The 266,555-nt window shown below is 44.1% G+C and overlaps 7 protein-coding genes, 1 long non-coding RNA gene and 3 pseudogenes across 19 annotated transcripts, besides 33 other annotated features; 4 read left to right on the forward strand and 7 right to left on the reverse strand.

The window, feature by feature from the left end:
- Positions 1-302: 302 nt before the first annotated feature.
- On the forward strand, positions 303-75,043 carry DNHD1 (dynein heavy chain domain 1). Of its 2 annotated transcripts, NM_144666.3 has the most exons (43): positions 303-354; positions 608-690; positions 794-1,984; positions 5,776-5,949; positions 11,903-12,106; positions 12,185-12,295; positions 14,296-14,452; positions 22,623-22,877; positions 22,988-23,125; positions 23,261-23,312; positions 31,545-31,810; positions 31,901-32,144; positions 36,050-36,207; positions 36,704-37,196; positions 41,406-41,533; positions 41,635-41,833; positions 42,242-42,336; positions 42,899-43,106; positions 47,144-47,269; positions 47,597-47,694; positions 47,815-50,689; positions 50,886-51,063; positions 51,233-51,425; positions 51,668-51,956; positions 59,706-61,320; positions 61,508-61,716; positions 61,925-62,129; positions 62,204-62,306; positions 66,005-66,154; positions 66,405-66,587; positions 66,716-67,147; positions 67,356-67,827; positions 68,718-69,014; positions 69,264-69,416; positions 69,610-69,788; positions 69,918-70,883; positions 71,079-71,265; positions 71,477-71,599; positions 71,688-71,889; positions 73,032-73,123; positions 73,270-73,419; positions 73,641-74,446; positions 74,659-75,043. In NM_144666.3, the coding sequence occupies exons 3-43, from the start codon at positions 1,239-1,241 to the stop codon at positions 75,007-75,009; spliced, it is 14,262 nt and encodes a 4,753-aa protein (NP_653267.2). In that variant the 5' UTR covers positions 303-354; positions 608-690; positions 794-1,238; the 3' UTR covers positions 75,010-75,043. The 2 variants fall into 2 exon arrangements, with proteins under 2 accessions (NP_653267.2, NP_775860.3); NM_173589.4 differs by lacking the exons at positions 31,545-31,810; positions 31,901-32,144; positions 36,050-36,207; ... (28 more) ...; positions 73,641-74,446; positions 74,659-75,043 and having other exon boundaries at positions 608-1,984; positions 22,988-23,883.
- Positions 70,916-71,773: an enhancer, noted in NCBI's record as "H3K27ac-H3K4me1 hESC enhancer chr11:6589123-6589980 (GRCh37/hg19 assembly coordinates)". NCBI's record gives its function as "activates a minimal SCP1, AML or CMV promoter by ChIP-STARR-seq in primed H9 embryonic stem cells {active_cell/tissue: H9 hESC(primed)}" and the evidence as "EXISTENCE:reporter gene assay evidence [ECO:0000049][PMID:30033119]".
- Positions 74,128-74,635: an enhancer, noted in NCBI's record as "H3K27ac-H3K4me1 hESC enhancer chr11:6592335-6592842 (GRCh37/hg19 assembly coordinates)". NCBI's record gives its function as "activates a minimal SCP1, AML or CMV promoter by ChIP-STARR-seq in primed H9 embryonic stem cells {active_cell/tissue: H9 hESC(primed)}" and the evidence as "EXISTENCE:reporter gene assay evidence [ECO:0000049][PMID:30033119]".
- Positions 89,215-90,203: an enhancer, noted in NCBI's record as "H3K4me1 hESC enhancer chr11:6607422-6608410 (GRCh37/hg19 assembly coordinates)". NCBI's record gives its function as "activates a minimal SCP1, AML or CMV promoter by ChIP-STARR-seq in primed H9 embryonic stem cells {active_cell/tissue: H9 hESC(primed)}" and the evidence as "EXISTENCE:reporter gene assay evidence [ECO:0000049][PMID:30033119]".
- Positions 90,204-91,192: an enhancer, noted in NCBI's record as "H3K4me1 hESC enhancer chr11:6608411-6609399 (GRCh37/hg19 assembly coordinates)". NCBI's record gives its function as "activates a minimal SCP1, AML or CMV promoter by ChIP-STARR-seq in naive H9 embryonic stem cells {active_cell/tissue: H9 hESC(naive)}" and the evidence as "EXISTENCE:reporter gene assay evidence [ECO:0000049][PMID:30033119]".
- Positions 98,095-106,639, reverse strand: RRP8 (ribosomal RNA processing 8). Its single transcript, NM_015324.4, has 7 exons — positions 106,427-106,639; positions 104,875-105,238; positions 104,172-104,625; positions 103,949-104,078; positions 103,692-103,798; positions 103,509-103,605; positions 98,095-103,288 (listed from the first exon to the last, which is right to left on the reverse strand). Exons 1-7 carry the CDS (start codon positions 106,523-106,525, stop codon positions 103,169-103,171), a joined length of 1,371 nt encoding a protein of 456 aa, NP_056139.1. The 5' UTR covers positions 106,526-106,639; the 3' UTR covers positions 98,095-103,168.
- Positions 101,602-101,896: a silencer, noted in NCBI's record as "tiled region #2811; K562 Repressive non-DNase unmatched - State 17:Gen3'". NCBI's record gives its function as "represses a minimal TATA promoter and a strong SV40 promoter by Sharpr-MPRA in K562 cells {active_cell/tissue: K562}" and the evidence as "EXISTENCE:reporter gene assay evidence [ECO:0000049][PMID:27701403]".
- Positions 105,872-106,413: an enhancer, noted in NCBI's record as "H3K27ac hESC enhancer chr11:6624079-6624620 (GRCh37/hg19 assembly coordinates)". NCBI's record gives its function as "activates a minimal SCP1, AML or CMV promoter by ChIP-STARR-seq in naive H9 embryonic stem cells {active_cell/tissue: H9 hESC(naive)}" and the evidence as "EXISTENCE:reporter gene assay evidence [ECO:0000049][PMID:30033119]".
- Positions 106,409-106,598: an enhancer, noted in NCBI's record as "active region_4344". NCBI's record gives its function as "activates an Ori minimal core promoter by ATAC-STARR-seq in GM12878 lymphoblastoid cells {active_cell/tissue: GM12878}" and the evidence as "EXISTENCE:reporter gene assay evidence [ECO:0000049][PMID:35858748]".
- Positions 106,669-106,878: a silencer, noted in NCBI's record as "silent region_3104". NCBI's record gives its function as "represses an Ori minimal core promoter by ATAC-STARR-seq in GM12878 lymphoblastoid cells {active_cell/tissue: GM12878}" and the evidence as "EXISTENCE:reporter gene assay evidence [ECO:0000049][PMID:35858748]".
- Positions 106,797-113,893, forward strand: ILK (integrin linked kinase). 10 transcript variants are annotated; one of them, XM_011520065.2, is made up of 13 exons: positions 106,797-106,900; positions 107,203-107,383; positions 111,069-111,234; positions 111,417-111,512; positions 111,717-111,813; positions 111,907-111,990; positions 112,094-112,179; positions 112,322-112,431; positions 112,535-112,662; positions 112,747-112,868; positions 112,959-113,058; positions 113,171-113,301; positions 113,485-113,893. In XM_011520065.2, the coding sequence occupies exons 2-13, from the start codon at positions 107,295-107,297 to the stop codon at positions 113,632-113,634; spliced, it is 1,359 nt and encodes a 452-aa protein (XP_011518367.1). In that variant the 5' UTR covers positions 106,797-106,900; positions 107,203-107,294; the 3' UTR covers positions 113,635-113,893. The 10 variants fall into 10 exon arrangements, with proteins under 10 accessions (XP_011518367.1, XP_005252961.1, NP_004508.1 ...); XM_005252904.6 differs by having other exon boundaries at positions 107,249-107,383; NM_004517.4 differs by having other exon boundaries at positions 106,797-106,845.
- Positions 107,189-107,428: an enhancer, noted in NCBI's record as "active region_4345". NCBI's record gives its function as "activates an Ori minimal core promoter by ATAC-STARR-seq in GM12878 lymphoblastoid cells {active_cell/tissue: GM12878}" and the evidence as "EXISTENCE:reporter gene assay evidence [ECO:0000049][PMID:35858748]".
- Positions 107,659-107,818: an enhancer, noted in NCBI's record as "active region_4346". NCBI's record gives its function as "activates an Ori minimal core promoter by ATAC-STARR-seq in GM12878 lymphoblastoid cells {active_cell/tissue: GM12878}" and the evidence as "EXISTENCE:reporter gene assay evidence [ECO:0000049][PMID:35858748]".
- Positions 109,131-109,330: an enhancer, noted in NCBI's record as "active region_4347". NCBI's record gives its function as "activates an Ori minimal core promoter by ATAC-STARR-seq in GM12878 lymphoblastoid cells {active_cell/tissue: GM12878}" and the evidence as "EXISTENCE:reporter gene assay evidence [ECO:0000049][PMID:35858748]".
- Positions 109,317-115,239, reverse strand: TAF10 (TATA-box binding protein associated factor 10). Its single transcript, NM_006284.4, has 5 exons — positions 114,981-115,239; positions 114,687-114,841; positions 114,411-114,475; positions 114,212-114,326; positions 109,317-114,034 (listed from the first exon to the last, which is right to left on the reverse strand). Exons 1-5 carry the CDS (start codon positions 115,210-115,212, stop codon positions 113,945-113,947), a joined length of 657 nt encoding a protein of 218 aa, NP_006275.1. The 5' UTR covers positions 115,213-115,239; the 3' UTR covers positions 109,317-113,944.
- Positions 109,982-110,276: an enhancer, noted in NCBI's record as "tiled region #730; HepG2 Activating DNase unmatched - State 1:Tss, and K562 Activating DNase unmatched - State 5:Enh". NCBI's record gives its function as "activates a minimal TATA promoter and a strong SV40 promoter by Sharpr-MPRA in HepG2 and K562 cells {active_cell/tissue: HepG2 | K562}" and the evidence as "EXISTENCE:reporter gene assay evidence [ECO:0000049][PMID:27701403]".
- Positions 113,854-114,442: an enhancer, noted in NCBI's record as "H3K27ac hESC enhancer chr11:6632062-6632650 (GRCh37/hg19 assembly coordinates)". NCBI's record gives its function as "activates a minimal SCP1, AML or CMV promoter by ChIP-STARR-seq in primed H9 embryonic stem cells {active_cell/tissue: H9 hESC(primed)}" and the evidence as "EXISTENCE:reporter gene assay evidence [ECO:0000049][PMID:30033119]".
- Positions 114,443-115,030: an enhancer, noted in NCBI's record as "NANOG-H3K27ac-H3K4me1 hESC enhancer chr11:6632651-6633238 (GRCh37/hg19 assembly coordinates)". NCBI's record gives its function as "activates a minimal SCP1, AML or CMV promoter by ChIP-STARR-seq in primed H9 embryonic stem cells {active_cell/tissue: H9 hESC(primed)}" and the evidence as "EXISTENCE:reporter gene assay evidence [ECO:0000049][PMID:30033119]".
- Positions 114,443-115,085: a biological region, named in NCBI's record as "NANOG-H3K27ac-H3K4me1 hESC enhancer GRCh37_chr11:6632651-6633238".
- Positions 114,886-115,085: a silencer, noted in NCBI's record as "silent region_3105". NCBI's record gives its function as "represses an Ori minimal core promoter by ATAC-STARR-seq in GM12878 lymphoblastoid cells {active_cell/tissue: GM12878}" and the evidence as "EXISTENCE:reporter gene assay evidence [ECO:0000049][PMID:35858748]".
- Positions 115,096-115,195: a silencer, noted in NCBI's record as "silent region_3106". NCBI's record gives its function as "represses an Ori minimal core promoter by ATAC-STARR-seq in GM12878 lymphoblastoid cells {active_cell/tissue: GM12878}" and the evidence as "EXISTENCE:reporter gene assay evidence [ECO:0000049][PMID:35858748]".
- Positions 115,486-115,615: an enhancer, noted in NCBI's record as "active region_4348". NCBI's record gives its function as "activates an Ori minimal core promoter by ATAC-STARR-seq in GM12878 lymphoblastoid cells {active_cell/tissue: GM12878}" and the evidence as "EXISTENCE:reporter gene assay evidence [ECO:0000049][PMID:35858748]".
- Positions 115,666-115,715: an enhancer, noted in NCBI's record as "active region_4349". NCBI's record gives its function as "activates an Ori minimal core promoter by ATAC-STARR-seq in GM12878 lymphoblastoid cells {active_cell/tissue: GM12878}" and the evidence as "EXISTENCE:reporter gene assay evidence [ECO:0000049][PMID:35858748]".
- On the reverse strand, positions 115,791-122,445 carry TPP1 (tripeptidyl peptidase 1). The gene is made up of 13 exons (NM_000391.4): positions 122,407-122,445; positions 122,219-122,290; positions 121,799-121,938; positions 120,649-120,799; positions 120,324-120,451; positions 119,998-120,176; positions 119,684-119,882; positions 119,338-119,526; positions 119,028-119,097; positions 118,465-118,585; positions 118,194-118,352; positions 117,889-118,014; positions 115,791-117,709 (listed from the first exon to the last, which is right to left on the reverse strand). Exons 1-13 carry the CDS (start codon positions 122,421-122,423, stop codon positions 117,569-117,571), a joined length of 1,692 nt encoding a protein of 563 aa, NP_000382.3. The 5' UTR covers positions 122,424-122,445; the 3' UTR covers positions 115,791-117,568.
- Positions 122,166-122,215: a silencer, noted in NCBI's record as "silent region_3107". NCBI's record gives its function as "represses an Ori minimal core promoter by ATAC-STARR-seq in GM12878 lymphoblastoid cells {active_cell/tissue: GM12878}" and the evidence as "EXISTENCE:reporter gene assay evidence [ECO:0000049][PMID:35858748]".
- Positions 122,766-122,815: an enhancer, noted in NCBI's record as "active region_4350". NCBI's record gives its function as "activates an Ori minimal core promoter by ATAC-STARR-seq in GM12878 lymphoblastoid cells {active_cell/tissue: GM12878}" and the evidence as "EXISTENCE:reporter gene assay evidence [ECO:0000049][PMID:35858748]".
- Positions 124,353-158,832, reverse strand: DCHS1 (dachsous cadherin-related 1). The gene is made up of 21 exons (NM_003737.4): positions 158,586-158,832; positions 142,840-144,756; positions 137,141-137,329; positions 136,812-137,043; positions 136,435-136,671; positions 135,054-136,079; positions 134,639-134,832; positions 134,334-134,430; positions 134,076-134,233; positions 133,022-133,886; positions 132,695-132,934; positions 132,475-132,600; positions 131,644-131,853; positions 129,812-130,690; positions 129,575-129,688; positions 129,192-129,403; positions 128,943-129,097; positions 128,620-128,750; positions 128,221-128,504; positions 127,753-127,891; positions 124,353-127,413 (listed from the first exon to the last, which is right to left on the reverse strand). Exons 2-21 carry the CDS (start codon positions 144,634-144,636, stop codon positions 124,802-124,804), a joined length of 9,897 nt encoding a protein of 3,298 aa, NP_003728.1. The 5' UTR covers positions 144,637-144,756; positions 158,586-158,832; the 3' UTR covers positions 124,353-124,801.
- Positions 125,496-125,565: an enhancer, noted in NCBI's record as "active region_4351". NCBI's record gives its function as "activates an Ori minimal core promoter by ATAC-STARR-seq in GM12878 lymphoblastoid cells {active_cell/tissue: GM12878}" and the evidence as "EXISTENCE:reporter gene assay evidence [ECO:0000049][PMID:35858748]".
- Positions 130,854-130,943: an enhancer, noted in NCBI's record as "active region_4352". NCBI's record gives its function as "activates an Ori minimal core promoter by ATAC-STARR-seq in GM12878 lymphoblastoid cells {active_cell/tissue: GM12878}" and the evidence as "EXISTENCE:reporter gene assay evidence [ECO:0000049][PMID:35858748]".
- Positions 144,353-144,922: an enhancer, noted in NCBI's record as "H3K4me1 hESC enhancer chr11:6662561-6663130 (GRCh37/hg19 assembly coordinates)". NCBI's record gives its function as "activates a minimal SCP1, AML or CMV promoter by ChIP-STARR-seq in naive H9 embryonic stem cells {active_cell/tissue: H9 hESC(naive)}" and the evidence as "EXISTENCE:reporter gene assay evidence [ECO:0000049][PMID:30033119]".
- Positions 150,179-150,679: an enhancer, noted in NCBI's record as "H3K4me1 hESC enhancer chr11:6668387-6668887 (GRCh37/hg19 assembly coordinates)". NCBI's record gives its function as "activates a minimal SCP1, AML or CMV promoter by ChIP-STARR-seq in primed H9 embryonic stem cells {active_cell/tissue: H9 hESC(primed)}" and the evidence as "EXISTENCE:reporter gene assay evidence [ECO:0000049][PMID:30033119]".
- Positions 171,090-171,139: an enhancer, noted in NCBI's record as "active region_4353". NCBI's record gives its function as "activates an Ori minimal core promoter by ATAC-STARR-seq in GM12878 lymphoblastoid cells {active_cell/tissue: GM12878}" and the evidence as "EXISTENCE:reporter gene assay evidence [ECO:0000049][PMID:35858748]".
- Positions 176,810-176,859: an enhancer, noted in NCBI's record as "active region_4354". NCBI's record gives its function as "activates an Ori minimal core promoter by ATAC-STARR-seq in GM12878 lymphoblastoid cells {active_cell/tissue: GM12878}" and the evidence as "EXISTENCE:reporter gene assay evidence [ECO:0000049][PMID:35858748]".
- Positions 183,408-186,363, reverse strand: MRPL17 (mitochondrial ribosomal protein L17). The gene is made up of 3 exons (NM_022061.4): positions 186,146-186,363; positions 185,770-185,838; positions 183,408-185,425 (listed from the first exon to the last, which is right to left on the reverse strand). The coding sequence occupies exons 1-3, from the start codon at positions 186,317-186,319 to the stop codon at positions 185,141-185,143; spliced, it is 528 nt and encodes a 175-aa protein (NP_071344.1). The 5' UTR covers positions 186,320-186,363; the 3' UTR covers positions 183,408-185,140.
- Positions 185,905-186,667: an enhancer, noted in NCBI's record as "NANOG-H3K27ac-H3K4me1 hESC enhancer chr11:6704113-6704875 (GRCh37/hg19 assembly coordinates)". NCBI's record gives its function as "activates a minimal SCP1, AML or CMV promoter by ChIP-STARR-seq in naive H9 embryonic stem cells {active_cell/tissue: H9 hESC(naive)}" and the evidence as "EXISTENCE:reporter gene assay evidence [ECO:0000049][PMID:30033119]".
- Positions 186,084-186,523: an enhancer, noted in NCBI's record as "active region_4355". NCBI's record gives its function as "activates an Ori minimal core promoter by ATAC-STARR-seq in GM12878 lymphoblastoid cells {active_cell/tissue: GM12878}" and the evidence as "EXISTENCE:reporter gene assay evidence [ECO:0000049][PMID:35858748]".
- Positions 188,869-189,434, reverse strand: RPL21P94 (ribosomal protein L21 pseudogene 94; annotated as a pseudogene).
- Positions 193,596-194,145: an enhancer, noted in NCBI's record as "NANOG hESC enhancer chr11:6711804-6712353 (GRCh37/hg19 assembly coordinates)". NCBI's record gives its function as "activates a minimal SCP1, AML or CMV promoter by ChIP-STARR-seq in naive H9 embryonic stem cells {active_cell/tissue: H9 hESC(naive)}" and the evidence as "EXISTENCE:reporter gene assay evidence [ECO:0000049][PMID:30033119]".
- Positions 193,937-207,494, forward strand: LOC124902625 (uncharacterized). The gene is made up of 4 exons (XR_007062574.1): positions 193,937-193,975; positions 195,719-195,814; positions 197,649-197,800; positions 207,455-207,494. It is a non-coding gene; the product is annotated as an uncharacterized LOC124902625 (long non-coding RNA).
- An 8,667-nt stretch (positions 207,495-216,161) lies between these two features.
- Positions 216,162-224,902, reverse strand: GVINP1 (GTPase, very large interferon inducible pseudogene 1; annotated as a pseudogene). The gene has a single exon (NR_003945.1). The product of NR_003945.1 is annotated as a GTPase, very large interferon inducible pseudogene 1 (transcript).
- Positions 239,530-239,619: an enhancer, noted in NCBI's record as "active region_4356". NCBI's record gives its function as "activates an Ori minimal core promoter by ATAC-STARR-seq in GM12878 lymphoblastoid cells {active_cell/tissue: GM12878}" and the evidence as "EXISTENCE:reporter gene assay evidence [ECO:0000049][PMID:35858748]".
- Positions 239,870-240,049: an enhancer, noted in NCBI's record as "active region_4357". NCBI's record gives its function as "activates an Ori minimal core promoter by ATAC-STARR-seq in GM12878 lymphoblastoid cells {active_cell/tissue: GM12878}" and the evidence as "EXISTENCE:reporter gene assay evidence [ECO:0000049][PMID:35858748]".
- Positions 249,512-249,701: an enhancer, noted in NCBI's record as "active region_4358". NCBI's record gives its function as "activates an Ori minimal core promoter by ATAC-STARR-seq in GM12878 lymphoblastoid cells {active_cell/tissue: GM12878}" and the evidence as "EXISTENCE:reporter gene assay evidence [ECO:0000049][PMID:35858748]".
- Positions 251,148-253,392, forward strand: GVINP2 (GTPase, very large interferon inducible pseudogene 2; annotated as a pseudogene).

Raw genomic sequence — 266,555 nt, forward strand, 5'->3', positions numbered from 1 at the left:
GGATGGGGGAGTACCAAAGACATACCAAAGACCTGGCACTAGTTTAGATACTCAGCGAATGGATATAAACACCTGCTTACGACACCCTCTGGATTGCTAGTCTCCCGAGTCAACCGTACTGCACGTGCAGTTCAGACCCCGCCTGGTCCTCTACAGGTCCCTGTCCCAGGCAAGCCTTAGCCCACAGGTTGAACCTAGTTCTGCCCCTCCAGGCTTGGGCTCTGCCCTCTCGGCCCCGCCCATATCGGACCCTGGCCCCTCCTCTTTCTGGCTCCCCCGGATGCTCCTGGCAAAGACTCGGTCCTTCTGGAATCTTGTAACGGTTCTAACAGCTGGGTGCGGGTGGAGCTGCGGGTGAGTCCTCGGCTCCGGATCCATTTCTCTTTGTTCCCTAGGACCCCCTCCCACAGAGTCCGCCTCCTCTTCCCCGCTCTCCCAGCCCCCTCCTTTGCCTGTTAACGTCTTCCCCTACCTGCATCCTGACCATCATTTGCTGTGCCTGCTCCTCGGCTTTCTGTCTTCACGACCTCCTTAGGCTGTGGGCGAAGACGTCATGGGACTGGGGCTCTGCTGCCTTCGAGTGACGACCTGTTAACCCGTTTTTCAGGCGATCGCCAGCTCGAGTGCAGATTCCTTGCTGTGACCGAGGTTCAGAGTGAGCTCTGTCGGTGTGTCAGTTTGCCTCTTCAGGTGATTGCACGTCTGTGTGCGAGTCTCTCCGTGTATGGGTGGCTATGATTAGGGTGAGCCTCAGACTGGAACTCAAGTCTAAGTTCATTCACTGCTCCAGCAGGCACTCTTCAATGAAACCTCATCAGCAGATCGGGCTCTCTTCCCTTGCCTTGCCTCCTAACCCCCCTAGGCCAGGTGAGGGGGACAGGGTACTGGGAGGTAAGAAGGAACTCTTCTGCAAGGAGGGCTCTCACGTCTGTCTTAGGCCTGCTCCTTACCAGAGTCTTTGGGGAAGCAGTAGGGAGGGCCTGAGGGTCTCAGGAAAGGCTCTCTGCTGGTCTGGCTCTGCTCTGTAGCTCCATCTATTTCCCTGTCCCAGGTCCTTTCTTCCTCCTAACCCCATTGACTCTGACCATCCCCTGCCCAGAGCCTGAGGTCCCTTCTCTGGCCCCTCTGCTGGGCTGGCCCATGCAGGTGAGGCCCCGCATCTGGCATCCTGGAACTGGCAGTTGGAGCCTGAGCTATGGGCAAGGTCACTTCGACAGCAGTTGAATGCCCAGCTCCTCATGGTCCCGGAGGAGAGGAGGGTAGGTTTGTCTTCTGATGAGACATCATCTGATTCCCTTAAGTCTTGGCACTCCATATGTGTCTTGGACAGCAAAGAACAGCCCTTGGCCTGCCAGCAGAAACAGAGGCAGTTCGTGAAGCCAGTGACTGAGTCAGAGCAGCCCACAGTGCTGGAACTCCTGCTAGCTGAGCTCCGAACTCTGTTCTCAGCTGTGTTGCAGGACAGTAGCCCTGCAGCTTGGCGCTATCTTCATGCAGTACTGGGTCTACTGCCTCCATATCGTGAGTTGCTAGTTGGCCACCTTGATTTGCTGCCCTTCCTGGAGCAGCTGTACTGCTGGGCACCCTGGGTCCAAACCCACCTCCATCTGGACCTGCTAGGTGCCATTGTCCAGGCCTTTCCTCCAGACAGCTCTTTGTTAGACAGTGCTTCCCATGCTGACTGCTGTCCCCAGAAGCGGAGGCTCCATCACAGGCCCCCATGCCCAGCTTGCCCTTTTGTGCAGGCCCAGTGGAGCAGGCAGCAAGTAAAGGAGGAGCTGGCCACCTGGCTGCGACCATTGACACTGCCTGAGCTACAGCGCTGCCTGGGCATTGTTGGTGCTCAGGTGGCCCTAGAAGAGGCTGTGTGGCTGGATGGACTTAGTCTCCTTCCCTTGGCACTGGCAGCGGACATCCCTGTACGGTATGAAAGCAGTGACACTGACAATGCAGAGGTGGAGCCTGTTGGAAGAAAAGAGACCAGGTAAGTGAGGGACTCAGTCTAGGGCTTGAGCAGAGGAGAAAAAGTTGCTGTTTTATGGGTGCCTCTGGGGTCACTTGGAAGTTTAGATCCAGCTCTCTGTTTATCACAGGGATTAGCCCAACTCCACACAAAGCTAGTGTGAGGCTACTTTCCTCTTCCTTTTTCTCTGCAAAATAAACCCAGTGGTGTTAGTCTTAATCCCCATAGAGAAATACAGAAATTAATGAAAATCAGAAGTCAGCTATGAGGCAGCCAAAGCTTTAGAATAACAGCTTGACTTTTCAGTTTCCAGGTTTTTTTCTTAGATGATGTCAGAAGTCTCCTTAATTATTTTTCTATAATTCATTCATAATCACTGAACATTGCCTGGGCCTACTGTGAGTTGATTCCTGGATGTTGGGTCTTTCCCTCAAGGTACCCCTGGGGAATGTGTGTCCGAGTGTCCTTCCCACATGTCTATGTGACTTAAACCGGCTCCAAGGCAGAGTGGAGTTGGCAGCACTACTGGATAGAATTTCATTTTGACCCTTCCAGAGTCTTCTTCTTGCCCTGCCAGTGTGGGCACTCTGGCCCCTTGAGTGATATATTTTTCTTTTGTTTCTTTCTTTCTTTCTTTCCTTTTTTGAGATAGAGTCTCACTCTGTCGCCCAGGCTGGAGTGCAACGGCATGGTCTCGGTTCACCGCAACCTCCGCCTCCCGGGTTCAAGTGATTCTCCTGCCTCAGCCTCCTGAGTAGCTGGGACTACAGGCACGTGCCACCATACTCAGCTAATTTTTATATTTTTAGTAGAGACGGAGTTTCACTATGTTGGCCAGGCTGGTCTCGAATTCCTGACCTCATGATCCGCCCACCTCTGCCTCCCAAAGTGCTGGGATTACAGGCGTGAGTCACTGCGCCCGGCCCTATTGTTTTCTTTTTTAAAATATCTGGCTATCAGAGCTCTCTACAGGATTTCAGAATGCTTACAGAGACCTTCTCTTCTCAGCGTTCTCTAACTTTCGATTTTTTTTTTTTTTTCTGAAACAGAGTCTCACTCTGTCGCCCAGGCTAGAGTGCAGTGGCCTGACCTTGGCTCACTGCAACCTCTGCCTCACAGGTTCAAGCGATTCTTTTGCCTCAGCCTCCCGAGTAGCTGGGATTACAGGCTCATGCCACCACGCTCAGCTGATTTTTGTATTTTCAGTAGAGACAGTGTTTCGCCATGTTGACCAGGCTAGGTTTCCAACTCCTGGTCTCAAGTGATCTGCTCACCTCGGCCTCCCAAAATGCTGGGATTACAGGCATAAGCCACCGTGCCCAAGAGAGTTTTTTAACTTTAGTTTTGGAATTCTCCTTGTCCTCTGGCCTCATTTTCTAGACAATGCTTTGCAGCTGTCTGTGGCACATTTACTGTTCGGGAAGAAGGCTAGTTTTACCTTTAATTAAGGTTGGCTTCCTCAGTTTTTGCTGTAAGTTTATGGCTGGGTCAAGTCTTTCCATTAAAGCCTAATGTTAGATAGATAGGCAGGCTCCTGGGGCCCTAATGGGAGGTGGCCAATGCCATAAATTTATGGTGGCCCTATTGGAATCTTTTCCTTTTTCAAAGAGCTGCCCTGTGCCTTGAGTACAAGTTTCCTTTCCTGGGAGAACTTGACTGAATTGGCATGGGCTGAGATGTTGGGAAGGGATCAAGTTCTTTGCCCTCCCTTTGAACCTGGCAGTAAACCTCTGAGGTCTAGCTAATATGGCTTAATTTGCATTACGTTCTCCCGGAGTGGTTTGCCAGGCATTCATTCATTCAATAAGTGTTGGATAGCTACATTTATTAGGATCTGCAAGATGCTAGGGATACAGAAGTGAATGAGACAGACTCAATCCCTTCACTTGAGGTATTACAGTTTAGTTAGGGAGATATAGTTAAGTTGATAACAAGTAAAATATAATTACAAATTGTAATAAGTGCTATAAAACAAAAGAATACTGTCTTTTGCCTGGCTGCTTCTCTGCAGGTGGGAGAGAGAGAGAGAGGGAGTGTAGTTAGGGGGAAAGCATGTGGGGGGAGTGTTCAAGTCTAGATTAGATTAACAAAAACATCAAACAGAGTTTCAAGGAGGAGGGAGCAGTCAGTAGTATTACATGTTAAATGAGACAAGTAAGAAGAATGAAAATGTTCATTGGATGTAGTAACAAGGAAGAGGTTAAGTTTTGTGGGGAGGAAGCTAGATTGTGGTGCATTGAGGAGTGAATGGAAGATGAAGTGGAAATCGCATTTTACGATTTTTTTTGTGAAGCTTAGCTTGAAGGGAAAAGACAAATAGCAGGGCAGCAGCTTGAAAGAATTTTGGTGTCTGGGTAGGGATTTTTTTTTTTTTTTTGATAGAGAGATGTTTATATCCCTTAACACAGTGCTTGAGAAGTAGGTGCTCAATAAATATTCGTAGACTAAATGAATAAATAGACTAAGGTAAGAAGAAGAGTAGATTAAAAATATATCATAGAGAATAAGGGGTCCAGAGCACTGATGGAGGAATTAATCTTACAGAGAAGAAAGGATACCTCTTCCTCTGAAATCGGGGGACAGATAAGTGTGTGGGGGAAGGCAACTGAAGTTGAGGGAATTGGCTAATGGCTGAAAACTTCAGCTTTCTCCAGGCAGAGAAGGAGACAGAGAATGGGATGGAACTGGGAGCTCAGCAGGGCTTGCATGGGGTTAGGGATAGCAGTTTGAGAGGCCTGAAAGAGGTAGCTGTCTGAGGACTTGTGTGAAGACATCAGGCAGAATGAGCCCACAGCTGATTGGACACCAGGAACCCGTAGAGGAGCAAATGTCCTTGGTTTTGCGATCTTCTGAATATACTATATAATATAGGACTTTGCTGAGAAAATGAACCTATAAGAGCAATTATACCATTTAAGATGTCCTGATCCAACACAACAGTTCATCAAGGACATATGTATAAAGGTTATAAACCATATTGTTGATATGAATTCTAGAATAGGATTGCACTGTTATCCCTGGGGAAACTTGTGTTGATCTAAGTTTGGGTCAGTTAATGATACTGGTATATTCTGACTGGCTAAGTCTAAGTTAAATCATTCCAGAGTTTTTTTTGTGTGTGTGCTCTCAGGTCTCCCCAACTAAAAATTATTAGTCATTCACTTTTGAGTTATTGGTAACTAATTTCCATACCAATTTTGTTGACCAGAATGCAGAAGAGTAAGAGGATGAGTGTATTGGTGCAGGCTTGAGGGGGCCACCATTGGATCTTGGCAGGAAAGGAAAGAATATGAAGCTAGAGGTTGGGTGATGGTAGGGGAAGAGCAGAAAATGTAACAGGCATGGAGATCATTCAGGGTTGGAAAGCAGGTATAATGGAATCAAAGATAGGATATTAAATCTGAAAGGCCAAGAAGGTTGAGCTGGGAGGGGAAATCCAGTACTGTGGGCTTACAGAGCAATGAGTTGGGAAAATAAAGTCTTCCCATTATTTGTACACAGTATTATGTAATACTGACTTCATGGTAATTCCAATCAATCCAGAATGATTATTTGTTTATCAGAAAGGGAGAGGTTGCTCACACACATGTTTGTGTCAATATTGTTGCCTAACTGTGTTCTATGATACGCTATATTTGCCCAGTATGTGGTATCTTTGAGTATAGATGGTAGTCAGGCTCGACAATGCCACGTCAGGTCTCCTCAGGCACCTGATCTAGTCCTCCTTTCACTAGCCAACAGTGGCAAGGCCTCCCTCTAAGGTACTTGACCTTTTTACTCTGCCTTTTCTCTCCTGATTTTCTGTCACACAGGTCTCAGCTTGACTATGAAGTTCCCAGGGAAAAGGCCTTCCAAAAGAGCAGCACCGGCTTTTCACCTGAGACTTCCTTCCTGGATAGCCAGGTGATGACTGCTCTGAAGATGGAGAGATACCTGAAGAAGATCCACTTCCTCTATCTCAATGTGGCTCCCAGCCGGTACTTTAGGTGATAGCCTATGTCCAGGCCCCTTCTCCTCCCCCTGCCTGGTTTCCTTCTATGCTATCTTCCCCCTCCTCTTTCTCCACGTGCGCACCCTTCTCCCTGTCCTTTCTCCACATACTCCTCCTCTGACTCTAGTGTCCCTCTCTCTTCCCTTCTCCTCAGCCTCCTCCTCCTTTCCACTCTCTACCTCCCCTTCACTCCCTGTTGCTTACACAGCCTTTTGTCTTACACATCCTTTTCTCACATTTTGCTCTTTCTTTTTTATTCTATCCTAGAATGATAGAAACATTTGTTCACAGCCTTAGAAGTAAATTTTATGGTGATCTATTCCAACTCCAATGGAAGAAACATGTGTTTGTTTAAATCTTTACAGTGTCAGGAAAATTTTTTTCCAGGTATCTTGTTCCTTAGACTGAATCAAAATCTGCATTCTTTTAACTTCTACCTCCTGGCTCTAGTTTATCTATGGGGCTATAAAAACAGGTCTCCTCCTTCCCCATGACTCAAGAGACATTTATTCACTTCCTCTCATTAGATCCAAATCACACCTACTTTTAAAAATTTCTTCTTATTATTTTGAAGCAAGGGCTCACTCTGTCACCCAGGCTGGAGTGCAGTGGCACAATCATGGCTCACTGCAGTCTCAATCTCTCTGGCTCAAGCAATCCTCTCACTTCAGCCTCCTGAGTAGCTGGGATTACAGGCATGAATCACCACACTCGGCCAGTTTTCTAAAATTTATTTTTTGTAGAATGAGGTCTCACTGTGTTGCCAGGCTGGTCTCAAACTCCTGGGTTCAAGCCTCAGCCTGCCAAATTGCCAGAATTACAGGCATGAGCCACCATGCCTGGCTCAAATCCTCGCCTATTTTAAAAAGCCCTATTCAAGTCCATCTCCTCCCAGAAATAATTGTAATAATTGCCTTTAACCAAACTCTTCAATATATTAGGCATTGTGCTAATAAACTCATGACATGTGTTACTTAATCCTCATCTACCAGGTAGGTGCTATTATTATTTCTATATATGAGATGAGTGGACTGATACATAAGAGAGGTTAAGTAATTTATCCAAAGCTACATAATAAATGGTGTAACTAGGATTTAAACCTAGGACTATCTTAATCCAAAAGTTCATGCTCTTAAGCAGTATCTAATACAGCCTCCCAAATAACCTTATTTCCTGTGCACACTGATCTCTTGAACTTAGGTAGCACTAATGATCAATATCATTCATTCATTTACTGATCAATTCATTTAATAAATGTTCACTGAGAGCATCCTGCTGGTTATTAATTGATTGCCTCTTGATTCTAATTCTCCTCCTCCCTCTCTGCTTTGTGATACTGGGGCTGAGATTCTGCAAACTTTTTCTCTTTTTTCAGCTGGCCTTCTATTAGGTTTGATTAATGGAGAGTGCTGGGAGACTGGACAGCAAGATAAGAGGGGAAGGGACTTGCTGCTTCGTTTGCTTGCTCTTTCTGCCATCATTGCCTCAGCAATGGTCTTTCACCCTGGCAGCAGCACTTTCTTTTTGTCTTTTTTGAGACAGAGTTTCACTCTTGTTGTCCAGGCTGGAGTGTAATGGCATGATCTCGGCTCACAGCAACCTCCACCTCCCTGGTTCAAGCGATTCTCTTGCCTCAGCCTCTGAAGTAGCTGGGATTACAGGCATGTGTCACCACACCTGGCTAATTTTGTATTTTTAGTAGAGACAGGGTTTCATCATGTTGGTCAGGCTGGTCTTGAACTCCTGACCTCAAGTGATCCACCCGCCTCAGCTTCCCAAAGTGCTGGGATTACAGGCATGAGCCAACGTGCCTGGCCCAGCCAGCACTGTCTGAATCAGCCTCTTCATAACCCTGAGAGATACCAACACCAGCTGGTAGCCCCTTTCCTTCAGAGTTCTTTTTGTTGTTGTTCTTTTTTTAGACAGTCTTGCTCTGTTGCCCCAGCTGGAGTGCAGTGGCTTGAACAGAGCTTGCTGTAGCCTCCACCTTCTGGGCTCAAGTGATCCTCCCACCTCAGCCTCCCATGTGACTGGGACCACAGGTGCCTACAACCATGACTGGCTAGTTTTTAAATTTTTTGTAGATATGGGATCTCACTTTGTTGCTCAAGCTGGTCTCGAACTCCTGGGCTCAAGCTATCCTCCCTTCTCAGCCTCCCAAAGTGCTGGGATTACAGACGTGAGCCATTGCACCCGGCCCCATTCAGAGTTCTGAGTCTCAACTCTGCAAGGCCCCTCCTCCAACCTCATAGCTTCTAATAACCTGAACCTCTTCCATTTGTTCCTCTAGTTCTGGAGCTGGTTTTTTATTTTTATTTTTATTATTTTTTTTTAAGATGGAGTCTCACTCTGTTGCCTAGGCTGGAGTGCCATGGCGATCTTGGCTCACTTTAATCTCCGCATCTCCGCCTCCCAGGTTCAAGCGATTCTCCTGCCACAGCCTCCCAAGTAGCTTTGATTACAGGCACTTGCTAATATGACTGGCTAATTTTTGTATTTTTATTAGAGACGGGGTTTTGCCACATTGGCCAAGCTGATCTCGAACTCCTGGCTTCAAGTGATCCACCCACCTCAGCCTCCCAAAGTGCTGGGATTACAGGCGTGAGTCACCGCGCCTGGCCTCGACATCTTTTTAAAAACACATTCTCTTTATTAAATTCACTTTGTTGAAATGCCTAGTATGGTTTCTGTTTTACTGACTGGACCCTGACTAACACGGTACTTGGTATTATGAGTGGTCCCAGGAAACTAGCCTCTAATATAGGATCTTCTTTGGTTTGGTAATGTCCTTGGCCTAAAACAGTACTGAATTCCTTGCTAATGGGAAATAGGATACTAGTAATCCATGACACACAGTGGCATCACAATTAATTAAATTATCACTTGTGGTTGAATGTGATACTGACACCTAGTGGCTGCTACACTTGACTGTCATGGCTGTAATGATAGTAATGGTAACAATGTGGGATGGAATGCCTACAAACCATAGTTGGGAGCTTACAGAAAGCAAATGACAAGCTTAGGGCTTTAAACTATCAGCATCTTTTATAATTAGAGAAGCATCTCGATCAAAGACAGTTAGGCACATAAAGAGATAAGAAACTATTGACAAGAGAACTAAAAAGGCAATGGATGATTACAGGGCCAGGATCTGCCAAAGAAGGAAACCCATTGCAGTGAGTTCAGCATTTGGTGCTGCTTTTCCCCAAACAGAGGGACCTCTCAATTCCTCTCAATATAAAGGTAGTTAAATGTCAATTTTACTATGCATTCCTGAGATACTGAAAAGAGGAGCCAAGCTTTCAACAGACTCAGGGAACTAAATGAGCAAAAGTTGCAGTTCAGGTCCCATACCAAAAAGGAGGTATATTTCTGGTTCCACTTTACTCCTGTGTTGTAGCCATTTGGGGTCTCGACCCAAAGGCTGGGGGATTACATTTTTGGGTTCTCTGATGTGTTATACAGATATTATATTTCATATATTATCCAGTTTCATATATTATCCAGATAGTTGGCCTAGTTTTTCTAGTTGTTATCAAGTGGGAATGTTGGTCCAAATTTCTAGTGCACCATCAATAGAACTCTTTCACTTGCTGTTTCATTATATTTATTTATTTGCCATGTAACAGATTTTTTTAATGTGTTTGAATTTATCAAAATTTTAATTGCATTTTCTCCAGTGTTTGATTTACATTTAGGAGAGAATTTATTCCTTCACCTCCTTTATTCTTTGAGTCTTTGCTCAGCTGTCACTCCCCCACCCTTACCACCCCATTTAAAATTGCACTTCCTTCTCCCCTGGCACCGCCAATCTCCCTTTGCCTGTTCTTTTTCCCCCTTCCTGTTGTTAATTACGTTTATCATCTTCTCTAGTAGAATGAGAGCTCCATCAGGGAGGGGTTTGGGTTTGTTGTGTTTAATGATGTATCCTCAGGGCTTAGAACAGTCTGGCATAGAGTAGATACTCAGTAATATTCGTTGAATGAATGAGTGAACTAATTGCCCAGATTAGGGACAGATTTGGTGGGGGTAGATATTGAGTTTAGTACAGAACTTGCTGAGTTTCAGGTGCAAGCAAGATGGAGTTTGAGATGTTTTGGAAACAGCTGAATCTTTGGTTCTGGGACTCAGGAAGATACTGATTTCCCCCATCTACTCTCTAGTATCATGTCATACTCCAGTTGATTCTGAGCCCTTTGAGGACAAGGACTATGTAGAAGTCATCTTTATGTCCCCATCTCTGACCACAATACTTGAACAGAGGGACAACTTGATAAACGGTTTAACTAAGTTCCATAAAGTCAGGGACTGGATTTTTCTTGAACACTGCTGTATCCTCAGTGGCTTACACACTGCTTGCCTTAATAAGCATTTGTAGAATGAGTGAATATCCTCCAAAGGATATTCAGCAAAATGCACCTATATCCCACATTAAATGCAATACATATGGATTGATATAATAGGTGTATCTAGTTACAGTAGGCCAGTTAGCATAATGCTATGTTTAGATACATTTAATAAAGCATTTATTTTTATTTTTCAGTTTTCTTTATATAACTCAGAGCTAGCAATATTTTTAAGCATTACATATATATTTGGAGTATATTTTATACTCCAAAGGAGTAGTGGCCATTGGGAATGAGAAGAGTACTGTATAACTCCTGGCCCTACACAGAAACAGCAGCCTCCATTAAGTAGGTCATAGGAAAAGGAAATATCTCTTGGGAAGAGCCAGGGCTCAGTTAACATAGGCAGCTACACTGTGGGAAGCTAAATGGCCCACTGATTAAAGGAGGGGGCATGAGTCAGGTAACTTTGGTTTTAAATCCTGTATTCTTCCCTTAACTGTCTTGGGCAAAGCTTTAACTTCTCTTTGTTTCAGTTTTCCTATCTGTAATTTGGGGATATGAGTACTATACTTAAGAAACTTTAGTAACTTTGTCAAAAACAAAACAAGGTTTTTGTATGACTTGACTTAGTGTGTCCATTCTGGTATCTATCTAAAAGTTCTTAAGTCACTTGCTTAACAATGTTTTCTAGAAAGTTGAGAGAGATGAGAGATAGAGGAGAGCTATTTTATCTCTTAGACATTATAGGACTTAGGATACAGCTTTTAAATTGCTAAAAATATATGTAATGCTTAAAAATATTGCTAGCTCTGAGTTATATAAAGAAAACTGAAAAATAAAAATTAATAAATGCTTTATTAAATGTATCTAAACATAGCATTATGCTAACTGGCCTACTGTAACTAGATACACCTATTATATCAATCTATATATATTGCATTTAATGTGGGATATAGGTGCATTTTGCTGAAGTAAGAGAACCCAAGACCAACTAAGATTTTAAGATGGCTCTGAAGGTACTTGTCTAGTACATTAGGTTGCAATTTTCCTCTTTATTTGCCTGTTTCGAATTTTCTAGTCTTCCTCTGCTTTTCTCCAATCTCAGTTTTTCCATCAAATAACATTCTGATTGTCTCTGCATGTCTTTCAGTACCCAAGTATATGTGTATTTTATCATGTCTAGAATGAGGATTTTTCACATTTCATCATCTCTAAAATTGTGATGCATCTTACAAATTGATGGAATATCTTATTAGAAGCATTTTTATCTTAGCATTTCATAAGATAATGCTGCAGCTTACGGTGGACAGTGTCTTAGATCTGATGGGATGTAAGATATCTGCATTTGAAGATATGAACTTCTTGGAGCTGGCTAGGTGCCTTTTTCTTTCTTCCCATCTACCTTTGGCTTCGGTTTCTTCTTAATAATATTTGTTTCATCTTTCTAGTTTAAAAATCATTCTGCTCTCTTTGCCCCTTTTTCTCCTTTCTTCTGCCTGCCTTCCTGTTCCCCTTTTTCATCTCCTGTATCCTCCTTTGGTCTCTTAAAGTCTGACCACGTTCCCAGGGCCTTCACTGATCAGAGCTCTTTTTTTAAAGGCCTTACAGCCTGATGGTGGTGCCACCCGACAAGGTGAATCCCGAGCACTACATCTTCTCTCCCTTTGGGATCTTGCATGTACATCCTGTGGAAGGTAGCGAGACGATGACACTGGGTACCTGGCACCATCACTGTGTTCTCTGGCAGCAGCTCCAGTTCATTCCATTCTTTAAGTATTGCCTCTTACGCAAGTCCTTTACCTGGTAGGTAATGACGGATATGTGATTTGGGGGGAAATGGATGACAGCAACAGTATATTATCACTGACCTCTAATTTCTAGTTGGAAGAAGAATGTGAGATTACAGGGGCTGCATCGACTCCAGAAATTCCTAGAGAATCATCTGCTCTTGGCTGTGCCCCACTTTGGAGCTGGGCTACTCCATATTAGCAGGTGAGGTATTAAAAACACAACTTCATTGAGTTTTTAAAAATTAGTTTTACTAAAGGTAATAGTATGTTTGTTGTAGAAAATCTGAAAGATACAAAAAAGCACTAAGAAAAAACCTTTAATCCTACCAACCACTATGAACATTTTGTTGCATATCTTTCTAGTCTTTTTTCTATCACATACACAAAATGTGATCATACCTTACATACTGTTAAATAACCAGTTTTTTCTTTGAACATATATTCTGAACTAGATTATATTCTATTTCATGAATAGAATATATTCTCTATGGAGAATATATGCAATATTCTCCAGGTAATTATATATCTTAAACCACTTGCACTCACGTAATTATGTGTAATGTCAGATCTGGGGGTCTAATTCAGTTGTTTGAATCCAAACTCTGTGTTCTTTCCAAGATATTACTTGGATTCTATTTTTCTTTTTTTTGGAAAAGGTTGGTTATTCCTATTTTCAGTATTTCCTTGCTTTCCCTACATGACTCCTCAGCTACTCTTAGGTATATTCTGTGACAGGAGTTGCAAATTCAGTTGCCTAAAGGGCCTAAGCAGGAAGTATTGAAGGAATGCAGTGGTTTAGGTGGAAGACATTAGGGAGCATGGGAACTGCAATCTGGAGACTGCATCTAAAGAGGATAGTCACTACTCAGTTCCAACTAATTACTAATTGTTGCTGTTTGGGAATATAGGTCCAGTGTGATCAGCTACCTTACATTTCAGGATTTCCTAGAAATCCACATTTTGTTATGAAATTTCTCACTTTTAACTCAAATTTCAACCAAATTTTAACTCAAAAGAATTTTTTTTTTTTTAAATGGAGTTTCACTCTTGTCGCCCAGGCTGGAGTACAATGGCGCGATTTCGGCTCACTGCAACCTCCTCCTCCTGGGTTCAAGCAATTCTCCTGCCTCAGCCTCCTGAGTAGCTGGGATTACAGGCATGCACCACCACACCCGGCTAATTTTTTTTATTTTTAGTAGAGATAAGGTTTCGCCATGTTGGCCAGGCTGGTCTTGAACTCCTGACCTCAGGTGATCCACCCACCTCGACCTCCCAAAGTGCTGGGATTACAGGCGTGAGCCACCACACCAGACCTTCAAATTTTTATTAAAACACTGTATGCTAGCCAACTCTTAGTGACTCATTTTGAAAAACTTTTCCATCTGAATTTAACCCAGTTTGTAACTTCTGCTCTAGGGAGTTTCATCCTCCAGTCTGGCCTAATCATCATGGTGTAATTAAGAGCATAAGGGCTTGGGAGACGGGACAAATCTTATTTAGACCTTGAGTACTAGCAAGGGACTTTAGTATTTGAGCCTCAGTTTCCTGATCTTCAAACTCGGATAAAGATTTCTAGATTTAATTCTGTAATGAGAATTAAACGACACTGTGAATACAAAGTGCCACATTCAGTACCTCTCAGTAGACACTGAATAAATGATGCCCATTGTGACCATCCTGTCTGATTATTAGGAGTCTTTATCCTTTTCAAGGATGTTTACAGTTGTGGAGTTCTCTGGGGCTTGGGAGGTATGGATAACAGGATTGGGCTTCCTCAGGGATGGGCAGCCCACAGAGAAGTTCCAGTTTCATCACATTTGATCCTAAAACTTACCTGTCCACCTAGACTTTTAGGACCTTTAGCTTTCTCTATTCCAAGGAAGAAGCCTCTGCTGTCTCTCCTTCTAAGTCAGACCTTGGTATCTATTTGACCCTCTCTTCTAGCAGAGAGATCACTAGGTATAAGCACTTGCACATACCCCAAGCCTTTTCTCAGCTTGTATAGCTGAGAAAGCAGCTTTATGGGCTTATACTCTTTCAGAGAACTCTCGAGAGGGAGCTGTCACTATTGGTCACTGTTGGTAATATTACAATCTCTATAAATATTTGTGCAGTCTGAGGTAAGCTAGGCTGAGAAGAGGTCAAAGGTATCCAAGGAAGGATTGGGATGCCAGCTCTGACCAGCTTAGTCCTTGATTCTAGGCTTCTGCAGGAGCTACACTCTGTGTCCTGGCTACCCCAGGAACTGGATCGGTGCTATGAGCTGCTGGACCTGCAGACGGCTCTAGCCGAGGAGAAGCATAAGGCTCTACGGCTGCTCCATCGTTGCCTAAACCTCTGCACATCCATTCTTCGACTGGTAAGAGGCTCTTAGTTTATTGTGGACCTCTTCCCCAAGTTGAGCTCCCCAGAGTTTCAGCCTCCTCTTAGTTAAGTTTCTCCTGGAATCCACTGTATGACCTGGACTCTACAGTTGAATCAGAGCCATTTTCCTGCCCAGCAACAGCAGTTTCTGCTCTAGGATGGATGAATCAATAACAGGTGTGCAGAGGCTTGAACTAGACCTTTCCCTAAGGGTTGATCTTGACCTAGGAGCAGGGAGGAGAAGGAATGTATCAATGTCTATTTTGTCTGTTGTTTATGCTGACCTTTGGGAATTAGGGAATTTGAGAACAGGAATCCTGGTCTTTTATGCTGCTGAGCTTATTTTTGAACCTATCTTGAACCTTTGGAAGGCCACTGTAGTTAGTGGAAGGATGCAATGATGGAGTCCTTCTTAATTATGCATATGTTGCATCTGTGATGCACAACCCCTGCCTAGAGTTCTGGGAGGCCCTCCTGTGTACTGACCTCTTGCCCATGGTCTATTATCATGGTTTGTTGTCAGGTGGGGCTGGATATTCACACAGGACTGTGGCTAATTACCATGTGTAGATAGTCCGGTTCTGAGAGAGGAGGCCCACTCAGATTTTGTGAAAATAACTAATTAATGTGAAGGAGGCATACCTTGCCTGGCTTGAGCCAGGTTTTGGGTTCTACATGTTGCTCTAAACTCCATCAGAGGAGGTTAATCACAAAGGACAGAACTCTGAAGTCTCAAAAATGGCCTCAACTGCAAGGAATTTCTTTTCTTTTTCTTTCTTTTTTTTTTTTTTTTTTTTTTTTTTTGAGACGGAGTCTCGCTCTGTCACCCAGGCTGGAGTGCAGTGGCGGGATCTCGGCTCACTGCAAGCTCTGCCTTCCGGGTTCACGCCATTCTCCTGCCTCAGCCTCCCAAGTAGCTGGGACTACAGGCACCCACCACCATGCCCGGCTAATTTTTTTTGTATTTTTAGTAGAGATGGGGTTTCACTGTGTTAGCCAGGATGGTCTTGATCTCCTGACCTTGTGATCCGCCCACCTCGGCCTCCCAAAGTGCTGGGATTACAGGTGTGAACCACCGCGCCTGGCCGACTGCAAGGAATTTCTGTTCCTAGGAGGAACCAATAACTTCTGTTGATTGCTCTGGTTGAAATCTTAAATATTTAAAAATACCCGTAATAAAACATTTTCATAAAATTTTAAATAGTCAAATTCCTTCCCCTTCTAAGAATTACCTGTCCTCTTTATCCTACTCTGTTTTCCTTTTTCTGTCTTCCTTCTCACCTTTAAAAATACTATATAAGTTACTTACTATTTTTACTAATGTCTCATGATAGGTTGTAACCTCCACAAGGGTAGAGATCTTTGTTTTGTTCACTGATGTATCCCAGGAACCTAGGGATATTATTGAACGTCTTTACACAAAGAGCCTCTGCATTTTTACGACTTTGCACTGATTGGACTCTTCAGTGATATCTTCTTTGGATGTTTTAGAAGAGTGGCTAAAAAAGGAAATTCATAGTCTCTCTTTAGGAGGTTTAGAGGAAAGGGGCCAAAGGCATTAGCAATGTCAAGATCCTAAAGCCAAGGTGCAGGAGTGAAAAGGAGGCAGTGGCCTTTAGCTTCCAGACAATAAATGCTGGACCTGCCATTGTACCAAGCTGAATGAGGCAGGAGATGGGGGTGAGCTGCTCCACAGCCTTTCTCTACCTCTCAGTTCCTCAATCCCACCTTTAATGTTATAAAAATAGTTATAACTTTTTGAAATTCAGTAGTCAATTTTGTATATTAAGGTATAATTCATATACAGTAGACAAATTTTAACTGTAAAGTTGTTGAATTTTTTGCATTTGTATTTGTATTGCTATATATTTGTATACCTGGATCACGATAGAGAACATTTCCAGCACCCCAGCAAGCTCCCTGGTGCCTCTTTCATTGATACCCCCGCAGAGGTAACCAGTACTCTGACCTGTGTCACCACAGGTTAATTTTGTCTCATTTTGAATTTCATGTAACTAGAATTGGACAGTGTGTGCTCCTCTTTGCCTGACTTTTTTCACTCAACATTATGTTTGTGAGATTTATCCGTAATGTTCTAGGTAGCAGTGGTTTACTCTTTTTGTATAGCTACGTAGTATTTCACTGTATGAATGACCACAATTTATATATTCATTCTTCTATTGTGGACATTTGGGTTGGTTCCAGTTTTTTACTATTATGAATAACACTGCTGTGAACATTCTTGTACATGTCTTTTGGTGGACATAAGCATTTATTTTTTTGGGATATATATGCCAGGAGTGGAACTGCTAGAATAGAATATATGTATGTTTTATACTGCCAAACAGTTTTCCAGAGTGGTTGTACCAGTTTACGTTTCCATCAGTGATGCTGATTTCCAGCTGCCTTTCATTCTTTTTTTTTTTTGAGACGGAGTCTCATTCTGTCGCCCAGGCTGGAATGCAATGGTGCAATCTTGGCTCACTGCAAGCTCTGCCTCCCGGGTTCACACCATTCTCCTGCCTCAGCCTCCCAAGTAGCTGGGACTACAGGCACCTGCCACCACGCCCGACTAATTTTTTTTTGTATTTTTAGTAGAGACGGGGTTTCATCATGTTAGCCAGGATGGTCTCAATCTCCTGACCTCATGATCCACCTGCCTCAGCCTCCCGAAGTACTGGGATTACAGGTGTGAGTCTGGCTGTGTCTCCCAGGCTGGAGTGCAGTGGTGTGATCTCAGCTCACTGCAACCTCCACCTCCTGTGTTCAAGTGATTCTCCTGCATCAGCCTCCCAAGTAACTGGGATTACAGGTGTGAGCCACAACACCCAGCTAATTTTTATATTTTTAGTGGAGACAGGGTTTCACCATCTTGGCCAGGCTGGTCTTGAACTCCTGATCTCAAGTGATTCATCTGCCTTGGCTTCCCAAAGTGCTAGGATTACAGGTGTGAGCCACTGCACCTGGCCTCAGTTGCCTTTCATTCTCACCAACACTTATTTTTTTTCTTTTCCCTCCCTCTCTCTCTCCTCTCCCTCCTTTCCTTTCCTTTCCTTTCCTTTCTCCCTCCTTCCCTCCCTTCTTTCCTCCCTTCCTCCCTTTTTCTCTCCCTCCCTCTCTTCCTCCCTCCCTCCCTCTCTTCCTTCCTTCCTTCTGTGATTTTGTATTTTGATATAATTTCAAACTTATTAGAATTGTAAAGATAGTAAGATAAACTCTCACATACCCTTTATATAGATTGTTATTTTTCCCATTTCCTTTATCATTTATGCTCTTTTTTTATAAACATGTATACATTATTTTCTAAATAATTTGAGAGTCAATTGAAGGCATCAGCCCCCTTACCCCTGTCTTAGTTTGTTTTCTGTTGCTATAATAGAATACCAAAGACTGGGTAATTTATAAAGAATAAAAGTTTATTTGGTTCATGGTTCTGGAGGCTGGGAAGTCCAAGAGCATCTGGCGAGAGTCTCATCCCATGGTGGAGGGTATCACATACTGATGAGACATGAATATGAGACAGAGAGAGGAGAGAGGAAATCAGGCAAAACTCATCCTTTTTATCAGGAATCCATTCCCATGATAACTAACCCACTCCCATGATCAGAACATTGATCCCTTCATGTGAGTTAAGCCCTCTTAGCTCATTGATCCCTTCATGTGGGTTGAGCCCTCTTAAAGACCCCATCTCTTAAAACTGTTACTATGGCAATTAAGTTTCCAACACATTAACTTTTGGGAGACACATTCAAATCATTCAAATCATAGCAACTCCTGTATATGTCAGTATGTTTTTTCTGTGAATGAGGACATTTCATTTTATAACTATAGTACAATGATCAAAGATTAGGAAATTTCACTCTGATACAACTCTGTTATCTAATCTCCAATCTTTATTCAAAATTTGGCAATTGTTCTAATAATGTCCTTTATTACTATATTTTTTCGTTCTTCAGGATCCAAACCAGAATTATGTATTGAATTTAGTGCTCACTTCTGTTTAGTCTCTCTTATATGGAACAGTTCCTCAGCCTTTGTGTTTTCCTTACTTGCTTCAAGGCATGACAACTCTGTAATACGATTGGAACATTCCAAGCCTCCTTCCCCACTCCAGATGAGACCAAAAATAGAATTTAGCTGAGATCTTGCTGGGTACTTTCCCCTTCTCTTTTCTGCTTTTTTTTTTACTCCTGTAGAGGCTCTTGTTTCCCTGAAGATCATTCCTTCAATAAATCACATTTCTCCCAATCCCTGTCTCAGGGTCTGCTTCTGGGGAACTCAACCTAAAAGAATATGTATTAGGCCAAGCTCATTCACTGTTTTATTCAAATATTCTATAGACACATTTTTTTTTTTTTTTTTTTTTTTGAGTCAGGGACTCACTCTGTCACCCAGGCTGGAGTGCAGTGGCATGATTTTGGCTTACTGCAACCTCCACCCCCTTGGGCTCAAGCCATCCTCTCACCTCAGCCTCTTGAGTAACTGGGACTACAGACATGGGCCACCGTACCTGGCTAATGTTTGTATTTCTTTTATAGAGGCAGGGTTTTACCATGTTGTCCAGGCTGGTCTCGAACTCCAAGCTCAAGTGATCCTCCCACCTCGCCCTCCCAAAGTGCTGGGATTATAGGCATGAGCCACCACACCCAGCCAAGACACAATAATTTTTTAACCTCCATTGTCTTTCAGTTTCTGAGAGGTATATGTTAAATATCCCTTCCTACCTACAACTATAGATTTGTTCATTTCTGCTTGCTGTTCTTTCAGTTTTTGCAACATGTATTTTAAAATCATATTTTAAACTCATTTTAAAATACATGTTTTCACTCTCTTTTGTTTTGTCATAGTACTCTAATCACTTTTTTTTTTTTTTTTTGAGATGGAGTTTCATTCTTGTCGCCTAGGCTGGAGTGTAGTGGCGCAATCTTGGTTGGCTCACTGCAACCTCTGCCTCCAGGGTTCAAGTGATTCTCCTACCTCAGCCTCCCGAGTAGCTAGGATTACAGGTGCCCACCACCACGCCTGGCTAATTTTTGTATTTTTAGTAGACATAGGGTTTCGCCTCATTGGCCAGGCTGGTCTCAAACCCCTGACCTCACGTGATCCGCCCACCTCAGCCTCCCAAAGTGCTGGGATTACAAGTGTTAGCCACCTCGCCCCACCAGTACTAACCACCTTTTTATGTACACCATAAATTATGTATTTATTATGTTTGCTGTCTCTCTCCCTCCTCCTGGAGGGGCAATGACTTGAGCACTCATTCACTAATATATCTCTAGTGCTTACTGTAGGGTATGCCATTTAGTAGGTGCTCAGTAATTTTTGTTGAGTGAATGAATGACAAGTATGAATTTTTAACCATATCGTTCTCCCAAGCAGAATAAGAACCTTAGCATTATCATACTTTCCTTTCCCTTCTCTCTTCCTCCCTCTATTCTTCCCATTACTCTTATATTGGTATCTCCTGGAATCTTCTTCAAGATTGTTATGAACATTCTTGTTTTATAACCTACTCCTTTGTCTTAGTCCACTCAGGCCTCTATAACAAAATACCATAATCTGGGTGGCTTACAAACAACAAACATTTATTCTTGGAAGCTAGGAAGTCCAACATCAAGGTGATGACAGATTCAGACTCTGGCAAGGGCTCAGTCCTCATAGGTGGCACCTTCTCACCACAGAAGGGACTAGCCAGCTCTCTGGGGCCTTTTAAAAATAAAATTGACAAATAAAAATGGAATATATTCAAGGTGTACAATGTGATGACTTGATAGATGTATACATTGTGTAATGATTACCACAGTCAAATTAATTAACACATCCATCACCACACAGGCTGTACATTAGATTCCCAGAACTTGTTCATCTTATAACTAAAAGTTTGAACCCTTTGAATAGAACTGTCATATGATCCAGCAATCCCACTTCTGTGTATATACCCAAAGGAAATGAAATCAGTATCTCAAAGAGATATCTATACCCCCATTTTTATTGCAGGATTATTCACAATAGCCAAGATATAGAAACATCGATGTGTCCATCAATGGATGAATGATTAAAGAAATTGTGATATTAATACATATATACAATGAAATATTATTCAGTCACAAAAAGAAGGAAATAATGCCATTAGTGACAACACGTATGAACCTGGGGACATTATGCTAAGTGAAATAAGCCAGACAAGGAAAGACAAATACTGTATGATCTAGGACTTCTTTTTTTTTTTTTTTTTTTTTTTTTTTTTTTTTTAAGGGCACTAATCCTATTCCTGAGACTGGAGACCTCATGATCTAATCACCTCCCCAAAGACTCCACCTCATAATACCGTCACCTTATGGGTTCAGATTTCAAAATATGAATTTTGGAGGGACACAAACACACAGGCCATAGCACTACTTAAAATTAACAATATGTCTCACAAATTTCTTTGCCCATCAAATCTTTTGTAGAATACTTTATCCTCTTGGATTCATTTTCCTCTGCATGGAATATATTAATACTATTCCTAATTGTTTTAAGGGAGAATCTGTGGATGGAAAATTTTCTGAGTCTTTGTATATCTAAAAATGTTTTTATTTATCCTCAAACTTTAATGATATTCTGGCTAGGTATAGAATTCCAAGTTTTTTATTGTTATCATTACTTTTGAGACAGAATCTCACTCTGTTGCCCATGCAGTGGCATGATCAGGGATCACTGCAGCCTCAACTTCCCGGGCTCAGGTGATCCTCCCACCTCAGCCTCCCGAGTAGCTGGGACTACAGCAGTTGATACCGCCACGCCTGGCTAATTTTTTGTATTTTTTGCAGAGATCGGGTTTCACCATGTTGCCCAGGCTGGTCTCAAACTTCTGGACTTAAGTGATCCACCCTCCTTGGTCTTCCAAAGTGCTGGGATTACAAGCATGAGCCACTGTGCCCATCCTAAACATTTTTTTCACATAATTTGGCTGTTATCACCCCTAGTATTGGTGCTTTAAAAATGTATACTGATTACGTTCTATGGTATTAGCAATTATTATTGTTGTCGTTGGTATGGTTTTATCCTAATGGCACTCAGTAGGCTCTTTCAATGTGAGATTATACATTCTTTTTACAAACATTTACTGTGGAACTACCCCATGCCAGGCACTGTGTCAAGCAATAGAAAAATGAAATAAGGTGTAACAGAGATCGCCTCCTAAAGGAGCTTACAGTGTAGTGGATGAGTTATATAAATAACAAAATGATGGTGCATTGGACTAAGGGTTATGAAGTGGGAAGCACTGGGTATTAGGGAGTATTGTTAGAACATGGAAGAAAACATCTCACTTAGTCTCATATACAAAATCATCTTATGCATAGGGCATGTTTGTATATGATGTCCCGTGCTTAGGACTTAACTGTCTTATGCTTGGGTCTGAGAAGACTGGGGCTTGAGCTCATGGATACCAGAAGTACAATTCACAGAACCAATCAGTTCTAATCACAAGCTCTAGGGAGCATCAAAAGGAACAGGAAAGCAGGGAAGACAAAGGATCCATCTGGCCAAGCATAGCTTTCTGGTACCTCTTCTCTGTTCCTCAACAGTAAAAGCCCAGAGCATTGGCAATTGTCAGCAGCCTTTATAGGCTGAGGAACCTCCCAGATCTGAAAGAACTCACAAAAAGGCTCCCAGGCTTTTATTCCACATTCCCTCTCCTCTAATAGAAAGTCTATATCAGTGCCCAGAAACAGCTTCTATTATAACATAAACCAATATCATTCTACTCAGCAGGCCACATCACCTAGCCTAATTATTATCCAGAGTCCATATCCTGAAATTATTGTTTAGCCTTATTTATCCCATCTTTTTCTTTTTGTCTCTTCTGTGCATTGTGAACCTCTATATTTACATATACACAAATTTTCTGAGTTCCACCCTGGGGGTTTTCAGTAGACAGGCCTGGCCTACCACATTAGCACACTGTGACCTCTCAATATATGTTCTCTATTTCACATCTTCTCTGGTCAAATAAAATTTGAGGGGGTGGGGTAGGGTAAACTCTACTAAAAAGGAGCCCTCCATATGTATATCTAGGTTCTAGGTCCCAGACTCCAAGACCTGAGAGTTTGCACAGACTAGTGGGTGGCTGGTTTGCTCTCCATCCCCCTATCTGGTGAGTTTCCACTCTATGCTCACAGGTTCACGAGGACACATACCACATGCAACAGTGCCTACAGGAGCGAGTACAAAACTGTGACAGGATCAGGACAGGCCAAGGCTCCATATACCTTCAGAGGGTACAGCACAAGCAACTGGAGCAGAAGCTGAAGCAAGCAGAGGCCTGGTGGCTGCAGCTGGGAAAGTTTGCCCGCCTGGTTGACTACATGATTTGTCAGAGCCTCATTTCTGTCTTGGAAGAGCAGATAACCTCTTTTGTGGCCAACATCCTTCAAGTGAGGTGGTGGGTGGCATGTGTGGAGGTGGCAGGCAGTCCAGGGCCAGATGCTGAGGAATGTATACTGACATCTAGCCCCTCGACCTTTCCTGACCCTTTTTTTTACAGGCCCCAAGGCAGAAACCCTTTCTCTCATCACAGCTGGTCTTTGATGATCATGGTCAACTGTCTCATGTGCCCTGTGTTGAAAATATGATCCAGACTCTAACTGGAGGCCTACAGTCTGTCAAGACCTCTGCCTTGCAGGTATTCTGAATTGGGCAGAGAGCTGGCTGTGGGAATTCCCAGTTCCTATCCTCTGAGTAATCAGAAGCTCACAACCTGGTTTGAATCCCTCATTGCTTTCCCATTTCTGCCCCTTCTCCATATCCTGGCATGAAGGTAGTGCAGTCTGCAGACCTGAAGACCTCCTCGGATTCCCTGTATTCTGAAGGTATTTAGGGAGACCTAGGCAGGGGGTAGGAAGGCTGAAGGAGGGAAAGGGCACAAGTACTAATGGCATGGGAAGAAGGCAGGAGGTCCAGGCTATAGAGTCAGGCACTGGGTGTGGATGGAGCAGCTCTAACCTGGGTACTGCACATATGTGTTGTGGGTAGAAAGGTCAGGGAATGTTTTTGCTCACAAATTCACGTGGTTATGTGTATGTGCGTGCAATGAGAGGGTGTATGAAAGAGTGTGAGTACATTGTCCTTCCAAACCTGATTCATCCCAAACTCTGTGAGGTTTTTCTCCAGTGCCATAATTGCATTTCATTTACTACTGAATTTTATTGCTAAGTAAATTTGTACTTGTTTGAAGAGCTCTGCTTGCTCAACACTTGCTTTATGTCATATAGCTCTTTTTCATTTCATATGGATTAATTCATTGTATTGAAATATTTTATGGTTACCAATTATTATTGGTTATCAGTCTTCACACTTATTAACCATCAGCGTGGAAACACATCTTCACATTTCCCTTATTTAGGATACTAATGCTGTCACAAATAAAATCATTAAATGCAATCAGTCACATCTGACTCGTCCATACTTTTTAATTTCCTCATTCAACTTCTATCTGTTCATTAAGAAGATTTAAAGACATAACGTTAATTTTAGGGAATAGGTGACAAGGAGCAAAAAGGTTCACTGAAAGGAACCTGTGTCTTTTACAAATTATACACCAGTTGGGGCACATTGTTTTCTCCAAATAAATTTAGGTTAATTGATAGAGACTATTGATATTTGTTTTACATGGTGCTGTGGAAAGAAGAAAGGCTCTGGAGTCAGACTCATTAGTTTACTAGTCTGCAAAGTGGGAATAACAAACATACCTAACCTGAAGAATTATTTTAAAGATTAAAAGAGATAATATGTCTAGTATGGTGCTCAGCACATAGAAATACATGCTACAGATGTGCCTTCTTACTATTATTAGTATTAAATATGTAGATAAATCAGACATTTCACAGCATTTTCTCATTATATGTGGTACTAATTCATGTTATAAATATGCTGTAGTATTTTTTGAATGGTTAAAAGGAGCAAAAAACAACCTCTTGCATTTTTATTCTAAATTCTAGTGAAGCTGAAAATATTCACCTACCATGTCTTAGGTTGTCCCTTCTACTTTTAAAAAAGCACACGGATTGGTATGTTTAGGGGTGAAATGTCATAATGCTTGTATCTTACCTTCAAAATGTTTAGGGGAATGAAAAGATAGAAGGAAAAACAAATAATGCAATGTGACAAAATGTTAATAATTGTTGAATCTAAGTAGATGGATAAGGGTATTCATAGTACCATTCTTTAAACTTTTCTACAAAATTTGAAGAAAAAAAGGATCTGAATGGAAAATCAGATTCATATAATTGAGTAATCAAAACCAAAGTTCTTTTTGTTGTTTGTTTGTTTTCAAGACAGGGTCTCACTCTGTCATCCAGGCTGAAGTGTGGTAGTGCAGCCTCAACCTCCTGGGCTCAAGTGATCTTTTCGCCTCAGCCTCCCAAGTAGCTGGAACTGCAGGAACATACCACCATGCCTGGCTAATTTTTAAATTTTTTGTAGAGATGGGGTCTTGCTATGTTGCCGAGGCTGGTCGTGAACTCCTATCATCAAGCAATCCTCCTATCTTGGCCTTGCAAAGTGCTGGGATTACAGGCATGAGCCACTGTGCCTAGCCAGAACTGAAGTTCTGTTGTCCTTAAATTCTTTAAAAAAATTAAAAAGTTTTGATTTGCATTTCTCTAATGATCCATGATATTGAGCTTTTGTTCATATGCTTGTTGGCCGCATGTATGTCTTCTTTTGAAAAGTGTCTGTTCGTGTCCTTTGCCCACTTTTTAATGGGGCTGTTTTTTTTTTCTTGTAAGTTTGTTTAAGTTCCTTATAGATGCTAGATATCAGACCTTTGCCAGATGCATAGTTTGCAAATATTTTCTCCCCTTCTGTAGGTTGTCTGTTTACTCTGTTGATAGTTTCTTTTGCTGTGCAGAAGCTCTTACGTTTAACTGGATCCCATTTGTCAATTTTTGCTTTTGTTGTGACTGTTTTTCTCACTTATAAGTGGGAGCTAAATGATGAGAACTCATGGACACAAAGAGGGGAACAACAGACACTGGAGCCTACTTAAGGGTGGAGGGTGAGAGGAAGGAGAGGAACAGAAAAAAACAACTATTGGGTACTAGGATTAGTACCGTGATGAAATAATCTGTACAAAAAACTCCTGTGATAGGAGTTTACCTATATAACAAACCTGCACATGTACCCCGGAATCTAAAATAAAAGTTTAAAAAATGGAATAAATTTTGAATACAGGTAAATAAGTAGCAGTTAAAACACTAATAGTAGTCTTTAAGAAACATACATCCAACTGAGAAAACTGTTACTTAAATGAGGCAAAATTTGTATGGCCTTTTAACTAAATTACAAAATAATTTCAATAGCCCCACTTACACACAAAAGTATGAAAATTAACCCCTTTTCAATAGAAATGTATACATTGACTAGATTCTAATCACTAAAAGAATACTCAGGATATTATTAATAAAATAGTTGCAACATATTCTCCAGTCTTAAACGGCGTTCTCCAATATTTTCCAGAGAACATTTTACAACTAAACAAGAGAGTATTACTGTTACTATTTGATGTCCTTACAATTTTATCGGAAGTTTTCTGCAGTTCAAAACTCAGAAAGCACGATCAGCTAATCACTTTTCTCATCTGTCAGGTGTCAGATTCAAAAACCTTAAACTTTAGTATGGCAATATCCTACCAAGATTGGAATAACTTTTTGATATTTGTGGTAAGATAAATCTGTTACACTGAAAAGAGACAAAGGATTGCCTAATTTTAATTATATAATCTCTTGATGTACGTTTTGGTTGGGATGCCTGAAATTAGCTTGGAGATACAATGCAAAAATATGAAAACTGTGATTTTTGCAAGGGGACTGCACAGGGAAGGTCTCTTTGGAGTATGAGGTATGAGCAGTAGGACTAGGAAGAGGAAGTATAGAGGGAAGCAGTGTGACTGTGAGTAGATTTATAGATGAGAGAGAAGGAAAGATTTTTTTTTCCTTGCCGCTCTGTGAGAAAGCAACCTTGGAGGTATGAGGAGTCATATAAATATGTTTAACAAGAAGCTTTGCTCTGTGTGGAATGTCTGAGTCACTCATTCAAGGAAACCTATAGTAAAGATCTGTATCATTGAAGCCTTTCAAGTTGGATTGATATTTTAAAATTCAACTCCATGTTGACTCATATGTATTATATCAATACATATAAATTTTCAATTGAAGCCCCAAATCCCTTAGAAATGGCAGGTAAATTACATTCCTTTGATTTAGTTGATTTCAAATTTCTTCTTATGGCCAGGCACAGTGGCTCACACCTGTAATCCCAGCACTTTGGGAGGCCAAAGTGGGAGAGTTACTTGAGGCCAGGAGTTTGAGGCCAGTGTGAGCAACATAGTGAGACCCTGTCTCTACAAAAAAATTTACAAATCAGCCAGGCATGGTAGTGTGCACCTGTAGTCTCAGCTACTCAGGAGGCTGAGGTGGAAGGATTGCTTGATCTCAGGAGTTTGAGGCTGCAGTGAGGCATGATCACACCACTGCATTCCAGCCTGGGTGACAGAGATACCAAATCTAAAATTTAAAAAAAATTTTCTCATTATAAGCAAAGTTTATTTCATTCTTACCTTGGCTATGAAGTTAGTGATTTTTGTTTTGTTTTGTTGGTATGTTCTTTTACCAAATTCCATTAAAAATAGACTAGCTTTTCTTTCCATTGCTTGGAATCACAATTGACTTTGTATAGCACCATATTGCCTGAGCACTCTCATAGGTCTTGGCACCTAGAATCACTGCTCTTCAAGCTTGTCTTATATTTTGGAGCTCACAAAACAGACAATTACTAACTTCAAAGGTAGAGAAGAAGTAACAGCACCCATCTTCACAGAATTTGAAAGTAGAATATCAGGAAGAGAACCCCTGTCTCTCAAATTTCTGCTTATCCCTTTTTTCATCTCTTCTCTCTGTGTATCTTTCCAGTTCCTCTGCCCTGATTCCTGAGTCCAGTTATCTCTCCTTCCTTTGGACTTTCTGTTCCCTTATAACTACTTCTTTCAAATAACTTAAACTTTTTATGACACCGACTCCATCCTTGACTTTATATGATATTTGAGTTTTCCTGTCCGTGAGACTGATTTAGTTCAAACTTCAAGACAAGGAGTATGATTGATTCAGCTTCTCCTGTAGATTGCATGCTTTATTCATAAGCTATGGCAAGGGGATGTGTCATGGTGCAAAATAACTGGCTTTTAGCTATAGGCAAGGGTAGATCCTCTTAGAAGGCTGTGTATGGTGGGGGAGGTTGCAGTCTTCAGCTATGCTTGTGTTTGGCTATAAACGTCTATTATATGGGCCTGAGTATGGGGGTTGATTTTGGATTAAGTAATCTTAACTCAAAACTACGTACGCACCTATAACTAAAAAATTCATGATGCAGCTAGATTCAGCTGCAGTGGCCTAAACAAAATAAAACAAAACAAAACAAGAAGTCTTGAAGTAGGTGCTTCCAGAGTTTGTTCTGTGGCTCAAAAGTGGTCATCAAGTACCAGGTTCTTTGTATCTTTCCATCACTCTTTCCTGCTTTTAGCTATATTTAAGAGCAGATTCTGTAAGAGAGTTATGTGTGGCGGAGGAGGCCACAATAAAGTGGTTTTCATTTTTTTTGTTTTTTCATTCTCAGGCTTGTTGCCTCATAGTTGCAAGACAAGCTGCAATGTCAAGCATCCCATTCTCAAGCAAAATCAGGCAGAAAAGGAGAGGCAAGGTTAACAAGAGAGCTCTGTGTCTGACTCTCACTTTTTGCCAGGAAAAGGAATCTTTTCCGGAAACTCCCCATCAGACTCACTTTTACATCTCACCATCAAAATCTGCGTCATCTGTCTACCTCTAGCTGTAAGATAGGCTAGGAAATCAAATGGCTGACGTTCTCAGTGTCTCATGGGAGATGGTTCTACAACAATAGAGGAAGGGAGAAGGGAATAGCTATTGAGTAATCAACCAATGTACCTTCAGAGTTCCATTCTTCAGGTAGGCTCTGTCCACCTGGCAAGCAAGATAATCACCAGCATTCTCTACATCGTCATTTCATACTATACTCTTTCCCTTCTATCCCTCACTTAATCTTAGTTCTGTAAGTAACAATATCTTTAAGCCCACTAGCAGCCCTTGTGTTGATGTCTTTCTAGTAATTTTGTTTGTCTGAAGGTCACTTTTTACTAAATTCCTCAGGAAGGGCTTGTAGGGACAAAATTCTGAAGTTCTTCTATGTTGATAACAATTTGTACCTTTTGAAAGTTAGTGTTGCTGGATATAAAGTTGTTGGTTTATACTTTTTTCCTTTGTGTATCTTAAATATGTTACTATGTTTTCTTAGGACATTATGAGTTGCTATCAAAAAGCCTTCGATAGTCTAATTTTATTTGCTTTACAAAATCACTTGTTCTTTTTGCCTAGATTTTTTTTCTTTTTTATTGAAATCTAGTTATTTTTGTTAGAATATGTGTTGGTATTGAACATTCTGGGGAAGGATTGTCAGGTATGTTCTTTCAAAATGTGGCTTTATATCTTTTTTTAAATTTCAGAACAATTTTTCTGAATTACGGTTTTTAATATTTGTTCTCTTCCCTTGCTTTGTTTTTTTCTTGGGGGAATCTTGTTACTGATACATTAGATCCTTATCACCCATCCCCAATATTTTTCCCTTTCTCTTGAAATCTTTAAAATTGTTTATTTCCTTTTTAGTTGTATAATTACCCTTATTTTGCCTTCTATTTTTCTTGAGAAATTATCTGTCGAGTTTGTTTGCTCTTATGTCCCATTTTAGTTAAATTTCCATTATGAAATTGTTTTTTCTTTCATTTATAATTCTTTCCATAGTTCTGTCACATAATTTCTGAGTTTTTCTAATTCTGATATGTGTCCTCTCATGACTTCTATCATTTTTCTATTGTCTTTTAGCTTGTTTTGAAATAGGCTATAGTTTTGCTCTGGTTTTTGACATGCTTTCATTGTCTCTGGGGATTTATTCTATGCCTCGCTTTGTTTTTTTCTTATAAAAGCTTGGTATGGGGTTTGATGCTGATACTTTTCTACTGCTCATAGAAAACTGGAAATTTTAGCTTTTCTTAACTTTCAAAAGAAGACTTGGTTCAAAATAGTTCTCTAACCTCTAAGTTTCACTTTCTATTGTTTTTCTGTATTAAAAAAAGATGGCTTACTTTCTGAGGTTTTCTGGTTTCCCTCCCCTACCTTCATCTAGACTTTTCCTTTTTCTCTATTGCTGCTCAATCCTTATTCTACTCCCAGCATTTTCTCCATGACGAGCTCTGTCCCAAAAGGGAGCCCTGACTGTTTGGTTTCAAGAGTACACAGGGCATAGATTACTTAAGCTTCTATAGACCTTACCTCACCTGTTCTTGGAGGGGGTAAGACCCCCTTCCAGTTTTACCTGCTGTTCTGAAATGGGCCCTCTGCCTCCCAGTAAATGCTTGATGACTGTTTGGGGGTTTTCTTATTCTTAGGTCCATCTGTTGCTTCATTGTTTCCCTCTGCATCATTCATCACAAATGGTGATGCCATGTGTGTTTTGAGGTTGCAGATGGTTTGACCCCACCTACTTGTATTTTAGGATCTGTGAGGATCCCTTGCCCTCATTTGTTAAAAAATGCTATCCTTGTGTTTTTGGTTTTATTATCTAATTGTTCTGTCATTTTTACGTGGGCATTTGGGGGAGATTTCAAAATGATGCTGCCATTGCCATCATCTTCTCAGAATCCCTTCTGGCATTTTTTTTAAAGGATGATTCTTTTTCTTATATGGAGCAGAGACTGTAAAGTATAGGAGGCAAGGGCCAATGCAGGTAGAAAAGTTAGAAGGCTTTTGCAATAATGCAGTAAGAGATGATGGTGACTTGGGCTGGGGGAGGAGGGCAGGTGGTGGTCAATGTGGTGAGAATTGGTGGATTCTGGATATATTTTTAAAGTAACGACAACAGGATTTTTAAATGGGATGTGTTGTATGTGAAAAAGAGTCAAAGGTGACTATAAAGATTTTGACTGGAGAAACTGGAAGAACAGAGTTTCCATTTACTGAAGTTGGAAGACTGCAGTTTTGGCGGGGAGGAATTAGAGTTCATTTTGGCTCTGTTAAATTTGAGGTGCATGTTAGACATCCAGATAGAGAAGTGAATTAGGCAGTTCTTTAAATGGGATTGGAGTTAAGTGAGAGATCTGGGCTACAGATAAATCTGGGAGCAAATATATGGTACTTACAGCCATAAAGCTGGATGAGATTTCCTAGAGAGTGAGTACAGTTGGAGAAGAGAAGAGATCAGCTAGGAGTACTACAGGGTTTGGGTGTGGATAGTATGGCTCTTATTCTGAACATTTTAATTCTTTCCTTTATTTTGTGCGAAGTTTTAACACAAATACTAAACTTGTCAATTAACCAGTTCCTAAAGAGTTAATGAGTGGCTAGGTTCAAGAATATTCTCTAAGACAGATAACTGAGGACTGGCATGTTCAATATTCATTCCCAGCAACTCCTCTGTTCTGCAGATGCCAGAGACTACAAACTACACTTCCCAGACTCGCCTGCAGCTAGGTGTCATATACAATTTAGGATCCACCAGTTAGATCTACAAAAGACTTTGATTCAGAATTGAATTAAGAGGGGGAAAGAGTCAGGGCGTATGCCATCCGTTCTGTGGATCATAGCAGAGGCAGTGTGTTCTGTAGTTGATGGTGTGACAGTGATATCCCATTTTGCCAGGCAGAACACAGCCCTAGATGCTCAACCTTGAGTGGTTTTGTATTTTAGCTCTCCTATTATTCTGCAACCCATTTAATATTCTGTAATAAGTCCCTCCCTGCTTAGACTAGCTAGAGTAAATTATGTTATTTGCACATGAACCCTAACTAATAAATCCCCTCCATGGGTCTAGTATTTTACGTTTGTGATATAGATGTATGTGTTAACTCACTCATGAGCAGCGAATGGGTGTGTGTGTGTGTGTGTGTGTGTGTGTGTGTACACACACTGAGGGCAAGGAGAAAGGAAGATTGTTTGTGGGCTCTGGAGGGTACTCACGGACAATTATGGCCTGTGCTCCACTAGAAGAAGATGAAGAGGAGGACTCAAAAGACGAATTTCTGATGCCCAAGTTCCAGGGCCAGCCCAGCGATGCTGTGAGCATCTTCTGTGGCCCGAATGTGGGATTGGTGTGGCCCTGGAAGTCTCACCCAATTGCTGGTATCTTGGAGGTCCGTGGATGTCGGCTGCGGGGCCAATACTTCCCCCACAATTATAAGCAGCTGGAGGAAGACCTGGACAACAACCCTAAGATCCAGCAGGCACTGAATATACAACAGGTGCTGCTGGAGGTGAGAACAGTGGTTTAAGGGATAGGGCGCTGCCCACCAATTCCCATTATAGCCGCATGCCTCTGCCCTAAACACCTTGTCTGCCCTTAGGGCGTGCTGTGCAAGGTGCAGGAATTCTGCAGGGAACATCATTGGATAACAGGCATTTATGAATTCCTGCAATCCTGGGGGCCTCAGAAGCTGGAAGACATGAGAGGTGGTCCCATCAAGAACTACGTGACGCTGGTGAGCCGCCTGAATGTTTGGCAGGCCCGTGTCTCCAGTATGCCTATCGAGTTGCTCACAAAAGGCGGGTTGCTGCTACTTAGCTGCCATGATGTACAGGCAGAGATGGGTGAGTACTGCTTCTCTTCCCTCTCCTCCTTCCCTTTTCTGTATGTCTATTCACATGGCCTGCCTTGGTCCTGGAATGTCCTCCGGAGACCTTCGGTGCAGGCCTCTTATTGGACCTATGAAGCCTTCCAAAGCCCGAGGTCCCAGGCCCTTTCCTTTGCCATCAAAGCTATGCTCACTGCAAAGGCCGGCCTCTCTGTTTTGGCTCTGCTCATACCCTGTATTCCTTAGGAATCATGTTCCTGTGCTTGGGCTACTAAGCTCAGTGTCTTTACAGAGATTCTTGGGAATCTAGGGTGCTTTCTCTCTGCATGTAGCTGAGTGAAATTTATACTACGATTTGCATATGTAAAAAGCTACTCTCTAACTGAGCTTGTCTTACTCTGTAGTCCTAACTTCTACTGGTAGTGAAAGAATGTAACCTTTCCAATTAAAGAAAGCTCCTTTCATTTAAAGCAGTCACTTTTGGTCTGATTCAGTCTATTTGGGATATCTGGGCAATTGAAAATTTATACTGTAGTTCTGGGTTGTTTTTACTTTCAAATGTCTTTTCCTCCCTTTTCCTTCCCAAGGTGCCACCTGTACTGGGGAAGGCCGGTGGGCTGGCTTCTGAGGTGTGATACATCCTTGCCTGGTCTCTGCCCTCCTGACATTGCTGCTTCTGGTGCTGCTGTGTCCTGGGCTGGTAGAGCTGCGATGTGTTTTCTTGGACTAATAGGGACCTGGAGTGTCTGTCTTTGCTGACCTGTCCTTGTCTTAACATTTGCTGGCATAGCTGATCCTTGGGGTTTTAGTGAATCCTTCATCCAGTCTCTGTCTTAGGCTGGCTACCCCCATGGCTTTTGCTTCAGGGTCCCTAGCCCCTCAACACAGGAACTTCATCTAGGCCACTGGCTATCAATTCTCTGCTATCATCTATATCCCCTGCCATTTGGGAGTTGTGGGAAACTGGTAAGCATTATATCCGCCCCTCTTTTTACTACAACACATAACAGTATGATTTCTACTCTGCTGTGACTGTTTCATGTTAGCAAGGGACACCCTAAAAGGTGGTCTTTCCCAAAGTTCTATGTGGAAAGTGGGGCTCAAGACCATTCTACTACCTATTTTCTCCTCAACCCATCTCAGGTTCCCTCCTCTTGCCACTTCTACCCCTGCTAATTGAACGCCCAATTGTTGCTATCCCTGGGTCTCTGAGAAATCTGGCTTATGACCTAGTCTTTTACCCTCTTTTCTTTCTTCCTTCCCATGGGAAGGATATCTCATGCTATTGTGTACTAGCTAGTGCCTCAGCCTAGGAGTTCGCCACAGAGAGGCTCACAGCGGGGTAGATTTGGAAGCCAGTGATTTGTTCTTTTAGGAAATATGGAGGTTGTTCTCTTTCCTCACCTAGCCTCAAGGATGGCAATAGCCAATAGTATCTACTTCCTGTGAAGACTAGATCCTGTTGGACCCGTGGCTTCCCAGGCCTGCTTTCTTTATGAAGGTTAGAAGCCACTGGGGCCTGGAAAGAGTTTGCTTGTATGCCCTGCTTGCTTCGCCTTCCCTGTCTTGGCTCTCAACAGATGAAAGCACATGTATCATTAGGTATCCAGTGGGCCACTAAAACTCCCTCCTCTTGTACAGGGGGTTCAGGCGGGCAAGGCAGGAACCGGGAGGACGTTTGATTGTTTTGTCTTCTCTCTGGCCGTGTTTTGGTCAGGCTTTACTTCACTGCTGCTGAGAAAGCTTATTGTTGTTCTAGTTTGTTAGCTTCCTGATCCTCAATCCAGGACCAACTAGTCTCTTTAAGAGGAGCAGGTGGAGAGAAATGAGCACTGGATTTAGAACCCTGTCTGTTTTTCACTTGCTTTGTAACTTCAGATTACTGTGTTTTAGTTTCTTTATTTGTAAGCTGGGCATGATAACACAGTCACTCACAGGGTTATAGTAAGGATGACTAAGATATTATTTGCAATACTCTTAGCATTGAGTGTGGCATGCAGTAGGTGCTTAATATTTTTTTCATTTCACCTTATCCCCTTGTATCTACTCTCATCCTTCTTGCTGATCTAATTTTATCTAACCCTCTGACTTAACTCTGTCGTTTCTCTTCTTCCTGAACTCCCTTGAACAACAAATGGCGTAATTATACACTCTGACGAATTAGCTTCACCAGAAACTTGGGGTCACCCTTTACTCCTCCCTCTCCTTGACCTTACTACATCCAACCTGTCTCCAAATCCTTGTCATTCTTCTGCCCCCTAAGTATCTCTTAAATCTGTTTTTATCCATCTCCAGCTTCTAATCCCAAGGAGTCCTGGTATTTTATCAATGCATTGCTCCTTTATACCATACGGTGTCACTGTTGAGCTCCCATCTGCCTTCATCTGCCTGTTGCTACTGGTCCAAAAGCAGCACCATAAACAAACAAACAAACAAACAAGCAAACAAATGTGGCAGCATTGCAATGGCCTAGTTACTGTTATGTTCCAAAGGGACAGTGTGAAAAAGGATGAGTTTAGATCTTCATGTTCTGTTTGATATAGGTTGTCCCTCAATAGGCTTCCTCTCAGCAGGTTTTCTTATTATCAGGTCTTAGTACCCAGTCATCTTGGTTACTTCCTCCAAGTCTCTGAAAGTGACATACCCAGTATGTCTCAATTATCTGTCCCCCAAACTCACTATTTTACTTACTAGTTGCAGAGATGCTAATAGAGGATCGGTCAGTTTACTTTGCACATAACATAAAAAATATTTTTAAATACTTTTTATAAACATATATTTTTATGTTTACATTTATATTTATAACATAAACATGTTTATATTTAAAATATAATGAAGTGGAGCCATGCTGCCTGAGTCTGAATCCTTGCTCTGCCACTGTGTGATGTTGATCAAGTGACATAACCTCTCTGAGCTTCAGTTTGCTTATCTGTAAAATAATAGTATTTACTTCAAAGGGAATTTGTGAGGATAAAATATAATTAAAGTACTTGAAATAGTGTCTGGTATGTAGAAAGCACTCTATACTCTATTTGGTGTACCATATTTCTATATTGTATTTTTCCTATTCTGTGCATATTTTAACATCTCTGAACTTTAAAGGTGTCTCATGATTGAAGATGTGTTAGAGTTTAGATGGCATCAGTTTTTTTTCTTTGTTAGTGGTATATAAAATAATGGTGCTTCTTACAACGGGATCTTAGATTTTATGAGGTATCATATGGGTGTTATCCCTGCCCTCTGAGATAATAAAGTTGTTCATACTGCCAAGGGCAGCTTCCAGGATTACTTTCTAGCCCCTTATCCACCTGAGACTTTCTTTACTTTAATCCTTAAAAACAAAAGGCAGATCATACTACCTTCTTGGTCCCCTTCTTCTAGAGCAAGGGCAGTAAGACTCCAAAACCAGAATACTTTTATGTCTGCTAGGATACTCTGCTATTCACAAACATGTCATTTCCATACTGTTGCACACACTGTTTCATCTTTTTGGAGAATTAATACTCAACACATCCAACTCCAGTGTTCCCTTCTCTGAAGGGGCCTTGCCCAGCCTTCTCAGGATACCCCCCGGCACCCCCACCTCTTAGCTATACTGGCTGAAGGCTCCAGGCACTCACAGTGGATTTATCACACTGATTTGTGATTGCTCATTTGTATGTCTGTCTCTGCCTCATATTGTGAGCTTTTCAGGGTGGGGAAACTTTCTGTCTCATTCATTTGCTCTCGTCTACCAGTATAGAGCACAGTCCCCAGTGCATAGCAGCTGACTGGACATTGAGCAGGGATTCAACAAGCATTAAATGAGATAATTCATGGTCTGACCTGCCATTCAGCCTACTCCCACTCTGGACCACAGCACTGTCCCCAGCACCCCTTCTTTTTTATGCGTCCCCTCACACCTTACTCTCCTGTCTCCAGAATCCAAGCTGAACAGCATAAGGAAGGACATTCTTGCACACGTGCAAAATGAGTGCTGGAACCTCAGTCAACAACTCATGACAGAGCTCACAGATTTCATGCATATCTTCCGAACCATCAACTCAGATATTCATGCCATTGCACAGTGCACCCAGAAGGTGGGCTCTCCCCATCCATCCTTCCCAGTTTATTCAGGGCCCATCCTGCTCAAAAGCTCAGCACACTCTCTTCAGGTCTCTGCTGAGCCCCCAGCAGAGCTTGATGCTCTTAAACTGTGCTCGCCTAAGAGATCTACCCTTGCTAATTCTTACCCTGTCCATGTGGCCCTCAGGTTCCTCATGTCACAGGGAGGCCCTGGTGTGATGAGAGAGTTGTGCTCTCTGTGACAGTCAGATAGAAAATTGTTGCCTTGTCATCAAGGTAATGGGGTGGTGGGTGAGAAGTGGACCCTTCACCAGAGAGATCTGGGTCAGAGAGAGATTTGATCCCTCTGGAGAGATCCCTCAGGAGAGATTGCCCCTGATTCCAGTTGATTACAAGGCTGCAACTGGGTCTGGAGACTTCACTCCAAAAGGTGGGAGTTCCCCTTGGGGATGGGACCAAAGAGGTACATGGGGTTGTGGGGCTGCCGGTCTCATGCTGTAATTCCTGCAGTTGAATGAAGCCAATGAACAGTACGTCGAGCTGGAGGAGCGAATGGAATACGTACGGGCACTCCACGAACTCATCCGCAACCACTTTAGCCTCTTTAGTGCTGAGAATGAAGCACTGGACATCTCGGTGAGAAGGCAATTCGGGGAGTCACCCATCCCTCCCTGCCCTCCTCCCCCACAACCACATCTACTCCACTGCCCTCTGCTTGCCCCACAGCTTCTGGATATGTGGGAGGCATTTCAGTTTGAGAAAAGCCAGGCTTCAGAGTTCCTGCTCAGCAAGCGACATGCCATTATGCCCAAGCTGCAGCAGCTGATGGCAGCAGCATTGGCAGAGCTGGAAGGCCTGCTTGCGAAGGCCCTCTCCGGTCCCTTTATGGACCCCACACAAGATCAGAGGAGTACTGAGCACCAGCTCGTCTCCCTAGAGCGTCAGTTCCAGAACACAGTCAGCGACCTCAGTGAACTGCACCACGCCTATGCCATCTTCACTGGTACTGAGGATCCCTGCACCCTCCATTATCACTCTGTGATAGACCCTTCAACTGAAGTAAGAGTTGGAACTCAGGGTTCTGTGTCCTGTATGACCCCAAGCAAGCCTTGGGAATCACACACCTTCACTGGTGTCTTTTATAAATGAAAATTTCAGGACAAAAACATCATATATTGACCATGGCAGGTGTTGTGCTTAGGGTGGGGGTATGGGGGCTCACAGTCTGGTAAGGAAGGCAAACAAGTGAATGTTCCATCAGAATGTGATGGGGTCAGGGGCTAAAAGCATGTGTGGGAGAAATGTAAGTTCTCCTTATAGAACGTAGCCTTTTTGTAGCCCTGTTCAACACAGTCCTACACCAGGCAGCAGGCCCCGAACAAGAGTAGGTCTTGATGCTCTAGCAGATCACTTCCTCCAGCCAGTGTGGTATAGAGAGGAGGCTACTGAGGGCCTCACTAATACACAGGAGGAGGCCAGGACAGAACTATTGGTCTCAATTCTTTCATACAGTGGTGCAGGTAAGCTGGTTCCCTTCTGTTCTTAAAGAACTCTGTGGGCTCTGGAAGGAGACCAGAGCAAATATAAGAGCCATTACCAAACAATGGAGACAGGATCTCAGGCTAGAGTGCAGTGTCATGATCACAGCTCACTGCAGCCTCAGCCTCCCAGGCTCAAGCAATCCTCCCATCTCAGCCTCCTGAGTAGCTGGGACTACAGGTGTGTGCCACCATGCCTGGCTAATTTTTGTATTTTTTGTAGAGATGAGGACTCACTTTGTTGCTCAGGCTGGTCTTGAACTCCTGGACTCAGGCAGTCCTTCTGCCACAGCCTCCCAAAGCACTGGGATTACAGGTGTAAGCCACTGCGCCTGGCCTTCCTTCCAGAATTCTTATATGTATGTTGGATTTACTGAATCTCTCTCACTCATTGCTTTTATCTTCTTTATCATCAGTCATTCCTTTATTCTTTTTCTCTGAGTTCTGGAAAAATGTTGTGAGCTTGTTTTATAAGCTTCCATTTCCTATGGTATCACTTTGTATTTCTATTGCATTTTAAAACACACATTTTGCATGTGTATGCATGCTTATGTACACATGTATACGCATGTAACTGTGTGTTTATGTGTATATACATGTGCACACATTTGCTATCTCTATCTGCTGAAGAGGACATGAAGCAAAGAAACCCCAGTAGCAAGAAGCCACATTGTGCTCAGGTCTTAGTTTCTAACAAACACCATTCCCCATTAAAAGGAACCAGAGCTCCTTAGAGAAATGGATGATTCCAGGGCTGTGGCAGGGTAGGTACAAGATGAACCTAAAGTGTCATTTTATACCAGAAAGTAAGAAAGTATTAAAGTGTTTAAAAAAGTGATGGGAGCATATCACAAGGATTCAGAAGGGATACCAACTGGCTAAATCTGGAACAATTTGATCACCAAAGTAAGTACAATAATAAATTCTAAGCTATTGAAGTAAAGGCATTTATTATGCGTAGTAATAATAAATAGATAATGAGAGAGAAATGAGGACTCATGCTTACAGTAAAATGCCAGGAGCTGACTGGCATAAATGTGGAAGGAAGGCTGGAGTGGGAAAATTATTATTTTGCAACCATCATGGTAATTACCAGATCAGATAAGGATCAACAGATGCCAAATCTAGGGCAAATTTGATGAGGAGCAGAATATTTGCACTGTCTTTGAGAGTTTCTCCCAGAGATCACTTATTTGTTGTAAAAAAAAAGAAAGAAAGAAAAAGAAACAACAATTAGTGGAGAAATCAGACAATAATTTGACCAGGTGATTAAAAATTAACATCACCAATGAAGGACATAGGGACATGATCTGCCTTCAGATGTGATACTGGAGAAGGAAGGATACAATATCACTTATGTAGTAGTCCAGCTGAGAATGAGTATCATTTTTAAAAACCATAAAAACACAACATGAGGAACTTTCTATGAACAAAAAAAATGGCAAAAGGGGACTGTATACTTCAAAGATGTCTGTTACAAAAGAAAGAAAGGCTATGGAAATGTTCCAGATTAAAAGAAACTAAGAGACATGACAAATGCAGTGCTTGACCCTGGACCAGATGCTATAATTGAGGCAAAAAATGCAATCTAGGACATTATTAGGTCAACTGACAAAACTGAAATATGGACAGTAGATTAAAATATTGTATCAATATAATATATGAAATTTGGAATTGCACTGTGGTTATATAAAAGAATATCCCTACTCTTAGGAAATGCATACTTGAGTATTTATGTAACTTGCCCTTAAATAGTTCAGAAAAAAAAATTGTGTGTGTGTATATGTGCATACACATGCCCATGCACAGAGCATGTGAATGCAAATGATAAAGCAAATGGGTAAAATGTCAACAAAAGGCAAAGATAAACAGTATAGATATATATCTATACCTATGGAAGATAGAAGGTACACAATTTTTTTTTACTACTTTTTCCTACAACTTTGAAGATTGGAACTCATTTTCAGATAAAAAGTTTTAAAATGCATGGAAATTATCAAGTAGATATCACAAAATGTCTGTCAAAGGACATTTGCTCTTAATCCCCAGTTTGTCTTTATCTTTTCATGTGTTTGGAGATGATATCTCTGCTCTTTCTTACAGATGAAGTTGTTTATTTGTCTAATATTTGATGTTGAAACAACTGCTGTCAAAGATTGTATGGGACTCTAGCCATATCTTTGAGTTTAGACAAAGACTGGAAGAGTTTAGATTTACTGTCATTTTACTTTTTGTCAGATCAGAGCTTTGATAGCCTAGTGATTCCAGCTTTTTAATACTCTGAGATCTCCAAAATGGATGATGTGCACATGTGTAAGATGCATGAGGCCCAGCATTTGGGTGTGACTCTATCACTTTTTGTCCCACTCAAGAAAGTAAACTGGAGTTCAAGTTAATGAGATATCTGTTGTCTTTTAAGTAAATTGCAAACCTCGATATTATAATTATTGTTAATTATAAATTCCTATTGACACTTATCTCACAACTGACTATAAGTAACTGATTAAGAACTAATGTAGTACCCTGTGAGATGAAGGGGTGGAGGATAATGGCCGGAGGTAAACATGACAGGTCCTCTATGTGGGCCAGATCTTTTTTATATTCATCTTGCTGAACTTTCTTTTGGGCTGACAGTTCATTCGCTCATTCATTCATTCATTCATTCAACACATATTTGTTGAGAGACTGCTGTGTACACTAGGCTTGAGGTACATCAGTGAACAAATGATAAAATGCTTTTCTTAATGGACCCAAACTTCTAGTTGGGAGAGAAAGACAATAAACAATGATGATAACCAAATTCTGTAGTATATAAGAAAGTGATAAGTGATAGAGAAAAAAAAAAAATAGAACAGAGTAAGAGGGGTTGAAAATGCCGGGAAGGGTAGCTAGGAATTTTTAACCAGATAGCCTGCATAGGCCTCATTAAGAAGGTGCTGTCTGGCTAGGCGCAATGGCTCATGCCTATAATCCCAGCACTTTGGGAGGCCGAGGCGGGCGGATCACGAGGTCAGGAGTTCGAGACAAGCCTGGCCAACATAGTGAAACCCTGTCTCTACTAAAAATACAAAAATTAGCCTGACATGGTGGTGTGCGCCTGTATTCCCAGCTACTTGGGAGGCTGAGGCAGGAGAATCACTTGAACCCGGGAGGCAGAGGTTGCAGTGAGCCGAGATCACGCCACTGCACACCAGCCCAGGTAACAGTGCAAGACTCTGTCTCAAAAAAAAAAGAAGATGCTGTTTGTTTGAACAAGGACTTGAAGCTGGTGAGGGCATGAGCCATGTGATTCTCTGAAGGAAGAGTGTTCCAGAAAGAATAGACTGCTAGTCAAAGGCCCTTAGCAGGAGGGTGCATATCTGGTGCATCTCAGCCATAGTAAAGCGTCCAGTGTCACTAGAATGGAGTGAATGAGATGGAGACTAATTAAAGAGGAACTCTTCCCTTTCACTGCCATCACATTTTCCCAGATGGTCTTTCCCTGGAGTAACTGTTCCTTGGATTAACCCCACCTCCATTGTTGAGCCAAACAATTTGGAACTCCACCTCCCCCACCCCCAACCATCACTTTCTGGACCCTACCTTCTGTCATTATGGGCTCTTGACTGATCATTCCACCACCCCCCTCCCAACACTGCAAGTAGCCCAGGTCTCAAGTCAGCCCTCCCCCACAGAGGATGAGACTCCTGTGCCCTTGCCAATCTGTGGGACACGTCCTATTGTGCAGCAGCAGCGCATATGGCACCTGTACCGAGTCATCTCCGAAAACATCAGCGAGTGGAAGTGCATGGCTTTTGCCAAGGTGCTGACACCCTTCCTTGGAGCTCTTGACTGGGAGTGGAGGACTACAGTGGTGGGGGAGGGGAAGAGTCTCAAGCTGACAGTGAGCCCTTCTCCCTGCAGTTCAGCCCAGCTATGGCCCAGGAGAAGACAGAGGGCTGGCTGACAGAGGCAGCACGGATGAGCACAACCCTGGAGCTGCACAGCCCCGTGCTGCAGCACTGCATGCGCATCCTGGGGGAGTTTCGCAGCTACCTGCCCCTGCTCACTAAGCTGGGCAGCCTCCACCCACAGAGCCTCAACTGCCAGTGTCTCCTGCGTGGTATGTTTGGTTAATGTCAGAGGAGGGGGAAAGGGAAATATGTGAGGTTAGAGCGATGCAGCAACTCAGTTTCCTGCTGCTCCTGCTGGAAACACCTTTCATCCCCAAGTTTCTCCCTACCTTTCCCACATATTTCAATTTCTTTTCCTTAACTGGGACAAAAATTTTTAACTTCCCTTACTACCTCCTCTCTGCTGATGGTGGCTGGGCTTGGGCTGGGGCCTTAGCTCTGGGCTCTGAGTTGTGCTCTAGACCTTGAGTTCTAAGCTGTTGGCTCTGTGTTGTGCTCTGAGATCTGCTATCTGGGGTCTGAGCTGGGCTGGGCTGGGCTGGGCTCTGGGATATGGGATATGGGTTGGACTCTGCCACATACTGGGTGTTGCTCTGACTTGTTTTCTCTACCTCCAGCCCTTGGGCTGGGCAGTCTCCAAACTATAGAACTCCTAACGCTGGGCCAGCTGCTTACTTATCCACTGCTGGAGTTTGCAGATCGAATCAACCAGGTGGGGCCCTCAGTACAGGGGCGAGGGAGGTGGTCCAAAGCCAGGACCTGTAATAAAGCCAGTCAAGGGTGGTGGGTGTTTGGCATGTGATTTAATGTGGGGTTGAGCCTGCTAACCTGCCTGAAGGGCAGGAACAGTTTCTTTAAGTCTCCAGATGGGGATCTCTTGTGTGATTCCAGACTCCCAGTGACTGAGAGTATGTCCCTGATGGGGGAAGGAAGTGGGTGGCAGCCCCGAAGTTGTGGGCACACAGAATGGCAGGTGCCCCCCAACACCTGTCTTGTCCCCAGAGGGTGCGAGCTGACTGAGGTATTTGCTCAGTTGGAGCCTTGCAAAAGTGGGTGGGGGTTCCAAAGCAGTGGCCCTGGGGCAAGGTAGTTAGATGCTGCCGATGGCCTATCTTTGAAGCCTGATGGTCCCACTCTCGCTTCATCTCTGAGACCTCCACTTTCCTGAGCCCTGGCCCTTGAGTTCTGCCTCAGATCCAATCCCCAAGTCTCGGCTCCAAGCCTGTCCCCGAAGCAGTTACCCAGTCCTGGTTCCTGAGACCCAGCTGTTCCAGGTCTGGCAGAATGAAAATGAACGAATTCATGCCCAAGAGACTATACGGCGGTTGCAGCGGTACTGGGAAGCGCGCCAGCTGCGCCTGCTCAACTTCATCCTGCATGTACCCTACGAGCCCCCAGCCTCAGAGCGCTCCAAGAGGCAGGTGCTCCGCAGCCCCCAATGGGAGGTAGTGGACAAAGATAGTGGCACCTTCATCCTCTCAGGTGAGACCCAGACCTTGTGACCTAGTGAAAGCCCCCTGCTGGGGGCCATTTTCATCCACCATATCCATCAAGGCCTGCCAGATCTGATTCTCTAGCCAGGGCCCCATCCTTACTAGACAGCCTAAGACATTAGTCTGTTCTGAGACAGTGTCTTCCATGTAGCCCCCCTACTGTCTTAATCTCCTTGGGATCCCCTTCCCCTCACCCATCTCTACTCAATGCCTGGGTCCTTCAGCAAAGGTCCTCCCCTTTCTGGGTACCCTCAGAAATTCCTCATAGTCAGTTATCTACACCTTTCAATGCTCTGTCCTCTAGATTGCACCCTGCTGTCTGATTTTATACCTTATTCATTAATTCATTTCTTTATTCTCTCCCTCATCAAACCTGCCTCCTCTGTGCTAAACACAGGAGACCTTGAGACTTACAGACAGTATCCCTGTCCCCCAGAAATTTCTGAGTCCAGTGAGGAGAGACAGACAATACTATAGGGATAAACACAATGGAGCACCTTACTGAGGGCAGTAGAATCTCAGAGAGAGGACCAGCTCAAAGAACCAGAGAGAGAATTAGAGAAGTCTTCTTTAGGCAGAGGCCTTATACTGACTTTTTGAAGGAGTAAGAGTTTGCCAAACTTGCCAGGTGAGAAGGGCAGACCAGACAAAGGGAACAGCATTTACATAAGCATCCAAGATGATATAGCTAGGGCATTGCCAATAGAGGAGAATTTTCTTATTCAACGCAACTAGAACCCAGTTGGTGAATCCAAAAAACTAATGATGCATACATAGTTTAAGATTTTTATTTTAGCTTAAAATACATACATGTACATTTATTTACTAACGTTTTAACCTAATGACAAGAGCTTTTGTTTGATTTGATAGTTCCTCACTGCCTTTCTTGCATTAATGTATTGTCTACTATTTCTGCTTTCACTTTCTGCAAAGTTGGGCAGCAACATGAAGACACTTTTAAAGTCCTTATGAAGGGAAGGGCCTTAGCTGCAGAAGCTGGGCACTGTGTGGAGAGAGGGAGGTGGGGAGAGGACTTCCAAGGAGATTAAGACAGTATGGGAGTTACATAGAAGACACTGTCTCTATGTGACTTTTCCAGGTTTTTATTATAAGTTCCCAATTTATAAAAATTGACTTGCCTATACCTAATAGCATATGTTTAATCAGTTTGCCTTTACTGAAGCTTTCTGTGGTTTCCATAGAAACAGCAACTTTCCCCCCACCAATGTGTCAGTGGTTGTTACAATATTAGATTCAACTCTTTACTTAAAATCACAACATAACTCACATAAATAGATTTGCAAACACACTCTTATTCTTAGTGCGCACACACTTTAACTAGTGGAAGCAAAAATGTTTGGGTCTTGTAAAGAATAGCTTGAAATCTGCGAGTTTCAGTTCAGTTAGGGCTTTAGTCCGTACATTTGATGGTAAGAATGGGGAGCATGAATAAAAGAGCTTCTATCGCTCTGTGGCTGGATCCCAAAGAATAGTGGAGGAGGGGATGGAGCAGATGGAACTGGAGAGGATCAGATCATGCAAAGTCTTGTGGGCCACATTAATAATTTACTCAATAACATGAAAACAATAGAGGGTCACTGCATGTTTTTTGTGGGTAGTAACATAATTAGATTTTAGTTTAACAATATCATTCTGGTTTCAATGTGGAGAATGGATTGAAGGGAGGCAAGGAATGGAAATTGAAAGATCAGTTAAGGGATGACTGGTATAACCCAAGTGAAAAATAATAGTGGTCTAGATGAGGACAGTGGCAATGGGGAAAGGAAAGTGGGTGCACTCAAGCTAGGCAGAAGTCAGCTAGGCAAGATGTGTAACTGGTTCAACTTCTGCATAGAGGAGAATGTAGGTCCTTTCCATTCTAATATAGATGTTCCTTATTACCCAAATTCTTTATCCTTATCACCTCTTTATATCCAGTATTTGGTGAGGGGTGCCTTTTCCAGCCATTTGCAGCACATTGATAAATGGCACCCAGCCCCCTTGTTCACATCGCCCTTATTAAGGACTCTTAAGTTTTGGTGTGGACTGACACAAAGGCTGGATGTCTGCAGTTAACATTTGCACCAAGATTGAAAGGAGATTGTCTTCCCACTTTTGTCCTGAGCACATTTTATGCTAATCCATTTGCCCATCTCTGACCCTGGTTCCACACTTTGCCAGTCTGCTCCTACTTGATCTCTACCACTTTTCTGCCTCATCCTTAGATTTCTCTGCTACTAAAAGTAATAAATAAAAATTCGTAATACAAAGTAAAGGCTCTGGATAATGTGGGCCTTGGGATGCCTGTGGGCATAATTTCAGATACCAGCCTGGGTCCTACCAGTCTTTCCTGAGCTCACAGCCCTTCCTCCACCTTTGCTCCTTTTCAGTTTTCCCTTCTCTCTCTAAGCTAGCATTTGCACCAAGCACTTGTGTGGTTGAGGTTTCTCCCTATGGGTTCTCTCCTTTCTCTGTACCAGGCTTTCTTTTCCTGTTAACTCCGGGCATGTTAACCAAGGACCACATCTTTGTAGTGGCCACACACCATGAAGCTGGTGACTTCGTTCACCCAAATAAACCCCAAATGATGGACTTGTTATATATTTAATTCTTACCTCAAGAAGACAGGTTGTTACAGGATTGGGCACACCTACAAATTATTAATCTCCCCTTTAGATTCTTAACCAAATGAGGACAAGGATATATATGAAAATGAAAGTATACTATCAGAACCATCACCCCCAAGGAAGTTTGTGCTTTTTATGTATCATGTTGGCAGACACAGCTTGGATCTAGGTCAAGTGAGACTTCGTGCTACCTCGTCATAATCTTCCCCCAATTAATTGAGAACTTGAGGTCTGTGTGGATATGCAGAGAAAAGCTGAAGTACAGTTACACAGGTAGCTGTGTAGAGGACTGTGGCCTGCCTCATATCCCATAGAGCATAAAAGATGGGCCTCTTTGCCTCCTCACATGGGGAAGAGTAAGGGAAGAAGATAGACAGAGGGGCTGAAAGCATTAGTCCAGTGCTGTTTTCTCTAGAGAGTGGAGTAGAAGTTGTGTGACTCTGAGAGCAGGATAATGAGTTTTCTTCCCACCAGGGATGTTTGGAGAGTCCTACATGTGTCTGAATAAACCTCCTTTCTTGATTCTTCTCATTTTTACCCCAATTAGTGTCCCTACCTCATTTCCAGCCCTAGTCTTACCAAGCACTTGTGGCATGAAGGGATAACTCTTTAAGCAGCACCAGGGAGCCAAGCACTAAGACTATGAGAGAAAAGTTTGTTCTCAGCTTCTCTACCAAGACCCGTTTTAAGACAGAATGGGCATTCTTGCTATAGAAATATTACGTAGGGTCCTGGAGCCATTCAGCCCTCTTCCCGGGCTAGAGGCTCTAGTTCTTACAAAGCACTTCCATGGAGTTACGTGGATACTCATAGCAGCTAGTCAGGGAAATTAGCTGGCCTGGAGTCTGCCCACAGTGCCTTGGGAAAGGAGGAGCTTCTTCTCTCACCATTTTGAGACCCCAGTGCTTTACTGGCTCTACATATTGGCTGATGGAATCCTTAAAGGCAGAAAGGGCAGCTGGGCATGGTGGCTTACACCTGTAATCCTAGCACTTTGGGAGGCTGAGGTGGGTGGATCACCTGAGGTTGGGAGTTCGAGACCAGCCTGATGAACATGGTGAAACCCCGTCTCTACTAAACATACAAAAAATTAGCCGGACATGGTGGCACACACCTGTAATCCCAGCTACTCAGGAGGCTGAGGCAGGTGAATTGCTTGAACCCAGGAAGCATAGTACAGTGAGCTGAGATCGTGCCATTGCACTCTAGCCTGGGCAACAAAGCGAGACTCTGTCTCAAAAAAAAAAAAAAAAAAAAAAAAAAAGGGAAAGAAAAAGACAGAAAGGGCATCAGGGTCTCTGTAACTGCCTCTCCTGGAAGGTTCCCCTGGTCTCCTCTTCTCTCCCCCAGCCCCGGCCCTTGCCTCATCTGACTGCCAGTTCAGCTTTTTCTGTCTTAGATTACAGCAACCTGCAGGATTCCATCCAGGAAAGTCTTCAGGTGTTGTCCAAGATCTTGGCCATCGAAAAGTCAGGAGATTTAAACAAAATAGCTTTGGAGTGGGTGGCCATCATGCATGGCCTGGGTAAGTGCAGGCCTCTAGCCAGGCTGATGGGTGAGACCTGAGGCAGGATGTCCCAGAGGGATGGGGGTGAGAGGTGGAGGTTGGGTGGGAGAAGATATGAAGAACACAGTGAGGACCTCCTTCAGGGCTGTTTCTTGGGATGAAGAGATCAGGTTTTTATTCACAGTGAAAGTTTTTTCTCCCTCAAGCAAGTTCCCTGAGTCCTGCTGGGCAGAGTATTTTGCTTGGGCTGGTGGGGTACCTGAGAGGTCAGGAGCAGGGTGGACTCCCCTGCAGAAGGTAGAACCCTAGTGTTTCCCACCAGCATTCCTCTGGCTGCTTACACAGGTGCCCTGCTGGAGGTGTGGCTGACTTTCCAGCAGAAGTGGATTTTTCTGAATAAAGTTCTGCATGAGATGAAGATCCAGTTTCCTAATGCTGACCTGGTAGGGAAGGGGGTTGAGGCAGAGAGGGCAAGAAGGGTTCCTGAATAGCAGGGCTCAGCGTGGGAAAGGGGAGCTGCCACTTCATATTGGCCCTCACTTTTATCCTCTCCCTCACCACAGAACTCTCGTTTCAAGGTCATGGATGACCAGTATCGAACCCTGATGCGCATCTCTGTAGCTGACCCCATGGTTCTGTCACTTGTAGTGCCCAGTGCCGAGAGGAGCCCTTACTTCCAAGGCCAGCAGCTGCAACAACTGCTGCAAGCAGGATCGGTGGAGCTGGAGGGCATCATCATGAGTCTGGAGAGCGTGCTCTATGGGGTGTGTGCTCACTTCCCCCGCCTCTTCTTCCTTAGTGACAGTGAGCTGGTAGCCCTGCTGGCTGCTCGACTGGAATCATGCGAAGCCCAGCTATGGGTACGACGCTGCTTTCCTCATGTGCATGCTGTGAGCTTCAGGTCTTGCCCAACTGGTGAGAAAAACACAGATGACTGGGAGTCAAGCCCAAACACACAGACTCAGGTGGAGGCACTTGCAGTGCTAGGGGCAGGTGGGGAGGAGGTGAAGCTGCAGGGTCCCCTTCCTCTGCATCCAGATCTCCCTAAGTGGCTGGCCTCTCTGGAGAAGTGTCTGCGCTTGGCACTGGTGCACATGCTGCAGGGCTGTGTGGCTGCTCGCCTTGCTCGAGGCCCATCTCTAGGTGAGGCCCTCAAGCAACTGCCCAAGCAAAACAAGTTGTACCTGCAACTGTATGTCCAGCACTGGATCGACTTAGTCCAGGCCTTCCCATGGCAGTGTGTGCTGGTGGCAGAGGAGGTGGTATGGCGGGCCGAGATGGAGGAGGCTCTGCTTGAGTGGGGTACCCTGGCCATGGTCTCCATGCATATGCGCAAGCTTGAGGTACTGGTGAATTTTATGCGGGCCCAGAGGGCTTCCCAAGGTGGGCAGTCCCTGCCTTCTGTCCGCCAGACCAGCCTTCTCAGTGCCCTGCTGGTCATGGCAGTGACTCACCGGGATATAGCACAGCTGCTGGAACAGCACCAGGTCAGTGATCTCACAGACTTTCACTGGGTCCGCCAACTCAAGTATCACTTGGGTTCACCTCACATAATCCCCAAAAGCCCCCTACAGAGTCTTAAGACTATTGCATCTTCTGAACCCTCTCTGTCACCAGCGGCATGCTGGATAGATGTGCTAGGCAGGTCCTTCCTGTACAATTACGAGTATCTGGGACCTAGACTAGGGCCTCTACCCAGCCTACTGCCTGAACGGCCAGCCCTGGTACTATTATTGGCCCTAGAGGAGGTGGCCTGTGGGACCGTACTGGGTCCTAATGGTGTGGGCAAGAGAGCTATAGTGAACAGCCTGGCACAGGCCCTGGGCCGCCAGCTGGTGATGCTACCCTGCTCACCTCAGATAGAGGCTCAATGCCTGAGCAACTATCTGAATGGTGCCCTGCAGGGTGGTGCCTGGCTGCTGTTGGAGAAAGTTCATCAGCTGCCCCCTGGCTTGCTCTCTGCCCTGGGCCAGCGCCTGGGTGAACTGCACCACTTGTATGCCCCACTGTACCAGGAGGCTTCCCGAAACACAAGCACCATAGACCCCACCCAGCCCCAGCTCCTTGGCAGTAGCTTCTTTGAAAAACATCACGTGTCTGTGCGCCTTGGCTATGGCTGTCTCCTGGTACTGCGTGCCCTGAGCTCTGCTGTGCCTGCCAACCTGCACCTGCTGCTGCGGCCTGTGGCATTGGCATTGCCTGATCTGCGGCAAGTGGCAGAGCTGACTCTGCTGGGTGCAGGGATGAGGGATGCCTTCCAGATGGCTACCCGCCTATCCAAATTCTTCTCTCTAGAGCGTGAGCTGGTGTCTGGGCCCCTGCCCTGCCGCCTGCCACTGCTCAAGCAGATACTGGAAGACACAATACGGACACTAAATGTGACCAAGGAGGAACCGAAGTGCCAGAAGCCTCGCAGCCTAGCTGCCATTGAGGAGGCTGCCCTACTGCGCTCACCACTGTTTAGCATTCTCAATGGGCTCCACCTGCACAACCTCCGAGGGCTGTTGTGTGCGCTTTTCCCTAGCGCCAGCCAAGTGCTGGCAGAACCTATGACTTACAAGCTGATGAAGCCATTGGTGGTGGAGGAACTGCAACAGGTAGGTCTGGATCCCAGCCCTGACATTTTGGGGTCCTTGGAACAGTTGAGCCAGGCCCTGAGCCGGGCCTCAGGCATTCTGCTCCTGGGCCCTGCGGGCAGCGGCAAGACCACTTGTTGGCACAGCTTATTTAAGATCCAGAATCGGCTGGCAGCCATGGAGGACACCTCAACCCAAGGCTGCCAGCCTGTGGAAATTACCCACCTGTACCCCAGTGGCCTCAGCCCCCAGGAGTTCCTGGGATGGCTAGAGGGCTCCTGCTGGCATCATGGCATCTTTCCCAAGGTACTTCGTGCAGCCGGTCAGTGTAACAACATGGGCCAAAAGAGGCAGACAGAGGAATCAATCGGGATCCAGCACTGGATAATATGTGATGGAGCCTCCAATGGTGCTTGGCTGGACTCCATCACTTGCCTCCTGAGTGAGCTTCCCCAGCTTAGTCTCCCCAGTGGACAGCAGATAGCACGACCCCCAGGCACCTTTCTCTTGATGGAGGTGGCTGACACAACAGGCATATCCCCCACAGTGGTAGGCTGTTGTGCCCTAGTCTGGTGTGGTGGAGAGCAGACTTGGCAGTGTATACTTAGTGCCCTGATGGCATCCCTTCCTTATGAGTACCGCCTGCAGCACCGGACAGTCGCTGAGCTCAACCACATGGCTGAGGTTCTGGTGCCTGCAACATTGCGATTCCTCACCTGCCAAGGTGTCAGCTCTCTGCTGCAGGTACACGGGCAGCAGGCTGTTTGTGCAGGTGTGGCAGAAGTTACCAGCATGGCACGCATCTTGCATAGTCTGCTTGACCTCCACCTTCGCCTAAAGGAGGAGAAGGCCCCTGGCCCAGGTGGGAAGATGGACGGGCTGGTTTGAGAGAGATGGGGCCTTAAGGGTAGCTGGGGTATATAGCTGGAGCCTGGGGCGTGTGTTCTTTGGTGGATCTGGGCCAGGAGTGAAAAGTAATACTGTCAACCTTTTTTCTTTCTTTCACCTTCCACCTTTTTCTACTGGGGCTCCTCTCGTGGCCATGGCAACTTTCACAGAGGACCTCAGCTATAGTGATCCTGTGGCCCAAAGCTTCAGGTCTTCAAAAAGCAGCTTTCTAAACCGGTCCCAGGTTGACAGTGACGATGTGCCAGATAAGTGCAGGGAACACTTGCTGGCTGTCAGCAGTTTTCTTTTTGCCTTGATCTGGGGCTTTGGAGCCCACCTTCCCTCCAGGTACCTACCAGGATGGGGGATGGGAGATGCAGAGGGCTGAGATGGACTGGCCCATGGAAGTAAAAACCCACATGACATCACTGTTAGGGTATGGTGGAGTGTGTGAGTGTGTCATAAATGGAAGTGTTGTAACTGTCTGACGCTTTTGCCTGTGTGTCCATCTGAGCAGGTTCTGGCCCATCTTTGATACCTTCATAAGGGATTCTATTAGTCGCCTCTCCAACTACCCTGAGCCACCACCCTCAGCCTTGGTGTTTGATCTACATGTAAGCCCTGAAGATGGAACACTGGTCCCCTTCACTGGCCAATACCTGAGCAGCCACATCAAAGGAACTTTGGGCACCTTTCACCCTTCTATCCAGGTGTGAGGACAGTAAGGCAAGAGCTGGGGTTAGAACTTCAGGACTTATTTTAGGGGTAATCCATGTTCAAAGATCAGCTGAGGCCCACTTGCTCCCTTTCTTTGATATATTTTCACAATCACAAGAATACATGAAATATTTTCCAAGTACAGCTCTAGGACAAGTCCCTTAGACTTTTATTTTCAGCTAGATTACTGTCTTATACTGGAGGTGCTGCAGTAAGTCCCACTTCTGTCTTGCAGACTGAACGGCTCTTGTATGTGGTGGACCTGCTTCTGTCAGGGGGACAGCCAGTGTTGCTGGCTGGAGAGGCAGCAACAGGGAAGTCAGCCTTTGTGGAGGTGCTGGTAGAGCCACATCACCCTTACATATACAGCCCCATCCACCCTGCCTTCAGTTCCTCCCACCTCCGTCTCCTGCTGAGCAGAGGAATCCAGGGCCAAACACAAGCCAGCCCACAGCCTGGGCATCACCAGGATTCTAAACCCTCCCTCCTCTTCTTGCTGGAGGACCTGCACCTAGCCACTTCTGGTGAGGAGCTGCGAAGAGGGAAGGAAGGAGCTACTGTCATCTCTTGAGACTATAAAATCCCTAGCAATATTCATTGACTCTCAAATATATGTCTGTAGATCTAACTTTAGTGTTCTGTTCTTAATATCTTCTCATTCTACATATGCTCCCTGAACAATCCCATCCACTCTCATGGCCTCATCTCTGCTTTGCTAAATCTCTGTGTCCAATCTCACTTCTTTTCTAAGCACCAGATCTGTCTATCCAGCTGTCTACTGTACGTCTCCACCTTGTTGTCCTGTTGGTACCTCAGACCCAACCCTGAGCTCATCATCTCCCCGCGGCCAAAATCTGCTCCTGTCTGTCCTCTTAGTTTCACCATCCAGCCAGTCATGTAAGCCAGAAATCTTGTTGACATCTCATTCTCCTTCACCAATATCCAGTCACCATGTCTTTTCAATCCTACCTCCTTCATATTTCTTGAATCTTTCCACTTATTTCCATGGTTCAGATGATCTTTACTTGGAAATCTGACAAATGCTCTTACAAAGCTTTCTGTGATGAGGCTTTCTTCTGTGTCCTCTTACACTCTCTCTAATTGGACTTAACAAGTCAGGCTTCCTCTAGACCCTGGGATTGCTGTCCTCTCTGCCTTCTCTATGTGGCTAAATTCTACTTATTATTTCTAAATTACCTAAGGCAGTAGCTTCTCCAGGAAGCCTGATCCATAGGCTCGGTTAGATATCCATCCTGTGCTCTGTACAATAATCTGTGATAACCATGATTTTATTATTGTATGCTTGCCTATCTGTCCCTTTCACCACACTTGGAGATTTATGAGAACAGAGAACAGAAATTTGTCTCATTCATTTTGGTAGACCCAACAGGAAGTAAGTGCTCAATAAAAGTTTGTAGAAGACAAGATAACAAAGGAAAGGAGAAAAATCTTGATAAAAATTTGGGATATTGAAGTGTAAAGTTTCTAAAGTGGTATGCCTCTAGATGATGAGAGTTTCTAAATATGGCCATGGGATTGGGAAGTGAATTTTAGGTAGAGGTTGTTGGAGTCAAGGAAGTCAATGGGCTGAAGCACTGGATAGGCTATCCAGTTAAACAGCGAAGTCTCTTATGAGATGTAGAAAACTTGAACCAGATGTATTCGTACTTAATAATAGCCAGTACAATTTATTGAATATCTACTATGTGCTCTATGATATGTCTATGTCATCTTCAGTGCTCATAAAAGCCAAGTAAGATGGGGAATTTTTGCAATTATTTTAAAGATGAAGAAACAGAGACAGAGATTTTAGAACTTGCCCAAGATACCCTAGCTATGAAGTGTCAGAACCAAGATTAAAATTCAAGTCTATTTGGTTCCAAAACCTGTAGTTCCTTCCAGCTATATTATTTGGTCTTTGCAATGAATTTGCACAAAATTAGAGACAATAGAAGGAGTAAAGAGTGGTACAGTCAGATATATGAAGAGATTTCAGCTGAGAAGAGACTTCAGCAACATTGTAGAGTGAAGAATATTACTGCTGGCAGAATGTAAAAGGTGTCCTTGAGTGACAACCACCAGAACATCCAGTATAAAATAAAAAATAAATAGACATGCCAACAAAAACCCCCAGAAAATAATGTGACCTGCTGTCAAGAAGAAGCAAGCAATAGAATAGAAACTGACCCTGAGATCTATATAGCTGTACGCTGTCCAAAAGATGCACTTTAAATATAAAAACACAGATAGATTAAAAGAAGTTTTTAATGCAAAATATTTACTACAGAAATAGTTTGCATAAGGAAGTTGATGTGGCAATATTAATACCAAAGCACTTTAAGACAAAGGATATTACCAGAGATAGAAAAGGACATCTCATAATTGAAAGATTCAACTCATCAGAAAGACAAAAGTCTTAAATGTGTCCACACCTAAAATAGACATTTAAGTATAGGGAAAAAAAGCCAATAGAAACAAAAGAGACATAGTAAATCTGAAATCATATTAAGAAATTAATATGCCTCTCACAATAACTGATAAGACAAGGAGCAAGAAAGTAGGGACATTAAAGATCTGAATAACACTAGCAACACACTGACATTTACAAAACATTATACTCACCAACTGCAAAATGCACCTTCTTTTCAAATGCACATGAAACATTCACCAAGATAGACCATATGCTGGGTTACAAAATAAGTCTCAACAAATTTCAAAGGATTAACATTTTAAATAATATTTTATCTGACCATAACAATACAAATATTGATAAGATGCCTAGAGAATTTCCAAATTCTTTAAAATTAACACACTTCTAAATAATGTACCAAAAAAGAAATTACAAGAGAAATTAGAGAATGTTTTGAACTAAATAATAATGAAAACAAAACATATCAAAATTTGTGAGATGCAACTAAAGGTTATAGCTTTAAATATCTATCTTAGAGAGAAAAGCTTGGAATCAATGACCTAAATTTTCAGCTTAAGACTCTAGAAAAAGAAGAGCAAGTTATACCCAAAGCAATTAAAAGGAAATCAATAATAAAGAACAGAGCAGAAATCAGTGAAATAGAAAAACATACAAACAATGGAGAATATCAACAAAGCCATATTTTGTTTCTTTGAAAAAGATAAAATTGACAATCGCCTATTAACACAAATCAAGAAATGAAAAGGAAAACATAAATTTTGAATATCAGGAATGAAAGAGGTTTTATTAAAGATATTTAAAAGGATAAAAAGGGAGCCAGGGCCGGGCACTGTGGCTCACGCCTGTAATCCCGGCACTTTGGGAGGCCAAGGAGGGCAGATCACGAGGTCAGGAGATGGAGACCATCCTGGCCAACATGGTGAAACCCCGTCTCTACTAAAAATGCAAAAATTAGCTGGGCATGGTGGCATGTACCTGTAATCACAGCTACTCGGGAGGCTGAGGCAGGAGAATTGCTTGAACCAGGGAGGTGGAAGTTGCGGTGAGCTGAGATTTGCACCACTGCACTCCAGCCTGGTGACAGAGCGAGACTCCGTCTCCAAAAAAAAAAAGGGGAGCCAGGCATGGTGGCATGCACCTGTAATCCCAGCTACTAGGGAGGGAGGCTTAGGCAGGAGGATTTCTTAAGGCCAGGAGTTCAAGACCAGCCTGGGCAGCATAGTGGGACCCTCATTTAAAAAAAAAAGTTTTAAAAAATGGATAATAAGGGAAAATTATGAAAAACTTTATGCTAATAAATTTAGCAACTTAGGTGAAATGGATACATGCTGTATTAGTCTGTTTTCACACTGCAATAAAGAACTACTTGAGACTGGGTAATTCATAAAGAAAAGAGGGTTAGGCCAGGCATGGTGGCTCACGCCTGTAATCCCAGCACTTTGGGAGGCTGAGGCAGGTTGATCCCTTGAGGTCAGGAGTTTGAGACCAGCCTGGCCAACATGGTGAAACCCCATCTCTACTAAAAATACAAAAATTAGCTGGGTGTGGTGGGGGTCACCTGTAATCCCAACTACTTGGGAGGCTGAGGCAGGAGAATCGCTTGAACCTGGGAGGCAGAGGTTGCAACGAGCCAGGATCACGCCATTGCACTCCAGCCTGGGTGACAAGAGCAAAACTTCGTCCCAAAAAATATATATATATAAGTAGGTTTAATTGACTCACAGTTCCGCATGGATGGGGAGCCCTCAGGAAACTTAAAGTCGTGGCAAAAGGCGAAGGGGAGGCAAGGCACATCTTACATAGCAGTTGGCGGGGGCGGGGTGGGGTGAAGAGATGTACCATCAGAACTTATGAGAAATTGCTCACTATCATGAGAACAGCATGGGGGAAGCCGGCCCCGTGATCCACTCACCTCCCACCAGGTCCCTCCCTCAACATATGGGGATTACAATTCAAGACAAAATTTGGTTGGGGACACAGAGCCAAACCATATCACATGCCTTACAAAAACATAACTTGTCAAAGCTTGAACAAAAGAAGAAAAATAATAGAAAATGAACAGCCTCATACCTAAGAAAAGTTTGAATGCATAATAAATGTTTCCAGTCCCAGATGGTTATACAGTTGAATTATATCAAATATTTAGAAAAAAAGTACAACTTATATATACTTTTTCAGAAAATGGAGAATACTAAGCCATGATGAAGACATTTCAAGCAAAGAAATAAACTGTTATCTTTCATAAACCTAAATGCAAAAATAAATCCTCACTGAAATATTATTAAATAAAATTCAGCAACATACAAAAAGAATAATATCTTAAGACCAAACGGAGTCTATCCTGGGAAGGCAAAGCTGACTAAACATTGAAAAATCAATCAGTGTAGCTCACATTAACAGAATAAAGGAGCAAATGAGTAAGTAATATTAGTAGATAAAAATCACTTGACAAAATTCCAACACTATTCCATAACTCCCAGGAAACTAGGAATAGAAGATAACTTTCTCAATTTGATGAAAAGCATCTATTATACTTACAGCTAAATACATACTTAATGGTTAAATATTGAATACTGTCCCCCTAAAATCAGTTAAAAGGCAAGAACATACTCACTGCTTCTATTCAACACTGTACTGGAGACCACATCGACGCAATTAAGAAAAAGAAATAAAAGCTTTTAAAATTAGAAAAGACAAGTTAAAACTGTCTGTATTGGCATGTAATATGATTGTCTACATAGAGACCCCAAAGGAATATTTTTTTAAACCCCATAAAAAACTACTACAATAAATAAGTTAATTCATCAGGGTCACAGGATACAGAATCAATCCATTGAAATCATTTGTACTTCTATATCCTAGTAACAAAACATTGGAAATTGAAATTTTAAAATATCACTTAAAAGTCATTTAAAAGCATAAAATACTTAGGAATAAATTTAATTAAAAGCATTCAAGATCTGTACACTGAAAATGACTAAATATTGCTGAGATAGAGGAAATGTAAATAAATGGAGAAATATATGATGTTCATGGATCAGAAGAGTCAGTATCATTAAGGTCTTCATTCTCCCCCAAATGATCTATAGATTCAATGCAATGCCAAGCTAAATCTTAACAGATTTTTTTTTGGTAAGTTGACAGTCTTATTCTGAAACTTATATAGCAATGCAAAAGATCTAGAGCAGCCAAGCAACTTTGAAAAAGAACAAAGTTGGGACACCTACACTAGTGATGTTAAAACTTGCTATACAGTTGTTGTAATGAAGAGAGTGTGGTATTGGTATAAGGATATACATATGGACTAATGGAATAGAACAGAAAATCTGATATATAGTCATATGTGGCCAGTTGATTTTTAATAAATGTGCCAAGATAATTCAATGGGGGAAAGGATAGCCTTTTCAAAAAATGGTGCTGGAACATCTGGATATATGCATGGAAAAAAATGAACCATGTATTCTACCTCAAAATCTAGATAAAAATAAATTATAGGTGGATCACAGACCTAAAGCTAAAACTATAAAATTTTTAGAAAAAAATTGGAGAAAAATCTGTGTGACCTTGGTTGGGCAATGATTTCTTGGGCACAAAAACTAAATTTTATCAAAATTGAAAACCTATGCCCTTCAAAAGACACTGTTACGAAAATGAAAAAAATAAGCTATTGACAGAGAAAACATGCATGATACATGTATCTGACAAAGGACTTGAACCTAGAATACATAAAAAACTCTTACAACTCAATAAGAAAACAAACATCATCCCAATGTTTTAAATGGACAAAAGACTTACACTTCACAAAAGATGTATGAGTGGGCAACAGTATACAAAAAGATGCTTGATATTATCAGGCATCAGTGAACTGCAAATTTAAACCACCATGTGATAATTAAAAAGACTGACAATAATAAGTGTTTTCAAAGATGTAGAGCAACTGAAACTCTCTCACTTTGATGGTGAGAATGTAAAATGGTACATCCACTATAAAAAATATATGCCAGTTTCTTACAAAATTAAATATTACTTAACATATGACCCAGCAATTCCACTCTTAGGTATTCACCCAAGTAAAATGAGAACCGCATATCCTCAAACTTAGTATACATGAACATTCATAGCAGCATTGTTCTGTATAATGGTAAATCCACATCTCCACCCAAATGGCTCCAGGTGGTGGCAAGAGATAAGAGTTTAGAAGCGCCTCTCCCACCCAGCAGACTAGCTCCCTGCTTTGCCTCCTTTCCTTTAAAAACAGGCCATTCAGGCATTTGCCTGAAAACTTAAAATGACCCACACCCTATTCCCTTACATATACTGCCAGTCCCTCCCTCCATCCCTCCTCTCCTCCCTCATTCCCTCTCTCTCTGTCTCTCTCTCTGTCTCTTTCTCTCTCTGTCTCTCTCAATCTAACTCTTCATTGCTGCCTCAGGTGACATGAGGATGGAGGACTGATCTCCCGGCTCATTATGCCCTCCTTGCACAGGATTAAGTAAAAATCTTTGAACTTGTTTCCTATTGTTGTGGTGTATTGAATTTGTCCTTCTATCTAAAGAACCAGAATAAGTTTTCTGTGTGAAGGACTCTCTGGTCACAGGTCAGACAACTAGGCATTAGGCTGTCCATCAGATAAAAGAAGTATCCTGTGAAAGGCACACTGTAAACCCCCACACTCAGCTCCCCTTTATTTCCTGTTAGGGCAGGGTTGTTGGCTGCTCTGGTACTAGAACACCAGTTTAACTGGGGGCTCTCAGAAAAATACTACTCAGGAATAAAATGGAACAAACTAAGGAAACACGCAAAAACATGGATGAGTCTCAAAAACCTGCTGAGTAAAAGAAGATAGACATGATCAAGTACATACCGTATGATTCTATTTATATGAGGTTCTAGAACAGACAAAGCTAACCTATAGTGATGGAAATCCGATCAAATAACAATGCCTGTGATGGTGGTGGCAGAGGGATTGATTGGCTTTAAAGGAGCATGAGGAACTTTCTAGGGTGATGAAAATGTTCTAAATATCATTGGGGTGGTGATGACACAGGTGTGTACATTAGTCAAAATTCACTGAACTGTACACTTAAAATGTATACATTTTGTTGTATGTAAATCATGTCTTAATAAAATTTATTTTTAAAATTTATTATTATTATTATTTTTAGAGACAAAGTCTCACTCTGCCACTCAGGCTGGATGGTGCGATCAGGGCTCACTCAAGCTCTTGTGCTCAAGTGATCCTCCAGCCTTAGCCTCCCAAGTAGACAGGTCTACAGCACACATCACCAGGCCCAGCTATTTTATTTTTCATTTTTTGTAGAAACAAGGTCTTGCTATGTTACCCAGGCTGGTCTTGAACTCCTGGCCTCAAGAAATCTTTCCATCTCAGCCTCCAAAAGTGTTGATTACAGGAGTGAGCCACCACCTCCCAGCCTAAAGTTGATTTTTTTTTAAGTGCACATGTGATATAACTGTATTCTCTTTGACTGAAATGATTGCGCTTTCCTGCTAATTGTGATCGATCTGGTTTCTATCCTTCTCAGCTTCCAAATCTTATTATTCATTAACCTTCAGTTAATGATTATTCATTATTATCATTATTAACCTTCGGTTAATGAATAATAAGTCACAGAGGTAGGATCTAGGGAGAAGAGAGAAGAAATTCCTCAATTTTAGGGAGAATGTGGGGGAGGGAGAATAGCTTACTCAAATGTGACCAAGTCCCAACACGTCAGATTCACAAAATTCCTTTAGAACCGTGTGTGGCAGGAATAGAGGGAACAGGTTGATACTCTCATGTGGACTTTTACATGTCCTCATTATTATTCCTCATGTCCCATAGACCCAGAGAAGAGCTGCCAGCCAGTGTTGGAGACTCTGCGCCAGGCCATGGATGGCACTGTGTATGCCCACAGCACCTTGGAACTGCAGACGCTGCAGCCTACAGTCAACTTCCTTGCCACTGTCACAGTGCCAGGATACTGTGAGCGCCCACTGTGTCCACGCCTCTTTCGACTCTTCACAGTCCTGGCCCTGGAAAGCATGACCCAGGCCACCCTGCTGGAAAGACATGTGCCTATCATTCAGGCTTGGCTTGAGCGTTTCCCTTCTGTGGAACGGGAGCGTGCTCTGGCACGAGGTCTGGTTAGGGCCTCAGTAGAGGCCTGGGAGGCTGTGTGCAATTGCTTCATGCCTTCACCCCTCCACCCACACTACCACTTCTCCCTACACTCTGTGAGCCACCTACTGAGCAGCCTGCAGCTGCTGCCCAACAGAACAGGCTCCCGAGGTTTTGTGGACTATCCCAACCACCAGGAGCACTTGCGCCGGGTGTCAGGCCTGCGAGGCACTTGTCTGACCGTTATGATGGCCACACGCAATGTGGTGCGTCTTTGGTTGCATGAGGCACAGAGAACCTTTTGCGACCGGCTGGACAGCCCCAGGGAACGCTCCTACTGTGCCAAGCTGCTCCTAGTAGTAGCTCAAAGTGTCTTCTGCTGTGGGCCAGGGCCCCAGCACCTGGGCAAGGACCATCAGGAGAGTGAGGAGGAGGAGGAGGAGGAGAGGGTGCCCGAAGTAGAATCTGAAGGGGAGTTGGCCCAGTGGGAGGACTTCAGCAACAGCAATAGTGAAACAGAGGAGGAAGAGGAACCTTATGGCCTTCAGGTCGCCAGAGTCTCAAACTCCAGAGATCCAAGTCTAACACCATCCATAGGACCAGTAAGCAGGGGGATGAAGGAAAGCATAAGTCACAAGATAAGGCAAGAGAAAGGCACAAGGGCATCCAACTATAGGCTCCAGGTAAGGAGATCATTCAAGACTTGGTGGCAGAAGAAACCCCAGATGGACCTGATCTCACCCTTGTTGTTACCAGTGTTACTACTACATCCCCAGGAAAAGCCCTCAGACCTGGTCTTCAGTCAGGAGCTGATACTGGGGCCTAACTCTGAGACCCCCAACTTGTACCTGGAACGACAGTGGGAGAAGCTAGAGGAGCAGTTGGCCACCTCAGCTGCTCAACTGAAGTTGAGCCCCCACCTGGCCCGGTGTCATTCCATGGCCCAGCACGTGGCCCGCCTGGTCCGGGTGCTGGCCAGGCCCCGGCAGCATGGCCTGCTGCTCTCGGGGGCTCTGGGTACTGGGCGCCACACTGCCATCACTCTGGCTTCTAGCATTTGTCAGGCCCATTTCTTTCATCTACCATCTGGGTCAGAGGAGGCCATTCTCCAATGTCTACGAGATGCCAGCTGGCATGCTGGCATGTTAAGCCAGCCAGTGGCTCTGTTGGTACCCAGTGGTGTGGATCTCACTACACTTCATCGCCTCCTGGCCCTGGCAACCTCAGGCAGTTTCCCTGGCCAGTACACAGAAGCAGATTTGGACCGCATTGGAGAACACCTCCCCAGGGAGAACCTTGGTGTCAAACAGAACATCAAGAAGGAAATGGTGTTGCAGAGGTGAGGCCAAGAACCCCATATGCGAATCTGCTCTGCTCTTACGCTGTCTTGGCCAAAAGGCCAAAAGGAATTCTGTGGGCTGCCATGAGGGCTGAGAAGATTGGGGCTAAGTGGTCTGGCTGGGACTGGGGCCAGGAGGGGCAAGCAAAGGTAAAGGGGAGGACATTAGCTGAGCCCTGGCCCACAGGTTCCACCAGCAAGTGTGCAGCCACCTTCACCTGTTCTTCCTGATTGGAGATAAACAGGCCCACAAGCAGCTGCCCTCCACCCTTTTCCTGAGGCTCCTTCAACTGGCCACTGCCAGCATTGACCGCTATGAACCCTGGGACCAAGCTGCCCTGGCCAAGGTGGCCCAGCATCACCTGGAGGGTGCTCAGAGTGTGCCCCTTGATGACGGTAAGCCCTTTTTACTTGTCCTTACCACTCATCTCTACCAGGCTCTAATGAGGGTTATTACCTAGGTCAGTCTCTCTCTCTCCCTCTCTAGAGCCTACAGAGCCCCCTTCACATTTCCTACCCTTCTTCCTGAGCTAGGAGAGGATCCCTTTCCTTTCCTGTTTTCCTACAAGCTCACAGAGTGAGGCTAAAGCCATGCCCATTGCAGGCTCCTGGAAGTACCCAGACCTCCAGGCCTCAATTCCCAGTGTGGCCAAAGCCATGGCTCTTATCCACCTTTCGGCCACCCACTACCATGAGCACCTGTGCCCTGCATTGCCACTCGTCACCCCCAAGACCTTCCTAGACTTCCTGGACACTTTCCTGATGCTGCAGCAACAGACAATCCTGAAGATTAAGAACAAGGCCCAGCGGTGAGTGTCCCGTCCCCTGCAGTGTACCTCCTTCTGCTCCTTTGGGTTTCCTCACCAGCACATTGTATCTCCAGGGTCCAGAATGCCTTGGAGAATCTGAGAATGCTGATTAAGGAGCACGGTACCCATGCCAATCTGATCTTTGACTTGGAACAGCAGCTGAAAGACTCCGGCAAGGTAAGGAGATGATTTTGAGGCTTCCATGGTGGTGTCAAAGCAGGAGCCCAAAGGGGACTTGAAAGGAAGCAACCAGAATGAACCTTAATTCTTGTCCCCCTAAGCTTCCCCTTTCCCTAGGAAATCTCTCTGATCTCCGCTGCCTCCTCCTTTACAGCTTAGGTTCAAAAGTTTCCCATGATACAGCTAAGACCAGATTGATTCTTCATAACAGGTGAAACCCAAGCATCTGCTTCTGGCTGCCCCTAGTACCATGATCATGTGAAGTTCAGTATGCTGCCAAGATCTCTGTAGATTCCCATGGGGGTTGGGGCAGGCATTACATCTCAGTCACCACTCACTCACCTCTTAGAGTTATCCTCTTTTTCCATAACACTTTGTCCCCATACCCTTTCTTCCACAAAAGCAACAAACAAAACTGTTGTATACAGTGAGGACATGTAGATGGGTGATGGCAGCAGGGAGAAATTTGTATTATGGCATAGAACCAGAAGTAAATTTATAATGGTATACTAGACAAGAGTGTCCTGAATTGTCTTACTCACCCTCCTCTACCAGGCATTTTCCAGTGACCAACTTTTCCTTTCCTCTCTCGTCTCTCTAACACCTGCTCTACAATGTTTTTGAGCCGTCCCATTTTTCCTTTAGCGCTCCCTTCTAGTTGAAACCTCAAAACCTTTTGCTGTCATACAGAACAATCTTATTCTTTGAATAAACAAACTTCTTATATCTGGCTAAAATTGGTGATGATAGGGCTTATCACACCTTCTAAAGCCAAATACTCCTAGTTAAAGGTGTCTTCCCAAACTAAAGAGCAGTTTTGTTTTTAATAAGAAGAATTCTAAAATAGCACCTTTTTTTCCTACTACACAAGATGTTGATAAATATTCTGGTATAACTTCAGAGCAGTGAACTAGTGCCCATCTCACACTCAGATAATCTTTCTACTAGGGTTTCAGGTCTTAAGCTCCTAATACCTAGCCAGCTCTTCTGATAAGTGCCTTTAGGACTATCATCCAGTGCCACACAACTCCAGAGACATGGCATATGTCGTGTCTACTAATATGGTTTTCACTGTGTTTTACATAAATGGTATCCCCTGGAGTTTTAAAGGTACTGGTGCCCTCCTACTATTCACCACCTAGGATGAACAGCTTAGATTAGACCTCAAGACTCAGTTAAGTTGCAAAGAAAGAAAAGAAAGTCAGAGAGCAACAGAAATCCCCTTTCCCAGTTTTTTGCCCTACATTTTCCCAAGATGATTAATACCAGGATTGTTGATCTGGTTTAGGGGTCCTAGTATTCCTTGATCTGTGAGTCAGTTACACCAGAGCAGAACACAGTAAGCCAAAGGTCTGGATAAGAGATGTTCGTAGTCTCAGGGTCATTCAGAGTCAGATCCCTTGGTCGTTCATTCAATAGCCATAATAGTGTGTACTTCTTCCAGTGTTCCCCACCCCAAGAAAAGGCATTACCACCCACTGAGCCAAATCCCAGGACTCATTCTGGGCCCCTCCATCTCTTTACTCTCTTATATTTAACTGGTTAATTTTTTCATTATTGCACTCAACAAAAATTTATTTTTTGTTCAGGCATTTCTTAATATTTATGTCTATGTCAATATATGCCTACATTTACATCTAGATGGATGGATAGATAGATAGATGATAGAATCCTTGCCCACACCTTTCTGAGGTAGCTATTCTTTTCTCACTTTACAGATGAGAAAACAAAGATCCAGAAAGGTTAGGGAGACTTCCCTAACCTTATAAGGTTGTGATGAGGATTAAACAAGATCTTACATGTCAAGTATTTAAATGTGCTGGCACATAGAGCTCAATAAATGTTAGTTACTATTAATATTAGGTTAGGCCAGGCACAGTGGCTCATGCCTGTAATCCCAGCACTTTGGAAGGCCACTGCCAATGGATCACTTGAGCCCAGGAGTTCAAGACCAGCCTGGGCAACACAGCAAAACACTGTCTCTACAAAAAATTACTCAGGCATGGTAGCACCTATCTGTAGTTCCAGCTACTCAGGAGTCTGAGGTGGGAGGATCACCTGAGCCTGGGAGGTTGAAGCTGCAGTGAGAAATGATTGCACCACTGCACTCCAGCTTGGGTGACATAGTGAGACCTTGTCTCCAAAAAAGAAAAAAAAGAAAAAAATAGGTTAGATTGCTTCCTAATAAGAGGAGATAGGGCACTATCCTTACCTTCATGGTGCTTATAGTTTAGCAGAAGATAAGAAGATATAGACTCATCCAGGCAATGACAAAACCGTGTTATAACAGAGTAAGTTCAGAGCACTCCAAATATCAAGAAAAACTTTCTAGAGAAAGCAGAGTGCCCCGCTGTGCAGCACAGAGCGTGTATATAACATGGTAGGAGCTCAAAAACATTCACTAACTGTATAAACAAATGAATGAAGTACATGACAGTTGATGCCTGAAAGTTAGGTCAGATCTGATCAGTGTTTGAAAGGGGCCAAGTGACAGAATGTCCCAGGTTGATATAACAGCATGTGAAAGGCCTAGAGGCAAAAGAGTGTGTGCCACATTGGAGGAACTGAAAGTCAGGAATGGCTGGAAAGTAGCGTGCTAGGAGAGAGAAAAGAGATGAGATTGAAATGATGAGTAGGGGCCTGGTCATGGGGGTATTGTCAATCAAATGTAGAAGTGACAAGTGTTAATGACAATGATTCAGTTTTTAGAAAACCAGCCAGGCTGCAGTGGGGGAATAAAAGGAGGGAAGTAAGAGTGGAAACTGAGAGACCAGTTAGGAGGCCAGTGTAGAAGGTCGGGAGTGAGAGGGCCTGAGCATGAGTGACTGACATTGGGAAGGGCAGTGGACACGAGAGGCATTTAGGAGGTAGAATTGAAAGGTCTCAAAGATGGGCTGGATTTGGGGGGATTCAGGAGATGGAGCCAAGGGTAACAACTCAGTTTGTTCCTTGGGAATCTTGCCACCATTCTCTGAGAAAAAGAATACACAGGAGAGGAGTCAGATTGCAGGAGAGCTGAGGACGCATAACCAATACATTCATTTGGGGACATGTGGAGTCTGAGGGGCCTGTGAGACCCCCAAGGGAAGATTTCCACTAGGCAAATGAATACACGGTATGGGGCAGGGAGGGAACCTAGCTAGAGAGAGAGATTTGGCAGTTGGAACGTAAGTAGGAATCAAAGCCATGAGATTAGGGAGGGCATTTAGAAGTGTAGAGTGAGAAGAGAAAGGAGGCTCTGAAAAAATTGATGAGGAATAGTTAAGGGCTGACAGAGGAAGAGAATGAGAAAGAGCAGCCAGAGAAGTTAGAGAAAGCCCAAGGAGAACACAGTATCATGAAGGCCAAGAGAGGAGGATGCCTCAAGAGGGAGGGAACTGTCTTCTGTGACAACTGCTGCTAATGGGTCAACTAAAATATAGAGTAGTGTAACATAACTGTTACACGCATAGTCTTCGGGTGAAGCGGCTGCAGAAAAAGCAACCACACACTTGGGGCTGCGTTACTAGATATATAACTCACAGACTAATAAGTGACAGACCCAGAGCTCAGCCTCTCTCTGTGGCCTACTTGGAGTTCAACGTGGTCAGTCTTTCAAGTGAGGAGTGTGCTACAGTTCCAGGATCATAGGGTCTTCTGGGGTTTCCCGCGTGGCCCAAGATCTGGAGCTGCAGGGCCTGGATCTGTCTCTGCAGAGTCTCAGCATGTTTCAGCAGCAGCTAGAGCAAAGCAAGCTCCTATACAAGCAGCAGCTGGAAGAGTGTCGGCATCAAGAGAACCTCATTGAGAACCTGGCCAGGCAACGGGATGCCCTGCAAGCTCAGCGAGAGGCTTTCCTGGAGCAGGTGGGCTCTTCCTGCCGCCTGCCCTGCACTGCTCCTCTCTCAAAAGAGGGCAACCCCTCTAAGGATACCAAGAGGAGAGGATGGAGTGACTCATCATGGAATCTCCTGGGGGGAGGGGACAAAGGTAATAGGATGGCTTGGGGAGTGGCCTCTCATGGGGACTCCAAGGAGATGATTCCCCTAAAAACACCTTGAAGGAAGAACAGAACATCTCAGGAGCTCACTTCAGAGGGTATCTCTCCTCATTTAGATGAGCAAGGCATTTCTGGAGCCTCTGAGCCAGCTGCAGGTGGCTGACTTTGAGGAGATACGGAGCTATCGAGCACCACCAGAATCTGTGGTCCGGGTAACTGATGCAATGTGTGACTTGTTCCACCATGAAACAGGCTGGGCCAGTGCCAAACAGCTGTTATGCACTGAGGATTTTTATCAGGTAGGAAGGGTGGAGCACAATGAAGGAGGATAGGGGAGGCATAAAGGGACACTTGGCAAGGCTAAACTGTTGGGTCAAGGTCCAGAGCATCCGTGGCTTCCCCATCCCGTTAACATACATCCTTCCAGGAGCTGGTGTTCTTCCCCAAGGAGAAGATAACAGACTCAGAGCTGATAAAGTTACATCTAATTCTGAAGGCTCCAGGTATGGACGATGCAGCCCTGCGGGCAGTGAGCCGACCTGCAGCCAGCCTGGCAGCCTGGCTCTGGGCTGTTCTGCACTATGGGCTGGCGCATTGCCGGGGACTGCCCACGGACCTGCTGCTGCAGCAAGTGGAGGCAACACTCACTCGGGAGCAGGCCCGCCTGGGCTACTACCAGTTTCAGGCCCAGGAGACCCTGGAGCATAATTTGGCCCTGGCTAAGATGGTGGAGGATGCCCAAGCTTCCCACAACTGCGTGGCAAAGACCCTCAGTCAAGCACAGTGTGGGCAGTATCACAAATGGCCCATGAAGGCTGCACTGCTCACGCCTATGCGTGCCTGGACTACACAGCTCCAGGTAACCATCCCCCTCCCAGATGTCTCCCCCAAAGTTCCTTTTATGCCGTTCGCCTGCTCCTCCCTGTGCCCTCACTGCCTCCCTCTGTCCCTCTCTGCACTCCTTGCCGTACTTTCCTCCACACCCCACCTTGCCCTCCCTCTGCCATATCTCTGCCTGCACCCTCCTCACTGGCCTACACAGCCTCTGGTCTTCCCTTCCACTCCAGAAGCTGAAGGGACGCTGCATGACTGTGTTTGGAGATACCCTCCTATGTTCAGCTGCCATCATCTACCTGGGTCCCTTCCCACCATTGCGGCGCCAAGAGCTACTGGACGAGTGGTTAGCTCTGTGTAGGGGCTTTCAGGAGGCTCTGGGCCCAGATGATGTGGCACAGGCACTGAAGCGGAAGCAAAAATCTGTCAGCATACCACCAAAGAACCCCCTGCTGGCTACACACTCTCCCTTCAGTATTCTGTCCTTGCTGAGCTCTGAATCGGAGCAGTACCAGTGGGATGGAAACCTGAAGCCACAGGCAAAGTCGGCCCACCTGGCAGGCTTGCTTCTGCGAAGCCCCACACACTACAGTAGTTGCCGTTGGCCTCTGCTGCTTGACCCCAGCAACGAGGCCCTCATCTGGTTGGACCCGCTGCCTCTGGAAGAGAATCGATCTTTTGCGCCAGCCCTCACTGAGGGTAGAGGTAAGCAGGCATAATAAATGCAATGCTTCCGGAGTATCTGAACTGCCCAACACTCAGCCTCATGTGGTCTTTCCCTTCATAATGAGGACACTGTATTTTTGTGATCAGGATGTCCCAGATTTCACCAGCCTATACTATAGGAACAAATTTGGTCACATTTATTTTTTCTCTTTATTACAATGATTCTGAATCTACATGACTGATTGGTCCATGATCTTCCACTTCCCTGGTCTACTCAGCACTACCCAAATTTATCCAATGTTCAGAAATCCTGGGGAATATTTCTGTTGGCTCTGTTTGGATCGGGGACCCATCTGGGTGGAGTATTGGAAGGAACATTTTCTAGGAAAAGGAATAGAGTGTTTATTCCCCAGAAGAAGAGGCTGGGGATTGAGTTTGTGAGAAAAATGTGACCTTATTTGGAAAGGGGTCCTTTCAGATGTAATTAAGTTAAGGACTTTGAATGAGATCACCCTGATTCTTATCCGGATGGGCCCTAAATCCTGCAAGTGCCCTTACAAGAGGCAGAAGAAAAGGCATAGAAAATACAGAAGAGAGGCTATGTGAAGACAGAGGATGAATAGGATCCCTCCCTGGAATTTTAGAGTAATAATTGTGATAGCCAACATTTATTGAGTGCTCACTACGTGCACATCTAAGTGTTTTCTATGTATCATTTCATTTAATCTTCACAGTAACCCTATGAGGTCGCCACTAATATCAACCCCATTTTGCAGATAAGAAAATTGAGTCATAGAGAGCTTAAGCAACTTTCCTAAGATGTCTTCCTGCAGACCTTCCCTCATGAAATGGAGCCCTTCAGTGAATTCCTCCCCTAAGGAGTCTGATTCCTCCCCTAAGAAGAGCTCCTCTGAATCTTTCTGCCCCAGGGAAAGGCCTCATGAGAAATCAAAAGAGAGAGAGTAAAACGGACATGAAAGAGGAAGATGATGAGAGTGAAGAGAGTAATGAGGCTGAGGACCAGACAAAAGAGCAGAAGGCAGAGGAAAGAAAAAATGAGCAGGAGAAAGAGCAAGAGGAAAATGAAGAGAAAGAGGAGGAGAAGACAGAGAGCCAGGGGTCAAAGCCAGCCTATGAGACTCAGCTTCCATCCCTTCCCTACCTTAGTGTTCTTTCAGGTGCTGACCCAGAGCTGGGTTCTCAGCTCCAGGAGGCAGCTGCTTGTGGTGAGAGCTGGTCCCCACCCACCCTGGCCCCTTTTTGACTTGCCCCATTCTGTGACCCCACAGGCCTCCCACACCTCAGTCTAACTTCAGTTCCCATCCTTCATCCCAGGCACTAACTATATTGAAGCGTCTTGTGGGAACCCTCCTATCAGCCACAGGGAAGCTGGTCAGAGCCAGACCTCGTGCCTGGGGAATGGGGATCATGGGTGCTGGCATTGTGGGTAGGGTGCCTTTGCCTCCCTCTCACAGGCCTGCCTGTGTTACTGACCAATGTGGAGCTGGGTCTAGGGTGCGAAGAACTGCAATGGCTGCTGCAACGGGAGCAGCTGAGTCCACCCCAGGTGCAGCCTGGCTTCTGTCTGTATCTCAGCACCACCCTCTCCCTCTGTGCCATGGAAAAAGGTGAGGCCCAGAGGGCAAATTGCCAGCACAGTTGTGTGGACACACTAGGCCCTCAGCACCAGCCCTAAGAGGGCTTCACTCAACCTGGCCCAGAGCAGGCACAGGTCTATAGCAGGGAGCCATACTCCCTGTCTACTCTACCCCCTGGCTCTGCCAAGGGGAAGAGGTTAAGCATCTCCCATGTTACCCCAAGTGCTAGGTTGTGAACTGCTAAAGGGGCTGAATGTGTTGGATCTGGGCCTGAACATGGAAATACTGGAAGAACAGATGCTGCATGAAATCTTGTGCAGAGAGTATCCTGAACTCGAGACCCGCTGGCAGGACCTAAAGATCAGAGCCCTAGATACCTGCAAGGCTGTGGAGGCTGCTGAGGTGCTTGGGGGCTCAGTCTGTGGGTTGAGATGAGCATTGGATGGACCTGGGTAAGGGGGTGGAGATGAATGTAGATGTTTGGGGTCTGTGGGAAAGGGCCAGATCCATCCAACAAATGAGTGTATGCAGGAGCGGCTGCTGACGATGCTGCTGTTCCAGAATCCGAAGCGTCAGAAGCCAGCCAAGTTTCTGCGGAACATAGTGAGGGCCCAAGGAAAGCTATGCCAGCTGCGTGCTCATTGTGAAGAGTTAGAAGGGCAGAAACTACAGGAGATGGTATTGTGGGCACCCTATCGACCTGTGGTTTGGCATGGAATGGCCATGGTAAAGGCCCTAAGCCAACTGCAGAACCTGCTGCCACTTTTCTGTATGAGCCCAGAGAACTGGCTGGCAGTCACTAAGCAGGCTCTGGACAGCATGAAGCCACGTGAGATTAATCACGGGGAGGACCTGGCCAGCCATCTACTGCAATTGAGAGCACACCTGACCCGCCAGCTGCTGGGCAGCACCGTGACTGCACTGGGCCTTACCCAAGTACCCTTGGTGGGTGCATTGGGCGCTTTGGCTCTGCTGCAAGCAACAGGGAAAGCATCAGAGCTGGAAAGACTGGCACTCTGGCCTGGACTAGCAGCCTCTCCCAGCACAGTCCACAGCAAGCCAGTCTCAGATGTGGCTCGACCGGCCTGGCTTGGGCCAAAAGCCTGGCATGAATGTGAGATGTTAGAGCTGCTGCCCCCATTTGTTGGCCTGTGTGCCTCCCTGGCAGGCCACTCCAGTGCTTGGCAGGCTTACCTGTCACTGTCATCCACAGTGCTGGGTCCTGCACCTGGGCCAGGGCCTGAGCCACTCAGCCTCCTCCAGAAGCTGATCCTGTGGCGCGTTCTGCGACCTGAGTGCCTGGCAGGTGCCCTGGCAGACTTCACCACTAGCCTCCTGGGTCGGCCCCTGGATGAAAACACGTATGCTCCCACCATGCCCTTTAAACATAGTCAGGCTACTCAGCCCATGCTGATCTTGTTGCCACCGCCTGGCCACCCCTCAGCCACTCTGCATCCTCTGACTGTCATCCAGAAACTGGCTGCCAAGTATCAGCAGGTTTGAACCTAGTTTCTTGGCCACAGAGTGACCAGGCTCCTGTGGGCTGGGGCATGGGGGACCCCCTCCAAGCATTTTCATGGATCTTTCTGTACTACGTAGGGACTTTGGGGATCATGGTAGCATTAGTTTGGGTCCCTCGGGTCACCCTAGGATCACTTTGAGTCATGCTGCCATCTCTTTTTTGGTCCCCAGGGGCAGAAGCAACTGCAGGTGATAGCCCTGGGCTCTGAAGCCTGGGACCCAGTCTCAGTTGTGGTCAGCACTCTATCCCAGGCTATGTATGAGGGGCACTGGCTGGTGCTGGACAACTGTCATCTGATGCCCCATTGGCCGAAAGAGCTGCTACAGCTCTTGCTGGAACTGTTAGGCAGAGCCAAGGGTGAGTTTATTGCCTAGATTGGCTTCCAGGATCCTATCCTACACTTGGGCCTTAGCTTGAAATCTCAGGCCTCATGGCCAGTGACCTAGCACCAAACTTGTCCACTTGGCCTTGTATCTGACTCCTGACACCCCTAGCCTCAAGTCTGATTCCTAGACTTCTGCCTGACCCTTTATCCAAGGACTGATCTCAGACCCTTGTCTGACTCTAGTGGTTGCAGACCTGGAATCAGAACAGCTTTTAGACCAACCTGAAAGCAGGAATGTAAGCACTGTTCACAGAGATTTTCGTCTTTGGCTTATTGTGCCTGCAGAGTCTAGTGCTTCTTTGCCAGGTGAGGAGCTTAACCCCCTACAGGCTCTCAAATTGGAAGTGGGAGGGCAACTGTGCTGTGCTGACTCAGCACTCTCCTTCCTCCCCAGCTGTGCTGACTCAGCACTCCATGCCTGTTTTCTGGAACCAGTCCCTGGAGCTGGGCCATGTTTTGATTGACAGTGTGGAGCTAGCCCAGCAAGTACTCTACATGCAACCCCCCACCCAGGCACTACCTCTGCTCCTCCTCCATGGCCTCCTGCTACACCGGCAGCTCTATGGAACAAGGCTGCAGGCACACAGGGGGCGCTGGTGAGGGACCCCCACCCATTCCTGCTCAGTCAATCACTCAACAAACATTGAGTATCTTCCATATGCTGGGATGAGTAAAACTAATTCATCTTTGGAAGCTCCAAAGAGCAAGGGCAAGGGGAAGTCAAGGAAGGCTTCTCCAAAGACTTTGAGATTTTACTTTGAATTGAGTCTTAAAAGCAGAGGCAAATCAGGTAGAGATGGGCCTTTCTGAGCAGAGGGACCTAAACTCAGTAGAAGGGAGGAGACTTGAGTGTGGTTGACGTGGACATGCTGGGTGTTGAGGAGGGAGAAGTAAGGTTCATTATAAAGGGCCTTTAAGACTAGGGCAAGGTAGGCCAGGTACAGTGGCTCATGCCTGTAATCTCAGCACTTTGGGAGGCGAGGCGGATGGATCACGAGGTCAGGAGATCGTGACCATCCTGGCTAACACAGTGAAACCCCATCTGTACTAAAAATACAAAAACTTAGCCAGGCATGGTGGCAGGTGCCTGTAGTCCCAGCTACTTGGGAGGCTGAGGCAGGAGAATGGCGTGAACCTGGGAGGTGGAGCTTGCAGTGAGCCGAGATTGCACCACTGCACTCCAGCCTGGGTGACAGTGCGAGACTCTGTCTCAAAAAAAAAAGACTAGGGCAAGGTGCCTGATTTTATCCTGAAGACAGTGGGAAGCCACTGAAGGGTTTTAAGTAGAAGAAGAAACAATATCCTTTTTGTGTGTTGGAAGGATCACTCTGGATGCAACATGGAGAATGGATCAGAGGAGGCAGGACTGGGGGCAAGCAGAGCAGCTTTAGGAGACTCTGGAAGTCTCCAGGGAAGAGATTGTGGTATGGGTAGTAGGGTAGTAGCCATGGAAGGGATAGAGAATAAATATGGGGTGAAGAGGAAGGAGGTGTCGAGGATGACTCTCAGATTTTTGCTTTAGATAATTGGGTGGCTGGCGGTACCTCTCACTGAAATAGGAGGTGGAACAGGTTTTGTGGGGGGAAATGATGATTTCAGTTGAAAGCAAGTTGTATTTGAGGTGCCAAGTGGCAATGAACCCGAAGCTCAGGAGAGAGGTTTGAACTGAAGACAAGACTTGACAGTCCTCAGCATATAGATGATATGTGAAACCCTGCTTTCCGCTCCCCTTCTCTAGGAGTCAAGTGACTCTAACCCAGGTTCTTCAGACCCAAGACCAGCTGTGGGCAAGTCTTAGCAATCCCCGTGCTGCCATGCAAGAGCTGGCTGGTGAGACCCTTCCTCTCCCCCTTGGAGTCATCAGCCCCCAGGAGAGCCTGGAAGAGGGTGGGGGTGGGATACAATTCACAGCTTTGGTTTTGGCGGTGGTGGAAACTGAAGGTACTGGAACTGAGAGACTCTAACCTCATCTTCAGCTTCAGTTTTCTACGGGGGTCCTCTGGGGGACACTGAGGACAGGGAGGCCCTGATTAGCCTCACACAAGCCTGCCTGAGCCCCAGTAGTGGGAGCTGGGTCCAGCCACACACACCTCAGTCTTTGCTGGCCACGCTCATGCCCCTCCCAGGTAAGCCTCACTCAGGTATCTGTTTTGGGGTAGGGAATAGTGCAATGCAATGCCACCCCCCACAGAAATGTGGACAGCAGTCTCAATAAAGGTATATGAGGGGGTAATATTCATACTGTTATGGGGGTGATGGCAGTAAAGGCTCAGAGGAAGGCCTACTCTCTCGAGTCTAGGGTGGGGAGAGTCCATCTTGTCCCTCACCCCTCACCTCTATCCCCAAGAGCTAAGGGAGCTGGATGCAATGGCAGAGTGCAAGGCCCAGATGCACCTACTGCCCTCACCACCTGAACCCCGGCTCTGCGGACTGAGTGAGGGCCCCCAAGCCTGGCTGTTGCGACGCCAGAGTCGCGCTCTCTTGAGTGCGCTGCAGCGGAGTTCACCCGTGTGGGTTCCTGAGTCTCGAAGAGGCGCCCAGCTTGCGGAAAGGCGACTGCGGCAACGCCTAGTGCAAGTCAACCGGAGGCTGGAGTCACTGCAGGATCTGCTGACCCACGTGATTCGCCAAGACGAGTCCGACGCCCCGTGGTCAGTGCTGGGGCCAAATGCACGGCGGCCTCTGGAGGGCGTCTTAGAGACCGAGGCTCTAGAACTGAGCCAGTTGGTGGGCACGCTACAACGCGACCTTGATTGCCTGTTGCAGCAGCTGAAGGGCGCACCCCCGTGCCCCTCCCGCCGCTGTGCTGCGGTGGCCCACGCTCTCTGGACTGGCCGCCTACCCTTGCCTTGGCGACCTCATGCGCCGGCCGGTCCGCAGCCGCCCTGGCACTGGCTGCGACAGTTGTCGCGCCGTGGGCAACTGTTGGTTCGTTACTTGGGCGTGGGCGCGGACGCGAGCAGTGATGTACCAGAGCGCGTCTTCCACCTGTCAGCCTTTCGCCACCCGCGCCGCCTGCTGCTGGCATTGCGTGGGGAAGCTGCCCTGGACCAGAATGTGCCCAGCTCGAATTTCCCTGGTAGCCGAGGCTCGGTCTCCAGTCAGCTCCAGTATAAACGTCTGGAGATGAACAGCAACCCTCTGCACTTCAGGGTATCTTCGCGCCGCCCCTCGTTCGCGGTTCCAGTCCCCTCGAAGTCTCTAATTACACCTCGCAGTTACCCCTTCTTGGTGATCTTGCCCCCGGTAACCCTGCTAGCTTCTCCGATCTCGCTTCACCACGACCTCCTACCCGCTAACCCCCACTTCCCACCTGCCACCTCCCAGCTTCCTAGCCTTGCCTGACCAGCTTCTGACGCCCCCAGGTGGAGAATGGTCCAAATCCCACGGTTCCAGAGAGAGGGCTGCTGCTGATCGGGCTACAGGTCCTACATGCGGAGTGGGACCCAATAGCTGGAGCCTTGCAGGACAGTCCTTCCAGCCAACCCAGCCCTCTGCCTCCCGTCAGCATCAGCACACAGGCCCCGGGCACCAGTGACCTGCCAGCCCCAGCCGACCTGACTGTGTACTCGTGTCCTGTGTACATGGGAGGGCCCCTTGGCACCGCTAAGCTGCAGAGCAGGAACATCGTGATGCATCTGCCTTTACCCACCAAGCTCACCCCCAACACCTGTGTCCAAAGGAGGGTCCATGTGTGCAGCCCACCCCTGTCTTGAGCCCGTCTACCAAAATAAAGTTGTAGTGATTCCATGAAAGATTTCTGAGATATGGGGGTAGAGTAGGGTGTGTGCACACCAAGAAGGCAGAATGTGACACACTAGGAGAAAGGTACAGTGTGCATAACTGAGAAAAGAGGAGGTATATTCACACCGAAGGTAGAAGAGGGCATGTGCCTGGCAGCCGGGAAGGGGAAAGTGTGGGTACAGTTGGGGTGGGGTGGGACTTGGTGTTAATCATGTATCCAAGAAGCTAGGCAGACCCAGCAGTGGCTGACACACAGAATCCTAAATCCTTGCCCCGCTCTCTACTGTGGTCTCAGCACTTGTGCTAAATCCACAAGGGATATGTTTGAAAGGAGAACATTAGCACTCAAAATTCTTTCTTAAGGCATTTAGTGGTGTTCTTGGCAGTGCCTCAATCCTGCCCTACCACTCATTCCTCTCCTACGATGGATTCTCTCAGTGAGTCATGCATATGAAAAAAGCCAAGTAAGATACAAGGTCCTATGTTCATTCAACAATTATTCATTGAGCATTCCTTGGAACCAGGTATTCTTCTATGTGCTAATAAGGTTATTCTAGTGTAGGGCAACAGGCAATAAAAGGCCAACATATAAATAATTTTGATGATTTTGAAGTCCTATAAAGAAAACAAAATAGACCGATGCGTCAAGAGGGTATGTGATGAGACGGGAGCAGTTAGTATAATCTGAGTGGTCAAGGAAGCTTTCTGCATATTTGAAAGTAGCTATTTAAAGATCTAGAAGGAATATTCATTCAGGTAGAGCCCTCAGTAGGTACAAAAGTCTTGAGGCAGGAACAACCTTGAAGTGTTCAAGAAACAGCGTATGCAGCCAGAGCATGGCGAGTGAGGGGCAGAGCGACCCAAAATGATGGGAACGTATAGAAAGGGGTGGCTCACGTGGCCGTGGTAATGATCTTGTATTTTTCAAAAGTATAATGAGAATGTATTGTCAAATAGTAGGTGGGAGAGTATATGATCTAATTTGCATTTTTTCAAAGGTCACTCTGCCTGTTCTATGGTGGATGGATGCTAGAAAAGCCAGGGTGACAAGGTAGAAGATCTATTTGGACCCAACTGAAGTAATTCAAGTAAGGGATAATGGAGTTTGGGCAAGGGTTTAAATAGAGATGAAGAACTGACAGATTTAAGAACTATTCTGGAGGTAAAACCAGCAGGACTGATGGAATGGATGTGGAGAATAAAGGAAGAGGAAGAATCTAGGGTGATTTGGATTTTAAGCTTGAGAAACTAGGTGTATCATGTGTCATTAACTGAGATGGGAAATTTGAGGGAGCAAGCAGCTGGAGCTAAGGAATCAAGAGTTCTGCTGCTTTGATATTTTCTGTTATTATTAGTTGCATGACTGCCTGCTAGGCCAGGGCGAGCCTGTCCGACAAAAGTTGAGTTAGAGTATGGCAGAACCAAAGGCCTATATGAGCTTCACTCCTTGCCCCCAAGCATCAAAACTTACGTAGTATTAATAAACTCAGCTCCCTTGCTCTATGGCTAGGTACCAGCTACGTGGTGGGAGGAAATGCAAACAGAAGTGTATACAGGCATACTTGAAGCTATTGTGGGTTTGGTTCCAGACCACCACAATAAGGCGAATATTGCAAGTCACATGAACTTTTTGGTTTCCCACTGCATATGGGTTACATTTACACTATATTGTAGTCTATTAAGCATGAAATAGCATTATGTTAAGTTAAAAAAAAAAACAAGGTATACCAGCCTGGCCAACATGGTGAAACCCTGTCTCTACTAAAAATACAAAAATTAGCGAGGTGTGGTGACGGGCACCTGTAATCCAAGCTACTCAGGAGACTGAGGCAGCAGAAGAATCTCTTGAACCCAGGAGGTGGAGGTTGCAGCGAGCCGAGATTGTGCCACTGTACTCCAGCCTGGGTGACAGAGCAAGACCCTGTCTAAAAAAAAAAAAAAAAAAAAAATTGCATACCTTAGTTTAAAAATACTTTATTGCTAAAAATGCTAATAATCATCTGAGCCTTCAGCAAATAGTAATCTTTTTGCTAGTAATCTTTTTTGCCTTAATATTGATAGCTGCTGATCAGGGTGGTGACTGCTGAAGGTTGTGGCAATTTCTTAAAATAAAACAACAGTGAATACGAGTCCATATCAATGGACTCATATTTTCATGAAGAATTTGTCTGTGGCATGTGATGGTGTTTTACAGCATTTTACCTACAGAACTTATTTCAAAATTGGAGTTAATCCTCTCAAACCCTGCTGTTCCTTTATTAACTAAGTTTATGTAATATTCTAAATCATTTGTTGTCATTTCAACAATGTTCACAGCATCAGAAATATAGATTCCATCTCAAGAAACCACTTTCTTTGCTGATCCATAAGAGCAACTGCTCACCCATTAAAGTTTTATCATGAGATTACAGTAACTCAGTCATATCTTCAGGCTCCACTTCTTATTCTAATTCTCTTGCTGCTTCCACCACATCTGCAGTTACTTCCTCCAATGAAGTCTTGAACTCCTCAAAATCATCCATGAGAGTTGAATCAACTTCTTCCAAACTCCTGTTAATATTGATATTTTGACCTCCTATCATGAATCAAAAATGTTCTTAATGGCATCTAGAATGGTGAATCCTTTCCAGAAGGTTTTCAATTTACTTTGCCCAGATCCATTGGAGGAATCACTATCTATAGTGGTTCCTATAGCAGCAATAGTCTCACAAAATGTATTTCTTTTTTTAAATTTTCATTTCTTTACAAAATGAATTTCTTAATAACACTATAAGACTATAGCAGCAATAGCCTTACAAATGTATTTCTTAATAAGATCTGAAAGTCAAAATTACTCTCTGATCCATGAGCTGCACAATAGATGTTGTGATAGCCGGCATGAAAACAACATTCATCTCCTTGTACATGTCCATCAGAGCTCTTCGGTGTATTGCCAATGAGCAGCAAAATCTTTAAAAGAATCTTTTTGTTCTGAGCAGTAGGTCTTAACAGTAGGCTTAAGATAGTCAGTAAACCATGCTGTAAACCGATGTACCGTCATACAGGCTTTGTTGTTCCATTAAGACAGCACAGACATAGCAGATTTAGCATAATTCTTAAGGGCCCTAGGATTTTCGGAATGTTAAATGAGCATTGGCTTCAACTTAAAGTCACCAGCTACACTGGCCCCTAACAGGTGGTCAGCCTGTCCTTTGAAGCTTTGATGCCAGGCATTGTCTTCTCTTCTCTAGCTACAGTAAGTCCTAGATGCCATCTCCTTCCAACAGAAGGGTGTTTCATCTACATGGAAAATCTGTTGTTTGGTGTAGCCACCTTCATCAATTCACTGCAGCTTCCACATTAGCACTTGCTGTTTCACCTTGCAGTTTTATGTTATGGAAATGGCTTTCCTTAAACTTCATGAACCAATCTCTGCAAACTTCAGACTTTTATTCTGCAGCTTCCTTGCCTCTCTCAGCCTTCATAGAATTGAAGAGAATTAGGGCCTTGTCCTGGATTAGGCTTTGGCTTAAGGGAATGTTGTGGCTGGTTTGATCTGCTATCCAGATCACTAAAACTTCCTCCATATCAGCAGTAAGGCTGTGTTTTGCTTTATCAGTCACATGTTCACAGGAATTGCACTTTTAATTTCCTTCAAGAACTTTTTCCTTGCATTCACAACTTGGCTAACTGGCACAAGAAACCTAGTTTGTAGCTTACCGTGGCTTTTGACCTGCCTCCCTCACCGAGCTTAGTCATTTTTAGCTTTTGATTTAAAGTGAGAGACATGCAACTCTTCCTTTCACTTGAACACCTAGAAGCCACTGTTGGATTATTAATTGGACTAATTTCTATATTGTTTGTCTCAGGGAGCAGGGAGGCCCAACAAGAGGGAGAGAGATGGGGGAACAGGCGGTCAGTGAAGCAGTCAAAACACACACGACATTTATCGATTAAGTTTGCCATCTCATGTGAGTGCAGCCTGTGGTGCCCCCAAATGATTACAATACCAACATCAAAGATCACTGATCACACTGATATAATAATAATGCAAAGGTTTGAAATACTGTAAGAATTATCAAAATGTGGCACAGAGACAAAAAGTAAGCACATGCTATTGGGAAAATAGTGCTGATAGACTAGCTCAAAACGGGGTTGCCACAAATCTTCAATTTTTATAAAACACACTATGATGTGCAATAAAGCACAGCAAAAAATAAAATGAGGTGTGCCTGTACTGAGCATCACTCTTCACAACCTCTTCAAAATGGTAACTCACCAGTGAGTGTGGTGCAACTGATGTTCTTTAACAAAAGGCTGAGCAGAGAGGCAAAAACTCCCACTTTCCTCAGAGCCCTTTTCTACAGTCAACTAGGGTGCATGGCTGTGCCTTCAGGAAAGGAGATAAGTAGAGTATTAAAAGAAGTCCTTTTGGAAAAATGAACCATCTGTCTATGTTTACCATTACCACTATTTGTCCTCCAGTGGGAGCAGGGAACAATAGTGAGATATCTGTAAAACCATCTGAAATTGGTTAGAATATTTTCTACATATCCATGCCATTTTCTAGACTGAAGTCATTCTTGAATTATGCCCAGCCAAGTTGTTAAACTTTGTCTAGTAGAGATTATTAAATGAGTTCCATATGACAGCATAGCCCAAATACAATGACTGCTATGTAAAAATGTTCCAGATTTGATAATTGCACTATTAAGTTCTACTAGAGCAATTAAAATCCCATTAGGAAGTTAAAATCCCAAACAATGAAAGGAAGGAAGAAGTAAGAGGCTTGACAAAGGGGAGAAATATGTCTCTTCCCATTCTGATGAACGGGGGTAAATGGAGTAGAGACAAGAAAGGGAAGAATATGATGTAATCAACCTGACCTGGGGCTGCGAAGCCTCAGAGAAGGAAGCAGCAGCGCCAAGGGCAAAGAGGCTTTTGCCTTTTCCCTACTGGAACTGTGGAAGGAAGCTGTTCTGTAGCACGGATGGACTAACTGTGGTCCCAACAGCATTAAGAGAGCAGAGCAGCATGGTCAGGAAGAGGTGTCTCTTAATCCCTATATGGCGTAGATACTGACTAGAGAGGCTTTAGGCCCACAGGAGTATGCGGCAGAGAATCACTGGGGTTTCCAGCACCAAAGAGAGTTGTTGAGAGAGGGCCAAACTGGGGGGAGTGGGGAGGAACAGGGGGCACAAGACCACAAATTCATCAGCTTTAGAGGCAAATGTTGGCAGAATGCCCAGGTATGAAACTGAGCCAACTACCCAGAGGATTCCAACTTGTGCACAACCAAAGCCAGTGTTAGGCTTGAGGATCCCTTCAGTCTAACATCAAAAGGTCACATAAGCCCTCCTCTCTATACCCAGATGCCACTTTAGAGAGGAGCAGCATTAGAATGGGAGGAATTTAAAATTCTGAGCATTTATTTCAAAGAGAATAAATGAAACCTAATGAAATGAAACCAAATTTATTTCCAGCCTCTTCCACTACCCAGTGAAGAGGAAGGAGTAAGATTTGTGAGGAAAATCAGATCAGTAATTGAGAAAAAAGCTACATTTTATTTATGTATCCAACTTTGTAAGAAAAATTGTGATCCTGCTCTGTATACTACATAGACTAATAATCCAAAAACGAAAAAAATCTGACTAGCACTCTGCAGCTCACCTAAAAACTCATTTAGTTTTGCAGCTTTACAGTCTAATTTGAAATTTATATTCAGAACAGGATAAATGGGGGAAATGTCTGAAATATTAAAAAATGACAGTTTCATACACTAATGCTTATGAAGCCCTAGTATCTGTAAAATAGGTACTATTATTATTCCATTTTATAGATGAGGAAACTGAGACACACATTCAGTAAACTGCCCAAGGTCACACGGCCAGAAAATGGTAGAACCTGTTTTGGAACCCAGGCATTTGTCTCCAGAATCCATGATCTCTACAGCATTCTGTTGCCTCTGTCATACCAAGATTTAGTGAGATAGCGGAAAACAAGAATCCTCAAGCATTGTTGGCAGATGCGGAAACTGGTGTAGTTACTCTGGGGAGCAATCTGACAGCACTTAGTAAAATTAAGTATACTCTGTTCTACCAATTCCACTTTCAGGTTTATGTCTCAGATGGTCACACACAAAATGAGCTGAGACTTTGAGAGGCTGAGGTGGGAGGATAGCTTGAGCCCAGGAGTTCAAGACCAGCCTGGACACCATAGACAGAATCTCTCTCTGTAAAAAATTTGAAAAATTAGCTCGGTGTGGTAGTGTACACCTGTGGTCTCAGCTACACAGGAGGCTGAGGTGGGATAATTGCTTGAGCCCAGGGGGTGGAGGCTGCAGTAAACTGTGATTACACTACTTCACCACTGCACTCCAAACTTGGTGACAAGGTAAGACTATGTCCCCAAAAAAAAAAAAAAAAAAAAAAAAGGAAAGAGAGAGAAAGAGAAAGTGAAGGAAGGAAGGAAGGAAGGGAGGGAGGGAGGGAGGGAGGGAGGAAGAGATTTGGGAAGTGTTCTCTCCTACTGTACTTTCTAAGAGTTTATGTAGGAGTGATATTTCTTAAAAGGTTGATAGAATTTGACAGTAAAGCCATCTGGGCCTGGAGTTTTTTTGTTTTGATGTGTGTGTGTGTGTGTGTGTGTGTGTGTGTGTGTGTGTGTGTGTGAGAGAGAGAGAGAGGTTTTTAATGACAAATTCTATTTCTTTAGTAGATACAAGGCTATCAGATTTTCCACTTCTTTCTGAGTCCATTGTGGTATTTTCAAAAATTTTATCTTAGATAGAACGTAAGTTTTTGAAGTTACTGGTATAAGTTGTTCATAATAGTCCCTTATTATCCTTTTAATGTCTGTAGGATCTATAGGGATGTCCCTGCTTTCATTCATATTTTCAGTCTTCGTATTTTTGATCAGTCTAAATAAAAGATTTGTCAATTCTATTGATCCTTTCAGAGAATTAGCTTTGTGTTTCATTGATTTTCTCTATTGGTTCTCCAGTTTCTATTTTATCACTTTCAACTTTTATCTTTTTAAATTTCCTTTCTTTTACTTATTTTTGTTTTAATTTTCTCTTTTTCTAGCTTCTTAATGTGGAAACTTAGATTATTTATTTTAGGGTTTTTTCGAGTTTTGTTTTTTTTTTTAATACAGAGTCAGAGTCTCTCTCTGTCACCTAAGCTGGAGTGCAGTGGCACGATCTGGGCTCACTGCAACCTCCACCTCCCGGGTTCAAGCGATTCTCCTGCCTCAACCTCCCGAGTAGCTGGAATTACAGGTGCGTGCCACCACGCCCAGCTAATTTTTGTATTTTTAGCAGAGATGGGGTTTCACCATGTTGGCTAGGCTGGCCTCAAACTCCTGACCTCAGGTGATCCACCCACCTTGGCCTCCCAAAGTGCTGGGATTACAGGCATGAGCCACCGTGCCTGGCCGATTTTAGGTGTTTCTTATTTCCCATATAAGCATTGAAAGCTATACATCACTCTCTAACATTTATTTAGCTGCATCTCACAACTTTTGCTTTGTTGTATTTTCATTATTTCTATTTATTTTTCTGTGGCCAGGTGGCACACAGAGAGAATCTGTGCACTTGCTGGAAGGAGAGCAGAGTGATTGTGGGACTTTGCATTGGAACTCAGTGCTGCCTATCTGGGTGGAAAACAGCAAAAACAGAATCCAGCCAGTGCCCACGAAGGGAGAATTTAGACCAGCCCCAGCCAGAGGGGAAATGTCCATTCCGGTGGCTGGAACCTGAGTTCTGGCAAGCCCCATGACCATAGGCTAAAGTGCCCTGGTGTCCTAAATAAACTTGAAAGGCAGTCTAGGCCACAGGGACTGCAATTTCTGGGCAAGTACTGGTGCTGTGCTGGGCTTGGAGCCAGTGGACTTGGGGTGTACATGACCTAGTGAGACACCAGCTGAGGCAACCAAAGGACTGCTTGCATTACCTGTCCCCCAACCACAGGCAGTGCAGTTTGCAGCTCTGGGAGAGACTCTTTCCTTCCACTTAAGGAGAGGAGAGGGGAAAGTAAAGAGAACTCTGTTTTGCAACTTGAACACTAGCTCAGCCACAGTAGAACAGAGCACGAGCAGGAGTCCTGAGACCCCCATTTCAGGTCCTATCTTCTACAAGATAGACACACCCTGGGCCAGAAGGGAACCCACGTCCTTCATGGGAAGGACTCAGTCCTGGAAGGATTCATCACCTGCTGACTAAAGAGCTCTTGGGCCTTGAATAAACCTCAGTGGTTGTCAGGCAGTACTTACCCAGGGGCCTGCAGTGAGACCCAGTGCTGTGAGGGCTTCAGGGGTGACCCAACACATTCCTAGCTGTGGTGGCCATGGGGAGATACTCCTACTGCTTGAAGAAAGGAGAGGGAAGAATAATGGGGACTTTGTCTTGCGACTTGGGTACAGCTTGGCCAAGGTGAGGTAGAGTACTAAGTGGGCTCCCTGGGGTTCCTGATTCCAGGCCTTGGTTCCTGGGTGCATTTCTTGACCTGCCCTGGACCAGAGGGGAGTCTATTGCCCTGCAGGGAGACATCCAGGCTTAGCAGCATTCACCACAAGCTGACTGAAGAGCCATTGGACCTTGAATGAACAACGGTGTTAGCCACGCAATACTTGCTGCAGGCTTGAAGTAGTGGTGGCCATAGGGAGAGGGTCCTTCTGCTTCAGGAAAGGAAAGGAAAGAGTGGGAAGGACTTGTCTTACGGCTTGTGTGCCAGCTCAGCCACAGTAGAATAGGCCACCAAGTATATTACTAAGGTTCCTGACTTCAGGCCCCAGCTATTGGATGGTATTTCTGGACTGAGGGGTAGCTTGCTACCCTGAAGGGAAGGCAACAAGCCTGGCTAGATGCACCACCTGCTGACTGTAGAGACCTTGGGCCTTGAGGGAACATCAGCGGTAACCAGGCAGTAGTCACTACAGGCCTTGGGCAAGACCCAGTGCTGTGCTGGCTTCAGGTGTAACCCAGCATAATCACAGTGATGGTGGCTATAGGGGTGCTTGTGTCACCTCTTCTCCAGCTCCAAGCAGCTCAGCACAGACAGACAGACTTTGTTTGTTTGGGGGAAATTAAGAGAAGAGAACAAGAGTCTCTGCCTCATAATCAAGGGAATGCTCATGAATCTTACCCAACACCATCAAAGTGCTACCTCTATGAATCTACAAGAGCCACAGCAATTACTGGGCTGGGGGTTCTCACTAATGCAGATATGGCTGCAGTGACCAAAGACTTAGATCACAACACTAAATTCTCTTTGAATATTTGGATTGCATTCCAAAGAAGGATGGTTATAAATAAACCCAGACTGCAAAGAGTACAAATACCTAATTCTTCAATGCCCAGACACTGATGGACATCCATAAGCATCAAGACCATCCAGGAAAACATGGCATCACTGAACAAAGTAAATAAGGCACTAGTGACAAATCCTGGAGTAACAGAGATGTGTGACCTTTTGGACAGAGAATTCAAAACAGCTTGTTTTGAGAAAGCTAAAAAAAAAAATTCAAGATAACACAAAGAAGGAATTCAGAACCCTATCAGATAAATTTAACAAAGAGAGTAAAATAATTTAAAAGGATCAAGCAGAAATCCTGGAGCTGAAAAATTCTATTGACATACTGAAGAATGCAATGGAGTCTTTCAACAGCAGAATGGATCAAGCAGTAGAAAGAATTAGTGAGCTTGAAGATAGGCTATTTGAAAATACACAGAGGAAACAAAAGAAAAAAAATTTAAAAGCCAGGCACAGTGGTTCACGCCTGTAATTCCAGGACTTTGGGAGGCTGAAGTGGGTGAATCACTGAGGTCAGGAGTTCAAGACCAGCCTGGCCCACATGGTGAAACCCCGTCTCTACTAAAGATACAAAATTAGCTGGGCATGGTGGCATGCACCTGTAATCTCAGCTACTTGGGAGGTTGACACAGGAGAATCGCTTGAGCCTGGGAGGCAGTGGTTGCAGTGAACCGAGATCGTGCCATTGCACTCCAGCCTGGGCAACAAGAGTGAAATTCCGTCTCAAAAAAAAAAAAAAAAAGAAAAAAAATACCACCCGGGAAAATCACCTTCACAAAAAGGAAGATGGATGGACAGATGGAAGAAAGGATCACAAAACAACCAGAAAACAAATAACAAAATGACAGGAGTAAGTCCTTACTTATCAATAATAACATTGAATGTAAATGCACTAAAATCTCCAATCAAAAGATATAGAATGGCTGAACAGATGAAAAAACAAGACCCAATAATCTTTTTCCTGTAAGAAACACCCTTCACCTATAAAGACACACATAGACTAAAAATAAACAAATACAAAATGATATTCAATGCAAATTGAAACCAAAAAAGAGCAGGAGTAGCTATATTTGCATCAGACAAAACAGATTTCAAGACAAAGAAGGTCATTACATAATGATAAAGGGGTAAATTCAGCAAGAGGATATAATAATTGTAAACATATATGCACCCAACACTGGAGCACCCAGATATATAAAGCAAATATCTTTAGAACTAAAGAGAGAGATAGGCCCCAATACAATAACAGCTGAAGACTTAATTACCCCACTTTCAGCATTAGACAGGTCATCCAGACAGAAAATCAACAAAGAAATGTCAGATTTAATCTGCACTATAGAGTAAATGGATCTTACAGATATTTACAGAACATTTCATCCAATGGCTGAAGGATACATATTATATTCTTCCCCTCAACACGTGTTATTTTCAATGATAAACCATATATTAGGCCATAAAACAAGCCTTAAACATTTCAAAAATATGTGAAAAATATCAAGTATCTTCCTTGACCACAATGGAATAAAATCAATAATAGGAGGAACTTTGGAAACTATATGAACACATGGAAATTAAATAATATGCTTAATGGCCAGTGGATCAACAAATAAGAAAAAAAATTTAAAAATATTTGAAACAAATGAAAATGGAAATACGACAGACCAAAATCTACGGGATATAACAAAAGCAGTACTGAGGAAAGTTTATAGCAATAAGCACCTAATCAAAAAAGTAGAAAAACTTCAAATGAACAACCTAATGATGCATCTTCAAGAACTAGAAAAGCAAAAGCAAACCAAACGGAAAATTAAAAGAAGACATAACAAATATCAAGCAGAAATAAGTGAGATTCAATTTTTAAAAATACAAAGGATCAATAAAATGAACAGGTTTTTTGAAAAGATAAAGTCAACAAACCTTTAGCCAGACTAAGAATAAAAGAGAGAAGACCCAAACAAAATCAGATGAAAAAGGAGTCATTACAACTGATACCACAGAAATTCAAAGGATCATCAGAGACTATGAGCAACTAAATGCCAATAAACTGGAAAAGCTGGAAGACATAAATTCCTAGACATATGCAACTTACTAAGATTAAACCATGAAGAAATCCAAAACCTAAATAGACCAATAACAAGTAATGAGATCAAAGCCATAATAAAAAAGTCTTCCAGCTAAGAAAAGCACAGGACCCAACAGCTGCACTGACTAATTTTATGATACATTTAAAGAACTAATATGAACCCTACTCAGACTATTCAAAAAAAAAAAATAGAGGAGGGAGTACTTTGAAACTCATTCTGTGAGCCAGCGTTACCCTGATAGCAAAACCAGACAAAGACACATCAAAAAAAGGAAACTATATCACTGATGAACATTTATGCAAAAATCCTCAATAAAATACTAGGAAACCTAATTCAACACCCCATTAAAAAGATCATTCATCATGGCCAAGAGGGATTTATCCCAGGAATGCAAGGATGGTTCAACATATGCAAATCAATCAATGTGATGTATCATATCAACAGAATGAAGACCAAAAACCATATGATCATTTTAATTGATGCTTTTAAAACATTTGATAACACTCAACATCCTTTTATGATTTAAAAAAGCCCTCCAAAAACTGGGTATAGAAGGAACATACCTCAACATAATAAAAGCCATATATTACAGGCCCACAGCTAATATACTGAATGGGGAAAAACTGAAAACTTTTCCTCTAAGATCTGGAACTAGACAGGGATGCCCATTTTCACTACTGTCATTCAACATAGTAATAGAAGTCCTACCTAGAGTAATCAGACAGGAGAAAAAAAAATAAATGGCATCCAAGTTGGAAAGGAAGAAGCCAAATTATCCATATTTGCAGATTATATTATCTTTTATTTGGAAAAACCTAAAGGCTCCACCAAAAGCTATTAGAACTGATAAACAAATTCAGTAAAATTGCAGAATGTAAAATCAACATACAAAAATCAGTAGCATTTCTATATGCCAACAACAAACAATCTGATAAAGAAATCAAGAAAGTAATCCCATTTACAATAGCAACAAATAAAATAAGATACCTAGGAATAAACTTAACCAAACAAGTGAGAGACCTCTATAATGAAAACTATAAAACATTGATGCAAGAAACTGAAGAGGACACAGACAAAAAATTGATAGATATTCCATGTTCATGGATTGGAAGAACTGATATTGTTAAAATGTCCGTACTATCCAAAGCAATCTACAGATTCACTGCAATCCCTATCGAAATACCAGTGACATTCTTCACAGAAATCGAAAAAATAATCTTAAAATTCATATAGAAGCACAAAAGACCCAGAAGAGACAAAGCCATCCTGAGCAAAAGAACAAAACTGAAGGAATCATATTACCTGTCTTCAGATTATACTACAGAGCTATAATAACCAAAACAGCATGGTACTGCCAAAAAAACAGACACATAGACCAATGGAACAGCATACAGAACCCAGAAATAAATCCATACATCTACAGTAAACTCATTTTTGACAAAAGTGCCAAGAACATACGTTGGGGAAAGGACGGTCTCTTCAATAAATGGTGCTGGGAAAATAGGATATACATATGCAAAAGAATCAAACTAGGCTCCTCTCTCTTGCCATATATAAAAATCAAATCAAAATAGATTAAAGACTTAGATCTGAGACCTCAAACTATGAAACTAATGAAAGAAAACCTTGGGGAAACCCTCCAAGACATTGATCTTGGCAAAGATTTCTTGAGTAATACCCCAAAAGCACAAGCAATCAAAGCAAAAATGGACAAATGGGATCACATCAAGTTAAAAAGCTTCTGCACAGTAAAAGAAACAATCAACAAAGTGAAAAGACAAACCACGGAATGGGAAAAAATATTTGCAAACTATCCATCTGACAAAGGATTAATAATCAGAATACATAAGGAGCTCAAACAACTAACTCTATAAGAAAAAAAATTGGCCAGGTGCAGTGGCTCACACCTGTAATCCTAGCACTTTGGGAGGCTGAGGCAGGTGGACTGCTCGAGGTCAGGAGTTCGAGACCAACCTGGCCAACATGGTGAAACCCCATCTCTACTAAAAATACAAAAACTAGCTGGGCGTGGTGGCAGGTGCCTGTAATCCTAGCTACTTGGGAGTCTGAGGTAGGAGAATCGCTTGAACCTGAGAGGTGGGGGTTGCAGTGAGCCAAGATTGTGCCACTGCACTCCAGCCTGGGTGACAAGAGGAAGATTCTGTACCCCCCAACCCCCTCCAAAAAAAAGAAAAATCTAGGCTAGGCATGGTGGCTTACACCTGTAATCCCAGCACTTTGGGAGGCTGAGGCAGGCAGATCACCTGAGGTCAGGAGTTTGAGACCTAGCCTGGCCAACATGGTGAAACCTCATCTCTACTAAAAAAAATACAAAAATTATCCAGGCATGGTGGTGCACACCTGTAATCCCAGCTACTAGGCAGGCTGAGGCATGAGAATCGCTTGAACCTAAGAAGTGGAGGCTGCAGTGGGCTGAGATCGCGCTACTGCACTCAGGCCTGGATGATAGAGATTCCATCTCAAAAAGAAAATTTTTAAAAGAAGAAAAAATCTAATAATCTGATTTTAAAAACAGGCAAAAAATCTTAATAGACATTTCTCAAAAGAAGAGATACAAATGGCAAACAGGTAAATGAAAAGGTGTTCAGCATCATTAATCATCAGATAAATGCAAATCAAAACTACAATGAGATATCATCTCACCTCAGTTAAAATGGCTTTTATCCAAAAGACAGGCAGTAATGAATGCTGGTGACGATGGGGAGAAAATAAACTTTTGTACAGTGTTGGGGGGAATGTTAATTAATACAAGCATTGTGGAGAACAGTATGGAGGTTCCACAAAAAACTGAATAAAGAACTACCATATGATCCAGAAATCTCACTGCTAGGTATATACTCCTCTCCCCAAAAAAGACAAATCAGTATATAGAAAAGGTATCTACACTCCCCTGTTTATTGCAGCACTATTTACAATAGCCAAGATACAGAAGCAACCTAAGTGTCCATCAACAGACGAATAGATAAAGAAAATGTGGCACATATACAGATTGAAATACTATATTCAGCTATAGGAAAGAATGAGATCCTGTCACTTGCAACAACATGGATGGAACTGGAGGACAGATATTAAGTGATATAAGCCAGGCACAGAAAGACAAACTTTGCACGTGATGGCAGCGGCAGGCCGTCTGGAGCGGCCGCTGCCATCCCTCTGGCTGCACAGGGAGGCACAGCCAGGGCTGCATGCTCCATGGAGCCGGCGGAAGCTCCCCTGGTGCTGTTGCACAGCTGTGGACCCAGGCATCCCTGTGCTCTCGGGACCAGGAGCAGGCGGGAGCCCCGCCCTCCTGGGCACAGCTGCAGCCACTCAAACCAAGGCTATAGATCTGGGCCTCCCGCTACAAAGAGCAGGCGGGAGCCCTGGTCTCCATGCGTGGCTTCTCCCTGCTGTCGGCACTTCTCCGATCTCACAGCACAGTCGGGGCCGAGCCCAGGCATTGTTATGTCATGGCCCGGCCGGGTGTGCACATGCTCAGGGCAGGGCTGCCACGCCAGCCTCCTGCTGCCTCGGCTCCCTCTGGGCTTTGGGCACCAATGAGCATAGGAGGGAAGCTGAGGGAGGGGCTGAGAGGAGGCAGACAGGTTCCTGGCATAAGGGGGTAGGTCTTGGGTGAGGCCCCACCTTCAGGCCAGGGAGGGCCTGAAGGCTGGGGTCTGGGTTTCCAGTACCACTGACAGGAGTGGGAACTCGTGGCACTTTTCCCAGCCAGCCATGGCCGCCATGGACCAATTGGGGGGCACCTCTCTGCTGAGAGCTGAACATTTGTTGGGATGAGTGGCCTAGTGGAGAGGAGCTACCCTCTCTGCTAGGAGCTGAATACTTGTTGGGATACCCTGGCTACAGAAAGGAGCTGCCCCCTGCGGGGTTCTTCTGAGCTGTTCTATTGCTCAATAAACCTCCCCTTTGTCTTGCTCGCTCTCCACTTGTCTGCATACCTCATTCTTCCTGGTCGCAGGACAAAAACTCGGGACCCACCAAAGGGCGAGGCTAAAAGAGCTGTAACACAAACAGTGCTGAGACATGCCCCTTGCCCACCACATTGGGGGCAAAGAGAAGGAAAGAAGAGCTGCAGCCCTTCAAAGAGCCCAGATCTGGGAGCTCCCCAAGCCAGGGCTGTGACCCCCTCTCTGGGACCCTGCAATTCCTGGTGTCTCCAAGTTTATGGGCACCAATGTGTTCCCTGGTGCCAGCCGTGGAAGCTGCTTGCCATGCACCTGGTCTGGCTGCAGACTCGCAGAGAGCTGGCACCTGTGCTGGCAACTGGAGCTGCTCGCCTTGCTGCAGCAGCCAGCATGCCCAACTGTGTGCAGTAGCCAGACCCTGTGTTTGCTCACACTCTCCTTGCCATTCCATGCCTGACTTGCTCTTGGCAGGCATGGGACCCAGGCCAGTAGAGTGAGCCAAGCACAGCCTGCCAGGCTGAGTGGGTGAAATGAGCCCAGCGGGCCCGAGCAAAACTTGGGCAAAGAAGCTACCGGCCACAAAGGTTTCTGGACAGAAAAACAACACCCCAAAGACCCCGTAACATATGGTCTCGCTCATTTGCGGGAGCTAAAAATTAAAACAATTGAACTCATGGAGATAAAGAGTAGAAAAATGGGAAAGATAGTGGTGGTCAGTGTGGGAGGTGGGCAGACAAATGAGGATAATGGGTACAAAAATATATTCATAGTTAGAATGATAAGATCTAGTATTTGATAGCACAACAGGGTGATTACAGTCAACAAAAATTTATTGTACATTTTAAAATAACTAAAGGAGTATGATTGGAATGTTTGTAATACAAAGAAAAAAGGATAAATGCTTGGTGTGATGGATACTCCATCTACCCTGATGTGATTACTATGCATTGTATGTCTGTAATAAAATATCTCATGTACCCCATAAATATATTCACGTACTACATACTCATAAAAATTAAAAAGAAAGTAGACATTGGAAGAAGTAAGGAATAACATAAGGAATAGGAAATGGGTGCATCCAGGTTATGAAGCACTGCATTGGGAAATAGTTTGTTTCATTTGTTCTTTTGCTTTTATTAGACATTCTCAGCAACCGAAAGTGCTATAGATCAATTGGGGTTACTTCATTGAAAAGTTTTCCCATGACAATCTCAGACACTGCTGATGAGAATTTAAATCTGTTCAATAAGTCTGGAAGGCAATTTAGCAACACATATAAAAAAAACTTTTAAATTGTACATTGCCCTTGACCTAGTAAATCCCCCTATAAGATTATTTTCCCTAAAGAATTGATTTTTAAAAAGTCGTTAAACATGTATATATAGAGGATGTTGATTGCAGAGAACATGAACATTTACAAAAATCAGAGAAAACAAATATCCAATAATACAGTACTAGTTAGATTATAATATATCCAAATAAAGGGATATGGAGCAGCCATTCTAAAAACAACATTCATATTTGTAGATTATGACATGATTATTGTTCTAGTCTTTTAAAATGCTTTAATAAATGTGTACCCATTCAGTTCAGTTGATTAATTAAAAGTTATAGAATCTCCTGTGTCAAAAACAAAGGAATAAGTTGGACATATTTGCGTGGCTTTATTTCTGAGTTCTCTATCTTATTCTATTGATTTAGGTATCTATCTCTTTCCTTCCACCAATACTACACAATCTTGATTACCGTAACTACAGTAAGTCTTACAATTGGGTAGATTCAGTCCTCCCTTTATTCTTATTTTTCAAAATCTTAGCTATCTGATTCCCTTACCTTTCCATATAAATTTTAGAATAATCTTTTCTTTGTCTCCAAAAAATCTTGGCTGGGATTATGATAGGAATTGTTAGACTTCTTTATCTATGTGAGGATAACTGGTATCTTTACTATGTTGAGTTTTACAATCCATATACATGGATTTAGATCTTTGTTTTCTATGTAGATCTTTGTTTCTCTCTGTTTAGATCTTTTCTTTCATCAGTGTTGTATAGTTTTCAGCATAGAAGTTCTATACATGTTTTGTTAGATTTACAGCAAGTATTTTTTTGAGTGTAAATGGAATTTTATTTTTATGTGTGCATTTCTAGTATATAGAAATAGTGTATTTTGTATTTTATGTTCATTTTGTATTTTGCAATCTTGCTGAACTGACTTATTTTTGTTTGTTTGTTTGAGACTGAGTTTTGCTCTCATTGCCCAGGCTGGAGTGCAATGGTTTGATCTCGGCTCACCGCAACCTCCGCCTCCCAGGTTCAAGCGATTCTCCTGCCTTAGCCTCCTGAGTAGCTGGAACCACAGGTGCACGCCACCACGCCTGGTTAATTTTTGTATTTTTGGTAGAGATGGGGTTTCACCATGTTGGCCAGGATGGTCTCGATCTCTTGACCTTGTGATCTGCCCACCTCGGCCTCCCAAAGTGCTGGGATTACAGGCGTGAGCTGCCGCACGCAGCTGACTTATTAATTCTAAAAATTTTCTGTAGATTCCTTGGGATTTTCTATGTAGACAAACATGTCATCTGCAAATAGGGACAGCTTAGTTCTTCTTTTCTAATTTATATACCTTTTATTTCTTTCTTGCCTTATTGCACCGGCTAGAACTTCTAGCACTATATTAAACTCAATAAGAGTGATGAGTGTGAAAATCCTTGCCTTCTCTTTAATCTTAATGGAGAGGCATCTGGTTTTTCACCATTAAGTGTAATAATAGCTGTATGTATTTTTATAGATGGTCTTTATGGAGTTAAAAAAGTTTTCCTCTATTCCTAGTTTTCTGAGAGTTTTTATCATAAATGGGTATTATATTTTGTTAAGTACTTTTTCCTGCACCTATTGATATAATTCTGTAATTTTTTCTTCTTTAGCCTTAAAATATGATGGATTACATTGATTTATTTTCTATTATTGAACCATCCCTAGAATAAACACCACTTCGTTTTAATGTATAATTCTTTTTTACATATTGTTGCATTCAATTTTGCTAAGAACTTTGTGTCTATATTAATCAAAGATATTGGTCTGTAGTTTTCTTTGTTTATAACATCTCTTTCTGGTTTTGGTGTCAGAGTAATATTAGCTTCATAAAATGAATTGGTGGGTGTTCTCCTCTATTTTCTGAAAAAGATTTTATAGAATTAGCGTTATTTCTTCTTTAAACATTTGGTAAAATTCCCCAGTGAAACAATCAGGGCCTGGAGTTTTTTTTTCTTGGGAATTTTTAAATTATAAATTTAATTTCCTGAGTTGTTACAGGGCAACTTCAATTATTTATTTCATATTGCATGAGTTGTGGCACTTTGTGTTTGGAGGAGTTGTTTCATTTCATCTAAACTGTCAAAAACATGTGCATAGAGGTTTTGCAGTATTCCCTTACTTTTTTATGTTTGTACAGTCTATAGTGATATTTAATTTCTGGTATTGGTAATTTGTGTCTTTTCTCTTATTTTTCTTTGTCAGTCTTGCTAGAGGTTTGTAATTTTATTGATCTTTTCAAAGAACCAGCCCTTTGTTTCATTGGCTTGCTCTATTGTTTTTCGGTTTCTAATTTCATGGATTTCTGTTCTTATCTTTATTATTTCCTTCCTTCTGCTTGCTTTGGATTTATTTTGCTATTTTTTTCCTAGGTTATTGAGGTGAGAGCTTTGATTATTATTATTATTATTTGTAGCGACAGGTTCTCACTATGTTGCCTAGGCTAGTCTCAAACTCCTGGCCTCAGGCAATCCTCTCACATTATATTTTAGTGGGATTACACTATAAATCTCATTGCAGTCCACTTAGGGGTAATAATCTAAGTTGTTTCAGGTAAAATATGGTAAACTTGCAGCAATATAACTCCAATAAATTCCCCCACCCCACCCCACCTTCTGAGCTATTGCCATGTATATATAATCAATATATAAGTCCAATACATAAGTGTTATACTTTTTCTAAATAGTTCTATGTATTTTAAATAAATAAGAAGAGAAAATAGAGAGATTTTACATTTGTCCACATATTTGCCATTTCTGGTGCTTTTTATTTTTTTCTGTGGATCTGAGTTACCATCTGGTACCATTTTTCCTTAGCCCAAAGAACCTAATTTTTTGTAATGCAGGTCTGTTAGCAATAAATTTCTTGTTTTTGTTCCTTCCTGCCCCATTCAAGATGTGTTTATCTTGTTTTCATGTTGAGTCCAGGCAACAAAACTGCTTGATATAGAATTATTGTTTGACATATTTTTTCCTTTTTAAGCACTTTGAATATGTCATTCCAGTATCATCTGTCCTCCATTGTTTTTGATGAGACATTGCCTTTTAAGTCATATCCTTGTTCTCTGTACATGTGTCTATTATTTTCCATGTTTTATCTTTGGCTCTCAGCAATTTGATTATGATATGAGAGACTATGCATAAGAAAATTTAAGGACCCAAGTTTGGCAATAACATACATTAGTTTCACTACCATCCAACTGGTTAGACTCAATCACATGGCCACCCTTAACTATAAGGGAAGCTGGAAAATACAATCCAGCTGATTTCCCAGGAAGAAAATGGGTGTTAGAAACAGCTGGCAAGTCTCTGCCACAACATACATACACCAAAACCACCATATATATTGCCAAAGACACATATGTGTCTAGGGACATACAACGAATGCACTGTGGGGGAACACAAGAGGAACTGAAGTGCAAATCAGGAATGAAGGGAACAAATAAAAGAACAGGAGGGGGGCCTTTCATGGACTGATCCTAACATAGTGTCATGAACTTAGGAGGAGGATTAACTCAATTCTCATTAATTGAGAATTCTCATTAATCTATGTACCAAGAGCAAGAGAAAAGCCCAATAGCAGTGGTGCCAGCAGTGCCATCCTTACCAGACTGATTCTAACATATTACCTTAGTTTTTGCAGTGGTTCATCCTCTGTTGATTCCTATCTGTTTCATGCCTCACCTCCAGACTTCACAGTTCTGTGAATTACTTATTGCTATCCTTCCAATAATTTTTCTTTCTTTTTTTTTTTTGAGACTGAGTCTTGCTCCATCGCCCAGGCTGGAGTACAGTGCTGCGATCTCGGCTCACTGCAATGTCCACCTCCTGGGGTCAAGCAATTCTCTTACCTTAGCCTCCTGATTACAGGTGTGCGCCATCAGAGCTCAGCTAATTTTTGTATTTTTAGTAGAGATGGGGTTTCACCGTGTTGGTCAGCTGGTCTTGAACTCCTGACCTTGTGATCCGCCCACCTTGGCCTCCCACAGTGCTGGGATTACAGGCAGGCATGAGCCACCATGCCCGGCCAATTTTTCTTCTTAACCACAGTTTATTGTAGTCAAACTTATACTATTACAGAGTAGATTTATTTTACCTGTTGAATGTCCAGTCCGAGGTTGAACTTTATCCATTACAGTAGGCATCCTTATTTTGTTCTTGGCTTCAATGGGAATGCTGCAGGTTTTCAAAGCTGGAAAGCTGTTGCAGAAAGCCCAATATGTACATAAACTTGCTTTCCAGCAGCAACAACCAAAACAGCAGAAAGACAGCCTTTACCTCCCAAATCTCAAATGAAGAAATCTAATTGGTGGAACTGATCTTGTACTCAGAACCCTAGCTTCAAGGGTTTTAATTTCTCCAGGTAGCAAAGAATTTGAGGCAACCAGGTGAATGGATAAATTTACTATGGTGGATGCATACTATGGAATACTCCTGCAGCTGATGGAAGCAACAAACTAGATTAACAGCTACATGGAATACACTGGTTATTTACCTATTTTTTTTCAGCTGCTAGCCTTTCCATCTCTCCCCCTGCAACTCCCCCAATTCTCTCCTCTACCCACCCCCACCCCCACATTCTGGCTGTGTTGCTGTAGCTGGGGTTCTACAAACATTTCCCAGACCCCATTGCCAAATTTCCTGTTAGGGTCTGCCAATGGGATACCCTAAAGGAACCCTTAAAGATAGGAGAGACTTCATTCCTGTTTTCCAGTTGTCACATGATCTCAGCTGCAGACATCTGGCTTCTACTAGCTAGTTCTGCACTCAACATCAGCTTTGCCACACTTCTCAGAGATATTTGCAGCAGTCTGACTACCCACTTGGCAGTCTGAGATCAGTCATCCCTTGCTTTCCCACCCTCAGGGCCATGCCTTTCCTCAGAGGTATAAGCACCAAGATACCTGGAGGGAGCTTCTCCCATAAAAGTCAGTATCAGTCAAAGAAGGCCCCTTCTCTGAGCTCCTAGTTTCTGGTAATCACATCACCTCTTCCCTTTTGTTTTCACAGGCCTTGGAATATTCTGATTTCTGCAGTTACTAATTTTTTAGTTACAACAGCAACTTCTTTCTACTCTTTCAGTCTTCTAATACTTGTAATTAAGTCTCTGTATTAAAAGTCCTCTTCTTGAAATACTTAGTGTGGTTTCTGTTTTCCTGACTGGGTCCTGACTGATAACATGAATGAATATTAAAAACACAGTTGAGTGATTTTAAAAAGAAGACAAGATTTGTAGGCAATACTCCACAGAAATAAAGCACACACAAAAAAGGAAACCACATATAATAAGAATATCTGCATAAAAGAGAAAGTTAAATTAGAGTTTTTCAGTTATCTAAGATCTTTGGATAACATACCGAAACTGAGGACAAGAGGTGATAGGAACCAACACATTCCAAATAAAGGTACTAGATATATCCACATGAAGTTTATTCTAAGATAGTAAAGCTGATCCACAGACCACTACACTTTCTATTATATGTGAGATTAGAAATAAAAGATTCATTGATGGGAATCTTTAGGAATAGGGATAACTTCTCCCTGCAAGACAAAGGAGTAGTGCACTCCCTTCATTCTAAACTGAGTGAGGAGGGCTCCAATAGAACCATTTGTAGATATTTAGTGTTCCCATGTGAGGGAGAGGCATTACATTCATTCAGCATTATATTCTCTAGATAGAGACTTGGTAAGCTCAGAAATGTACAGACCCATCTCCATCTGGCCACCAGGGTGGAATGTGGCATGGAGGATTCTTGGGAGAACATAACCTGAACCACTTATGAGGATTTGGAGCCATGTGAATTATAGAGACTGGCACTTCTCAGATGTATAAGTAAGAGTCAGGCTGGCTGCGACAAGGCAGGGTGAGAAAAGCAAGCTGCTGGCTGGGCTGCACTTCCAGTTTGGCAGGACAAATATGCATGCATTTCCTGTGGGTTCCATGAAAGGTAACCAGTCTTGAGGGTTTGTTGGGACCATTCCCAGGAGAGCTGCGTACAAGGGTGAAGCACTTTAGCACGAGGAGGCTGTGGGTACATTGTCAGGGTCAGGGGCTGAAGAGCTGAAGGGCAGTGTGGGCTGTGCATCAAAAAGAGGCAACCAAAGTCAGTTAGTGCCCCAGTCCTCATGGAGAGCTCCAGAGAACCCCAAGAGCTCACAAAGGAGTCAACAGTTAAATGCCTGTCTGCACAGAACACACCAATGGTACCTTAATCACGTAAGCTGAGACTTTCTTCGTTTAATATGCCCTCCCCCATTCCAATCCTAGAAGAGACAGGAAGTAAAGAATGAGTGAAATAATGACCATGTTCTCCCAAACCACTGAGGTAGAGGAACAGCAGCTTTAAACTGGATAAGTTGCTGACAGGTTCCTGAGATGTGGGAAAGGGTGGGGATGAAAAGCATCATACATACATATGTATATATAATATTATATATTATACATATATATAATTGTTTTATTTATTTATTGAGACAGGATCTCAGTTATCCAGGCCGGAGTACAGTGGCACAATCATAGCTCACTACAGCCTGAAATTCCTGGGCTCAAGCAATCCTCCCACCTCAGCCTTCCTAGTAGCTGGGATCACAGATAAGAGCCACTGCACTTGGCCCAAAAACATATTTAAAATGTTAATACTTTAGATTGGTTTCAGTCATGTTATAGGGAATAATGGAACGTATTTATACCAGAGTATTAACAATGTAGAAGGACCCTTGAAACGAAGCCAAAAAGATAGGGGCTGTGGCAATTAAGGAGACTTCCAAGAAGTCTAATACTAAGTAGGGCATCCCTGCTTAATCAATAACACTTCATTTCGTGACCATGAGACAAGAAAACTACAGAGACCTCATCCCTAACATCCTTCAGCTCCAGAACCAATGCCAAATCACCTAACTCCAGGTTATATGACAAAAAAAAACATCTGTTTAGGACATTCTTTAGTGGGATTTGTTTTTCCGGTCACAGTCACAATGACGGATTTAAAAAAAAAAGAGTATCTCAACTTCCTATTGGGAGTACATGTTTTCCCCTGATTTTAAACTCATGGGACAAAAAGAAAGTGTTGACTGGCATCTGGCAAGATAATTAAATATCTGAAACACCCTGAAGGAAACAAAGAGGGTACTGTGGTCAAGAGTAAGGTGGACAGGATACCATAGAAGATATATCCAGTGTATATAATGATAACTGCTAAAACACCCTCAAAACTCACTAGCAGAATGTAATCAAGTTTATTTTCTTGTTCAAAGTCCAATATGGATGTTTTTGGTCAAGTAGCTATTATGCCCTAAATAGTAACTCAGGTATTCAGACTTCTTCTATGCTATGACTCCATCACCGTCAAAACATGTGCTTCAAGGTTACCTTGAAGAGGAAGGAGGAAGAGAATAATGGAAATGGCTCAGCCACCCTTTAACTGCCTTGGTCTAGTATTGAAACATCACTTCCACTCATTTTCCACTGTTGAGAACTACTCACATAGGCCTAGATGCATGGAGCTGGGAAATGCAGTTTACCTGTGTCCAGAAAGAGGACATTTGGGTGAGCATCTGGCCAGTTTCTTCCACAGAAGCAAAGGTAATAGTGGTATGAATTCAGGAAGATGAAAATGAGCTCACTGGGGAAAGAGTATTCAAGGAAGATGGAGCATGTGCAAAGACTCTCAGTAGAAACAGTTTGGAAAGCTTGAGGAATAAAAAGCAAGTCTGTGTGGCTGGAGTTTTGTGAAAGGGGAGGAGTGGGTTAAGATGCAGATGGTGATGGTGACGGAGGCCTGGGCAAGATCACACGGGGCCTGAAAAGTTTGTCTTTTGTTCTCGAGGCAGTGAGAATCCATTGAAGGATTTTAAGCAGAGAAGTGACATAAGCTGATTTACATTTTAAAAAGATCACATGGCTGTGTGGAAAATTAATTGCTTTAGGGACACGAGTAGAAGCAATTAGACCACCAGTAAGGCAGTTACTGCAGGAGTTGGGTATCCTAAAACCAGATGGCTGGTCAGAGAATTCACCTGGGAAGGAGGATGACCAGGGGATGAAAGGTTCTAATTACTGGTCTCTGTGAAAAGCTGTAGAGAGTTTTGTGCAGTTACATAAATGGTTGGGTTTGGAGCTGAGCGGTGTCTCTGCCAAGATCATGTTGTTTCTTTTAGAACTGTGTTCCCTTAGGACTGGACTATATTATGGGAACAGAAGCTGGAGCACACCAATAACTGCAGAAGCAGTAACTATTTATTTGGAGAACTCTCAAAGGGATGCTGAACAAGCATGAGGCACGGATAACCAAACCCAATTTTATTCTTGTCTCTTACCACCCTCCAAATTTTATTCACTGGGAGGTACTCTCCCTGCTATGGAGAAAAGCTGCAGCGAGGTTGTGATGTTCTTAATAGATAGTCCTGTGATCAGTTTAAGGAACAAACATAATCTCAATTAATTAGAATGTCTAATCCTGTGTAACAATAATCTGCACCTGTTGCAGTTTTAAATCCCTTTTTCCTCTCCCAGCTCTGCCCCAGCTAAGTCTAGGAGCCTGCACTGGGAAAGGGAGGAGTGATTGGTATGCTCTTCCCTCTGCTCGGCTCCTCTCTACCTAATCACTGCTGATTGCTCTGGGCCCAAGTGATGAGGAGAGGTAAACAGATAAATCATTTTGCCCTGACTGGGTATTTCTATGCACTGTGGGCCTGGAAGATATTTCCTCTCCCCTATTCTCACTCTCAAATGATAAACTGGCTTCCTGCTCCCCTGAAAAAAAATCAAAGCAATCAGAAATGAACTTCTGGGGCCCTATCAGGAACTCTGGAAGAGGGCTTTCATAATGGAGCAACCTCTTACCACTGCCATTTACCTCAAACAGGCCCTCCACATTACTCAGCAATCCTTACCCCACTGCATTCTGAGTTCTCTCTCATCTCAATAGCACTCGACAGCTAACAACCTGCCCATCCTCCCATAAAAAAAAAAAAAAAAAAAACACTGGCTGGGCACAGTGGCTCATGCCTGTAATCCCAGCACTTTGGGAGGCCGAGGCAGGCCGATCACTCGAGGTCAGGAGTTCGAGACCAGCCTGGCCAACATGGTGAAACCCCGTCACTACTAAAAATACAAAAATTAGCTGGGCGTGGTGGCATGTGCCTGTATTCCCAGCTACTCGGGAGTCTGAGGCAGGAGAAGTGCTTGAACCAGCAGGCAGAGGTTTCAGTGACCTGAGATCACGCCACCGCATTCCAGCCTGGGCCACAGAGCAAGACTCTGTCTTAAAAAAAAAAAAAAAAAAAAATTAACTCTCCTGGTTTTACTCCTACATCTCTGGGTGAACCTTCTCCTCTTCCATCACCTTCACTGCTTCATTTTCCTTTACCCATCCATGACATGCTCCTCAGTTCTATTCTGAGCCATTTTCTCTTCTCATTATCTTACCCTGAATATCTCATCTATTCTGACTTTAATTACCACCTCTAGGCTGCTGATTCCCAGACCCCCAGCACAGATTTCACGCATGTCCCACTTCCTAAAATCCAACACTTTGAATGGCATCACCAGCCTACCCACAGTTGAGCAACCTGGAACTTACTTCAGATTCCTCTCTTACCAACCTCAACATCCCACCAATTCTACCTAATGAAGTTCTCCTGTCTGCCTACTTCTTCCATCATGACTAGTCAACAGTGCCCTCATCTTGTGCCCTAGTACCTGGGTTTCTATAACACCCCTGTTCTCATCTATCCCACTCAACTGGACCCTGTCATTCCTTATCTCTCCCTAGGTGAATAAGTACACTGGCTATATCTCAAATGACAAGCTCCGGGAATACAAAGATAAACATGGCTTGAGAAAACAGCAGCCAAATGCACAAAGGAATCACAATGCAATATTTAGAAGCTGAAGTAGCACTCTTCACATAGTACTTTGAGAGTACAGATGAAGAACTGATTTTGCTTTGGGAGTAGAATAGGAAACAACTAGGCTGTTCGGAAAGATGAGCAAACTGCCAGTCCGATGAATATCCAGCAGAAAGAACAGTACGTGTAGAGGCACTGTGTAGTGCCTGCCTAATGATTCACAGCCCAGCCTCCAAACATGCCCTCTGGACTACAGCCTGTTTCAAAACCTCCATCCCCTTATTAGAGGCATCCAACTGGCTCAGGGCATAGAACCTATGATCTCCCAATGGGTACTGTCAGGTATTCCTGGAAACAAGTACAAGAGGCCATATCTTTATACCTGGGCACATGGCAGATACCTTTTGGGGGAGGCCTAGAATCTATCATTCAAACTCACCTTCCCTCAGCACCTTGCCTATAGCTTTCCCAGGACATGCTGATCTGAGTCCACTGCAAGGCAGAGATAGTGGACAGACTCTTCCGCCAATGAACAGCCCAATGCCCCCAAGCCCACATGGCATCAACAAGTTGTTTATGAACAGAGACCCAGCTCCCTCACTACCCCTCCAAGGACAGAAGCTCAGAATCTATTAAAAGTCATTAAATAGCCTATGAAGCAGGCCTGTTGAAAGGTCTAGCCTCTCCCAGAGGCTTCCTTAGTCAACAAATCCATTCTTTACCCCTCAGCCTCCAACCAGCCTAGGGAAGATCTTCAAAAAACAATAAGGCTTACAACACATAATAGTCATAGCTAGTTTACTGAGCACCTCCTATGTTCCCAGCCCTGGCTACAGATTTCTCCAGTTAACCCACACAACCACCCTGCAAGACAAAAATTCTACCATTTTCCAAATGAGGAATGTGATATACAGAGATTAAATGACTTTAAGTGCCTCTGGGTAGCAGGCCAAGAATTAAATCCAGGTCTACCTGATTCCAAAATCTGTGCTCTCAGCTATATACATCCCAAAGTCCCACAGGACAATAGGTGTTGGGAGTGGCTTGATGCTATATGGTTCCAAAAATGGAGATGAGGGGAGAGGGGAAAGATAAACCACTAGAAATGCTCGGTATGGGGACAACCAAACAGTCTCAAGTTGGTGGCTCAGACTGATGTCTTGAGCCAAGATGTTGGTGGACAACCAGTTGCCTCAGAGTCAAACAGCAACAGCTGCCTGTCTGCAACCTTGAAGGCCTGGGCAAACTGAAGCTGAAGGAGCAGAAGCTATGGGTGAGCAGAGGAAGCTGATCTGTAGACAGATCAGATGACAGCAGAGTGGAGATGGCAGGACAGGAAGGCCATGTGGCTTCTTAGTTGGAAAGAAGAGCAAAACCTAAAGATGCCTTGAATTCCAAACCATCTAGTTTTCATAACACCTGAAGTGTCATGAGACAGATATCCCCATGTTCTCACAATAAACTCTTTATTGTTTAGCTAGCCCCAGTGACTTTATGCATCTTATAACCAAGAAGCCTTCAGTAGAGCAAGTCTGAGCCAGAGGTTTTATCACACTTTGTCCTCAGGGTCCACCAGGAACCAGGTCTTGGCTCACAGCCAGGCTGGAAACAGTCTTCACAGTTCTGAGCCTGGAGTTTGAGATCTGCCTCCCCTTTCAAGGAAGATCCAGAGGTCACCTGCGCTTGTAGAGACATGGCTGAAGCTGCAGGCCTGAAAGCTGAGCCTTGGGCCCTACCAGAGGGGGCCCAGTCTTTTGGAAATCAAACAAGAAGAAATGGCTGTTGGTCAGGTCCTAGGGGCAGAAAAGACCCAGTGAGAACCAAATCCTCATCCCAACTCCTTAAAACACCTCCCTCTATGTACTGCCTCTGCTCACAAAGCTTCCCAGGGCTCCCACTTCCGTTGGGGAGCAAAATGTCTGTTCCTGTGCCTAAAGCCTCCTTCCTGAACACCAGTACCCTGAATAGGGCCACATGAGACAAAAACAGGTACAGATGTCTTGGGGCCCTCACCTTGGAGACAATCTTGAAGCCTAGCTTGGTCACAGCCCGCAGAAAGGTTCGAACATCCTCAAAGCGGCTGCTGACCTCAGCCACTTTCAGGAGACCCCTGAGAAAGACAGAAAGTTCTGTGTAAGTGCACAGACTCATGCATGCACACATACATACATGCATCTGTGTCCTGGGGGCTCTTACCCTGGCTTCAGTACTCTATTTGCCTCCTCTAGGAAGTCCCTGATGTTGGTTCCCATCAGTGAAAGGCAAAACACAGCCACATCCACAGACTCATCCTCCAGAGGAACCTGTGGAGAGTGAGAGTGTTGTATAAGGCACACAGTGCAGAAGAAGAAAGCCAGCACTGAGATACCAGGATGGGAAAGGGGAAGGAAGGGTTAGAGATTAGCATACGGAGGTTGGCCCTAGAGCACAAGCCAGATAACATAGGGGTTTACCTGGGCCATGTCACACACAGTGACCCTAGGGTCCAGAGAAGCCAAGTCAAAGCAATGCACAGGGTTCCGGATACTTGAAGCCAAGCGGCAATCCCCACAGCCGAAGTCAGCCACCACTAGGGATGCAGGCCTGAGAGTGGAAGGCAAGGGTCACATATTGGTCTGATCTGAGCCTATGACTGACCCACCACATGGCTTCTCACAGTCCCTGACCCCCATTCACCGCTGGCGAAGATCCCTGGCGATGCGGTCCACTGGCTGCAGTGGCCACTTCTTCACTTGGCTCTGGAAGCCGCGGTGGTAGAGAAGAAAAGCCTCAGGGTCTTCCTGGAAGAGACGCTGTGCAGCACTGCTGGGCCCTGAGTACAACTGTTCATTGAGGTAGCGAAATCGGGCCCCATCCAGCCGCTGTGCCATGCGGGCTCGCAAAGCCCCTGCCCGAGCCTCATGGCTGTCTGTCCTGGGAACAGGAGACACCTCTGTCTTCTCTGTGGGGGCCTCAGCTGGGGCCTGGTCTGGCACCTGAGGTGGCTGAAACTTGTTCTTACATCTTCTCTTGTTCTTTTGCCGGTTCCGCCACTGCTTGCGGCTTAATGTATGAGGGGGTTTAGGGGAAGTGGACCCAGGGCTTTGCTTTGGTGGATCATTTGTAGTACTACCCTTCCAGGCTTTGGGACCTACAGGGAGGGAGATGGGAAGGTGCACATGAGGCAAGATCTCTTACATTCGGAGTCACGGCAAGTCATCCCAGCCATACCTCTGTCTTTGAGATCGTGACTGTGGCCTGCAGAGAAGTACTTCTTATTGCCTGAGTACACCATTAGCCCCAATCCTAATGGCAGTGGATAATCACTCTTGTATGTAGAACCAGCTGACCCCCCGACACACACACACCAACACACACACATATACACATCCAATGGTACCTGTTTGGTCAACATTGTCCAGGTGCTGGGCTGAATTTATAGGGGCATGTTTCTGGCATTTCCTCTTTCTTTTCTCATCTTCAGCAGAGTCACTGCCAACAAGAGCCTGTTTGTGGCATTTCTTCTTCCTTTCTACTTCTTCCTCAGAGTCACTGCAAGGTGGGCCCTGTTTTTGACATTTCTTCTTCCCTTTCTTCCCTACTTCAGCAGAGGCACTGGCAAATGATGCCTTTTTGGGGCATTTCTTCTTCCTTTCCTCCTCCTCCTCCTCAGAGTCACTTATACATAGGCTGGGGGGATGCTGGGAAAGAGATGCTGCCTCTAGGGCCCGTAATGTGGCCAAGAGCTGGCGGCGCTTGGAGCCCTGGAGGAAAACAGGGGATGACAGTGGGCCTAAAGAGAATGGATGAGGCCTGGAGAACAAGAAGGGAGAGATGTGGACCTGATTCAGACTGGCAGAAGCATCTGAATTCTTCCCAGTCAAGCCTGCCAGAACCCAGAAGAACTTTTATGTCACCACCCCAACTTCTGGGAAGCTGGAGAGCAGAGAAACCACCTATCCCACTTTCTTCAATGTGTAAATGAGCTAATGGAGGTTTCCCCAAAGGAAAATGCAAAGGCCACAAGCAACAAGACCAAGGCCAGAGACCAGGAATTCCAACCCTTCACCTTGAGCTTTTGCCTAGAGCTGATACATTTCTGTAAGAGGTAAGGAGGCTTCTGAACACAGGAGACACATGATCACACACGTATATTAAATATTTAACATGTCTCTAGCTGCAGTGTAGAAAACAAACTGAAGGGGAGAAATTGCAGACAGAGAGGCCAGCGGCTTGGACAATGGTAATGGGGCTAGGGGATGAAAAAGGAGGAAACAAAGCAGGCCGATTCCATGTTGGAGGCAGACTGAAGGGTAAGAAAAGCCTGAGGAAGCAGGGCCCTCACATCTGCAGAGGCTCAAAGGAGAAGATGTATTGTCGGGAAGGCTGATTCTGTGTTGCAGTCCTACCAGGTAATCCTAGGCCAGGCACTTACCCTGATTCTAAGTTTCCCACACCCTCCTTTGAACAATGATACTGACAACTCTTACTGTCTCCAATCCATCCTCCACACTGTAACCGACGACCCTTTCAAAATACAAATCTGAAGAAATAATTCCATTGCTTAAAACCTTTCATTGGCTTCTATTCTCAATATACGCAAAACTTCTACCTCTTGAACTTGAACAGCATATATGCCCCTTTCATTTACTATGTATTTCAACCACAAGGACCACTTGTGTTTGTGACTCTGACAGAACATGCTCTCTTGTCCCAGGGCCCTTGTACGTACTTTTTCCTGTCTGAAGAACCCTCTTCGCTTCACCAACTTCTACTCAACAACTCTCTCTGACCCAACGTCAGTTTCTTTTGGAAGTTCTCGGATCTTCAGATCAGGACTCGCCCTTAACGGTGCCACAGGTGTCCCTCCCCGCAATACACACAGCGCTGGGATCCACCAATGTCCGCTTCGCGGCCTGAAACAGCTCCCATTGCTCCCGCGAGTCACTCACCTTGTTTTGCGAGGAGGCCGCAGGCGGAGGTCGTGAGATTACGGGCCCAAGGCCCGCGGCTACTGGGGCCGCCTCGGCCCACTCAGGCTCTTCGAACATGAGGGTCGGGAGGGCAGGGTCGCCGAGTCCCCGCTCTTCTCCACGTGCACAGCGCTCCTCTGGAAGTCGGAGCGCTCAGACCTGCCAGAACCGACCCGGAAACCAAAGCGTGACAGCCAGGGGTTGCTAGAGCGGCCGGCGCGGCGCAGCGAACCATCGAGTTTAGCCAGGCGCGGCTAGAAGGGCAGGGAGGCGGTGGGAGGGGAGGGACGGAGGCCCGCGCTGCCCAAGAGCGCCACGGGCGGGGCGGGGCCGGCGGCGGGCTGCGGGCGCGGCCGGACGGGAGTTCCCCGGAGAAGGATCCTGCAGCCCGAGTCCCGGTGAGTGCGAGAGGACCCGCGCCCCCTGTCACCCCTCACTTCTCCTGAGTCCCAAGTAAGGAACGGAGCCAACCCTGGGGAGGACCCCCGGTCCCCTCTCCCAGAGTATACGGAGCCTGAACCTCCCCACTTCCCCCAACTCTGTTCGCGGATAGGGTCTAGTTGCCTGCTCTCGGACATCCGTTCAGCAGACACTACCTCTTCGTCACCCCCTGCCCACCCTGACCCGCCTTTACCTCGCGTCTAGAGGACACAGCCAGGGATCATCCCGCAGCCCCGAACTCCTTCACAGACCCCCACTAGCCGGGGACGCAGCTCAGGCCCCCTACCCCCAACACAAACACTTCTCTCCTGTAGAGGATAAAGCTTGGGGTTCATCCTCCTTCCCTGGATCACTCCACAGTCCTCAGGCTTCCCCAATCCAGGGGACTCGGCGCCGGGACGCTGCTATGGACGACATTTTCACTCAGTGCCGGGAGGGCAACGCAGTCGCCGTTCGCCTGTGGCTGGACAACACGGAGAACGACCTCAACCAGGGGTGAGCTGAAACGGTTGGTGGATGAGAGGAAGGCTAGAGATCTCCTGGCTACGTGGAGTGGAGTGCTCATGTCTGGTGGTGGCGGCTGCCTTTGCTAGCCAGTGTAATGAGTGCTAAGCATAGCCTGTGGGGGGCAGAGGGTTTTCACAGAGGACGCAGTTTGAGCTGAATCTTGACTGCAGAATAAGAGTTTCACAGGCAGAGGCTACAGAGAGCTTTCCAGCCTCAGTAGACTGCATGGCCAAAGGCTAGGGGGCAAGGCACAGAGCAGAGAGAACAGGAAATTGTCTGGAGTTCCATATGGCTGGAGGATAGATGATCTCTGTGGGTCGGAGCATTGGGTACAAGAGGAAAAGAACAGGACATAAGACTGTAGAGGTCTCCAAGGATCAGCCAGATCATGCAAGCATATTTAGGCTATAAGAAGGTCTTTATTTTAAAAGCAAGGTTTTAAAGCTGTATAGTGACATAATGAGATTGTCCATTTTTCAGTATCGTCTTGGATGCTTTGTGAAGAGCAGGTGGAAAGGAGGCAATTGCCTAGTTCATCGTAGAAGTAATGATGTCTTGGACTAGAATTAGGGTGAGTGAAAAAGAGAAGTGATCAAATTCCAGAAGTCTTTAGGACGAAGAATTGTGGAACTTGGTGTGGGGAGTGAGTAAGGGCAAAGATGAGGACCAGGGTTCTGGCTTGGGAACTTGGTTGTTTTTACTGAGATGGAGAAAACTGGAGGATGAGGCATTTTATTTTGGACATGTTAAAGTTAAGGTGACAATACAGCAAGGTGGAAATGTTGAGTGTGTTGTTGGTTATGCAGATTTGCAATTCAGGGGAGGAATCTGACTTGGAGACACAGATTTGAGAGCTATCAGCATATAGATAGCATATATATATCATATATATAGATGATACTTGAAGACGTGGTTGTGAAGGAGAACGTCTCAGGAGAGTGGAAGGCAAGAGGTCAGGGGACAGGAAGCCTGCACGACAGAAAAGGAGCAACCGCAAGTTGAAAAAGAAATAGGAAAATGTGTGAGTAAAGCTTACAGAAGAGAATGTTTTAATGAAGGGGAGGTAGTCAACGGCAGTACAGGCTACTGAGAGATCAAAGAACATTAATATTTTAAAGTAGCCATTGAATTTACAGTTGGGTTTTTTTTTTTTAAGTTAAGGGGTACATGTGCAGGTTTGTTGGATGGGTAAACTCAGGTCATGGAGGTTTGTTGTGCAGATCATTTCATCACCCAGGTATTAAGCCGTGGCACCCATTAGTTATTTTTCCTGATCCCTCCCTCTTCCTACCCGCCCCACTCTGGTAGGCCCCAGTGTCTGTTGCTCCCCTCAGTGTGCAGTTAGGATGTATTTGACCATCTGTGAGTGTTGTTTCAGAATAATGGGTGAAGAAATCAGACTACATTGGGTTCCTTAATTTAAGGCACTATGATGAACACCTTCTGTGCTGGGTGCTAGAGTCCAGAATCTGACATAATCTCTGCTCTCGATACAGCAGATTTGTGGCAGATTGAAAAGTAGGCCGGGCGCGGTGGCTCACGCCTGTAATCCCAGCACTTTGGGAGGCCGAGGCTGGTGGATCACGAGGTCAGGAGTTCGAGACCAGCCTGACCAACATGGTGAAACCCTGTCTCTACTAAAAATACAAAAATTAGCCAGGCGTGGTGGCGTGCGCCTGTAATCCCAGCTACTCGGAGGCTGAGGCAGGAGAACTGCTTGAACCCGGGAAGCAGAGGCTGCAGTGAGCCAAGATCATGCCACTGCCCTCCAGCCTGGGCCACAGAGCAAGACTCTGTCTTAAAAAAGAAAAAGAAAACAAAAGTTGAGAGGTGAGCAAATAGTGAAAGTGAATGTACACCAGTTCTACAAGGTTGGCTGAGATAGGAAGGCAAGAAGAGCAGTAGTGATGGTGACTCAGAGTGGCAAAATCAAATTCTTTATTTTTTAAAATTGGTGGAGTTTAGTTTTTAGGTTTGACAGGTCAGGATCACCTGTCATCTTAGTCTAGACTTCACTGGTTCCCATTAGGTTCTACACTATTTCTCTTTAATACTTTGCAAAGTCATTTGTTCCATTTTTCATATAATTCTCAAAGGGTACCCTGATAAAGACAGTAAGCACTGTTACTGTTTTGTTGGTGAGGAAATAGAGGCTTAGGCAGTTGCCCAGTGGGCCTAGCATCTAGGAAGACTCTAGCTGAGTCTAGGAAGACTCTAGGAAGATGCTGCCAGAAGGAAAAGGGGTGGAATTAATGAAACTGGAAGGTTGTGGTGCTGGTTTGAGGAGTAAAGTATGGGGGCCAAAGTTGGCTATATGCTGGATATGAAGAGGGGGTTAATTCCTTGCAGGTCTTCTTGAGATAGAAGTCCAGGCCCTGAGGTGGCAGGCAGCCTGATAGTGAACAGAACCCTTGTGCCCATACTTTTGCCCCCCGAGTTTGGCCTGCCCTGGCGCCACAGGCAGTACTGGAAGCTGATAAGTCAGGGCACAAATTAAAGGTCTAGGAGGCAAGACCAACTGATAAACAGGGGGCGTAATGCTTCCTGGGGATAATCCCATCTCAAGGAAAAGCTTTTGGCTATTTCTGTGTTAGCAGATGCGAGCAAGTTGTGGAGGAAAATGATTAACTTAAAGGCCACACCCCCCAACCCCTTCAGCTGTACGGGCATCTGGATGGCCAGACCCCTGATCAGCTCCAGGCCTTGCCTAGAGTCGCACACAGGAAGTGACCACAACACTAAGGCATCCGGAGGCTGCTGGCCCAGACCACGGACCGCCCCCTGCTCCGCCCCTTGAATCTGCAGCCCCGAACTGGAGGGAATTTCCTTTTATGGCCCCAGGCTGTCAGGCAGGCCCAGCTCCAAACCAATTGTTTTGTTTTGTTTGTATACTTTACTTTATAAAATACATATTTCTTGGAAAAGAAAAAAATCAGGTATAGTTTTAATCCCAAAACAGCCATTCTCATTTTCTTCTGTTTTCTATGCACAGGATTGCTAAGTAGGGGAATCCTGCTTTGCATGGTGGTTTGTTATCTACCTCATCAGTAGTCAAAAGCATTTCTCCTTTTCAACATAAACCCTTCCAAAACATCATTTAAATTCCATTCCATTTTTAGATGTTAGTTTCAGTACCAGAGCCAAATAGTAAGTTTGTTCCCTCTTCTATAAGTTGTGGCCTGCCTTCTCCAAGACACCCTTCTCCCCCACTAACATGCACTGAACAGCTGCTGTCAATCCATTCCCTCAAGAAACTTAAAGGTCTAACAGACAAGACAGTCCATTAACAGATTTTTACAATCCAGTGCAACAAGTGCTGAAGTAGGGGGACATATAAGATGTGGTGGAAAACAGAAAGGACCAATAGATGTTGCAGAAGGGGTGCAAGAGAAACCAGGGGAAGAGCACTACCACCTAAGGAAATGAGATGTGGGATATGGTGAAGATAACACATTTTTTTATAGAGGTTGTTGAGATATCTAGGTGGTTGGTTTGGTTTGAAGCTCAGGGGAAGGTCTGAAATGGACAGCTTTGGGAGTTGCTGGCATGAATGAGAATCAAAGTCCTAGAGAGGTAAGCCTTCCCAGAGAGTATGTAATTATCAGTTTTTCAGGAATCAAAACCTTTGCCCCATCCCACCTCCAGCTCAATGACCATTGCCCCTTCCTCAAAGGGACGATCATGGCTTCTCCCCCTTGCACTGGGCCTGCCGAGAGGGCCGCTCTGCTGTGGTTGAGATGTTGATCATGCGGGGGGCACGGATCAATGTAATGAACCGTGGGGATGACACCCCCCTGCATCTGGCAGCCAGTCATGGACACCGTGATATTGTACAGAAGGTACGTACAAACTCCTTCGTCATCCACATCACATACATGCCATGAGGGTCAGTCACAGGCACTGTAACATACAGTAGAAAGCATGTGTGCTCTTCCCCCTTTTCCCATGCCCTGACACCAGTATCTCATTTGGAACTGACTGTACTTTCTGCCTCTTCTTTTTGTCTGGCCATGGGGTCCAGCTATTGCAGTACAAGGCAGACATCAATGCAGTGAATGAACACGGGAATGTGCCCCTGCACTATGCCTGTTTTTGGGGCCAAGATCAAGTGGCAGAGGTGAGTACTCAGCCCTTAATTCCTGAGATGGGTAGGAAGTAAAGTCTGAGCCTTGGTGGGAGATTTTGGAACCCTCAACCCATTCTGTCAGTACTACTGTGTGACACTTACAGGATTAAGTTCTACATTTGTGCATTCATGGTTGGTTCAGTGACTGCCAGCGAGGTAGCAGTGGCTCTCATCATAATGGCCTTTTCATTCCAGGACCTGGTGGCAAATGGGGCCCTTGTCAGCATCTGTAACAAGTATGGAGAGATGCCTGTGGACAAAGCCAAGGCACCCCTGAGAGAGCTTCTCCGAGGTCCATCTCCCCATCCCCTAGCTTGTGTCCTCTCGTCCCTTCCCACCTGTCTTCTCCCTCTGTACCACAGCTTAGGTTGTTTTTCTTCCCTAGAGCGGGCAGAGAAGATGGGCCAGAATCTCAACCGTATTCCATACAAGGACACATTCTGGAAGGGGACCACCCGCACTCGGCCCCGTGAGTCACCACTGTGGGAAGAAGGGTTGTAAAAGGAAATAATCCTGGCCTCTTGGGGCTGGGTTAGGGTGAAGCTGGGTACCTGACCTGCCCACACTCTTAGGAAATGGAACCCTGAACAAACACTCTGGCATTGACTTCAAACAGCTTAACTTCCTGACGAAGCTCAACGAGAATCACTCTGGAGAGGTGACCCCTGCCCTTCTTGCCCTTCCCTCACTAAACCCCCATAAATTACTTGCTTTGTACCTGTTTTAAGTTTTTCCTCCAGTTAGTGGGCAAGGAAGTGGCAGCAACATTTCAAGCCTCCTAACCCCTACCTGTCCTGCAGCTATGGAAGGGCCGCTGGCAGGGCAATGACATTGTCGTGAAGGTGCTGAAGGTTCGAGACTGGAGTACAAGGAAGAGCAGGGACTTCAATGAAGAGTGTCCCCGGCTCAGGTAGTGCAAGGCGTAACCTGGAAGCTGCTAGTTCCAAGGAACCCTGAATAGCACTGAAAGAGATCTTTTGTACTGGGTCTCAACCACTCCCTCCCTCTTCTAGGATTTTCTCGCATCCAAATGTGCTCCCAGTGCTAGGTGCCTGCCAGTCTCCACCTGCTCCTCATCCTACTCTCATCACACACTGGATGCCGTATGGATCCCTCTACAATGTACTACATGAAGGCACCAGTGAGTAGGGATGTTGAATTTCCTTGGGGAGGAAATGGCAGAGAGGGAGCCTCTCTGAACTATTTGACTTTTGCCTCCTCTCAGATTTCGTCGTGGACCAGAGCCAGGCTGTGAAGTTTGCTTTGGACATGGCAAGGGGCATGGCCTTCCTACACACACTAGAGCCCCTCATCCCACGACATGCACTCAATAGCCGTAGTGTAATGGTGAGGCCACAAGCTCACTCCTGGCCCAGGCCCCAAAAGCCCTTTGCCTATCTATGACTTACCTCCTTCTATCTGTTTTCTCTTCCTCAGATTGATGAGGACATGACTGCCCGAATTAGCATGGCTGATGTCAAGTTCTCTTTCCAATGTCCTGGTCGCATGTATGCACCTGCCTGGGTAGCCCCCGAAGGTGAGTGAAGTCATCATGTCGGGAGGTAAAAAAGGACCACCTCAGAAGTAGTGGAAGGGGGCAGAGACAGGACAGGCAAGGGGGCCAGAACAGACAAGCCCTATCTCTCCAGCTCTGCAGAAGAAGCCTGAAGACACAAACAGACGCTCAGCAGACATGTGGAGTTTTGCAGTGCTTCTGTGGGAACTGGTGACACGGGAGGTACCCTTTGCTGACCTCTCCAATATGGAGATTGGAATGAAGGTGAGAGCACAACAGCATACATTTGTGTTGCGGGAGTGGTTGGTGATGGTGAAAATAACTGTAGTGGGCCTTGGCTCCTCACATATTTGTTCGGATATACAGTAATCCTGTCCCAAGGGCCAGTGGCTTCTCTCTACATGACAGACTCAAATTGTGAGGCTGCTTTTTTTCTTGTATTCGCAGGTGGCATTGGAAGGCCTTCGGCCTACCATCCCACCAGGTATTTCCCCTCATGTGTGTAAGCTCATGAAGATCTGCATGAATGAAGACCCTGCAAAGCGACCCAAATTTGACATGATTGTGCCTATCCTTGAGAAGATGCAGGACAAGTAGGACTGGAAGGTCCTTGCCTGAACTCCAGAGGTGTCGGGACATGGTTGGGGGAATGCACCTCCCCAAAGCAGCAGGCCTCTGGTTGCCTCCCCCGCCTCCAGTCATGGTACTACCCCAGCCATGGGGTCCATCCCCTTCCCCCATCCCTACCACTGTGGCCCCAAGAGGGGCGGGCTCAGAGCTTTGTCACTTGCCACATGGTGTCTCCCAACATGGGAGGGATCAGCCCCGCCTGTCACAATAAAGTTTATTATGAAAACAGGCTGGTGTGGGGACATGGGGACAGATAAGTACATTTAGGTTGGGTGGCTCAGGTGAAGTAGTGCGGCTTCTTCACATTGATGCCATACTCGCTGAGGGCAGGGGTCAAGTCCTCCATGGTTAGAGTGTACTTGCGGTCCTGAGGGAAGAGGGAAGAGCACCAACTGAGCACAGGAATCCCGGACTTCAATCCCAGATGGGTGACCCTGAGTAAGTCTTACACCTCCCCTACGATTCAGTTTCCCCAAAGGGGTGGCAGGATAAGCCTCCACTGTTGTGGAAGGTAATTACTGATTCATTAAGCCTCCCCTCACACCTTGCTCTTGCTCCGGGAGCTGCCGGAGGCCGTGCCCTTCATTTTGCAGTGCTGTAGGGCATCATTGGCAATATCTGAGATGAATTTCTGGGCAGCTAAGGAGATGAGCCGAATTCTAGAGAGAAAAAACTTAGATGAGAAGGAGATGGACAACATACTGCACAAGCACCCAAAACTAACCTGCCCTGGGTTTACTCACATGCGTGGGTCTGAGGCCTCAAAGCCAGCACGGTTCAGGTAGTAACCAGTCACTGCATCTGGGATCTGAGAAATCAATTAAGAGAACTGTCAGCAGAGCGGGAGGAGGGTGAGGGAAATGGATAGGCCTGATTATCAGGAAGCTCACAGTTTGGGTGAGCAGAGGGCAAACACAGAAGAGCGACTAGGGGAGCAAATGGAAGAGAACGCTGAAAAGCACGATGTGGCTGAAAGTTTTGACAGCAGGCTAGGTGGCCTTGTTCGGGCGGAAGCCCACCGTAGGCGTGTAATCTTCCAGCTGCATCAAGAAGTCCACCAAAGGCGTGCTGGACACCACGGGCTTCACGTCTCCGTTGGCCGCGCTCGGCAGTACGTAAACCCCGTTAGATATGGCCCCCTCCGGGGGCGCCGCGCCACCCGCCGACACCGGAGCTGGAGGAGAACCAGCAAAATGAGACACAGAGGTGGGAGGCGCAGGGCCCCAGCTAGGTCTGTCTATACCCTCTGCCCTCACCCGCCGCTGGACCCAGCCCAAGACGCTTCCCTCGCCCTCACCCGTCCCGGCCCTCACCCGCCCCACGCCGCTCAGCTGGCTCCCCGGCCCGCGCCGCCAAGGGTCCCGTGCCCCCAGCAGCTGCTCCAGCCCCAGGTCCCCCCGCTGTCCCCGCGGGGCTGGCCTTGTTCTCCGCGGCGGTGCTGGAGGGCAGCGCGGCGGGAGCCGAGACCGGGGGCGCGGGGCCCGGGGCCGAGGCGGCGGAGGCCGGCGCCGCCTCGGGGTCCGCGCCGGAGCCGCTGCAGCTCATCGGGCCGGTGGGAGAGGCGGCGAACAGAGCCGCTTCCGCTTCCGCTCGCGCCGCGCACACCCCGGGGTGACGTCACGCGCCCACGACTCGCCCCGCCTGTCTCTGTTAGTGCTCTCCAGCCCGCTCCCCGCCTCCTCCCATAGTGGATCTGCGGGTTAGAGGAAATAGGCTGCAGGGCGGAGACCGAGCCTTGGCGAACTGCGCTGCCGTAGCCATTCCGCCCTAGCCTCTGCCGTGCTCCGCGGCGATTCCGTCCAGACCGGAACCAGCGTGCGTCTGGCTCTCCTCCGCCGCTCTGGGACACCTCATTCTGTCTGACGCTCAAGACCTGGCTTCGACGTTTATGGCCCTATGTCCCTCGACTACGGGTTGCCTGCCTGTCTGCATCGTTTCAAGTTCCCTTATTCAGCCTTTTAAGGATTCATAGTGGATTTGGAAAGCCCCCTCTCTTCTCCGCCAGCTGCCCCGAGAGGTGGGGGCAGCAGTGGGGCGGCACACAGTGCTGCTGTAGGAGGAGGAGGAGTTTCAGCCTGAGTCAACAACATATGCAAAAATCACAACGAATGAGAGGCGTGAGGTTTTCGGTGTAGCAGACATTTAATTCTTATTTGCCAACTCCTGAGCTAGGACCTGGGAACACAAAGTTAAATAGGACACGATTCTAGTCCTCTAGGCACCAACGGTCTTGGAAAGGAAGGCAGACAAGTAAACTGGCCATTTCAATACTACGTGGTCGTTACAATGCTAGAGGTAGGCACAGGGGGCGCAGTGCAAGGGAGGAAGGGCGTTAACATCTGCCACCTACTTCCAGGTGCCAAGCACTGTTATCAACATTATTCCACTTTATTCCCTGGTGATTATGAAAGGCAGGTATTGATATTCACACTTAACAGACGAGGAAACAGCCTCAGGGAGATAAGCTTACTTGACCCAGTCTCTCTCCTAGTCCATATCAGAACCAAGATTCAAACAGGTTTTGTTTAGAAAATCTAGGATTTTTCAGCCATACCAAAATAAAGTAGCCTCAGGGAATCAAAACATTCACGAAAGAAGGTGACTTCTGAACTGAGTCTTGCAAGAATTCTGGAAATTAACCTGGCAGTTGTATCAGGGGTGGTAAGGGGACGGAACAGCTTGAGCAAGAGTGAGAGTTCCTTGGGGTTTGGGGAGGGAGGAGGAAAAATGATTTTTTACTTAAGAACAAATAGCAAGGAAGGTTTGTGAGCTATGATTGGGGGCTGGAGGGGAAAGCCTGAATTCTATCCAGTAATCCTTGAAGGGTTTTCATCCAAGTGGCCTGATGGGATTTGCATTTTACTCTGGAAGATGACTTGGGGATTGGCAGGAAGTAAGGACACTTTTTTTCAAGAGAATATAGCCCTAAACTAAGGTAGTAGCAGTGGGGATATAAGTGGATAAGTTCTAGATATACTTGGGAAATATAATTGGAAGGACTTGTGGACTGATAAAGATATATTTAAGATGTGCAGTCAGTAGGACTTGTTGATTGAGGACTTGTTGATTGAAGGTGGGGTGAAAAGATGACACAGGTTTCTGGCTTGGTTGGAAAAAGCATAGCATCATTTACCAAGAAGAAACGAGATGGAATTGTTTGGGGTTGGGAAGGTGGACGATGAAATGTTGAGTATCACGCATCTTACATTTGAGGTATCAATCATTATTGGATAGAAAGTCTTATTTAGTGAGATGGTAATGGTTGTAGATGTCAGTGATTTGTTCCAGGGGACAATGAGTAAACTGAGAAGAGCAAAAATCTACAAATGGAGCAATGAAGGTCAGCATTCCATGAAGAAGCAGAAATTGATGAGAGAGGAAGACAAGAGTAGTCAGAGAAGTTAAGACCTGGAAGCTAAGTAAGGAGAGGGAGTGGGCAACTATGATGGAAAGGCCATAAAGCAAAGATTGAGAAGTATGCACTGGAGGCCATTGTTTCTGGATGTCAGGGTAGGAAAGAGTAAACGGTGACAGTAGAGGTCTCCTTGCAGTGAATTGGGGAATGAATATCAAGTGAAATAGTGCACAGAGTCTGTATACAACCCTTTGGAAAAGCCTGATTGAAAAGAGAAAGATGAGATGCGGAGGGAGAGGCATTCAAAAAATGCTAGTTACAGCATCTTATTGAGGAATCTAAGGCAGGAGTAGGGAGACCTGAGTATGATGGAGCATGGTAGGGTTGGGAGTCAAGTCAAGCTCACAGCATTTCAGGGTTAGGGAGATAAGCTGTCTGCAGCAGTCAATAGTTGAGGGTTCAGCAGGGCTTCCAACAGGGCAGAATAAGGGACTGAACTGCCAGCTTCAGGGCAGGGGACAAGCCATCTCTCCTGATAGGAAAGGGTCAGGGGTTGAGTAGAGTCTTCAGCAAAGCTGGGAAGTTGGGTGTTCCCCAGCCTGTTACAGGATCCCAGCCAGGACCAGAGCAGAAACCCTGGCCCTCTACCTCTTCATCCAGACAGGACTCATGGCAGCCACGGGTTACCTAGGGAGGAGGCTGGCATCAGATCTGGGCCTACTAGTACCAGTACTTAAAGAGTATATCTCCTCACCCTGTACTCACATTTCAAAGGCTATTCCACACCACCCTAACTGCCCCCAAGTCCCCCTTAGCACTCCCCATAGTTGTTTGAAAACGTCCACACCCTTCCCTTCCATACTTACATCAAAGAGTCCTGCCCCATGCTGCTGGTAGAGCCTTGGGTTGAGAAAGCCAAGAGGGGGGCGGCCACTAAGGATCCTGTGCTCATTGATCAAGGATAGGATCCCCCCAAACACTGGAGTAGAGGCCTACAAGAGTGAAGGTGCAAGTAGAGGTCAGGGGTTCTGAGTGATTGGACTTTTTGGGAGTGATGCTTTAAAGTATCAGACATCTCTAAGGAGTCAGGGGTTCTAGGTGCAAGGTGTTCAAGGTGTTAGGGGGTAAGGGTAGTTCCTGAGTGAGAGTTTGGAGATGGGCTGATTCTCACCGAGGTTCCGGACACCCATGGAATGGGCACTCTGTTGCTGACCACCCAGTAGCCATCAGAAAGTGCAGCCACATCTGGGTAGGCACGGCCACTGGCATTGAAGTAACTGGATGGTGGCAGGTGGGGGCTAGAGCTCAGGAACTTCGTTACAGCTTCCTCCTGAAAGGCATTTTTGAGTGAGTATTGGCATGTGGCCTGCCCAGCAGTCAGCTGAACTGAGGATCCCCCATCCTCACTCTTACCCTGCATCCATCCACACAAACACACGTACCTGGTATGAAGGCCGTGGGAACACATTGCTGAAGCCACCACCACTGATATAGTCAACAATTTCATTTGTGATGAGGAAAGGTTCCTGGAAGGATGTGCCTCCCACTGTGGTGACATAGGGGCTGAGGGGAGAAGACAGCATTTGGATAGTAGGGGACCCAAGGGGACCTCCAAGATATGTGGGGAGGGGTGAGTATAGCCCAGGTCTTGCTGGAGGAACTAGACTCTGTGGGGAAGCATGTATATGGGATTGACTAAGAGATTTTGAGCCTTCAAGGCATGGCCCGAGGTGACTGTGCACACTTTTCTCTACAGAACACCCACCAAATCTTCCACTAAAATGCCTGGGAACTGACGAAAAGGAACAATGGGAGCTGTATCCCACACAAGAGATTTGGGGCCTGGGACCTGCAGGAAGAAGAGACAGGAGTACAGCAACCAGGGCAGGCAAAGCTTAAGGCTGAACCACAGGAGCACATGGTGGGGTCAAGACAAAGGTTCTACATCATGAGATCACAAGTGAAAGGTGGTGGTTATACCTGAGTGGTAGGCTAGAGTACTTACCTGGAGGCAGGGAAGGTAGGGCGGAACTGGTGTCTTCCAGAGACAGACCAACACCCGGCCCCACTGTCACCTGAGAGAGACCAAGTGTAGCATTCATATTAATTGGTTAGGGCTTAGTATGTGGGTTCGGATGTCAGAGGGGAAATTTGTTACTGTAGGAGGTCAGAGTGTAGAGGTCAGGTCAGTGGTCCCTACTGGAAGGTCTGAGTTCAGATTATGAGTCAGAGACCAGGCTCAGGGATCACTGTGGAGTCAAAGCTCCCAGGCTGCAGAGGTGTAAGCATTGTCTAAGTTTAGGGTAGGAGGTCACCTGAGGCGAAGAGCAGGGTGAGACCCCGAGCGGCAGCCTTCATGAGCTCAGTGTTGACCCGCTGGATGTAGGCGCTGCTGAGGGAGTCCTCATCATCTCCATAGCTCACAGTATGCACATGTGGCAGGGCTGACTCATTACTGAGCAGCATGAGCCACTGCAGGAAGGGCTCCTGTCCCTCATGCCGGCCTGGATTTTTTTTTTTTTTTTTTTTGAGGGATGGGCACAAAGATAGTCACTGGGGGTTGTCAGGATCTCTCTCCAGCTTATAGCATTCCCTTGAGGGAGCAGGGATCAACACCCATCTCCCACCCCCTTCCCCACTGTCCAGTCCTCTTGGTAGTACCAGGGCTACTGTAGACCCAGGTGGAGATGTTGGCACCAGCACTCATCAGGTACTGCACATCTAGACTGGCCTCAATCCCGGCCCGGCCCCGGCCCTGTTGTCCAACCACACGGGCTACTGATGCCTGATGTGCAAAGTTGCCACCGAAGAGGCGCATGAACTGAGCCAGGTCTGAGTCATGGAAATACTGCTCCAGGAACTATGGAGGGAGTCAGAGCAGAGATCGTGGGTCCGAGGGTGAGTCCCAGGGTGGTAAGGAATTGAGGACACTGTGGGGAGGCTATGAGGACCCTGGGGCTCTTTGCTTGGCTCACCTGGGCACAGGCTTGGCTGTTATTGCTGGTGCCAGAGCCCACGTCTTGTGAGGTCAAGTTGTATCGCTTACGGATCACAGAGGGGGTTACCCCCAGATGCAGGCCTACAGTCCCTGTCACCTGCGGCTCAGGACGTTGCCTCAGGGATGATGTTGGGGGAAAACGGTGCAGTCCCCCCACTGTAGGGAGAAGTCAGGCTTGAGGAGATCTTATAGACTGTAATGCCCACCTTACAACTCACCCCACCCCCAGTCCCCAATGGCATCTAAACTTCCTCAGCCCCTGGATCTGTGTGCCCCAACCCCCATTCACCCCATAGGTGTTACCAAAGTCCACATGGGGGGCCAAGGCCTGTGGAAGCTGGTAGGGATGTGGGGACCTTACAACATGGGTTTCCGTAGGTCCTCCCACATAGTGATGAAACTCAGCCCCAGGGAGCAGCAGCTCTGCTTGTCTGGAGGTCAGAGAACAGAGGTCAGAAAGCTCAAAACGGAACAGAAGAAGCTACCTCTGAGCATCCCTGGGCAGTCAGTCACTGTCTCCCCATGCATTAGCTCCCACCCACAAGCCCCAGCAAGCTCTCAACTCCCTCCCATCCATCTCACTGATGGGATGACTGGTGCCCTCCATGGAGCAATCATTTCCTCTCACCGGATGCTCAGCCAGCAAGTCAGAAAGTCCTGTGTGATCACAGAATGGCACTTCTGGGCTCCGGCTGCCAAGAGCCATTTTTGCACCGTGTGGAGGGTCAGTGGGGATGGCCTCACCAGATCAGCCACATTCTCTAGGGTCAGGTATTTTCCTGCAGGGATTCAGAAGAGGCACTTGCCCTCATTCATTGCTTTCCCAAACTCCCCCTTTTGGACCTCAACTATGAGACATCAGGACTTCCCAAAGCCTGGAACAGGGTAAAGGAGGGCTATGTGTGCAGGTGTAGGGTGTACTTGGGAAGCAGAGGAAGAAAAGGCTGGAGAGACTTGAAATGCCATGGCCAATAATATGGATTTACCCTAAAGGCCAGTAAGTTGCAAATGTCGCACCACAGCATGTATTGCCATGATCATGAAAATGAATGAGGTTAATACATATAAATTTTCCATTTTAATTTTAAGCTTATGTCCGGTAAATGTTTTCAAATCTTTCGGTACCAGTTATTCAGTTTAGCTCAAATTTGCATACTTGTTGATTTTAAGCTTAACACGATGGTGAGTCACTGTTTCCTGCCATGCACACTAGTGTCACACTGCCCCGTCCCCAGCCTCTGCAGTTCACAAGCACACACTCCCCCTGCTGTGAAGGGCTTTAACCAGGAGAAGGAACCAATCCATTTTGACTGTTGGAGAGACTGTTTTGAAGCAGAGTGGGGGAGTACAGTGAGGGGTGGGGTGGAGGGAGGAGACTGCAGATCAGCTGGGGAGCTGGGCAGTAGTCCAGGAGTGGGAATAAATAACGGAGTTGGTCGTAACAAAAGACGGCAAGAAGGAGATTAATCCAAAGGCTCTTTGGGAGTTAGAACTGGCAGCCTTAGTATGTGAACAAAAGAGGAAATTAGAATGGATTTGAGGGTAGGGGAAGGAACGTAAGTTGTACTAGATGCCTGGTAGCTAGTAAGTAGCAGAGTCAGAATTTGAGTTCGTATTTGATCATAAAGCCTGTATACTGAACCACATCCCCTTTTAGGTTTCTAGCCTGAGGAACACAAGTGTCTTGGCAGGCTCTGACATGATCGCCATCCCATGCCCAACCCAGCCCTGTGTCCCTCCACCGCATCCCACATCCTGTCCTCAGTCCCAAAAGGCACCGTATTGAGGAGAGCTGGGATCCGACACAGCCTGCACCAGCTCCGAGAGTCTTTCCACATTCTGCTGTCTCAGGGCAAAGGTGAGACTCAGCTCTTCCTCAGGGTCCGCACGGCCCAGGGACACCCAGCCTGGGGGCAGCCTGTAGGGTCAGGGGTCAGGGACATGGCTTTGGTTAGGGTGGAGATGGAAAATATTGGTCATGGAAGGTTCCAGATTAGGAGCTGAGACCTTGGGGAGGATCCTAGGAGCAGATACAGATCACATGAGGTGAATGATAGGGGACTGAGGCTAGGAACATAGAGATGAAGCTATGGAGTGCGTACTAGGAGCTGGCACGGGGGTGAGAGAAGCTAGGACCAGGACAGTGGGAGGCAGAACAGGGTATGGGGAAGGGGGCAGTCTGTGCTAAGTCAACTCACGTCCTCCGCTGGTCGGGCTCCGGGCTGTAACTGCATTTGCCAGAGAGGATGAGGGCAAAGAGCCCTAGGAGGCTGTAGGGGCAGCAGGTGGGTTTCAGTGGGAGCTACGTTGTCCTTGTGTTCCCACCCTCCCAATGTGTGCTCCCTCCAACGTGATCCCTTTCTCCCGAGCCCTCTCAATTTCTCACCAGGCTTGGAGTCCCATTCTGCCCTTCCGCGGATCTGCTGTCATGTGACGGATCACATGAGCTCTATATTCCACCACCACTACCCCTCTGCCTAGTAACTAGTGACGGTACTGGCTCCTCCCTTGCATGGGTGGTCCCAAATGCTAGGCAAGGGTGGGGCCGCCACCCGGATTCTCCCCTCTGGCCAGTCAAGCACTGAGTAAGCCCAGGGCTCCCCACCTGCGTCCTGAGCCTGGTCCCCTGGGAATCACCACAAGTGAGTGGGCTGTAGAGACCCACAGACTGGGGTTCTTCCTAGCTGTATGACATCAGCAAAATAACCTCTCAGAGCCTAGGTTTCTGCATTTACAATATGGAGACTTATATAAAAGTGATCTGCCTCGAAAGATTGCAGTGAAAAAATTTTTTTCCTCTTTTATCCTTTATGTCCCCATATTATCAATTTTGTCTTCATTTTACGACTACATTTATGAACAGAGTAAAGCTTTTGCAAGACCAGGATCCTTTTATTCAAATCAGTTTCCAGTTTTAAGTAGCTTCCCAGGAGATCTACAATCAGCTGGGGTCCTGTTTATTATGGGTTCCCAAGGTTTTCAAGGAAATCAACTTTGTTCTAAGGGCCATGGAGGAATCTTGCATCTTGTTTAGTGGGCTCAGGTGGATAAAATGGAAACGGACCTTTGCTTCTTCTAATGGTAACTCAAAGCCCACAAGGAGGTCTGAGTTTACTACTTCCAACTGGGGTCATTACAAGAGGATTTTCAATGAGAGTTAAAACCCTGAGGATTCAATTCCCTTCCAGTCTTCCTTTTTTTCCCCCCAAAAATCCATATGGAAGATGGTGTCAGCAGTGTCATTTTAACTTCCAAAACCATTAATCCAATACTCATGTGAAATCCCTTGTTCTGACCTCAATACTTTTTAGATAGATCCCTCTACTCCTGCTGTTGTCCTACAGGCCACTGGCTTCCATTAACCTATAGATTATATTCCCACACTGAAGATTATGGCACTTCACCTTTCTGTCCATCCCAACTCCTGCGATCATTTGACCTAGATGATCAAAATATCTAGGTAAAAGACCCATTCAACACCCTAACCTTCCATTTCTTCATCTCATTAAACCCAGTGAGCATTACCTTCACTTCACTTAAGCAAACCAGTCCCATGGCTGCATTGGGCTTGCTATCTCTCAAAACTGCTCTACCTTTGAAATTATAATTATAGAATGCTTTCTTAGACTATAACCTTCTGTTTTTTCAAGCCATTGTTTTTCCTCACTCCTATTAATCTGACTTCTCTCTGTCCATTGATCCCTCCAGTTTCCCACTAAGCGTGGATCCTAGAGCTGTATTTACTAGCATCATGCTCAGAAACATTTCCCTTTGACCACAACTTTTTTTTTTTTTTCTAATTTCCTCAATCTCATGAACTTCTCAAACACTGGCCAATTGCCTTTCCCTCACAGCCTGGCTCCCCAAAGAACAGGCAACACCAGTGGTTCCCAAATCCCTTTGTATGACTGTGAAAATTTACACTGAGATTAAGCAAGGCAGCCACCTGCAGAGAGCCTGACATGACAAAGGCTCAACAAATTGAGCTCTTTTTACAATGTGGATTTTTAGTGGCCCCCAAGAAGAACAAATAAACCACTTGACTGCTCTTGTACCCACCCCAACTTATTTTAAGAACTTCGGGCCCAGAGCTGCTCATCCCCAAGATCCCCTCTCCCACCCAACTGATCCCTCTCAAGGCCCTGCTGGCCTCTTTGCCCATATTAGAGGGAAAAGAATAGCTGCAGAGAGATGTGATCATCAGCCTCAGGCTAGGCTCCTGAGCTCCCAGTGCCATCCCCACCCCACCACCCCTCTGTGCCTCCTGAGGTATCCACAATACTCTGCCAGGTGTCTTCCAGTCATCCCTATAGAACAAAGCTGGAGACTGGATACAAATTGCAGTTTATTAAGGCTCCAGAGTGAGAAATGGCACTTGGTTCTGGGCAGGGGCAGGGGCAGGGGTGTCAGTGGAACCCAAAGGAGCTGGGTCCAAACATGTTGGAGGGACCTCCTCCATCCCCCTACCCCCAATAAATAAAGTCTCAGCTCCATCTCAGGGTGCTGGTGCAGGGCAGGGATCCCTCACTGAGGAGAACCCAGGGCTGCTACCTCCTTCATATTTCTCCCCACATTGGACCTGGTCACAGGTCAGTGAGCAACAGGGCTTCTGTGGTCCTAGTACTCTGAGGGGGCTGGGGAGTTCAGGGTGGAGAGCTGGGGCCTGGTGGTGGCCTCCCCGTAGCCAGTCATAGTCCGAGGCTGCCCAGGGCAGGCTCAGAGTGGGGCCTGCGTTGGGGACACTGTGCGCATCCCAGGTCGGGGCCCAGCCTGGGCCACAGCTAGATGTGCAGCTCCGTGTCATCAGGTGGCTCCAGGCCAGACTCTGCGCTGAGTGCTGAGGCTGAGGGACCCTGGGCCACCCCAAATGGTGAGACAACGGGTGAGCGAGCAGCCAGAGGAGACAGAGAGGGTGAGAAGCTGGGGGACATGGCAGCTGAGGACAGGGAGCCTTCATGGCTGATGGGGGAGCGGTGAGAAGCTGGTGGGAAGATGGCCCGGGCTGCAGCTGTGTTTGCTGGCTTGGGGGGCACAGACTTGGCTCCTGGGTGGGCCACGGCAGTGATGAGGGGTGGTGGGTCGATACGGGGAGCTGGGGGACATGGCCGAGCTTCATCCTTGAGCCGAGCGATCTCTGTGAAGACACTGGCCAGTGGTTGGAACTGAGGGCACCAGCTCAGCAGGTAGTCCCAGTTATAGCTGCCACGGAGCTCCTCCTCGCCGGCCACAATGGCTGTCAGCGCACCTGCCACACATGGCTTGCCATCTGCTGGGAAGCCATAGTCCCCAGTGGGTGCAGGGCTCAGGCCACAGCCCCCCAGGAAGGCTGTGGCAGTGGCTGGGGGCCCCTCCTCTCTGTAGAGAGTGGCTCCTGCACCTGGCAGCAGCAGCCCTGCCTTTCGGCCCTTATACCAGGTGTCAGGGGCAGGTGGTTCGCAGGATGTGTCACTCAGACCATCTGCATCCTGCTGGATGCCTGAGTCAGGGCCACGGGCAGCCAGAGAGGAGGCCACACTGGCCACACGGGGGAACTCATTGATCATGCGGATCTCATCATCCTCTGCAGCCTCTGCTGATCCTCGGCCACTTGAATGTGAAGGGTCCAAGGAGCCACCACGGGGGTAGGGTCCTCCAGCTCCTGGCCCACCATAGCTGGGAAGAGTCTGGTGATAGAGGTGCTCAGAGGGTGGTGGACTAGGTGGCTCCCGGCCCAGTTTCTGCAGTGAGTCACTGGCTAGGGGTGCTGCCTGTGACATTGGGCCAGGGGCTGCCTCAGCCTTGCGGCTACGGGCCCGAACAAGTCCTAGGACCAGGGCTGCCAGTGCAAGCACCACCACAACTCCCAAGGAGGCTGCCACGGCCCCTACTAATAGCAGGTTGAGGTCAGGTGCCAGGCCCAGTGCGGTGTGGGTGATATCCACGGTCACAGGCACTGTGGCACTCCGGGAACCAGGCAGAGGCCCCCGTGCTATCACCTCCAGCCTCAGCTCCCGTGGTGCTTCCCGCCGGGTCCGGCCCCCACCCCCAGAGGTGGCTGTTCCGCTGCCTGGTGCCCGACTGTCCACCCGCAGGTACAGGGCTCCTGTAGTCTGGTTAATACCAAAATAGGGGGAAGAGGTGGCAAGGGAATACAGAACCAGGCCATCGGCACCCCCATCCTCATCTGTGGCCTGCACGTGACCCAAGCTGTGGCCACGCCGGGCACCTTCGGGCACTTGGAAGTGGAAAGCTGGTGCCAGAAATACAGGGTCATACTCATCCTCTCCAGTCACTAGCACCGACACAGTGACAGAGGCTGAGAGATTCCCAGCATCAGCAGCACCCACCAGCAGCCGGAAGCTTTCTGTGTGCTCATAGTCAAAGGGCACTCGCGCACGCAACTCCCCTGTTGAGCTGTTCAGTGCAAATGCCTCACGGCCCTCAGGTCCTGGCCCAGCCTCCAACAGGCTGTAACGGAGCCTCCCAAAAGCCCCAGCATCCCCGTCGATTGCATGCAGAGTGGTCACGAGAGTGCCTGGAGGCTGATTCTCGGCCACGCTGGTGCTGAGTAAGTTCAGTGGGAAGGCTGGGCCATGATCATTCACATCCTGGACCTCAATTGTCACTGGTGCCAAAGCAAAGTGTGCACCAGCAGGGTCAGCAGCCTGTACTACAAGCTGATGTCGAGCCTGGGTCTCACAGTCCAGGGCATGGGCCAGTCGCAAGGTGCCTGAGCTCTCATCCAGCTCAAAGAGCCCTGATGGGTCGCCTGAGCTGACAGTGAAACGCACGAGGCCATGAGGGCCAGGGTCAGCGTCAGAGGCCTCTACATGCAGCAGCTCAGCTCCAACAGGTGTGTCCTCAGGTACTGTCACACGGTAGGATGCTCGGGTAAAGACAGGTGGGTTGTCATTGACATCTAGTACAGTGACAGTGACTGGCACGACTGAGCTTTGGGGTGGCTGCCCACGGTCAGCTGCAGCCACTGTTAGATTGTACTGTGTCAGGCTTTCAAAGTCTAGAGGTTCAAGCAACACCAGGCAGCCCAGTGCCCGGGGGCCTGGTCCAGCACTCTCCCCAGCCTCAGCCAGCCTGGGTTCCAGCTGGAAGACTCGGCCCCAGTTGCCACTGATGATGCTGTAGTCCACAGCGGCATGGCTGCGGCTTCCATCAGCATCTGTAGCCTCCAGGGTGAGCAGAGTGGAGCCAGGGGGCAGGTCTTCAGTCACAGCCACACGGTAGTGTGACAATGTGAAGCTCGGGGCGTGGTCGTTCTGGTCCTGCAGCTGCACGTGCACTGTGGCTCGTGCTGCCCGGCCTGGAGCCCCGTGGTCTCGTGCTTCCAGCACCACATCCACTGCTCCTGACCCGTCATGGCCCAAGGCCACTGTTCCCACTATTGTGAACAGGGTCCCTGAGATGAGAACGGAAGGGAAAGAAATATATTCAGCAAAGGCTGTGAGTGAACAGAAGAGTGACCCTTCAGGATCTAGGAAATGGTTTTGGAAGTCAGACTCAGGGAATGGCCTATCTGCTGGGAGACAAGGGGATGGCCTCAAGGATTCACAGCTTAGGGAACAGCTTCTAGACATGCAGTCAACAAGGGGCTTATAATGAAGACAGAGGGGAGGAAATGTCCTCCCTAGGCCAGAGATCCAGGAGTTAAAGAGTTTGAGTAACAAATTCAAGGAATGAGGTCAGATTACAGCCCAACACAGTCAAAGGCAAGGGGCAGATCCTGGGAAAGACGCACCATTGTTGGGGTCAACACTGAAGCCATCGGCAGGGGAAGCCAGGTGGTAGGAAATGTGACCGTTGGCACCTGAGTCCCGATCAGTGGCAGAGACGGAGAGAATGGCACTGCCTGGGGGTGTGTGCTCAAGCAGCATTACCTGAAGTGTGAGGAAAAGTGCTTATTGCCAGGCTTCCCATTTGCCCTGCTGTCCATGCAGCCTGTTCTGGAGCTTGGTTCCTTGTGCCCTGCTTGGCGTCTATTCCAACTTGGAGCCCCTACTCCTAAGTATTCGAATGGGAAATGCCCACCTTCTCCCCTTTCTGGGTACAGGATGCAAAACCAGGATGTAGTTCACAGGACTTGGGACCTTCCCATTCCCAGATCAGCTCCAACGTCCAGCCCACCTCAGCAGCTGCTAGCTCTGATACTTCCCTCCAACAGGAACAACCCAGGCCCAGGTGTAGGTGGATCCATGGGTGTCAATACCTGGTAGAGGCTCTGTGAGAAGGCAGGTGCATTGTCATTGACATCCTCCACAAGCACTGTGAGGTTGGCACGGCCCTCATGAGGCCCATCATGTGCCAGCAGCTGCAGCTGGTAGCGGTCACACTGCTCAAAGTCCAGGGGCCCCGTGAGGGAGACACGGCCTCCATAGCGGCCAACACTGAAGGGATCCTGGGGCCCAGATGGGCTTAGCACATACCACAGCACGGGTCCTGAGTCCACATCATTCCCTGTTACCTGTGCAATCTCTGAGCCCAATAACGCATCTGGAATACATGAGACTAGTGTGTTTGGCAATGGACACAGCCCCACCTTGAGCTGCAGGGTGGAGAAAAATGTCTCTCTGCCACCCTTTATGCCACCCACTTTACCCAGCCTCACCTTCTGACACTCGGAGCTCCCAGGGTTGGGGGATGGTGGGGCGATTGTCATTGGTGTCGATGACCATCACCGTCAAGGTAGCTGAGCCCACCAGGGCTGGGCTCCCTCTGTCTGTGGCCATCAGCACCAACCTGGACACAAAGCACAATCATCGGGTGGGACATGGCAATAAGGGGGAACTCTGGGCAGGGCCAGGAGGACTCAGGACAGAGCTTAGGGCTGGGGAATTCAGGATGTGGCCAAGGGACCAGATGAGTTCAAGGCAGGGCTTGAAACTGGACAGGCCCAAGATGGGGTCTTGGGTCCACAGGGCCAGGCCTCACCGTGTTTCAGCCCAGATCTCACGGTCCAGGATGGCTGTGGTAGTGATAGTGCCTGTGGTTGGGTCTACGTGGAACAATCCACGTGCCGGCTGGGATGCAGCCAGACTGTAGGAAATCTGTCCTCCAGAGCCTTGATCCAGGTCATCCGCCTCCACCTGGTGAGGGTAGGAGGCTGCTGGGACTGGTCTGGCCACAGACAAGTCTGACTAGCCCTGCTCCCCCGCCCAATCTTTCCATCACACCCCGCACCTGCAGCAGGGGCCCCTCCAAGGGCCGGGACTCAGGAAGGAAGGCCACATAATGGGGCCGCAGGAAACGGGGAGCATTGTCGTTGGCATCTTGCAGGGTCAGGGTCAGCACAGTGAAGGCAAAGGCTCCTCCACTCTCTGCCTGCAGCACCAGTCGCAGCCGTGGACTCACCTCGAAGTCTAGCCCCTCTGCTGAGCGAACTGTGATGGCACCTGGGCGAGATAGAATGCATCAGTGATAGCCCCCTTTGCTTGCCCTGGAGCCTCCTTCTCTAAGACCCCTTACTCAAGGACAGCCCTTCACCCATCAAAGGCTCCTCTGATGCAAAGAACCTGCTTCCCCAGTAGCCTGTCCTGCACAGAGCCCCTGCTCCTATTTCTTACCTGTACTAGGCTGGATGGAGAATGTCCCTTTCTCATTCCCACTGAGAATGCTGTAGGTGATGGGTCCATTTGTGCCTCCTGCATGGACGGCCCTGGGGGAGACAATAGGAGTCCCTGCAGAAAGAACGGTATTGTTGGACTGTGAGCGCGAGACTGGGAGAGTTTGGGGGACATTTTCAAAGCACAACCCCAGCCCATTTGGGAGTCTGAATCTGGAAGAAATGGCTGGGGACCCACCTGGGGGCGCATTCTCACGAATCGTAGCCTCACTGCTAGCCCGGGGAAAGCGGGGTCCACGCTCAGCTTCCCCCTGCAGTCCAACAATGATCACACCAGTGGCAGAGCGAGCTGGACGGCCAAGATCAGTGGCCACAATGAAGAGGACACGATCTCGGGGGCCTAGAGCTACAGGAGAGCGGGCCACGCGGATTTCACCAGTGTAAGAGTCCACAGTAGTGCCAGGAGGTGGTGTGCCTGCCAGCCGGTACAGAATGGAAGCATTGGCACCAGCATCACGATCTTCAGCTCTCAGTGTGGCCAGAGCCAGGGTTGGGGTACTGAAGCTGGGGCCTGGGCGGGGCAGACGTAGGCGCAGAGGACTGGTGGGGAAGGTGGGTGCATGGTCATTGACATCGCGCACCGTGATGGTGACAGACACTGTGGTGCTTAGGGGCCCAGCAGCTGCACCATCCACTGCACTCACAGAAAAGGTGTAGCTGGGACACTGTTCTCTGTCCAAGGCTGCAGCTGTGCGCAGTTCTCCAGAGCTGGGCTCCAGCAGGAAGGCTCCTGCTGTACCGGCGCCCAGGTAGTAGGTCACATGGCCATTAGCTCCAGCATCAGGGTCATGAGCCTGTAGCTGCAGCAGCAGGGTCCCTGCAGGCACATCCTCCGGCACCTCCACCGAGTAGGCAGGCACAGGAAAGGCTGGAGCATGGTCATTGGCATCCAGCACTGTCACTGTCAAAAGCAGCGTGGCACTGAGAGCTGGCTGGCCTCCATCCCGGGCCTCTATCCTCAGCTGGAAAGCTGGCTCCACTTCTCTGTCTAGTGGCCGCATGGTGCCAAACTCTCCAGAAGCAAGGTCTAGGACAAAGGCTCCTGATGGGTCCCCATCTGCAGAGAAGGGCATGCACATATAAATATACATGTGTCGTGGGGATGGGGGTGATTTACAGACAACAGGAGAGAGTGAGCATGTGCACAAAAGCAAGTGAACCTTATGAGAGAAAGGAAGAAAAACAGAAACAGAAAGTAAAAGAAGATACTATAAAGCAGCTGGTATCATTTGTGTGTGGTCTGGGAACCCCGGGAGTCCCCCAAGTCCTTTTCATGTGCATAAGATCAAAATTATTTCATAGCACTACTAAGCCATTATATGGCCTTTTTATTCTCATCTCACAGATGTACAGTAGAATTTACAGATGCTCTATGACGTGATGATATAATGTCTTGGTTAAGGGAATGTGTGCTTATGTATTCCTGTGTGTTCTAGAATATTCTAGACAGAAAGTTTAGAGCATGAATCTGTGTGTCTTCAGAGATTCAGTTTGTTCTGGCTATCTTCAATTATACCTGCTTTAATCTCTGAAATTAACTACTTTCCAACAAATTGTTACTTGAAATCTTAGTATTTCCTTGTGCTTACACAGAAATACTGGCAAGCTGTATACTTCATTGGCTTGTTTCACAATCATATTTTAACATCATCTCAGTTTTATTATCTAATACAGTAAATACTGATATAATCCACATAAAAACTCCTTAGGGTTCTCAAAAATTAAGAGTGTTAAGGGTTTTTGAGACCAAAAATTTGAGAACGACTGCTCTACAGGGAGAGACAAATGAGAAAGAAAAGAAATAGGAAGATAGAAACAGAGACACACAGGGAGATAAAGAGCATGGAATGAGATACCTAGCTACACTGGGTATAAGCATGAAAGAAAAGGTGGACGACATCAAGAGGGAAAAGGAGACCCAGACACATGCACTGAGGCTGACAGCAGCCAAGAAGGAGCAAGAACCAGGCAAGTGGGTGCTGAATTAAGTGGGAGTGGGAAGGTTCTCACCTAGGATGCGGTACTGCAACTGCCCATTGGCTCCCACATCTGGATCAGAGGCCCGAAGCATGGTAAGGGTCTGGGGGTCCTGGCCCTCAGGCACCTCCAGAGAGAGATGGGCACTCCCAAAGGTTGGTGCATGGTCATTCTCATCCTCCACAGCCACTCGAACAGTGACATGCGTTAACTGAGGAGGTGAGCCCCTGTCCTGGGCATACACTGTGGGGAAGCAAAATCAATGAGGTCTAGTCTGCCCTCACCACATGGAGAAATCCACACCACACAGTGTTCATACATGTTCACTAGGTGCACACAAACCAGAAAATGTCCATCTCTCCATACCTCTCAGGCACACATGTGTCATGCATACATAAACATACATGTGTCCTACCTCCCATGCTTGGTGCATGCAAGATATATCTTGGACTAGTGGTGGTGTAACAGGAAAGGCACTAAATGAGGTATGAAAAGATCTGGGTTCAAGTCCCAGCCCTGCCACTTCCAAGCTGCATGAGCTTGAGCAAGTCACTTGACCTCTCCAATATTCAGTATCAAAATGCTCCTCTGTTAAATGGCTGCAGTATCTGAGGGAGGCCTGGAGGGCATAGCTGTGACATTATGCATTTTAGAATTTGTACGGTCACAGTTGTGACAGTCTAGAAGTCAGTTGACCTTGCACCCTGCCAAACTCTCGACTCCCCAAAAGGGTCCAAAAACATAACAGGAGCTTTGTGGTAATAGGCAAAAACTTCTAAAAGGTAGTACTTTGGGTATTCTATCCAGGTAACACTGGTGTTTACAACACCTCACTCAGGCTCTTGGGGTCCTGTCAACATGTACCTGTCAGGTTGATCTCCTCCTGTTCCTCTCGATCCAGGGCCCGAAGAGTCGTGAGAACACCAGTGTCAGGATCCAGAGAAAAGCTTTCGCTAGAGACGCCTCCATAAGTCACTTGCCCGTTGGCCCCTGAGGAGGGGCAGCATGGAGGGCGATCAGAGGGTAAAAATGCTGTTTCTTGCCCCAGTCCATCCCACTCATAATTCACCCCCCCAGGTCTTACCCACGTCGGGGTCGGTTGCTCGCAGGGTGAGCAGAGATGTGCCAGGAGGGTTGTTCTCACGCAAGAGGACGCTGTACTCCTGCTGCTGGAAAGTAGGCGCCTCGTCGTTGACGTCAGCGACACTGACGGTCAGGACCTGCGTGGCCGAGCGCGGCGGGGAGCCGTGGTCTGAGGCCACCACTGTCAGTACGTGCTCAGCTCGTTGTTCGCGGTCCAACGGCCGCACCACGGACAGCGCTCCTAGGTGAGCGGTAAGGCAGGTTGGTGGGGACCCCAACACTCCACATCAGCACCTTCCTCGCCCTCACTCCCAGACCTAACTCTCACCAGTGCTTGAGTGCAGCCGGAAGTGGCCGTCCCCGCCAGATGCCAGCCGATAGGACACGCGTGCAGCCTCGCCCAGATCCGGGTCCCGGGCTACCACGTGCAGGGCCGCGGGCCCAGGCGGCTGGTCCTCTGGGAGGCGCACGCGTGACGGCGAGGCGAAGACAGGCGCGTTGTCATTCTCATCCGTGACGAAGACGCGCGCTGAAACGCGCGCTGCACGACGGCGGCTGGCGTTGGCGGGCCGGTCGGTGGCTTCCACCAGCAGCAGCAGCGCGGGAGTGGTCTCTCGGTCCAGGCCGCGCGGAGCGCTGAGCGCCCCGGTGCGCGCGTCCAGGCGAAGCGCCGGCACGGGCGGCTCCTGGCGCAGCAGGCGGTAGCGCACGTCGCTATTGGGGCCGGGGCCGTCGGCGTCCGACGCGCGGAAAGTGTACAGCGCTGCGCCGGGCTCCGGGTTCTCTGGCAGCGCCAGCGCCAGCGGGTCGCGCGCAAAGGCGGGCGCATGCTCATTCTCGTCCTGCACTTGCACCTGCACTCGCAGCAGCCGCGCGCCCGCGCCTCCCGGCCCCTCAGCGCGTACCGTAAGCGCGCGCCACGGCGGGCCAGCTTCGAAGTCCAGGGGCCGCGCCAGGTACAAGCGCCCTGAGGCCGCATCCAGCGCGAAGGTGCCCTCGGGATCGGCACCGCCCACCAGTGTGTAGGTGAGTGCACCCACACCCGCGGGCTCTGGCGCTGCCACCGAGCCCAACAGAGAGCCGGGCCGCAGTCCCTCAGCTGCTGTCACCGTCAGCACGACAGGCACTGGTGCCGCTGGGTCCCGCTCTGCGAGATCTGGGGGCGGCTCGGCCAAGCGAGCTGAGGGAAGCACCTGTTGTGGACCGGGGAGGGAGAACAGAATTGTGAGGGCCCGTGTAAAAGGGGATCTGGGCTGGCTTCCCAGGTGGTAGGAAAGTGGTCAGAGTAGCCTGACTGCTAGTGGAGCCAAAGGATTCCCGTGAAGCTGGAGCTACTGAAGGGGACCTACAGCGGTAGCCAAGGGGAGGAAGGGCAGCCATACCTGCACCAGCAGCTGGAGGCTGGCACTTCGAGGAGGGCTGCCTTGGTCATGAGCACTCAGTGTCAGCACATAGTGGGGCCGCTCTGCTCGGATCAGGGGAGCTGCAGTGAGCAGCTCCCCTGAGTGAGGGTGCAGAGAGAAAAGCTCTGAGCCAGGACCTGGGGACAGGCAGAGGAAGATGAGGGCTTGGGGCCCAGAGCTGGGCAGGCCATGAGGGCATGCCATCACCCACCAATTCTCCTCTCTCCACTCCCATACCAGTTAGCGTGTACAAGATGGTCCCATTCTCCCCCTCATCTGGATCCTTCGCCTGCAGAGTCGTCACCAGTGTTCCCGGAGGCACGCGGTCTGGTACCTGTGGGAACACAACTCACCTAGTGAGTCTCTTTCCTGTTCTTCAGACAACTCAGGATAAAGCTTCCCTCACCTGTGGGCAGGCAGAACCTCTTTTCGGCTCTCACACCCAATCCAGGAGGCAGTCTCTTACCTACACCTACAGCTCTATGGGGAGATCCCCACTCCCTCTCACACTTCTCAGGACAAAGTCCTGCCACTTCACATACCTGTATAGGGAGGCCCCCACCAGCAGCTCCTGAAGCCTGCAGGAACGTGGGGCTGTTGTCGTTGAGGTCAAGCACTGCAACATGCACAGTGCCTGTGGTGCTGCGGGGTGGGCTCCCTCCATCCTGCACCTGCACCAGGAGCTGATAGCTGCTCTGCTGCTCACGGTCCAGGGTTTGGAGTGTGGTCACTTCTCCTGGGAGTGCAAGAAGGCGATCATGTACGAGATGTTTAAGGATGCAGAGCCTGAGGCCTGCACCTAAGAAGCTGGTGTTTGGGGAGTGGGGGAGGGAATGCCAGGGCTAAATCCTCATTCTCAGGGGCGAGATGGGAGCTGGGGGTTGGGGATCCTGTCTGAATGTTCACCAGGCTGGGGATAAGGCTATGCGGTCTCAGGATTTGGGTCTCTGTGCTCACCAGTCTGGGGGTGGATGCGGAAGGCCTTGCTGTCTTCAGACAGCTGTTGCAGGCTGTAGGTCAGACGTCCATTGGGTCCTGAGTCTCGGTCAGTGGCAAAGACTCGGCCCACGCTGGTCCCTGGGGGCTGGTTCTCAGCCACAGCCAGGAAGGTGGGATCCTCAGACAAGCGGGGACTGTGTTCATTCTGGTTGAGGATGCTGACCCTCACGGTGGCTGTGCCTGTCTGCTGCCCCAACTCAGCTTTGGACCCAGACACTGCCATTACCTTCAGTATGTACAATTCCTGGGCCTCACGGTCTAGTGCTGCCCGCACCCATAGCCACCCACTCTGTGGCTCCAGGCCAAAGGGGCTACTTGCTCCCTCTGCTGCAAGGTGATAGGTGATAGGGCCCCCATCTGGTGCTTGGGCCTGCACTTGCAGGACCTGAGTTCCAGCAGTGGTGCCTGAGGGCAGGTCCACACGGTAGGTAGGGCTGTTGAATCGGGGAGCCAGCCCACGGGTTCCCACATCCTGTACCACCACCCGTAGTCGAAAGTGGCTGGTGCGTGGTGGGGAGCCCCCATCCCGGGCCTCCAGCTCCAGCTCATGGGCTGGCCCTCCTGAGGGCCCCAGAGGCCTCATAAGCCGTACATGGCCTGTGGTGGGGTCCACGGTGAAGGCTCCACCACCCCCAGCAAGCAGGGTAAAGGTGACTCGACTGTTAACACCTGAGTCGGGGTCAAGAGCCCGCAGTGTATAGATGGGAGTCCCTGGGGCAGTGTTTGGTGGTAGCAATACCGTGTCTTCAGGTGCAGGAAAGGCAGGGGAGTTGTCATTCACATCATCCAGCAGCACACGCACCCGAGCTACAGCGAAAGCTGGGGGCACTCCACTGCCTGCTCGCACCTCCAGCTCCAACACTGGTCCCAGTAGCTCCCGGTCCAGAGGGCGAAGTGTTTGCAACAGTCCTGATACCGCATCTAGGGAGAAGAGTCCTCGGGGATCCCCACCTGATAGGGAAAGGGTCACAGGTGCCAAGCGACCTAGGGAGGATGAAAAAGGGATCAGGAAAGAGATGGAGGGGCACTTATTGAGTCAGGACCCAGAGTCTGATCCCGAGAAGGACTGGGCAGTGCCCACACCCATGCCTTTCAAAATATTAGGAGGAGGGGCAGGGGTTGGCAAAGAAGTTGGTTGGCACGCACTGAGGTGACATTCCTATGCCTCATGAAGCAGTGTGCCTGCACTGTGCCTAAGGAGGTGTTGGGCATTGGTACAGGAGTGTTTTATACTGGGGCTATCTGCCCTGTGATACTCTAAGGTATCTTCGGATGGTGCTGGAGGGTTATACTGGGGTATTTGGGTCTGACACCAAGTGGGTATAAAGCTAAATGATACCTGGTGGGTTGTGTGCCTGGACTATGCCCACACTGGTGCCTGGTGCCACATCCTCTGGCACAGAAAAAACATACTGTAGTTGCTCAAATATGGGTGGTGTGGGGGTTCCAGGCACAATGCTGATGTCCACTCGGGCACTGGGTTCTGCCTGTAGGCCACCTCCGTCCTCAGCCCCGATCTCCAGCTGCACCACAGAATTGGCCCGTCTGGCCAAGGGCCAGGCTACTGTCAACAGCCCTGAGAGGAAGAATAGAAGCAGAGATATATAAGGAAACATAATAGGGCTAGAAAGGTTATGGAGGAGGTGGGTAGGACATCATTTAGGCAGGTGGGGAGGGGGACCTGGGGGAAGGCCCCGGGAATGGGAGGATCCTCACCTGATTGCTCATCCAAGGTAAAAAGTGGGGGGCTGTTGCCAGCCAGGATATGGTAGGAGAGTCGCCCATGGGATCCCTGGTCAGGGTCATGGGCACGCAACCTCAGCACAGCTGTGCCTGGTGGACTCTGGGCACTTATACTGGCAGCATACTCCCGTGGATAAAACTGAGGAGGGTTGTCATTCTCGTCTGACAGAAACACCTTCACATATACCATGGACTTGAGGCCTCCCTGGTGGGACATGCAGCCATAGGTCAGGTGGGCCTCATCTGGCCCTGGTGAGTGCCCTACCCCAACATCCCAACCTGCCCTTGGTCTACTGACTTACCCCATCCACAGCTGTCACTGTGAAGTCAAAGCTTGAGGGCCCCTGGTCACGGTCCAGGGTCCGGGTTGTGCACACATCACCGCTGTGGGCATCAATGCGGAATGGGGGAGATCCGGAGGACCCAAGTCCAGCACCCAAGGAATAGGAGAGGAGGCCAAATGGGCCACTATCCGCGTCTGTGGCTGTCACCTAGGGAGAGGCTGGGGTGAGTGGTGTCCCCTCTTCTTTGCCAGAAAAGCCAGAGGTAGGTGGCCATTAGAATGAACAACTGGTGCTAAGTCTCTGGATGGCGGACACACAGAGAGGACTAGTAGGACATGGGCCCAAACCCAACCTCAGCCTGTACCTCACCATTTAGTTAGGTTCCTAAGTGCCTCTAGCCATAACATTTTTTGTCAGCTGGTCAATACATAACCTTGTTTGATGTGTGTTTCTGTTTAAAGACATCTTATGTTTAATATACATTGTTCATTCATTAACATTGAACTCACAGCCAACAGCACTGTAACTCATGCCTGAATAAAGCTTATCTAACATATGTATTTTCTCCATACAACACATCACAGCCTTCTTGTACTGAGGAACATTAGACCACACTTCAGCACTACACTTGGGGACCATTTAAACAGTGAAATCATCAGCTTTTTGCACTAAAAAAATGAAAAAAAAAAGTTGCAGTAAATAGACCTGAAAGGGACATTTGTTTACAAGCATGAGAGCCCAAATGAGAAGGCAGAACATCGTCTTGTTCACCCTGTGCTGGGAATGTGAACATTAGGTAACTCAAATTTTTCATCTCTCTGCCCATGTCCAGGAATGCTAGTATTGATTTTGGAGTTACAAATAAATTTTCGAGATTAAGTGAATTCACAAATAATGAGGACCAACTGTACTTAGAAAGAAGAAAGGGCTGTGACCTCAAATTCCAGGTGGGTCCAGGAAGTTAATACCCTCACCAAGTCTCATAATCACCCCAAACCAAGAACTCACCGACAGTGGAATTATTGAGACTGATTTATAGGTTTGATCTTTATTGAGTTTGATTATTACAGAGTGGGATCTGATTAATACTGGGATCTGATCACTATAGGGTCTGTTCTATAGATTTATGGGTGTGTGGCTCATGCATCGTTAGCCTAGTACAGTGCAAGGTACATAGTAGGTGCTTTATGTGTATTTTTTCACCGAGTAAATCGACGGTCTGATCATCCTGCTTTGTAACAAAACCTTCTTTCACACTAAGTTTTATACATTGGGTACACATTAGGCCCTCAATAGTGGGTTAGCTGGTGCTGACAACTGTAGCCTGTGACAAAGCGCTCTTTGTGGATATAAGGACCTCAGGGTCAGGATATGCTGCAAGAGGAAGCTGGAGAGTTCCCCTTTCTCAGCCAGAAAATGTGCTTAGAGAGAAAGCTGGCCAAGGACTTCTGATTGTGGCCCAGACCCTTGACAGAAATGATCTGTGCCATTGTTTACCCTCCTGAGAGACACCAAGACCCTGCCATGGCTGAACCCTGGAAACAGCTTCTGCTCCAACTCTCTACTGTGGCTGTGGGCCCGGATATCCCAGGAGACAGACTTCCCCTACATCAATCCTGGCAGGCAGCAGCACAGCTGCGGCACCATCTCCAGAAGCTGTTAACGACCTTTGCCCTCTGACTCGCTGCAGGAAGAAAGCAATAAACAGTGGTCTGGGGAAGTTGTCAGGAAGTGACCCCAAAAGGCACAGGGGCCACTGACTGGAAATGAGCAAGGCAGAAGTGAATTTCCTGGCCTGTACAACCCCTGCTCAGAGGTTTCACTGCAAATACAGTCTCCATTTTCAGCAGATTCTCAGCTCAGCGTCTCAGTCCGACCTTGGTCGGCTCCCTCTCCCATTCTGCCCCAAAGCCATAATAAACTTCATCCCTCTTCTCTTGCCCCCATCCCATCCCTTGCTCTCATCAGATGCACTATTTCAAGGAGAAAAGAAAGACACTTATCTGTGAACTCTCTAAACTTCTTACTAGCCTCGAAACTTACTCCATATGCCTATCCCAACCTCTTTTCCAGGTGTACCTCCTGCTTTGACTTTTCAAAACATAAATTATTTATTTATTTAATTTATTTTTGAGACAGGCTCTCTGTTGCCCAGTCTGGGGTGCAGTGGTGTGATCCTAGCTCACTGCAACTTCGAACTCCTGGGCTCAAGCAATCCTCCTGCCTTAGCCTCCGGAACAACTAGGACTACAGGCGTGCACCACCATGCCTGGCTAGTTTTTTTATTTTTTGCATAGACAGTGTTTCACTATGTTGCCCAGGCTGGTCTCAAACTCCTGGCCTCAACCAGTCCTTCCACCTTGGCCTCCCAAAGTGCCGAGATTACAGGCGTGAACCACTGTGCCTGGCCTTTATTTATTTTTTAAGACAGGCTCTCACTATGTTGTCCAGGCTGGTTTGGAACTCTTGGGCTCAAGTAATCCTCCTGCCTCAGCCTCCCGAGTAGCTTGGATTACAGGGATGCATCACCATGCCCATCTCTCCTGCTATGACTTCTTGATGCTACTTTTCCTGCTTCTCCACCCACTGCTTCCCCCACCACCCACTGCCAGTCTTCCTCCATCTCCCCTTATCTGCCTGTTCTTACACACTGTTCCCTGGAATCTCTCCTTGGCCTCTTCTCACTCCACACATTCTCTCAGGGCCTTGCCTTTTACTTCAGCCATCGTCTATACTTTCACTCTAGACCACTCCTCTGAGATTTCCCAACTTTTACATCCAGATGGCTGCTCAGCACCTCCACCTGGATGTCCCACAGGCACCCTAAATCCGACCAGCCCAAAACTAAACTCATGATCATTCCAAACCTGCTCTAATGACTCTTCCATCCACACAGTTGCTAAAGCCAGAAATCAGTTCTTCCCTTTTCTCACCTGGTATATCAATCAACCAGGGATTAAGTAAGTCCTCATTAACTCTATTTGTCTGTTCCTTTCCATCACCATTATCACCATTCTGACTTAGGCCTGAGCTGTCCTGAGTTATTGCTCCCCTGCATTATTTTGATTACCTTCTCATAGAGGTCTGACCCTCTGATCTGTACTCTCCACCAGGGTTTCTCAAATTGGCACTACTGACATTTTGGACCAGATAATGCTTTATTATGGGAGCTGCTAAGTGCCTTGCAGGATGGTTAGCAGCATTCTCAGCCTCTACCCACTAGATGCCAATAGTCTCCCACCCATTGTGACAATCAGAAATTTCTCTAGATATTGCTAATATCCCTTCTGGGGGGCAAAGTCACCCCTGGTTATGAACCACTGCTCTACATTGACTACCATTTGCATAAACAAATCTGATAATATTGCTATAGAAAAAAGCTCAAACCCTCTGACTTGGCTGAGCCTCCCTGCAGTCTCATCTCCCACCTTCCCATCTCCAGTCTTAACTCCAGAGATCCTGAGCCCCTAGTAGGCCCTTGAACAAACTGGGCCCTCCCACACCTCTGTGCACCTCACCTCTGCTTGGAAGCCTTCCCCCATCTGATACTCTCATAAATTGCTCATTCTTTAAGTCTCAACTCAGGGATCCCTTCCTTCAGGAAAGCACTCATACTGCCTATCTGTACCTCATATATATCCCCAAATGGAAATGTTCTTATTGGAATGAAACTATTTCTTTGCACATGAATCTCCCCTCTATAAACTCCTTAAGATGAGGGGAGTGACGCATTCATGACTGTATTCCGTGTCTCTAATACAGTGACTAGCACATGGTAGACATTCAATACATGTATATTGAATAAATCAAACATTAAGACTTCTTGTGACAGTTGTAAACCCCAAATGGTCATTTTTACCCCGATTCTCTATGGTTACTAATAGTAAAAACTCCAGGAAACCACCTGGAGAGTTGCCCTCTTGCTTCAGGCACTAGTGAGGAGAGAAGTCTGGAAGCCATAGCCCATTGGTCCTGGACAAGAAGGAGAGTAAACACGTGGAAGAGTGGGTGGTGGAGCTGCACAGCAGCAGGCGAGCAAATATGCAGAGTCTGGCCAGAGGACAAGAGGTCAGCCAGGCCCAGAGCTAGCCTGGAAGTCTATGCCCTGAGGAGATGTTCAAGAGTCTGGTGGAGTTTGGAGACATAAGGACACTAAGCACCAGCCTCCTAAGAGGACTCCCTGCCCACTGTCCTCTCTCCTGCTGCCATTCTCCACAGTGCAGCCAAAGCAATCTTTCTTAAAGACATATCAGATTTGCTTAGAGTCCTTCACTTGCTCCCTATGATTTTCAAGATAAAGTTGAATTTGTGACCTGGCTCCTGTCTACTGTCTTTTCTCATCTCCCCCGACTCTTTCTCATTAGTACAGCTGATGCCAGCCTGAACAATACAGTCTCCTGAACACGTCCTGGTATTTGTTCAGCAGCTCTTTCCTTAGGCCTGGAGTCTCCATCTGCACACCTCATATTATCCATTTGGCAAAGTTTCATTAGTTCTTCAAGGCCCCTCCTCTGGGCTTCCACAGCACTCATACGCCACCTGCTGCAGCACTAGTTGCTGATGTGTCTCCCTATCTAGACTGTGACCACCCTGGGAACAGGATTGTCTCTTTTCTTTGTTCTCTGGGCCTAGCACAGTGCTAGGCTTACAGTAGTTAAATAAAATCTTGAACATATGAATCAAGGAACGATCTGTCACACACCTGCTGATCCAATCACCCTTAAAGCCAGATAGCTAACTTAATAAAACCCAACCTGATCATTCACTTCCCAGCTCAAAGAAATTCAGTGATCTCCTCGAGGGCAGATCAAGACCATCCTGGCTAACACAGTGAAACCCCGTCTCTATTAAAAATACAAAAAATTAGCTGGGTGTGGTGGAGGTGCCTGTAGTCCCAGCTACTTGGGAGGCTGAGGCAGGAGAATGGCGTGAACCCAGGAGGCAGACTTGCAGTGAGCCCAGATCATGCCACCGCACTCCAGCCTGGGCAACAGAGCGAGACTCCGCCTCAAAAAAAAAAAAAAGAAGTTCAGTGAGCTCCTTTGCTTCCCAAGTAGTCCTAACTACTGCTTTGTGTTCAAGGACTTCTGCAACCTGGCCTCAGAGTGCCTTTCCAGTTTCATGTTCCCTCCATTTCTCCAGGACTGACTTGCAGCCAGTATGTGTCTTTCTCAGCCTGTCCAGGGTTCCTGCCTCTTCCCCTGAGAGGCCTTCCTGCTCTGGATATTGAGATAATTCTTGCTATCTCTCATTCTCATGTCTGAGACCAAATGGCCTATTAAGGCTCAGCTCTGAGGGCAGGGATGAGGATTTCTTCCAGCACAACCCAGCACTTGACAAGCAATGGAGGGCCCCATAAATTCTGGTGTCTTCTTTGGGGAACAGAAGCCACATACGTATGTAGAATCTCCATCTCTGCCCTGCAGAACAGCTTTGAGGCTTTCATTTCCTGACACCACAAATCATTTCTCCACTAGATCCAATCTTAATTTCCTCACCTGCCAAGACCATCTGCCTCAGCTCTTGCACCCTGCTTTCTCATCTTCTCATTAACCCTCATCCTCTGCACAGATTTTGGAGCTTACAACATAGGGCAGAACCCTCTAGCATAAGTCACCATCAACAGATGACCTTGTAAGGCTTGGTTCCTGCTCTGAGGTCCCCTGTGGCTCTCAGATTCCCCCAACACTATCTTGCTATGTGCCAGGCCTACCCACCTGCAGGAAGCAAGTTCCAGGCTGGGTGCCCTCAGGCAGTGAGGCATTGTAGAAAGTCCTCTGGAATTGGGGCTCATTATCATTCACATCTTGCAGGGCCACGCTAACTGTGGCAGAGGAGGCTAGAGGGGGCAGGCCACCATCTGTGGCCACCACAATCAGCTGTGGCTGAGGTTCCAACTCATAGTCCAGTGAGGCAGCCGTAGTGATAATGCCTGAGGTGGGGTCAATGGAGAACCAGTGGGTGTGGGCGCCAGGGGCTAGGCTATAAGTGACCTGACCATTGGTGCCTTGGTCAGGATCCCGAGCAGTCACCCGCACTACAAAGCTGCCAGGCAGCGCAACCTCAGGCAGGGGCTCAGGTCGGTAGAGCTGGCGGTCAAAGGCAGGTGCATTGTCGTTGACATCAGTGACGTGCAGCACAAAGGCAGCCTCAGCCCGCAGTGGAGGTGAGCCTGAGTCTGTGGCTGTAACCCTCAAGTTATAGGCATCCCTCTCCTCTCGATCCAGCCGCCGAGCCACACACACCAGATAGATGACGCTGTCTTGGGTGCTTAGGGCAAAGTGGCCCTCTCCACCTTCCAGGGACACATTGACATGGGCAAAGTCACCATCATCTGGGTCTGACACAGAGATGCGAGCAACGAGCTGTCCAGGTGGGGCGGCCTCAGACACTTGGGGGGAGCCATCTGCACTGAGAAAGATGACAGTCATGGAGGGCTGATTGTCATTGGCATCTCGCACATGCACAGTCACAAAGGCCGAGCCCAGCTCAGGGTGAGCCCCACCATCTCGTGCTTGCACCACCAGTTCATGGACCCGCCGCTGCTCAAAGTCCAGTGGCCGCTCTAACTGCAGCAGCCCCGTGTGTGCGTCGATGGAGAAGGGTCCATCACCCTCGCTCTGCCTCCGGTTGATCTCGTAAGTCACAGCCCCATTGACACCAGCATCGGCATCAGATGCGAACACCTGCAAGACAGGACTGCCAGGGGCCAGGCTCTCAGACACCACAGCATGGTAGCGGCTCTGATTGAAAGCCGGGGCATGGTCATTGATGTCCAGCAGTGTCACGTCCAGCAGGGCCTGGGCCCTCCGGGGGGGTGAACCACCATCATAGGCCTCCAGCTGTAGCATATAGTGTGAGCGGTTCTCTCGGTCCAGTTCCCCAGTAACTACCAGCTCAGGTACTGGAGTCCCATCTGGACCGGGGCGTGTCTCCAGCCGGAAGGTCTCTCCAGCCCCATCACCAGATAGCGCATAGCCCTGGGTTCCCAGACGCCCAGCATCTGCATCACGAGCAGGCTCCAGTGGGTAGCGGGTGCCAAAAGCTGTATGCTCAGGTACCTGCAGGGCAGCCCGAGCCTGTGGGAAGGCTGGAGCATGGTCGTTGATGTCAGCCACTCGCACTGTAACTTCTACGGTGGCACCATCAGGAGTGACTGCAGTGAAGCGGTAGCGGTCCCGCTGCTCACGGTCCAAGACACGGGCTGTACGGACGACCCCACTGTGTTCGTCAATGGCCAGGTCTGTGCCCACGCCGCTGCCCTCTTGGGCAGAGATGAAGTACATGAGAGGAGCTGCCGTGCCTGCCGGAAGCCCCGCACTGATGTCGCCAATCAGTGTACCCGCTGGCTGCTCCTCATCAATCTGCAAGTCCAGGCTCCCAGCCTGACCCCAGGCACCTGGCACCCCAGCCCCCAGCAGCAGCAGCAGCAGCAGCAGCAATGGTAGCAGGAGGTGGGGCCTGGGGCTCTTCATGCCAGGGCAGGAAGGCACAATGCCCAGCTCCTTCTGCATGACAAGGGTAGTCCAGCTGTGCCTTGGGCTCCAGCTCCAGGCCAGGCTCTGGGCCCAGCTTGACCTCAGACTTTGGGTCAGGTCCCACTGGGGCCCTGGCTCCAGCTCAGGCTCCCTGACCTGGGAGAAAACAGAAGGAAACGGGTCATGACAGAGGAGGGATCAGCAGTCCAGATAACCTGGACGAGGCCACATCAACATTCAGATATGCTCAGCCCCCAGCAGGCCCTTGTGCTGCCTCACACTCATCTTGGGCCACACGGATCTCTGCCTCAGGACTCTTCGAGGCCACTCCAGCCTTCCCCTTGGCAGATCTCATCCTTTCCTACCCTCAGCAGATTTTTATGCATCCTATTTTTTCGGGTCTGAATGCCCACAAACTCCCTTCTTCCTATTTCTAGGCTTAAAAATATGGACATTCTTTTCTCATTTTCTTCTCATCCAGAACTAATACTCGCTTCTTCCAGCCTCTATAACCATGTATTTGGTAACTTTTCCTGAACCGTCAACCTTTTCCTCTCTCCTGGAGCTTTCCATCAATACTACATATGCTCAAGTCTCTCTCTCTCTCCCCACCCACCACCCTGCTGGAAGGGAATGATGTTGTTTCCTTAGCTCTACTTCCCTACTCCTCTCTCCATTCAACAAGAGATTGAGCACCTACAATATAGAGGCACTGAGGATACCACAGCGAATAAAGGAAATGGTCTCTGGCTTCATAGAGCTTATAGTCCAGGAGTTGAACAAGTAATTACAAGTATGGTAAGAGTTGTGAAGAAGGCGTACAAAGAGCAAGGAGGAATATAAGAGAAGCAACACAGGCAGGGAGTCAGGGAGTCCGTGTTTTGCCTAGGAAGTGACATTAAAGTTGACATCTAAATAACTAGGTGCTAGCTAGGCAATGGTGGCCAGAGAAGGGGGATACAGAAAGGAGAAAAGGACATTCTAGAAGAGTGAACAGTATGTGGAAAGGCTTAGAGCCTACAGTCAAGGTGGGGCTCAGAGTGTCTGAGGGTGGGGTGGGGTGGGGGGGGCATGTGTGTGAAGCATAGTGCTAGGGGCAGAGGGTATGAAATGAGACAGGGACTTGTAAGCTGTATTGAAGATTTTGACATTATCCTAAAGGCAAATGGAAGCCACTAAAGCACTTCAAGGAGGAGTGCCAGAATATGACCTATATTTTGTGAAGATGGCTATTGCAGTCCTTTGGAAAGCAAAGATCACGCAGATTGGACAGTGAGGAGGCACTTATGGGCATCCAGGAGATGACACTGCTTTGATGGTAACTTGGGTGAGTGTAAGCAATGAACATGGCGAGAAGTGGATAGGTCTCTGGTGGGGTTCAGGAAGTAGAGAGGCCGGGCTTGCTGACTGTTTGAAGTGAGGGGAAGAAGGATTGGGAGAAGTCAAGGATGATGCGCACATTTCTGACCTGAACTACCAGCTGGATAAAGGTGTCCTTAACCGCTCAGAAAGAAAAAGAGGCGGGGCAAGGAACCAGAGAGGGGTGGTGCCTCTGAGTCTAAGGGAGGTTTCAAATGATGCTTAAGATCAGGAAGGAAATGCCCCGGAGCCCCTTACTCTAGTGACTAAGAAGAATCTGTGGATAAGTGAGAGCACAGACTGAAGATGGGATGTAGTCACCAGAGGAAAGAGGGACATTCAGAAGCTATCGCCCTTTCTGAAAGATTTTTTCATTTCCCCCATTTTCTCACTTCTCACACTCTCCTCCCTCTACGCAGTGAGGCTTCCTTTCTTGTGACATTGCTTTCACTAAGCTTCCAAACATCTCCATGTTCTATGTTGGCGGCCACCTGTTTATCTTCCTTTTATCGGGTTATTCTGGAACTCTGAAACACTGATCACTGGCTCCTTGAAATCTCTTCTCCTCGGTTTCACACTGTGACCCCCACCTCTTATTTCCATCATGCTTCCCTGCCCACTCCTCTGTCTCCTTTGCAAGTTCTTTTTCCTCTGCCCACTCCTTCACAATTGGTGCTTTTCGGGGTTCAGTCCTGGGCAGTGTCTTTTCCCACTCTCCATACTCTGCCTGCGTGATCTTATCCACTCCCATGCCTTCAGTTCAAAGGTATCAATCATTTTTTATGTGCCATCTATTTGCTAATGACTTTCCAATCTCCAGCTCCAGCTCTGAAGACCTCTGGAGACACATGTCCAGCCATATACTGGGCTTCAGTATCCCCAGTCATCACCTCAAACTGCTTCCCCTCCATTCCTTTTCCTGTGAATAGGGCCACCATCCATCCAGGTGTCCAACTAGCAATCCAGAAGCTCTCCTTGTGTCCTTGCTTATCCTCAGTCCTGATTTCCAATTAGTCATGTAAACCCCACCACTTCAACTAGACATGTCTCAGGTCTTTCTTGTTTCTCCAAATTGCCACATCCCAGTCCGAACATCTCTCCTTGTGATTCCTGCAACAGCTCCTCACTGGTCTTCCACTTACTGGCTTGGACCTTCTGATCCATCTCCACCTGACTGGAGATACCTACACAACTCTCACCAAACCACTCCTGATGAAAGGTTTCCACTGGTTCCCATAACTGACAGCAGAAAACAAATGCCCCTCTACGGAAAGAAAGGCAACCACACAAACTTATGTCTATAGCATCAAGAGGTTCATGGACACTAACTAGGTATAGAACTTCTGATCTACAAGATAAAGTCCTTAACATGTCTTCATGATCTGAGCCCTGCCAACTTCTCCATGGTCCCTCACCTTTACTTCCCCCACCATACCTTGCACTCCAACATGAAATCTATTACCATGCTCCTTCCTAACTCCTCACCTTGTATTTGCTACTGTTTTGTCATGAGATAACCTCTAAAAATCCTCTCCACAAAATCACTCCCTCCTGCCTGTGCAGAGCCTATTATACACACTACTGGGCTCTCATTACTTTTGGTAAACACTGACAATAAATTGCACAGCAGCCTCGATTTGTTCATGTGTCTGCCCTCTGCACTGGATTGGAGACTCCTTGAGGGCAGTGACAGGTCTTGGTTAGCCTCTTGATTCTCCAGCATTTAGTAGAGTTATAGCAAGAGCAGGCAGCCCGTGCTAAATGAATGGTCAGAGCCTCATGCTTCCACACCACCATACTCACGTAACACACTCAGAGAGACACATCCATGGTCATGCCAACTGAGACAACACACACAAACACATGTGAGCCCAGGACCCTGAGGCCCCTCGGTCAGTCCTGTGACTACACAAACCTGTTCTCAGGTCTTTACAGATTTGCTGTGCTGTAGGACTTCCTTTCCACAGAGAGAGGTGGGTTTCTGACTCCCCTACTTACACTTCTGACCCACCTCCTCTCTCCCATCTGTGTGAAGCAACAAAAAGAGCAGGGGCTTTGGAGCTTGGACTGGGTTTGAGCCCCAGGCTGCGCATTATGTCCGTAATCTGTAAAATGGCTATGCTGACACCTATCCTGTGGGGTTTTGTGAAAATTAGAAACAATGTAAGAAAGGAACACAGAGCTGGGTATTTGCTAGACTCTCTTTCATTAATTCCCAGCACCATCCCCTGATAGGCCCCCTCTCTGCCTTCATCCCAGCTTCAGAATGCTGGGGTTGTATGTGTGCCACATGGAATAACAGGTCAGAGGGATTCAGAACAAGGAGGTCAGGGTGAACCCAGGCCTGATCTGAAGAAGGGAGAGGATGAGAGTACAAGGATGGTTCCAGGGCCCAGATCAGGGATCTAAGCCCAAAGGCTGGGCTAGGGGTCAAGGGGTAAGAATGGCTCTATTGATTTAATCAGTTAGTGGAGAGAAAGCAGTCATGGTTTGGAGGGAGGGAAGATAATAGTGAGGCCAATGTGCTTATCATACTCTGTATTATAGTTACCTGTCTTCCTACCCAGACAAGTAGCTGTTTGTGAGCCCAGACTGTATTTTCTTCATCTTTGTATGTAGCATGGAGCACAGCATATAGTACATGATAAACACGTTTTCTGAATGAAGCAATCTATGAATGGTTTGAGATAAATCTCAGGTGAATGATCAGACTTCAAGAGGAGAGACTCATGTCCAGGCAGATGCCCTGTGTGAAAACAACTCCTTCTCTCAACCTGTGCTCCTACCACTGCAAACTCTTGCAGAACACTTTCACGGTGGACACGCAAAGGTGCACACTCACAAAGTCACAGCCCCATGCACTGCCTGGCACTCTCTCTCATGCTGTCAGGCTTACGAAGATGCATTCCCATGCAGGCAGATGCACATGCACACAGGTACATTCAACACATGCTCATACACACGTGCGCAGAGGCTTGCTTTAACATACACAGCCAGTGCACACACACAGAGACCCTTTCACATATATACACAGAAGCACATTTTCCACACAGATGAGCCTATTCCTTCACATGGAACCCACCCCCACACGTATGCAGGCATACATACACACACACAGAAAGACACTTTCTCATGGCCCTCACACCAAGAGGCATGTTCACACCCTCTGATATGCCCCCACATACACACACACACCCACCCTCCACACACACCCACCCTCCACACACACAGGCCCAGTGTCACGTATGCACAGACTGACAAGGCGAGCATGCACTCACACTTGAAGACCCACCCACACGCAGGCATGCTCTCGCACATGCTGCCGGGGCACTCGTGGTCAGCTCTGCGGCTGCAGCTGTGACCTCCAGGTCCCTGGGGCCTCTGTCTGGACTGTGCCTCATCACTTCCTGCTGCAAGCCTTCCAGTTCCAAACTCGAACTCCAGACTCTCTCCCGAGACCGTCTCATGCTCGCTCCAGCTCTCCCCTGCACCATCTCCCCAAGTCCGTCCAGTGTTTCTCACTCCTCTTCCCTGAGATTGGCTCCTCCTCCCTGCTCTTGTATCTTTCCCCATCCAGGTCTGTCCCATCCCTTCCCCAGATCTGGCCTGCCCCTCCATCTTGTCTCTTTCCCCAGCATATGCTGCCTCCTGCCTAGATCTGTCTTCTTCCTTCTTCCAAATCTGTCATGGCTCTTCTCCCACCTGATTCTGCCTTGCTACGTGCCCTCACTCTGTCCCCGGTCCTGCTACTTGGTCCTCTGACTCCATCCTGCTCTCCTCCTCCATCCCCACATCTGGGCCTCTGGAACCACAGCTGGTTCTCATTAGGAGGGGGAGGGGCAAGACTGTTCATTGGGGCCTGAAACGTGATGTCAATTCCCCCTCCCTCACCAACAGAGCTTCCCTCACACCCCCAGCCTGTGTGTCTACAGGACCTGGAAGCAGGGGGAACATGGGAGAGGAAAGAGAGGTGGGCTGGGGGGGAGGAGCAGGGGGACTACAAGGGAAGGGGGTGCTCCAGGAGGAAGTAGAGGAGTGGCCCGAGGCGCTGAAGGGGAAACAGGCTGGGGGAGCTGGCACCACCCAGGCCTCCTCCCTCAACTTCCTGTCCCAGGGCCAGCGAGGGGCAGAAAGACAACAGGGGTGAGGAGGGGCGCCACAAAAGGTAGATGGGCTAGAAGTGGAGGAAGAAGAGGGTAGCCTCAGTGAGCAAAGGGGTGAGGATACAGGGCCAGGCATAAAAGAAAGAGGAAGTGAGAAGAGGTTCTGGTAGGGGGATGACAGGGAACAAGACTGAGGGAGAGTGACTGTGTATGGCAGAGGAAAGAGGGAGCAGAGCTAATTCAGAAAGGGGAGGTGAGTTGAGGCAGGAACAGCCACAGCCCCACCGGTGCGTGCTGGGCCAGAGCTGGAAGAAGGAGGAGGGGGCTCAGGAGGGAGGAGGAGACAGCTAACAAACTAGCTTCCCTGGATATCCCTGGGACAGCCCCATAGGACAGTGGCCAGAGCAGTGCCCGGGCCTGGCTCTGTCCCTCCTGAGGACTGGTTCCCAGGAAGCACTCCAGGGAGAAGCTGAGGACAGATGTGAGCAAAAGAGGCAGAGGAAAAGTCTATTTTCTGAGCTTTTATGGTGCGCTGGGCCCTGTGCCAAGCAGCTCACAGACAGTATCTCATTTAATCACCATAACAACCCTGTGAGGAAGGAATCCCGGCTTCCATTTTCAAACAAGGAAATTGAGACTCAGAGTGAAACAATTTTCCTGAGTTAACACAGCCTTAATTTGGTCGCAGGACTATGTAGTCTATGTTGCCTGAGATTCAGGGAGGAGAGAAAGATGGAGAGAATAAGAAATTACAGGGAAGTTGAGGGGACAGAGTCCTCACAGGGCAAGGGAGGCCTGAAAAAGGAAGAGAATCTGGAGGAGAGAGGTGAAGAATGAGGCCTCTGGGAGAGTCCAGGTTAGCAGCGGTGAGGCTGAGGATACAGACATGAAAGATGTGAGGAGGTGAAGGTAAGAAGACTTGGTCACTGACTCTCCAGGAAGATGAGGGAGTGGAAGGACTCTAGACTTCGGCCTGCCTACCAGGGTTCTGGCCAGGTTACTAAAGTGGTTCCATTTGGACACTGCAGAGGAAAAGCCATTTTGGGGGGTGACTGTTGGGATCCCCATGTGAAGATATTCAAGCACAGCTGGGTTTGCAAGCCTGCAGCTTAGCATAGAGACCAGGGTTGGAGATGTGGATTTGGACAAATCATGGGGTAACTGAAAGCTGTGGCCTTAGAGACTCCATCAGATAGAATGTGTAGAGTGAGCAGAGAGTCTTGGACAGAACCCTGAGAACTAGTTACATTAAGCAGTAGGTTGAAGAGACCTTTATTCTTCCTGGGGGCAGTATCACAGAAGTTAAGGGAGAAAACATTTCAAAAAAGAAAGGGATCGATAATGTCCAATGCTGCTGAGAATTCAAGTAAGATAAGGGCTGAGAAGTGGACACTAAATTTAGCAGTGAGGAGGTCTCTAGTGATCGTGGAGAAAATTGTGCCAGAAGAGTACTAAGGGTGCAAGCCTCTTGCAGTGGGAAATGAGAAAGAATGGATCAACCAATAGCTAGCCATAGAGCAGACATCAGCATGGATTCATTCACCAATACATGCTTACTACACCCCTAGAATAGGGAGACAATATATCATAGCAAGGCAGGACAGGATAGTGGTTAAGATGCAGACTCCAGGGCCAAGCCAGCTGGATTTGGTTCCCAGTTTCACTTACTGGCTGTGTGACCTTGGGCAAGCCACTTAGTTTCTCAGTGCTTCCATTTCCTCATTTATAAATAAGGACAATAATAATACCTACTACATTGTATTTGGCTGTTAGAGTAGTGTCTGGCACATAGTAAGCTTTATAAGTATGTGAGCATGAGATATTATTATAGTGGTTAAGAAGGCAGGCTCGACTGTCAGGCTGGAGTTCAAATCCTGACTCGGCCACTTAAGCATGAGTCTAGGCAAGTTACTAAACATTCTAAGTGTTAGTTTCCTCTTAAACCTCTGGGGTTTAAAGTGCTTACCTTAAATGGTTGATATGAGAGTTAATGAAATAATGCTAACAATAAACATAGCACAATGTCCAGCACACAGTGAACGCTCACTAAATGTTAGCTGCTGCTGTTGTGTGCCACACACACACAGTAACTCTGCAGTAAGTGTTATTTCACAGATGAGGAAACTGAGGGCTCAAAGAAGGTAGCAGAGAGACATTTAGAATGATCTAGAATGCAGTCCTGACAGACTCCAAAGCTAGTGCTTTCTGTTAGACCACACTGCTTGCCTGCTGGAGGGCTCGGGATGCTCTGATAAAAGCTCATATAACTGGTCAGGCAGCAAAGCAGGGAAGGAGAATGATCAAAGTTCTGTTTTAGGAGAATACATCTGGCAGTGTGTGCAGGGTGGGTGAGAGGAGGAGGAGCTCAATGTTGAGACAATTGTCAGTCCAGGTGAGCATGGGGGCAGGTGGTAAGAGAGGGGAAGGAACATGGAGGATGACTGGAGGCCTCCAGGAGACAAAGAAAAAATGGAGAGGGGAGAGGAGGTCGTAGGGTACACATGTGAAGTGATTCATTGATAAATCTGTTATTCAACAAATACTTGTTGAAGACTTACCATGTGCCAAATGCCATACTAAGCCCTAGAGATAGAGGTGACGTGGACAGATCAAGTCCTTTCCTTCATGATGTTCACAGGTAGGGAGACTCGGCAGGGACGGGCAGGGCAGGGTGAGGGAGCTGGGGCACGGGGTAGTGACATGCAGCAAGGGTTGCCCTAAATTCTGACCCTGACAATCAGGGTCTAGGCTGTAGAAGAGGCCAGCAAGGCCAGAGCTAGCAGAAAAGTTGGAGATGTAGCAACCAGAATGTTGAAGGAGAAGAACAAATTTGGAAAAGTGGGAAGCTGAGGGTAGGACAGCATAGTAGAGGGGCTGAGATGGTAGAAGTAAAATTAACTAAGTTAATAGCTGAACACTTAATAATTTTCCTTCTGAATCCCCAAAACAACTCTCTTAAGGAGATACTGCTACCTCCATTTTCACCTGATGAAAGGGGAGCTCAAAGAAGCTAAGTCATCCAGGCCATAAATAGTGTGTCTGGAAAGTCTAAAGTGTGGCTCCCTCTCCCCTCTTTCTTCTCTTTCTTCCTTTCCTTCTTTCTCTCTCACCATCCATATAAGAGGTGTGTTCTAGGCTCTGAGAGATAACAAGCTTCTTCTATCCAGTAGCTTAGAAAGAGAAAAAAATAACAAGGACACTGCAGCATACTAAGTGAGCAGAGAAGGGCTTGGAAGTTCCAGGTGGACCTCCTGGAGGAGGTGCCCTTTCACCAGGAGACACAGGGAAATGGAAGCCCCTCCCAAGTGGCAGTGGTTGAAAGTGGCCTGGTGTCAGAAGGTTACCTAGGGAAGATGGATACAGGAGCTGAAGGAAGGGGGGTCAGCAGGAAGCTGGGAAGAAGCTAGGAGACAATAGCATGAACCCCTGGGAGGGGCTTTTCCTAGCAGATACCAGGGCATCAGAGAAGAGAGAGTCCAGTCTTGCCTCTGTTACCACTGACAGGCAGGAGAGGGAAGAAGAAAAGAGTACAAGAATCAAGGAACCTAATATGGGGAGGACTGAGGCCAGGATGCCAGGAGTTGGAGGGCTCAGGGTGGGTGAGTCCGTGGGCTAAGAGGGCATTAAAGGAAGGAGCAGCCTAGGACACCTCTGGGGAAAGAATCTGGTGAGGCACTGTAATGCCTTGTAGTCTGGCACAGCTTCTGCTTCTTCCATCCCTTCCCAGAGCCCCAGTAGACACCTGGCTCAATGGATTTGGGTCTGCAAACTTCTGGTACTTCTTAAATATTTGCTAACTGAATGAAAGATAAAGTACAGATAAGGGAGAGGAAGAGGATCGAGGGAGACGAAGGAAGAATAAATTGTAGGTGAGGGGAGTGGAAGTGTCTCCAGCAGAGTAAGTGAGTAGTGTGAAAATTTCTTAATTATGTGGGCAGCTGAGACTAGGTGTCAGTCTTCTGAAGAGTGAACGAGGGTGAGGGATGTGCTGTGAGGTACCCATGTATTCATTCATTTTGTTCACAGCCAAGCACCTGTGTGGGACCCTGAGTCACAAAGATGAGTAATACGCACTCTTGCCATCAAGGAGGTCCCAGCGCGGTTTGGGGAGATAAGACAGGGAAGAGGCAATGACAACAACGAAACACAGAGTTCAAGCCTGCCCGGTGGAGTCATTAAAGGCAGGGTTTGAGACCAGATATGAGGAAGGGAAGGGATAAGCCAGGAGGGAAGGGAGTGAAGGGCCTTTCAGGCAGGCAGAGCAGTATGTGCAAAGGGTCAGAAGCATGGAAAAAGGTAGTGTCTTTGGTGAACTACAGGAAATTCAGTATGGCTGAAACTCAAAACGTGAGGGGGCTGGGGAAATGGGGCAGGTGATGAGACTGGGAGGCTTGGGGAGGTCAGACTATGATCTCATAACCTTTGTTAAAAAGAAAAGATTTTGTTCAAGGAAAATGGAAGGCATTTGAATAATGCTGAGCAGGGAGTGACATAGTTGGATTTGTACTTTAGGAAGGTGTCTGTTACTCCAATGAAAAGAATGGATTGAAAGAAGGAAGAGAAGTGTAGAAAGAAAAGTTAGGAGGCTCTTGCAAAAATTCATGTGAAAAGATGGTAGATGAGGGCAACAGCAGAGGTGATGGAGAAAAGGGGATGGGATATCAGAGATTGCTGGAGAGAAGATAGAACCAACACGTTCCAAGGGATTTCTGGATTATGGGATACGTGGAGAAGGGAATGGTGACAGTTAATTTCTGGGATTCCAGCTTGCAACCTGAGTGGGGATGGTCATTTGGGGAAGGAAGGAATGATGAGATCAGGTTTGCACATGATAAGGGGTCGGTGAGCTATACAGTAAAGAGCAGGCATGCAGCAGGTATGCAGAAATGTGGCCTAGAAGAGAGATGTCTGTGAGTCATCAGCCTATAGATGTTAATAAAAGCCTTGAAAAATGAATGAAATTGATTACCTAGAGGTGTGTATACAGTGAGACAATAAGAAGGTCCAAGCCAGAACTTTAAGGAACAGTGACATTCAGGGGGCATACAAAGGATCCCTCAAAGCAGACTGAGAGAACAGCTAGGAGGAGCTCCAGAAGAGATACATACCATAATGTAACTTTCCACTTATTTGCCTGTTAAATGTTGATAGAATAAAATCATGGCTCAGAAGCCAAACAACAAAAACAACTCAAGGAGAAAAGAATGGTCAATAATGTCAGCTCCTCCCGAGAGGTCAGGCAGTTAAGGACTTTTGAAAAGATCCTCCAGATTGAGCAGAAGAGATGTTACTTTCTCCTAGGGAAAGCAGTTACATTTGAGGGGCAGGCACAAATGGGAAGTGAGGAAGTAGGAACAGCTATATGCAGAAGACTCTTTCACAAAATGTGACAGTGAAGAAAAGTGAGGAAGCCTCTTAGTTAACGGGGTATTACAGGGTTAAAGAAAGATAGGAGAGGCTGGAGGATCTTTATGTCCTCCCAGGAGGAATGGGAGAAAGGAAGGAACTGGAGACGTGGGAAACACATGGAATAATCAGTTGAGTGAGGTCCCTGTGGAAGAGGAAGGGGATGGGATCCGTAACACAGGTAGAGGATTGGCCTTAAGTAGAAGAGACAGCACTTCGTTCTTATAGGAAGGAAGGAGAAAAGATTGAAGAGGATGCAGATAAAATTTGAGGGAGGAGGCAGAAATCTGAGGGAATTCAAAACAGATGGCCTCAATTTCCTCAGTGAGCCAGAAGACCAGGTTGTCCACTCTTAATTCCTTCCTTTCCTTCACCCCACCATGTCTGCTTTGTCACTGAGCCCTGCTGATCCCACTGCCTAAAGAGCTCTTGAAACCATCCACTTTCTCCTTCTCTCCGGCCACTACTCCAGTTCAGGCCAGTGTTATACCCTCCAGAGTTTCTGCAACAGCCAACTGTCCTTCTTCTCAGGCTCTTTCTCCAGTCTCCACATGGCTGTCAGAGTGGTATTTCTAAAATGAATCTGATCATATCGCTCCAAGCTTCCAATGATTTGGTGACTCTCCATTATTCTTGGGTTAAATGAATTTCTTTCTGTGGCCTCCTAGACCCTGCATGGTCTAAGCCTCCATTTACCTCTCCCACAGACTCTCCCTCTCTCGTCACCTCATGCTGTAAGTGTCAGGCTCACTGAACTGCTTTATCCCTCACACACACACTATTTTCCTTCATGTGGGCTTTTACATGCTGCTCCCTTGGCTTGGCATATTCTCCACCCACTCCATCAAGTTTAAGTTTAAATGCCACTTCCTCCAGAAAGACTCTTCTGACCTCCCTACACTGGCCTAGGTTACTCTGCTGTGTGCTGCTGTGTTACAACACTCACTCCACAGCCTGTAAGCTCCATGAGGATAAGGACCATGTCCATTTTGTTCACACTTGTGCTGCCAACTCTCATCACAATGCCTAGCAGAGTAGGTGCCTAGTATGTGTTTGTTAAATGAATGAATTAGCGTTTTGATTAATTAATCTACTGAAAACAATGGTGTGAGGGATGTGGGGTAATGAGTGTGAAGAAAATAGAAAAAAAATCATCTATTTATTTATGAAGGGCCCAGTTGAGGTTTGAATTTTTTAGAAGTATGAATTTATAGAAGCGTCCCCTGGTGTGGTTGAGAAATCATTCTAGTTAGGGGCAATAATTTGAGGGATGAGTATAGAAGACAAGGAAACACAGTGGCCAAGGAGTGGTTGAAGGGATGATCCTTAGCATATGAGCTGGAAAGAAAGCACAAAGTCAGAAAGGAACAGAGTAGGAGAAAACAAAGAGGTCAAGGGCAAGAGGTCATTATGAGGTCAAAGAGTGTAATGGGAGCGAGAACATCTGAAAGCTGGAAGGATATAGGAGGTTGTGGGTAGAGAGAGGAATGCAAGAGTTTAGAATTTTAAAGGTGGAATAGTTCTACAGAGTGGTCCTGGGAGGGAGGAAGGTAACAGGAGCTAAGGAGGTCAAGAATCTGTGAAGCTGTGGTGTTGAAGGACACTGAGAAACCATGGCAGGATACACTATCCAGATCTCGAAGTTTTCAGGGAACAAGAGGGTATACCTGGGAGATCTACGTATGAGAAGGGGTGAAGGTGTGAGCTTGATAAGTTAAGCAGAGTTTATTCAGAAGTTGGGACAGGTCTTCCTGTGGTGTGCATGCCATCCATGACTGTCTCCTGGGGGTTGTACAAGTGGCTGTGTGGTAAGGGCAACTGTGGCACAGCCTCCTGTTAGTGACAGGCTTCTAGGACACCCACTATGTATGGGCAGCTCCAAGGAAGTAAACCTAATAAGATGTGCTGTGACAGTTGTGACAGTGCTTCTGATGGATGTGGATTGCAGTGACAATGTCTCCTGAGAGGTGCTGGTCTACTTGTTTGTTGCTGGTGACAGTGTTTCTGGAGAGTGTTAGCAGTAACAATGTCTTCCATGGTATGTGTTGGCCTTGACAATGAACCGGTGGGAGTATGTTGGTTGCAGCATTTCTCCTGTGGGTGTGTGTTGTCATGAGAGCATTTTCCGTAGGTGTGTGTTGGCTTGATAGAGTCTGCTGTAGGTGTGTGTTGGTTCTGACTGGGGGTGCTTCCTGGGGGTGGGCTTCCTGGAAGTGTATGATGGCTGTGAGGGTATCTCTTGAGGATGTGTGTTCCCTGGGACTGTGTCCTCTTGTGGGTTGAGTAGGGCTATGACTGTGTCCCTATGGGTATTTGAGAAGTTGACATAAGCGACAATATTTTTCTGGCCTATGACCTTGTGGCTGTGGGCCCAGCCCGCCACACTGAGTTCATTGTGCTTCTAGACCTCCCTCTCCCCACCCCCTCCACGTGGGACCCACGCCTGCGGTGACCTTGCTCTGTCCCCTGCACGGGATTCTGAGCTGGGTATCCCAGACACAAACTCCCAGTTGCTCCAATCTCCCACTCAGAACACGTCTGGGTGACCCCCCCCTCCATCCACTTCAGGCTGTGCCTGCCTCTCCTCTGCTTCTCTGTACTTCTCCCCACTCAGTTTCTTTGTCTCTGTCTCAGTTGGTCTCTGTCACACACCCATCCTCCACATTCTGACACATGGGCTCCCACAGAGCGGGCAACACACCCTCACAGGGACTCGCTCACCATGACACACGGTCATTCTGACCCTCACACCCTCAGAGTGACACGCACATGCACACACAGCCAGAGAGACGCCCAGGGACACACAACCTCCCAGTGACACGCACTGACACACTCCGACGATGCACTGGAACACAACGCTGTCGCACCCCACACCCCCGGCGCACGCTCCCGCCGCCACCCTCCCCGACTCGATGACACACGCACACAAAGACCCCCAGGCCCTGCCCCCACGCTCACGTTCACGCCCGCCCGGGTCCCGCAGGCCCAGGCCCCCCCTCCCCCATTGTCTCCGGCTCAGAACAAAGCCCCCGGCTCCGCCGCCGCTGCCGCAGCCCAGGGGAGGCCGGCGGGCAGGGCGGGCGCGGCCAGACGGGCCGGGCGGGCGCGGGCACTGACCTCCGCGCGACGCGGGCTCCCTCGCCCGGTGCTGGGGCGCCGTCCGGCCGCGGTCAGCCCCCCGGGCAGCGCCCGCTCGCGCGGGGCCTGAGGCCGCGCATCGTCCGCAGTCGCTGTCTCCGAGGCCCGCGATCCCCTCCGGGCAGCCGCCGTCGGTCCGCGCGCCCTTGGCCGTCGATCGGTCCGTCCGCTGACGCCCGGGCGCCGCCTCCTGCACAGCCGCCCCGCCGAGGATGCGAGCTCCGCTGCCGCGGCCCCGCGCCCCCTCCCCTCCCCTCCCCCCGCCCTCCGCGCGGTAACCCGAGCCCCCGCCCCTCCGCCCGCGGAGCCCCCGCCCCCGCCCCCACCCGCGCTCCGCGCCGCCGCCCCCCCTTCCCCCCGGCGCCCGCCCGGCCTCCCTCCGCCCCTCCACTTCCCGGCCCCAGGCCCCGGCTCCGGATCCGGCCCCAGCGCCGCGCCGCGCCCCCGTCCCGGTTCCCTTCCCTTCTCCCCGTCACTTCTCCCGTCCTCTCCTCCCATTCGGTTCTCTACGCCCTCTCGTCTCTTCCCCTTCTCGCCGCTCCCTGCTGCTCACCTCCTCCTCTTCCATCTTCTTTCCATCCCCTATTCCCCTCTTCTCCCTCAGTGCCCTGGTCTCCCTCTCGCCCCTTCTTTTTCCCAACCGTCATCTCCATTCCCCTCTGCCTTTCTCCCATCCTCTTCTTCTCGCCCCATCTCCATCATTTTCTCCCCAGCTCTTCTCCCCTTTCTCTTCTCCTTACCCCTTCTGCTTGATCTCTCTCCAGCCTCTTTACATCAGATTCTCCTTCCCCACCTCTCCTTTTATCCTTTTCTTCCTATCCCTTTCTCCCCGTCTCTTCTCCCCACCTTTCTCCCCATCCCCTTCTCCCTGTGTCTTTCGCCTCACCTCATCATCCCCTTTTCCTCACGCCTTCTCCTCATTCCCTTTTCTCACCCCTGCCCTTTTCACTACCCGCTGTCTCTTCCCCTTCTTCCATCGTAACCTCGGCCTTCTCCCCTGTTAGTCACTTTTCATTATCCCATGATTTCTGTCTCTTTTCTCTCCTTCACCCCCAGGCTCCCTTTCCCCCACTTTCTCTTTATCCCAAATTTGAGGGTAGAGATCGGGAGATATTGGAAAGAAGAGCTTTGGGGATGGTGGTCCCACTCACGATATACTCCCTAGAAAAATTAAGTGAGGAGGAAACCGGGCAGGGAAGTGGGAAGGGGCTCAAAAAACCAACTTGGGAGAGAATATGGGGAGAGGGGAAATCAGACAGAGACAAAGAGCAAGCAATCTTAAAGGAACTGGGAAGAGTTCTGACTCCTGTCCTTCTTCCTTAGGACTGCGAGTAGACTGTGAGAAAAACAGGTTTTCTGGACTTGAGATGTGTACAAATGGCACAAAGAAATCAGGAACTTCTGTGGAGAAGGAACACAGTTTCAGCTGAAGAAGAAGGGAGTGTGATTTTGGAAGAGGAGTGAGGGAGAGACTGGGGTCCTTGATCATATCCACGGCGCTTGGGCAGCTGGGTGGATGGATGGTGGTGAGGCTGGCTGTGCTCCACAAAAGGAGCAGCAGGAGGCTGCAGGGGGTTCGTATGAGGAGATGATGACTGTGACTTGGGGCTGCTGACTTTGAAGTGCTGGTTGGGTAGGTAGGTCTGCAACTTAGAGGAGCGGTCTGGGATGGACATAAATATTTGGGAGTCATCTGCAAATGCCGTATAAGCTTGAATATAGGGTGAAGTTTTTGCTTTTTTGTTTTTCCAAAATCATCCCTCAGGAAAGAGGGAGTAACCTTATATTTGAGTCCTTACAAGGTCTCTCATATTACAGGGTTTGCTCTCATTTACTTTATTTTGAACAACAAACCACTGGATAGGGCAGTATGGTATGGTGACTAAGCTTGTGGACTCTGGAGCCAGACTCCCTGGCTCGGGGTCCAGACTCTCCTATTTACAAGCTGTGTGGCACTGGGAAAGTTACTTAACTTGTCTCTGCCTCAGTTTTCTCATCTATAAAGTGGGCCTAAGGATTAAATTATGTAATATATATAAAGCACTATATACCTGGCACTATATGGTAAGTGTCCAATAAATGCTAACTATTTTTACTGTTTGGCTAAGACCCATTGACCTGAAATGTCCTCAACAATGCTATTTTGGATGTATTGTAGTCAAAGAAATTTAACACAGCTTTGGTAACTATTCCTGGTAGTATGACCTCATAATCGCATGTGTTGGATGTCTCAAAATATGCTTTTTAAAGATTGCTTTAAAAAGCAATACAGTAGTACTTGGAAGAGGTTTCTGGGCTGCCGAAAATGTTCTATTTCTTGACCTGAGTGGTTATATGGACCTGAGGGATGTTTCACTCTGACAGTTCATTGAGCTGAATATTTATGATGGCTTGTGGCCTTTTCCATATAGATGTTATATTTCAGTAAAAAAAGTTAACAGAAATATAATTTTTAAAAAGTATTACATTAAGTGATGTTTTGAAGTCATGAATATACTCAGGCAGGGTGCATGCAAAAAACCAACTGTTCTAGTGTGATGCAAAGGAAACTTGTGACTTAGGATAAAGTTTCCAAGGACTGCATCATCTGTGAATTCAAACTGTGCTGTGTCCTCTCCCAAGCCCTTCGCTTAAACTGAAGAGAAGGACATCTGTTCTGGGAAAACATGTAAGATGGCTGAAAAAGTGATCCTAATGATGAGAAAGACACTGCTTGTGTTGAGTATGCATAAAATTGCTTCATAATTTATGAGAATGGAAAAGACAATATTTATCAGTTATATATTTTTATATGATATATGAATTTAAATATATGTCCAATAAAGTCCATTAACTCATAGAAGTACACTTTTGATTGTTTCATCCTCATCCTTAAAGGTTTACATTTCTAGGTTGGTTGAAAAGCTTTTTGGATCTTCTCACTGGGAAAAATGAAAAATTACTGTTTGGGCAAGACCCATTAACCTGAAATGTCCTCAACAACCCAATTTGTGTTGCTTTGTATACAGTAAGCTGTATTGTATAGTAAGTGTGACAGATGGTAAGTGAAGGTAAGGGAGTGAATGAGATTACAGAGGGAGAGCATGTACATTAGGAAGAAAAGAAGGTCTAGGACAGATGCTGAGAAGCTCCAACATGTAAAGGTTGAGAAGAGGAGGAGCCCTCAAAGGAAAGTGAGAGGATGTGGCCAGACAGGGAGGAGAAAGAAAGGGAGGTGAGTGGTGCCACTGAAGCCCAGGGAATGGCCACAGAAGAAGCCATGAAGTGAGGAGAGGTCATTAGGTTGGAATGACACAGAGGAGGCCAGTGAGGTAAGGACTGAAAAGTATCCATTGGATTTGGCTGGGGCCTAGGGGGCAGGCTGGTGACCTTGGGGACAATGTGGTAGGTGGAGTGGTAAGGATGAAGGCTAATTAGCACTCAGTAACTAAGGAGTGAGTGGAAGGTGAGGAACTGAAGACTTGGAGTAGAGCTTATTCTTTAAGGAGGCCTAACTACAGGGGAGGAGAGAGACCTATAACTGGCGTAAGGGATAGGAGTTTTAGGGGGTCAGGAAGTTTTTCAAATAGAAGAATCCAAATTCATTTATTTTCTTGCTTCCTTCATTTATTGAAGATACATTTAGGTGCCTGCTATGTGCAACTTTATAGTTAAGATACAAAAATTAAGACATGACTAAGGAACTCATGGTAAGCTGTGAAGACAGACCTCTCAACTGACAACAGAAGGTACAATAGAGGAGAGCATGGGGTTGTGGATATAGGGGGCTTCCTAATCCAGACCAGGGCTGGGACATCAGCAAATAGTGTCACAGAGATGACAATGGAACTGGATTTGAAGGATTAGAAGCATAGCAGAGGGAAAAGTTAGAGAAAGGACTTTCAGGCAGAATAAACTGACATGTTCAAGATCACAAGAGCATGAAAGAAAATAGCTCTGGCCATGAAGGGTGGCATCCAGGCTTCAGTGGTGGTGGTCCTGCACAAACTGGCTTGGCTGGAGTGTTGAGCATATGGGCTAGTGTGGGAAGCAAAAACAGGAAAGGTAAATGGAGCCAAATCATGGACAATATATGTCATGCAAATGGTCCAGGCTCTGAGGAGCCATTGAAGGGTTTATTTAATAAGATAAATGAAATGGACAGGTTACGTGTCATCAACATAATTTTGGCTATTCCCCAGCTTATAATGAGGGTCTAAATTAAGGTAGTGATAGTAGGATTAGAAAAGAGGAGTAAGATAAGAGAGAAATTACAGGGATAAAACTACTAGAAGTAAAGGGTGTAGCATGGGAGGATTCTAAGATGGCTTCCATGTTCTTGGGTCGTACATTAGTGATGCTACTTAGGAAGCTGGGGAAGCAATAGAGAAGCAGGTTTGTGGGGAAAAGGTAAGATGGTGAGTTGAGTTTTGGATATAAGAGTCGAAGATGTATGTGAGATATCCAAATAAATATGTCTAATAGGTGATTGAGTATAAAATTTGGAACTCAGAAGAGAGTTGAGCTGAGGGTAGATATTTCAAAGCAGTTATTTTGCAGGTGGTAAGTGGAATCATGAGAATGGATGTGGCCACCCACAGAGAGCATGAAGTGAGAAGAGCATCTAGGCAGCCTTTAAGACATGGGCAAAAAAAAGAAGAGTCATAAAAGAGATTGAGAAGAAGCAGGCAACAAGGTAAGACTTAAATGAAAGTAGTATCTGGGCCAGTGCGGTGGCTCACGCCTGCAATCCCAGCACTTTGGGAGGCCAAAGTGGGCAGATCATGAGCTCAGGAGTTTGAGACCAGCCTGGGCCAACATGGTGAAACCCCGTCTCTAAAAATACAAAAGTTAGCTGGGCGCAGTGGTGTGTGCCTATAGTCCCAGCTGCTCGGGAGGCTGAGGCAGAAGAATCGCTTGAACCCAGGAGGTGGAGGTTGCAGTGAACCGAGATCGCGCCACTAAACTCCAGCCTGGGCGACAAAGTGAGACTCCATCTCAAAAAAAAAAAAAAAAAGGAGTATATGATGTGTTATCATAGAAAGCAAGGGAAGAAACAACCACTAGAATGAGAGTTGTCATCAGAGTAAAAATATTGCAGGAAGATGAGCCTGAGGGGTCTTCATTAGATTCTGGAATCAGGAGATAACCGATGATCTTAGTATCAAAGGAGAGGAGGGGAAAGACACCAGGCCACAGGGAGGAAAAGGTGAAGTGGAAGTAAAACAATAGTGATGTGTGTGGAAGAGTGAAAAGTTGATTGCACATGAAAGAAACACAATTTGAATTCATTTAGGAAAGAAAGGTATATTTATTGGCCCAGATAACTAAAGCTGGGAGACGACTGGCTAATGGAACCAGGAACTGAAAGCCCATTAAGACTTTCTCTGTGTCTCTGGTTTCTGTTTTTCATTTCATTTTCTTTTGCTTGTCAGCTTCATTTTCTCCCACTGATTTTTTTAATGAACTTTTTATTTTGGGATAATTTTAGATTTATAGAAAAGTTGCAAAGATAGTACTGGGGGTTCCCATATACCTTCACCGAGTTTCCTCTAAACATTGGTATATTGTTATTATTATTACTATTATTATTATTTTGGAGATGGAATCTCACTCTGTCGCTGAGGCTAGAGTGCAGTGGTACAATCACATCTCAATTCAGCCTCAAACTCCCAGGCTCAAGCAATTCTCCCACCTCAGCCTGCCAAGCAGCTGGGACTATAGGCACATACCACCACACTCGGCTAGTTTTTGTGGTAACAAAGGTCTCCCTTTGTCACCCAGGCTGGAGTGTAGTTGTGTCATCATGGCTTACTACAGCCTCAACCTTCTGTGCTCAAGTGCTTTCTCCCACTTTAACCTCCACACCCCCCCCACCCCCCTCCCCTGAGTAAATGAGACTACAGACACCTGCCACCACCTGGATAATTTTTTGTATTTTTTGTAGAGACAGAGTTTCATCATGTTGGCCAGGCTGGTCTGGAACTCCTGAGCTCAAGCAATCTACCCACCTCAGCCTCCCAAAATGCTGGCATTACAGGTGTAAGCCACCACGCCCAGCCTAGTGTTTTATTTTTTTATCTTTTGTAGAGTGTAGGGGGTCTCACTATGCTTCCAAGGCTGGTCTTGAACTCCTGGCCTTAAGGGATCCTCCTACCTTGGCCTCCCAAAATACTGGAATTTTAGGTGTGAGCCACTGCACGGAGCCAGTACATCATTATTAACTAAATTCCAGACTCTGTTCTGATTTCACCAGTTTTTCCACTAATGTCCTTTTCCTATCCCAGGATTCAATCCAGGATACATTGCATTTAGTCATCGTGTTTGGTTAGTTTCCCCTGGTCTGTGACAGTGTCTCCATCTTTCTTTTTTTTTTTAATGACCTTGACAATTTTGAAGAGTACTGGCCAGGCAGTTCGTAGAGTGTCCCTCAATTTGGATTTCTCTGTTTTCCATGTGATTAAACTGGCGAGAGACTACCACAGAGCTGAAGTGCCTTCTCTCTATATCATATCAGGGGGTGCATGATATAAATGTAAATTTTCACTGGTAATGTTAACCTTAGTCACTGCATTAAGATCTCTCCACTTTAAGGCTACTTTCCCCCTTACCATATTCTGTTCTTTAGAAGTGTCACTAAGTCCCATACTCAGGGAGGGGGAGATTAAGCTCCATCTCCTAGAGGGGGTATGTATGATATGTATTAAAACATAATATACTTTATTTGGAATTCTTCTGTATGCAGATTTGGCTCTTCTCCTCTTTCCTACTGATTTTTAAAATTAGTTTTCTAATCAATATTATGTATTTACTTAGTTTAAAAAATAGGCCTTATAACAACAACCACAGATTCGGAAATCCTGGGGAAAGAGTCTGGATGGCCTGGGGCCGGGGCTGACTTACGTGCCCATCCAGATCAATCTCGGGAGCAGGGGGCCAGGTCACTTAAAAGACGGCAGCTCCCATTCAGACCGATGATTAAAAATGTTTTGGCATACACGTGCCCTTTTGTTTAGGGCATACTTTGGTCCCTTCTTCTGTTAATTGACCTTTCATTTACCCTTCAGATCTCAGCTGAAGCAACACTTCATCATAGATATCTTCTCTGACCTCTTTAGGTCAAATCCCCATATTATGGGTTGTCATAGTGCCTGGTACTTCTCCTCTGTGGCAGTTATCACAGTGGCAAGTTTACATCCATTCTAGTGTGTGAATATTTGGTTAAATGTCTATACACTCCACTAAACGGTAAAGCTGGTTTGTTCACCACTGTAGCACATATATGTACATAGGTGATGTTCAGTCAATATTTGTTAAGTGAATGGCTGACATGAAGGGGGTGGTTGTTCCAGAATAAAGAAAAGATGTTAGTGAGACAACAGAATCAAGTACCATTACTCAGTGAATGCAAGAGAAAAGAGAGAGAGGATAGATAACCTAGGTGGGAGGGTGGGGTGGGTTGGGGTATTGGCAGGAGGAGTGGGAGCAGAGAGGGTTGACAGAGAGCTCTTTGGAAGAAGGCAACAAGAGCATGTTTAACATCTCAGGTAAGGAACTCATGGAGAGAATGGAGCAAGGTCCCAGAGGAGAGAGGAGGGACTGAAGAATTAACCATCACAACAAAGAGGGATTGGTCTTTGCCAGGAAGAGAAGTACCTCCTCCTCCAAGACTGAAAAGGAAGATGAGTGGGGTGCAGATAACGGCATGTGTGTAAGTGTGTGGTAGTGGGGGAAGAAGGTGGACAAGGCAGGAATTTGAGGCCATCATACCTGATGATCTCATTCTCTCTAGAGAGGAGTTGGGATTTTGTGAAAAATGGGCACGAGGGAGGCAATAATGTTAGAAATCTTGAAAGCTTTAAAGGAGTGAAGACACTGTTAAGGGAAGTGATAGCTGGTGGCCTTATAAGCCTAAAGGACCAAGGAGTTGAGGACACTGGCAAGAAAACAAAGGATAGAGACACACCTACACCTAAGTCCTTGGTGAAAAAGAGGGAAAGTCATTTCATGACAACACTGAGGAGGGTAGAGTCTTGTGTAAGACGGCATAATTTCAAAGGCTGAGGGGTGAGGATGGAGAAATAGTTGTCTCTGTTTAGGCCTTGGGAAGCCTGGATAGTGGTGACTCCTTCCCTTTTCCTTCAAAGATATGTGAAAGTATGTGCAAAAGGGGAGTACTTAAGCAAAGCCAGGTCTCTTACACAGGAAGTGGAGGCTCAGAGGTATATGAAGGGGCTGAGAATTCAGGAGTTTGTCACCATGAAATGGAGGTTTCAGAACAGGAAAGACTGAGGGGTGAATCCATGATGGGAAAGGCTAAAAGGCAGGGAAGCAGTGGGAGGTCCAGTCAACTAGGGTCAGGGAAGGGCACATCAATGTGGCGATGACCAAATGAGAAAGGAGAGATGACTCAAAAGGCCTACCTTGTGAATGATGATCTTGAGTGACAGGATGGGAGGCAGACAGTTGTCAGTGGTTCTGTTAGTCCTCCGTTCTTTCCTAGTGAGCTGGAGGCACTGGGTAGCATTAGTACTTGGTTTCAGACTGCTCCAAGCCTTAGTTCAAAATACTTATAAATCACAAGTCATTAGAACTCCTTGGTACAGCCCAGCCCTGGAAGAAGTGAGCAGGAGTATTAAAAAAAAAAAAAAAAAAATGGCCAGAGTCCAGCACTGTTTGAATTGGGATCTTTCAAGAGTGAGGATGTTTTCCAGGCTCTGAAGGACTTCAACTCCCTGTAGAGGCTCTAGGAAAGGAAAAGGAAGCTCCCTATGCTCTCCCACAGAGCAAGAGCCAGAGAAAGTAGAAGGAAATGGAATCTAGAACACAGGTGGAGGGATTAAATATGGCGAAGAGGAAGGACTCCTATCCACTGAGATGGGAAGTAAGGAAAGCCAGTCCTGTGGATTTCAATTCACACAGTGATCAATTTGTTAGAACTTACCAATTTTATCAGTTTACCAAAATTTTGTTTCTTTTAATTACGTGTGAAGGTTAAAACAATTTGCATGGTTGGGCTGATTTTAACTACTTTTAATGATTTCTACAAAGTATCAGTTGACAATTTTGAGTTTAGTTTAGCTTAGTTGTACTTTTAATTTATTTGCAGCTGTTTCTCTGAAATCATTTTGCCATGGCTTGCCAAAGTTCAGTGTATTCTAAGTTTTTCCTTATTTTGGATCTGTGACTTTGGGGAATGGGAATTTCTTATGCATTTTACTCTGCAAATGTTGTACAATGACTCAGATGTCAAAAATTTCATATACAATCTGGGGGGGCGTGGAATTCTCCCTTCCAAAATATTTTCAATCCAACAGTTTTCCTTTTACTTTAATATTTTTTGTGCATTTGTACTTTTAATAGAAATGTAGATGTGGGCTGAAATATAGCCATACTGTATTTCCATACTTGTTGGTTGGTAAATCATATAATAGTGACTACAATAAGTGATAAAATTAATAATATAAATTATATTATAAACTAATTAGTCTAAGACAATTTTTCTAAGATATCATGATGGCCATTGATAAATGGGTCTCCTGCTGTAGTGACATCTGAGAAACATTTGCAAAATTTCTGCCAGTTCCATTTGTATCACAATAGGAATATTGTACTTTAGGAGCATTCCTGTTGATTAAATAGTTGTTACTACTTCTAAGTAGTCAGGTTTTTACTTTGGCTTTATTACTTTTTAAAGTAACAGCTTTGTTGAGATACACTATGTATACCATAAAGTATATCCTTTTAAAGTGTACAATTCACAGTAATTTTTAGTATATTCATGGGGTTGTGCATTATCATCACTATTACATTTCAGAATATTTTTGTCACCCAAAAAGAAACCCCACACCCATTAACAGTTACTCCATTTGCTGTCCCCTCAGCTCCTGGCAACCAATAATCTACTTTCTGACTCTATGAATTTGCTTATTCTGGACATTTCATATAAATTGAATCATACAACATGTGGCCTTTTGCATCTGGCTTCTTTCACTTGGCATGTTTTCAGTATTCATCCATGTCATTGCATGTATCAGTACTTCATTTCTTGACTTAAGATATGGCTGAAGATATTCCCTTGTATGCATATAACACATCTTGTTTTTCTTTTCATCAGTTGATGGTCATTTGGGTTGTTTCCACTTTGGGGCTATTATAAGTAATGCTGCTATGAACACTTGTATATACATTTTTGTGTGGACACATGTTTTCTCTTCTTGGGTAGATACCTAGGAGTGGAATTGCTGGTATGATTATAACTCTATGTTTAACATTTTTAGAAAATATTTGAGAAAATTTGCCAAACTGTTGCTAAAGCAGCTGCACTATTTTACACTTCCACCACCAGTAAATGAGGGTTCGTTTACTGGTCAAACAAGTGTCAAACACTTGTTGACAAGGATACGGAGAAACTGGAACCCTCATTTACTGTTCGTCATTTTGTTGTTATCCAGCTGGGTATAAAGTGGTATATTGTTGTGGTTTTGATTCCCATTTCCCTAATAACTAATGATGTTGAGCATCTTTTTTTTTTTTTTTTTTTTTTTTTTTTGAGACAAAATCTTACTCTGTCACCCAAGCTGGAGTGCAGTGGTGCAATCTCAGCTCACTGCAACCTCTGCTTCCCAGGTTCAAGCAATCCTCCCACCCTGCCTCCTATGTAGCCAGGATTACAGGCATGCACCACCACGCCCAGCTAAATTTTTTGTATTTTTAGTAGAGACGGGGCTTCACTATGTCGGCCAGGCTGGTCTCGAACTCCTGACTTCAAGTTATCTACCTGCCTTGGCCTCCCAAAGTGCTGGGATGACAGGTGTGAGCCACCACGCCCAGCAGAGCATCTTTTTTATATGCTTATTGACTATATGTATATCTTCTTCTGTGGTTTCTTTCAAGATTTTCTCTTTGTAGTTTCAATATGATACACCTAGGCATAGATTTTTTCAGTATTTATTGTGCTTGTTGTTCTTTGGGCTTTCTGGGTCTGTGGCTTGCTGTCTGTCATTAATTTCAGAAAATTCTGAGTCATTATTACTTTACATATTTATTTGCTTGCTTGCTTTCTCTCTTTCCTTTTCTCCTTCCTTCCTTCCCTTCCTTCTCTCTCTCTCTTCCTTCCTTCCTCCCTCCCTTCCTCCCTCCTTCTCTCCCTCGCTTTCTCTCCTTCCTTCCTTCCTTTCTTTCCCTCCTCCTCCTCCTTCTTCTCCTCCTCCTCTTCTTCCTTCTTCTTTCCTTCTTTCTTCCTCTCTTTCTCTCTTTCTTTCCTTCCTTCTTTCCTCCCTCCCTCTTTCTTTCTTTCTTTCTTCCTTCCTTCCTTTTTTCTTTCTTTCTTTTCTTTCCTCTTCTTTCTTTTTCTCTCTTTCTTTCTTTTTTTTCTCTCTCTCTTTCTTTCTTTCTTTTCTTTATTTTTTTCTGATATTCCCATTACACATATGTTACACCTTTTGTTATTGTCCCACAGTTCTTGGATAGTCTGTTTCATTTTTTTCCCCATTCCTTTTTCTCTTTGCTTTTCAGTTTGGAAAATTTCTATTGATATATCTTCTAGCTCACTGATTCTTCCCTCAGCCATGTCCAGTCTACTGATGAGTCCATCACATACATTATTTATTTCTATTACACTGTTTTAAATTTCTAACATTTCCTTTTGATCGTCTCTTAGAGTTTCCTTTACTCTGCTTCCATTATCCATCTGTTCTTGTATGCTATCCAGTTTTCCCACTAGAGCCCTTAGCATATAATCATACTCATTTTAAATTTCCAGCCTGATAATTCCAAAATCTATGGCATATAAGTCTGATTCTGATGCTTGCTTTGTATTTTCAGATTTTTTTTTTTTTTTTGCCTTTTAGCCTGTCTTGTAATTTTTTTTTTTTTTTGAAACTGGATATTATGTATCAGGTAAAAGGAACTGAGGTAGATAGGCCTTTAATGTGAGATTTTATGTTTATCTGGCTAGGAGTCAGGCTGCGTTTACTACTTCTTGTAGCCGTGGTGTCAGAAGCTAACACCTAGTGTCCTTATTTTTGTCTTCCCTTTTGCCTTTGGGTTTTCCTAGAGACTCCTTCTTAAATAGGGGCTGAGGCTTGCAGTTCTTTTAGCTGTAACCCCTTGTTATTATTATTCAGGAGCCCACTGATGCAGTGAGAAGGTTGGGGTGGATAAGGGAAGCATTATATAGTCTTATAATTATGTCTCAGTCTTTTAATGAGCCCATGTCCTTGGGCTATGACCTTGGCAAGTGCTTCTCAGCTTCCCCCTACTCCACCGTAGAGAGACAGGAAGGCTGGAGGGGGCTGAGGCTGGGTATTTCCCTTGCCCCATGTTGGTTAGGCTTTGGTAAAACTCAAGTTGGTTAGGCTGTGGTAAACAGTTTTCCCTGAGGGCAGGCCTTGTTAAGGAGAACAGAGAGCTCTGGGTATATTTCAAATTTGTTACTTTTTCTGTCCCCCTGCTGGATGCATGAGGAAATTTTCTCCAGTCTTTACAGCGAGAACCTGGTGGGGCTTCCAGTTCTTGTTAAAGCAAAAAACTGGCTGTATAACTTCTTTGGGAAAAAATCTCTATTTAAATCCTTTGCCCATTAAATTTTTTCTTTCTTGCTGAGTTGTTGTAAGGATTCTTTTTTCTTTTTTTTTTTTGAGATGGAGTTTCACTCTGTCACCCATGTTGGAGTGCAGTGGTGTGATCTTGGCTCACTGCAACCTCTGCCTTCCGGGTTCAACAGATTCTCCTGCCTCAGACTCCCAAGAAGCTGAGATTACAGGCACCAGCCACCATGCACAGCTAATTTTTTTGTATTTTTAGTAGAGACAGTGTTTCATCATGTTGGCCAGGCTGGTTTTGAACTCCTAACCTCAAGTGATCCACACATCTTGGCCTCCCAAAGTGCTAGGATTACAGGCATGAGCCACTGCGCCAGGCCATAAGGATTCTTTAGATACAAGAATTATATACCTAGATACAAGTTCCTTATCAGATATGTGATTTGCATATATTTTCTCCCATTTTGTGAATTTTCATTTCCTTGACAGTGTGCTTTGAAGCACAAACGTTTTTAATTTTAATGAAGTTAGATTTATTTGATTTTCCTTTTGTTGCTTGTGATTTGGGTGTCATATCTAAGAAATCATTGTCCAAGGTCAAGAAGATTTACTGCTGTGTTTTCTTCTAAGAGTTTTAATAGCTTCAGCTCCTACTTTAGGTAAATGATCCATTTTAGTTAGTTTTGGTATATGATGTGAGTCCAATTTTATTCTTTTGCATGTGGATATCTAGTTGTCCCAGCATCATTTGTTGAAAAGACTTCTCTTTTATTTAATTTTCTTATCATTTTTGTCAAAAATGAATTGAACATAAAAGTAATGTTTTACTTCTGGACTCTCAAATCTATTCCACTGATCTGTAGATGCTGGTACCACGCAGTCTTGATTATGTTGTAGTAAGTTTTAAAATCTGGAAGTGTGAATCCTCCAGCTTTGTTCTTTTTCAAGATTATTTTGGCTATTCTGAGTCCCTTGAATTTCCATATGAATTTAAGGATTGGTTTAGCAATTTCTACAAAAAGATAGCTGTGATTTTGATAGGGATTGTGTTGAATCTGTAAATCAGTTTGGCATCTTAATAATGTGATATTTTCTAATCCCTGAACATATAATGTCTTTCTATTTATTTAGGCATTTTAACATTTCTCTCAACAATGTTTTGTAGCTTTCAGTGTATAAATCTTGTCCTTTTCTTAAGTTTATTCCTGAGCATTTAATTCTATTTGATGTTATTGTAAATAGAATTGTTAATTTCCTTTTTGAGTTGTTTCTTGTTACTGTGCAGAAATACAATTGAATTTTGCATACAGTTGATTTTCGTATTCCCATCTTGTATCCTGTAGCCTTGCTGAACTTATTTATTAGTTTTCATAGGTTTTTTTTTTTTGTAAATTCCTTAGGATTTTTTATATACAAGACCTTGTCACCTGCAAGTAGATAGTTTTACTTCTTCCTTTCCAATATAAAAGTCTTTTATTTATTTTTCTTTTCCAGTGGCTCTTGTGGAACCTCTAGTACAATGTTGAGGCAAGAGTGGACCTCCCTGTGTTATTCTTGATTTTAGAGGGAAATCATCCAGTCTTCTAATATTAAGTATAATGTTAGGTACAGTTTTTCATCCATGCCTTTCATCAGGTTGAAAAAATTCCCTTTTTTCCTAGTTTACTGGGTGTTTTATGATGAAAAGGTGTCCAATTTTGTCAAATGCCTTTTCTGTGTATACTGAGATGATTATGTGGTTTCATTTCTTATTCTCTTGATATGATATGGTGTATTATATTAATTGATTTTAGGATGGAAAACCAATGTTGCATTTCTGGGATAAACCCCATTTGACATGGTGGTAACTCTTTTTATATGCTGTTAGATTCAGTTTACTGGTATTTTGTTGAGGAATTTTGCATATTCACATGAGATATTGATCTGTATTTTTGTTTTCCTGTTACATCTTTGGTTTTAGTATCAGGGTAATTAACCTGCCTCATAGAGTGAATTGGAAAGTGCTCATTTCAACACTGTAAATTCAGAGACTTTTATCATCTTGATCAAATGAGCATTATCTATTTGTTTTAGGCATTTGAATCATAAATGTCTGAAATGTGTATCACACACAAAACTGACATTCAGTGGAGTTTGACTGAAATCCACTGTGCAATGAGTCTAATGAAGAAACTGGTAAAACTAAAACTAAACTAAGTCAAACTGAAATCAGTTGCAAATCTTAAATAATAGAATCCATAAAGCTGTTAAACTTTTCCATGCAACACAATTGCCATAAACTTTATAAATTGCTGATATAAACAAATTTTTGAATGGATAATTTCACTAAATTAGATATTGGTGTCCAAAAGCAGATTTTTCTAAGTTGGTAAATTTGGAAAATTTGGCGAATTGGACTTTGGGTAGCTTGGTCATTGGGTGAATTGTCTTCAGTAAATACTCTTTCAACTAATTGCCTAGTTTGTGGGTACAGATAAGGATCACGAGGACAGGAAATTGAGAGAACTTTGCCTACAGACTCCTTTTTCTTTTTTGCAGAATAGGCAGTGAGGTTAAGTGCTGACAGAGGTGAAGGTGAAGTAGAGGGTTTAAGAAAAGTGGAGAAAGGCTCGGCGGGGTGGCTCATGCCTGTAATCTCAGCACTTTGGGAGGCCGAGGTAGGTGGATCATCTGAGGTCAGGAGTTTGAGACCAGCCTGTCCAACGTGGCAAAACCCTGTCTCTACTAAACACACACACACACACACACACACAAACACACACAAATTAGCCAGGTGTGCTGGTGCATGCCTGTAGTTCCAGCTACTCAGGAGGCTGAGGTAGGAGAATCGCTTGAACCTGGGAGATGGAGGTTGTAGTGAGCTGAGATCATGCCACTGCACTCCAGCCTGGGTGACAGAGTGAGACTGCATCTCAAAAAAAAAAAAAAAAAAAAAAAAAAAAAAAAGTGGAGAGAGTTTGCAGGAGTCAATGAGGTGATGGAATTGGACAACCCAAGCTTGCTGAGTTGTGTTCAGGACCCAGCTCTGTTGGTGACAATTCCAATGGTTGTTGATGCTTCTTGTTTCTAGGAGTGTTCAGTGAAGAAGGCACAGGAGTAGAGAATCTGGTGATTAGTATGTAGGTGGGAGAAAAAGACAACGGGTTCAACAGGGCATGGCATGAGAATGGTGGTGTTGGCTCATGACATCCAGGCTGAGTTGAAAAAGAAGAAAGGCCTGGTAGACAAAAGGGTAAAAGAGAGAGTCCAAAGGACTGGAGTTTCAAGAGGTTAGAGGTTTAACATCTGAGTGTAAGGGGATGAGGGAGCCAGAGACAAGAAGCTGGGTTTACAGAGTGAGATTCTGGAGGGCAAAATTTCAGGGGTAAAGCAGATCTCATCAGGAAAGGGCCAGAGGCCTGGTAAACAGAGTGGGCTGGTTGGATGGGTTACTGGAGGTGAGGACAATGTAGAACAGTGGGGCCAGAGACTTGGATGGAGCAACTACATGGATGGGGCAAGCACATGGATGGAATGATAGCAGGTCTTGGGATGGTGAGCAAGACTCTGAGACTAAGACTTCACTGAATCTGTGAGTGATTAGGAGCTGTCTTCTCCCAACCCCAAACTCCATTAGCCCAGCATGAATGAACCATCCTGTCATTAAAAAGGTGGGACGGGGAAGGGAATCTTGTTCTCGAGTGTTTGCAGAACTTCTCTAGAGAGGTCTTTACCTTCCTGTATTTGCTTCTATCTCTGCCAGCTCCGTATTGACTACTCAGTCAGGTTTTGAATTCATGTTCTCTCAATCTTCTCTAGACCCATCCTGTTAGGTCTCTGACCGAATTTAATGATTCTTTTTTTTTTTTTTTTTTTTTTTACTAGCTGTGGAGTATATACTGTGCATGCTTTCTCCTGAAAAGTAGACATGCTTAAACTGCAACCTTGCCAACTGACTTCCTGCCGGTTGGGCTAAAAGATGCCCTAGGATCCTTATCCCTTAGCAGCTAAGGCCGAGACCATTAACAGGAAGTGGTAAAACCAATGTCCTGAGTCCCAAAAGATAAGGGACTTTACACAAAAATGGAGGAGCTATGGAAGCAACAATAAGGAATGAGAAGAAAGCTCCCTTTCTTCTTGCTCTCAACCCAAGATTTTGGATTTTCCCCTCAATTTACACATACCCTTTAAGTGTCTATCTGTACAAATGAATGACCTTGCAAAAAAAAAAAAATCCCCAAAATGGACTTTTTAAATGTGACTCCCTTTCAAGTTGCTGATGTGTCTCTGCCTTGTCTTCCCTTTTCATGGTCACCAAACTTCTTGAGCTGTATTTATGGTTTCTGCTTTTGCCCCTCTGAAGAGACAACTCTATCAGAGGTCAATAGTGAATGTCCTAATTTCCAAGTCCAATGGCCAAAGATAGTCTTTAAACCAATACTCTGGAGCCTGGCCAACGTTAGGTTCTGAGAATACAAAATTAACTATTGTATGCCCCCCAATAACTCACAATCTACTGGGGGAGATAGACTCAAATTGACATTTTCAACACTCTGTTCCTCTGGATTTTGAGACAGCAGTGTTCTAGTTGTAGTGCTCCTTTTCAATCCCCTAAGAGGGCTACTCTCTCTTTCTCTGTCTTTCTGTCTCTCTCTCTCTCTCTCTCTGGCCTTTGTATGTTGGCTCTATGCTAGGACTCTTTTTTTTCTCCCCCTATATTTCCTGTCTGAGAAATCTCATCTAAACCAATTGCTCCATTTCCCATGTATGTGCGTATGACTCTCAAGTTTGAATTGCTAGCTTACCTCTATCCTCTGAGCTCCAGAACAATTGTTAACAAGACAGTTCCTTAACACGAGTATATTTACAACCAAGTTCATCACTGTAACTCCTGATCTACTTCCCCTCTTACTTATCCTCATTCTCTGTGAATATGTGAATAGAATTTCTCTACCCAACTACCCAAACAGAAACCTGGTGTTATCCTCGACTCTTAATTTCTCCTCCACCTCATGTAATCACATACAATGTGTCTAGCCTATTCTACCTTTTCTATGGCTGTTTGTTCTGTCAGCTTCTCTAGGTTTTCCCTGTTTTTGGCCTAATCTGGGTTTCCAACTCCACTTAGACTCCTTAACTAGCTTCCTATTTGGTTTACCAGCTTCTAATCTTTTTTTTTTTATTTTTATTTTTTTATCAGCTTCTAATCTTGTCCCTCTCACCTATCTTACAGTCTGATGCAAGAATGATCTTTCTGAAATGTTAATCTTATCCCTCTTTTCTCCATTTAAAAATACTGGTGGCTTCCCTTAGTCTTCAGGATAAAATCCAAACACTTTATCATATCTTACAGGGTCCTTTGTAACCTGGTCTTGCCTGGCTTTCCAGCTTCTCTTCCTTTACTTTTTCCTCAAATCTTAAATCCCTGCTGTGCCAAATTAATTGGAATTTCTCAACCACTCTATACCATTTCATAATTCAATGCATCTACAGATCTTGCTGCATGGAATGCCCTCCAAACTAATTTCTTTCCCCAATGCTTGATGAGTTCCTAATCATTCTTCAAGATTCAGCCCTAGCATTGTTTATTTTGAGAAGTTCTGCATGGACCACTTCCTTTCTTGGTACTCCAGTAGGCCTCAGGTGCAACCATGTTCATAGTATCTGTTTTACTATGTTGTACTTATTTATGATCTGTCTCTCTAACTGGTCTTTTGGGCCTTTGAGGGGTCATTCCAATATTTCAAAGCATAGTGCTTTGGAGGGAGAAATATGCTTGCTAAGTTAACTGATTAATTATTGAGTGCCTCCTATGACAAAGAAGACACAAGCTGGGTACTGTGATGAATTTTGCAGGTTCCCTTTCCTCTCTTAAAAAATTCTCAGTCTCCTTCAAAAGTTCTCTATCCTGTCTGTTCCCTACTGCCTGACCTCAGCCTCCTCTTGCTCTACATATATACTCTGAGTCACTCTATCCATTTATTTAGCTTTAATTGCTGACAACTCCCAAATTTGTTCTTCCAGCAAAAACCTCTTTCTCAAGCTCCAGATGCTTCCAGGCATCTCAAATGCAGCACATATGAAACTGAACTATCTTCTTTTTCTTTTTATTCCTTCTGGGATAAAAGGAGAAGTAATTGTAGGAAAGGTTATGAAACCATTTTACGGAAAAGTAGTTAGAAATTAAGCCAGGACAATGTCATTAAGTCTTCAGTGACATCCCTAGGTACAGCTTTTGTGTTTTCATCTCCTTTTGTGTTTTCAAGTGAATAGCAGAAAAACCCTTTAATGGTGTGCTTCCTGTACTGGGCTACACAGTGGTGTACCAAGGTATATATGAAACCACAGTGTAAACAAGGCTTGTCTTCCCAAGACATCAATTTTGATAGAAAATTGTGTGTGTTCATGTGTGTGTGTGTGTCTGTGTGTAATGTACAATATTTAACTTGTGAGAATTAAAAATCTTATTTTTCTATTAAACAGATATGTTGTGGAACAGAATGCAAAAATGTCAGAAAAGTTTAGTTCTTTCCTGGAAATGTAAGCACACAAACCATTTCTATTATTAAGATATCTCAGATTTAACTACCAAATTTAAGGCTGGGCTCAGTGGCTCACGCCTGTGATCCCAGTACTTTGGGAGGCCGAGGCGGGTGGATCACCTGAGATCAGGAGTTTAAGACCAGCCTGACCAACATGGTGAAACACCGCCTCTACTAAAAATACAAAAATTAGCCAGGCCTGGTAGCAGGCACCTATAATCCCAGCTACTTGGGAGGCTGAGGCAGGAGAATTGCCTCAAAAAACGAAAACGAAAACAAAACGAAAACATCAATAACTAACAAATTTATATCCCAGAAACTAAAGGAGAGCTACACTATGCCCATGCATTTAAGAGCACAGAGAGGAAAGCCTTAAGGGTACAGATATTACCCAGGCATGAACAATAGGGAATCAGCTTTGCAGGAAGTTCTTTTTTAGATGAAGAAGGAGGAAACAGGAGAAGGGAGGAGTCAGTGAGTCCAAAAGACAGAGCTAAGCAGAAGAACTCAGTATAACACATTGATTCATTCAACAGACATTTATAGATGTCTATTTTGCCTCATGTTCTTTACAGGGTGGTGGGAAAAGTGAATTAGACGTGTTTGTGCTCTTAAGTAGTTCACTGTTTAGTAATGAGTGCTGAACAATATAATTATACCGTTGTTGTAATGAAGAATGTACAATGTAAAACTGGACTGCAAAAGAAAATAAAGAAAACAGTCCTGTTTATAATAGCATTAAAAAGAATAAAATCTTAAGAATAAATTTAACCAAGGAGGTGAAAAATCTACATACACACACACACACAAAGATCTATACACTTGTATACATATGTAACAAACCTGCATGTTGTGCACATGTACCCTAAAACTTAAAGTATAAAAAAAAAAAGATCTATACACTGAAAACTATGAGGTGCCAATGAAAGAAACTGAAAAAGAACAAATAGCTGGAAATACATCCCATGTTTATGGATTGGAAGAATTAATAATATTAAAATGTCCATGTTACCCAAAGTGATCTACACATTCAATTCAATCCCTATGAAAATTCCATGGCATTTTTCATAGATGTAGAAAAAAGTCCTAAAATTAGTACAGGACAACAAAAGACTACAAATAGAATAAATAATCTTGATAAAGAACAAAACTGGAGGCATCACCTTTGCTGATTTCAAACTACATTCAAAGTTACAGTAATCAAAACATTATGTACCATACTGTTTTGCATGTACAACTTAAACATAGACACACAGACCAATAAAACAGGATAGAGAACTCAGAAATAAACCCATGCATGTATGGTCATGTGGTCAACTGATCTTTTTTTCTTTTTTTTTAATAGGGTCTTGCTGTGTCGCCCAGATTGGAGTGCAGAGGCACAATCTTGGCTCACTGCAGCCCTGACTTCCCGGGCTCAAGTGATCTTCCCATCTCAGCCTCCTGAGGAGCTGGGACTACAAGCACACACCACCACATTCAGCTAATTTTCTTGATTTTTTTTTGTAGAGATGAGGTCTCCGGATGTTGCCCAGCCTGGTTTCAAACTCTTGTGCTCAAGTGATCCTCCTGCCCCTGCCTCTCAAGGTGCTGGGGTTACAGGTGCGAGCCACCATGCCCAACTGGTCAACTAATCTTTGATGAGGCACCAAGAATACACAATGAGGAACAAAAATCCCTTCAATAAATAGTATTGGGAAAACTGGATAGACATATGCAAAATGACAAAAATGGACTTTTGTATTACACCATATAAAAATGAATTTGGAATGGATTCAAGACTTAAATGTAAGATGTGAAACTGTAAAACTCTTAGAAGAAAACATAGGGGAACAGCTCCTTGACATTGGCCTTGGCAATGATTTTTCAGATATGACACGAAAAGCATAGGCAAACAAAATAAAAATAAACAAGTTGTACCACATCAAACTAAAAGGCTCTGTACATCAAAGGAAACAACAAAATGAAAAGGTAACTTACCGAATGGGAGAAAATATTTGCAAACCATATCTGATAAGGGGCTGATATCCAAAATATATAAGGAACTCACACAACTCAATAGCAAGAAAACACAAAAAATCTGATTTGAAAATAGGTAAAGGATCTGAATAGATATTTTTCTAAAGAAGAAATACATGAAAAAGTGTTCAGCACCACTAATCATCAGAGAAATGTAAATCAAAACCATAATGAGAGATCATCCTACACTTGTTAGCATGGCTGTTATAAAAAAAGATAAGGGATGACAAGTGTTGGTGAGGATGTGGAGAAAGGGGAACACTTGTACACTCTTGGTGGGAATGTAAATTGGTACAGCCACTATGGGAAACAGTAGTATGAAGGTTCTTCAAAAAATTAAAAATAGAACTACCCTATGATCCAGCAATACCACTTCTGGGAAACAAAATCAGGATCCTGAAGAGAGATATCTGCATTCCCATGTTCACTGCAGCCTTATTTACAATAGCCAAGATACAGAAACAATCTAAGTGTCTGTCGACACATAAATAGATAAAGAGAATGTGGTATATTTATATACAATGGAATTGTATTTAGCCATAAAAAAGGAAATCCTGCTATTCATGACAACGTGGATAAACCAGAAGAACATTATGCTAAATGAGTCAGTTAGACACAGAAAGAAAATTACGTATGAGCTCATTTATATTTGAAATGTAAAAACATTGAACTCATAGAAACAGAGTAGAACAGTCATTGCCAGGGTCTGAGGTATGAGGGAAATAGAGATGTTGATCAAAGGGTCTAAACTTTCAGTTATAAGATGAACAAGTTCTGGAGATCTAATGTACAGCATACGTGGTGATGGATGTGTTAACTAAAAAAAAAAAAAAAAGAAATTGGATCATTGGAATAGTGCTGAGTTTTGCTTGGGTAATTCTGTCAACACTTTACAAAAAACGCAACCTTTCAGCTTTTGGCTAGTCTTGGAAAATTTATAGGTGTTTTCTATCTGTGGATTGGTTAGAAATATTCCAGAAAATTGGAATATAAAATGTGTGGGAAATGAATTAGAAATATGCTCACATTCTTGACAATCATTATAAGCATTTAAGTTCTGGAAGAGGAAGGAGACCATTTCTTTTGCTTGGTATACTCAGTAGTGTAGCTTAACCCTATCTCTACATGTGGTACCATGTTTATTGTTTGTAAAGCTCAGCCAGAGAGTTGAATATGGCATGGATGTAGCTTACTCCTCCTTATTTAATGAACATATATTGAGCACCTATTTTGTATCAGGCCTTATGATAGAGTTATCAAGAATGAGTCCCAATCTCTGGCTTCAGCAGTTTGGCTGAATGAAGGGATCAGTTAAGTAGACAGGCAACTAGTTAGGTGTATGCCCACAGGATTATAAATAACAGTACACAAGAGAGGCCTGAGCCCATTTGGACGGTGATGTGGAGTTTGGGGCCTCAGAAAAGTGACTTCTGAGCAAATATTTGAATGACAAGTAGGAGTGGACTTGAAAGAGGGCAAGCATTATAGTAGAGGGAACATCATACACCAAGTAGTAATATAGTCAGAGAATAACAAGGAGTTTCTCATGAAGGGTGGCTGCAAATAGTGGTAGGAAAGGAGGCTGAGAAGTGGCCGGGACCAGGTCATAGATGACCTTTGTGTCATTAAATGTCTGGATTTTTATCCAGCGAAGGCGGTGGTTAGTCACTGGAATACTGGCTATGAAGAGTGTTTTTCAAAGAGTAGATTATAATCCATTAGTGGGTTGTAAAATCAATTTAGTGAATTGGGGCCAGCATATAAAAGGTGAACAAGTAGAAAATATGAGGGTAGATCATATTTGTAAAGGTAAATAACATTTTATGAAGATTTTGTTTCAATCATTTATGTTTATGGATAATCTGTTCTGATGTAAAATGTTTTTTGACCTGTAGGTCACAGTCACAATTTTTGAGAAGCACTTGTTTAAAGGTTCAGTGTTACACAAATTATCAGATTACTTTTAGTAGTAATTAACAGAAAATTCAGATCCAAATGGGAATAATCACTAAAAAAGATTATTATTCCAACGTAACTAGGATTCCAGTTTGGGAGCTCTTGGTGCTGTAGTTTTAGTTGTTTTTTTTTTTTTTTTTTTTTTTTTATACTTTAAGTTTTAGGGTACATGTGCACATTGTGCAGGTTAGTTACATGTGTATACATGTGCCGTGCTGGTGCGCTGCACCCACTAACTCGTCATCTAGCATTAGGTATATCTCCCAATGCTATCCCTCCCCTCTCCCCCCACCCCACAACAGTCCCCAGAGTGTGATATTCCCCTTCCTGTGTCCATGTGATCTCATTGTTCAATTCCCACCTATGAGTGAGAATATGCGGTGTTTGGTTTTTTGTTCTTGCGATAGTTTACTGAGAGTTTTAGTTGTTCTAATCTGCCACTCTCAGTGTTATCTTCTGCCTAAAGCCAGTTCCCCAGTGGCACTTAGAATAACATGCCAATTTATTCATCTAGGCAGAATAGAGCTTAGATTCTCACTGCCTTAACTTAGTTTAGGCCTGTCCACTACAACCCATTCAGGAACTAATCTACTGTAGGAAACTGTAATGCAATGTGGCAAATTCAGTGTATTATCGAAACATAGAGCACCTCAGCTGACGAAGTCATGAATTTAGCTGTGGGGATGGGCGGGGAGCCACCTAGGTGATACCAAAAGTTTGTGTGTAAGTTACATAGGTAAAAGAGAGAAGGCTGTCTGCACGGCAGGGACTGCTTTAACAAAAGGTTGTGGACAGGGGAGCTGTGCACAGGGAAACATCCAAAATAGGAACTTTTATGCTTCTAGAGCATAGCATTTAGAGGCAAAGGAAGTAGTTGGAGTGATGAGTAGATGCCTGAACAAGGAGGGGAGTCATGATAAGGATCCCATAGGAAATAAGCAACTGGAGATCATCACCAGGGAATTAAGATGATCAGATTCCCGTCAGTACAGCCAAAGTGTAGAGGGAGGTAAGTTAGGAGGTTGTTGAAGTAACCCAGGATAGAGGTATCTTGGATTTCTTACTAGGGAGCAAGTTGACTGCAGATTTGAGAAACATTACGGAAATAAACATGACTTGTTAATTTCAGTGTCAATGAGGGTAAGGAAATAATCTCTGACTTTTCTAGTCATCTCCCCAAGATATCAGGCTTACAGTGTATTAACTGTAAAGCCTAAACTTGTTACCTTTTGAGAAAGGAGTGATCATTACTTTGTCTACCTTACTGTAAAGAACTGGCGCCCAAGACGGTGGGAACCTTTGAGAGTGGTGCTCTTGGGTTTGGAACGCATTAAAGAGGTGCCTAGATGGACTTGGGGGGAGCAGTCCACTAGTTGAAGAAGTTATTTATAAGCCAGATTAGTAAAATTCTTTTTTTTTGAGACAGAGTCTCGCTCTGTTGCCCAGGCTGGAGTGCAGTGGCACAATCTCAGCTCACTGCAAGCTCCGCCTCCCAGGTTCACGCCATTCTCCTGCCTCAGCCTCCTGAGTAGCTGGGACTATAGGTGCCCGCAACCACGCCCAGCTAACTTTTTGTATTTTTAGTGGAGACGGGGTTTCACCGTGTTAGCCAGGATGGTCTTGATCTCCTGACCTTATGATCTGCCTGCCTTGGCCTCCCAAAGTGTGGGGATTACAGGCGTGAGCCACCGCACCCGGCAGTAAAATTCTTGATGCTGTTACTTTCCTTGTGTTATCCCTGAGCCTTTAGCAAATGTTTTAGGATTCATGTACTTTTATTTGGACCAAAACATTAAAGGGGAAGCAGTGTCCCTTGAGGCCACTGTGGTAGTGGCAGTGGCCTGTTATTGTGAGCTCATTGATGGTACAGGTTGTTTCTTATCTCTAGTCTCTATTAGATGAACAGTGGATATTGTATCCCTTCTGCCTAAATTGATGCTGGGAACTAGCAGATGCTCAAAAAGCATGTAGGGAACTGTTGGAAGTCCCAAAGGGAGATATATTTCTGGGGTCTAAGAGGAAAAGCTACAGGAGCCCAGCCACAATCCATCTATTTAAAATAAAGATGTGGTTTTAAGGAAAGTGGTTTCTCTAGAAGTTAGGTATGACTCCTAGATACCTAGCTAGGGTGGATATTCATGCTAAGACAGAAGAGGGGTATATTTTTTAGCAGAAGCAGAGTTGTAGCTTTATTTCATAAATGTTTTGAGTGTCTACTATATTTCATTTAAAATATAAGAGCTTTCTGGCTATAGTGTGAAGAACAAACCATAGTAGAGAAAAAGAGATAAAGAGCTCTGTTGGGAGTAGATGAGTATCAGACTAAGGCAGCTACAGCTAAATTAGCACCAGAATAGTTCGTTCTGTCACTGAAGCCATGTCTGCTACACCAGTGATCCCTTTACCCTTACTCTTACTTATTATCTCAGACAGTGGATGGGTTCAGTGGGCCAAATACACTCAGAAGATAGAGCCTAAGATAAAATCTCTTCTACCCACTTTACTGGGGATATGGCAATTATCAGGCACTGCTATCAAGTGTTTGGACCAAGACTGATGGCTCCTTTCTAAGTCCTTCCATAACTACTACCCTACTAAAGCCTCTGAACCCAAGGGAACGGCAGCCTGGCTGTGCCAAGAAAGGGGCTCCCAGCTTCTCACATTCTGAAGCCGGATTTCCCTTTTCTGGGTTCCCAGAGAGGCCAGATTTGACAACAATAAAAACTTCCAGGAAATTCCTAGGAGGTTTAATTTCCTAATCCTTCTCTCGCATAGACCCTCTTTCTTACCCCTTCCCCTCACCAAGAGGAAGGAGCTTATCCTGGAGCCCAACATCCTCTGCTGAATGTCTCCACCCCTTTGGCCAAACTGGTGGAACATCTGAGTTCTTGGGTCCTCTCCTCCCAGGCCCATTCAGGGGGTTGAAGGGAACACATTAAGGTAATGTGTGATCCTGCCTCAAAACAGAGGACTGATTGCAGTATCCCCTGAAGGTTCGCAGGGTACTAGATTGTTTAAGGAAGTTTCACTTGCAGATTGTCACTCCCCTACCCCTGTCAGGAAGTAATCTTTCTCTAAGAAATCCCAAGCACTCATCTCTAGGAGACCAGATGTCAAAACACAACCACCTCTGGCAACATTTGGAATTATAGGATGCATTCCCATGTAAACTGGCATTAAGAAAAACAAAATTGCACTAACCAAAAATAACCCAAATTTAAGGACCAGAAGCATAAGCCATGAATTTACTATCTCAGGTAGACTGAGCATTTGGATAATTCTCATTCTCCAGAAATCCCACAGGAAGGAAAAAATAAATAAATTTATATATATTCATATAAAGACTTTTATCTATTGTGCAAAGAGAGGGTCATCTGGCTCCCCAGAAGGTTCTCAACCCCATCAAGACTGTCCATTTTACATCTCTAGCTCCAGTTCTTCTCAGAGAGTAAAAGTGCTCCAAAGGCCTGTGATCATGGGTACTGATTAAGGGCTGCAGACTCTTCAGATCCAGTTAAATCCCTGGTGTTTGAGCTGTGTGGGAGCTGTGGTTGCTTGCTTCCTGGCTTTGCCTGAGGTCCTGCCGCAAACCCTGCAGCAGCTGGTTTAGGAGTGTAAGGTGGCTGTCTCTGCGAGGCAGAGGCAGGGGTGGGAGGCAATTCCCTTTATACTCGATCACTGCCATCTTGGCCCGATCCAAACTCCGATTTGGGATCTGCAGCATTCTTGTGTAGCCCCCAGTTTGATCTTTGTACCGAGGGGCCAGTACTTGAAACAGCTTTGGGATCAAATCCTTCTCCTAGAGGGAGAATTATCCAAGAGACAGCAGAGTCAGGCAAAACTGCAGAGGCATTTAACTTTACACCATTCCCAAAGGTAAGGTCCATCCACACATAGAAAGACCTCCCCCTCCCCTCGCCAATCTGGCATAGTCAGTGTTACACAAAGGGGTCGTTTATAGGCAGTTGTGCAGAGGTATATTCACATCGACTTCAACTAACTTAAGACACAGTTTCTAATTTAGTTAGCAGCACTGGCCCATAAGTGAGTACCCAAGTTTAATTCTGCATAGTTCTCCTTTTTCCAACCCCCACCCCCAGGGAGCAAAGGGTGGGATTTTGAAGGCAGATAGGTCGCACTCACTGTGAGCCAGAAGTCAGCCATGCGCATGGCTCGTTCGTTAGTGTCTCCCAGCTTCCCATAGTCGATGAGCTGTGAGGACATAACATCACGGATCCAACCGAGCAAGAAAACAAGGTGCCAATCTAATTTCTCTAATGCCGGAAGGCAATCCATTCTTTCCACTAGCCAAGCATCTCCAATCTACGCCACCCCTAACTCCGCAGCCCTAACCAGTCTTCCATTAGAGGCGATGGAGGGGCGGGTTCAGCCCAAGGTTCTGGGGGACTCAGACTTGGGGAATGGTTTACCAGGTTGGTCCCGGTCCCTTTCCACTTGCAGCCGGCTCCGCCCCCTCAGACCAGACCCGCAGAGTGGACAAGAGGGCCGCGCTCCTCACCTTCTCCGCGTAGCCCCTCATTTCGTCCACACGCGCCCATGGTGCCTCGATGCGTTCGTGCCGCACCAGCCCTGTGAGCAAGTTCCGCAACAGATGGATGCGGGACTCGGGACCGAGGCCCATACGGCGAAATACGCGGCCATGGGAGATCGCTGCAGCGACCGACAGCCGCATGTTTCCAACTTCTGCCCGCCCCTTGGAGGCCGGAACTGGAAACTGGAAGGTAGAGCCGGTGGCGGCAATTTCAGGGAACGCATGCGCCTTAGCTCGGAGCGTGGTGAACGTGTTTGCGCATGCGCATCAGAGCCTGCCTCGTTGGCAATCTCGGGAAGGGCGGAGAAACGGTGTTGAGCTTTTCCAGAGGCGGCGAGCTGGGCGGGCTTCAGGCATCCAGAGCGCTCTGTGGCGGCCGAAGAACCAGGCGCCCCCTAGTGTGGGATAAGCGGGCCATCGGGTTTTTTTTGGGGCTGCGTCAGCCAGTGGCATTTAGGGCGATGGGGCGCTCCGCCGCGGAGACTCCTGGGAAAGAGAGCGTCTGAAGAGAAAGGCACCCGGAGGGTTCGGGGTCCTGCGGGCTGACGGCCCTACCGGGTCCAGCAGTGGCCAGCTGGCCTGGTTGACACCTGTACGCATTGTTTTTAACACAGTGATTTTCAGTAGTAATGGTGAGATGGATAATAACGATGCCCGGAAAAGAAACGCAGATAGTGAAATTTTTCTTTTATTGAAGTAATCACTCCAGTTAAAAAAATTACAGCACTAAAGGGAAAAGTAGTAGATTGTTTTTAATTACACCAGTGTGTCTTTTTAAGGGGAAAAAACATACCTACACATTTATGTGTTAATGAACAATAATATTATAGTTTGTTTTTGAGCCTTAACATCTGCAAATTGGCAATGACTGTCAAAATTATTCCTTGTTATGGGTTGAATTGTGTCTTCCCCATGATTCTTCCCGTCCCCAAAAAGCTATGTTAAGTCCTAACCTGCAGTAACTCAGAATGTGACCTTATGTGGAAATAGGGTCATTGCAGATGTCATTTGTTAAGATGAAGTCATGCAGGCATAGGTGGGCGCCTAATCCAAAATGCCTAGTGTCTAGCTAGCTAGATAGATAGACACATATATACGTACATACATATATGCAGGCCGGGCACGGTGGCTCACTCCTGTAATTCCAGCACTTTGGGAGGCCGAGGCGGGCGGATCACCTGAGGTCAGGAATTCGAGACCAGCCTGGCCAACATGGCGAAACCCCGTCTCTACTAAAAACACAAAAATTAGCCGGGCGTGGTGGCTCATGCCTGTAATTCTAGCTACTCGGGAGGCTGAGGCAGGAGAATAGCTTGAACCCGGGAGGTGGAGGTTGCAGTGAGCTGAGATCGGGCACTGCACTCTAGACTGGGCGACAGAGTGAGGCTCTATCTCAAAAAAAAAAAAAAAAAAAATGCGCATGAAGAGAGAGAGATGGACACAGGGTGATGCTGACCAGGTAAAGACAGAGACATACAGGCAGAAAGCCATGTGACCTTGAAAGCAGAGATTATGGAGTCAAGCAGTTGCAAATCAATGAATGAACACCAAGGATTGCTGGAGCACACCTGAAGCCAAGGGAAAGGTATAAAACGCATTCTTTTTCAGATCTGTCAGAGAGCATGACCCTGCTGCTAACACATCGCTTTCTTACTTCTAGCCTCCAGAGCCACAAAACAATAAATTTCTGTTGTTTTAAGTTCCACAGTTTGTGATAGTTTGTTACAGCAGTCTTAGGAAATGAATTCACTCCTCTTTACATGTACATATTCAGTAGACGTATAGATTTGTCACTTTGTCAGCTTATAGGTGACCAAAGAACACTTCTTTGCTAATTTTAATTTTGAAAAGTTTCTTTAATATGAAGGAACAAATATGCAAATAGGAAAAGTCATGAACATATAAATACATTGACAGATTTATACAAATCACACTTCACAATTAAAGAAATTTACAATAAATTACAGAAATTACAATTACCATTCATGTTTTGTTTCTTTGGGAGCAATTCTTGTAGTTTTCAATTGTCTTTGCAGTTGAAAAATTTCACTAAGATGTTTTCACCAGGATATATATATATTTTTTTGAGACGGAGTTTCTTTCTTGTTGCCCAGGCTGGAGTGCAATGGTGCGGTCTCGGCTCACTGCAACCTCCACCTCCTGGGTTCAAGCGATTCTCATGCCTCAGCCTCACAAGTAACTGGGATTACAGGCGCCCACCACCATGCCTGGCTAATTTTTTTTGTATTTTTAGTAGAGACGGGGTTTCACCATGTTGGCCGGGCTGGTCTCGAACTCCTGACCTCAGGTGATCTGCCCGCCTCAGCCTCCCAAAGTGCTGGGATTACAGGTGTGAGCCACTGTGCCCGGCCCACCAGAAAATTTATCATAAATTTCTATTGGTAAAAACTTGTGAAGAGGTTCTTCTTCAGCAAAAATTAGGTGAAATGAAACATTGATCCATTGTCTTAGAAAATGCTTACACTTGGTAAAAACAATTGTAGCATCAAACACTGTCCTTTTGACTTTTTCTGGCAATACAAGACCGTCATCTCTTGTCTCTTCTGGTAGTCTTCAAAATTTGATTCTTTTTTATATGTCAATTTCCTTACATTTTGTTTTTGCAGCATTACTACTGGCTTTCTCTGCAATTTCTGTGGGCTGATATTAACGGAACAATTTTTTTTTACAGTCCAAGGGTCTTTTATTAGTGGTATTATTTGCACCTATTATGTCATGAATTCATAGGGAATAGGTTCCAGTAGCTCTGGCTCCTCTCCATTGGTTCTCACCAAGTGTGCTTCTCTTGGTGCAGCAGGCTGGCCTGTCAGCTGAATCCAGGTACCTTTCTCTTTGGCTCTCTTCTTTTTCTGATCATTTTCTTTCATGCATTTCAGGAGACTACCTTTTCCCTTAGAGTGTTTAATGTGCTCCATATGCACATTAATTCTTTTGGCAAGAATCTAGCCCTTAACTTTTTTTTTTTTTTTTCCCTACAGCAATGCTAACAGCATGCTGAGTAACATTATAGACTCTTCCAGTTTTTGCCATGGTAACACTTGTGAGGCATTCCTTTTTGAACCATACCCATTCCCTTGATGTCTACAGTATCACCTTTTTTATAGACTCCCATGCATGTGGCCAACTCCATGTTTTCTAAAAGGCCTAGAAAACATACACTGGGTGCCTCTCCTGTTTTCCTTGTGTTGGCCATTTTGGTGAATTACCAGAATATGGAGCTTCCAGCCAAAAGGAAGTTAAAGCAACAATTTAAACCTTGATGTTTTACTGACTGTATGTTGTTCAAGGCTTATTGTGGCTCTTTGCAGATATTTTTGTGTTTGATTAGCCTTCTTTGAAACTTTACATTAATAAAAAAATACTCATAAAAGAAAAGTCCCAGAAAACCAAGGTTGTTTGTTTTAAATCTACTGTTTAAAAGCAGGGATATTTTGTACAACAGGAGTTGGAGTCATGAAATGTACCTGAAGTGAGCCTGAGAGCTAATTAAACTCTTATGAATTTATATCTATAAATATAAATAAAACTCTGGTCTCCTGCACAGCTGGCTCTGTGTGAGTTACTCTTTCTCTATCGCAATTTCCCTGTCTTGTTAAATCGGCTCTGTCTAGGCAGTGGGCAAGGTGAACTCATTGGGTGGTTACAAATCTGGGGGCTTGTCCAGGATTGCCCATGTGGCTACCTGCCCATGGTTTGGTAGTCCCCCTCTGGTGATGGATTCAGATGCCAGCTCAAGCAGCTGCCTAGTTATTTTGGACTGGGGGCTGACTCTGGTATTGTCTCTGCTGAAGGGGCACTGGTGACCCAGTGTGCATGGATTTAATTGCAATAGAGAAATAGTCTTGAGGAGATGTCCTATAACTGTAGCCCTATCACAAGGTGTCTGTCTGTAGCCCAGTCATGGAGTGTCTGTAGCTGTAGCCTCATTACAGTGTGTCTGGATTGGTGAATATCCTAGGCACGGCCAACGCCTCCTTCCTTTTCCCGATTGGTTTGATTCCTTTGGGGAGGGGGTCTTGGTTTTTCTGTTGCCCCATGGTGGGGTGTCGGTCTGTAGCCCCACTGAGGGGCATCTTTCTCAGTTTGGTTCATTTGAGATTCTCGGTTGGCTCTCTCTAATTAGTAGGAAGAGTCTTGGTTTGGGAGACTTCTCAATCAGGAAGATTTTGGGGAGATTTCTCAGACAGAGAACAGGAGGATAGTTTGGAAGGGATACTCTTGGAGTTCTTGGTTAGGGATCTGATTTGGAAGCCCTTCTGTCTGTCTTGTCTTTGTATGTGTTTATATATGTGGAGGGGACCTCAGAAGGACTTGCTGATGAAAGTCCAGCAGGCCTAACTCAGAGAACCCTCCTTATTTGTCTGGTCACATTCGGTGAGTCCCAAAGAAAGCTCAACAGGCCTGGCTCAGGACGACTATCTGCTCTTCGTCTTGCCCAGAGACCACCCATCAAATTACTGGTTGGAGGTCATTCCTCCCCACCTGGAGTGGATCAAAGACAATGGGGACCAATGGGAGAAAGTTTGAGCCTTGCCAGGTCAATACTGGGTGGTGAATGAGATGACTAGTGTCTGTTTTGTTATGTATATTTTGCTTTTACAGGGATGGAAAATGTTAGTTTGTTTCCCCATGCAGCCTCTTGGGCAGCATCTTGCAAAATTGAGAATCTTTTGCTTATGGTTCCATAAGAGAGAAAAGGGTGATTTTCTTTTGTAAAGTGGCTTGACCTCCACAGCTATGGCACAACTAGCAGGGTCATCAAAAGCTGCTCTGTTCTTCCAGAAGCTGCAGAGAAAGGGAACCTGGAAACCTGGTATGCTGGCAAAAAGGGTAAGAAATTCTTACCAGCTGGGTTTCTGTACCTCCCCATCTGTGTGTGTGTGTGTGTGCACGTGTGTGTGTGTGTGTGCACGTGTGTGTGTGTGTGTGTATAAATGGTAAACATCACTATTTGCCTTCTCTGCAAGGGTTTGATTAATAGAAAAAAGGATTTGCGAGACTAGTCAGGCTGTAGCAAATCTGGTTGACTTTGTGCTAAGAATTTGTCTTTCTGTAATGGAGAGAGGGGTATCACAGGATAGAACGTGGGCTTAGGACCCCAGTAAGCCTGCTTTTCAAGCCAGCCTAGCAGACTGGTCAGTAACAAACTTTGTTGAGGGTCCCTGAAACCAATACCGGATGAAATTTCTCTGTCTTGTTTAGTGTCCTTAAGAGCTTAACCTTGTGACCATGTGAGGATATTGTCTCTTGGTTTCTGCCATCCAGAGGACAGGAATTTTGGGGTTCATGTCATAGTTAGCCCTAAAAATTATCTTGAGGAGTTAAGAGCCTTTGCAAGCTTGAAATTGGCTGCTCTAGACTTCTTCTGGGAAGAGCAATAGAAACTGCTCAATGCTGTGTAGCTCAGTAGCTGAAGCTTTTTTTTTTGACAGTGGTGGCCTGGGTTCAATTCTTGGCTTCTGGAAAGTTTCCTTTCTGGTTTGTTATTTATGTAATTTTGCTATTTATTGAGGGTTTTTCCCCCATGGATAGCTTCTGATTTCCTGTCTTGGATTTTCCTTTCTCTAAACTACCCTTGGTAAACTACCCTTGGGGAGATTGTAAATCTTGCCAAAAAAAAAAAAAAAAAAAAAAAAAAGAGAAACTGCTTATCATCTCTTTGAGACACCTTATATGTCCATGGTTAAGTTATAACCTTAGCTAAAACTTATTAATTTCATGTAGAAAGTTACCTGTGGTAGAAATCAAAAGCCAGAAATATCGGCTGTCCTGGCTAGAGTCTGGTAATAAGAAATTTTAAAGGATTTATTTATTTTTTTAAAAAAGATCTCTATGGTTAAAATCAGCTTAATTAAAAAGAAATATCCAAGCTATATGTATTTAAGAGGACTTTATCTTTTTCCTCTTCTTGAATTGTGTTTTCCTGAAAAAAGTTTTTTTTCCTTGGTAGACAGAATTGTTCTTTTCCATTTTGTCTTCTTGCCACTCTTGATGCCCACATGAGAGAATTTAAGATAAATTCTAACAGCCTGGGACTCCTGGGGAAAAGCAGAGGAGGCACCACAGACCCTATTCTGGGATAAAGCTCTGTTTTCCTCACAGAAGCCCAGGAATTGAAAGAGAATAGATCCCTTTCAAAATCTAAGGCTCTATTCTGTTTTGCATTGCATTAGGTGACAGTTTTGACTTTTGTGGGTATCAGAAATTACTTCGCATTATGAGAGAAATTTGGTGTGTAATAACTAGGTAGGAAATTACTTTTGGGGATGGCTAATGGCAGTTATGGGGGGATACTTGGCTCTTTGAAGTTTTGATTAGAGAAGTATGTTCTTGGCCACCTGGAAGATATGGAAACATCTCCAACCCTCACTGAGAGATGAGACTCCCATGGGGGATGGGCTGAGTATAAAATGGGCTGATTGGCTTTGGGCTGTCTTACAATGAAATGCATGGTAAAAGCACTGCACTATCTTCTCCTGTCGTATTTCCCTCTCTTTTGGGGATCTAGGATCCAGTATAAAATGGCACCTTTAATCTTGAGGACCTGTCTTTGCCTTCCAGCTGTGCCTGCTTGTTAGGCCCTAGAAACTGCATACTTTCCTGGCCCTGTACCTCCAAGGGCTCCACCCTGAAGCCAGTACTCCAATTAAGAAACTGGCAAATGAGGGGCTGGGCACAGTGGCTCACGCCTGTAATCCCAGCACTTTGGGAGGCTGAAATGGGCGGATCACAAGGTCAGGAGATCGAGACCATCCTGTCTAACACAGTGAAACCCCATCTCTACTAAAAATACAAAAAATTAGCCAGGAGTGGTGGTGGGTGCATGTAGTCCCAGCTACTTGGGAGGCTGAGGCAGGAGAATGGCATGAACCTAGGAGGCAGAGCTGGCCGTGAGCTGAGATTGCGCCACTGCATTCCAGCCTGGGCGACAGAGCGAGACTCCATCTCGGAAAAAAAAAAAAAGAAACTGGCAAATGAAAAACCTTACAAGTGCTGAACCTTCTCTCTGTCTGTCTACTTATATGCATTGTGTGTGTAATGTTTATATAAAAAGGGCTCTGATTAGTTGGCTTAGAAAAATAAGCACTTAAATAAAATATTTGGTTAGAAAAATAGAAACTTTAATGCCTTTTTGTTCACATGACTTTAGTAATCTTTTGGAAATAAAGACAGTTTTAAAGATTATTGGTAAAATAAAAATGTCTTCAAAATGTAGACATTTGGTTTAAAGGTCAGATATCAGATCTGCTAAATGCTTTAAGGTTGTAAACTGCTTCTTTGACTTTGGAAAATTGTTCAGTTTACCTACTTTGGAGCATTGGACTCTAGATAAGGCCTGGGGACATGTGGAGTTGGCCATGCCCCCTAGCTATGCTAGAAAGAGTCAGATCTTATCTTCACTTCCGTCTGATGTCCTAGGCCCCACAACTAGTACATAATTATTTATTTATTTATTTATTTATTTATTTTTTTTATTGATCATTCTTGGGTGTTTCTCGCAGAGGGGGATTTGGCAGGGTCATAGGACAATAGTGGAGGGAAGGTCAGCAGATAAACAAGTGAACAAAGGTCTCTGGTTTTCCTAGGCAGAGGACCCTGCGGCCTTCCGCAGTGTTTGTGTCCCTGGGTACTTGAGATTAGGGAGTGGTGATGACTCTTAACGAGCATGCTGCCTTCAAGCATCTGTTTAACAAAGCACAACTTGCACCGCCCTTAATCCATTTAACCCTGAGTGGACGCAGCACGTGTTTCAGAGAGCACAGGGTTGGGGGTAAGGTTAGTACGTAATTAAAATCTCTTACTTGTCGGGCTTTTCACCAAAAATGAAAGTTGCTAAGGGTTAACATTGTAACATGTGATTGAGACTACTGGAGAAATGGTTTTACATCCAAAGTGTGTAGGGATAGTAGGATGTGTTTTTGGTAAAAGATTGTAAGTCGGCATGGAAATGTGGCTTTTGTTAAAGAGAATATAATTTTGTCTAGTTTAGAGGAATTTAAAGATTGTCTTAACCTAAAAGAGTATTGGGACAAAACTGAAGGTTTAAGCAAGTTGAAAAGGGTTTGTGAAGAGTTGGCCTTATGAAGAAAGTTCTGTGGGTATGAGTAAGTTGGCTAAGATTTGAAGGGGATTATTTAATTTTTTTCCACATGTTGAATATTAAAATAAAAGCACATTAATGCGGGGCCAGAATCTGGGCCCATGTGTCCGAATAACAGAGTTTTCTTAGAAAACTGAGATGCTGTTTAAAGGGTTCTAAAAAATTTATAAAAATCTTACCTTATGGTCAAACTAATTAAAACTGAATAGATTGATAAACTTTTATTTAGAAACTAGCTATAACATTAAAGATGCAATAATGCAAACATGAAATTTGGTTTTCTCTCTTTTTTCTTTTTTCAATAAATCAAGGTTTTTATTTTAATTTTTTAATTTTTCTATTTTTTGAGACAGTTTTCTCTTTCCTGGATTTCTCTTTTGAGAAAGATTTTTATGTAATATTAAAAGATAATGAAAGGTTTTTGTTTTCCCCTTTGGGTAAATGGCAGGGAGAGAGAAGAGACAGATTCAGTTGGCCTCATGCTATCTTCATTGGGTCTTGTTTGGAAAGCTAAGTCTGTTCTATCAGAGTAAAGGTTTTCGTCTTAAAAAATTTTTTTTTGAGTTACCACTTCAGATAAATGAGCAACCTGTGATTCTATTTTGTGATATAGTGTTCGAAACCTTTGATATTTGACAAACTTTCCAAAATTAAATTAAAAAATATATCATTTTCTGACCTAATCAATCCTTTTAGATATTAGGTCCTCTGAAGTCCAAAAATGATGTGTTTGGCTTATTTGGTATAAAAATCATACAGGAAGCATTGTCAAATATGAAATGGTATTTGGCTATCTTTGGGCTGTACTTATATAAATATGTTATTAGTATTATTTTCAAAATTATTGGAAACTTCTATAATTCTGATGTGATTTAGGGTACATTATGTAAAATTGTTGTATGCCACAGAAGTGACCAAAATTTCTAGTCAATTGAGCTTTAATAGTGGCTGTTGTAAGACTTTTGTCATCCACAGACATTTTGTCTGGCTTTGGTCCTTTTCAAAAGGCAGTTTATAGTCAGATATAGGACTCTGAGTGCAGGCCTCTGATAACTTTAAAAATTGTGCAATTGGAATAGAGGAAAAACTGAAACTTCTGGGACTCTCATGGAGAGCTGATGTGTTAAACATTGCTAATCCTTTTGTTTTCAGAATTAAGGAAACTTATTTCTTTTGAGCTATTTACAACTTTTAGCAAGTGTGTAAAGTATACTCCTGGGAGCAAAATTTGAAGCATATTGCTTTCTCTTTACCTGATTTCTATGGAATTTAGAAACTACTTGTGAGTATTCTCAACTTATGGCAGTATAGTTATTTGAATAAGTGCAATGAGAATCTGTTCTCTTCTGAAACAAGACACAATTGGAGAAACTGGTTATTTTACCAAGGCTTTGACTAAAATGACATGCTTTCTTTAGGGAATCAAAGTGGACTTATAAAGCCAATAAAGCCCCTTGGGAAAGCTGGCCTCATGCATTGTCTACAGAGTCCTTGTACAGAGTTCCTGACCAGTGGTAAGTAAAGAATGTCGCTTTCTGACAGGCCCAGGAGCCCCAAGTTATCTTGAGACCTTGAGATGAGGAATTCACAGGTGTTTGGAGGCATAGATAAATCCATGGCTGGGCTTCAAGGCTTTTAAAAAGTACAACCTGAGATTCTTTATAGAACAGTTTCAGCAAAGCCAATATTAAAAAGAGCCTATGTGAAAAATAATTATTCTTGCTACACTTTATGCAAATAATCAGGCCAAATATGATAAGACTAAAGTTTATTTTGTGAACAGATCAGTTCTATCATGATGTGTTTTTGATAAAAATAGGGACTGGACGGGAGGCTGAGGCAGGAGAATGGCGTGAACCCGGGAGGCGGAGCTTGCAGTGAGCCGAGATCGCGCCACTGCAGTCAGCCTGGGCGACAGAGCGAGACTCTTGTCTCAAAAAAAAAAAAAAAAAAAAAAAAAAGGGACTGGAGAGAGAAAAATTATGCTTCAAAAAACTATAGTACATCTGTTGTTAGTTGTTCTTCAGTTTTTTTCTGCAGTTTGGACTAAATCTTAAATTCTTTGTGGGCTGCAAGTCCCCAAACTAGAGCTTTCAAATCTTTGCTTTTAAAACTGGAAATCACACTCCTTATCTTAGTACTCATTATTTACCTTATAATGTGCTGTTCCCTTAAATGTGGTACTAAAATTATAGATGGCAATACTAATGCCTTTGTCATAGAAGCCTTAGAATCCCAGCCAGGCCTGTGTGAGTATGCTCAGACAGTTGCAAAGTGATTTCACTCCTCTCACCTTGGGGTCAACACCTACCCCCACTACACCCCTGGTCAGCAGGAAGAATTTAGAGGGGTCTTCGCCCTTTTCCCATCTTCATTAGCTAACACCTTAAGATTAAGGTGTTATAAAATCCAAAGGGAGAGATTGAAACCACCATTGCAAAATTGTAACTGAGACAGTGAAAAGAGATCTGACCTAACCAATTCCATCTTGCTTCTAACCTCCAAGCTGTTCTTGTTCATTCCTGGGCATAGGCTGAACTAACTTTGGGAAGAACTTAATTTATAGTTCATAGCTTAAAACAAAGGTGATAACAGGCCTTTTCCAAGGCAAACCCCCTTCATGCCTGGGGACTAGACTGCCTTTGTGGGACTAACAAATTAGCCACAAGATTAGAAATTATGGTTCAGGAATCATACAGCTGAGGCTACAAGATTCTGACTCTATCTAAACTGCTCCTAATATCAGTGCTTGAGATATTTTACAGTCTCTGCACTTGATGGATCAGCTGGCACCACCAGATGAATAAACTGGCTCATCTGATCTTGTGGTCCCCACCCAGGAACTGACTCAGTGCAAGAAGACAGCTTCTACTCCCTGTGATTTCATCTCTGACCTGACCAATCAGCACTCCCAGCTCACTAACTTTTCCCCCACCCACCAAGTTGTCCTTAAAACCCTGATCCCCGAATGCTCAGGGAGACTGATTTGAGTAATAATAAAACTCTGGTCTCCTGCCAAAAAAAAAAAAAAAAAAAAAAAAAAGGGAAAGAAAAAGAGTAATATATGTGGCAGAGTTTGTGTAACTGGTAGTTCTCCAAATTAACTTCCATGTAGAATAAAATAATTTTTAGTGAATAAATTTAAAAAGAGATAATTTGAAGCTTACACACATATTATTATAATGCAACAGTAACTGTAGCAATTGCTTAGAACTTAGATTAACTTTTTTTTTTTTGTTAAGGGTCATTGTATCACTAACATTGCCTAGAATTGTTGTACAAGGTGATAATAAAAATCAGATTGACTTTTAGTTTGTTTTATTACTATTTAAACTTTTTTTTTTACAGACAATTCACCCCTTATTTCTGCACCCGGGCCAGGCTGCTCTTACCTCTCAACCCTGTTACCCACTGGTTCTCAGTATGCGCCTGAGATCCCAGGGAAGGTGCTTGGAATAGATCTGAGTATTCTGCCTGAGACAGGACTTGGAGTGACTCTGGTAAGAGTCCAGGTGGAGCCCCTGAGGAGGTGTTGGTAGTGACCACAGTCAGTCTGGCAGGATTGAGGAAAGTGGTCCCAATCAATGTTTTGGGAGGCAGCTGAAGAAAAAAGATCCCAGCCTCTAAGAGAATTTTTGTCCGCAAACTCTGCTGGAAGAAGGGGGTTGGATCTGCTGATACCACTGCAGAGAACCCCTAAATGCCTGCATCCTATTCTGCAGGAGCCTCTGTGAAGCAGTGTTTGGGGAGCCAGTTTAGGGGAACACAGCAAAGTGTTCGATCAGGGGTTTAGTGATGATGGTAGGAAGCAATTATTGATTAAACCCCAAGCCGACTTCTATCTCTAGAATCCTGAATGTCTAGAAATAGCCTAGGAACTGGCTCTTTCTTGATATATATTAATTCTTACCCTCAGAGCAGGGTAATCCAACATTTTGGGAGGCACTGGACAAAGATACAGCCTATCTCTAGTATCTTATGGAATGATGATCATATTGGGTGATCAGTTGAAATGAGTTTTTCAGAGTCACCAGGATATTGAGGATAACAACAAATCAAAACACACCCCAAGCTGAAACAAGAAGCCTTGTAAGCAACTGAATTTAGGAAAATTAACTCCTGATTTACATGTAACTAAAGTTGAGGTGGTCCAGGGTGATGGAGGGGCAGAATTTGGATAGAATCAGCACAATCCTCTACAGTGACTTCATTCTGGAAATGGTGACTAGCTGTTTCCGACTTGGCTTATTCTCTTCATGTGGTGTTCTTTCCCCTCCCTGCTTTATTTCCTTCTATTATTAGTGAGATGAACTGCCTGCTGCAGAAATTATAAGGTCTTTCAAGGTCAAAGAAGGACTCTGACTCATGTATCCCATTTCCTCTCCCCTCCCTTTTATACCCAAGCTAGCACTGTGCTTTTCTAAGTTTGAAAAGTTTACAAGTTCATAAAAAAGAAAAAAAACCTTAAAAAATCTTAAAAAATAGAAAGCTTTGATTTCTTTGTGTTTCTTGATGACTTCACCTTTACTTAGCACAATTATTTATCCTCTCCTTTCTCTTTTATTTGCTAGTTATTGAGAATTTTTAATTTATATTTTATTCTTTTGAGACAGGGTCTTACTCTGTTGCCCAGGCTGGGGTGCAGTGGTGAGCTCTCTGCTCACTGCAACCTCTGCCTCCTGGGCTCAAGGGATCCTTCCATCTCAGCCTCCTGAGTAGCTGGGACTACAGGTATGTGCCACCATACCCAGCTAATTTTTGTATTTTTTGTAGAGATGGGGTCTCACTGTGTTGCCCAAGCTGGTCTCAAACTCCTGGGCTCAAGCAATCCTCCCACCTCAGCCTCTCAAAGTGCTGAAATTACAGGTATGAGCCACTACACCTGGCCTGTTATTGAGAATTTATTGTGTGGCTAGGCCCATTTCTTGTCAGCTACCTTTCATTAGACCTCAACACCAAATATCTCTCTGACTGTGCCTCTGTGTGGTATTTCCCATTATCTGTGACCTTTTACTACTGGATTTAAATTATTAAAAGGATCTCTCCAGCTTACCTTTTCCTATGAGCCTGAACTCAAACATGTTACTGACTGTGCTATTGGCAAAGCATCTGATTTGTTTTTGCTTTGGGTCCTTTCTCTCATCCTCACTCGTATATTTCTGCACCACCAGAAATTGGTTCTTTTCTTTATTCCCTACTTATCTATTTTGGAAAGATTTGAATCAGATAAAAGTTGGGCAATAGGCACATCAGAGGAAAAAATAGCTACAAACTGGATTCATTTGGAAGGAGACTTACTGATCATCCAGTCAAAGGGCTCTTAGCTTTTGTTGTGCCTTTTGACCAAGACTGAGCAATCTTAATCTTCCGAGAATAATACTTTTAAATGCATGAAAGAAAATACAAAGGAATACAAAGGAAGCCAATTATGTTGTTTTCAAAATATTTTTTTAAAATCTCTAATTGGTGACATCATAATATGTGCTGTTTAGAATTAGAATAATTGAGACTAATACTATTGTGGTTTGCCACCTACATACAAATGGAAGAAAATGCTACATTGCAGTAACAGGTCAATAAAAATAAAGACATATTTTTTTCCCATTCAAGTTTATGCACCTCCTGAATTTTATTCATTGACTCCTTGGGTGTCAGACCTCCAGATTAAGAACACCTGAGTTATTGTGCAGGTGAGGAAACGGAGGAAAGCCCTTGTGAAAAAAGTTGAGAGGTCTTATTCTTTGAAAGAGAAGAACTACATTTGAATCCCAGTATAGCTCAGTAAACATCAAGTCACTACCTTCAACCCCACCCCAAGTTTCTTTCTTTTTTCTTTTTTTTTTTTTGAGATGGAGTATTGCTCTGTTGCTCAGGCTGGAGTTCAGTGGTGTGATCTCAGCTTACTGCAACCTCCGCCTCCTAGGTTCAAGTGATTCTCCTGTCTCAGCCTCCTGAGTAGCTGGGACTACAGGCACCTGCCACCATGCCCGGCTAAATTTTTTGTATTTTTAGTGGAGACGGGGTTTCACCATGTTGGTCAGGCTGGTCTTGAACTCCTAACCTCAAATGATCTGCCCGCCTCAGCCTCCCAAAGTGCTGGGATTACAGGCATGAGCCACTGTGCCCGGCCTAGGTTTCTTTCATTCATTCAATATGTGTTGAAACTTACTATGCACCAATTGTTGAATTAGCCATTTGGAATTCACTAGATAACTGTTCTTATAAGATGTATAATGTAGTGAGGAGTTAAACATTAAACAGATATGTAGAAGTGAGTTTACATGCTTAGAAAGGAACAATATGAGTTTTTCTGGAATAATGGAGGACATTTAAAGTGTGTACAGTTTAGTAGGTTATGGAAGGCTTCTCTGAGGAAATGATGTCTAAGCTGGGACCTAAGGATAAATAGGAGTAGGCTAGATGAAAAAGTAGGGGAAGAGTGTTCTGAATGAAAGAAATGGCATGTTTGAGGGCCTAGAGGAAAAATCCTTTCTGGACTGAAGAAAAGTTCACTGTGGCTGGAGGAGTGAATGGAAAGGGGTGAGCATTGAGGCTGGAGTGAGACATGGATCCCATTGTGTATGAATATATACTATAAATCATTTTAATGATTTTGAACTCTGTCTTAAAAGGTAGTGGGAAGCCACTGTAGCATTTTAGGTAGAGAAATGACGTGATCAGATTTCCATTTAAAATATAGTCACAGGCCTCACGATACACCTTTCAGTCAATAATGACATATGACTTGATGGTCACATAAAATGATAACACTGTGGGCTGGCCAGGCATGGTGGCTCATGCTTGTAATCCCAGCACTTTGGGAGGCCAACGTGGGCAGATCGCTTGACCCCAGGAGTTTGATACCAGTTTGGGCAACATGGCGAAACCCCATCTCTGTAAGAGAAAAAACAAATTAGCGGGGCTTGGTGGCATACGCCTGCAATCCCAACTACTTCCCAGCTACTCAGGAGGTTGAAGTAGGAGGGTCACCTGATCCCAGGAGGTAGTGGTCTCCAAAAAAAAAAAAAAAAAAAAAGTTGAGATTTGTTTAGATACACAAATATTTACCATTGTGTTACTTTTGCCTACAGTATTTACTACATTAACATGCTGTACAGGTTTGTAGCCTAGGAGCAATAGGCTATACCATATAGCCAACATGTGTAGTAGGCTATACCATCTAGGTTTGTGTAAGTACACTCTATGAGGTTCAAACAACTACGAAATCACCTAATGACGCATTTCTCAGAACACATTCCTGTCACTAAGCAGCACACAATTGTGGGTCTCTTTGTCTTAGGTTGTGGAAAATGGAGAGGGGGAGCAACAGCAGAGTCAGGGAAGCCAGTTAGGAAGTTTTTGTGGTAGTGCAGATAAGAAGATGGTGACTTGGTAGAAGTGGGGGTTCATTCATTCATTCAACAAATGCTTACAGAATATTTTTAGGGTCCTGATAGGCAACAGATGACACACTTAAATTATGTAAGATATGGATTGGATTTAGGAAAGCCAACAAAAACAATGGTGCAGGACCTCAGGCTAGCAATATCAGAACCATTACCACCTTGAGGCTTGAAGGGGCAAGGGTGGGGAACAATTCCCTGGGGGAGGGTCACTGTATGGTGGGAGCGATGCAGCGGGAGGGAAGGATGTGTGGGAAGGGACCTAGGGGAATCAGTAGCCAGAACTCACTCTCCTTTTTCCTTTTGATCTTTTGCTGGTACTTCCCTGTGGCCTCACCCACTCAGAAACCAGAGGGCAATGGAGCCCAGTTTCAGGTCACACAACAGGACACAGAAGGATGGAGAGTGTATCTGGGACACAAACAGAAAATATTCCCCACAAACAATTTTTAAAAAAACCTGGCCGGGCACGGTGGCTCACACCTGTAATCCCAACACTTTGGGAGGCTGAGGCGGGTGGATCATGAGGTCAGGAGTTCAAGACCAGCCTGGCCAACATGCTGAAACCCCGTCTCTACTAAAAATACAGAAAGCTGGGCATGATGGTGCACATCTGTAATCCCAGCTAGTCAGGAGGCTGAGGCAGGAGAATCACTTGAACCCAGGGGGCAGAGGTTGCAGTGAGCTGAGATCGCACCACTGCACTCCAGCCTCCGTCTCAAAACCATACCAAGCCCCTACATTCATAGGGCTTATATTCTAGGAACGCTCTCTTCAAACTTAGGTATGCACACTGTGGGGGTTGATGGGACTTTCTAGGAGATACACATGTATAGATAGTTTTACAGTAATTTCTTTCAGGTCCTCAACATCCATATGTTTCTTTTCCAAAATTGATCTGCCCAAGAATATGTCTATTGTAGAAATAGCATTGTTATTCTTCTTTCCCACCTCCGCTTACACATTGACCCTTCACTCATTTTAAAAAAGAAAGCTATTCTTCTTGCCCATTTTCAATCTTATGGCACATTGTCCTGAATAAAAAATCCAAGGGGTAAAACAGAGGAACAAATCAAAATATTGGTGTATATGAAGCCTCCTTTTCCTTGCTTATACGTTTCTGTTAAGAAAAAAAATGTGGCATTAGAAATGGTATTTTTGTCTCTTCTAAATCTTCTTATGTAAAAAAGAAAAAAAAAGAAATGGTATTTTTGGCTCATGATAGACTATACTAAAACCAGATATGTTGTAGTAAGGACAGCAAGAATAATAATTTTTGTTGAATGATTTCATCTCTTTTGACTGCTGACAATTGCTAAACCAAACCAACAAACAAAAACATCATTCCTAAAGGAAAGTTCTGTTAAGAAAATCATAGAGATTACTGTTAAGAAGTAGTGAAGGTGATACTAATTTAATTCATATGACAAATTTTTGGCAACATCACTTACCCATAATTAGAATATTCAAGATTTATAAAAATCATGCTGGGAAATGTAACATACATTCTATAACATGTATCCTTTGCATTTGCATAAATTTCACAAATGAGAAAAAGCTTAATGAGTATTTTTGTTCACTTAGGTCCAGGTGCATATTTCATAAAATTTCAGTAATTAGAAGAAGAAATTTTATGTTTGCTTCTACCACTTTATTTTTATTTATTTATTTACTTAGAGACAGAATCTGGCTCTGTTGCCCAGGCTGGAGTGCAATGGTGCCATCTCCGCTCACTGCAACCTCCGCCTCCCGGGTTCAAGCAATTCTCTTGCCTCAGTCTCCCAAGTAGCTGGGATCACAGGCACCCGTCACCACACCTGGCTAGTTTTTGGATTTTTAGTAGAGACGGGGTTTTGCCATGTTGGTCAGGCTGGTCTCGAACTCCTGACTGACCTCAGGTGATCTGCTTGCCTCAGCCTCCCAAAGTGCTGGGATTACAGGTGTGAGCCACTGCACCTGGTCTGCTTCTACCACTTTAATGTTACATGTAAGAGAAAAAACAATATATATTGGAAGTAAGTTAACCATGTACATTTATTCAAACTCATGGGAGAAACATTTTTATTAGCTTTTTTTTTTTTTAAAAAAAAAGCTTTATTGAGCTAAATTCACATACCAGAAAGTTCTTCCATTAGCTTTTGATAGAGGTTGGGGTCCTATAAATATGTATTTATTTTTACCCTCGCTCATGACTTACTTGTTACTCTTCAACCAATTTTCTTGTAATTTATTCATTCCTATCATCGATTTAAGAAATTTAGATTAGCTTTATTTGAATATTTGGTTAATTCTATTGTAAAAATCCTTCTGTAACAATAATTAATACACGTTTTAAGCCCCTGCACTTCTAAGCAGCCCAGTACCTTTACTTTTTGCTCTTAATCTCTACTAAACCCAGTCACATTTTAACATTGGGTATTTTATTCATTTAAGGATAAGGGAACTAATTAAAAAAAAACTTGCCCTGTTCTTGTCTTTAGAAGATGTATTTTAATAAAAAAGTACTCTTTCTATTTAAGAATTATTTATCACAGATTTGTAAAATACTTTGTTTCGCTTAGTTCTATACTATAAAACTGAAATGGTAACTAAACCTGTAAGAAATCAGTTGAAATTTACATTTCAAATTTATACGCATATTTTGTGGCCCAAGTCATGTATGCTACTCTTATAACTGACAAAGGGGTTGTGGACAGAATATGTAAAGGACTCCTAGAAAATCAACACAAGATAAAAATGGGTGAAAAACTTGAGTAGGCATTTTATGAAAGTGAATATTCAAATAGCCAATAAAGGACAAAAATGTAAAACTTCATTATTAATTAAGGAAATACATATTAAAACCATATTGAAATAGTACTATATACTCCAGAATGGCTAAAGTTAAAAAGACTTTCTGATAAAATTAAGTCTTGGTGAGTATGAGAAGCAACTGGAATTCTCATACATTTCTGATAAAGGCATAAATTGCAACATACACTTTGAAAGCTGGTTGGTACTCTTTACAGAAGTTGAAAATGTATATGCTACAACCCAGAAATCCTACTCCTAGTATATACACACATGCCTAATGGAAATGTGTATATATGTGCACCAGAAGGTATGCAACAATGCTTATAGCAAAACTATTTAAAACATTCCCAAGGTGGGAACAGCACACATGTTTGTTGGCAGAAAGGATAAATAATTGTCATTTGGTCATATAATGCATTATACAACAATGAAAATAAACTAATACAGCTCCACATAGTAACATGGATAAATCTTAAAAACGTAATGTTGAGTAAAGGAAGTCAGGCACAAAATGTACACATTGTATCATTCCAACTGCTTGTTTGAAAACAGAGCTAATCTCTGTGTTACACTGCTTTGGAGAGTGGAGAGAAGGTACAGTGATTAGAGGAGGGCATGAGGGGTGAGTTCTAGGGTGTGGGCAATGCTCCGTAACTTGATCTGGATGCTGGTTACTGGAGTGTATTTGCTTTGTCACAGATCGTTGAGCTGTACACATAAAATCTGTGTACCCTTTTTAGTATAACTGTTATATTTCAATAAAAAAGAAGTTAAAAAAGATTAGCCACATCTTTTATAGCTGTCCGACTCATGGAGAGTTATCCTTTCTTTGAGTTTAATACTGATAAATAAAGGTCCCCTGAAGATATCCACCTCCTACTCCCCAGAACCTGTGACTGTTACTCCATATGGCAAAAAGGACTTTGCAGATGTGATTAAATTCACAATCTTGAGACGAGGAGATTATCCTGGATTATCCAGTGGGCCCAATGTAATCACAAGGGTCCTTATAAGAAAGAGTCAGTAGGGTCAAGCATTGGAATGAGGCACTGAAAAACTTGACTTCTTGTTGCTGGCTTTGAAGATGGAAGGGGGTCATGTGTCTAGGAATGTAGAAGCAGAAAAGGCAAAAAAAAAAAAAAAAGAAAGAAAGAAGAAAAAGAATTTTTCCCGAGTGTCTTTAGAAGGTACGAAGCTCTGCCAATACCTTGTTTTTAATTCCATAAGTCCTAATTTTAGACTTTGACCTCCAGAACTGTAAGATAAATCTGTTGTTTCATTGTTTTTAGCCACCAAGGTTGTGATAATTTGTTATAGTAGGAACAGGAAACTAACACAGTGGGTTACACATTGTGCCCGTCAGAATACATCACACATAATAGGTACTCTGTGAGTGTGTATTGAATGAATGGCCGAGCTTCCAACATGTCTGATTCTTAATTACGACGAAGGAATTTTAGAAATAAATAAAGGTGTTTTTGTCTGTGAGAATTCAAGACTGGTATTGTGTAGTGTGACCAGGCAATTTTTTTTTTTTGTCTCTCTCCTGCTAATCTTCCAGACCTCAAGGACCTTTCCAGACCAAGGTCCTGGAGGTGAAGTGAAGAGAGCACAAGCTTTGAACTCATCAGACAACAAAATTGAAGATGAGGATGTAGATAAAAATGCCATTATTAGGGCTTCTCCTTAGTCTGTCGGAGGCATTCATTTGTCTGGAGGAAGTTAGAATTTTTTCCAAAAATATAAGACTGAGGTAATATTAGTCTTTTGACATCCAAATGGATTATGCCATGCATCAACTTTAGGATTCATTCACAGAAATGTAGCACAGCATGGTCAGAAAGAAGAAGGCTTAATTTTACAAAGGTGCCTTGAGTTTTTATGCAGTTTGGATACTGAATTGAAACCCAGTGGATTGTCATAGGCCTACAATAGCAGAATGAGTTGACTCAACAATAAGGTAGCGTAGACTGCTGGACCAATTTGCAGGCTGGAGGATGTGGCAATCAACTCAGGGTTCTGCAGACAGCAAAATTTTTCTTAACAGCCTTAGCAACTCAGGAACATTGTCCCTGTAGAAAGTACAGACCCCATGTGAATTAGCCAATTTAGCAGTGGTGTCCTGCAGAATGTTGAATAATTCAGTGCCCAAAGGACAGTCCCCCAGAGACCAGCAGATGGAGCTGCCACAACATAAAAACCAGCCTGAGGCTAGAGTTCCTTCTCTGTGCCAGGGGATTGCATAACCATAGTCTCTCCATCATACACTGGGGAGAGAAGCAGGGGAAGTAGAGGCTTTCTGAGTGATCAAGCATTATTTTATCCAATAGAAACAATAATTTCTGAAGGCATATTTACATTGTGTCAGGTTAGACTAAATTAAAATTAGATTGCATTATTAGTTTTTTTTTCTTCCTCCTGCTAACTCGTAGATAGGGATTTGGGAGGACATCAGATTATAGACTAAATAAAGAGAGTAAAATGTTTCTGTACATCCTCTGAGGTGTAGTGTAAGCCTTAGGATCATCCCCAATTGCCCTACTGCAAGGTCATTGAGATTTTTCCTTGGATAAGGTTGCCAGAAAAGGAAAGAGAATCACAGAAAGAGCAAGAGATCACAGAAGTGCATATCAATTTACATTTTTCGCTTCCTCTCTCCTCTCTTTCTTATCCATGAGTTCATGTTTTGAGTTTGGGAAGTTGGAGGCAATTTGAACTTGAATCCATAACCCTCTGTCTCCTACATGATACACCCTTCTCTTTGTTTTGGAGAATGCTCTTCAAGCAGGAGTTTCCAATAAATACCTCCATTCAGCGAATGTTTACTAAAGGTTTGATAAGTGGGAGGCCCTGTAATAAATACAGGATATATAAGAAGAGAAAGCTGGCCCTAGCCTGCACACAGGGGAGTAGGGGGAATATGCATTTTTTTCTTTATTTAATCTTTTTTTTGTACAGATGGAGTCTTGCTATGTTGCCCAGGCTAGTCTCAAATTCCTGGCCTCAAGTGATCCTCCTGTCTCAGCCTTCCAAAGCACTGGAATTACAGGTGAGAGCCACTGTGTCCAGCGGAAATATTTAAACAAATAATTTTCGAAGTACTGTAGTTGAAGAAAAAGGAGCTGATACTTTTTTCTTTTTTTTTCTAGATGGGGTTTCACCATGTTGGCCAGGGTTGTCTTGAACTCCTGACCTCAAGTGAGCCACCTGCCTTGACCTCCCAAAGTGCTGGGATTGCAGGTGTGAGCCACGACAACTGGCTGAGACTAACATTTATACTGCTTATATCTAGGCCCATGTCTGTGAAGATATCCCTGACATCTAATCAGTTATCTCTCAATTTTTGCCAAAATTTCCACCTTGCATTTCCATGTCACGAATTATATTTATTCTATCTTCTATTCACAATTTTTTTTTGAGATGGAGTCTTGCTCTGTTGCCCAGGCTGGAGTGCAGTGGTGCGATCTCAGCTCACTGCAACCTGCACCTCCCGGTTCAAGTGATTCTCCTGCCTCAGCCTCCTGAGTAGCTGGGATTACAGGCACCCGCCACCATGCCTGGCTAATTTTTGTATTTTTAGTAGAGACAGCATGAGCCACTGCACTGGGAATGTTCACATTCTTTCCAGCAGTTTTTGTACATCTTTGGAAGAATATCTATGTCCAAATTACTTTGTAAAGCTCTGGGTCCTGTCGTGGCAAAATTGTAGATATATAGGAAATGTGGAGTGAAAAACTGTCACACTCAACCTGTGCAAAGATGTATGTTCAGGCTGGGCATGGTGGCTCATGCCTGTAATCCCAGCACTTTGGGAGGCTGAGGTGGGCAGATCACCTGAGGTCAGGAGTTCGAGACCAGCCTGGCCAACATGGCAAAACCCCGTCTCTAGTAAAAATACAAAAATTAGCTGGGCATAGTGGCATGGACCTGTAATCCCAGCTACTTGGGAGGCTGAGGCAGGAGAATCGCCTGAACCCAGGAGGCAGAGGTTGCAGTGAGCCGAGATTGCGCCACTGCACTCCAGCCTGTGTGACAGAGTGAGACTCCATCTCAAAAAAAAAAATTATGTTCAAAGATGTATGTTAACTGCAGTGCCATTTATGAGTGAAATTTTGGAGTATATATATTATACATTGCCATGTATGCAAAATTGTATGTTTTCCACTATGTGTCCATATGCCTAGAAGGATGAGTATAAAAATGTTCACCAAAGTTAATCTGGATGACAGGATTTTGGGTGTCTGATTTTCTTATGTTTTTCCACATTTTTGAATTTTTTCAATAAATGTAATATTGTAAAAAATAAGAAAGCTTTTCAAAAATTTCATCAAAATTGCATTCATTTTCTTTCTCCTATTTAAAACTCTTGAACACCTCATTTCACAGTGGTTCTCCACCGGGGCAATGCAAATGTTTCAGGGACATTTGACAATGTCTAGAGACATTTTTGTTGCCATAACTGTGAATAGTGCTACTCACATTTAATGGATAGAGGCCAGAGGTGCTACTAGACATCTTATAACGCACAGAGAGTTTCCCACAATAAATTATCTGGCTCTAAATGTTAACTATGCCGGAGTTGGGAAATCTCAGAATTCATTATCCTGATAGGCTCTTTATCACCATCTGGTGGTGAGAGAAGTGCCTGCAACTCCCATGTAGTTTCAGCCAGAAACCAAACTAGGGCCTCAGAAAAAAGATGGGAGGCCCTAAGAAGGGTAGCTATAGTTACAAAGGGAGGTAGAAAAAGAGCAAGTTAATTCATGGCTGAGAGGGTCTGTGATGCTCTTACTAAGAACTGTAGTTGCTCCTGACGCTGCCATTCTGTATCTATGAACGCTATATTATGATTTCCATTTTCCTGCCGCGCTGGGACTCCAGAGACTCAGAAGAAGGAAGTTAGATGCTGAGGCAGGAAAGGCTTTGGGGAAACTTTATGGATTTAATGTGGTTGATATAAGGGGGTAATCTCTACTTGCATCCATAGGTGCCTCCCCATTACATAGGATGATAAAGCTTTAGCTGTGCCAGGAACAATTCTAGATCGCAGCATGTGGGACCAAGTCAAAGCTCCTTGTTTTGGCTTGATGTAACCGTTACTTCCATTTCACTTTTCCTAAGGGATGCATTTGCAAGGCCTAGGCTTCATTCCTTGACTCCACCCCTCCTACCCCCAATTCGAAAGCCACGTAGAAGAAATATCTGTTCTTACTTGCTTATCAGTTTTACTTCTTTTATTTTCATCCACCAGTTTCCTGTTTTCTAATGATCACTTACTAATGAATTTCCCATCTGGCAGCTATGTCTCATGCTCCTCTCTGCTGCTCTCAACAGGGCTGTAGGCCACTTTCCTGCCTGCTGCTCACTTCTGAAAGATCTGTATTCTCTCACTCCTCAAAAGGATGCTGCTTTCTTCATACAGGTGTTGGGAAGAGGAGAATGTTGTATGCCCCTCATTTTCTTTTTGCACTACCTCTTTAGTATCCATCACCCCATTGTCCAAATCTATCTTGACATAGCAATATCTACCAATGCCTTGAAGTAGGTTGCAGGTTGATTTCCCCAAGAGCAGACGGTAGAACAGTGTGGAGGGCAAGATGTTTATTAGGGATCAACGCCTGTGAAGAAAAGGGGCAAAAGTAGGATTTGGCAGAGAAAGACATTGAGCCGTGATGCAGGCCTTACAAACCTTCCCTGAACCTGGTGGAGAGCTCTGTAGAGTGAAGACCAACAAAGCATCCTGTGTCAGGCTACAATGGCTGGGTCTTTCTTTTCTGTCTCAGCCTCTGGATACAGGCTACCCCAGGAAGGGCATTACCTCAGGTGAAGGGGCTCCCTGCAATTGAGGCAGATTGGGAAGATCTGACAGCTGAAGCCTGGCTGCTTACTTCATTCCCCTCAGTTGGGCAGCAAGTCTTCTCTTGCAGGAGGTTCTGGGTGGCACAGTTCCACGTCTTCACAGAGGAGTGGATGAGAATTACAATGTAAACTACAAGATAAACATGATTTTTCCCATGGTTCAAAGGAAAATCGCCAAAGATACATAAACTGTCAGGCAGGTTGTTCCTGGTTCACATCTTTTCCAATTTGGAATAAATGCAAATTCCTTGAATTTCATTAAAAATAACAATGACATTGGATAACTGTTGCCTCAGGAACCCACAACGACGCTCTCATTCTGTCCTGGCCTACTCACATATCTTCCCTCCATTCCTCACCCCTTTTTTGAGGTTTACATTTTAATTCTATTGTATTTTAAAAATCCTATTCAGAGAAAATAAACTATAGATACAGGAAACAATAAGGAAAGCACATTTATAAACACTGTTTCAGTCAAAATAAAGAACTTGGACTGGCCCAGCGTGGTGGCTCACACCTGTAATCCCAGCACTTTGGGAGGCTGAGGCAGGCAGATCGCCTGAGGTCAGGAGTTTGAGACCAGCCTGGCCAACATGGCAAAACCTCCTCTCTACTAAAAAGTATAAAAATTATCTGGGAGTGGTGGCAGGTGCCTGTAATCCCAGCCACTCGGGAGGCTGAGGCAGGAGAATCGCTTGAGCCTGAGAGGTTGCAGTGAGCCGAGATTGCACCACTGCACTCCAGCCTGGGCGACAGAGCAAGACTGTATCTCAAAAAAAAAAAAAAAAAAAAAGAACTTGGACCCTCTTCTTCAGGACCTTAACAATTAAGATGGAGTGTAGCCACAACTACATTTCAGTATAATAGCAATAATAATGTTAATAAATGCTATAATTACTTCTATTAACGTGACTTTTGCTGCGGTTATTGCTGCTTCTGCTGTTGTTGGCATTGCTACTACCTAACATTATTGGCACGTGTACCATGTTTCAGGCATATGTATTGTTTCACGTTATTCTTAACACTTCACTGAGGTTGCACCATTTTATGTATGAAGGAAATGAAGCAGAGACAGGTTAACTAACTCATCCAAGGTCATACATGTAGTAAATAGTGGAGGCCCTTCGCACAACTAACAGCCTGGCTTTCACAGGCTGGCATTTTCTAACTCTCAACACTTGGCTTATACCTGCTTCTTCATCTTGAATTACCTTCTTCTTGCTTCCTCTCTCTCTTTGTACCCTTTGACCTACACTTCTGCTTTCCCCCACCCACCATCCCAGCTTCTGGTAACAAACATTCTACTTTCCTTCTTTTTTCTTTTTATTTTTTTATGTTTTTGAGACAGTCTCCATGTGCCGCCCAAGCTGGAGTGCAGTAGAGCTATCTCAGCTCACTGCAACCTCTGCCTCCCAGGTTCAAGTGATTCTCCTGTCTCAGCCTCCTGAGTAGCTGGGATTACAGGCGCCCGCCACAACACCCGGCTAATTTTTGTATTTTCAGTAGAGATGGGGCTTCACTGTGCTGCCCAGGCTGGTCTACAACTCCTGACCTCATGTGATCCGCCTGCCTCAACCTCCCAAAGTTCTGGGATTACTGGCATGAGCCACCGCACCTGACCACAAACATTCTACTTTCTACTTCTATGATTTCAAATTTAGATTCCACATGTAAGTAACTCACAACTTATTCATGTGATTTGATGTTGTTCTAGAATCCATCACCCTGCTTCCCTTTTCTACAGGCCTTGTGACTCCTTCTTTCCCACTGTACTTGGTTCTCTGCTTTAACTGACTGGAACATCCCTAAATCTACTGAAGTGATCCCCAACTCCCATGTCTCTGTTTCCCACTTGCAATGACTCTGCCCCATTCCACTGACCATGAGAGCCCTGTTCCTGCCAATGTCATAACTCTAGCTACCTCTAATCCTGTGAGCTGCACCTAGACCCAGTGTCTCCCCCTGACCACCCCCCCCTTTTTTTTGGTTTCACAAAACAATTTGTTAATAGATGATATTTTCATTTTGAATTACTTGTACCATGATGATTAGTAGATCAGTAAATAAATTTGATAATCAGCCGGGCATGGTGGCTCACACTTGTAATCTCAGCATTTTGAGAGGCCGAGGCGGGTGGATCACGAGGTCAGGAGTTCGAGACCAGCCTGACCAACATGGTGAAACCCCGTCTCTACTAAAAATACAAAAATTAGCCAGGCGTGGTGGCATGCGCCTGTAATCCCAGCTACTCAGGAGGCTGAGGCAGGAGAATCACTTGAACCCGGGAGGCAGAGGTTGCAGTGAGCCGAGATCGCACCACTACTGCACTCCAGCCTGGGCAACAGAGTGAGACTCCATCTCAAAATAAATAAATCTGATAATCGTACAAACTTAGAACTAGAAAGACTGGTCTAATATGTTTACAGAGTGAGGATTTTGAACGCAGGTGTCTCCCCTTCTTGATGATCTCATCCCTCCTGACTCCTGAGGTCTCTCGCCCCAGTGCCACCCAACCCACTGACACTAATCCTCTCCAATCCTAACCCCACCTTGATGGCAGCGCTACTCTCTCCACTTCTATCACAGAAATCCCCATCTCTACACAGGCATCTTTGCTTTATCCCAATTTACCTTTTTCCCATCTTTTGTGTGATTTCTTGAGAACGGCCTCTGAATCTCATTTAATAACCATGCAGCTTAAAATCCTGAGGAATTTATCAAAGACTTTTGAAATTTTATACACACTAATTTTGGTTTGAAAGTCAAGGTTAACATATATATGATACCTTGTTAAAGGATGTTAAAAACGTTTAATTCACACATAATATTCATACATGTTTATGCAGTACAGAGTGAGATTTTAAAAAACTTTTATTTAGCCTCAGGGTTACATGTGCAGATTTGTTATATAGGTAAACTCGTGTCATGAGGGTTTGTTGTACAGATTATTTCATCACCCAGGTACTAAGCCTGGGTGATGACAACTGCAGGCTGGCATTCTCTAACTCTCAACATTTGGCTTATACCTGCTTCTTCATCTTTCTGGTCCTCTCTCTCCTCCCACCCTCCACTCTCAGGTAGGTCCCAGTGTCTGTTGTTCCTCTCTTTGAGTCCATGAGTTCTCATCATTTAGCTCCCACTTATAAGTGAGAACGTGCAGTATTTATTTTTCTGTTCCTGCATTAGTTTGCTAAGGACAATGGTCTCCAGCTCCATCTATGTTCCTGCAAAAGGCATAATCTTGTTCATTTTATGGCTGCATGGTATTCCATGGTGTATGTGCAGGGTGAGATTTTGATACATGTATATAATGTGTAATGATTAGATCAGGGTAATTAGCATATCTATCACCTTAAACATTGATCATTTCTTTATGTTAAGATCATTAAAATCTTTTCTTCTCACTTTTTGAAAATATACAATGAATTATTGCTAACTATAGTCACCCTCCAGAACTATAGAACCCTAGAACTTATTCCTCCTATCTAGCTGTAATTTTGTATTCTTTAACCAACCTCTCCCTATCCCTTTTACAGCCTTTCCCTTCCCAGCCTCTAGTAACCACTGTTCTGTTTACTTCTATGAGAGCAACTCTTTTAGTACTGACCTATGAGAGAACATGTGTTATTTATCTTTTTTTTTTTCTTTTGAGACCAAGTCTTGCTCTCTTGCTCAGGCTGGATTACAATGGCACGATCTCGGTTCACTGCAACCTCTGCCTCCCTGGTTCAAACAATTCTCTTGCCTCAGCCTCCCAAGTGGCTAGAATTACAGGCGCCTGCCACCACGCCTGTCTAATTGTTTTTGTATTTTTAGTAGAGACGAGGTTTCACCATGTTGGCCAGGGTGGTCTCAAACTCCTGACCTCAGGGGATCTGCCCGCCTCGGCCTCCCAAAGTGTCAGGATTACAGGCGTGAGCCACCACACCCGGCCAAACATGCATTATTTGTCTTTCTGTGCTTGGCTTATTTCACATTAGAGACTTTTATGAATTCATCAAACAAACATAAAAAGCATTCTGAAAATGGTAATTGAACAGTGAGCAGTTTGTGGGCGGCAAGCCACCCAGGTGCTGAGGCAAGAGACCAAGGGCACGAGCTGTTCCAGTATAATATATAAAATATACTATACTATATTATATTATAATATATATTATATATATGATAATATATATAAAATAAGAATAGTTATACTAGATATATATCTTAGATATGATTATATATGAATATCATTAATCATTAGTTTGTAGTAATTATTCTTTATTCCAATATTATAATAATCCTTGCTCTACAATCATAACCTAAGAAAAACCAGGCCATACAGAGATAGGAGCTGAGGGGACACAGTGAGAAGTGACCAGAAGAGTGCGAGGCTTCTGCTATGCCCAGACAGGGCCACCAGAGGGCTCCTTGGTCTAGTGGTGATGCCAGTGTCTGGAAAGACTCCCTTTGCCAAGTGGACTGTGGTCTAGCGGTAGCGTCAGTGTCAAGGAAAAACACCCACTACTTAGCAGACCAGGAAAGGGAGTCTCCCTTTCGCCGGGGGAGTTTAGAGAAGACTCTACTCCTCCACCTCTTGTGGAGGGCCTGACATCAGTCAGGCCCGCCCGCAGTTATCTGGAGGCCTAACCGTCTCCCTGTGATGCTGTGCCTCAGTGGTCACGCTCCTAGTCCGTTTTCATGTTCCATCCTGTACACCTGGCTCTGCCTTTTAGATAACAGTAGCAAAATTAGTGAAAGTACTAAAAGTCTCTGATATGCAGAAATAATGGTGTCAGCTGTCTCTCTCTCTCTCCCTCTGTCTCTCTGCCTTGGCTGCCAGGCAGGGAAGGGACCCCTGTCCAGTGGACATGTGACCCACGTGACCTTATCTATCATTGGAGATGACTCACACTCTTTACCCTGCCCCTTTTGCTTTGTATCCAATAAATAACTGCGCAGCCAGACATTCAGGGCCACTACCGGTCTCCGCGTCTTGGTGGTAGTGGTCCCCTGGGCCCAGCTGTCTTTTCTTTTACCTCTTTGTCTTGCGTCTTTATTTCTACGTTCTCTTGTCTCTGCACATGGGGAGAAACCCACCAACCCTGTGGGGCTGGCCCCTACACAGTTTTTAAGGTTACAGTGATGTGAGAGACAGGCACCATGTGGGGCAGGGGTTCTGCTTCTATCATATTTCCATTTTGTTGTTTTAGGAGATCCTTCCAACTCTCACTAACATTATTTTCCAGAGAACAAAAGAAAAACTATACTCTCCAAGAACATGTTTCCTTTGTAATTTTTCTGTCCTCAAACTTTTTCTGGAGAGATGAGTCATTTGACCTGACATTGAGAATAGGCTTGAAGCCCTTTGAGAGGACAAAGGAGATAGAGTCAGCATTCCTATCTCCATGCTCTGAAGATCCAAGTCACTTGGTTACTGCTCCCTGGGCTGTCTATTTTCACTGTTTATGGAAGATAGAGTACACCTGTAAATGGAAGCCAACGGGTGCATTTATGTCCAACATGAATAAATTGTCTTCTTTGCACCAGGATTCCTTTAGATCATCAGCTTTGAGAACCTAGCATAAGGTGTAGGTTTGCAGAAGGGTGATTTCCTTCCCTTCTCAGGCCCTGGTTGGATTCAGAGTGTTCTTCATTTTTATTCTAATTATGAATTTATGGCTCAAATGGTGTGAACAGTCACATATATGCCCGATTTGGAGGAAAGCATTCATTACACTTTTATGTATAAAAATAAATTCCTTATTGAAATATTAGAACCCAGTTAAGTGTATTAGGAGATTTGTAAAAACTGTATACTTTTTTTTTTTTTTTTTTTTCAACACGGAGTCTCGCTCTGTCACCCAGGCTGGAGTGCAGTGGCTTGTTCTCAGCTCACTGCAAACTCTGCCTCCCAGGTTCAAGCCATTCTCCTGCTTCAGGCTCCCAAGTAGCTGGGATTACAGGTGCCTGCCACCATGCTTGGCTAAGTTTTGTATTTTTAGTAGAGATGGAGTTTCATCATGTTGGCCAGGCTGGTCCCAAACTCCTGACATCAGGTGATCTGCCTGCCCTGTCTCCCAGGGGGCTGGGATTACAGGCATGAGCCACCATGCCCGGCCTTAAAACTGTATACTTTTTGATATTTTTCTTTAAGTAATCAGTTTAAAATAATCAATGAATCATTTTAAAATAACCAATCTAATTGAACCTTGTCCACAGACTTCATTAAAATGGTACATTTTATTTGGTCATCATAAATTTTTTTCCAAAAGCCAATTCTCAGACTTGTACATAACACCAAGCTTTGAATAACAAAGCTTTGTGACTGTTTTTTTTTTTTTCTTAGCATGCGCAGGGAATTGCCAACATACCAGGGAAGAACAGGGTGAAAGTTAATGAGAAAAACAGTTATTTGATTTCTACTTTCCATATTTGCTTGATAATGTTTCCTGAATTGATGACATCCCTATCTTGGTCAAGTCTCTGCTTTATTCTTTCCTAGAACAGAATATGCCTAAATATTGCTATGCTTGGGACTCATGAATGTTTTTACATTTAAAGATTAATAACTTTTCCTTAAAACTTTAGAGGGTGAAAAAAATCCACTTAAACATTGAAAAGTCTGGCTGGGCTCAGTGGCTCATGCCTGTAATCCCAGCACTTTGGGAGGCCGAGATGGGTGGATCACTTGAGGTCAGGACCAGCCTGGCCAACACAGTGAAACCCTGTCTCTACTAAGAATACAAAAAAAAATAGGAGTGATGGTGTGTGCCTGTAGTTCCAGCTACTCAGGAGGCTGAGGCAGGAGAATCACTTGAACCCGGGAGGTGGACGTTGCAGTGAGCCAGTTTATAGCTTTCAGTCAAGACATGTATATTGGTTGAAATACTGATACAGTTATTCTATAGAAATTTGTTGCAGCCTGAAATGATTTTGATTTTTCTCTGTTAAAATGACTTTCTCTGATACTTAAATATTTTAAAATAAAAAAGCAATATCTAGAATAATAGTTTAAAATACAAAATAGGTTTCTAAAATGAATGTTATTTGATTTCATCATATATTAACAGATTTTAGTAAGTTGTTTTTAAACTAGAGGAATTGAGGCAGAGAGAAATGAAGTCCTTTTACTGGAAATTTTCATCTCTTAATGTGTTAATTGATTGATTTTTACACATTTCATTTTAAACATGGAAATGATGAAGGTTCTAATTGTAATGAGTAGTTGTTTTTGGATTGTTCAGGTACACTGCCTCTTTTCTTCAGACACTGGGGCTCTTTTGTGGTCACTGAGTATTACTGTTTTTTCAAGTCTTCAAGCACATCTTGCTTTGTGATTTTGGCCCATGCATTGGGGATTTTACCTTTACCTGCAAATTTTTTCTGATATTTTTCTTCTAGATTTGATCTGAAGTGAGAGACAAACCATTTCCAGTATAGCTGGATGGAGGTATCTGGGGTGATGCTCCACATGGCATAATCCCCTCCTGCTTGTCGATAGTTCTTAAATGGGAAATTCCTGCCATCCCTCAAAACCAACAAACAATCACTTGCAACCAAACTAGTACAGCAATCAATGACAAAATCATCTGTTTCATACCATTCCTCCCCATTGACAGCCTGAGGACGGTGGAAGGGAACACTATGGTCTCCTTCATGTGTAGGAATTGTGTTTGTACAAATTGCTCCACAGCTGGGACACTGTTTCCAGCAGCCACAGAGATGTTCAGAGAGCATTTTCTCAATTTTAGAAACCATTGCTTCTATAGGCTTACTTGAATAATTCTGTTCTATTTTCTTCATTGTGAGATCCAAAGCTGCACTCATGGCTTCTTTAAGAAATTCAGTATGTTTTATCTCCTGGTGTTCAATGCTTATCAAGTCCCTTCGTGGAAAGATCAAGTTGCACCCCAGGCAATCACAGAATAAATCCAACCACTCAGAAGCAGTGCTGCTTTTATCTTTAGCTACTGATGTGGATTCATGGATGGCAGAGAGGATGGTATTCTTGATATCAATTAAGCTTTTTTCAAAAAAAGTCTTCATTTTTTCACCTCCATTGTCTGAACAATATCTTTTAATATGATTTTTGATGTAACTCCTAAAAAACGATTTTGAATTATGAAGGTATTCCCAGTAATTATCAAAGTTTTCTTCTTCTGCCAGAGAGAAGAGAATGTGTTTCTCCAGGTTAGTCCTGTTTCCATTGAACGCAGGGCAGGTAGCTCGCATGTCCCCCGCAATTTTAAAGGTCATGTCCTCCCATATAGTAGTGGAGACTGCAGGAGTGAGCTTATACCACAGAACATCAACAAATGTTTTGATGGAGGTTGCTCCTTGACAGGAGATCTTAAAACTCGTGAAGAAATCATCTTTCTTACTTTCTAGGTAGTTTACAGGATCATTTGCTCTCTTGAATGCCCTGTGCATTTCCTTAAAATTCTCTCTTGCTCTTTGAAATAAACACACACATAAGTCAATGATAAATGTATTTGTAAATGTGTATCTCTTCTGAGTAGAGGCAGATTTCACTTCTTCTTCTATTGTCTTTAGAATCTCATGGAAATAATTTGGATTGTAACCACACTGTTGTTTCCACATGTTGTTAATAATTTTATTAAATCTTGAAACAATGTAGTCAGTAGTCATATTAATGAACTCTTTCTCAAAGACTGTTAATGTCATTGGGATATGGTTATATTTCTTATTCACCTTGATATGTTTATCATAATTGATTTGAAACTTCTCTGCAGAATTTGTCAGTAGACCCACGACATTCGTCTTGTTTTTGAAATACTCCCAAAGGATGTTTTCAGAATCCAAATCAATGTCAGGCTCTGTAACTTGCGGGAGAGTTGTGGATACATCACACACCCACTTTTTCCAAAGTTGATTGAATTTCTCATGTAACTCTTCCTCACTCAATTCTTTGCCCTTTACAGTTAAAGCCAACTTCCGGCTTTTTTCCAATAATTCTTTTTCATAATCTGTCTTTTTCTTATTCAGCCTTTCTTGACTTTGGTTTTTAAAACTAATGAGTTCATTGGCTTGTCTTTTGCTATCTGAAATAAGTTTTTCTTTAAGGACTATTAGCTTATTTTCAAAGTTTGCTTTACATTGAATCAGTATTTTGCTACATGGGCCTTCATTAAAATATTTTTCAAGTTCTTGCTTGACAACTTCATATTTTTCTGTAACTAGAACCTCAAATGTGCTTGCTTCAAGTGTCTGGATTTTTCCATTCTGAATCTGGTTGATCAGCTGGTTCTGCAAGCCCAGCACGTGACTCCTCAGCTCCCAGGTCCAGTGGTTATACATGGTTTCCAGTTTGTTCATGGCCATGACTTCTTGGGTGTTCCTGAAACTGAAAATAAAGTTCTCGTTCATCAGGCCTCTCCACAAATCTTGAACTCGGGATTTTACATCTGATATCTTCATGATGTTTCCCCTGGATTCCTGTGTGGCAGTCATAAGAATTCTACTTTTCAGTTGCTGTACATTGTGGCTGTAGCGAGGATTGGGAGGGGCCATTGGGGGGTTGCCATCCCAGAGGTGAGCAAAGTAGTAGACGTGAGTATTGACATCAAACCTAATGACATCACTGAAGCAGGTTACGTCTAAGCACTGTTCTTGTTCAGCAGCTATTGCTGCCATTTCATCTAGTTTCTGCTCTAGCCGTCTTCGTCCATCCATAGTTTGGTCCGTAGCTGTAGCTTCCCCCACATTCTGATGGACAAAGAGGCAACTTGGAAAGATTTTTACTTGTTTCATTCTCAGAAAGGCTTGGACAACTATTTGTAGGATATCTTGCATCTCTGATGGATTCTCCCCAAAAATATTGATCAGAGTCAAGTTTGCAAGTCCAATGACAAAAGTTACCAACTCATTGTCCCTATCCTTGGATTTGTTGCTGTGTTCTGGTGCCCGAAGTCCTTCTGTGTCCACAGCAAGCACAAAGTCAAAGCCAAGTTCCTCCGTGAATGTCTCCTCCACCTTGAGGAGCTGCATATAGGCCCCTTGGGTACATTTGCCTGCACTAACAGTGAACTGAAGCCCAAAAAGGGCATTCAGCACGGTGGATTTCCCTGAGCTCTGCAAGCCAAGGATAGAAAGAACAAATAGCCGTTTGTCTCCAAGTTTCTCAGAGACCTTGTCAAAAACAGCTGCCACCCATGTTAGAGGTACATATGCTGCATCCCCATCCATCAGCTCAATGGGAACACCAGATATCATCAGGTCTGCGGCAATTTGGGGAAGCGAGAAAAAAATCTTTTTTATGGAGGAAGCTTCTTCCAGAGCTTCATAAATCTGACCAACTTCTCTGATAAGTTGCTCAATTCCCAAAGTACAGTCACTAATCTCTGTGGAAATGGCTTCTATCTCACTTTGCAGGCATATCAGGGAGTGACTATTAGGTGCCTTTTGCTTTACTGTTTGAACCAGTGACCACCAATATTTTTGCTTCTCATGCAGTTCTTCCAAGTGTCCTGCAGTCAGTTTGTCCAAAAATACACTCAGCCACTGCAAGAAGTACAGTTTGGTGTGAATTTCTGAATGCTCTTGGAGAAACTGAAGGACAGATTGCATTAAATCATTGAGAGGAAGGGCTCTGGCCAACTGTTCATGCCGTATTATTTGTTTATCTGTCTCAATCTCACTCTTGTGTTGTTCAATGCTCTGATTTCCCTTTTCTCTAAGATGATAGAGTTCTTTGTCCTTCTTACACCAGTGGTGCCACAGTTGTCCCTGAAGGGGTAGTAATTTTTCCTTAATCTGAGATAATTTCATTTTCCCCAGGAAGGCCATTAGAGCCTGTGCCTTTTCTTTGGCTTCCTTGCAGTCTCTCTGGTCTTCATCGATAAGAAATCCTTGCTGGTGAGCAATCTGGGAACAGTCCTCCAAGCTGAGAGCAGTATCTGAGAGTTCTAGCAAATGTCTGATTGTAGTTGTGAGTTCCTCTGTTAATTCTGCCTCATTTCTATTCTTGATACCCATTCTCATTCTTTGGCCAGAAATATTGGTCATGGTTGCTTCTTTGTCATCGAGCAAGCAGATCAATGGCCTTGATGACTGCCACAAGTTACGGACAATTTTTCGGTTTCCTTCATTGTCATCGGAGGCTGACATGAGGACCACAATGACAGTAGACACCTCCTTCAGGAAGCTGAGCTGCTGCTCATGTTCTTTTGCATCTCCATGAAGATTGGTGAAGGTCACACAGTTGTCAAATCTGTCCTCATCTTCCCCTCCTGGACAGAACCAACAGATCTCTACCATGCCCCCCATCAAGAGGCAGTCTTTCCTGCTTCCTGTGCAGTGTCGGTGAAAAAACACATCATGTTTCCGTTTACTGAGAAGACAGTTCATAATCTGAGATTTAGAAGCAGAGAGGCCATTTCCAACTCTTACGAAGGACACAATTGAGGTAGAGACACAGCACATCTGCTGATTCTTATAATAGTTCTTCCCTTTTGGTGATTTCCTTGCTTCCTGCCAACTTCTTGTAATTTGACGGAGAGACCAGAGAGAGAATTCAATCTGAGAAGTACAGGGATTAGGCACCAAAAGGGGGAGGGCAAACTGACAAGTGGAAAGTTTGGCCAAAATATATTGTCTGGCAAAATTATCTGCACAGTGAAAAATTGTCATCTGAATATCCACTGGGTGAATGTGGGGGCTAGGCTCAGTGGATGAAGATTTAGTGGGACTATCACTGTCTTCAAAAAAGTTTTCATATGGGTCAAAAGCCTCATCTTCCTGATCTGAAGCATTTGGATGTACTTGGTGTTCTGTGTTTCTATCATCTTTGAAGACTAGGTATCTCAGCTCATAATCCATCATCAGTAGTTTCTGCAGGAAATAGAAGGGAAGCTCCTGTTCAGAGCTGGGCTGGGTGTTATACACAGACGTCTTATAGATGAGATGGAAATTAGCTTTGCTCAATTTTTTGGGGTAGTAATGTTCTAGACCTAGATGCTGGAGTAAGTCTAGGAAGGCTCCATTTTTTATCATCTCCCATTTGTTATTTTCATTGTCATGTGGTTCATGGGGCTGTTTCTTTCCATAGAAGAGACTTTGCTTGCTCACCTCTTCCATTTGCAAAGAAGAGATGGTGACTTCTTCATAATCCCCATTAATGAGCAATCTCAAGTCTTTCTCTAGGTTTTCCCAATCGTGATCTGCTCCAGGTTTGGTGAGGACATGTGCAACTTCTTTGGACAATGATTGTCCCATGTGATGTCTCATTAATGACATGCGTTGTGTTTTCTCTTCTGAAGAAATAGCTGTGTCTCCAACTGTGGCTGTCAGACCTGTGAGAACCAGGAATGCCTGAGCCCTATAGCTGCAAATATTCTTAAGCTCCTGGTATTTATTTTGGGCGGTTTGCATTTCATCCAGTAGGAAGCTTAACTCATCACACCCCAAGAGACTCTGAAAAGTATTGTTGATCACATGATATCCTGCAGCAGCTGCAATGGAAAGTAGCAAGAGTTGTGTGTCTGTCTGCTCTGTTTTTTGGAGATAATTCAAGAAGCAGCTGAGAGCCAAGCTGACCTCATAAGTGGACTTTCTTTGAGCTTCCTCCACTGTTTCTGGGGACTCAGATTTGACCTTTACTTCCATGAGGTTATTCTGGGTTTCTTTTAAGATCTCAATTAATTGAGAAAATTGGGAAATATTCACCTGCTCCTGCTCTGAATCTGACTGGAAGATCCACTGCATGATGAAGTGAGCCTGAGGAAAGTTTGTCACTCTGTAGATGTGAGGATCCAGAAGGCTGCGCAAATGAGATTTAATACATTTAGTTTTATAAATGGAAGACTTTTTGCAAAAGTTGATGGTGTTTACTAGAAAATTCTGCAGACTCTAATCTGTGAGACATATATTAATCCAAGTGTCATAACTTTTTAGTTTTTGACTCAACATTTTCATGAAATTTATCAGTTTTTTAAGTTGCTCTTCAGGATCAGATACCTCCCAAGATTTTACATCCTCTAGAAAAACCCTGGCCTCCTTCCCAGCACTCAGTAACTCTTCCCCATTCTGGATCTGGGCAGTGATGCTAGTCAGAGCAGTGTAGCTGTCTTTCAGGAAGTTAGCCACCTGAAGAGGATCCTTAAAATTGCTTCTGTGGCTAGAGAGGATAATGTCCCAAACTGGCACCAACTGAAGCCCGCGGTCAATGACACACCAGGTTTGATTGCTGGCAATGAGGCCAGCTTTCCACTGGACAAGGCCATCTGCTTCTGGTGGGCCACCTGTTTGGGCCACAGATAATTGGACCTTGGTTTGGAGGTTTTGGGAAGTTTTGGTCTGAGTGGCTGTCTTCGAATGAGAGTCTGAAACATTCACACCTGCAGCAACTTTCACTCCAAAGCCACTGTAGCTGTCCCTTATGAAAATGTCCAGGGCCTCTGCAGACTGCTGCCTCACTTCTGCCAACTGCTCCGTGCAATAACCCTCTGAAATGGCTTTCCACCAGTAGATTCCTCCCAGGTGCAGAGGGCCTTGGTTAACATGAGAGCCAAACCTGTGGAAGAAGTTTATGATCCTGTGCCTCAGCAAGGAGAACCTGTCTGGGTTTGTTGTCTGACTCAGAAGCTCTTCAATGCATTTCAATTCCTGGACAGCAGGCTTGGATAACTGGAGCTGATCAATGGGAAAGTGGCAGGAGGCCAGGGGGATATAGCTGAACTTGGTTGAGCAGAAATAAGAATTCTCAGAACTTGATTGTTGGGTTTCCTTGGATTCTGGATGTTTGCTGTGATCCAAACCAGCTTCTAGACTAAACCCCCAATTTCCGTCCTTGGCTGAAGTAGTTAAACGAAAGCCCAGCTTCTCTACCATCTGGGTAAACATGAATTCAGCCTGAGGAGATGTGAATTCCTTTGTTTTCATTTGTGTTCCTTGCTGAGGACCCAAAAGTAAGAACTCTTTGGGGACACTGAGCAACTCCTCTCTCTTCTCTGTCAGGCCCCTTTGGTGGCTGGCTTTGTAAATTCCCTGGAGGGCCAGCCCTCCAGATGCCCATCTCACCACATCTCTATCTGGAAGGTTTTGCCTGTGGCACAGTGTCCACTTCATGAGGTTGAGTTGTCTCTGCAGGTTTTCCATGAGTTCCCTTAGAGGCTCTTCAGGGGATGGCCAGTACTCTTCAGGGATGTCCATTGCTTGCCTCAGCTCTGCTTCTCTTGTCCTCACTGCCTCTTCCTGTCTCTGCTTCCCTTCTGTCAGCAAGTCCCTCAGCTCCTGCAGTGCCTGTTCTGCCTGCTTCTGCTTTCTCTTTGCCCTCTCCACCTGAGACTCCTGTAACGCTGAAAGACTTTTTGAGTGTGACAGATTAAGCAGCTTTCTCCCATGGATGTTGTGTCTGGGATTTCAGCTTCTTGAGGTTGTTTTTGTCTAGGTGTTGTAAGGCCTGGGCACAGGTCACACCCAGGTGTTCCTGCAGCTTGGGTAACCAGTACTCAACATCCAGGCCCACTTCTCTCAGCATCTCTTGGAGGTCTTGCCTCCTTTTGCCTCTGAGCAGAGGGTCATCAGGGGTGTGCTCTCCTGTGGCCATGGCTGCATAAAAAACAGACACTCAGTTAGCTGACTGTTCTGACCTTAGGAAGTGTCAGCCACATGGCCAAAAGTGTAAGTATACTAGTATGCAAGTCTACAAGGCTTTCTCATTCCTCATTTAATTGTTTTAACAAAAATTTTTTAACACCCTTTTTTGTGTGCAAGCCATCATTGTGGATATTTTCAATGTGGATTGCCTTTGTGGTTTGCAGGGTGGGTTGCAACTTACTAGACTTATTTTGACAATTCCTTTTACATAGAATCAATTGCATGTAAAACATTAAGATGAGAGACGGAGTTTGAAAATATGCTTGAGTTTGAGTTTGGTAGCTTGATTTTTTTTTTTTTTTTTTAAAGAGTGATGGAACCAACAGATTATCTAGTTTCTGTGAAATCTGTGTTGCCTGGTTTCCTTCCTGTCTCTGTGTCACTTCTTCCTAGGGCATTTCATGATATTTATTTGCTTTCCTGCCCTTTTAAATGTGCTACTAACCTGGTTTATGCTTGTCACTCCCTTCTTACTCTTAATTTTCCCTAGTTAATATCATCTTTCTGTTACATTAATAGCTGTCTCTCTGTTGATGCCACCTTCATCTGTGTCTGTAGACTCAAATGCTCCCCTGTATTTAATGTTTTATTAATGTTATGTTTTTCCCCTCACTACCTTCAGTATATATCCTTGACCAGCAGATGAGATGAGATTTTACATGTTTCAATTTCATACGTTATTCAATTTCCCTTCCTCCTGTAATTCTTGTCCTGCTGAATGGCACCACCTTACTTCCAGGCCAATGGGCGTCTTGTTCATCCTTCTTCTTAACATGAATTTAGTACATAATATCTTTTCCATTTGTCCTCTTAAACCTCTATTTAATTTCACTTCTTTTTGACACTCTATCCGTTCTCCCTTAGATGTTGCCTTCATCATGTCTATCGGATTGCTATAATAGTCATTCTATCTTCTATGGTTTGAAGGTTTGTCCTCTCCAAAGCTTATGTTGAAATTTAATTGCCATCTTAATAGTATTAAGAGGCAGGAGAGATGATTAGTATTGAGAGGTGATTAGGCCATGAGGGCTATGCCATCATGGGTGGGGTTAATGCTGTTATGAAAGGTTGAATTTTGTCCCCTTTTGCCTCTTGTGCTTCTGCCATGTGATGACAAAGCAAGAAGGTCCTTGCAAGATGCTGACACCTTGACCTTGGACTTCCCAGCCTCCAGAGCTTTGAGCCATAAATTTGTTTATTGTTAGTTACCATGTCTCAAGTGCTCTGCTATAGCAACACAAAACAGAGTAAAACACCATCTTGCAGTCATTTTTGTCTTGCGCATTTCTTCTTCCTCAATGTCTCTACAATTTAAATCTGCATGTTAATTAATGGTAAACTCAGCAGCTCAAACCAATCTTTCCAATGAAAGCCATTTGAAATAAGTAGAGAAATGTATAAGACAATTTTTTAAAGCCTTAAGTAATTTACCTGGTAAAAATATCTGACAGAAGAGGTAAATAATCTGAAGCAATAATGAATGAAAAAATTCCATTATAAATTAAAGACAAAGTTTAAGACCTTTGCAAACACTAAGTAAAAAAATTAAAGTAAAATAAAATAACTTTACAATCAGATGCATCAGAATAAAACTGCAGAAACAACAAGAACAACAACAAAACAACAAATACATGTAGAAAGTACAAATACAAGTAGAAAAAGAGTTTACCTTTAAAAACCTAACAGAGAGCTGATTTCTGAACAGCTATAGTGGAAGCCAAAAGAGAGTAGAATGGAGTATTTATTTCACTGAAAGAAAATATCAGACACAAATTTTATGTATAGTGAGATATTCTTAAAGAATGATCGTGGAAAAGGGACATTTACAACAAAAATTAAAGACTTACAGTTGCAAGATTATGGCATAGGGGCAAGCTGGCTTTACTGTCCCCACTCAGAAAACCAAAAACAAATATATAGCACTGAAATTTTTACCATCAATAACCCAGAGCTCAAGTATGAGGATGAGGCAGTTCCCAGGACCACACAGAAGTGGGAAAACTCTGAGCAGATGGTAAGAGAATCAAATTTCCACATCTGTAATGACCCTACACATTATTCTCTTTGGTACTAAGAACATAGAAAATCTCCCCTGACACCCAACTCAAAGTTTCTACACTGGAACAGGTGAAATTGAGGTGGTCAGTCAGCTTTCCCACTTTCTTGAGTCCCCTGTAAGTTGACCTGTCTTTGCCTTAACCCACAGGAAGCATCATGACTACCTAAAGGGATAAATATCCCTGAGGACAAGCAAAGACAAAGGGAGGAAGTGAGAATATCATCCACATCCTAGGGAATTCTGCTCTGTAACTTGGCCAAAGGAGATGCCAAATCAGAGTGGCTGTTTAGCAGCAGCACATTGTAGGAGGTATGTTCCATAGGTGCCCTGGGCATGAACCATTAGCCAGCCTTCCCACATTGCTGAGATAATCCTTTTGAGACCTCCCCCATTCAGGACAGGCAACGCTATAATCATTTACCAGAGCCGAGGTGAACTTAGGCTTAAGGCACCACCTAGACTGAAAAAGGAGGCAGCAATCTAGTGGTAAATATTCACTAAATAAATATACTAAATAAAAACCAGAACAAGCCAAAGAAAGAAAACTGGAATAAATAACTTCTCCTTCAATGCAAAGGCATTGGCACATGCCCACAAGAAACAACAACAATCAGGGAGCCATTACCTCCACAGAAAGACTAAGCAAAAATCCAGTGACTGACTCTAATGAGATAGTGATCTGTGAATTCTCTGCCCAAGAGAAACTCAATTATCTCAAAGGTAAAGCAGTTCAGAAGCATGTCAGAAAGTGTAACAAAGAGATTGAAACAATAATTAAAAAAAATTAAACAAAAATATTGGAACTGAGACATACGTTTGCTGAAACAAAGAACCCTTTAGAGGCTCTCAACACCAGAATGAACTAAGCAGATGAAGGAATCAGTGAGCTCAAAGACTGGCTATTTGAAAGTAGATAGTCTGATGAGAAAAAATAATGAAAAGGAACAAAGACTGCCTGCAAGATATAGAAAATTACCTCAAGGGACCAAAGGTAAAAATTGTTGCTGTTCAAGAGGGAGCTGAGCAAGAGTAAGAGAGTAAGTGGTAGAAGGCTTATTTAAAAAAAAACCCAAAAAACAAAAACAGGATGGGCATGGTGGCCCACACCTGGTAATCCCAGCAATTTGGGAGGCTGAGGTGGGTAGATTGCTTGAGCTCAGGAGTTTTAAGCCAGCCTGAGCAGCATGGCCAGGCCCTGTTTCTACAGAAAAATTCAAAAATTAGCTGAGCGTGGTGGTATGTGCCTGTGGTCTCAGCTACTTGGGAAGCTGAGGTGGGAGGATCTCTTGAGCCTGGGAGATGGAGGTTGCAGTGAACATGATCATGCCACTGTACTGTAGTCTGGGTGACAGAGTGAGACCCTGCCTCAAAATAAATAAATAAATATATAAAGATATATATAAATATAAATATATATATAAATATAAAGGAAAACTTTCTGAAACTTGAGAAAGATATACATATCCTGGTACAGAAAGGTCTGAGAACATCAAACATTCAATCCATATGAGACTACTCCAAGGCATACGACTTTGAAAAGGTCAAAGACAAAGAAAGGATTGTAAAAGCAGAAAAAAAAGCAAAAGCAAATAACATATGAAGAAAGTCCAATTCATCTGGCAACAGAGTTCTTGTTGGATGCCATATAGGTCAGGAGGGAATGGAGTGACATTTTCAAAATGCCCAAAGACAGAAAACTCCCACCCAGGAATTCTAAATCCAGCAAAAATACCCTTTAAATATGAAGGAGAGATAAAGTCTTTCCTAGACAAACAAAATCTGGGCGAATTCACCACCACCAGACCTATCTTGCAAGTAATACTTAAGGGAGTTCTTCAATCTGAAAGAAAAAACACTAATGTGGAAAGATAAACTTTTCAAGATATAAAATTCACTGGAAAAATTAAGTAAACGGACAAACCAAGAATACTCCATTACTATAATTGTAGTGTGCAATTCACTTAACATGCTAGTATGAAGCCCAAAAGACAAATCTATCAAAAATAATAGATCCTGAATCAAAGACCAGAGGAAAAATATAGGTATAGCAACCTATTAAAAGATAGATGATATTAAAATATGTAAATTGAGACAACCAAAAGTCAAAATATGGGGACATGGAGTTAAAATGTAGAATTTGTTGTTTTTTTTTGGTTTGTTTATATTCTTTTATATGTAGTCTAAGTTGTCATCTTTTAAAAATAATTTTTTATATATATAAGATGTTTTCTGTAAGCCTCATGTTAACCACAGTACAACAGGCTATAATAAGTTCACTAAAAATAAAAAGCAACAAATTAAAACATACTACCAGAGAAAATTACTAACAACAAAAGAAGACAGTAAGACAGTAAAAAAGAAAGAGAGTACTCTCAAAATAAACGAAAACAAGCAACACTATGGCAGTAGTAAATTATCAAAATTATTTATCAAAATTAACACTGAATGTAAATAATCCCAGTTCTCCAGTTAACAGGTATTGATTGGGTGAATTTATAAATAAACAAGACCCAACTATATGCTGGCTTCAATATACTCACTTCACTTATAAAGTCACACATAGACTAATAGTAAAGGAGGGGAAAATATATTCCATACAACTGGAAAACAGAAAAGGGCAAGAGTAGCTATACTTATGTCAGCTAAAATAGACTTCAAATGAAAGACTATAACAAAAGGTAAAGTCACTATATGATGATAAAATGGTCAATTCAACAAGAAAATTGTATTAATCCTTTTTGCATTGCTATACAGTAAGTAATATCTGAGGCTGAGTAATTTATAAAGAAGACAAGTTTATTTGGGCTCATGGTTTTGCAGACTGTACAAGAAGCATATCGCAACATCTGCTTCTGGTGAGGGCTCAGGAAGCTTCCATCATGGCAGAATCTGAACGGGGAGCAGGCATGTCACATAGTGAGAGGGAGAGCAGGAGTGAGATGCCAGGCTCTTTTAAACAACCAGCTCTTGCATGAACTACTAGAGTGAGAACTCACTCATTACACTGAGGAGGACACCAAAACATTCATGAAGGATCTTCTCCCATGAACTAAACATTCCTCACTATGCCAACCTCCAACACCTGGCATCACATTTCAACATGAGATTTGGAGGGGACAAACATTTAAACTATATCACAGATACAACAATTATAAACCTATATGTACCTAACATTGAAGCTCCTTAGTATATAAAGCAAACATTAATAGATCTAAAGGGAGAAATAGACTGCAATATAATAATAGTGGGGGTCTTCAACACCCTACTCTCAGTAATGGACAGATCATCCAGACAGAAAATCAGCAAAGAAAAAGCAGAGTTAACCTACACATTAGATCTAATAGACCTAAATGACATTTACAGAACATTTCACCACACTTCCGCAGAATGTATATTCCTCTCATTAGCACATGGAATATTCTCTAGGACAGACCACAAGCAATGCCACAAAACCAATCTCAACAAATTCAAAGAAATCAAGATCATATTAAGTGTATTTTCTGACCACAATGAATAAAACTGGAAATAAATAAGAGAAACCTTGGAAACTATACAAACACATGGAAGTTATGTGTTCCTAACTACTGGCTAATGAAGAAATTAAGAAGGAATTTAAATAATTTCTTGAAATAAAGGAAAGTGAAAAGACAACATACCAAAATCAATGGGCTACAGCAAAAGAAGTACTAAGAGGGAAGTTTATAGCAGTAAATGCCTACATCAAAAAAATGGAAAGATTTCAAATAAACAACCTAATAATGCACCTCAGGAAACTAGAAAAACAAGAACAAACCAAAGCTAAAAATAGTAGAAGGAAAGAAATCATAAAGATCAGAGCAAGAATAAATGAAATTGAGGCTAAAAACATACTAGTATAAAAAATGTCTTGAAGAGTTTCCCCAATGTTTTCTTCTGGGAGTTTCATAGTTTTAGGTCTTATATTTAAGAATTGGAAGGGTGGTGAGGGGGATGATGAGGGGTTGGTTAATTTTATGTTATGTTAATTTCACTTCAATAAAGATTATGTAGATTTATACGTAAATAAAGTATATAAAAACAAGGGTAGTAAAACTCAAAATCCATCACTTTCTAATTATTTTCTATAATCTATGTTGCTGAATCCAAGTCTATGTTTTTTTCATTGCATATATGTGTGTGTGTGTAAAGAAGAGAGAGAGGGTATATTATGTAATGATGTGTTACTTTGCGTCTCTCACAATTTTAAGCTGGAGTTGGTAATTTGAAAGTGGCCACAGAGAGGATATTTATGTAATAGAAACAGGCAAATGCTACAAAACAGGAATTTTATTTTCTGAAGAGCTGGTTAAAACATTTACAACACACTCTTGATTGTAATCCTTCATAGTCTTCTCTGTTTCCCCTTGGCTCACTGACTGTAATCCCCAGAAACAGAGATTATGGCTTGTTCAGCTTTGAGTCCTGAAGACAGAACACGGTGCTGGCGATGACTGAGCACTTTTAAGAACTGACCAAAGAAGGTATGTTCTGTAAACTTTCGTATCTTTAGGCTTCCACGTTTCTTTCCTTTACTGCCTGTTTTCTAGTTGATTTGGGAAAATTCCAGCTTTATTCTGAATAAACTAAAGGAAGTTGTCTACATAAATCTTTTCCTAGAGGAAAACAAGAGCCCAGTGATCCAGGAAGCCATCTCCAGCTTGGACAAAGTGACATTTGGAACTGTGGGGCAGAGAGGGAAAGTCAGATGGAGAGTCAGTGACAGCTAGGATTGCTGATCTTTTCCTGCCAGGCATTGCTCTGATCCTTTCCTAAAGTTAGTGTATCCTCAGCTGCAGAGAATGGTTTCTTTCTAGGGACCCTGCTGTGTTCTGCTAAAAACTGGACTCCTTTCTGAGCTATATAGGAAATGTAGACAAAATATTACATGGATACATATTCCATTATCATTAAGGAAAAATTCTGTTCAATTTTTTCTCTACTTTTTCCCCTAGTAAACTAGGCGTGCTCTTTTTTTCGTGATAACACAATGCCAGAGTCGTGTCTCAAAAAAATTAAGTCTTCTCAACGAAAAACTTCTAGTAGAATGGAATCTTAGAAAGATACAGGGAGAAGATTTCCTCTCTTCCTTATATTTACAGAGAAACTTCAGTCCAACTAGAAATATGTCAATTTAAGAACAGTAACAATGAATATTATTCTTATTACTACTATGCAATCTCCGAATGTATGTATAACTGCTAGCTTCTTTTTGTCTCTCTTAATATACATTTCTCCTTGGAAGACTTATTTGAACAAAGGAGTCTTAAAAGTCTCCTGGACTTGGCTGGGCTCGGTGGCTCATGCCTGCAATCCCAGTACTTTCGGAGGCAGAGGTGGGCAGATCACTTGAGGTCAGGGGTTCAAGACCAGCCTGGCCAACATTGTGAAATCCTGTCTCTACTAAAAATACAAAAATTAGCTGGGGGTGGTGGCACACACCTATAAACCCAGCTACTAGGAAGGCTGAGGCAGAAGAATCACTTGAACTTGGGAGGTGGAGGCTGCAGTGAGCTGAGATTGCGCCACTGCACTTCAGCCAGGGCTACAGAGCGAGACTCTGTCTCAAAAAAAAAAAAAACAAAAAAAAAAAACTCTTGGACTTCAGAAATTCTTTCCATGCCCAATGGAAATAACACAATTTCAAAAATAAGACTGAAATTCTGAGTGCTTGTCTTACTTGAGCATTTATTACATCTATATTAAATTTAGAATGGATATCACTGTGTTCTTAAATGGTATGGGTACTATAAGAATATCAAATCAGAAGTGTGTTAGTGACATTTCTTCTTAAAATGAAACGAACAAATGAAGGACTTCGTTAGCTTTTGTGTTTAATAAAGCATCTGAGAGTTTTAAGAACTTAAGTTGGGTACATAACGAACTGAAGGCAGAAATAAAGATGTTCTTTGAAACCAATGAGAACAAAGACACAACATACCAGAATCTCTGGGACACATTCAAAGCAGTGTGTAGAGGGAAATTTATAGCACTAAATGCCCACAAGAGAAAGCATGAAAGATCTAAAATTGACACCCTAACATCACAATTAAAAGAACTAGAGAAGCAAGAGTAAACACATTCAAAAGCTAGCAGAAGGCAAGAAATAACTAAGATCAGAGCAGAACTGAAGGAAATAGAGACACAAAAAACCCTTCAAAAAATCAATGAATCCAGGAGCTGGTTTTGTGAAAAGATCAACAAAATTGATAGACCGCTAGCAAGACTAATAAAGAAGAAAAGAGAGAAGAATCAAATAGACGCAATAAAAAATGATAAAGGGGATATCACCACCGATCCCACAGAAATACAAACTACCATCAGAGAATACTATAAACACCTCTACGCAAATAAACTAGAAAATCTAGAAGAAATGGATAAATTCCTCGACCCATACATCCTCCCAAGACTAAACCAGGAAGTTGAATCTCTGAATAGACCAATAACAGGCTCTGAAATTGAGGCAATAATTAATAGCATACCAACCAAAAAAAGTCCAGGACCAGATGGATTCACAGCCGAATTCTACCAGAAGTACAAGGAGGAGCTGGTACCATTCCTTCTGAAACTATTCCAATCAATAGAAAAAGAGGGAATCCTCCCTAACTCATTTTATGAGGCCAGCATTATCCTGATACCAAAGCCTGGCAGAGACACAACCAAAAAAAAGAATTTTAGACCAATATCCTTGATGAACATCGATGCAAAAATCCTCAATAAAATACTGGCAAACCGAATCCAGCAGCACATTAAAAAGCTTATCCACCATGATCAAGTGGGCTTCATCCCTGGGATACAAGGCTGGTTCAACAAACGCAAATCAATAAATGTAATCCAGCATATAAATAGAACCAAAGACAAAAACCACATGATTATCTCAGTAGATGCAGAAAAGGCCTTTGACAAAATTCAACAACGCTTCATGCTAAAAACTCTCAATAAATTAGGTATTGATGGGACATATCTCAAAATAATAAGAGCTATCTATGACAAACCCATAGCCAATATCATACTGAATGGGCAAAAACTGGAAGCATTCCCTTTGAAAACTGGCACAAGACACGGATGCCCTCTCTCACCACTCCTATTCAACACAGTGTTGGAAGTTCTGGCCAGGGCAATCAGGCAGGAGAAAGAAATAAAGGGTATTCAGTTAGGAAAAGAGGAAGTCAAATTGTCCCTGTTTGCAGATGACATGATTGTATATCTAGAAAACCCCATCGTCTCAGCCCAAAATCTCCTTAAGCTGATAAGCAACTTCAGCAAAGTCTCAGGATACAAAATCAACATGCAAAAATCACAAGCATTCTTATACACCAATAACAGACAAACAGAGAGCCAAATCATGAGTGAACTCCCATTCACAATTGCTTCAAAGAGAATAAAATACCTAGGAATCCAAGTTACAAGGGATGTGAAGGACCTCTTCAAGGAGAACTACAAACCACTGCTCAATGAAATAAAAGAGGATACAAACAAATGGAAGAACATTCCATGCTTATGGGTAGGAAGAATCAATATCGTGAAAATGGCCATACTGCCCAAGGTAATTTATAGATTCAATGCCATCCCCATCAAGCTACCAATGACTTTCTTCCCAGAATTGGAAAAAACTACTCTAAAGTTCATATGGAACCAAAAAAGAGCCCGCAATGCCAAGTCAATCCTAAGCCAAAAGAACAAAGCTGGAGGCATCACACTACCTGACTTCAAACTATACTACAAGGCTTCAGTAACCAAAACAGCATGGTATTGGTACCAAAACAGAGATCTAGACCAATGGAACAGAAGAGAGCCCTCAGAAATAATGCTGCATATCTACAACTATCTGATCTTTGACAAACCTGACAAAAACAAGAAATGGGGAAAGGATTCCCTATTTAATAAAAGGCTTTGGGAAAACTGGCTAGCCATATGTAGAAAGCTGAAACTGGATCCCTTCCTTATACCTTATACAAAAACTAATTCAAGATGGATTAAAGACTTAAATGTTAGACCTAAAACCATAAAAACCCTAGAAAAAAACCTAGGCAATACCATTCAGGACATAGGCATGGGCAAGGACTTCATGTCTAAAACACCAAAAGCAATGGCAACAAAAGCCAAAATTGACAAATGGGATCTAATTAAACTAAAGAGCTTCTGCACAGCAAAAGAAACTACCATCAGAGTGAACAGGCAACCTACAGAATGGGAGAAAATTTTTGCAATCTACTCATCTGACAAAGGTTTACTATCCAGAATCTACAAAGAACTCAAACAAATTTACAAGAAAAAAACAACCCCATAAACAAGTGGGAGAAGGATATGAACAGACACTTCTCAAAAGAAGACATTTATGCAGCCAACAGACACAGGAAAAAATGCTCATCATCACTGGCCATCAGAGAAATGCAAATCAAAACCACAATGAGATACCATCTCACACCAGTTAGAATGGCGATCATTAAAAAGTCGGGAAACAACAGGTGCTGGAGAGGATGTGGAGAAATAGGAACACTTTTACACTGTTGGTGAGACTGTAAACTAGTTCAACCATTGTGGAAGTCAGTGTGGCGATTCCTCAGGGATCTAGAACTAGAAATACCATTTGACCCAGCCATCCCATTACTGGGTATATACCGAAAGGATTATAAGTCGTGCTGCTGTAAAGACACATGCACACGTATGTTTATTGTGGCACTATTCACAATAGCAAAGACTTGGAACCAGCTCAAATGTCCAACAATGATAGACTGGATTAAGAAAATGTGGCACATATACACCATGGAATACTATGCAGCCATAAAAAACGATGAGTTCATGTCCTTTGTAGGGACATGGATGAAGCTGGAAATCATCATTCTCAGCAAACTATGGCAAGGACAAAAAACCAAACACTGCATGTTCTCACTCATAGGTGGGAATTGAACAATGAGAACACATGGACACAGGAAGGGGAGCATCACACACCGGGGTCTGTTGTGGGGTGGGAGGAGGGGGGAGGGATAGCATTAGGAGATAAACCTAATGTTAAATGATGAGTTAATGGGTGCAGCACACCAACATGGCACATGTATACATATGTAACAAACTTGCACATTGTGCACATGTACCCTAAAACTTAAAGTATAATAATAATAAAAAAGAATTTAAGTTAATGGAGAGACAAAGAAGAAGAAATAGCCTCTGACATTGCAAAAATATGCTTATCACATGTTGCCTTAGTGGGCTTTGTTTTTCTTACTGTCAGGGAAGGAGCAGATGGGGATTTTGATGAAAGAGTTACTGAAATTGAATGTCTCTTCTTTTTCCCACAAAGTTTTGAGTTTACTCTGTTTCTGGGCATGACTACTATTCACTTCATTTAATTGAGAAACTATGAAATCATAATTAAATATAAAGGGCTCAGAGGTGAAAGGCAAACAAGAGCTGTTGTTCAGGTAGCTTTGCCCATAATAGACAAGGAAAATGAGAGCTTTGGGTTAGATGGGCAGTTGCAGAGGCAACCATGGTTTCTTCTCTATGAGACCACATAGTGTCATGGGAAGGAAACCAGATTTACAGTTCTCTGTCTGCTCTTTACCACCTGTGTGATCTTGAGTTCGTTACTCACCATCTGTGATTATTTATCTTTTTTCTATATTAAAATGGCCACTATCAAAACCATTTCTTATTAAGATGATCAAATGACATGTTTTAGTTTTCTATTGCTGTGTAGCAAATTACCATAAACTTGAGGGTTTAAAGACACACATTTATTATCTCACAGTTTCTATAAGTCAGAAGTCCAGGCATAGTGTAGTTATGTTCTCTGCTTTAAGAGCTCACCAGATTTTAATCTAGGTGTTTGCTGAGGATGTGGTCTCATCAAAGGTTTGAGCGGTGCTATGGTTTGAATGTTTGTCTGCTCCAAAACTCATGTTGAAATTTGGTTCCCACCGTGGTGGTATTAGAATATGAGAATTTTGGGAAGCAAAAGGGCCATGAGGGCTCTGCCTTCCTATGTGGGATTAATGCTCTTATAAAAGAGTGAGTTTGGTCTTCTTTTTCCTCTGTGCTCTTCTGCCATGTGAGGACATGTTGTTCCTCTCTGTTGGAGGATGTTGCAAGAAGGCCATTGTCAGATGCTGGTGGCTTTATCTTGGACTTCCCAGCCTGCAAAACTGTAAGAAAATAAATTTCTATTCTTTATAAATTACCCAGTCTCAGGTATTCTATTATAACAGCACAAATGGACTAAGACAGCAGGGTAAAGATCTGTCTTCAAGCTTTCTAAGGTTGTTGGCAGAATTCATCTTATAATTATAGGATTGAGGTCCCTATTTTCTTGTCTAGAGGCCATTCTCAGCTCTCAGAGGCTGCCCATAGTTCTTTGCCACATGATATTCTCCATTGCCACATGCTATTCTCCACAGGCCTTCTCTAAATATGGTGACTTGCCTTTTCAAAGCCAGCATGGAGGAACTTCTTGTCCTCATCTGCTGGAATGGTGGCTTCTAAAATGTAACGTGATCATGGGAGTTAGATCCTGTCATCTTTGCCATATTCTATTAGCTAAAAGCAAATCACAGGACCCACTTAGACTCAAGAGAGAAAATTACATAAATATGTGGACACCAGGACATGGGAACCTTAAGATCTGCTTACCACAATCTACCATCTGGCCCCTAGTGATTCATGTCCCTCTCACATAAATAAATTTATCCCCTTTGATATGGTTTGGTTCTGTGTCCCCAACCAAATCTCATCTTGAATTGTTATCCCCACGTGTCAAGGGAGGGACCCAGTGGGAGTTGATTGGATCATGGAGGTGGTTTCCCTCATGCTGTTCTCATGATTGTGAGTGAGTTCTCATGAGATCTGATGGTTTTATAAGTGCAGTTTCCCCTGTTCTTCTCTCTCCTGCTGCCACGTAAGACCTGCCTGTTTCCCCTTCTGCCATGATTGTAAGTTTCCTGAGGCTTCCCCAGCCATGCAGAACTCTGAGTCGATTAAACCCTTTTTCTGTATAAATTACTGTGTCTTGGGTATTTCTTTATAGCAGTGTAAAAACAGACTACTATACCCCTTATCAGTTCTGAGAGTGTCATCCCACTATGAATTACTTGACCTCTAAAATTTCATTATTTAAATTAAGTCCAGGCATGGATTAAACTCCTAGGTGTAATCTGTTAAGTATACCTTCTGGGGAAGTGTTGGTCTCCATCTACAGACTGGTGAAACTAAAGATCCAAGTTATCTGTCTCCAGTATACCTAACATACAATGATGGGACAGACATAGGATAAAAGCTATGGGCGTTTTAGTTCAAAAAGGGGGAAAATAGAAGTTTAAAAATGTGTCACTTTTTCATAATAATCTTGAAATCCAGCTGGGAAAGCTATAGTTGGCATTCCTTTATTACGTTTCAAGATCTGAATGTAATTTTCTATGGTTCCTAGTTTTACTCTCTGGGTTCTTAATTCTGCCGCCTGAGTCATCCTTCCTTTTTCATGAAAGGTAGCATGTGTTCACAGCTGAGTAGTTTTATTAGCCTTCTTCCTGCCAGTAGGATTTTTTTTGGGGGGAGGCATCTAACAGCCTCTTTTCATTCTGTACTCTCTTTGTCTTTCAGTTTAAGTGGCAGTGTTTCTGCTGAACTAAGTTTTCAAGAACATGTGGGTCTTTGATGTATTACAGTGGAGTTTATTAGAAAAAAGCCACATTTAAAGACCGTTTTCAGATAAACCCTTCCATACTTTGGCCTTCTGCTGAGAAGGGGAAGGGACAGTGCCCTAAAGCTTCCAACTAGGGGACTTTGTGTTGGATTGATGTCTGGGAGGCAAACTCTGATTCTCTTAAAAGAACACTTTATGTGCCTGATTAATCTAAACTTTTTATATTTCTGATTTTTCAGCAAAGGATTATACAGTCATACCCAGCAGAGATTCATGATGGAGTCTCTCAATTGTAGTGTGTTTTGCCTTTTGGAGAGGCTGAGAATTTCAAAATTATGGAGTCCTGGTTTCTTTTTATCTAATAATTCTTTTCTCAAATTTATCTTTCACCTCTCACATTTTATTACAAGCTGAAAGAAGAAATCAGGAGAAATCTTCAACACTTTGCCTGGAAGTCTCTTTAACTATAACCAAATTTGTTACTTACAGGTTCTGATTTGTATGTAACTCCAGGAAATAATTTTGCTAGGTCATTCTGCCACTATATAAGAAGGATCCTTTTCCTCCTGACTCCAATAGCATGTTCTTTACTTTCTTCTGAGCCTTCACTGCAGTATCCTTAAATTCTAGATCTCTACTAATAGTCCATCCAGGGCAATTTAGACTTTTTCTATCATGTTCCTCAAAATTATTCTAGCCTGCTCCCACTTCCCAATTCCAAAGCTGTTTCCATGTTTTTTAGGTTTTTGTTATAGCACCACTCAACTTCTAGAAACTAGAAATCTCTATTATTTTTATATTGCTGTGTAACAAATTACCACAAACTTAGTATCTTAAAACAATACATCTCTATCATAGTTCCTGTCAGAAGCTCTGGCATGACTTAGCTGGGTCCTCTGCTTGGGGTCTCACAAGGCTGCAATCCAGGTGTTAACTGAGCTGTATTCTCATGCAGAGGCTTGGCTGGAGAAAAACTGCTTCCAGGCTTATGTGTTGGCAGAATTCAATTCGTTGTGGTTGTTGGACTGAGGTTCCCATTTTTTTGTTGGCTGTCATCCAGGGCTGCTCTCAGCTCCTGGAGGCTGCCTACAGTTCCTTACCACATAGCCATCTCCATAGCTCCTCTCACAACACGATGGCTTACCTTTCAAGGCAACTGGAGAGAGAAGTATCTGCCCTAAGGAAGGACTCAGTCTCTTTTTTAAGGGCTTTACCTAATTAAGTCAGGCCTATTCAAGATAGTCTTCCTTGTGGTTAACTCAAAGTCAGTTTGGGACTTTAATTGCCTCTGAAAAACCCCTTCACCTCTGCCATATTACTCAAAAGAAGAGGAGACATTATATAAGGCACAAATCATGGAGCCTGCCTTATCTGTCTGCCAACTAACAAAACAAAAAAAGTGCTTATCCCAGTGTTTGATCTGAAGTAGGGGCTCAATAAATGTTAACTACTTCAGTCGTTTAATTTTTTGAAAATCCCTGCTGAAACTACAGTGTCCATCCCAGTGGGATGTGGGGCTCAAACATGTAAATTCTCATGGAAGGGAAGGAGGACCTAAATGAGGTTACCACTGTCAAGCCAAGAGAACATCTCATTCTCCTAGAGATTACAGAATTTCTTAGAGTTAATGAAAATATATAGAGAGGAGCCATGACTGAGGACCTAGAAGAGCTAACCCAGAGAATTTATATGGAATGTATGTTCATATTGGGTTTCAGGAATTTTTCACTGTGACAAGTTAAAACACAAAGAGGAACAGAGAGTGGGCAGAAAGAAATTGGAGATTAGGAGGCTTAGCAATTGTAGCTGGGCTATTCAGGACATGGAATTCATTTGGTGCTTTCATCTCTTTCTGTCTGATGAAGGCAAAATTGTTGGGATGATTTCTGGTTAAGATTGGCCAAAGTTTGCTGGGCACGGTGGCTCATGCCTGTAATCCCAGGACATTGGGAGGCTGAGGTGGGAGGATCACTTGAGGCCAGCAGTTCGAAACCAGCCTGGCCAACATGGTGAAACACCATCTCTACTAAAAATACAAAAAATTAGCCGGGGGTGATGGCGGGCATCTGTAATCTCAGCTACTCGGGAGGCTGAGACATGAGAATTGCTTGAACCCAAGGCGGGGAGGTTGCAGTAAGCTGAGATTGCGCCACTGCACACCAGCCTGGGCAACAGAGCGAGACTCAGTCTCAAAAAAAAAAAAAAAGGATTAGTCAAGGAACTGAAGTAACTAGGAAGCTAGCAGGTATAGCAGAAAAAAAGTTAGGAAAAGAAGGGCTGCTTGAATAGGATGAACAAGGCCCAAGCACCAGAGAAACCTGCAGGACTGGGGACGGAAACACAGGAAAGAGAGAAGCTCCTCAGATAGGTCTCTCTCCAATCTCCAGGTGACCACAAAGATTTAAAGTAGAATGGCGGACCAGCCACTAGAGGGAGCATTAATACAGTCTTTTGTATTACTGTGTCAAGTTATGATGAAGATATGGAAGGTGACATTGAAAAACAAAGTAATGATCAAGACAGAGGGCCTGAATTAAGGCCAAGCCTTTTTCCTTTGTACTGTAACTTGAAGTTACATACCACAGCTGCAGCCAGGGAATCTGATTCTATTGGGTAACTTTCAGAAGAATCTTCCCATCTCCTGGTACTTCTACTATGAGTTAATAAGAAATATTGGGCATGGGAATTGCTTTAATGTGGAGACTATCATTATTTTGGTGTAGACTGAAGGTAACAGGAGATGCTGTGTCTCTTTTCTGCTAATGTTTTTGGCAAGTCCTGGGTTTGGTTTGGTTTTGTTCTTTTCTCCAAGAAGGGACATTCTTTCCTCAAGGAGATGAAGGTTGTGACCTAGGGAGGTCTCTCTAGCCTTTGAAATCCTATAGCCGTTGACCACCAAGTGGGTTAGGAGGGAACCAAAAAATAGGATACAAACTGCAGTTGCTTTTTCCTTCTAAGGCTTCTATTAAGCTAGAATTCTCAGAGCTGTCATTTCAAGAGAATAGACCAGGACATGTAGGGAGGTGGGAAGAATTTTCAATGATAATTGTCTCTACTGTACAACCCGGTGCATATTTGGACAAACATTGTGTGGCTCTAGGAGGTGGGGAGTCAATGTAGGTCCCACCACACCATCAGACTCTCCTCACTCTGCACTCCACATGAGTAAGCTCTGTGGGGCACTGTGGAAATGGGTCAGAAGAGAGTTTTCAAGATGACTTTCCCTGATGGGAGCTGGCAGCCTTTTGATATGTACCCAATGAAAAATATGATCCATTAGTAATTTGGGAACATCAGTTTGTATCCTAAAGGACACCACTTTTTTTTGTTTTGTTTTGTTTTTAGATGGAGTTTCACTCTTGTCACCCAGGCTGGAGTGCAATGGCACAATCTTGGCTCACTGCAACCTCTGTCTCTTGGGTTCAAGCGATTCTCCTGCCTCAGCCTCTCAAGTAGCTGGAACTACAGGCATGCACCACCATGCCCAGCTAATTTTTTATATTTTTAGTAGAGATGGGGTTTCACCATGTTGGCCAGGCTGGTCTTGAATGTCTGACCTCAGGTGGCCCACCCACCTTGGCCTCCCAAAGTGCTGAGATTACAGGCGTGAGCCACCGCGCCCAGTCAGGATACCACTTTTGATCATCAGGCAAAACAGAAAAAGATTTCAACTTTGAACTAAATATAATTGATATCTAAATATATGAATTAAGTTCCACATTGCTCTAGAGAAATATATCTTTCAACCAAATTAGTTAAGGAACAAGTAAAACTCTAGAGAAAGATACCTTTCTCTAGAGCAATGTGGAAATTAATTCACGTATTTAGTTCTCACCAAAGACTGAGTCCCTGGTAGTTATGAAGCTTACTAAATTGATCTTTACTGAGGATTAATGCAAAAGCATTGACTAGGTGTAGGTAGTGTCAGAACAAACTTTAGTATTTTTTTTTCAGAAGGTAATTATCTTTATAGTTAGGAAATGAAGAAGGAATCCATTCCTTTGGCCAGAGTATCTGGGAGGAAATCCTTTGCAGTTACATAAAAAGTGAACTTTTTTGGTTACAGGAAGGATGTAATAACAAGTAACAGGATTACATCTTTTTCAAGACCATGTTTTCTCATTTCACAGACTTACTGTCTAAAATATACACCTATAAAATGGTGTGTACATCTGAGACTTTTGTATTAGGAACCTGTTCTGATAGTCTCCAAAGGTAACAAGTCCTTCTTTGTAGCCTTGTATGCCCCAGAGCAGGTGCTAGGGTCATGCAAATGAGAAAGAAGTGGGTATGCGAGTGATGGGAAGATGGAAGAGGAGGAGGAAAATGTCCCTTAGTTGTTGTCAACTCTACTGTTACCCACAAAGAAGGACTTGTGTGCTAGAGGTAGATTATTTACCCATACTTTTGGATGCTGGAAAAATTTAGACAATAATTTGGACAATAATTTTTCCTCCTATCCAATAATACAACTTTGGTCTATTGTGGATATAGATTCAGAGAAGGCAGGAATTCATTCAAGGAAAGGAAAATGCTGCAAAAAACTAGTGGAGGTGTGAAGGCTTTTAATGTCTTCACTTCTATGCCTGATTTACCTGACATATTGGCGCATCAAACAAGCTTGGTTTTAAGCTAATTTAGAGTAAGAAGTATGAGTTAATATTTCAAATCAGTTCTCAATCTTTATTTAAAATTATCATCTGGGGACATTAAAAAAAATTCCCAGTCCCACTCACAGAAGTTCTGACATGTGAAGCCTAGTTATTGTTCAGAAACTATCATTTTCTAAAACACTCCAAAGTTCATTTAATACATGCTTCCAAATGTTAAGTATTCAATCCCATTTTGTAAAAACACTATCCTGGCCGGGCATGGTGGCTCATGTCTGTAATCCCAGCACTTTGGGAGACGGAGGCGGGTGGATCACCCGAGGTCTGGAGTTCGAGACCAGCCTGGCCAACATGGTGAAACTCTGTCTCTACTAAAAATACAAAAATTAGCTGGGTGTGGTGGCGGGCACCTGTAATCCCAGCAACTTGGGAGGCTGAGGCAGGAGAATCACTTGAACCCAGGAGGCGGAGGTTGCAGTGAGCAGAGATCACACCATGGCACTCTAGCCTGGGCGACAGAGTGAGACTCTGTCTCCAAAAAAAAAAAAAGAAAAGAAAAGAAAAGAAAAAAAGAAAAAACACTATCCTAAGGAGACACTTTCAGTGGAGAAAATGTGGGAGTGTAAAATATTAATTTTGCCATTTTGGATGGTCTGGATATAGAAACAACTCATTTGAGAGTTTTTGCATCCTGGTTTCCAACTAAAGTATTCTTTCTGGCTGAATGTTTGCATGAACACACCTGAAGACTCTATTGCTATGCTAGAATGTTCAACTGAGGGTTGTTTCAGAATTTAACCTCAAAGGATAAAGAAATGGAAAAAGGGTGAGCTCTAAAGAGACATGGAACATAGATCCAAAAGTGCTGCCAATGCTGACTGACTAACATAATTTTGAGAAGGAGAGATTAGAAAGAATAGAGGAGAAAAATGATCAAAGAAACAATAGAGGAACACTTCCCAGAGCTGCAGTATGACCTGATTCTTCATATTGAAAGTATACATCAACTGTTGAACAAAGCAAATCAAAGTATTAATAATTAATAAAATAACTTATAATTATTGTAATACTTGAAATATTGTAAAATTTTTGAAAGTATATATCAAATGTTGAACACAATGAATAATACAATTATTCTAATTAATAATATATAATAATAAAATAATACAATTATAAATAATTATAAATTGTTAAATAGTTATAAAAACAAAATTTTAAAATAATGAAATTATAATTTTATCATTATAATTATTCTTTTCAACATTTGACGTATACTTTCAATGCAAAGAATCAGGTCATATTGCAGTTCTGGGAAGCATCCTTTTATAATATAATATGATATTTTAGGATATGATTATAATATAAATATGTAATATCATATTCTAAATAATATGACCAGAACCTAACATTATATACCAATCAAATTAGTAAAGGAACAAGTAAAACTATTAGCAAAATACTTGTGGTTGTATAATGTAAAAATTAGGAACAGTTTCTAATTAAAATTCTAGCTGGTTCAATATAGGAGAGATAATGTTTTATGGATGAGGACAGTGCGTATGTGGTGGTTGTGGTGAGAGTGAATTTATGCAATATTAATAGAAAATTATTTTTGAAGGTCTCAGATAATGATGGAGTGCAGTCATGACACTCACACAAAAGGGTGATTATATCCTAACTAATGGAATAATGATGAAGCCGTCTTTGCAAAATTGTGAATGAGACAGTGAAAGAGATCTAACTTAACTAACTCCATCTTGCTTCTAACCTCCAATTTGTCCTTGTTCATTCTTGGGTGTGGGTTGAACTAGCTTTGGGAGAAACTTAGTTTATAGTTTAAACAGAGATGGTGGCAGCCCTTTCCCAGGGCAGACTTCCTTTTTACCTGGGGACTAAATTGCTTTTGTAGGACTAAGATTAGCCACAAGATTATAAATTATGGTTTAGGAGTCATGCAGCTGGAGGCTGAAAGATTCTGAGCCTCTCTAAACTGCTCCTAAGATCATTGCTTGAGAGATTTTGCAGATCCTGTACTTAATGGATCAGCCGGCACCACCCAGATCGATAAACTGGCTCATCTGATCTTGTGGTCCCCATCCAGGAACAAACTCAGCGCAAGAAGACAGCTTCGACTCCCTATGACTTCGTCCCTGACCAGTCAGCACTCCTGGCTCCCTGGCCTCCCCCAACCTGCCAAGTTGTCCTGAAAAACCCTGCTCCCCGAATGCTTGGGGAGACTGATTTGAGTCATAATAAAACTCTGGTCTCCCACACAGCTGGCTCTGTGTGAATTACTCTTTCTCTATTGCAATTCCCTTGTCTTGATGAATCAGCTCTGTCTAGGTAATGGGCAAGGTGATTCCCTTGAGCGATTACAATGAAATGGAATTGGTTTTAATAAGTACCACAAAGGTAGGGAAAAGAATCCAGTCAAGAAATCATGGATACATATAAAGTGGCAGAGATAATCCAAGATTTCTATCTCTAGATAAATGCCAATATGTGCACATATGCACCAAGACACATCTATGAGAATGTTCATGGCAGCACTATTCATAAAAGTCACAACTGGAAATAAAGCAAATATCCATCCACATCCAGATGGGTAAATAAAGTTTGGCATATTCATACAATAGAATGTTATACAACAATGAAAACAAATACCACAGCTCTGCACAACAATATGGGTTAATCTCTCAATATTAAGTTGTGAGAAAGGAGTCAAATACAAAAGAATAACACTGTAAACTTCCACATAAAGAAAGATAACTGGCAAAAATAATTTATAATATTCCCATCTTTCCAGCATTTCAGACTCCAAAGAAACCTCTCTTTCCTTCAGTCCTTACAATCAGACATCACATCTTCATGATTTCATATTGAATTGTATTATCTATCTCTTCCTTAGTGCCAGGCACTTTGCTAGACAATAGGGTTGAAGAGAGAAATAAGAAAATGCATGGGAGAGTCTTTGAGCCTAAAATCCAGCAGCCTAGAGAAAAAGCTAAGAGTGACAAAAAGATTTACATCAAAGCATGTTAAGGGTCCTCTCCCCTTTGATGGCCTCACTTCCTAATTCTAGAGAAGCCATCTGGTCAGGCCTTTCTCACATTCAAACGTTTCACCTTCAAATTTAAGACTACAGTGGCCACCCTTGTGTTTTTTTTTTTCTGATCCCCAAGGAAGAAGTGTCCCTAATCTCTGTGCAATACTAATTCCGTCCTTGAAATCCTGCTCCTACTTATCTCCCCTAGGGTCTTGCTTTCTATCTCTTGAGTCTAAGATATCTCCAGCATCTTACTTTCTTGGTTGCTTCACTCTGGACAAGAAAACATACTCGAGGCTTCCCATACTACTTAAATGCAAATTGGTTCCTGCCTATTCTATAAGTTTTTACTTTCTTTATATTTTCATTATTTCTAGATTTCTCAAAAAAGTATTTCAATTAGGCATATCTGGCTCAATAAATGTTTGTTGATGAAATGAATTGATGAATTCGTTCCACCTACTTCTCATCATTTAGTCTCACTTCATCTTTTTCTTAAAAAGTTCTCTATAAGCCTGATGCTCACATTCAAATTACCAAGTCAGATGTCTCTACAATATTTTCATCCTACTAATTCTAGGGACCTGTCTTTTTTGACTGCCTCTCCTTTCTTGTATCCATCATGAAAATATTCCTTTAAGTGAAACTGATCACACAAGTAACATGGATTAGAGATTTATCAAAGATAAGCTAAAAATCCCAGAATTTGTTTCACGCTTTTTTTTTTTTTGAGACGGAGTTTTGCTCTTTTGCCCAGGGTGGCATGATGTCGATCTTGGCTGCAACCTCTACCTTCTGGGTTCAAGCAATTTTCCTGCCTCAGTCTCCTGAGTAGCTGGGATTACAGGTTCCGCCACCACACCTGGCTAATTTTTGTATTTTTAGTGGAGACGGTGTTTTACCATGTTGGCCAGGCTGGTCTCAAACTCCTGACCTCAGGTGATCCACCCACCTCGGCCTCCCAAAGTGCTGGGATTACAGACGTGAGCCATCGTGCCCAGCCTTCATACATGTTTATTGAGGGCTTTCAGTGTGTTGAAAAAAGTTCTAGGTGCTGTGGGTTGACTGATGAATAGATTAGATCCCTACCCTTACAGAATTCACATTTTAATAGAGGAAGGATTATGAACTTGTAAATGTATGAATAAGTAGATAACATTTTCAGAGTTTTTTAAGTGCTAAGAAAGAAATAAGGAAGTAATGGGATTAAAGGTCACTTGAGACTACTTTAGATTTTGTGCTTAGAGCGTACCTCTTTGAGGAGATGTATCTCTGCTGTTAACTATGTGATGCTTTAGGCCCTTCTTGTCTTTTCTAGTTTCTACCAAATTTTAGTTTGCCTCAGACTCTGACACCTACCCTATATCTTACTATTCCTTTGGATTAGGAGTTGTTCTTTGGACTTGTTGGATTAACTATGTAGAAAGGTTTATTCAATTAAAAACTCATCCTAAATTCCTGGCTCTAGCCCTTTGGCCACATCTTCTTCTAGGAAAATTTTTGATAAAGGAAATCCACCCAGTTTTGATGGTGAAATGGTGAAGCAGGAAACTTTTATGTCGTGGAAGCTTCGTTTTCCTAGTTCTTCCCCCATAATTTTGCTTCCTGTTGAATACCCATTACATATTGGACATTAGTGTGCCCTATTTGCCTATTCTGTGAGAGTAGCCCTTGAATCTATTTTCTCACTCCTCTTGTGATCCATTTTCTACATTCCATCCTGAAAATCGTATTTAAATCATTTACTTCTTTGTTTACAAACTTTTGAAATCCTACATTCGTTTATGATACAATGAAAACTACGTGACCCTGGCCGTTAAGACCCCTCATAATGTGGCAGCAATTAACCTCTGTAATTCCTTTTTACAACCACTCTTTTCCCTTTTCCTACCATCTGGGTCACTCTCTTCCCTTAAATGCCACATCAGCCATCTTCCCTCCACCTCAAGGACCTCAAGATGTTTCTTGACTTTGCATATTTCACTATATGAACCCTTCCCTACTTTCTCTCCCTAGGATTTTACACTCCTGACCTAGTTCATGTTTCTCTTTATTTGTGAAGCTTCATTAATTTTCCAGGTCAAGTTAGCAACTCTCTTTTCTGTGTTTGCAATACTAGCTATTATTCAAATGAGTCAAATTAACAACATGAAACTTTTTTACTTGAGCCCTTTGTTCCTGGAAAACAGTTATGGTTAAAGAAATCCATCCACTTTTTTTGTGTTCTGAGAAAGGGATTATTACAAAAAACCACCCCTCCCCATATGACTTAGATAAGGCATATGTGTCTTTTTTTTTATGATAGGCCAGACACAGACTCTTTAAATTCTCATTCTCAGCTTCATAAAAGATTAGCTGAACTGTTTATCCTCACTGGACAGTAGAAACAAAGTGATTATTAACTTGACCGAATATCAGTTAAATTTCTCTTCCTCTTCCATGCTCGTGAGTTTTGATCTATCCTTCTTCTGACCCAGCATACAACCCTCCTAAGAATCAGCTGACCTTGGGTAAAACATTTCATGGTGATCTTCCTGTCCCCATACTGATATCTTTCTAGCTTTGTTGATCCTTCACCATAAAAGGAAATCTTTTTCTCTCTGGTCTTTGAGATGCTTGTAGCTCTTGTGGTTGGATGGTTTTCTCTATTGCAATACTCTCCTTCCTCTTGTTGCAATGATCCTTGTGAATAAAGTCTCTCTTTACCTAAAAATGTGTTTGTTTTTATTTGATAACAAAAGTTACCAAAATGTTTTTTGTCTGTTTCAATTATATACTCCTTCTTCTCCCAGATTTGTAGCTTTTTGGAACCAGTCTTTTTCCTTTTCCTACCATCTGGCTCACTCTCTTCCCTTAAATGCCACATATTGGACATTAGTATGCTCTATTAATGACAATGCCAAATCCACATTTGTATTCCCAGCATGTCTTAATCTCCCTGTGTCTGACTGCTCCCTATGTTTATTTACATCAATTTCTCTTTCTACTTTAGTTTCTGGGTCTGTTGCTGTATCTCTCTGTCTGCTCTATTTCCTCTGTTCTTTACCTACCTGTCCTGAGGCCAAGATCCTGTCTTCAGGTTGCTCCAGAGAGACGTGCATGGAGAGTAGGTTCCTTTTCTGGGGCTGGGGCTGCCGACGTACAGCTTCACCCCAGGCTTTGGCCCCTTATGTGAGACAGGAAACTGAGTTTATCCTCAGAGCAGTGCAAAACTTCCTGCTGTAAGGTTTTACTTTCGTATTTGTTTTTTGTTTCTAAATCTGCTGATTGAAAGGAAGCCTGTTTATGCTTTCTTGCGAACACCATGTTCATATGGGAACTGGACCATGTTTACATTGGGACCACCATGTCCTTACATGGCAGAAGAGCAAACAGGCAAAAGAGGGCTGAAATCACCCTTTTATAACAGCATTAATACTATCTATGAGGCAAGAACTCTCATGGCCCTCTCACCTCCCAAAAGCTCCATCTTCTAACACCCCCACAATAGGAACCAAATTTCAACATTAATTGAGAACAGACAAACACTCAAACCAGAGCTCCAGTCAAATCCTCGATGAGACCATGATCTCAGTCAACACTAGATTACAATCTGGTGACATCCTAAAGTAGAGAACATAGCTGTACTTTACCTGGACTTCTGGTTACAGAAACTACAAAATAATAAATGTGTGCCATTTCAAACCTCTAAGTTTGTGGTAATTTGTTATGCAGCAATAGAAAACTAAAATATGTCAGTTGATCATCTTAATGAGAAATGGTTTTGGTAATGGCCATTTTCAAGATAGGAAAAAGAAAAATAATCACAGGAGATAGATGACAAACCCAAGATCACACAGGTAGTAAGAAGCAGACAGAGAACTCTAAGTCTAGCTTTCTTCCCATGACACTATGTGGTCTAACAGAGAAGAAACCATGGTTGCCTCTGCAACTGCCCATCTAAACGAAAGCTCTCATTTTTCTTATCTCTGATGGACAGAGATGCCTGCAAAACAGCTCCCTTATTTGCCTTTCACCTCTGAGGATAATAGCCCTTTATACTGAATTAACATTTCATAGTTTCTTAATTAAATGGGGTGAATAGTGATTAGGCCCAGACGCACGATAAACTCAGAGCTTTACAGAAAAAAGAGGAAACACTCAATTTCAGTGATTCTTTTATCAAAATTCCCATCTGTTCCTGCCCTGACAGTGAGAAAAATGAAGCCCACTAAGGTAACATGTGACTTCTGTGTGTGAGCAATTTTTTTTGCAACATCTGAGGCTCTTTTTCTACATCCCTCCAGTGATTTAAATTTCTAAAACTCAAGTTCTTTATTAAACACAAGCACTAAGAGAGTAACAGTCATTTATTTGTTCTTTGCATTTTAAGAAGAAAGGTCAAAAACACACTTCTGATTTGATATTTTTAAGTATCCACACCATTTAAGAACACAGATATATCAATTATAAATTTAAGATAGATGCAATAAATTCTTAATAAGGCAAGCATTCAGAATTGCAGGATTATTTTTGAAGTTATGTTATTTCCATTGGGCAAGGTAGCAGTTTTTGAAGTCCAAGAACCTTAAAAGTCTCCTTCTGAGGAGAAATTTATATTGACAAAGACCAGAGAAGTTATAAATATTCACAGTTTGCATAGCAGTAATAAGAATGATATTCATTGTTCCTGTTCTTAATTTGACATATTTCTAGTTGGATAGAAATTTCTCCAACTGATTCTATGTAAGAGGAAGTGCCAAAATTAGGCTATCAAATTGCAACTCACCTTGACAACTAAAAAGCCCATCAATATTGAGAACACCCACAATGATGTCTAGCACACATGTGAAAGGTGTGGAGAGCTCTGGTGCATGAGAACTTTATTTTTCATTTCAGGAACATCCAAGAAGTCATGGCCATGAGCAAACTGGAAACCATGTGTAACCCCACTGGACCTGGGAGCTGAAGAATCATGTGTTTGGCTAACGGAACCAGCTGACCAACCAGATTCAGAAAAGAAAAATTCAGACACTCGAAACAAGCATATTTGAGGCTCCAGTTACAGAAGAATATGAAGCCATCAAGCAAGAACTTGAAACACATTTTAATGAAGACCCAGAGAATAAAATATAAGTTCAATGGAAACATAAGTTAAATTTTGAAAAATGAGTTCAATTTTGAAAATAAGCTAATAATCCTTAAAGAGCAACTTCTTTCAGACAGCAAAAGAAAAGCCAATGAACTTATTCGTTTTTTAAAAAATTTAAGAAAGACTGGATAAGAAAAAGAGAGATTATAAAAACAAACTATTGGAAAGGAGCCGAAAATTGTTTTTAATTGTAAAGGCTAAAAAGTTGAGTGAGGAAGACTTACATGAGAAATTCAATCAATGTCGGAAAAAAAGGGTCTGTGATGTGTCCACAACTCTTCCTAAAGTCACAGAGCCTGACACTGATTTGGATTCTGAAAACATCCTTTCAGAGTATTTAAAACATGAGATGGATGTCATGGACATACTAACAAGAAATTCTGCAGAGAAGTTTCAAATCAATTATGACAAATATGTCAAAATGAATAAGAAATGTAACAATTTTGAAACAATGTGATCAGTAGTCATATTCATGAACTCTTTCTCAATGACATTAATAGTCAGAAAAAAATTACAGGTAAATGACATTAATCGTCCTTGAGAAAGAGTTCATGAATATGACTACTGATCATATTGTTTCAAGATTTAATAAAACTATTAACAATATTTGGAAAAAGCAATGTGATTACAATCCAAATACATCCAGAAAATTCTAAAGACAACAGAGGAAGAAGTGAAACCTGCATCTACTCAGGAAAGATACACATTTAAAAATAAATATATTATCAGCTTATGCTTGTGTTTATTCCAGTGAGCAACAGAGAATTCTAAAGAAATGCACAGGGCATTCAAGAGAGCAAATGATCCTGTAAACTATCTAGAAAGCAAGAAAAATGATTTCTTGATGAGGTTTAAGATTTCCTGCCAAGAAGCAACCTCCAGCAAAACACTTACTGATTTTCTGGGGCACAAGCTCGTTCCTGCTGTCTCTACCATCATATGGGGGAAAAATAACCATTAAAATTGTGGGGACATGTGAGCTACCTGCCCTGCATTCAGTGAAAACAGGACTAACCTGGAGAAACACATTCTCGTCTCTCTGGGAGAAGAAGAAAACTTTGATCATTACTGGCAATACTTTCATAATAAGAATAGCTTTTTAAGGAATTACATCAAAATCAATATTAAGAGATACTGTTTAGACAATGCAGGTAAAAAAATGAAGATTTTTTTGAGAAAAGTTTAGTTGACATTAATAATGGCATCCTCCCTGCCCTTCATGAATCCACATCAGTAGCTAAAGATAAAAGCAGCACTGCTTCTGGTGGTTGGATTTATTCTGTGATCGCCTGGAGAGCAACTTGATCTTTCCACAGAGAGACTTGACAAGGATTAAACACCAGGAGATAAAAGATACTGAGTTTCTCAGAGAAGACATGAGTGCGGCTTTGGATCTCACAATGAGGAGAATAGAACAGCATTATTCAAGTATGCCTATGGAAGTAATGGTTTCTAAAACTGAGAAAATGCTCTCTGAACATCTCTGTGGCTGCTGGAAACAGTGTCCCTGCTGTGAAGCAATTTGTACAAACACAATTCCTACACACGAAGGAGACCATGGTGTTCCCTTCCCCTGTCCTCAGGCTGTCTATGGAGAGGAATAGTATAAAACAGGCCATTCTGTCATGGCTTGCTCTACTAGTTTTGTAGCAAGTGATTGTTTATTGGTTTTGAGCAATGATGGAAAAATCCCATATAAGTATCAAAAGGCAGGAGTGGATTATGCCACGGGGAGCATCCCTCCAGATTCCTCCACCCAGCCATCTTGGAAATGGTTTCTTTCTCACTTCAGATCAAAGCTAGAATATAAATATCAGGAAAAAAAATTACAGGTAATGGTAAAATCCCTAACTCATGGGCCAAAATCCAAAAGAAGGACATCCTTGAAGATTTGAAAAAAACAATGATACTCAATGACCACAAAAGAGCCCTAGTGTCTGAATAAAAGAGTCAGTGTAGGCCGCGCACGGTGGCTCGTGCCTGTAATCCCAGCACTTTGGGAGGCCAAGGCAGGCGGATCATGAGGTCAGGAGATCGAGGCCATTCTGGCTCACACAGTGAAACCCCATCTTTACTAAAAATACAAAAAAATTAGCTGGGCATGATGGCAGGCTCCTGTAGTCCCAGCTACTTGGGAGGCTGAGGCAGGAGAATGGCTTGAACCCAGGAGGTGGAGCTTGCAGTGAGGCGAGATTGCGCCACTGCACTCCAGCCTGGGGGACAGAGTGAGACTCTGTTTCAAAAAAAAAAAAAAAAAAAGAGTCAGTGTACCTGAACAATCCCAAAATAACTCCTCTTTACAATTAGAACTGGTATGGTTTGGCTCTGCGTCCCCACCCAAATCTCATCTTATAGCTCCCATAATTCCCACGTGTTGTGGGAGAGACCTGGTGGGAGATGATTGAATCATGGGGGCTGATCTTTCCCATGCTGTTCTAGTGAGAGTGAATGGGTCTTATGAGATCTGATGGCTTTAAAAACCAGAGTTTCTCTGTGCAAGCTCTCTCTTTGCCTGTGGCCATCCACGTAACATGTGACTTCCTCCTCCTTCCTTTCCACTATGATTGTGAGGCCCCCCCAGTCATGTGGAACAGTAAGTCCAATAAACCTCTTTCTTTTGTAAATTGCCCAGTCTTGGGTGTGTCTTTATCAGCAGTGTGAAAACAGAATAGTACGGTAAACTGGTACCAGTAGAGTGTGGTGTTGCTGAAAAGATACCTGAAAATGTGGAAACGATTTTGGAACGGTGTAACAGGCAGAGGTTGGAACAGTTTGGAGGGCTCAGAAGAAGACAGAAAAATGTGGGAAAGTTTGGGACTTCCTGGTCTAGGTGTTTAGAAAAATAAGTCATTGGTCTAGGGATAATCCCGAGCCTTTGAGTTAGGGCGCCCAAAGCCATCCCTTGTTTTTCAGCCACATAGAGGGTGAAAGGTTTTTCTAAGTTATGGAGTGCCAAAACAGGAGCGGTTCCTGGTTTTCTTTGGGTTAAGAATGACTATTGGCAGGTTCCATCCCAATTCAAAGGCTTGTGATCACTGTCTTTTAGAGCTTTATAGAGTGGTTTTGCCATAAGCCCAATCCTGGGAATCCAGATCTGGCAGAATCTGGCCATTCCCCAAAAGGCTCTTAACTGTCTCTTAGTTTGAAGGGGCTGGAGTGCCAAAATGGTCTCTTTTTGTTCCTGGGCCAAAGTCCTTGTCCCAGGAGTGAGCACATACCCCACATATTTAACCTTCTAAACAGAGTTCTGGACCTTATGAGGGGATATCCAATCCCCTTACTTTTCCAGAAAATTAAGAAACTGGATGGTGTTTCTTTCAGAGTCTTCCCTGGTAGGGCTCGAAACTAATAGGTCATCTACATATTGTAAGAGGGCCTCATTAGTTAACTATAGTTCCCTTAATTCCTTATCCTATGCATTGCCAGAGGGATGGGAGTTGTCCTTAAAACCTTGGGGAAGGACTGTCCAGGTAAGCTGAGGTTCAGCATGAGTGTCTGGATCAGTTCATTTGAAAGCAAAAATATACTGGGAGCCTGGGTATAAAGGTATACAAAATAAATCATCCTTTAAGTCTAACACTGTGAACCAATGAGTGTCTTCAGGGACTTAAATCAATATTGTATAAGGATCAGGAATTATTGGGTGAACTAGGACTACTTCCTCATTAACTGTCCTTAGACCCGAACAAATCTATATTCCCCATTTGGTTTCTTTACAGGCAAAATAGGAGTGTTACATGGAGACTGACAGGACTATAATAACCCCTACTTTAGGAACTTTGCTATTCAGGGCTGGATGCCCCTCTGAGACTCAGGTATCAAAAAATATTGTTTTTTTTTTCCCATGGGAAATTAACATTGGGTTTTTAAATAACCTGGACTTGGGAGTACATTAACAGCTCTTCAGGGAACTTCCATGTCCCAAATAGAGGGGTCTACTCAAGAAGCAATGTGTGATGCAAGGGAGGTCTTCTCCTTATCTGTGTTAAGGCAAGCACTTAGAGCTAGGAGAAACATCGCTTCCTGGCCTGTTGCCTTCTTATGAGGCACCCTAAATTGAACTGTATCCTGTAATTGGGAAAGTAAGTCTCCCTCCAGTAGAGGGCTAGGACACTCAGGCATAAGTAAAACTGAGGGAAAATGTATGGTCCTCAATGGTGTAACCAAGGAGGAGGGCAGCTCTCCTAATTTTTCGTTGGCCATCAATTCCTGTTGCTGGACAAGAGTGGTAAGACAGTGGCCCTGAGAAATAGGTTAAAACTAAGTAGTCACCTCCTGTGTCCAATAAGAACTCAGTATTCTTGCCTGCTCTATCAGGGGTTACTGAGGCTCCTTCATGGCGATGGTAAGGTGTCTAGTGGGACCCATAGAAGACCTCAGGCCTTTTCAGGCGTCTGCTTTCTTGGCCATTATAAGTATGGGTGTTTCAGACTCCCTCTTAAGCCTGGGGCAGTCCTTCTTCCAGTGGCTTTCTTAATTACAGAAGGTGCAATGATGTTGGCCTAGAGGCTGGTGAGTGGGGGCTCTCATCTGAGCATCCCAGATGCCAGTCTCACCACACTTCCTTGAGGTGGGTAATCCTGAGGCAGTAGTGCCTAAAACAGCCACTAACAATTGTGCTTATTGGCCAGTTCTTTTGGTGTTTGCCTCTTCCTCTGCACTGTCCCTATTATTGTAAACTCCAAAGGCAATATCTAAAAGTTGGCTCATGGGGGTTTGGGATCCCATTGATACTTTTTGTAGCTTCTTCCTAATGTCAGGGGCAAACTGAGTAGTAAAATGTGCACCCAGGAGAGCTTACCCTTCTGGGGAGTCTGGGTCTGTATTAGTATATTTCCTGAATGCTTCAACCAAATGGCCCTGAAATGAAATGGGATTTTCATCTTTCTTTTGGGTTATTTCTTTCACCTTATCATAATTAACTGGTTTAACCTCATGCTCTTTTATACCACCTATTAAACAAATTAGCACATGATTTCTGTGTTCAAGATCTTGACATCCTCTCCGATAATCCCATTGAAGATCTAGATCTGGAACTGCTTCTACTCCCACATAAAATGGCAAGGCCTGTTTTAGTGCAGCCACCCCATCTGCATGTTCATGAGCAATACCTAGAATTCTTTGTTTTTCCTCTACAGTACAAGAAGTGGATAATATTTGCACAGTTAAATAAAAAGACATGGTCAACTTAACAAACTCCTCTACATGTTTGCCTGGATCCTCCAAAAACTGACCATATTTTTGCTTGCACAAAGCCAAATCAGGCATAGAAAAAGGCACATACACTCCGGCCACTCCTCCATCTCCATCAGCTACCCACTGCAATGAAAACATTTTCAATTCTGGGGGCTGATATGGGGCCCCGTTCCTGGTGGTACTGGTTAGGTTTACTTCTTCAGGCAGTAGAGGATACGGGCCAGGGCTTGTTGGATAAGTGGGAGGGGTGCCTGACGACCTTAAGGTGGAACCTTGCACTAGAGAACTGGTGGGGGATCTGAAGAGGGCCACAGGTCTCCTAGGAGTAGTAGCTAGGAGAGGTCATCTAGGATATCTGGCATGTCTTCTGGGTGCCTGGGGGTATCATGAACCAGACATGTTCTACAGGTAGCCCTTAAGTTAGAATCCTGGTAGAGGGTTATAAAAGCCTGCACATTAAGGAACTTCTTCCCATTTTCCTTCCTTTTTACAAAGCAAATCTACTTGTACAGTATCATTATAATGTAAAGAAGCATGCCTAGGCCAAATCTGTTGGTTTGCCAATTTTTATTGAATTCAAACGTTATTGCAATAGTAAATGAGTTTTTTTCCTTTTCAATTTGTCTAATAATTTGAATTTACTCCAACTCCAACTGTCTAAAAGACACCCTAGTGGTGAGTCTTTTGGGATGCTTATTTTTGTCCCAATGTCTATTAAGGGTCTCTACAGGGGATTTCAGTTAGCCTAAGTTTAGCAAATGCTTAATTACTTTTTCCTTTTAGTTTCCCACTTTCTACAAAATATAGATAGCAACGTGTTACAAAAGTGGATTATGAGCTACAAATGGGCAGTTGGATGTTTTTATTTTTTATTTTTTCAATGGTGAGCCGGTGGTAGGGTAGAAGAAAACAGCCTTTTTGAAGCAGGAGTGTTACAGCTCTGGTGGTGTTACAGCTTTGTGACTGCCTTTGCAGAGCAGGGCTACCCCACAGACAGTGTGCTGAAGGTAGCATTGCCATAGAAAGGGGTGGTAACTCCCAGATGTTGCCATGGCACAGGTGAACTATCATGGCACACTGGTGGGAATGTCTTATCAAAAGCTGCTCCTGCCCAGTCCCTGTTTTAGCTAGTCCTCTATTTGGTCCAGTGTCTGAGCCCCATCTCCGGAGTTGAGTCCCCTCATACATCAAGCAGTGGCCCACAGCCCTATTGAGAGTAGTAGAGAGAAGCATGAGACATAGTTGCTAGATGGGCAACTCATTAGTAAGTGATCAATAGACAACATAAAACTGGCAAATAAAAATAAAGGAGATAAAACTGATGAGCAGAGCTAGAATAGATTTTTTTTCTCACATGGCCTTGGAATTGGGGGTAGGAGGGGTGGGGTTAAAGGTGGAAGCCTAGGCCTTGCAAATATATTCCTTAGGAGGAGGTGTGAGATGGACGTAGTAGTTAAATTGAGCCAAAACAAGGAGCCTTGCCTTGGTCCCATGTGTTCCAGTCTGAAATTGTTCCTGGCAGAGCTAAAGCTTTATCATCCTATGTACTGGGGAGGCACCTATGTGTGCAAGTAGAGATTACCCCCTTATATCAGCCAGGTTAAGTCCATAAAATTTACCCGCAGCCTTTTCTGCCTCAGCTTGTAGCTTTTCTTGGTCTCTGGAGTTCCAATAAGGCTAAAAAATGGAAATCATGATGTATCATTTTATAGATACAGATTGGCAGTGTCAAAGCAACTACTGGTCTTAGTAAGAGCATCATAGACAGTCACAGTGACGAATTAATTTGCTGTTTTTCTGACTCCCATGCTAACCATAGCTACCATTCTTAGGCATCCCATCTTATTTCCGAGGCCCTAAGTTTGGCTTCTGGCTAAAACTGCGTGGAAGTTGCAGACATGTCTTTCACCAACAGATGGCGATAAAGAGCAGATCAGGATACTGAATTCTGAGATTTTCCCAACTCCAGCACAGTTAACATTTAGGGCCAGATAATTTATTGTGGGGAACTGTTCTGTGCATTATAGGATGTCTAGCAGCACCTCTGGCCTCTACTCACTAGATGCTAGCAGCACTCCTCACAGTTATGACAACAAAAATGTCTCTAAACATTGTCAAATGTCCTTAAAATATTTGGATTGCCCCATTGAGAGCTACTATGAAATGTGATGTTTAAGTTTTAAATATGAAAACAGAAAAGAATCAAATTTTGATGGAATTTTTGAAAATCTTTGTTGTTGTTTTTTTTTTTAAATAACGTGTAGTCACTGAAAAAATGTTTGAAAATGTAGGAAAACATAAGAAAGAAAAAAGCACACAAAATCCCACCATTCAAATTACCTTCTGTGAACATTTTAATAGCAATTCTTTCAGGCATATAGACACATAGTTAAATATGTATAATTTTGCATTTATGGCAATGTATAGTATATATACTCTCCTATAATCTCATTTTCACTCAAAATCTACTAGGGATATCTTTCTAGGTCAACAAATATTGGTATAGTTTAATAATTAACTTTAAAGCCTACATAATATCCCTTTGTATGTAATTAACCAGGTCACTACTGACAGCCAACCAGGTTCCTACATTTTCACTATTATAAATAGCACGGCAATTAACATCTTTGAGCATAGGTTTTTGCACAGCTTGAGAGTGAGATTATTTCACACTCATTTCCTATGTGTCTACAATTTTGCCAGGACCCAGAGCTTTAGGGAGTAGATTAGACATAGATTTTCTTCCAAGGATGTGCAAAAACTGGTGGAAAGAATGCGAACGGTATAATGGGAATGTTTCTAACACAAATAAATATGAAAGCTTGAGGTGATGGGTACCCCATTTACTCTGATGTGATTATCATGTGTTCCTGCATTAAAATATCTCATGTACCCCATAAATATATACACCTACTATGTGTATATATATATATATACAAATTAAAAAATAAAATAAAATAAAATAAAATTCCTTTATATACCAGAAGAATGTGAACAGAAGACAGAATAAAATATAAGTAGCATGGAAATGCAAGGTGTAAACATTGACAAAAGATGAAGACATAACTGATTGGATGTCAGGGATATCTTCACAAACATGAGCCTTGAAATAGGTAATATAAAAATTAATCTCAGCTCCTTTCTCTTCAACTATAGTTGTTGCAGCAATCACTTGTTTAAATGCCGATTTCTCTATTTCCCCTGCTCCCTGTGTGAGGGCCATAGCCAGGTTTCTCTTCTCCCTCTTTTTTATATCCTATGTTTATTACAGGGTCTCACACTTATCTTTAGTAAAGTTTGCTGAATGGAGGTATTCATGAGAAACTTTCCTGCCTGAAGAGCATTCTCTAAAACAAAGAGAAGGAAGAATTACATAGCAGAAATAGGTCTATGGATTCAAGTTCAAATTCTCTCCAACTTCCCAAACTCAAAGACAGATAGGAAACAGAAACAGGAAAGAGAGAATGGAAGAAAAAAAGGTAAATTAATATGCCCTTCTGTGATCTCTCACTCTTTCTCTTTCTGTGATTCTCTTTCCTCTTTTGAAAACCTTATCCAAGGAGAAATATCAATGACTTCAGAAGGGCAATAGGGGGTGATCCTAAGGCTTATACTATGACTCAGATAACGTACAGAAACATTTTACTCTCTTTATTTTAGTCTATAATTTGATATTCGTCTCAAATCCCCATCCACTGGTTAGCAGGAGAAAAAAACAACAAACCAAACTAATAGTTCAATCTAATTTTCATTTAGTCTAACCTGACAATTTAGTATATTTTTAGGAATTATTCATTCTCTGTTGGATAAAATGATGCTTGATTACTAAGAAAGCCTTCCCCTGCTTCTCATCCCAATGTGTGGTGGAAAGAGTGTGGTTTATTCAAGCTTCTGGTGCTGAGAAGGAACTCTAGCCTCAGCCTTGTTTTTCTGTTGCAGCAGCTCCATCTGCTGGTCTCTCGAGCACTGTTTTTTATGAACCTAGTTGTTCAGCATTCTGCAGGACACCACTGCTGAACTGGCTAGTTCACATGGGGTCTACACTTTCTACAGGGACAATGTTTCTGAGTTGCTAATGCTGTAAGAAAAATTTTGCTGTCTGCATAACCCTGAGTTGATTGCCACATCCTCCAGCCTACAAGTTGGTCCAGCATTCCACACTCTGTTATTGTCAAGTCAACTCATTCGGCTATGGAGGCCTATAAGAGCCCACCAGGTTTCAATTCAGTATCTAAATCACATAAAAACTCAAGGCATCTTTGTAAAGTTAAACCCCAGGGGCTCTCTCTACTTGACTGTGATGTGCTACATTTCTGTGACTGAGTCCTAAAGTTGATGCATGGCATAATTAATCCATTTGGATGTCAAAAGACTAATATTACCTCAGTCTTATTTCTCTCTACTTTTCTTTCATAAAGAATTCTAACTCCTTCCAGACAAATGAATGTCTCCGGTAGAGTAAGAAGATGCTTTAATTATGACACTTTTACCTACATCTTCATCTTCACTTTTGTTGTCTGATAAGGTCAAAGCCTTATCCTGTGCTCTGTTCACTGCACCTCCAGGTGTTTAGTCTGGAAAGCTTGAGATGTGGAAGATCAGTGGGAGAGAGACTAGAAGAAAACGGCCTGCTCACACCACATGATACCGGTCTTGAATTCTCACAGACATAAACACCTTTCTTTATTTATAATATTCTTTCATCATAATTAAGAATCTGGCATGTCGGGAGCTTGTCCATTCATCCAATACACATTCGCAGAGTACCTATTATGTGCAGTGTGCTCTGACCAGCACAATGTGTAAGCTACTGTGTTAATTTTCTATTCCTGCTGTAACAAATTACAACCAATTTGGTGGCTTACAACCACAGATTTATCTTAAGTTCTGGAGGTTAAAGTCCAAAATTAGGTCTTATGGGGCCGAAAACAAGGTATTGGCAGGGCTTCCTTCCTTCTAAAGGCTCTCAGTAAAATCCATTCCCTTGCCCTTCCTGCATCTAGAAACTGCCTGCATTCCTAGACTTCTGACCCCTTCCACCTTCAAAGCCAACAATGGCCATTCAAGGGTTTCGGTGCATCGTTCCAACTCTGACCCTGCTACCTCCCTCTTATAAGGACCCTTGTGATTATATTGAACCCACCTGGATAATCCGGGATAATTTTCTTGTCTCAAGATTGGTAATTTAATCACATCTACAAAGTCCTTTTTGCCATCTAAGGTACCATGTACAGGTTCTGGGGAGTAGGAATGTGAACATCTTTGGGGGACATTTATTTATCAATAGCATACTCAAAGAGAGACTAGCCCTCAGTGAGTCAAATGACTACAAAACACGTGGCTAATCTTTTTTTAATAACTTTTTTAAGCTAAAATATAACAGTTATACAAATACTAAAAAATGCTCAGAATGTATATGTACAGCTCAATGAATCTGGCACAAGGCATACACACTCCAGTAACCACTATTCAGGTCAAGTTACAGAGCATTACCAACACCCCAGTATTCTTTCCTTATGCCCTCTTCTAATCACTATACCTTCACTCACTCCCCAAAAGCAGTTTAACACCATACATCAGTTATGTTTCTTAGACAGGCAATTGAAATGATACAATATGTATGTTTTGTGCCTGCCTTCCTTCACTCAATATTACGTTTGTAAGATTTATCCATGTTACTATATGGAGCTATTGTGGTTCATTTTCTTTTCTTTCTTTTTTTTTGAGAGTCTCGCCTTGTCACCCAGGCTGTAGTTCCTCTCTGTTCCATTGGTCTATATATCTGTTTTGGTACCAGTACCATGCTGTTTTTGTTACTTTAGCCTTGTAGTATAGTTTATAGCATTGTAGTATAGATTGCAATGGCACGATCTCGGCTCACTGCAAGCTCTGCCTCCCAGGTTCAAATGATTCTCCTGCCTCAGTCTCCTGAGAGCTGGGATTACAGGCGTCTGCCACCACGCCCAGCTAATATTTGCATTTTTTCAGTAGAGACAGGTTTTACCATGTTGGCCAGGCTGATCTCGAGCTCCTGACTGTGTGATCTGCCTGCCTCAGCCTCCCAAAGTGCTGGAATTACAGGTGTGAGCCACTGCGCCTGGCCTCGTAGTTCATTTTCTTTGTTGTATAATGCATTGTATGACTAGATCACAGTTTATTTATCCTTTATGCTGATGAACAAACATGTGGGTTGTTTTCAGCTTTGGGGTATTTTAAACAGTGTTGCTATAAATAGTTTTGCACATGTCTTTTGGTGCACATATACACACATTTCTGTCAGGCATATACAACAAGTAGAATTGCTTGGTTATGGCATATACATATCTTCAACTTCAGTAGAGAATACCAACCAGTTAAAAAAATTTTTTTATTATACTTTAAGTTCTAGGGTACAGTGCAGAACGTGCAGTTTTGTTACATAGGTATATACATGCCATGGTGGTTTGCTGCACCCATCAACCCGTCACCTACCTTAGGTATTTCTCCTAATGCTATCCCTCCCCCAGTCCCCCACCCATGACAGGCCCCAGTGTGTGATACCTCCCTATGTCCATGTGTTCTCATTGTTCAACTCCCACTTATGAGTAAGAACATGCGGTGTTTGGTTTTCTGTTCTTAGTTTGCTGAGAATGATGGTTTCCAGCATCATCCATGTCCCTGCAAAGGACATCGTTTTCATGGCTGCATGGTATTCCATGGTGCATATGTGCCACATTTTCTTAATCCAGCCTATCACTGATGGGCATTTGGGTTGGTTTCAAGTCTTTGCTATTGTGAATAGTGCTGCAATAAACATACATGTGCACGTGTCTATACAGTAGAATAATTTATAATCCTTTGAGTATATACTCAGTAATGGGATTGCTGGGTCAAATGGTATTTCTGGTTCTAGATCTTTGAGGACTCATCACATTGTATTCCACAATCATTGAACTAATTTACACTCCCACCAACAGTGTAAAATTGTCCCTATTTCTCCACATCCTCTTCAGCATCTGTTGTTGCCTGGCTTTTTAATGATCACCATTCTAACTGGGGTGAGATGGTATCTCATTGTGGTTTTGATTTGCATTTCTCTAATGACCAGTGATGATGAGCTTTTTTTCCTACGTTTGTTGGCTGCATAAATGTCTTCTTTTGAGAAGTGTCTGTTCATATCCTTCATCCACTTTTTGATGGGGTTGTTTTTTTTCTTGTAAATTTGTTTAAGTTCTTTGTAGATTCTGTATATTAGCCCTTTGTCAGATGGATAGATTGCAAAAATTTTCTCCTATTCTGTAGGTTGCATGTTCACTCTGATGATAGTTTCTTTTGCTGTGCAGTAACTCTTTAGTTTAATTAGATCCCATTTGTCAATTTTGGCTTTTGTTGCCATTGCTTTTTGTGTTTTAGTCATGAAGTCTTTGCCCATGCCTATGTCCCGAATGGTATTGCCTAGGTTTTCTTCTAGGGTTTTTATGGTTTTAGGTCTAACATTTAAGTCTTTAATCCATCTTGAATTAATTTTTGTATAAAGTGTAAGGAAGGGGTCCAGTTTCAGTTGTCCGCATATGGCTAGTTTTCCCAACACCTTTTATTAAACAGGGAATCCTTTCCCCATTACTTGTTTTTGTCAGATTTGTCAAAGATCAGATGGTTGTAGACATGTGGTGTTATTTCTGAGGCCTCTCTGTTCCATTGGTCTAGATATCTGTTTTGGTACCAGTACCATGCTGTTTTTGTTACTTTAGCCTTGCAGTATAGTTTAAAGTCAGGTAGCATGATGCCTCCAGCTTTGTTCTTTTTGTTTAGGATTTTCTTGGCCATGCGGCCTCTTTTTTGGTTCCATATGAAATTTAAAGTAGTTTTTTCCAGTTCTGTGAACAAAGTTAATGAGAGCTTGATGGAGATAGCATTGAATCTATAAATTACTTTGGGCATGTGTGAGGAAGGTACTTGTTCTAGCACTCACCAAATTCCAGATAAGAGACACGAAGTTCTCCAGTAGTACTTTTCAATCTCTCATCAACAAACTTAAGATTAGTTCCTTCTTTCCTTATGGAGGGAGGGGTAAAAGAATACTCTGAGAGATAACTTCAAATATTCCTCTCCACCAACCTCCAACTGTCTCTCTCTTTCATACCCTAAAAAAGTTGAAGGCTTAACGCTTGTATGCCATCTCTTGATCACCTCCATGTACGTCCTCCCTAATGGTGTAGCACCTCAGTTTAGAATGTGGAGGTACATGGCAAATATTGTTTTATTTTTAGATTTCAGGTAATATTTCTATGGTATGACATTAGTATAGAGACAATAATCTAACTGAACTTTTGGGAAGTTGAGTCAAGGAGTGTAAGCTTAAAATAATGTACCATAATATTTATGAGTCTGCTCCACTAGAGCATATTATTATTCATATACTCATATTATTATGAGTTCATGATAATTATGAGTCTGCTCCACCAGACTCATCATTCAATTATTTCTTTTTCTTTTTGAACATTCTAGTAAATTTAAGAATATACTTCTGGAAATTCATTGTTATAAACTTTATTGTTTTACACTGTAGCAAATGAGGGCAATGCCCACTACATATTCTTTTAACTTATCATTTCAGGGCATGCTGACATCTGACAGCCATCTTTTGCAACAGAACTTTCTTTGGCTAACATGCCAGTTATGCCCACTTGCCCAGAAGATCAGAATGGCCTAAGATACTAATGTGCCCTACACCAAGCCGCCTTAATTGATAATTGATGAGAATTGGTGTGTAAAAACCCCTAGATTTCTGATAGAGTTTGGATGTTGTCCCCTCTAAATCTCATATTGAATTGTAATCCCCAGTGCTGGAGGAGGAGCCTGGTGGGAGGTGACTGGGACATCGGTGTAGATCCCTCATGGCTTGGTGCTGTCCTCCCAATAGTGACTATTCACAAGATCTGATTGTTTAAAAGTGTGTGGTACCTTCTCTCCCCTACTCTCTCTCGCTCCCTCTCTTGCCATGTGACATGTCTGCTCCCGCTTTGCCTTCACCACCATAAATAAAAGCTCCCTGAAGCCTCACCAGATCTGAGTAGTTGCCAGTGCCAGGCTTCCTGTACAGCCTGCAGAACTGTGACCCAATTAAGCCTTTCTTTATAAATTACCCAATCTCATGTATTTTTTATAGCAATGTAAGAATGGCCTACACAATCTCTTACATCGTAGTTGAGGTATACCTCTGAGATACATGTTCTACTCTTTCCAAGAATTCCTTAAGAAGATTAGGAATCAGTTGCCCACAATAAGACAACTCACTCGTTATTGAGTCTTTTCTTTGTCTGTTTCCCTCTTGCAAATTCTACTAGTTTTTCCTGGAATTACTTCCTAAATATATTACGTATTCAAATTCTTGCTCAGAATCAAATTCTGAGGGAACCCACATTAAGATAAACTGATTGTTCCTCAGCAAAAAAACAAAGCTGGAGGCATCATGCTACCTGAATTCAAACTATATTACAAGGCTACAGTAACCAAAACAGCATGGTACTGGTACCAAAACAGAGATAAAGACCAATGGAACAGAACAGAGCCCTCAGAAATAATACCACACATCCACAAACATCTGATCTTTGACAAACCTGACAAAAACAAGAAATGGGGAAAGGATTCCCTATTTAATAAATGGTGCTTGGAAAACTGGCTAGCCACATGTAGAAAGCTGAAACTGGATCCCTTCCTTACACCTTATACAAAAATTAATTCAAGGTGAATTAAAGACTTAAATGTTAGACCTAAAACCATAAAAGCCCTAGAACAAAATCTAGGCAATACCATTTAGGACCTAGGCATGGGCAAGGACTTCATGACTAAAACACCAAAAGCAATGGCAACAAAAGCCAAAATAGACAAATGGGATCTAATGAAACTAAAGAGCTTCTGCACAGCA

Source organism: Homo sapiens, chromosome 11 (genome assembly GCF_000001405.40).
Source record: "Homo sapiens chromosome 11, GRCh38.p14 Primary Assembly".
Classification (NCBI taxonomy): Eukaryota; Metazoa; Chordata; class Mammalia; order Primates; family Hominidae; genus Homo; species Homo sapiens.

Coding starts and splice junctions, on each gene's coding strand:
- DNHD1 (NM_144666.3), top strand. CDS start 1,239: ATGGTCCCGGAGGAGAGGAGGGTAGGTTTGTCTTCTGATGAGACATCA. Junction 14,453..22,622: donor GCACATCCATTCTTCGACTG/GTAAGAGGCTCT, acceptor CTATGCTCACAG/GTTCACGAGGACACATACCA. Junction 61,321..61,507: donor AAGGAAATGGTGTTGCAGAG/GTGAGGCCAAGA, acceptor CCTGGCCCACAG/GTTCCACCAGCAAGTGTGCA.
- RRP8 (NM_015324.4), bottom strand. CDS start 106,525: ATGTTCGAAGAGCCTGAGTGGGCCGAGGCGGCCCCAGTAGCCGCGGGC. Junction 105,239..106,426: donor CGGCCTCCTCGCAAAACAAG/GTGAGTGACTCG, acceptor GTTTTCCTCCAG/GGCTCCAAGCGCCGCCAGCT. Junction 104,079..104,171: donor GCCAGGGATCTTCGCCAGCG/GTGAATGGGGGT, acceptor TTCCACTCTCAG/GCCTGCATCCCTAGTGGTGG.
- ILK (NM_001014795.3), top strand. CDS start 107,295: ATGGACGACATTTTCACTCAGTGCCGGGAGGGCAACGCAGTCGCCGTT. Junction 113,059..113,170: donor TGCCTGGGTAGCCCCCGAAG/GTGAGTGAAGTC, acceptor CTATCTCTCCAG/CTCTGCAGAAGAAGCCTGAA. Junction 113,302..113,484: donor ATATGGAGATTGGAATGAAG/GTGAGAGCACAA, acceptor TTGTATTCGCAG/GTGGCATTGGAAGGCCTTCG.
- TAF10 (NM_006284.4), bottom strand. CDS start 115,212: ATGAGCTGCAGCGGCTCCGGCGCGGACCCCGAGGCGGCGCCGGCCTCC. Junction 114,476..114,686: donor TGGAAGATTACACGCCTACG/GTGGGCTTCCGC, acceptor TTGATTTCTCAG/ATCCCAGATGCAGTGACTGG. Junction 114,327..114,410: donor GAGGCCTCAGACCCACGCAT/GTGAGTAAACCC, acceptor TTTTCTCTCTAG/AATTCGGCTCATCTCCTTAG.
- TPP1 (NM_000391.4), bottom strand. Junction 119,098..119,337: donor CACCCTGCTCTTCGCCTCAG/GTGACCTCCTAC, acceptor GGTCTCTCTCAG/GTGACAGTGGGGCCGGGTGT. Junction 118,015..118,193: donor CATGGGTGTCCGGAACCTCG/GTGAGAATCAGC, acceptor TCACTCTTGTAG/GCCTCTACTCCAGTGTTTGG.
- DCHS1 (NM_003737.4), bottom strand. CDS start 144,636: ATGCAGAAGGAGCTGGGCATTGTGCCTTCCTGCCCTGGCATGAAGAGC. Junction 134,833..135,053: donor CCGCATCCACCCCCAGACTG/GTGAGCACAGAG, acceptor TTGCACTCCCAG/GAGAAGTGACCACACTCCAA. Junction 127,414..127,752: donor CAGTGTTGACCCCAACAATG/GTGCGTCTTTCC, acceptor TTCTCATCTCAG/GGACCCTGTTCACAATAGTG.
- MRPL17 (NM_022061.4), bottom strand. CDS start 186,319: ATGCGGCTGTCGGTCGCTGCAGCGATCTCCCATGGCCGCGTATTTCGC. Junction 185,839..186,145: donor TGAGGGGCTACGCGGAGAAG/GTGAGGAGCGCG, acceptor ATGTCCTCACAG/CTCATCGACTATGGGAAGCT. Junction 185,426..185,769: donor TGGCTGACTTCTGGCTCACA/GTGAGTGCGACC, acceptor TTCTCCCTCTAG/GAGAAGGATTTGATCCCAAA.